General features: G+C 38.1%; 7 protein-coding genes and 5 pseudogenes across 7 annotated transcripts; 5 read left to right on the forward strand and 7 right to left on the reverse strand.

Annotated features, from left to right (window-relative positions):
* The first annotated feature begins 3,464 nt into the window (after nucleotides 1-3,464).
* Nucleotides 3,465-9,037, forward strand: Kap-alpha1 (karyopherin alpha1). Its single transcript, XM_011638998.2, has 8 exons — nucleotides 3,465-3,631; nucleotides 5,347-5,556; nucleotides 5,636-5,833; nucleotides 5,906-6,126; nucleotides 6,257-6,520; nucleotides 6,660-6,864; nucleotides 6,993-7,296; nucleotides 7,400-9,037. Exons 2-8 carry the CDS (start codon nucleotides 5,347-5,349, stop codon nucleotides 7,594-7,596), a joined length of 1,599 nt encoding a protein of 532 aa, XP_011637300.1. The 5' UTR covers nucleotides 3,465-3,631; the 3' UTR covers nucleotides 7,597-9,037.
* Nucleotides 9,038-10,590: 1,553 nt separating this feature from the next.
* Nucleotides 10,591-15,924, reverse strand: TORIP (Torsin interacting protein). The gene is made up of 3 exons (XM_011638994.3): nucleotides 15,476-15,924; nucleotides 11,835-12,626; nucleotides 10,591-11,754 (listed from the first exon to the last, which is right to left on the reverse strand). Exons 1-3 carry the CDS (start codon nucleotides 15,479-15,481, stop codon nucleotides 11,476-11,478), a joined length of 1,077 nt encoding a protein of 358 aa, XP_011637296.2. The 5' UTR covers nucleotides 15,482-15,924; the 3' UTR covers nucleotides 10,591-11,475.
* A 51,212-nt stretch (nucleotides 15,925-67,136) lies between these two features.
* Nucleotides 67,137-79,493, reverse strand: snsl (snustorr snarlik). Its single transcript, XM_089075656.1, has 6 exons — nucleotides 79,483-79,493; nucleotides 79,200-79,280; nucleotides 76,078-76,149; nucleotides 71,718-71,776; nucleotides 71,445-71,603; nucleotides 67,137-68,033 (listed from the first exon to the last, which is right to left on the reverse strand). The coding sequence occupies exons 5-6, from the start codon at nucleotides 71,598-71,600 to the stop codon at nucleotides 67,923-67,925; spliced, it is 267 nt and encodes an 88-aa protein (XP_088931782.1). The 5' UTR covers nucleotides 71,601-71,603; nucleotides 71,718-71,776; nucleotides 76,078-76,149; nucleotides 79,200-79,280; nucleotides 79,483-79,493; the 3' UTR covers nucleotides 67,137-67,922.
* A 6,984-nt stretch (nucleotides 79,494-86,477) lies between these two features.
* On the forward strand, nucleotides 86,478-88,667 carry LOC148936913 (uncharacterized). The gene has a single exon (XM_089075652.1). The coding sequence runs from the start codon at nucleotides 87,264-87,266 to the stop codon at nucleotides 88,650-88,652; it is 1,389 nt and encodes a 462-aa protein (XP_088931778.1). The 5' UTR covers nucleotides 86,478-87,263; the 3' UTR covers nucleotides 88,653-88,667.
* Nucleotides 88,668-93,264: 4,597 nt separating this feature from the next.
* LOC148936914 (uncharacterized) lies at nucleotides 93,265-222,173 on the reverse strand. Its single transcript, XM_089075655.1, has 2 exons — nucleotides 207,437-222,173; nucleotides 93,265-101,627 (listed from the first exon to the last, which is right to left on the reverse strand). The coding sequence occupies exon 1, from the start codon at nucleotides 216,024-216,026 to the stop codon at nucleotides 215,421-215,423; it is 606 nt and encodes a 201-aa protein (XP_088931781.1). The 5' UTR covers nucleotides 216,027-222,173; the 3' UTR covers nucleotides 93,265-101,627; nucleotides 207,437-215,420.
* LOC112552838 (uncharacterized) lies at nucleotides 119,509-122,766 on the reverse strand (annotated as a pseudogene).
* Nucleotides 149,125-154,073, forward strand: LOC148936915 (uncharacterized). Its single transcript, XM_089075665.1, has one exon. It carries the CDS (start codon nucleotides 149,722-149,724, stop codon nucleotides 150,991-150,993), a length of 1,272 nt encoding a protein of 423 aa, XP_088931791.1. The 5' UTR covers nucleotides 149,125-149,721; the 3' UTR covers nucleotides 150,994-154,073.
* On the reverse strand, nucleotides 199,836-205,813 carry LOC148936917 (uncharacterized). Its single transcript, XM_089075654.1, has one exon. It carries the CDS (start codon nucleotides 205,811-205,813, stop codon nucleotides 205,016-205,018), a length of 798 nt encoding a protein of 265 aa, XP_088931780.1. The 3' UTR covers nucleotides 199,836-205,015.
* LOC148936916 (uncharacterized) lies at nucleotides 199,836-207,443 on the reverse strand (annotated as a pseudogene).
* Nucleotides 218,082-218,854, forward strand: LOC148936918 (uncharacterized; annotated as a pseudogene).
* Nucleotides 222,174-222,377: 204 nt separating the features above from the next.
* Nucleotides 222,378-224,893, reverse strand: LOC148936919 (uncharacterized; annotated as a pseudogene).
* A 2,530-nt stretch (nucleotides 224,894-227,423) lies between these two features.
* LOC148936920 (uncharacterized) lies at nucleotides 227,424-230,326 on the forward strand (annotated as a pseudogene).
* The last annotated feature ends 19,021 nt before the right edge of the window (nucleotides 230,327-249,347 follow it).

Raw genomic sequence — 249,347 nt, forward strand, 5'->3', positions numbered from 1 at the left:
CGGCTTGCCTGGTTAGAAGGTTGTGGAAATGATTGTGAAGTTAGGGAAGGCAGCTTCACCGAGTTAATCGGCGGCTTGCCCATTGGGAATGTTGGGGTGGTTTTAAGATAGATAAATTTTTGAGGAATAAGTAAATAAGATGTCGCGAACCAAACTGCCAGTTACCGCGGGAAAAATTGATAAGGTTGGACTTACTTTTTGTTGTAGCGGCCGGGGGCGGTGGTCGAAGAATGTAATTGCCCAGGCTGGATCACTGAATGGTTCGAGAATAAAGTCGCGCACAGATTCTAACTGTTACGGAAGGTGTCGACCTCGAGTGTATCAGGAAGAAGAGAGCGATCCGCTCCGAGTCGCGGTTTTTAAAGGGTTCCGGAGGGGTGGGAATATCTGAGGGCGTGATGGATTTCCGTGTTGGCTTGTCAAATGATAATTTAGGAAAATTATGAATATAAAGGAAGGAGGGAAGCGGTGTCCTATGATTTGTGGTCGTTTTTCCATTTTCAGATTTCCCAGCGAATGATAGAATTAGTTTTTAGATAGATAGAATTTATTAATAAAAATTCTCCCGCTAGTTCGCACTCTTAATCGCTCATTGGTGTGCCAGCCAACGGCCACTAATCAGTTCTTCTTGATGCTTTTTTGTGTTTCCCCACCAATGTGGGGAGTGTCATCCCCGAACGATCCAACGCGTTTCTTATCCGTTAGGAATTTGCTTTTGTTAATAAAAATTTTTTTTTATTGGTAAGTCGTAAACTTGTCAGCGCCGACAAGGCTGTTTACCAAGGATTTTTTGATAGTGAGACATATCTCGGGAGAACGATTGTTTATTTAGAGTTTTTTTTTTTGTTTGATTGGGTTATTTTTCTTTGATCGTTCGAAGTGCCCATTTATGGATTAGCAGCCGTTAAATTTTTCCTTCCCGAAAGAGAAGAATTTGTGAAGTCCCCCGGACGTAACAGAAGAAACGGACATTAGTCTGCACGAACGCGACGGCTCCTCCTCTCTGTTAGCTGTTTATATTCCGAATCTCTTTCTGCTTACAGTCGTCTATTTCTTATATAGTCTTACAGAGTTTAACAGATCTTGATATATTTCCATATCTATATCCGAAAATAATTAGAATGTATTATCATTGAAAAATTGTAATTTCTCAAGATCTTTCACAAGATTATCACTTCTCCTTAACATAAGCAATTTTCATAGGAAAATATAGAATGAACCCAATATATACGTATGTTTGCTCGTTGATTTTATGTTGTAGCCAGACCTAACTAATAATAAAAGTAGTCCGCATGAATTCGGAAAAAGTCTTTCGAAAGACGACACAAATGCGTGATTGCCAAAATTGCGATCAGTCTTTCGAAAGAAACGCATCGCGCGAGAATATTGCGAAAAGTCTATCAGCAAATTCCTCAATTTCGAATCAGGTGTGATATTGATCAATCAATATCACGCGATCAATCGACGCAACCGATCAGAATGCTGATCGGGCATCGACCAGTCTATATAACCAGCTACATAAGGCGAAGTCGGGAAAGTCGAAAATTACGTGCCGTTCGAAATCGAACTTACAATAATCGCACGAGATATTACCGAATCTCGTAGCGAAGTTCACGCGAGCCGTATCAGCATCTCAGGTAATTCGGGCGATACGCACCGAGTCGCTCGATGACGTTTAACCGTGTGTAAAATATAATCGTTAATATATCAAATATTTGTGCATTTGTTAGAATAAATCAATTAAAATAAAGAAAGTGTGTGTTAGTGAATTCAAGAAGATCCCTACATTCTTTTGATCCTGCTCGGAGTTCCAACTCCTTAGGCTTAACGAACCCGACTATCCCTAATATTAACGTCGTAGCCCATCCGGGGTACAACATTTGCTCATTTTTTTTTATATTAAAAACCAAATAGTTATCAATTTTTTAAATTTCAGATGTATAGTTGAACGATAAAAAACGTTTGAATAAATTTGTCGAAATAATGCACAAATATAAATCAATACATCATTTGAATTCATACTTATGTGACTTATACCGAGATTATATGATTAAATATGTTATAGATATGTGTGTACGAAATAAAACACGAATTTTTTTCCCTCCTGTCCAATAGTTTTAAATAGCGTAACCAATAGTTTTAAATAGCGTAACCAATAAATTACGATATTTAGCATTCCGTTGTAGAGCGCTAAGGCCTGTTCTATAATGCGTCGTGTGTCGGTGTCGCAAGATTTGAACATATAAGCATGCAGAAGGAATTGCCTATATTTCCTATAAGCCAAAAGTGTGTGCGAGAGAAAAAGATATGATACTCGTCTTTGCGCATGCGTCAAAATCGTAAGCAATAGCTTATTCACTGAAATTGATGAGAAACAATTATCTGCTGATATATTTGATCATAATTATTTATCAACATTAACAGTACTCAGTCCATGTCGATGACGTACTTAAATATATCAGAGGATTTGTTGAAAGTTATTAGGATATATTTGTCACATTTGTGCAACTTTTGTCATTGCAAAATCGACTGACTCAATTTTGATTATTGTCAAAAACAAAGGTAATTTAATTTTTCCTTCGGATGATATCATAAAAATAACACAATGCTCTGAAGCAGTTATTCGATCAAATTATAATATAATTTGCACTAAAAAAAATATTAAGACAATTGTGACTATGAAAGTGTTTAACGATGTTTGTCATTCAGTGTTTAATGACAGCACAATGACAGAACACATTTTGCAGCAAGATGTGTTTGACAACCATAAAACGCTACTTATTAAAAGCATAATTGTAATTTACGTTAATTTGCGTTTATTCCATGAGGCTAAGTGCGCTACCAATTCAATACAACAAAGATTATATTAGATGTAAGTTTACAAAATTGATTCATTTTAAACATCAATAAAAATTATTTTCTTGTGTTATAATGGTATATGTTAATATTTATTTGACATTTCACTACTATATCCCTATATAATATCATTTATGATAGCTTGTCATCTATTGTTCTTCACATCACACTATATATTACTTGTCTATAGTATTTGTCAATTCGCATGCGCAGAAAGAACGAGTATCACTCGTATATCTTTCTCTCTCGCACATACTTTGGACACACTTTCGGTGCCAATATTCCCTCTCCATGTCTATATCAAAGGTCGCAAGCCACAAGAATTGACCAGTCACAGTCGAATGTGGAGAGAATACTTGATTATGATTGGTCCATTCTTACGGCTCACGACTACGACATCAACACACGATGCATTGTAGAACAGCCTAAGAAAATAGACAAATACGATTGGTACACAGCATGTACACAGGTCACTTTTTTTACATGCCATGGGACAGGAGAGAAATTATTTACACGTAGCGAAAAACGCAGTCTGCTAGTTCTGATTAGTTCCGCGGTTACGTATACACGGCAAATATGGCCTCATAGGACTCCACTATAATTCGATACGTGTCGTGATCGTCGCGATCATGCGACTCGTGTCTGTCCGATCTGGTATCAATCCGTAGTTCACGGCAGAAAGAGAAAGATCTCGCGGCGCCTGAGCTCGCGTTGAACTTGTATAATCTTTTTCGCTTGACTCTCTAATCTGAGATTCGAATTTGCTACTATAACCGTAAGTACAAAGTGTGATTGTTATTATGCTCGTGATCAATTCTCTAAGCTAATTGGGACCACTCACGGACACACCATAGCGCGCGTGCATTAATGTATTATAAGCTCAAGACAATTTCAGACCATGTCAATTTGCGTTGGCCGTGCGTATACCAAAATGTCCAAATGACTGACCGCGCGCCATGGAATCGACGATGGCGGTCACAACTTTTCGTATGCTGTTTCGTTTATGATAGTGCGCGATTGGCGCGTACAAAACGATAGCTTTGCTATTTCTCTAGGCGACATCCCTGCTCCGAGTTATCCTGACGATAACTCCTAACCCCTGCGGAATCTATTGTTAAATCAGAGCGACAACCATTGACATCGATGATGGCATCGCATTTCGCTGTTTGTTTCCTATTTTTTCTCTTTCTCCCTTCCTGAGACGTATTTCCCTCCATGAGATGAATTTTATTTGGAATTTCGTCATTTTCGTCATCCGCCTTTGTATTGTACTTACATATTCACATGATGAGTGGCCAGTGAATCTACGTGTGTACAATGATGTATAGCGCGCATGCTCGTATTTGAAGATATTTTTAAACGAGGAAGGAAGAGTAAAATTGGTCTTTCTTTTTTTTTTACTTTAATAATTTGCAAATGTTGCTTATATATTTGATATAAATAATTATTGAATTGCGAAATTGTGAGGACATAAATGCAAATTTTCTTCGTTAAAATAATCTGCATAAAAGCATTGTTTAATTTTGTTTTATGCTTATTTCTACCAATGTAGATTAATTTTAATTTTGATTTAACTTGCTTTTCTTCTTTTTCTAATTCGAAAAATTAGAAAAAATAAAGAATACACTTAACTTGAAATTAAAGTTAATTTACATTGGTAGAAATGGATGTTAGATTAATAGAAAGTAGTAAAGATTTGATAGCAAAGATTGTAATCATAATTTTAGTTTAATTTTTAAAAAGAATATAATTAATAAATTATTTCTAACATTTATAAACATACATGCTATGCATATATTCTATAAAAAAATATTTAAAATAATACTTTAAAATACTTATATAATATATGTCATTTTTTTTTTTTTACTTCTTTTTATATCTCATATTAATGATAGCGATGAAAATTATAACTGCAAAACTACTTCATGAATCATATAATATTTATCATATTTTTTTTCTTTTCCAAAAATAAAAATTTTATTGTAGAATAAAATGTTGAATAAAGCTTAGCAAAAAAATAAAAAAATTAAAGTTGTTTTTTTAGATATGTGAATGATGAAATATCAGATAATTTAGAAATATAATTCTAATATTTACTATCATAATTCAGTAAAATAATCTGTGCATAATAAATAAATTATCTTTTCAATTGTTCCATACTGAATAAGAAATTTTTAGAATTCTTAATTCTGATATGATTTCTGATAAATAAATAAAAATGTCTTCTGTATATATGTTATAATAAAATTATAATAATTATAATGTAATAATACTATAACGATTATAAATTAAAATGAAGAGCATCAAAAATTAATTGTGATTATATTATTTGTGAATTATATTTAATTTCACCTTATATGTATCTAAGTTTAATTAAGAATAACATTTATAAACTACATTTAAAACTAAACTCATAAACTAAACTTATAAACTACATTTTAAATTAACATTTAAAACTAAAATGTAATAGATATACTTTGTAATTTTTAGATGTCAACTGGACCTACACACAAACATCGTTATAAAAACGTAGGATTAGATTCACAAGAATTGCGGAGACGCAGAGAAGAAGAGGGAGTCCAATTAAGAAAACAGAAACGTGAACAACAATTATCAAAACGCCGCAATGTTCCTAACATTGTTGCGGATGAAGATAATGTTACATCCACAGATGAATATTCACTTCCTACAGCACAATCAGTAATATAATTATTACATCTTATTATTCTTATATACTATTTCATAATTTTTTTTTTTTTCTATATAAATTGTATTTTAGCAATCTCCTGGTATTATAACATCTGACATGGTAGATGCATTATATAGTCCTAACATACAAGATCAATTGGCAGCAACGCAGAAATTTAGAAAATTATTATCAAGAGAGCCAAATCCTCCCATAGATGAGGTGATACACACAGGAATAGTACCACAGTTTGTAGAATTTCTTAAAAATAATACAAATTGTACTCTGCAGGTTAGTATATAGAAATAAAAACATTAAGTATTTGTGTTATGTATCAGAGACATAAATAATATATATTTTTAGTTTGAAGCAGCATGGGCTCTGACGAACATAGCAAGTGGTACATCTCAACAGACACGTATTGTAATAGATGCAGGAGCTGTTCCTACTTTTATATCTTTACTTGGTTCTGAATTTGAAGATGTACAGGAGCAAGCTGTCTGGGCATTAGGCAATATTGCAGGAGATAGCCCTGAATGCAGAGATCATGTATTAGCCAACGGTATCCTTACGCCACTCCTGCAGTATGTTTATAATTCTAGTTTTTATGTAAACTTGTTCATTCATCACTATATATATACTTCAAAAAAATTGAAAGATTATGTGCTATATTAATAGTATTATTTCAGTTAATATATCACATTTTTTTTACAGGCTGTTATCGAAGGCAACACGACTTTCTATGACTCGCAATGCGGTATGGGCATTATCAAACCTCTGTCGAGGAAAAAATCCAGCACCGGCTTTTGCAAAGGTTGCTCCGTGTTTGCCGGTGTTAGCGCATCTTCTCAATCATACTGATTATGATGTACTTGCTGATGCTTGTTGGGCTCTTTCTTATTTAAGTGACGGTCCAAATGATAAGATACAAGCAGTTATTGATGCTGGTGTTTGCAGACGTCTCGTGGAACTTCTTATGTATGTTGGACCTTATATAAGATGTCAAAATTATAAAATTTATACACGTGCGTGCGTGCGTGCGTGCGTGCGTGTGTGCGTGCGCGCGCGCGCGTGTGTGTGTGTGTGTGTAGAGTATAATTAATGAAAATTTTTTCAGGCATGAACAAAATAATGTAATAAGCGCAGCTCTTCGCGCTGTAGGAAATATAGTTACCGGAGATGATGTGCAAACGCAAGTTGTATTAAATTGCTCGGCATTACCATGTCTATTACATCTTTTAAGTTCGCCACGGGAAAGTGTTCGAAAAGAAGCTTGTTGGACAGTCTCTAATATCACTGCCGGTAATCCTCAACAGATACAAGTACGTTCCAATCTTTTGAGAATATGTAGAACGTCCATGCGTGTAACACGTACGCGTATGCGCGCGCACATACACGCAGATCCATATATATGTTAATAGTTTATATGACGTCTTTCTTTCACTTTTAGGCGGTGATTGACGCTAATATTTTTCCGGTTTTAATTGAAATTTTAAGTAAAGCTGAATTTAAAACACGAAAGGAAGCTGCATGGGCAATTACAAATGCTACCAGTGGCGGAACAGCTGATCAAATCCGATACCTTGCAATGCAAGGATGTATTCCACCACTTTGTGACTTGCTTACAGTTATGGATGTCAAGATCGTTCAGGTTGCTTTGAATGGAATAGAAAATATTTTACGTCTAGGAGAACAAGATGCAACTATGCATAATGGTCTCAACCCTTATGCAGTTCTTATTGAGGAATGTTATGGTAAAACGTCAATTTAATATAAATTTTACATAAAAGAGATATATTAATTAATATCAAATATTAGTCAAATATAGTATTAATATTTTTTTTTACAATGTTTTAGGCCTAGACAAAATAGAATTCTTACAATCCCACCAGAATATGGATATCTATCAAAAGGCCTTTGATATTATTGAGCGATACTTTGGATCTGAGGAAGAAGATACTAGACTTGTACCTTCAATTGATTCACAGGGACAAGAATATCAATTTACTGCACCAGATTCTTCCCAGTTGCCAGTACAAGGCTTTGAATTTTAATCAGCTATCTTTCAATTTCTGAAACTTTCGTTAAATGTTAATGTTATTTGTTCTACAGGGATTTATATGTTCTAAAAATCGGTACATCGATCTGTATTAAAATTATTAATAGTGACCAAAAAATATCTATTCATCAAAGTAAAAGCAGTAAAGGGTCTTTATACATTTTCAGTTGATTTCTTTTCTTATTCTTTTAAACAATCCATGATTTACTGTGTATCACGATCTAGAATGATCATTTTCATTTGCTTATGGCAAATTGCGACAATGTCTGCGTTAGTCTTGAAACAATTTGTGTAGGAACACTTATACTTGCATTTTCAGTATGAGATATTCAATAAGATATTCAGTTTTTAAAACATAAACATCTTAATGCTTAAGTAGAAATGGAAACAATGATCAGAATAATTTGTCGAAGCAGACTCATACCTCGTCTGACATGTGACTGACGCAGAATTACGAAAAAAAAGTAACTTGCAATATCCTGCAAGATACTAACTGAATGACTGAAGTACGCGACTACGTAGCCAACACGGACAACATTACGCAACGCGATACTCATTTTACTATACTAAATAGAAACATGACCAATTAAACTTTTTTACTGTAAATATGTATCTCGTAATTTTAAGACTTCTATACAGAGTGTCCTTAAGAAGCGAAATAACAGTTATATTTGATTATTAACGTAATATTGCAACAGTTTGCAAGAATTAATTAAGGTATTTGCAGTTTGTGATATATGTAATTAATACTGATATATATATGCAAGATCTATTTCAATTTTCTTTAATTAAATAATAAATAATGTTAAATATTGGCTTTAATTATATCTACATCTTTGTTAATCCAGTAATCAATTATTAGTTCCTAATTATAAATATATAAATATTCCTCTAATTTACAACCAGAGATGAATTTTATTCTAAAAATGTCATAACTGAAAATGATTTACAGATGTAAAGAAAATTAAAATTTTTTTTATTTATCATTGTAGCCATTTTATATTATAAGAAAAAATTACAAATTGATTTCTATATAGAATAAATGTCTCATACTTTTATAATTAAATTTTTAAATAATATTTAAATTATATTTTAAAGTAATATAATTAGTTTAACTGTTTAATTGCATATGATGAAAATGAAAGATATTGAAATTGTATAACGTATAAATAGATTTTGGACATTCTGTATGAAAAGTCTATGACTGTATATATGGAATGTATTTATTATTTAAAGGTTTGACGATACACTATACTATATCATACAAACCTTATATACTGTGTATTTTTAGTTACCGATTTGAATTATTACGACAAAAAATGACTGTACTGCAATTAGTTGAAACATTGCTAATGTATCACATTAGTAAAGTGTGCAGCTATGAATACTTGTTGCCAATTTATGAAATGCTTACCAAATAATACATTAATGCATTATGTAGTATTTTTACATTAATGTAAAAAAAAGATTTATCATTATATTATATATATTGCATGCTAATTCTTCATAAAATTTTTGCAAGTTGCTTTATGAAACAAAGAATAATAAACTATAATAACTTGAATAGGACATATAAGAATTGATTTAAATCAGAGTTTTTCAATTAATCTTTATCATAATCACTATTAGTTCAATAATTTAGTTCAAAGGAATTTTCAATTAATATTAATAAATAATATAAATGAATTTATTTGACATGCAGAATTAATATATATATTAACACATACATATGTACGTACACGCGCGTGCGTGTATTTGTATATATCTATAAATTTATCATAATTTTTAATTTAAAAATATTTTATCAAAAAAGGTTGAAAGAAACCCTAATTTAAACAATCACAAATATATTTGTCATATTTTTATTAAGAAAGTTAAAAGAATTTATTAAAGCAGGAAATTTTAATAAAATAGGGGATTTTATTAAAGTAAACTAAATTTATATAAATGGACATTGTATATTAAAGTTTTATTTAAGTTTTTCGTGTTTTTTAAAAAAAATATTGAGAAAGATATATATTTTGTGATTGTAATATAGGTGCAACAATATGTAAACAAAAGCAGAAAACTAACGATCTTTAATACAAATTACTTTAATCTATAATAATAAATCTTAATTAAAATTGTGCAAAATTATTAAAAAATCTATTTTACTTATCTATATATATATATATATATATATATATATATATATATATATATATATTTAATATTTATATGATGTATTTATTCATGATGTATTTAATCTGACCAAGATATCTCACTAGTTAATAAGCAGCTCCAATAAATTTTTGTTTGCAATGTATCGTTTATTTATATACAATTCATACAAAATGTTAAAAAGACTAAGTTTCTATTATCTTCGTATATTTATAAATATAGCAATAATTTGTTAACAATGTAATGCAATTTGTTAACAATGTAATGCAAAACAAATATTATATTTTGAATTTTTGAAATTAAAGTTATAAAGTGAAAGATCTTGTAAATTGGCAATAAGCAAAATACGATATTTGACATTATTAATCGTTGTATGGACTGCCGACTGACACATTAATACAAAATCTAATATCACACATATACGAAATAATCCTAATTATTGTATTTTATTTTGAAGCTAAATAAAAATATGTCATTCGGAAATATGCGTAAAACATTACTATTATATAATAATATCGTTATATTTTTCGAAAATAGAAATATGAAATTGTGATTAGAAAAGTTCGCTAAAAAATAAGATTTATTTCGTGTAACATTGGCATAAGAAAATAAAATTAACAGATCTATAGATTTCATATCTTTTTAATAGCAACCAGAAACAAATTTTATTTTCTGTAACTGTCATAATTGTGAGAGTAAATGATAAAGTCTTTGCAAGAAAATTGTGATTTCTAAGTTGATACTGATTATTTTCTATATACAAGAAATACAAGAAAAAAAATTAGAAATTTCTGTATAAATTATTACGAAAATAAATTAGCAAAAAACATAATGCTAAAAATTTGTTTATTAAATATATATAATGCAAAAAAATTTGTAATTTCTCAGTTTTGATAATTTTGACTTATAACTATAATAATCCACAGCCTAAAAATCATAAAAATGTTACATTTTACATTACATTATATATGCTTTATATGTTAAACTAATGGCTGTGTTCCAATATTCATTGCCAGTACTGAAAATATATAGTTTAGGTCACGTATATTATAGATTTTCAACGCAGCCCTCATCTTGTATCAAATTAGCATCAATTACATAATTTATAATAGATTCGCAGAAATTCATTAATAAGAATGCAGCAACTTTTTATTTTTTGTTTACTAATATTATTTTTTAAGTACGAATAAGAAAATACAGTCCATATATAATTACCTTTCAGCATTAATTTACCATTAATACTTATTATTAACATTATTTAAATTTATCAAAAGCGTGAAGGCAAAGTTTTACAGTTAAATCGAATATCAGAGACTAAATTATCTTGGCGATTCGCCATTTTTTCGTTGAAAATTATTCTAACAAATCAATGTGTATGGTAAATTAGTAAGAACTCAATGTATTTGTTTGATCTGTTCACAAGTATAAATAACAAACTGCAAATCGTGCATAAAACGCCTTAATTAAACAATTATTTAGGAAAATATTTAATTTCATTATTTACAGAACTATATTATTAATATTGTATTATATACACTATTACGTACTATTATAACTATAAACTTGTTCTTTATCACTGTACTGAATTATATAAAAACATACTTATGTTTTTTTCTTTTCAAACTTTAAACATATATTTATTTCAAATACAAATATACATTAGTTCAGTTATAAAGAACAGATCTCATGTGTTTAAATGTTTTTCTTTTGCAGATTAGCAGTATTTTAAATTTGGTTCAGATTGTACCAAGACAATTGCTCCATCTGTAATGCGTGTTACAAGAGCTGCTAAAATATCTTGATTGATGCTTCTTGATAATTTATTATAAATCTGCTTCTCTATGAAATCTAGCTTTTTCTGTGGTGAATGATAACTATTAGTTTGCACAGTAAAAATGTAAATAACCTCTGCTATTAACGGATTTATTCTATCGCACAAATTATGTAAGTCCTTTATTGCTTCTACATTAATATTCAATATATCACGAATCATCTACAACATATTAATTTAATTTAGGTAAATGTAAGTCAGGTCATATAAACAAAATTTATATTTAGGATATGCATACTTACCACAACTTTTTTTTCCTCTGGAGAATATTCATTCAATGTATTAATAATCTCGCCAGCATCATTTCCAAAATCTTTTGGATTAAATACCAAATGACTGTCTGCATTTAAAATAGTACGACTCACATGTGCCAGTTCATTGGCTAAACAATCCATTGTGGTTATATCATTTGCAAATAGTAGAATGATTGAAGGTTTCTTAGGATTTTTTGATACTTCTTGTATTGCAGATGAAATGTCATTCCAAGTATCTGATTTTTGATTATGAAATTTTGTTCTAATCCTTTCAATGAATTTATATAACAATGAAGTAGGATTATTTATAGTCTGTGTTTGTATTTTAAAGATATTAAATTGACTTAGGACAATTACTATTGCTATTATTGCTATGAAAATATAGATATAAGAATTGCTTATATTTTGTATAAAATTTAATATTTTATAAAATTTTTGTAAAAATTTGTATAAATTTGTTTCTTGTTTAATAACTGGCTTGGTATCTTTAGACTTTTTTGAATTATTTTCTTTTTTTGGAGAACTAGAACTAGAATGATTCTGCAAACCAGGATACAATTGTACTTCATTATCTAACTCATTATTATTTTTTATTAATTGAATCTGTTCTATGTTCTGATCTTCAAATGATTCTTCACTTTCTTCACTTGACAAACTTGGCTGTTTAAATCTTTTTTCTTCTGGTTGTAAACTTTGAGAATTATGTTGTTTAAGGAATTGTTTTCTATTTTTGATCTTAGAGGCCTTCGACTTGGGGAATACTTTAGAGGAATTAAAATTCTGTAATAATAATACATCGTTTGTTTCACGAATAGTTAAAAGATTATGGTACAAACTCTTAATAATGCTTTGTAATCAAAATTATATTTTATCAATATACAGATCTTAAGTAAAATTTTAACATATTTTAAAGATGAGCATTGCATGTAAATGGTGTTTTGAAAAATAGAATGAAAGCAACAAATAGAGTCAAGTATACAACAAATAGTGTCAAATGCATACAAAAGTTTAAATAAAACTCTGAATTAATATTGATAAATATTCATCATATCATATGTTTTACTTTTAAATCAACATTAGCATATAGATAAAAAACTATGAGAAGACATCTTTTACAATTTTATATATATCTTTTATATATTCTTATATATTTTGATATATATATATTTATATGACAAAAATAGAAGATAAATTGTAATACCTTGAAAAATAATTATTTAATACAACATAATGTCGTGCTATTCAGGATTTATAGTTTTGAGCTTACAATTGATATATAACAATATTCATAATTGTCTTTCCTACTCTTTATATCGCTTTTTCATAACGTGCGGCAATTGACCTCAGGGATGAGATTGATCTTTTACATTCTTACGAGTTTTTAACATAGCATATGCACGCACGCATGCACGCGCGCACGTTTTACATATTCTCGAAAGCTTGGAAACGTACGTGTATCTGTTGAGGATTACTGGCAGTGATATTAAAGACTGTTCAACAAGCTTCTTTTCGAATACTTTTCTGTGGCTAGGGTTGCCATCCGTCCTCTTTTCCCCGGACACTGTCCTCTTTTTTAGAACGTCGGGGACGTCCGAGAGAATTTTCTGAGAACGTCCAGGATAATTATAAGCGTTCGGAGTTTCAAGAAATTTTCTAAATATTTTGTTTTGATTCCTCTTGCATTACTCTACATTACCAAATAGCACATAAGGATTAAAATTTTTTAATACTTAATAAAACTTAAATTAAAAAACTTATAATAAAACTTTTTATTTTAAATCAAAATAGTCTATTTATTTTCCAGTTCAAATTTCTCTTTGCTCTGAATGCTAATGAACAATTAGATATGAAATAATGATTCATTTATTGTTCTAATCAATTTTATTAATTTAAGCGCATTTTTGTATACGTCCGGAGTTGCAATCGAAATGTCCGGGATTTTTGGCTTGTAAGTTTTGAAAATTTTTATCTTGCAACTCTACCCGTGGCAAACTTAAAAGATGTAATAGACACGGTAATGCCACGCAATTAATATCACGCGTATAATTTTAATTATGTCTAAAATCTAACAATTTGAGAAAGGTCTCGTTCCTACGATTATCACATATTGTATATAACTATCGAAAAATTATACGGTCACCATACATCGTTTATTTCAGATAATTGTTTTTTAGATTTTTTCTATTTTCTCAAAATTTTTATCTTTTATTTTATGCAAAATTTTTTTCTAATTAACTTTTTCAATATCTATCATACTTATGAGTAAATTTTTTAAATAATATATATAAAATTTAAATATATATTAAATATATATTAAATATAATAAATTTATATATATATAATTTGTCTTGTATTATATTATAATTTAAATATATATAATTTGTCTTGTATATTATATTGTATATTTGTAATGTATATTTGTATATTGTAATGTATACTTGTATATTTTTAATTTTTTTAATTAAAATTGTTTAAGATGAGTTTTTATTTTTTATTATTTTGAACCTATTTCAAATTTAAGGTATTTTAAGAGTTTGTTCCTACAGTTGAATCAGTTTTAAACTATTTAAAACTGCACATCTCATTTTGGTATATCATATAAGACAATTTCATAATGTACAAATTTCTGACAGTTATAAACTGGTTTGGCTGTCAGAAATCTGCACATTATGAAATTGTCTTACATAGAAAACAACATGTAGAAATAAAGCTCTAAAATTGTCAGCTTTGTCTTTTGTTTTCTTGAAGAAGATATGGTCACCATATTTAAAAGCTACTTTTAGTTTTTATCGATAAAAAAGAATTCAGAATACAGGGACTTATAAACAGATTTATGAATGGAGTAAAAAATAAGATAACATGCATGAATACTGATATATCAATCCCAAGCCCAACATTCTCAATGTTACTATCAAAGATCTGTTTCTTTTTAAAGTTGAACTAGTAGACATTTGTTGTATTTGAAATAGATACAAATGAAACAGATTGAAATTTGATGAGTCAGAAAAAAATTTTACAGTCTAGTGCAGAATAAAAAATAAGCTTCTGGACAATAATATGTATAGGAAAGTACATGGAAGAAATCAGTAAATAAAACGTTAAGAATTTAATTTAGAATTTAACAATACATTCAAACAAAATATTGCAATAAACTAATAACAACTTGTAATAATATTCACATCAAGCTACTAACAACCTACTAGTAGAAACAATATAATATTTTGATATGATTTTGTAATTATAGATAATTATAAAATCAGAGATTAAATTTATATTCTGCTATATTGACTGTTATACTTATTATTATAAAATTTATAAAAAATTGTTTACTGTTTTGAAAATCAATTCTGAAAACTTAAACTATGCAATATATGATATGAAGAAAAAAATTTTTTATGTTATTGCATTTTCGGGTAAAGTGGAATCTAATCTGAGTTAGCGCACTCGCTTTTTTTCGTTCTTCCTTTTTGTAATTCATTCTATATCCATCTCATTTTATGTACAAAAAGTGGTTAGATTCCATTTCATCGGAAACGCTATTAGTCGTAAACTCTCTTTGGGTCCTTTGGTCGAAACAAAATATTGGATAATTTAGCAAGCAATAATAGTATTAGGAGATAGACAGATACCTCCATTTTAGATATTTTGCAGTCAATGTGTTCATTAGTCTTCTTATTTTATCACATAAGAACCTTGTTAGGACGGTCACAACTGATTATAATTATTCCTTTTTTTGTTTCGCAATGGCTACCTAAGCTACGTTTCAAAGGGTGCTTTCCATTTAGAGTCAGTCTCATCAACTCCGGTTAATGCTATCGGCACAATTTAATCAGTTACGACAGTAAACGTCGGCACCATTGATGTTGAGGTTTTCGAAACACGTGACCTGTCGCGATAGGGTGCGTTCCTTTATTCATTCCGAGTACTGTCAGTACTACGAATAGCGTTCCGATATAGAGTAATGCACTTCGAAAGTACTGTCTTGAATTCTATGATGTCATTGATTTTGACGTACTTCCTGTTGCGACTACTGCAACCAGCGAGATAAAACAGAACACAAAGATGGCTGCTTCCATGGAGCTGAAATAACCTTAATTGATGCTAAAGAAAATAAAGCGTATAATATAGCGTATAATGAAATAATATAATATAATGAAATTATTATAATATTATATAATATTATGTAAATTATTTATTATTATTAATTTATATATATATTAATAATTTTATATGTATATTATATTATATTTAATATATATATAATAAAATTATATTTTTTTAATATTAGATATACCAGCCATTATTTCAGTTGGAGCTTCAAAAAACATGCTGCAACTGCGTTCCGTTTTATAATCTTGAAGCAGTTAGAAAGCGTATGAAAATAAAACGGAACAATAGCCGCAGTACACTTCCATTGGTGGGGGTTCCGTTTGACCACGTTGCAATTGACTACCAGCCACTCATAGCGTTTGAATAGAGGAAAACCTCTAGGCACGGGCCGCTGTGAGTGGCTGTGATCAATCGCAACGTGGTCAAACGGAACGCTCTCTTTCCATTACGTCATAGCATGAGCGCTCGAAGTGAATAAAGGAATCCATAGAGTGCGTTCCTTTATTCGCTCCGAGTATTATCAATATTACTATCAATATTAGAGTACTATCAATATTATAATAGCGTTCCGATATAAAGAGCAGTGCATTACGAAAGTATTACCTTGAATTTTATGACGTCATTGATTTTGACGTATTTTCTGTTGCGGCTATTGTAATAGATATAATAGAAGATAGAAAAATTAGAAAAATAAAAAATTTTATTATATTTTTTTGTATTTTTGTATTTTTTGCACTTTTTTGTATTTTTTATATTTTTTAATTTTATTTTTTATTATATTTTTTACACATTTATCTTTGTAACAAATATAATATGTGCACATTAAAACAAGATACAAGTAAGATACAAGTTTTGTGCAGATGCAATGTTCTTTATAGATATTGTATATTATTTATTTAAACTTATTGCTATTATTATTATTATTTACTATTATTATTAGTATTTATTTAACTTAATGCATTTGATGAAACACAAGCAATTATCCTTTTTATTGTTGCATATTAGATGAAGATGGACCAGTATAATATCGTCTGCAGCATGCAAAACTTTTCTTTTGCTTTACCGAAGAAGTAACATATAATTTATCTGCCGACAAAAGATAAATGCTTTTCATCGAGCTTCATGTTTAAAGCAGTTTCGTTTCTTGCTTTTAATGCTGACTTCAATACACAAATGACATTTACAGTAGTCGACGATAATCTGTTTCGTTTTTTTGTTTTAACATCTGTTAAGAGGGGAAATATTCTTTCCGGAGCTGCATTTGAATTTGGAAGTGCTACAGTAAAATTCAAGAAGGCTCTTAAATTAGGATATTTGGTTTCATTATTTAAATATTATAAAATCTTTGTAAAATCTTCTTCCACATATTATCAAAATTTAATTTTAACAAATCTTGTTTCTCTGTTACTGAAAAATCTGAATTTAAGGCAAACCATTCTTTCTTTAAATCGTTTTCGTCAAAATCCTCCATTCTTGCAGCAATAAAAAAAAGATCATGAAATGATATTTCCCTATCAGTACTCAATAAAGCTATATGTGGTAAAAGAATTTTTAATTTTGATAAAAATATATCACTTACTGATAATCTTTTGAAAATTTCTTCGACTGCAGTTATATAAAATCGCAAACAGTTCTCTCGAAAGTTGCAACCATGTTTGCGTATCCATCCTCTATCAATTGATAAAGATATTCTTCGCACTCCGATCCTAAAAAAATATTATTTAAAGATTTATGATTTTCTGTCTTACAAAATGTTACATTTGGCAAATGTTTCAAAATTTCTGATTTTATAAAATTTGTACAAATTTCTTTTAAAAAATCAATTGATTTTGACTGTAACAGATGTATTCTCGTTTCCTCAGTTTGGAAAAATGCATTAAATATATTAAAAAAAATGTAATGTATATTTTAAGAATAGCAAATATGCTTTTGTATCTACATTCTGCACGACACGTAACAAATTTTCTGCAGATGTACCTTTTTCACTCACGATCATTTCACTCAAAAAATGTTGTATCATATTCCAAGATTGAAAAAGTCTGTCGATACACGCGTAGTGAGAAAGCCATCGTGTATTACATAACTTTACAATTTTGTGAGTCCTTTCCTTTCTTCAAAACATTCACTTAATTCGGTGAAAATAGACCATCGCTTGGGACTACAGGTTATATAGCTTGTAATTCTTTTCAAGAATTCCTCACACGCTTGAGGTATTTTAGCACGCGGCATGCGAAGCTAATGAAGCAGAATGGCATGGACATGATAATGCCAATACATTATTGCACATCTTTTCCAATTTTTTCTTGAAAGATAAATATTTTCCGACCATAACGGACGCATTGCTGCATGACAAGGCAACAATATTTGAAAAAGGTATTTGTAGTTTCCACATTTCATATTTAAATGCATTAAACAATTTTTCCGCGCTGCAATCTGTTGCATCGATATCAATTAATTTTACTAGTTGCGAATGAACTTCTAATGTTTCAATATAAACGTATCGAATGTGAAATGTCATCCATTTTTCACTATAAATATCTGTTGATTCATTTATAAAAATAGAAAATTTTGAATATTTTCTATCACACAATCCGTCTTAACTGGATATAAAACGTTCGTAATTATATTCGTACATTTTTGTCAACTCATAATCATGCTTTTTAAAACGTTAGGATCTTTGCCTACGTCTTTAAAAAAATCGAGTATTATTTTTGCATTTTCGTGTGAAATATTTTTTTTAGCGATTAAAGCAGCATATCGAATCTCCGCGAATTTTTTCCGCTCCTCAAAGGACGAAAACAGTTCGCTAATTTCTATGTTACAATCTTCATTCGATTTGCTTGTTATTTCATCAAACTTTTTGCAATTATTCTTATGTATTTTAGATTCGGCATGACGGTAGATTTGCGATAAACTGCCAGCAATAGTTTTTTCACAAATCGTACATGATGCAAATGAATTTACATCACTTGCACTTCGCGTAACCATAGCTTAAATTGCTCGGTCTCTAACCATTGCTGCTTAAATACATTCGGATGCAATGGTTTTTGTTCAAAAGTTACGTTATCATTATCAGATGATGATACATCTTTGTCAATTTTTTTATGTTGCGCAGATTCTACAGATTCTATCTTATAATATTCGATTGGACCACACGAAAAATTTTTAGCGCATACGATACAATGAAAAAGACTATCATCAAAAGGTAATTTTCGTATCCAAAATTTAAATCGCTCATCATTAAGCCAAGCTTTTGAGAAGCTTCATTTTACTTTTTTTTTCAATGCATCGCACGATTCATATTAAAGTGGAAATATAGCAAAACCAAAAATGTAAAACTTACCGATTAAATAGAGGTAGCCAATAAACAGAGGTAGCCAATTGCACTGATTAACTGCACTGACTAACTACACTGAACTATTCTAAAGCTAAACTTATTACAATTATTGCAAACACTATTATTTTTATTGACAATCTATACTCACTACGTAGACGACTCTTTTTATATTCCATCCGCTCTAAGCAACAGTGTAACTTGGAATAATATTATAATACGAATTAAATAATCCGTCATGAGGTGGCTTATGGGAGCGACCACCTGATGGGGGGGAGGGGGGGGAAAGGAGAGTGAATTACTCCATATTAATGAATATAACTGTTGATTGAATGTAAGATTGACTTGTGCAAATATAAGAAATAAAAACAAATATATGTGAAAAGCCTGTTGCGTAAAATATATTTTTTAAATATTACTACCACATATAGCTTTATTGAGAAATGATAGAGAAACATCATTTCATGATCTTTCTTTTATTGCTGCAAGAATAGGTGATTTTGACGAAAACGATTTAAAGAAAGAATGGTTTGCCTTAAATTCAGATTTTTCAGTAACAGAGAAACAAGATTTGTTAAAATTAAATTTTGATAATATGTGGAAGGAGATTTTACAAAGACAATATTTAAATAATGAAACCAAATATCCCAATTTAAGAGCCCTCTTGAATTCTACTAGAGCACTCCCAAATTCAAATGCAGCTCTGGAAAGAATATTTTCCCTTTTAATAGATGTTAAAACAAAAAAACGAAACAGATTATCATCGACTACTGTAAATGCCATTTGTGTATTAAAGTCATGTGCCGGTCAGTTCTAAGGATCGGACAAGATTTGACAATGAAGGCACGTGGATGTTATTGAGAAATACGCGTCAGCGATTATTAACAAAGTTTAATACACAGATATTATCATTATCCATACATGAGCGATCGCGACTAGGACAACGGTTTTTATTTTGATATCAGGCAGCGGAGATGCGTATAGAACGTGACGACCTACGTCCTATAATAGTGGACTTCACACTGTAACATCGAGTCAATTTACAGAAATATATATATATATATATATATATATATATATATATATATATATAAGCGATTGATTCCGACCTTCGCCAATGGAGAGAAAGACAGAGAGAGCAGCAACGAATCCGACCTTCCGCCGTCCGATCCAGGGCCAACTCCTTATCTCGTACATCGGCAAAACGGGAGATGCGTCCGGTTAAGCCTCCGGTCCTCACCAGTCAGATTACCTCCCAGCGCTGACTTCTTCCCCTCAGCGTCCGCAGAAGCCTCCGATATTAGGCCAGAACCGACCTCTCGTCTCTCCTCACATAACGCTTCGCTTTTTTGGTTCTCTCGCTACCAAATCTCAGGGTTCGGACTCGTCTGGTCTCTAACTCAGAAATCTCCTCTCCGTTCGCCGAAATCTTTCCCTCCTTATTATTTTCCTCCTCTCCATCCAATTCTCTCTCTCTCTCTCTCTCTCTCTCTCTCTCTCTCTCTCTCTCTCTCTCCATCTCATCAGTTGTTGTCACACATAAATGTACTTACTATCCTACACCTGAACTTATTCTATTTATTACTTTTAATATCGCTACGACCGCTACAGTCAACATTAAAAGCAAGAAACGAAACAGCTTTAAACATGAAGCTCGATGAAAAGCATTTATCTTTTATGTCGACAGATAAATTATATACTTACTTCTTCAATAAAGCAAAAGAAAAGTTTTCACCTACATGCTGGTCCATCTTCATCTAATATGCAACAATAAAAAGGATAATTGCTTGTGTTTCATCAAATGCATTAAGTTAAATAAATACTAATAATAATAGTAAATAATAATAATAGCAATAAGTTTAAATAATATACAATATTTATAAAGAACATCGCATCTGCACAAGACTTTATCTTGTTTTAATGTGCACATATTATACTTGTTACAAAGATAAATGTGTAAAAAATATAATAAAAAATAAAATTAAAAAATATAAAAAATACAAAAAAGTGCAAAAAATACAAAAAAATTGTAAGAATTAGACGACCATAAGCGATCATGAAAGAGATATGGAATATAAACAGCTAACAGAGAGGAGCCGAGGAGCCGTCGTGGTCGTGCAGACTAAGTGTCGGATTGGTAGACGAGGGATCCCGAGTTCAAATCCAGTCGGTCTCCGTTAATTTTTTCCGAATCTAATAGATATCTTTCAATCTCAGAAGTGGGATTCAGCCCATGTTACCTGACAGATCGACCGTTCAAAAGTGAACGGAAAAAGTCGGAGAATAGTACTCCAATGTCGTGTCGGTCGTTCAAAAAGTGAATGGAAAAAGTCGCGGAGTAGTACTCCAAAGTCGTGTCGATCGTTCAAGAAGTGATCGAAGTCGGGAGCAGAAGCTCCAAGTTTCGGATAAAAGTCCGATAGAGGAAGACTCGGTACATTCGGGACGAATGTAATACCAGAATGGCCGAGCTGTAAGAATTAGACGACCGTAAGCGGTCATGAAAGAGATTCGGAATATAAACAGCTAACAGAGAGGAGCCGAGGAGCCGTCGTGGTCGTGCAGACTAAGTGTCGGATTGGTAGACGAGGGATCCCGAGTTCAAATCCAGTCGGTCTCCGTTAATTTTTTCCGAATCTAATAGATATCTTTCAAAATATAATAAAATTTTTTATTTTTCTAATTTTTCTATCTTCTATTATATCTATTCTTTATTATTTTCTAATTACAGATATAACTCTTTCTAATAACAAATATAATTTCGATTTTTTTTAATATAACAAACATTGTATGTCAATGTTATTAATATAATGCTTACAACTGTAAGCGTTAAAGCGGACGTAGCCTATATCGTAAAGCGCGATCGTTTCGATGGTCAGAAATCAGAATCGCCGAACGAGCAGGCTAGTTGTGAGAATAAAGAGCGAAAGAGTCAGAACTAGGTTTGCTAGCTTCGTCTATTATCCGACGCCGGCCGAACTTCCGAACTCTCACGGACATGCTTTCTCCTTGTGTGCGGCATCCCCACTCCCTGACTTTTTCTTAACTCTCGTCTTGAATCTAGCATCACTGCCGACGCGTAAGAATATCAAGGAAATATGATAATTCGCGAGTGATTCGATAATAACAAACATCAAGTGTAAAATAAAAGGTGTTTATTCAAAAACTGTGGGACTACTTCTCCCCTTCCGTCACTATCCCCTTCGTTGCGCCCGGAGCGGCACAACAGATTGGTGGCAGCGGTGTCGTTCCTTCTTGCGCGTAGTTTTATACGTGTAATACGGTTTTGGCGACGCCGTCAGTGCCGTAGGTAGACTTGCTCGGTGCCCGTACATTAGTTCGAACGGCGTATAACCCGTCGCGGTATGCGGTTATATATGTCGTATTATATATGTAAACATCGCGTATGGAATCCATTCGTCCCAATTAGTTTGGTCTTCATCTATTTCTCATTCTATACGAGGGTAGTCTGAAAAGTTTTGAGCCTTAACATGAAGATGACGTCAAAATTCTAGTACTACAATAGTATGTTTTGCAATATGCTTTGAAAGACTTTTGTGAAAATTTCAGCCATTTTGGATGCTCAGTTGTTGTTTGACAGTCGTTTGTGTCAGTCGATGTCAGTGTTTTTGTAAAAATGGAAAAAATTGAATATTGTGCCGTGATTAAATTCTTACATTTGAAAGGCAATACGCCTGCGCAAATTAAAATCTAGTTGGACGCTGTTTATGGGAACTCTGCCCCATCATTTGTCACCGTAAAAAGATGGACAGCTGAATTTAAACGTGGTCGTACTAGCTTGGCTGATGATGGGCGTTCGGGACGGCCAAAAACTGTGACCACCGCTGATAACATCGAAAATGTTCATCAAATGGTACTGGACGACCGTCAAATCAAGGTTAGAGAGATAGCAGAGGCTATGAGCATATCGAAAGAATACGTTTGTCATATATTGACTGAAGAATTGAATATGCGTAAGCTATCCGCGCGTTGGGTGCCGCGCTTGCTCACTTTGGACCAAAAACGAATTCGAATGAACATTTCCAAGGGATTTCCTGTTGGAGCGGTTCAAGCGAAACGAGTCAGATTTTTTGCGTCGATTCATAACTGTAGATGAAACTTGAATCCACCACTACACTCCAGAGACAAGAAAAGTTAAAATAGTAAAATAGTAAAAAATAGTAAAACAGTTAAAATAGTGGACTGCAAAGGGTGAACCTGCTCCGAAAAAGGTGAAGACGGTTCCATCAGCTGGGAAGATAATGGCGACTGTTTTTTGGGATAGTCACGAAATTGTGTGTATCGACTATCTTGAAAAAGATCAAACAATAACGGGAGCGTATTACGCATCATTACTTGATAAGCTTGAGAAGGCAGAAATTGCAAAAAAACGGCCGCATTTGAAGAAAAAGAAAGTGCTGTTCCATCAAGACAACGCACCTGCTCACACTTTGGCGGTCGCCATGGCCAAAATTCACGAACTGCACTTCGAATTGGTTGACCACTCATCGTATTCATCAGATCAGGTCCCCAGCGACTTTTTCCTGTTTCCTAAGCTTAAAGTTTCGCTTGGAGGACAGAGATTTTCATCGAATGAGGAGGTCATCGCATACGTAAACGCCTATTTTGCGGAGCAAGACGCCAACTATTTGGAGGGGTTAAAGAGGTTAGAGTATCGATGGGAAAAGTGTATCGATTTAAAAGGAGATTATGTTAAAAAATAAAACTATATTTGAAAAAATACTTGTTTCTATGTTAGGCTCAAAATTTTTTAGACTACCCTCGTATATGTGTGTGTATATATGTTCTTATTTATATATAAACAATTAATTTTTTGCTGGAAAAGTAATAAGTGCGACATTAAATTATTATATATAAGTTGCGACATTAAATTATTATTTGTATTTAAAGCTTAATGGAAACAAAATTAATTATTACATAAAATTGACCTAATTTACATCGTCTTTTAGGAGGTAAGTGTCTATCGAGACAAATTTGCATAACTGCATAATTGCATAACCTATACTTATATGAAGAATCATATAAAGAAAAGTATACAATCGTATTTTCATTATAAAAACACATAAAATATTAATTGAACAATTTTTTTTATATAATTATGCAACTATGCAAGTTTGACTGGATGAGCTCTAACAGGTCGAAAAATAGTTATCTTTGACGTATGTTTACAATTAATAATTTACTGTAAATATATTTATCTTGGCATGACTTAAAAATTTACGTTTTATACAATATAAAAAAATCTTAAAATAATTTTTGGCTGAGATATAATACAATAAAAAATACCTTGTTATAAAATCTGATTGACATGATAACTGAATATTATTTCTAAGCATATAAAATAAATGAGTGTAGTGTAATAAATAAATAAATAAATAAATAAATAAATGTGTGTGTGTGTGTGTGTGTGTGTGTGTGTGTGTGTCATATATGTATAAACAGGATTTAAAATCACATTTCGTTTGAAAAACAGGTTTTTTAGAATATAAGAAAATCCTAATAAAAAATAACTATAATAATTTTTAAATTATTTGTGATTAAAAATCATAGAGCTGTAATTTTTCGGCAATATGAAATAGAATTTCTTTAATATGTAACTTCGAATAGTATTAAAATACAATTTCTTCAATATCAACAATGTCAACAATATATATATATATATATATATATATATAATGTACAAAAGCAGAAACAATTTTTTTAATAAAAATATCACTGCATTTAATAATCTCGACATTGTTGAAGAAATTGTATTTTTAATACTATTCGAAGTTACATATTAAAGAAATTCTATTTCATATTGCCGAAAAATTACAGCTCTATGATTTTTAATCACAAATAATTTAAAAATTATTATAGTTATTATTGTACATTATATATATATATATATATATATATATATAATGTACACGTATTAGGTGTACAAAAAAGTTCTGAGCTATTTTTTTGTAAAATTCAATCTTTATTCAAAAACAAACAAAAAAATATTAATCAGCGAAATATTCCCCGTTTGCATCAATGATCTTTTGTCATCTTTCAGGTAGCTTGCGAATTCCTTGACGATAGAACCTCACCGGCTTCGAAGTGATAAAGTCATCAATGCATTTTCGTATCTCTTCAAATCTCACAAAATGTGTATCAGCCAAATGATGCTGCAGCGACCGGAATAGGTAATAATCGGAAGGCGCCATGTCTGGGCTATATGCCGCGTGCGGAGAAGTTCCCAGCCTAACGCAAAGATATGGTCCTGAGTCGCTTTCGCAACATGTGATCGAGCATTGTCATGAAGCAAGATCACTTTACGACGTCCTTGGTCAGTAAATGGCCTCTTTTCTTCTAATGCATCACTCAAATTGGTCAATTATTGTTGGTAGCAGTCTGCCGTGATTGTTCCCGGTTGTAACAACTCGTAATACAACATACCTTTCCAATCCCACCAGATATAGCAAAACCTTCTTGGCGGGGATATTGAGCTTTGGCGTCGATGTCGAAGGTTGACCAGGGTCAACCCATGATTTTCTACGTTTAGAGTTATCATAAAGAATCCACTTTTCATCGCCTGTAATGATTTTGTGCAGAAAATCTTTTTTCCGGAACTTTGAAAGCAAAGTGAGTGTCACGCCGACGATTTTTGTTGTCTTCGGACAATTCATGCGGAACCCATCTGCCTTCCTTCTGAACCTTTCCGATCGTATGTAAACGTACGAAAATGGTGTGCTGCGTAACGCCAAGCTGTTCTGCAAGCTCCTTTTCAGTTTGCGCAGAGTTTATATCCAGCAGTGCTGGCAATTCGTCCGTTTCAATCTTTTGAGGGCGTCCAGCACGCGGTTCATCTTCAAGACTGAAATCTCCTTGGCGAAATTTTTGATATCATCTTTTACATGCAGTATGACTTACAGCATCCTCTCCATATGCAGCAGTGGCTTCAGTAGCATTTTTCTTCAGATGAAACGCGAAGTGGATGGAAAATCGAATATGCTCTTTTGTTATTGCCATCGTGAACACTACTGATTTTTGAAGTTATGTGCATCAAACGCCAAATCGTATGGCATTTTAGAAGGCCAAATGTCAACGCTTTAAAACCGCAAAAGGGCGGGAAGATATATAAAATTTAAATTGTTATTTCAGTTGTATGAAATCTAAAGCTCAGGACTTTTTTGTACACCTAATATATATGTATGTACACACACACACACACACACACACACACACACACACACACACACACACACACACACACACACACACACACACACACACACACACACATATATATAATATATATATATATATGTACATATATGTACGTATATATATATATATATATATATATATATATATATATATACGTATAATTAATCGTCGGCATATAATATTACAAAATATCAATAGAATAACATGAGTCACAGTAAAAAATAAACATGAGTCACAGTATCATGTTTATTTTTTATGTATAGTAAAAAATTTTAGAATACAACAATATTATTTTAATAAAAATATCATTACATTGTAACAAAGCGCATCTCTCCGCTCCATTCCTCCTCCGATTTTCCCTCAACCGACCATCCATCGAGGACCGCCGACCAACAGGCGGAGTGCGGCAGTGGCCGCAAAAGGCGTTTACGCCTCTTTTAATTTTTATCAAACTTTTCACGAAAATTCCGAAGCGTCGGAGAATAGCATGGGAATATATCGCGAATGTTTCGCGATTGTTTTCGTGGTATTCCCCCCATCACGCATCGCGCTAGCAAGCGCTAGCGCGCCCTACACCGTACCACGCGCCGCCTGATATCGCGTCACTCGAGCGAGCGAACATCCCGCACCGCGCCACGACCGCGTCCACAAGCGCGTAATCGATTCCGTACCGCGTCGTTACCTCGCCATCGAACTCCTCTTCCTACTCTTATACATCCCCGCTCCGATTCCTTAGCATCCCAAAAAACCAATTATATCCATTCTTTTTTTCCACTTCTGTGGAGGGAGATACTATCCTCGAGACCAATCCGACTGATTCGACCGAAAAATACCGAAGTCGATCTTGGGTATAAAAAGGCATCACTCTCCACAGAAAATCATCCTGTTCCGCGTCTTCTGAGAGTACGTCTCACGGAAAGCGAGTATCCGAACCGATTTCGGTAGAAAGCCTGAGATCTGTTGGGGCCCTTCCCAACGCGCCAAGTTTGCTTGACCTGGCCGAAAAGCCGTCTCCGAAACCTTTCACGGCAAGCCAAGAGTTACTGGGGTCTCCCTCCCAGCGCATTGAGTCCGCTCGATCCGACTCTGCCGAATTCCGCCGCCGTGTATCGGGGGATGATAAAACCGTACTTCCATCCAACCGATTCCGAGCACCGGGGTATACCTCGGTCGGCCGAACACACTCAATAGAACCACCGAAGAAACCTGCCGCTACAGCTGGGGCTCTCCCCGGCTGGCCGAGTTCACTCGACACCCCCTGTCAAGGCGAGGGGCACACCCTCCGCCAGTTAAGTACACTCGGCAGGGAATGGATACACCCGTTCTCTGACCTGAGTGGTCAGAAATCCTCTCGCGGAAATTCCACCCTTGCGATGAAGACAATGCCCACGCTCATAACATACATACGCGATTTAAATCGCCCGAACTTTAAAGGTCTGCGATAACACGTGCGATACACGTCGCGCACTTCATGCGTCCCGCATTATCGAACTACGCAGTGAAATCAGTATCGCGCCGACCGCCGGAGCGATACCACAAATGTACAAAAACTTGTAAACACACGCTGATCACCGTCTCGCCCGTCGATCAATTCAATCCATATTTCTCGCGAATAATCGTGCATATCCATCCGGTACTATCTGTTATTATTTCATTCGCTGTTGCCTAATAAATTATTGTTATCTAATAAATTCGCTTTCGATCTAATTTTCACACCAAAAATTCTCCTCGCTTCTCCACTGATCGCTATCCACGCGAGAAAGCGAGATCGTTTTAACATATTTATATAATGAACTCGACATTGTTAAAAGATTCATGAAAACACTTGTCATGCTTGAACGTGTAAAACATTATCTCTATGATTAAGGAACTTTAATCGCTAATAATGTAAAAACTATTATAGCGTACACATTTTTCATATTAGAATTTTTGTCTTACAATTAAAATACGTCAAAATCTGCTTTCAAAAAATTTCAGACATCCTGTATATTTGTAATAAAATAATTTGGAAATCGCATTTAATAACAAAAGACCTAAATATAATTACTTTATTTTTTGTATTTTCTTCTTTTTCTCTTTTCGCGCGCTGAGAGCATTGTATTATCATACAATAAGAAAAAAATGCTGTTGAATCAACAGCATTAGTCTACTTAAAAATAATTTTATTAATTCAATGACATTATTATTGAAACAAATATATCATGCTCTTGTTTTAATAATCAAGATCTTTGTTTCAATTGTATACAATATATTGATATCATATATACAGGATGGCATCGATCATATTACCTCTTGACTAATATGACAAGTACGAGATAATTGATTTAATTGAATCTTAGTAATGCAACAATTCCTGAAGACGTCTTCTTTTACAATTGGGTAATAGGTTCGCACTAGTCACTAAAGAAAAAGACAGAATAATCATCAATTTTATGAAGGATATCAAAAGGTATATTTTTCGGATGAAACTGCCAACTACATCAGAAACGAGGCGATTTCGATATTAAAAAGATTTGGTTATTTCACTCAATCAGATAGCGAGTGATGCTTTTGTTCTCGGTTTGTTGAACTCCACGAAACATTTCAACAATTGACATCCGAACATTCTTCTCACAAGAGCTGACAAAGGCAGCGTAACGGTTGCCATAGACAGGGAGGATTACATCAGTAAGCTTGAAATTATGCTATCGGAGACACCTATACGGAAGTTGCTCACAACCCGATCACAAGGTTGACTGCCGGATTTCGTTTTTGTGTTCGTTTCTGACACATTGGGTGAAGAGGGAATACATTGAAGTGGACGTTTACAAAAAACTACTTGTCATCAATGGAGTGTTGCCGAGGGCCTGTGAGTTGCCAAAGATCCATAAACAAGGTTATCCATTACGGATCATAATTTCAGCAATAAATAGTCCATTATACCCATTGGCGGCTTTTTTACACAACATCATCACTAATAGCATTCCGCCTCACTTTAGCCACGTCAGGGATAGTTTCCATCTAATTAACAAATTGAATAGAATATCATTGGATGCGGACCATTGTCTGGTCTCTTTGGATATGATATCGCTTTTCACGAATGTCTCAACAGACCTTTCAAAAGAAAGCATCGAGAAAAGATGGTACCACATCGAAAAGCGCACAAAGATTCCAATGAACGAATACCTGACTGCAGTGTACTAGGTTCTACTTACTTCACGTTTAATAACAGAACGTACAAATAAATCTTTGGCACACCCATGGGCTCTCCATTATCTCCAATAATTACGGACATCGTACTTCAAGACATTGAGAAGGCAGCGATAAATCGGATCCCTGTTCCCCTCCTATTTTATGTTAGATACGTAGACGACATTTTATTAGCTGCACCGATGAGACTACTTAATGATATAAGTCGAATCTTTAACTCTTTTCATGACAGATTGCGTTTCATAATGGAGGAGAGCAGGGATGGACGTATCGGCTTCCTTGATATCACTTTGATCTTAAGCGATGATAGACTGATCTGTACACTTTGATCTGTATAAAAAAACCTACTTTTTCGAGTAGATACCTTAATTTCTATTCCAATCACCCACTAGAAAAAGGAGTATTATCCTTGGGATATTCAGCAAAGTGATCAATCTGTCGGATCCTCATACTAAGAATTTAAATGAAATAATTAACATTTTATTTAATAGCTATCCGTTTAAAATTTATTTTTTCAACGATCAATAACCAAATTCGGCATATCACTTATAAAGATCTGAGAGACGACAGGGGGGATAATTTAGAAGAAAACTCCGACCGAAAAAAATTTTTTTTGGTTCCATACATAAAAACTATCTTGGAACAATTTAAAAAATAACAAAAATGTTTGATCTAAAGATTGCCTACTCAACTGCTGATATTCTCGGAAGACTTATTAAGGTTAGCAAGGATCAGATCAGAGTGTCGACGAAATGCGACGTAATTTATAAAATACAATATCAAGATTGCGACGCCACTTACGTTGACCAGACAAAAAGACGATTATACTTTCTCCAACAAGGAGGAATAAGTCCTTTTAAAAATAAATACGCATTAACAAATCTTAGGCATAAAACACTTAAGATAATTTTCTTTTCTAAAAAAAAAAGAGAGAGAGAGAACGATGCGCACAATTTAATCTGAAGCAGTATTGCGAATAATGCAACGGCATGTAAGCGAAGACAAGGAAGAACGAGGGAATAAGGAAAGAGTTTTGGTGGTCGCTTGTTCCTTCCTTCTTCCTCATATAAAAAAAAAGAGAGATGGAACCGAGAAAAAGGAGGAGAACCGAAAGAGAAGAATCATTATCTTATTGCTGCAAATGTTGTGCACCCCCAACATTTGTCTAAGGCGGGAGGTGTTAGGTCCAGGGGACTTCATGAATTCTTCTCTTTCGGAAAAAGATAATGATTGCTAATCGGAAAACGAAGCGCCTCGAACGATCTAGAAAGACCCTAAATAAATATACAAAAATTCCTCTCGCGATACGTCTCGCTATCAAAAAATAATTCTTTGCGAAAGACAGCTTTGTCGGCGCCGAAAGATTTATAACATACTGATAAAATTCGAAATAACAAAATCAAATCCTTGACGGATGAGAAACGCGTCGGATCGTTCGAGGGCGACACCCTTCAAAACTGGTGGGGAAACGCCAATCAAGAAGAAGCGATTAGCGGCCGTTGGCGCGCACACCAACGAATAATTGAGAGGAATGTGTGGAATGGCGGATGAAATTTTCACTGACAAATTCCGTCATTCGCTAGGAAATCCGGAAACATAAAAACAACTACACAAAACACCGCTCTCCTCCTTCCCCTATACTCATAATTTTTTTAAACTATCATTCGACAAGCCAACGCGGAAATTCATCACGTCCTCAGATATTCCTACCTTTCTAGAACTCATTATAAACTGTGACTTGGAGCGGATCACTCTCTCTTCTCTTCGCTCCACATCTTTGAGAACGCGATCATTCGAAGCTGTTACCGAAAAATTCCCAGTTAGAATCTATGCGTGAACTTCAATTTTCGTGTGATTCACGATCTAGCCAAGGCACCATAGCTCTCGTCCATCACCTGTGCCCCGCCACAGCAAAAGTAAGTCCATCTTTATCATTCTTTTCTGTGGTTGACTGGCTGTTTAGTTCGCGATTTTGACTTAATTGTTTCCTTAAATCACTTCAACATTCCAAATTGACAAGCCGCCGATTGACTCGGTAAAGCTGCCTCTTCCGATTCCTCAACATTCCAAATTGGCCAGCCGCCGATTGACTCGATGAAGCTGCCCTACCACGATTCCTCATTCTTTTATTTCTCTCAACTCACTCTCTCTCACCTAACTCTTATATTTACATAGTGAACCAAACGAAAGCCATCTCGAACAAACAAACGAAGAGGGCATTGCGACACCATCGGGAGAAGCAAAACAAATGGATTCTTGCGAAATCGAACACACTGCAGAACTCGCGGAGCGGTTAATCGAAATAGAACTGAGACTAACATCTCTTTGCAAGAATATGTCACAGCCCTCCCCTCCGCGGCTGAATTCGAACATCAATGCACTCCAGAGAACTTCGACGTGGAGAAATTCTATTATCTCGTCTGCCAATTTCCTTGCTCTCTCACTCATTCACCACCGGGAACCTTTTACATAAAAAAAAATTTAAGCCCGACAACCAGTTTGGGAGCAAATCTCAAAACATCAACTTCACGATACTATCCCGATGTACATTTCCCGCGATCCTCTTCCCTATCTCGTCCCTATGAAAGCTTTTCGCAACACTCACCCTAATCCTCCCTCACACCTTTAACCCGATCCCGTCGACATGCTCGCAATAACCAACTTTTTGCCCCAATTAGAGCAATTGGAAATTTAGAGACCGGATTTTCAATTATATAAAGTTTTGTGTATGAAAGTTTTGTAAACACTGATTTTCCATATTCAAATGTTGATAGCAGATTTTCAATTATATAAAGTTTTGTGTATGAAAGTTTTGTAAACAATAATTTTCTATATTCAAATGTATACTCTAACATTTGTACTACTTCATACGAGCTTAATGTTAAGATGTTGTATTTCCTTTTTTTTTATTATTAAATCGTAGTTAACCCGAATTGCGTTTCTATTTATTTACTTAAAGAAAAATCTTGACCCTGAACCATTCACAGCTCCCTGAAGATCGCACGAGGTTCATCCCTGATTAAAGAGATTCGGTTCTCTGACCTAAAACGGACCACCGACGGCGCTAGCGCAAGTAAGCGATTATAGCGTCACCGACGTTGACCCATTCCCTGTGCTCTTAGGGCGCGTTCGACTCGCGGATCGACCCTACGACGTCGATCCGGGAGAGCAAAGACAGTTCGGTGTGTCCACTCGAGTTCTCCCTTCTGACCAAAAAATATTATTTCTCCTCTCGAACCTCGGACGTAACATCATACAGAATATCAGCAACTTATTGCCACAGTAATTATTTCAATAAAATTACATTTTTCTACATTTTTTTATTTTTAATATCATGACATCTTTATTTATTGTTAATTTTCGTTTTTATTGTTTATATGTTATTTTGTTAGCTTTGTTTTATAATTTGAACTTGACAACGGTTTACTTCTATTACAATAAACTGAATATAATTTGCTATCCTGATAATTGTTTTATTTTATAAGTGACTATAATTATTACTGAATAATCACTTTCAAAGGGGACAAACCTCGGTGTCTCTTAACAATGCCTCACATGGATATATTTTTTTCGCAGCGCCAGACATTGATAATGAGCGATAACTTCGAATTATAACAGCTGGTTTATTGTTGTACTTTTCCGGACAGTTCTATTAAAGAGCGAATATGCATGTCCACACTCTTAACTACAGCCCGAAAGCAACGCAAAATTTATGTTTACAAATATGAAAATATCTTAGATCATATTTAAATGATTCTGTTAAGAAATGTCTTGATATTTCCTTCTTCGCATAATGTATTTTAGTAAGTGCCAATATTTTCTATGCAATATTTGATTGTTTGTATCACACATCATGACCTATATTATTTGTATCATACATCATGATCTATATTATTTTCTGTGCAATATTTGATTGTTTGTATCACACATCATGACCTATATTATAAGTCTACATATCTCACCGTTCCGTCTTATACGTTTTTATCTATAGATCACTAAAGATGATCTAAATCAGATCGAAATGTTTGATCGATATTAATCTTGGATAAATACAATTTTAAGCACTAACATCCAGCTTTTGGCTCTCCTGCTCCTATCAATTATACTTGATTTTGAAGAAGCTTTGACATTACCTCAATAATTTGTAAATAAGAATAAATAAAAATATTAAATAAGAATATAAAATAATTATACAAAATTATTTCTGTAATACAATAATATATATTTCAAAATTAGAAATATAATACAATTAATAATTTTGCGGACAAAATTATGTGATTATACGGTGGCAGTCAACGTGTTAGTACTACAAAAAAGATAATTGATAATTTAAATTGCTAAATACCAAGAAATGTTAAATAAGTAGAAATAGACTCTATTTTCAGACACAGCATTCCGTAGCTTTTATTTACAATAAAAAATTGTGAGATTATCCTTGATCACATTTAAAAATAATGCAAAAAGTTTTGCGGTGGTTTAGAACTTGAATTAAAAATTACTTAAATATAAAATAGAAATGTGCTTCAATAGAAATAAGAAATAATTATGAAAATTATACTCTTTTTATATAAGTACTTTGAGAATTTGAAAGATTTATGTAAAGTTTCATTGCAATGCGAAAATTAGTTTTTTATATAACTTAAATTTTTATTAAGAGTACAAAGTAAAAGAGTGGTGATACAAATTAAATAAAGTTTTTCTTTATAGAACAACTAATTTCTGCATTGCAATAAAAGTTTACATAAAAAATCTTGAATAGTTATATAAAAAGAATTGAGATTTTCGTTATTATTTCTTAATTATATTTCGATTAGAGCAGGGGTCGGCAAAATGCTGAAATTTGACACGGGCGCCCGCGAGCGCCCGCGAGTGCCCGCCTGTTGTGTACATCTCTGTATCTAATATTTTTAGTACCTTGAGATTAAATTCCGCATTTCACACTTACAAAAATAGCGTTGCGTGTATATATGAATGAAATATATACACGTATCATAAAATTTTTTTATAACAGTAAATTTTTTTATAACAGTTTTAGCTAAACCGTTTAAAGATTAAATATGCAAAAATATATTGTAATATATAGGACTTATAATGCATTCTTATGAATTCAACTTATATCTAATTAATTTTTTTATTAGTCAAATAAAGAAATATGTCCTAGCATGTTTTGAAGAAGTAGCTCGTTGGCTCGAATCGCAAGACGCGTACATCCTGCACCGTCGAGACGAAAATTTTTACGATTACGTTACAATGTGATGAATATCAACGATCTGTGGGAGGCCGATTTTATCGAACTCCATAATCTCAAAAATTATAATGATTTTCTTATCTGCTCGTGATTATCGACGTACTTAGTAAATTTGTCTGGATAGAAGCGTTGCGGGATAAAATGAGTAATTGCATGACAAGGGCCTTCCAAAACATACTCTCGAAAAGCGAGTAGCTCGCAATCCGGACATCAAAGCTGCCATCGTTGAATGCTTCAATAGAATGTTAAAGAAGTGAATGTGGCGCTATTTTATGCATAAAAACGCGACGTTATAGCGAAGTGTTGCAAGATATTGTGCGCGCTTACAATCACACTCGTCATTCGTCCATCAGGATGCAACCGGCAGCCGTTACGAAAATGCTCGCATCGCACGCGAAAATATGGAGGCATACGAGGAGAGAGGAAGGGGCGCCAAAAGTAGTAGAACGAAAAGCTAAATTCGATGTTAACGATCTCGTTCGTGTCAGTAAAGCAAAAGCCACTTTCGAGAAAAAATACGAAGCGCGGTGGAGCGAGGAGATACTTCGAGTTTGTCGCGTTCTCCATTGACGAAGACCTAGCGTACGAATTGTATGATTTATCGGGAGAATACATCGATGGGATTTTTTATGAACAAGAATTAACACGAGTCGATAAAAATTTGGCGGAAGAAGAGTTATCGTCAAATGCGTGATAAAGAGCAGAGAACGCGGTACTAATAAACAGCTGCTAGTTAGTTAACGAGGATATCCCAATAAATTCGATAGTTGGTTCTTCCGAGCAATAGCAATAAGAAGTATTTTCCTGGAAATACATGCTCTTCTTTTACCACACAGTTACCTCACAGTGTACATTTATTCGGAGAATGGGAAGTTGCGCTTAACGAGATTCAATTTCCCTCCAGTTTTTTTCATGTACGTTGAAACAATAATAAGATTAGATTTGCCGATTTGAAGAGCATAAAGGATGAGAAGAATGCTGATAAGTTTACGGTGAAATAATTACACTTACGGCCAGGTGTTTATGAAAATAAAGAGGATCTTATCTACGCGATTAATAGAAAATATAGATATGTCGATTCATATTTTATTTTCGAACTACAAAAAGACTCTGGTAGTAATGTCCTTATAAGCATCGAATGTGACGAAAACTGTACTCTTGTTCATTATATAAATCTGTCAGCTAATATTTTTCAAATATTGGGGAAAATCAACACCAATGATGCCAGCCTTTTTTACCATCACAAGTTATCTAATTCCAATGATTTAACTTCGTTTTTCAAACTCGGTTTTCGCCGGTGGTGAAGGACGCGTTATATTTTCCTAGAATATAGAACCCTGTAGCCTATGATATCCCTGATAAAATGTACGTTTATTGTGATATTTGCGAACCTTACACAACTGGCGATACGCGAAGTCCGCTTCTTCGAATCGCTCCAATCGAAATATCCGGCTGTAATTATACAGGACGAAAATCTGGTAAAATATTTCTCCACTCTGTAATATACTCCACTGCGTCAAACGAAATTCCATAAAATTGAAATGGATATAAAAGATCATTGTGGAGAAAAAAAATACCATTCGTATCTGGAACGCTGATAGTGACATTACACTTTAGACGTGTTAATTTGTATTTGCGGTAGAAAGTCTACGGAGCTTTGAGAAAAAACTAATCCCTCATGAGTATTATGAAATGCAAAACGGTGGAAATAGGGGAGAAGGAATTCCTCGAATTTTCGTCGGTTCAGCCTATCAGCGTAGTCGGTAGTCGGCGTATGGGATCGGAAGTTTCCTCGGAGGATTATTTAGAAGAATACTTCCTTATCTAAGCAGGGGAATGCGCGCAGTTGGGAAAAAAGCTTTACACACCGGAATTGACATGATAAAGGATGTTGAAAACAACACTTCATTCAAGGAAGCAGTCAAAACGCGGCTCAAAGAATCGGGCGGAACTTTCAAGAGAAAAGCTAAAGAAAATATAAATAACTTGATGAAGGGATTGAGATATAAAACATCCGCAAAAATACGAGTGGCTCAGTTTCCCTTTGGAGGACATGACGCACGTACCGGTAAATCCGAGAGAAACTCGATTCGTAAACGCAACCAAGTCGGTAAAAAAAAAAAAGAAATCATTGAAAATCGGCGTGAAAAAAATGATTAAAAAAAATCATCGAGGAGGAAAGCGGAAAAAATAAAAAGGCAACGAAACATTGACGAAATAACGGGAAAAAGCGCATCGTATCCGATATATTCGCTTAACCGACATGAGTGTGATTCGTAAATTTGAGAGATATGTCCTTTCTTCATACTCACTCGAGCGAGTGTTTAGAGCAAGCTTTTCAGTTTACCTTTTACTCAAACCAGTATCGAGAGTTCACAATGAATTTATTATTATTATTACAAACTGGTAACCTCGCTCGGCGACGATGCACTTGTAGAATTCATCATACCCGGACACGGAGAAGATTATCTAGATCTCACGTATATCATGCTAAGCCTTCGCGTACGAGTGGAAAGTTTATCCGGTCCTAGAACATCGGCAGGAGGAGGAAACAAAGTAGGTCCTGTAAATCACCTACTACATTCGATGTTCAACTAGATCGATAAGTACTTCAATAAAAAAACTCGTATCACCCTCAAATAACGCCTACGCGTACCGCATGTACATCGAAGCATTGTTAAATTATTCTTCACCGGCAAAAACTTCCTATCTGATTTTTTGTCTATGGGACACGGACGAACCCAATTATATGGACGCGCTATTAGAATCGATAACTCCAATCAAACTCTCGTGAGACATGCCCGATCTCCAAGGAGGACATCAAAGGAGAACTTTCTAGATCTAATAGGCCATTCTTCATCCAATCTTCATTGCGACGTCCAGAATAAATTTTTAAAGTAGGTCCTGTAAATCACCTACTACATTCGATGTTCAACTAGATCGATAAGTACTTCAATAAAAAAACTCGTATCACCCTCAAATAACGCCTACGCGTACCGCATGTACATCGAAGCATTGTTAAATTATTCTTCACCGGCAAAAACTTCCTATCTGATTTTTTGTCTATGGGACACGGACGAACCCAATTATATGGACGCGCTATTAGAATCGATAACTCCAATCAAACTCTCGTGAGACATGCCCGATCTCCAAGGAGGACATCAAAGGAGAACTTTCTAGATCTAATAGGCCATTCTTCATCCAATCTTCATTGCGACGTCCAGAATAAATTTTTAATTAACGAAGTGGAAGTTAGAATGAGACTCGTTCGTTCGAGAGATGCGTCTCATGGAAGGCAACTCAACGTCGAAAATACGTATTCTAAATGCTAGTTTGCTCATAAAAAGAGCAAAAATAAGTCCTGCAGTGTTACTCGAACATGCAAGAATGTTGAGTAAAACAATCGCCAAATATCCTCTGACACAAGTCGAAGTTAAAACATTTACGATTCACGTCGGAGTGATAGGAGAATCGATTGATAACGCGATACTTGGGCAACTTCCGAAGCGCGTAATAATCGGATTCGTCGATAACAAAGCATTTAACGGTGACAGAAAGCTAAATCCATTTAATTTAAAAAATTACGGTATAAATTTCTTCTCGTATATGCCGATAGCGAAACCGAACAGACCACTGCAACCAAATTTTTCAAAAAACCAGCCGCTTTACATCGAGGCTTATTATCCTCTTTTCGGGAACTGGCATCCATTTTCTAAACAAAGGGAATTCTATAAGCAAAGAAGATTATGCCAAAGGTTTTACGCTTCTCGCTTTCGATCTCACTCCCGATCTATCGGCAAATTGTCCGGGATATTGGAATCTTGTCAGACATGGAAGTTTACAATTAGAGGTGCGATTTGAAAAATCTATTACCACAACAATTAATTGTATCATTTACGCAGAGTTAGATAACGTGTTAGAGATTACTCGCGTCAAATTATCGTTGATTTTAGTGGATAAGATATATTCGAATTTCTCCCCCTCCCTCTGTTATCTACTTTTCATTTCTATTTCTCCGAAAGCATAACGAAAAATATCCGCAGTTTTGCAGACGCGAACGTCGTCACTTCACAAAACAGATTGAAAGTGCATTCTACGCATAATGGATATAATTATCGGAACAAGGTTCCCGCGACGCTGAGAGGAAGTTTATACCGAAGGAAATGGTTGTCGCCGTTAATGAAGCATTCATAAGCCTGCATTATGATGCATTATAATGCCTTCATATCCATTTGTTGAATTAGCCGAAAAATACAGACAAGAAAACAACTAGCTCTCTCGAAACTTCCATGGAATCGAGTGGTTTGACGGAACAACCAATTCCAAACATTTCATAGCAGAATTACGTGAAATTGCACGGCAAGCGCCTTACATAGACCAGAGGCCGAGAGAAGATATATTATTTGCAAAACACATTCGCAAGAAACATATATAATCTAGAAGGAATCTTTCCCGCATTCAAAAACTTGTTGGAAGGCGAAGAGCATGAATTGCTGCAGTCATCACGGGTTTCATCGAAATTCTGGCAAATTTCATTGCGCGTTACGCAATGCATGCAAATTGAGATATTGGATGCAATCGCAAGAAGGGAACTACGATATTATAAGCAGCGATAATTCTTTTACTGATGAAAGCTCCGATGACAGCGATACAGAAAGCGGGATAAAACGAAATTTTCCAAATCTCGTTACGTGGAGAAATAAGAGATTAGAAACATAACAAGCGAAGTGCGAACAAATAAAAGTGGAGGAAGAAGATCTGTCGAAACTCACGCATGAAAAAAAGGAAGCTCCTATCGTACAATCCTCGCAAAAGGATAAAAATATAACAACATTGGCAAGCCAGAAAATAATTCAAACATCATTCCTCTCTGCGAAAGATGAATTCGCTTAAAATCTTACGAGCGTTGCATCATCTCAGTATCGGACATGGCGGGTGTGTATCCTGCTAACAGAATCCCGAGGGTGTGAACGAAGTCAACGGCCATCGTCGCGAACACCGATAATCACGATCGTCTTGGACAACACTGGGTTGCTTTCTACATAGATAAGCATGGAGAAGGCACATATTTCGACGTAGTTACGGACTACCTTGGATTCCAGATTCAATCTGACTTTGACGAAACTCTACTCTTCATAATCTACTCTTCATAAATGGAACATCATGCGATTACAAGGCACATTTTCTCCTCCGGACAATATGACTGCGTATTTCTTTATTATTTGTCTTGCGATTATAAGCTTAAAATTTCTCAAAATATTTAGAAGATTATGAAGATAATAATAAACTATCATACAATTATTTCGTAAAATTTTTCTTCATGGAAAAAGGAAATGCGAAAAATCTCATGTAACATGTTGTCATATATAAACTTGTACTTTTAAGAATAATTAAATATTAAAGAAACACTATTATGAATTGGTATAATATGTATAATGATATAACAATAAACTTAATTTTTTTATAACATAAATTCGTCTTTGTCCATCTTACTTTCCTTTCCCGCCTACCGACCTAAAATCAATCTTAATTACATAATTCCAATCTAGAAATATCTAATCATTTTTCAAATATTTTTCATTTGTTTGCTATAGAATTAAGGAAAATAATCTTGGTAATGTATAACTCCAAATGTTAGAAAAATCTAGAGTTTTACATCTAAAAAATCTGTTCGTGTCCTCCATCTCTCAAAATATCATTCGACGTCGCGAAAATTTATTTCAATATATCGACTTTTTGTGAGCAATATATATTTTCTTTTCATTCCCTCTCCTTACTCTAACGTAAAATATAACTTCATAAAATCATCACACTTTCACAAATTAACAATTACAGATACGTTACTTCAAGCTAGGAATGTCCAGAAAATTTTTTCAGCCCACATATCATAGGATAAAAGTATGGTATAATTCCAAGTTCGTCGTCATCAAAAACTTCTAATGCGAACCTGTCCGTTCCTGTTTTTTTTTCCCAAATACCATACGACTCGGTAAATAACTCTAACGGTTATTATAGGTCCGAAAATCTCTCATCTTCAAAACATTTATACATTTCCTCCATACAAAAAAATGTCAAATGACTCGAGAAATTTATTTAAATTCGCTAGCTATGAGGCGTCGAGAACTTTTCGTTCTACGAAAATGTGATTTATCATATCCTATATATACGTAATAAAAATCCGCAAAAAATCAATTTCTTTCTGCTCATCAATTTCCCATCCCTCGTGTCATAAAATTCGCATTCTCAATCCCCCAATCGCATTCTCTCGTCAAGTATATTCCTTTCACACACCCGCCATCTTTCTTTTTCGCAGACGCCATTTTGTTTTCGGACCCCGAGCAGTCCCCTTTAAGTATATAGATATAGAAGGGGAATATTGGCACCGAAAGTGTGTCCAAAGTATGTGCGAGAGAAAAAGATATACAAATGAGATACTCGTTCTTTCTGCGCATGCGTCGAAATTGACAGATATTATAGGCAAGCAATATATAATGTGATATGAAGAACAATAGATAACAAGAACTGTCATAAATGATATTATATAAGGATGTAATAGTGAAATATTAATATATACCATTATAACACAAAAAAATAATTTTTAAAATAAATCAATTTTGTGAGTGTGTACAACTTACATCTAATATAACTTTGCGTATTGAATCGGTAGCGCACTTAGCCTCATGGAATAAACTCAAATTAACGTAAATTACAATTATGCTTTTAATAAGTTGCGTTTTATGGTTGTCAAACACATCTTGCAAAATGTGTTTTGTCATTGCACTGTCATTAAACACTGAAACAATGACAAACATCGTTAAACCCTTTCATAGTAAAAATTGTCTTAATATTTTTTTTAGTGCAAATTATATTATAATTTGATGGAATAATTGCTTCAGAGCATCGTGTTATTTTTATGACATTATCCGAAGGAAAAATTAAATTATTTTTGTTTTTGACAGTAATCAAAATTGAGTTGATTTTGCAGTGATAAAAGTTGCACAAATGTAACAAATATATCTTAATAACTTTCTTACAACAAATCCTGATATATTTAAGTACGTCGTCGATATATGGACTGAGTACTGGTAATGTTGATAAATAATTATGTCAAATATATAAGCAAATAATTGTTTCTCATCCATTTCAGTGACTAAGCTATTGCTTACGATTTTGACGCATACGCAGAGACAACGAGTATCACTCGTATATCTTTCTTTCTTGCACATACTTTGGACACACTTTCGGCTTATAGGAAAGATAGGTAATTCCTTCTCCATGTCTATATACTCAAAGGCGGTCCCAGACACTTTCTCCCCCTTTCTCTACTTTTTCGTCTGGCATTTCAATCACACACATGGGGAACTATGAGCAGAGCCAATCACGCGCCGGACAGCTATAGGAGCAGCCAATCAGAACGCTCCCACTAATTACCTAATTATTACCTGCCACGCCCACCGACCAATCAGAACGCTCCATTTCTACATGACTGACAGTTTTTGACAGCGGGAGGCCACGCCCCTGGCGCCAGTGGGAAAATGATGGGGTTTTTTTTTGACGGGCCATGGCTACCCATTTACTACTCATATGCTTATTAAAAAATAATAAAGAACAGGTATAAAAAAATTTTTATTATATTTTTTATAATATACTTATATTTAAATATTTTTTACTTTTTACTTCTTATTTTCTTATTATTTATAATACTATGTTTTATATATTTTATTATATTTTATAAATAAAAGATCAGGAGCCTAAAAGCGAAAAATAGTATGTGTCAAAACATTATATAATTAGTGAAAATAAATACATAAATTAATAAAAGAATCTAATAAACAACATTAATAATCGAATTTAATAAACAAACGTCGTTTCGATTTTATATTAAGTCATCCTCAATGATAAAAATTGAATTTGGTCAAAAAACAAGATTTAAAATCATAATAATCCTAACGCGTCAAAAAAAAGAAAAGCTTCGCACATTAATTACCTAACTAGGTATATTTCATTGGTGAAAATTGTATAAAATGAAGTTAAGAAACATAGTTATGTGTTAAAATTGTATAAAGACAAAAGTTACGCAGCGTTTGGCAGAGTCATCGATAGTGAAAAGAGTCGGAAAAGCAAATCTTTGCCTCACGGTCCGATAAATTGTCGTTGAAATCGATACTGCGACGGAACATCTATGTGGGTGTATCGTGGCGAATCTCCAAATAAAGATACCATGCTTAAACACCATGCGACGTCACAATTAGAAAATCGAAAGTTGGTCCTAAATAGTAAAATAAAAGAAAACTAATCAAAGTTAATCAACATCAAAAAGTAAAGCAATAACGTATTATATATATAATATATAGGATAGCAATAACGTATTAAAAAAAGAATGTGATAATACAGATTAGAACTATGCAAAATAAAATACCTTGGAGACAGCCAGTGGCGCAAGTTGAATAATCGGAAATTACAATGATATAATATTACAATGATATAATATAACAACAATATATGTTAATTAACTATTGAAAGTCTGTGTAGGAATAAGACCAAGATTCACCTTGTACAAAATAAAAACTGAAGGGAGGGTGTGCGTCACAGCGGGGCCCGACCACGAACCAATCGTGAAAACTCGTAATTATTTTGCGAAAAAATTCAGCTAGGAATCGAACCTGGATCTCCTGCTTATCGGGCAGGCATCCCTTCGACTACCGAGGCATGTGATGATATTTATCGCAAATAACGTGTTTAGAATAACATCAACAATATAATGATACACATATATACGTATATTACAATATTACAATACGTATATATATATATATTCTCTCGAATCTCCACGACCGGTACTTCAGAGAGATGATGGTCCTATTCAGAGTAGCATGATTCAAAGTAGCATGATTAGGAGGGGATGTAATGTTAGGAGGGAGGGAGTTTGTGGGAGGAGGATAATAAATTGAGGATGGGGAAATACAACAATTAAGTAAAAAATCCGTGTCACTTTTGCTTATTTAGGCCATAAGATTGTTTTTTAATATGAATTATTTCCGAAACTATTCTTTTGTTCCAGGATGGTTCTTTGTTCAAAATTTTAATATTATCCCAATTAAACTCGTGATGTGATTCTCTTCTATGAATTGAAATGACCGAAGGAGAACCGTTGCTAATATTTCGGAAATGCTCATTAATTCTTGTTTTAAGTAGTCTTTTTGTTTGCCAACATAAGTCGCATCGCAATCTTTGCAACTAATTTCATATATCACTTCAGGTCATGCCATCGGATCTAGTATGTCTTTACCTATTTTGATAAATGTGCTGAGGGAATTAGTTATAGAATAAGCTAGTTTAAGATTAAATTTATTGGTTATTGTTAAAAATTTCTGAGATACGTTTTTGACGTAAGGAACTGAGAAGAATGATTTGCGAGGAGTGTAATTTTCGGAATTATCAATGATCCACACCGAAATCAACGTTTGAACTCTGCAATTTTCTATGTTATAAATGTTTAATTCGATTATTTATCGTTATGAAAATAAATTGCAGAGGGTAAAAGTTGTTCAGAAGAATATTAATGGAATTTACCAGATTCTTGGTATGGAATTCAGAATGGGAAAGAAAGACTGTTCTATCGACCATTCCGAAAACAACACCTCTTTTGTGAGCTAGCGGGTGGTGAAAGTAAAAACTAAGGTATCTACCTGAATTGATGGGTTTTTTGTACAAGTCGAAAATAATCCTTTCTTTTTTAATTATTAGCAAAATATCAAGAAAACTGATACGATCATCATTCCCGATCTCCATAGTGAATTGTAATCTGTCATGATACGAATTGAAATTGTGTAAAATATTCTCAAGAAGATTAGGAGGCGAAGCTAGTAGAATGTCGTCAACGTATTTGACGTAGAACGGGAGATCAATAGGAATTTTGGCAATCGCAGCCTCCTCAAGATCCTGCATTACAATATCCGCAATCACAGGTGATAAAGGCGAGCCCATGAAACTACCAAAGATCTGTTTGTAAAACATTGTTGAATGTAAAAAAAGTTGAATCTAAAATAAGAGAGACAGCACGAAGAAATTTATTTTGTGGAATATTGGTATGATTAAATATGTAGGTCCCATCTCTTCTTAATGTTTTATAACGCAAGGTCTGTTGGGACGTTCGTAAAAAGCGAAATCACATCCGGTGACACCAGCCTATAGTTAGGACATAACGATCCCATTTAGATTATTTACTAAATGATCACTGTTACTGATATAACCGGGCGATTTAGGAATACTTTTGAAGATGATGGAATGTAAAAAGGAGGCCAAAGGATACTATTTATAGAGGAGACAATTATATGAAAACCTGATTTGTGGATCTTTGGTAGTCCGTAAGCTCTCGGCAGAACACCATTAGAAACCATCAGTCTTTTATATAAATCATTTAAAAGGTTTAAAAGATTTTAAAAATAAAAGTAGTAATATTTTTAATTTAAAAATAATAAAAACCAATTATATGTATATCTTTCTATCCATTTAAGACTTCTTTTTCTAACCTAAGTGGTAGTAATTATTTAAAATATTATTCTATCTCAAAATTCCATTATTTTACGTTTCTATCACAAAGAATTGAAAAGTAACAGTACAAAATAAATGATAAAATTTTATTTAAATAAAAAAAATTTTTATGTAAAAACACTTGCCGCTGCTCAGACCAAAGAAAAATATAAAACTAATGATATATATAATGTTATAAATATAATGTAAAACTTGTAACGGTACGTCCCTGCGCGCTCGGTTATCGCTCGTCGGATGCCGAGTTCGTGAGATGTGTTGCGGCCGCCGGGCTTTTAATTTATTTACAATAAATTCGTGACGCCTCTCGCTTTGCGCGGTCGTTCGTTGTCGTTTTCTTTGCCGGTTGCTTTGCGATGTTCGTAATGCGATTCGATTGCGGATATGCCGGACGCCGGGAGTCGTATCGGTAGCGCGTTGCCAGGCAACCGGGTCCGCGCGTGTGCGTTGCTAGGCAACCGTTGACGCTGACCGTGACACGTGGGGCGGATGTCGCGGGAAAGTTCTGAGAACGCTCGGTATTGTCGGGAGGAGGAAAATCTGAGAACACTCCGATTTTTCGAGAAAGGATAAAACAGGAATACGGAGAACGCTCGGTATTCGTTGAGAGAATCTTCTCTCGCTGTTCTGGTCGGAACGGTTGTTTGTGACGGACAGATCGGAGGAGCGGATAGGACTGATGTTTTTTCTTAAAATTTGTCGGGTATTTATACCCGTATCCGCGCCACGTGTCACCGTTTAGTTGGTTAGCATTTGTTAAGAAACAATATCTGTCACGTCGTCGATGCGTGACAGCTCGCCGGTGCGCGTGTGTCGGTCGGTCGCGGTCGGGAGTGTTCGGGCGGCCTTGGATGGTGCGGGCCGCATTAGCGCGCGCTAGTAACGGAGCATCTTTCGGATGCTCCGTTACAAACTAATGATATATATAATATTATAAATTGCACACTAATATATATATATATATATATATATATATATATATATTAATGTGCAATTTATAATATTATATATATCATTAGTTTTACATTATATTTATAACATTATATATATCATTAGTTTTACATTTTCCTTTGGTCTGAGCAGCGGCAAGTGTTTTTACATAAAAATTTTTTTCATTTAAATAAAATTTTATCATTTATTTTGTACTGTTACTTTTCAATTCTTTGTGATATATATATATATATATATATATATATATATATATATATATATATTAGATGATCTGTGTTGAAACTCGAGTACGGAGGCATCTCGATGATATCAGCCTGCCACAGATCGTCGTATCCCCGAATTATGACACGTCTTCATGGAAAATTTTTTGCCGGAGCGTGCAATTTTTCAACGAGTCGTCGCCTTTCAGAGCATGACATTTATTTTTACGTCCATCGGATTTTGATGATCTCATGTTTCGATGATGTTTAATAGTAATATGTGTAAGTATTATAAGATATACGATTTAAAATTGTTTTTTTCCTCATTGACATCAATCAACTGGCTTCTTTTCTCGATACGCGATTAATTTATAACAATGCCGGCTTCACAAAGTTTCTCGATGATCGACAGTATCTCATTGTCCATAGCATTGTGACCAGCTCGATGCGAAGCGTCGAGTAATTGGAGTCGATCCACCAGCTCGTTGAGATTGTCCCAATGCACGTAATCGATCTTGTTATCATTTAACTTCATGGTGAATGGTATATTGCCAATACCTGTAACTTTTTTACCGCTTTTGTTATATGTAGATACGAGCGAAGATGTTAATGTACGAGGGTAGTCTGAAAAGTTTTGAGCTTAACATAGAAACAAGTATTTTTTCGGTCAAATATAGTTTTATTTTTCAACATAATTTTCTTTTAAGTCGATACACTTTTCCCATCGATACTCTAACCTCTTTAACTCCTCCAAATAGACGCCTAGTTGGCGTCTTGCTCCGCAAAATAGGCGTTTACATATGCGATGACCTCCTCGTTCGATGAAAATCTCTGTCCTCCAAACGAAACTTTAAGCTTAGAAAACAGGAAAACGTCGCTGGGGGCCAGATCTGGTGAATACGGTGGGTGGTCAATCAATTCGAAGTGCAGAAGTGAATTTTGGCCATGGCAACCGCCGAAGTGTGAGCAGGTGCGTTGTCTTGATGGAATAGCACTTTCTTCTTCTTCAAATGCGGTCGTTTTTTTGCAATTTCTGTCTTCAGCTTATCAAGTAATGATGCGTAATACGCTCCCGTTATTGTTTTATCTTTTTCAAGATAGTCGATACACACAATTCCGTGCCTATTCAAAAAACAGTCGCATTATCTTTCCAGCTAATGGAACCATCTTCACCTTTTTTGGAACAAGTTCACCCTTTGCAGTCCACTGTTTTAACTGTTCTTTTGTTTAACTGTTCTTCTGGAGTGTACTGGTGGATCCAAGTTTCATCTACATCTTATGAATCGACGCAAAAAAATCTCATTTCGCTTAAACCGCTCCAACAGGGCCTTGGAAATGTTCATTCGAATTCGTTTTTGGTCCAAAGTGAGCAAGCGCTGCACCCAACGCGCGGATAGCTTGCGCATATCCAAGTTTTTAGTCAATATATGACGCGTTCTTTCGATATGCCCATAGTCTCTGTTATCTCTCTAATCTTGATTCGACAGTCGTCTAGTACCATTTGATGAATATTTTTGATGTTATCAGCGGTGGTCGCAGTTTTTGGCCGTCTTGAACGCTCATCATCAGCGAAGCTCGTACGACCACGTTTAAATTCAGCTGCCCATCTTTTTACGGTGGCAAATGCTGGGGCAGAGTCCCCGTAAACAGCGACCAACTCGATTTTAATTTGCGCAGGTGTATTGCCTTTTAAATATAAGAATTTAATCACGACACGATATTCAATTTTTTACAAAAATACTGACATCGATTGACACAAACGACTGTCAAACAACAACTGAGCGTCCAAAATGGTTGAAATTTTCACAAAAGTCTTTCAAAGCATATACTATTGTAGTACTAGAATGGTTTTGACGAGTAACGTCATCTTCATGTTAAGGCTCAAAACTTTTCAGACTACCCTCGTATTTGTATTCTTTGTTAAGATTATAAGCGCTGTGGCCATGTCTATGGTATTTATGGAGCATTTATGGAATACGTTTGTTTGTCATCTTTGGTGAATATAGCTTCATCGAGAAGTCTTTTGAAGATCAATTCGTATAATTCTGGTGTACCATTGTATCTCACATTGTCTATGTTTATGGAATCATCTTTGTCAACGTCAAACTTTTTATCACCGAGCATCATATCACTTTTGTCGAAATAGACACCATACACATTATCGATTACTTTATCTATGTCGTCACCGAGAAAAAGGCTCACGTACATTTGTCTCAATGATCCTAGCTGACCATGAAGCACTCCTCACGGCTTTCTATTTACGTTTGCAGGGTCTGTTTGATGGCTGTTTTTGGTGACAGTTTTCACTGACGTCTTTTGTTTCAAAAACATCTTCATTTCGCACAAATGACAGTATTTTCGATGGTTTTTTAGATAATTCTTTCGATGGCGGTTCTTTCGATAGTTCTTTTGGTATAGATTCATGAATAAATCTGATGTAGCATTCAATTGTTTTGTGCGTTGTTTTTTAGGCGGCGTTAATTTCAACCATTCCAATACAAATCCTTGTTAGTAATAGTATTATCATCGCTGTCTTTACGTTTCTTTTTCTTAACACCGATATCCTTTGCAACATTCTTTCTTAATCGACTGAGATTTCTCGATGTTTTCAACAATCTGTTTTAGAGATTCGACGATAGGTTTGAAGCGTCTCTCCAACGCTACATCTTCAGTTATTTTACCAATCTTCAAAGTGCGATATTTTTTGCGAACTTGTGAATCGTTTTCGCAATCTGTTTTCGTTATTTTCTCGCGATCTTTGATGTTATCCATGTTGCCTGCTTGACGTATTGGCATTGATTAATCGCGTTATGATACTGCGAACATGTTAAATTCTTTTCTGTATCACTCATTGATAAGCGGATAAGCTGTCCTTATCTATTACTAGGAATCCGTACTCGCGCTGCCAACAATCGCGGCATAACGCACAGAGTTCATTGCACGATATGTCGGTATTCACGTGATCGTTGTAAACATGTTCCAAGTTGGTACCATTCTGTTTGAATAGAATCAGCAGGTTCGCATTATCACGTATCAGATATTTACGTCTGACAGAAATAGAAGCAATCGACGTTCGAGTGGCAGCCCATCGAGAAGTATTCTCTCACCACATTTTACTTATCGCATGCAACGTCATCGAAGACAAAGATCGAATTGGGACGTGCCTCGCTCGGTGGAATGACATCAGTATTGTTGGAGAACGTGCGACAAGCTTCCAGAGCATATAAAGACGGATTTGAAGATTTGAACCTATTGTCGTTGCGTCGAGCATTATAACCAACCGTGGTAACGCACGCACATCGAGGCACGTCCCACATCGAAGATAAAGGATTATAGCATATGTCAGCAGCAGCAACATCAAACGAAGATTGCGTTGGAAGTCTGCTCAATCGAGCAATAAACGCGCTTCCTTTCGAGTTACATATTCCCGGCTATCAATTTTGTGGCCTGGGTATTCGGCTGAAGAAGTGATTAGTCAGAGGTGAAACGGGAATAAATCCACTGGACGCGGCGTGCCATAAACACGACGCGTATTCTTAAAGCGATCTCGCCGACAGACACGCGACGGACAAGGTACTCGCCGATAAAACCCTAGGACGCATCATCGCGAGAGATTCGACTCTGAGCGAGAAAGCTGCAGCTGTAGCAGTTTGGATAGCGATGAAAGCCAAGACTAAGATCGGCATAGGTATGAAAGCGAAGAAAAAAGTCGACAAAAAAAAGAAATGAATATTTCTAATGGCGAGGTGGCGTGTTACCGATTCTGTCAATTTTGGGCACTCTCGGGCCCTTGATTGGCGGAGCGACCAGCGTGGCGAAAGTGGTAAACGACAAAAAAACCGAGCGATGTCAGCTCGAGGAACTGCAACGTCACAAATGCGCGATAGAAACACGCGAACGAGGACTATATCTCTCTCTGTACAAACGCGGACGAAGTGTAACAGCGAAAAAAGGAAAAAAAAGAAAAAAAATGCCAAAGAAACAATAAAAGTATCTACAGGCGTAACCACAATTGAAGCAGCTGGCGAGACGTATGTGCGTACCGTACTTCAGAGATGTTTTCATGTGTAACGTGTTACCGATTAGCGGCGCGTGTCGAAAGGAGAGCGGTATCGTAAATCTGGACGACGCGATGGGTCCCGGTACTCATTGAGTAGTGTATGCAAAGAGAAATGATCGCGTCATGTGCTTTGACAGTTTCAGTAATCTTCGACCGCCCGAGGAATTAGTATAATATTTCGGAGTGTTATGACGATAGAGTACAATCGAACGTCCTATCAAACGTACGATCAGAGCGGACAGCTGAGCCTGTGGTTTCTCCAAACGGTCGACGCTTGAATTTATAAAGACAACATCGCGACGTCTCAATATTCGTTAAACGCTTTTTCCATCATGTCGCTAACGCTTACGTTGAGCAGGAAGAGCAGCGTTCTCGTAGCAAACTACATTCCAACCATAGATTTGAGTGACGATGACTACGAGCTTGATCTAACAATTTTGGAGACTTATCACACGATACCGAATGTAGACTCTTCAAACAATACATTTTATTTTGGCAAAGATGACACAGAAATTACGATTCCCGAGGGGTCGTACGAATTGCAGGCCATAAATGAATTTTTGAGACGTGAGATTTTACGAAAATGACCGCGACGCGACGCGCCCAATGAGGTAACGCTGGTGACACCGCGCACGGCGATAATGAGATTGGAGAATACCCGATAGTGCTCTGCGCAAGTTACAACACAGTTTGAGGAGTGTGAGATTAAATGCGCCTACAAAATAAACTTTAACAAGCCCAATAACATTAGATCGCTGCTGAGTTTCTTGAAGCGTATACTGCAACCGCGAAGGTGGCATAAATCGGACATGTCAATCAACATAACGAATATAAACATTATCCGTGTAGAGTGCAACGTAACCGCGGGCGCATACAGCAACGACAAAAGTATGCACACGATACACGAATTTTCGCTGAGCGTGTCGCCAGGATATAAGATATCGGAAAGACCGCTGCAGATCATTTATCTGCCAGTCATCGTACAGAGCATTACAGAGCTAACGATACGCATTGTTCACCAGAACAGACGATTGCTCAATTTTAGAAGAGAAGAGATCACTATCAGGTTTCACGTACGCCGGCAACAGCGATAATGCGAGCGTGACATTTTAGATACTCGTGTTGAACGAAGCGAAGCACGCGCAGAGAGATAACATCTCTTACATCTTTTACAAAGAAAACATCGATCGACAATACTCACTCATCCGGTTGCATCAAGAAGAGGAAGAAACTCGTTGAACGCTAAATTTTTACAAGCTTTAGGATTTGCGGTGCGCAACTTGAGATGACTGACATCATAAATATCGAAGACAAGCCAATTTTCGACGATCACATCATCAAAATTGAGACTCACGCATACAACCTGTTCGCCAATACAACGTTCGGGCCAATACAGCGATAAGATAAGAATACCCATACAGCAACAGAATCTGTATACATTGCCGTACGAAAGTTTTCTATATGTCGAGGGAAAATTAATGAAGAACAGAGTTGTCGATGGATCTGATGTAGTATTGGGAAATAATTTTGTCGCGTTCATGTTTGATGAGATTCGATACGAGCTTGATGGCGTGGATTGATCGTAACAAAAACATGGGCCTAAATAGCACGTTCAAACACTACGTAACGATGTCCGATAGAAGCGTGATTCTGAGGAATGCCGGCTGGGATGCGCGTACTAAAGCGAATGGATATTTTAACTTTTGTGTATCTCTCTATGCACTGTTGGGATTATGCGAAGATTACAGACGCGTGATAATCAACGCTCATTACGAGTTGATCTTGATATCGCGTAAAGACAATAATTGTCTGATGGAAAATTCGGCGTTGGATCCCATGATCGACTTATTCAAGATACAATGACGAATGCCGCATGTGTTATTGAGCGAGATGAAAAAAATTTCGATGCTGCGCAATTTGGAGAGCGGACAATATTTGAGCATAGCTTTTCGCTCGTGGGATCTATACTAGTTTCCGCTGTTACAGTGCACAACCAAGCATTCGTGGGCCATCAAGATCGCTACTCAGCTCGATACGAAACCACGATACGTCATCTTCGCTCTGCAAACAGAAACGAAAGAACGTCATGGCCGAGGACACGAGCCGATTCGACGACTGCAACTTGACCAACGTGAAATTCTATCTGAACTCAGAATGTTATCCGTACGATGATATGAATCTGGATTTCGACAAAAACAGATGGTCTGTGTTGTACGAAACGTACGCGCGGTTCTGCAAGGGTTACTACGGATACGAATATCTCGAATCGAGTCTCACCATCATGTCTTTTCTACAAAACGGTCCATTCGTAACCATCGATTTCTCTTGACAAAAATCTGTCAAGAGCGCAACCGTGGACGTGAGATTGGAATTTAAGACTAAGGAGAACGTACCGATGAATACCATCGCGTACTGTCTTATTATTATATATACGATCACTGGGTCAGTACAATCCGTTGACCAATGTTGTACGCAAGAGCATCGCTGGTATATGAGAAACAATAAAATCTACGATATACCGAAATCGACCATAATCTCGAAAAATTGCTCGTCATGGTCGTGCCAACATTCGTAGACCTGCAAGGTTTCCTCGTTGAAAGACAGTTTGTCGTAAAGGAGTTTACTGTTCTCAGAGAACGAACCATTCTCTCTCACTATATTTTCGCCCTATATCATGGCATTTCCTCGCAAGTGCTAACAAGTCTCGCGCACGCTGGGTGATACGTCATCATCATAGATTGCGATGGAACAACGGAACCATACAACAAAGCTAAGAGTTTGATTACAAAGACTGTGCACGACCGAAAGATGATGACGACGATACTGTCGTATACGTCAAGGAACACGAAAACGATTGTGGAACTTGCTTCTGAATGATGAGCGAGAGTGCGTGTACATCGAGACTCTGGATGCTGATTATGAAAACTGTAGATTCTCTGAACAATCTGAACGCGATAATACTATACGATGCGGATAACTATACTAATTGCGCTTTACAAAATGTACTTAAATTGTTTAATTGGTAGTCAGATAACCATGAATAAAATAAATAAATATACGAAATGTTCTTTTCATTCCTTTCCATTACGTTGACGATTATTTAACATTCCAACGATTTTTGTTCTGATGTAACGTTCAATCAACTAGTCAAACTCGTCGCTCGCGATTATAACAATAGGGAGAAATGAAGAAGAACAACATCTAAGATGAATTTATATTGATCGCCTGAAATATAAACGAAACGTCTAGCACATCAGATAAACTCAGGTTACATCCTAGAAATTTTCATAGTTAGGCCGACTAGATGATCAGTAGACATTCAGTCTTGCAAGGGTGAAAAATTTAGAGAAAGGATCGCAAAGAAGACTTAGAATTATATCAGTAATATAACGAAATTATAAATTTTCAAGAACAAATAAATCAGGTAAATTTAAAAATTTTAATATAAAAATAGAATAATAAATAGAAATGGAGTATTAAGTTAAGAAATTAAAAATTATTTTTCTAAGAATGAAACTTTCGGTGGAAAAACAACCTCAAATGGATAGAATTATTTTAGAAGAACATCCAGAACCAGAAGAGTCGATAATATGCATAAGAGTAACTCAAGAAGTGATTTATCGGGAAAAAGAACAATTGTATCGACGTCTCTGTGAAAATTGTTACTTGGAACGATACCTAGAAAACGTTTGGAATTCATCATATTTTTGACGAAGTGAAAGAGGCACACATTATATAAAGTTACCAATGACAATAGGGAACTGAAACAACACTGTTTTGAGTGTCATAAATTTTTATTAATACTAAAACCGATGGAACAATGTATGATATGTATAGAAAAGTTCATAAATAACAAAGAAGCATTTTATTGATTGAATGAAATTGACGTACTGAACTATGAAATAATTAGGAGATATTTGTAGAAATGTGTAGGTGTGATATAGTTTAGATTAAACAATTTTATATTAAATATTCTATAAAACATTATATATATATCCTTCTAAATAATATGAATAAAAAAAGTTTCATGCTTAAATCAAAATGTATTCAATTTGTTTAAAAATATAAACATATATAATATGTCTTTATATTTTTAATATGTCTTTTATTCCTTTCCTCCTGCCATAAAAATAATTCCAAATCCAATATCCAAAAAAAAATATTTATTAAGATTTGTAATAAAAGAGAGCCACAATGAGAGAAAGAGAGAGAGAGAGAGAGAGAGAGAGAGAGAGGAGAGAAAGGGAGAGAGAGGGAGAGACAGGGAGAGTAGATATACAATAGAGAGCCGCAATGGAAGGAGAGAGATAGTTGGATAAAGATGATATGAGAACATGGCGGCGGCGAGTTCGGGCCTTCCTCTGACGTCATGTCCATGCATCTTGTTCCGCAATTTGTTTATCTATTCATTTATATCATCTTCGTCACCTATTTATCTTGTTTATCTATTTGTTTTTATAACTACCGGATCCTTCTATCTTATCCCCCCTCTCCTGCGACTCATTTCAAAGGACCGCCGCTCCTGCCTTCCCCCTCCCCTCTATCTCCTATCTCTATCTCTCGTCTTTCTGTCTGTCCATCGTTCCTCCCGCACCCTCCTCGAAGCTCCTGCGATAGAACCGCCCTAATATACCTACTAAAAAATGCGTAAAGAATGTTTCTTATTAATTCTTAGGTTAGATTCGTTGCAAGTCTGAATACCAGACATAAGCATACGACGAACACAAGCAAAAAACGATATCTAATGTAAACATCCTAGCTATTGCAGAATTCTTGATATTAACATCTCTCCTCAACAAGATTCAGACCTTGGTCATCCTATATATTATAAATGAGCCTCTTCTGGACCGCGAGAGCTATTAAAGCAGCGCAGTAGTCAACAGTCACCTATTAATCATCAGGCAATCTTTCATCATCCTTTATCTTACTCATCCATTCTTCCATTCCAGTTTATCTTTTAAAATTGTAATTTAGAATTAGTAAATACTCAAGAAAAAATTCAAGAAAAAAAATCTTTCTTTTTCAATGATTATCAAAATAACCTTGATTCTTCTGATTATCAAAACAATCTTGTTCCCAGTCAACCGTCCTTTGTTACATTTGGTGGACTTCACGATTCTTCTTTCTTTTCGGAGCGAATGGGCGAGCTCCGATACAGCATAAAAAAAAAATCATTCTGAATAAGTAAAATAAAACAATTTTTACGAGCTCAAGCTCCATGGACGCCAATCTGCCGAACACGTGATCCTCAGACTGTTGAGGGTTCGCTTTTCGAACTAATAAATAAATTATAAAACCCAATTGAATTGCAACTAAGCTAAAATAATATTTAACAGCCATATGTCGAACACAAAGAAACCCTTAGTGCACTGGCGACGACGAAAAATCATAATTGTCAAGTAAGTATCTGTTTTCTTTCATGGCAGGCTCTGTACTCATCAAATAGCCGCCTTCGTGGCGTCGGTTATTTAATCCGCCACCCATTCAGCCACAAATATTTAGATAATGCCATATGTTGATAAAGATTCAGACCCACTACCTAACTGTCATCCCTAAAAATTCTCCCCGTATCAATCAAACTCTTTTTCCAAAATTCAGAACTATGATAGGCTAACTCCCCCCACATCCCTAATGACTCGCTATTCCTATTCGTTATAATTCGTTATAATTCCTATTCGTTAAAGATCCGCGAGATATTCTTAATTTCCGAACCGAAGCCCCACTCCGCGACAACTTTTTATTAAGATCCTCGGAGGAGGAAACACACTTCGCACTTACTTTTTGACCGGCAGTCCTCATGCGTTCTGCTCCGTTAGTTTTTTTCAGCAATCTTAAATCTTTTTCAAACATTCGTGTACCTTCGCGTTCCTTCACATTCGCTTTTACTTTCAGTTTAGCTTTATCGATTCTCGCCAAAGTAATCGCAGATTCAATTATTCAAGTCTTAATATCGAGACGAGTGAATTAAAATAAACTTGTAATTTCTTTCAATTGTTATTTATTTCCAAACGGGAGTATTCCTTTTTTTTTGTGAGTCCCTTGTTTCTTCTGCTTCCCTTCGGAACCCCAGAAACATCCCGCAGAGAACGAATCACTGACCGCTGGTCCCGACCCCCGCTTGTCTCTCGTCGATCTGCAACGACATTTCCTATTATCATCACAGTAGTAAGTTGCATTGATTAATATCTACAATCTATCCATCACCACTTAAATATCGATTGATTGCTCTCCTCCTCCTTACTTACCTTTCTGAGTCTACCGTGCTTAAGGTTTAACACTTTTACATAAGGTTTAACACTTACATAATTGTTTGTTTAAATTATTCTATTATTTTTTTTGTTTATTTATTTATATTGTAAAAACTGGGCATGGCCCTAAATATTTTAACGTAGAATCTTACCCCGAACTGCCATGCTCGACGACCTCCGCACTTTTGTAACACCTGCGTGCTACATTTACATGTAATTTTATTTCATTCTCATGCGCCCATTCGAAAAAATATTAATCGTTACCATTATCTATGGTAATCACTATGCGTATCATTTCTCCTTTATGTTAAGTATTTTGTGTTTTAATTTTGTACTTTGTTCGTTTCACATTAATCAATTAAATGTTTACTTTAACAATAAATTAATTTATTCATTACTAATTTAATCCTCTCGTCCCTGCCCGCTCTCAGGGATCGCATATGGGATCCTATCCCAGGCAAAAGAGATTAAATTCTTTTGCCTAAATTAACGGACCGACGGATGTACGTCGCGTAGTCGGAGTCATAGCGTCTTTTTCAAGATGTTGACCCGTACGGCTGACCTGTACGGTGCATTCAATTCACAGGCACGCTCCAGAGCGGCCACCTGCGAAAGAATATTCGGTGCGTCCTTTCTTGCCCCATCCCTTTAACTAATAATTCCGGAATCTGGACGTAACACCTTCATTAGTTATTTAATAATCTCAGTTGTGAATTTTCGGATTTTCACTTCATTTTTTGCTCCATCTTATTTTAACTTATTTTTCTCTCTTCTCTTTTCTTTTCTCTCACTCACTCCCATCGACCGTTGAGAGCCGCTCGAATATTGTGCCAGACCCTGAAAGTTCTTGGTTGCTTGATCTTTCTTCACATTCTCTCTTATTAACTATTAAGAGTCGCTCGCGTCCCCGAATATCGTGGCAGACCTTAAAGGTTCCCGGTTTCTGATTTTCTCTCTCTCTCTCCTCTCTCTCTCTCTCTCTCTCTCTCTTTCTCTCTTTCTCTCTCCCTCCCTTTCCCTCTCCTCCCTCTCTCTCTCTCTTTTTGAGGCAGACGTGTGTTACATCACTCCGTGAAAATCATAGTTTTTACGGTGACCCAAGAGGGCGGAGGGGAAACAAGAATTTCCACAGTGGTGGTACTATCGACTATAAATATGTGTGTGCGTTATCTAGTTGGAATGTGTTGAATAGTCCAAGAAAGATGAGAATTTATATGTGACATTCTGGTGCTTGAAAGACAGGTGTCAATTAAAGTGCCGTGGATTATTCGGCGACTGCGGACACTAAGATAACTAATTAGTGGAACGCGTGGTGATTTATCGATATTGAGGATAACAGTTGGTAATGAGGACATACTTGAATCTGATTATGCAGAGTATCGTTGCTGTGCGTGTAAGAAGGAAATAAAAAGCGGTGTGCTGCAGTGTACGGCTTGTGTGAAATTCTTCTTTCATCGGGGATGCGCTTTCAAGCATAAAGTATATAATAAGCAGGATGAATTAGTAAGATGCAAAGGACCATTTAAAGAAATCATTGGCGACAGTGATAAGACAGAAATGAAGAAAACGCCTGCAGCGAGTGGCAGTAGAGACAGATTGAGATCAACAGGATCGACGGGTTCGACGGGAACAGCAGTGACTACATCAGGTGCGAGAAAACAAACTAGAATGGAGGTGAAAATTGATTGGTTGATTAGAACAGTGAGGGAGATAAAAGATGAAGTAGCATGTAAGAATGAAATTAAGACGATGATCACAAAAATCATTCGGGAAGAGTTGGAAACTTTTAGGCGTGAACTTGAAGAGGAATATGCAGGAGAAAACCACTGAAATATCAGGATATGGATTAGGAAGTTATAGTGCGGCAGTAAAAAATAAGAAGAAAGAAAGCATCTTAACTGTCCAATCATTAAAGGAACAAGAGAGTGAAACTACCAAAAAATTAGTAAAAGAAAAAGTAGATATAAAGAAGATGGAGGTAGGAATAACAAAGCTGAGGAAAGGAAGTAAAGATTCATTCTGAGATGTGAGAGTGAGGGAGAAATGGAAAAACTGAAAGATACAGTACGCGAGAAGCTAGGTGAAGACTTCAAGATCACAGAACCGAAAAAAATAAGACCGAAAATAAAAGTTGTAAATGTTGGAGAAGAAGAAATACAGTTGAAAGATGAAATCTTAATTGATATGATCAAGAAGCAGAATACAACCGACGGCAGAGAAGATGAAGAATTTGGCATAAAAATTGTGAAGAGAATTGTTGAGGGCGATTCTTTAATACTAAAAGTAGATGAAATGACTCATGAGCTAATGCTAAGAAGAGAGAAAATAAATATCTGATGGAGGATGGAGGAAGTGTCGTGTGTTCAATCATTACAGTGTTAAGAGATGTTTTAAAGGCTGAGGTTATTACCATATTGCTAAAAATTGTAAGCGGCAGGAAACATGTTATAAATGTGCTGGGAATCACAGAGCAGGCGAAAAAGATGTGTAAATTGTATGCACAAGAGTAAAACATACAATTTAAAGATAAATGACGAACACGATGCTTTAAGTAGAAAATGTCCGACTTTCATCAGAGCGCTGGAGGAGGAGAAGAAGAGAACTGGCTGGGAATCTACTAAATAGCAATCATGGAAGGAATCAATTGTATATACGAATACGCAAAGTTTTATGGTGTACAAAGATGAAATTCAAGATTACATGAAGGGGATGAATCTGGCAATCATGGCGTTATCGGAGACTAGACTCGTCCCGGAAATCGAAGATAGTGAATTAAATGTGTCGGGATATGATTTAGTTAGATGCGATGGGGAAAACAGAAACACAGGAGGCGGTGTGATTTATATAAGAAAGGATATCAAATATCAGGTAATAGCGAAGAAGAAGATAGAATCTAACTGCTGGTGCGTTGCGGTTGAGATGAGAGATAATATATACAAAGGCGTAATTATAGTTGTGTACCATTCACCGAGTGTTTCAGATGGCGATTTTATAAAATTTCTAGAGGATATAGTGGATATAGGATATAGTATACAGGAGGATATAATCTTCTAGTCGAAAGGTCAATGTATTATGCTAGGTGACTTTAATATAGATGTATTATGCTAGGTGACTTTAATATAGATTTAATGACGGATATGTTTTATGTGAAAAAACTAATAAATGAAATATTATGCTTGAGCATGAAGCAATATATAGATAAGCCGACGAGGATCACAAAAAATAGTCAAACTTTGATAGATTTAGTTTTCGCAAATACCAAGATAAACTGTAAAGTATACGATAAGCCAAAAGTATCAGATCATTTATGGATAAGCGTTGAAATTAATATAAGTAATAATAAAGTAAAATATAGAGAATTTATTAGTAGGGATTTCAGCAAATTTCAAATAAATGAATTTTTATACGAAATAGGAAAAAGTTTGGAACAAAGAGGTAATTTAGAGGTAAATGAAAGAGCAGAGAAGTTTGTTCAGAATATGGTAGCAGCATATCATAGCACCAAAGAAAAAGTTTAAAATTCCAAAGTTATGGGAAGGGAAAAAATGGTATTCGGATGATATAAGATTAGCTACAAATAAAAGAGATGAAGCATATGTGACGGCGATATATACATGCAATGAACAAGATTGGCTGCAGTTCAAAATTGAAAGAAATACGGTAGTTAAATTAATTATAAATAAAAAAAAAGAATACTATGAAAAGTGAAAAGAATACTATGAAAAATGATAGATGATAATAAAAATGATCCTGTTCTAATGTGGAAAACCTTAAAAGAAGTCATAAGAGGAGAGACTATGGGTTCAAGAGAAATTAATATTATAATATAGATTTTGAAATATTAGAGAATGTAGGAGAATGTACTTTAGCGAATAAATGTAATATATTTTATATACAGAGTATTGAGGAAATAATAGAATCTATAAGAAAAAATGACAGTAAAAAGTACAAAAACTTTCTTTGTTATAGAAAGCAGAGGCATAATTGAAAATTTTGAATGCATAAATGTACAGAAATTAGAAAAAATTGTTATGGCATTGCCACAGAAGAAGGGAACAGATGAGGGGATATCTAGCGATATATTAAAAATAAGTTTTCAAGTGATAAAAGATGAACTATTAAGAGAAATAAATGAGTTATTAACAAATGGTATATGATCGGAGGAAAACATCTACGATAATACCGATTCCTAAGATAAAAAAACCAAAGAAAGCCTGTGAATATAGACCAATTAATATATTACCAATTTATGAGAAGGTTTTAAAATTAGTTGTAAAGGAACAAATTAAAAAGTACTTGCATAGTACTTGCATAACGATATTATAACAGAACATCAGTCGGGATTTAGAAAATATCATTCATGCGAAACAGCGATACAAAGTGTCATTGATGATTGGAAGTTGATAATTAGTGAGGGAAAAATGATAGAAGTAATATTCTCGCACTTAAAACGGGCATTTGAAACGAAATAGATAGAAAAAGATTATGGGAAAATTAGATCAATATGGAATGAGAGAGATGGTATTAGAGTGGTTTAAATCATATCTAAGCAATAGAACAACAAGTTAGATTTAATAATCAATGATCAAAGTGTATCAAAACGGAATATGGAGTTTCACAAGGATCGGTACTAGGGCCTTTGCTGTTTATAGTTTATATAAACGATTTAGTAGAATTTTGTCCAGAAGAATGCAATATAAAAATGTTTGCAGATGATACATTAGTATATGTAAGTGGGGAAAGTAGTGTGGAATTAGAGAGGAAAATGAACATGGTACTTAGCATAGTAGAAGAATGGATGAATGTAAATAAATTGAAAATGAATACAAATAAAACAAAATATAAACATGATATAAACATGATAATCAGAAGTGTAAGAAAGGAGCAAAAAGGTAATATTACATTGAGATGCTCGAACGTAATTAAGTTGGAACGCGTCGAAAAAATAAAATATCTTGGCGTAATTATCGATGATAAGCTCCAATTTAAAGATCACTGTGATTATATGCTAAAGAAAATAGGAAAAAAGACTAGTTTCTTAAATAGAATAGGTAATTTCGTATCAGCGTATGCTAGATGTATTATACATAAGTCGATCATAGCACCTCACTTTGAGTACTGTGCTACGCTATTAGTTGGAATGGGAGAAACGCAATTGAGCAAACTTCAAGTAGCCCAAAACCGTGTCATGAGAGTTATTTTGCAATGCAATAGATATATCAAAGTTGAGGACATGCTGCAGGCACTACAGTTTATGTCCATAAGGCAACGATTATATTATAATGTGGGGATATTTATTTCTAAAATTTTAAATAACATGGCACCGATGGCGTTAAGTAATAGATTAGAAATAGTGGGAAGTGAACGTGATAGACAAACGAGACAGGCCGGAAACATTGTATTAATATTTCGTAAAACTAGAAGTGCGCAAAAGAATCTGTTTTACGAAGAAATAAAAATATACAGTTCTTTGTCAACCGAGATAAAGCAGTGCGTAAAAATTGAATCGTTTAAGAGAATGTTGAAAGTATATGTGGTAAATAGTATATAATAATTATGTATACCAGGTGTATGCATAAGTTTTTTCCGGTTTTTTAGTAAAAAAAGACACGTAATTTTCAAGGGAAATTAATTTTTTTTTATTCAAAATATTGGCCATCGGCTTCTACACATTTCGCCCATCTTTCAGGTAATTTATGAATACCATGCCAGAAAAACTGCTTGTTTTTTGCGGCAAATCATTCGTCGAGCCATTTTCCAACTTCCTCGAAATTGCTGAAGTGCTGCTCTGCGAGCGCGTGCCCCATTGATGCGAAGAGGTGATAGTCAGATGGCGCCAAGTCTGGGGAGTACGGCGGGTGCGGAAGGATGTCCCATCCAAGCGATTTCAAGGTGTCTTTCATTGATTTTGCTGTGTGAGACGGCGCATTGTCGTGTAACAAAATCACTTTGGCATGTCTTCTGGTCCATTCCGGTCGTCTTTCGATTAATACGTGGTTTAAATTAATCATTTGTTGGCGATAGCGTTGTGTATTAACGGTTTCGCCGGGCTTCAAGAATTCATAATACACAATACCGCTCTGGTCCCACCAGACACAGAGCATGGTCTTCTTGCCGAAGTGATTTGGCCTTGGTGTTGATGGACCGGCTTCGCCAGGTGAAAGCCATGATTTTTTCCGCTTCGGGCTTTCAAATAAATCCATTTTTCGTCACCCGTCACAATTCGATACAAAAATGATTTCCTTTCGTGGCGTTGAAGCAGCATTTCACAAGTGACTTTGCGATTTTCCATTTGACGTTCATTCAAATCGTGTGGGACCCATTTACCGAGTTTATTGATCTTTCCCATTGCTCGTAAACGTCTGCTGATTGTTTCTTGTGATACATGTAATGCTTCTGCTAATTGCCGTTGAGTTTGAGTTGGGTCATCATCCAATAACTCCTGCAATTGCTCGTCTTCGCATTTTTGTGATCTACCAGAGCGCTCACTGTCTTTCACATTGAAATCACCACTTTTAAATTGTCGAAACCATGTCTCACATGTTCTAATCGATGGAGCGTGTTCACCATATGTTTCTACCAGTAAACGATGACTTTCAACAGCCTTTTTCTTTTGATTAAATAAAAAAAGCAATGCGTGCCGCAAATGTTCTTTTTCAGGCACAAAATTCGACATGATCACTGAACGATAACAACTGAATGAAAACAAAGACGCTAGTTTTTGGTGGACTTAACTTGTGTGTGTTTGTAGTTTTAAATGTCAGACGAACAAAATGATGTATGTGTCAAATTAATACGCTGCGTACTTTTCGCTGGCGACATTTCTTAGTTAAACCGGAAAAAACTTATGCATACACCTTGTATATGAAATAGCTGAGAAAGCTAATAAAGTTCAATCAATCAATCTCCCTCTCCTTCTCCCTCTCCCTCTCTCTCTCCCTCTCTCCCTCCCTCCCTCTTCTCTCTCTCTCTCTCTCTCTCTCTCTCTCTCTCTCTCTCTCTCTCTCTCTCTCTCTCTCTTGCTCTCGCTCGCTCTTGCTCTCGCGCTTTCGCTCTCGCGCTCTCGCTCTCGCGCTCTCGTTCTCGTGATCTCGCTCTCGCTCTCGCTCTCGTGCTCTCGTGCTCTCGCTTTCGCACTCTCGTTCTCGCACTCTCGCTCTCGCACTCTCGCTTTCGCGCTCTCGCGCTCTCGCTCTCGCTCTCGCGCTCTCGCTCTTGCGCTCTCGTTCTCGCGATCTCGCTCTCGCTCTCGCTCTCGCGCTCTCGCGCTCTCCCTCTCCCCTCTCCCTTTCCCTTCTCTCCCTTCCTCCCTCCCTCCTTCTCTCCCTCCCTCCGTCCCTCCCTCCCTTCCTTCCTCTCTCCCTCCTTCCCTACCTCCCTTCCTTCCTCTCTCCCTTCCTCCCTCCTTCCCTCCCTCCTTCCCCTCCTCTCTCTGTCTCTTTCCCTCCTATTAATACATTTTCCACCTCTCTTCATTTATTCATCCTTTTCTCTCGCAGTGAAACAATTAGAAGTACCAGCTTCTAAACATCGACAGTCTAACCGCTTTTTTAAACAAAGTCGCCGGAGCGGCCGAGTTCGACGGGCGCTCGAGAACAGCGTTAACTAGTCAAAATAAATTTCAAGAGACACAGCCGAATCGTCGCAGTCAACCTCGACCATTTCCGCCCCTGAATCTCCCTTTAACTCACCTTCACAATTGTTTCCTGACCTCCCCATCGAACCATCGCAATCAACTTTAATCATCTCAATCACTCTAATCATCTCTGCTCCTGGATCTCCCTTTGATTTATTACCCCAACTCTTCTTTGATCTACCTACTGATCCGCTAAAATGATTGATTTATGCACTTGAGGCTAGTTACTCCCCTATACACCTGTACCGAACCTGAACCTGTTATCGATTTTCGAGCTCTCTCCTCCGGCCCTTTGTGAATTTTTCGTGAACCCCTGTTTCCCGATCTAGAAGAAGAATCTACCGGTTTGTTCGACCTAATAACCCCCCTCCGTAGGAAACCAGGGCTACTCCTTCTTAACTCTCCAGTATCAATATCATTTACACTTGCATATTTGCAGTTAACTTTATCGTTTAAATCATACCATATCGTACCATAACCATATAAATTATCGTTTTTATTAACTTACATTTATTCGACAATTAATATTACCGGGTAGGATTGTCGCTCAGTAAATTAAATATTAACATTCACACTGCCCCAGAAATCTTATAGTATAGAAATCCGATGGTCTCCATATTATTGTAACACTCGCGATAACACACATGCATATTACTCTCCACACGCTATTTCTCTTGCTTCCTTAAACATGTATATCTTTAAGCTTATTAAAAGCTTATTAAAAATTTAATTTAAACTTTATTTTCTTTCTTTATTTCTCTTAAAATCCCTCGTTTCGTTTCCCCCATTCCATTGATCGTACGAGGTCTGTCGCTGGTAAAAGGAATTATATTTCTTGACTTATTAACGATCGACGAACGCACGTCTACAGAGCGGCGTCATAATGTTCTCTTATGGCTGACCCAGTGTCGAGATATATCAATATGGTCGACTCGAGAGATCACGTTTCCACGCCTGACTCTCGAGAGAGCAGTTGTTCCGTCCTTCTGAACCCATTCGTACTTTGTTCATTTTTAATTCTTAATTTTTCAATTTACTTTGGGCTGGACACTATTTATAAGATACTTAATACAAAATGCATGATATCATGATTATTTTTTTATAAAAAAGTAAAAAAGGACGCCAAGTGTAAAACGAATGCCTTATCGCTGGTACGTTAATTGTTTATTATCTTATGTGCGGATACGCTCGTCGGATGCCGAGAGGTGCGAAAGACGGCAAAGATGAATATGATTTGAATATTAACTATTTATTCAGATAGATTTAGATTTAGATTTAGATTTAGATACAACCGATGAAAGCGCGAATATTTATACAGCGACGAATAATAATTGATTTAATGTACAGTTGATTATTTACAAAAATATTTAGAAAAGAAGTATAATGTGGTTTAAAACGCAACGGTTTATTTACACAAGGGTTATAATTCGATTTTAACACGCGGCTTATTATTTATAATTCGATGACGGACAAGACGTGGTCGGTTTCGGGCGCAGAGATAGTTCGATGGATACGGTCAGTCTCGGCGCGGTCGCGGACGCGAACGCGGATCGAGTGCGGATGGCGGGTACGGTTTCGGTGTGGCGAAGGTACGGTTCGGCGGGAGATACAGTTCGATTAGTCACAGGCGCGGTTAATCGTGGACGTGGATGCGGATCGTGGAAGATTCACGGAGGACGGGACGGGGCGGCCGTTCGCGATAGCAAACGTACTATCGTGTTCGGCCATGAGAGCATAGCGGTCAGAAACACCTAGCGGTGGTGATTGCCTTTTCGCTGTGTTATTCAGATAACGAAGAAGATGTTAACCGGCGCTAGTAACTCCTGGCTGAGAGCTCTAGCGAACATGTTAACCTCGAGTATTCCCAATAAGCGGATTTTGGAAGGAGAGCGGCTGTTGATCAATAACTCCTGGCTGGGCCTCGCAACCTCTTCTCAGCCTCTTCTTCGTCAGGATCGGAGTCGGTTTTGCGTATATGAGCGGCGAATGAATCCAAGAATCTCGCTTTAGTTCAGTCAGATCTTTTTATCCCTCGCGGATTGATAATTCGATCGGTTTTGGAGAGTTTCGGATCGATCCGCGGATATTACCCCCTAATTTTACCCCTTATTTATTGGAATAAAACTAACAATAAATAAGTTGTTTATCGCTGTATTACGAATCGAATTTTGCGTTCGGATCCTTCCGGGCGCGTTCGGGCATTTCTGCCACGACGCACTAAGTAACACGAATCCCTACGTATGACCTGTGGGCCGTGATGAACTATGCACAAATTCGAGAGCGTTTATCGGCGATTATATTTTTGTCCGGCGGATGGATGGTGTGCATGAAAAAATTATTATATGAAAGTATTATTTTAATGGAAAGAAGATATTTTATTAAATAATGTTATTTTGATTGTTGGAAAAATTATTTTTTTCTGCAAGCATGATCATAATCAATATTATAATTTTAAAAAAGATTAATGTAATAAGTGTAGTTGGCGCTAGTAATTAAAATATATAAAATATATGTATCTTATTTGCCTATCAAAGTAATAAAATAAATATGTTTCATATATATCATTTATTAGTATCAGATATAATCCCATAAAAATTGCGTTACCTTAATCAATCTATATGAAAATATTGCTTCAATAAAAAGAAAGTATTTTTCAAAATAATGCAAAAAATTACTTTATTTAATATAATGTTTTTTAAAATTTAATTAATTGTAAAAATTGAAAAGAATTGAATTAATTGAAAAATTGAAAAGAATTAAATTAATTGAAAAAAATTGAAAAGAATTGAATTTATTAAATTGATGTTATTGTATGATATAAATTATAGAATATAAATTATATTCACTCATTGTTAATTATTGAAAAATATAATAATTAAATAAAAATTGCCGTGCAAAACTATTATACAGTTATTTAAAAAAAAAATGAAGCCTAATGTACATATATCTTTATACCAATTCATAATTCTTTCTTCCAAATGATAATAACTACTTTAATTAATTCTACTTTAAAATATTGTGATCCGCTTGGTTATCCGCTTGTCGTAGCTCTTGAAAATCGATATTTGAAAGAGAGGATCGTTCCCTACTGACGTGACGTTGTTGTTTTGTGAAGTCGATTACGGAAGAGCAGCTGTCACCTTGCGAATCTGTTGATTCTGTTGTTCTTGTTTTATTAATAAAGTTCATTTTTTGTGATAAAATAGTCTGATTTATTTCATGAGTGTCGCGAGATTTTATGAGTGTCCACCGTGAGCACGACATTATTATCAATTACTGGCATCAGTATATTCAATAGTGACTTTTATTTCAATAGTGACTTTTTCATTTCTTGTTAAATTATTTTACCATCTTCATTTTGAGTTAAATTTAATGATGTATTTTCATTTTTCGACAATTCTGATATCTCCTGTCTCCATTTTGTTAACCAATTATTCGAGATGGTCTAAAAAAATAAAAATATCTAATATTATTATTAGAATTAATTTTTGTACATAGATATATACTCGAATAGCACAAATGATTGTTATGAACTCAAAAAAATTTTTTTTAAGTAATTCGAAAAGGAGATTTTATAGAAGTATACATTTTGACTTCTATGAAGTTAAATCAAAGTTGCTTTGAAAAAAGTTTTTTTTTCTTAATGAGTTCGAAAAAATCATTCATCCATGAGTAATATATGCATAGATTTTATAATACTGGATATGCCTTCTGACTAAAATTGAAGTCGGAGTTGATAGAGCGAGAGAGTAATGTTCTGTCCTTCCGTTTTTATATGATAGAGCGAGAGAGCGATATTTAACATCTTTCTTTATTGTATACTCTAGGAAACTAAAGGATACGACACATCTACTATCTCTTTCCATCTAAAGGAAAAAGCATATTTAGTACTATAAAATCTATGAGTGGCACTTTTGACATGGCACTTTTGATAGATAGATACAGTTGAGTTCCACTTCTCGTAATTAAAAACTAGATAGAATAAAAGATACTACAAGATAGAACAAAAGATACTACATTTATGAGATCCTTAAATTATGTTCTAATAAAATAATAATGAAGTGATGCGCTGAGACTTTATTCTGGTATTTCTGGTAATGCATTGAATAAATCCATAAAATTGGTCTTTGGGATAAAATAAAGTATTTCAATAGTACAATTTCTTTTTAGTTCTGTGTAACAATTAATTTAGAGATCTAAAAGATATATTTCTCTAAAAGATATGTTTATTGCGTATTCGTTAGATATATTATCTAAAAACTATTTCAATTTCAGTGTGAATTCTTATAGATTATACAGATTAAACAGATTTCCTTTTGTATCTGAAAAAGTGCTCAAAATTGTGATATAAAAGTGAAATCTTGTGGAATTCTTATGAATATTTTTAGATTAGAATGGACCTAGCAGCAGTGATATCGCTGGCAAATCTAAAAATTCTCCTGGAACACATTAGAAGAGATTGCGCAAGGCATGGCTCGAGCCTTTAAAGTAAGAAGAGAGAGTGTGTGTCAGAACGGGAGCCAGGTCTCGAATCAATCGTACGAACATAAAGAGAGGAATACATTTTATAATTCGAGGATTCAAAACAAATTATTTTTTGGATTCTCTGTGCTATCTGAGTATACACACATACACGCGCGCGCGCGCGCGCGCGAGTGTGTATGTGTGAAGCAGTTATTTCAATTTTGAATAACTTAATAAATTATTTATTGATTACAAAATTATTTTTGTTAAATTATTTACATTATATAAAATTATTTAACACATTTAATTGAACACATTTTATATATATATATATATATATATATATATATATATATATAGGACGGTCGTTCGATAAGTCAGGTAAATTTTTGCGAGCGCCACAATGAACTATGTAGTATATATGGCCAGAAAGTAATACCACTATTTAAATTATCTCATACCAAGTTTCAGCAAAAGCGACGTTTAGTTTACATGTGGTAGACATTGGAAGTGAGCATGGCAGCAGTTGTCATAAAAATGGAGAATTCCGTCAGTTTGCAGTGATTAAACATTTTTATTTAAAGAACGGCTGTGCAGATTAAAGCCGAATTGGACGGAAGTTCACCGGGACTCTGCACCAGCGTTGAAAACTGTTTATTTTTGGATTAATGAATTCAAAAGAGACTGGATATCAACCAAAGATGAAGCACGCCTCGGACATTGAAGTCATTATGCCAGAAATGATTTAAAAAAATCCATCGTATCGTCATGGAAGATCGCCGAATGAAAGTGCGTGACATAGCTGAGATTGTAGGCGTCTCAGTAGATAGGGTGCAATATCCTGCACAAAGAATTAGAAATGAAAAAGCTTTGTGCACGATGAGTGCCGCGATTGCTGACCATCGATCAAAAACGCATGCGAAAAGACATTTCGCAGCAGTGTCGATGCTTAAGCGCAATCCACAAAACTTTTGGCGTCGATTCGTGACCGTAGATGAGACTTGGATCCATCATTATACACCCGAGTCAAAACAGCAGTCGAAGCAGTGGACAGCGCCTGGTGAATGTGCGTCGAAGAAGGCGAAGACTGTTTTGTCGGTCGGAAAGATAATGACCACTGTTTTTTGGGATTCCCAAGGAATCATCTTCATTGATTACTTACAGAAGGATCAAACAATCATAGGAGCATATTATTCTACACTTCTGAATCGTTTGTACGAAGAGCTGCAAATGAAACGGCCGAGATTGGCGCGCAAAAAGGTCATCTTTCACATACTCCGGCTCACACCACACAGTCGCAATGGCAAAATTGCATGAATTAAGATTCGAATTGCTGCTCCATCCACCCTATTTTCTTGATTTGGCCTCTTGTGACTTCTTTCTATTTCCAAACCTCAAGATCTGGCTCGGGAGAAAGAAATTTTCGTCCGATGAGGAAGTTATCGCTGCTGTGGATGCGTATTTTGAAGGCCTCGAGAGCTTTCGAAGGCCTTCCTACTTTTCCGAAGGAACCAAAAAATTGGAACATCGCTGGACTAAGTGTGTAGAACTCTAAGGAGATTACGTTGAAAAGTGAAAAAAAATTTTCCGGAAAATGATAGATGATTTTATTGCTTTTTTACTTGACTTATCGAATAACGCTCATATATATAGGATGTCCTAGAACAATGGGGACTATTTTCGTGTGTAGATAGAGCGGGCTAAACTGAGTCGAAAAGTCCTCTATCATTTTGCAATTTTTGCAATAATTAACGAGTCATTCTTAAAAATCACTGTATTAAAGGTCCACCGGTAAATGCAAGCGCGGTAAAGTATTCCTGCTCGGTGATCATCGTTGCTAGGCGCGCGAGGAATTTCTTTTTCTTCAAGCGTCAATAATTATAGTTAATATATTGAGGATTAATACGGTAATTTTTTAAGAATTAATAACTAGTTAACTATTGCGAAAATTGTAAAATGATCAGGACTTTTCGACTCAATTTAACTCCTTCTATTTACACACAAATAATCTCCATTGCTCTGGGACACCCTGTATATATATATATATATATATATATATATATATATATATATATATATAATTTTATGATTTAAATAATTCTTTATGATTAAAACTGAAAAAATAAATTTGTTTATATAAATATATATAAAGACAAACTTATATTTTTCGATTTTCCATAAAAAATTATTTATAATTATAAAATTTATAATCATATTTATAATCATAAAATTATATATATTAAATTAAAATGTGTTAAATAATTTTATATAATGTAATTAAAAAAACAATTTTGTAATCAATAAATAATTTATATATTAAGTTATTTAAAATTGGAATAAAGTACTAATATATATTTAAAATTGAAAATATATATTAGTAGTTCTTACTTACATCTTGATTTTCTATGTTCTCCGTTTGAATCTTTTTAAGTTTCTCCTCTATTGCTTTGAGTTTATTCATTTCCTTCTGAATTCTACGTTCTATTTGATATTTGGCCGTCGCTTGTGCCAATGGTCCTAGCTCTCCTTTTATTGCGGCATTGAACATTACCTGTTTAAAAAATTTCTTTTTATATAAATGTAATATAAATAATAAATAATAATAATAATAAATAATTGTGATATAAATAATAAATAATGGTATAAATGCAATGCAAATTCTTACATCTCTTCGCTTTTTAGCATCGTTGGATGTACCTATTGAATCAGTCTCGATTTGTGGACCTAATTCATGTATATGTAAAGTTAGCTTCGCATTTTTTGAACTTTATATTTTCAATAATTGTGCTTATATAAGGTGTTTGATTCGAAATTATATAACATTTGTATACAGATAAAGCGGGTTAAACTCAATAGAAAGGTATTTTATCATTTTACAATTTTCACAATTAGGAATAAGTTATTAATTATTAAAATTGCTACGAATAAACGTGTATCCGTTCGACTCATTGGTAAATATCAAGTGCAAAGCAAGATGCAATCTAATGTAATCATAATTGCTAGGAACGCAATGAAATATTTGGAGGTATGCAATATAAATAGATATTCTATCATTTTTAAATCACATATTTAAATATCTCACGCTTTTAGCAACCGCAAATGCGTGTATTGTTGAGCACTTCATTGTACGCTTGCATTTGCCAGTGCCGCATAAATACGCGATTGTTTGATGATTTTTAATAATTAATAATTCATTACTAATTGTTAAAAATAACAGAGGACTTTTCTACTTAGTTTGACCCATTCTATCTGCACACAGGCATTATACTATTTCAGACTTTATATATAATTGTGCTATGTTCCTGATGCAAATTATTTTTATATTTTTATTAATTTGCTATTAAAAAGAGTGTGTAAAATTGCTACTTGAATATAATAGAAATTGAATATTATCGTTTTTTTTTGCGATGTTGATTGGTTTTTTTGATGCATTTACTTGAATGGCTGAAATCGGATCTTTCTCAGTGCAATATTTATTTCACACTTCTTATTGATTTGCTTACTTGAGTTCGTTAAGTAATCATAATGGCAACTATTTGACTGCATTGTTTCTTTAGTTTTCTTATTCTTATTCCGCTATGGATACATCCATTGCGGCAGGTGAATTGCATGCGTTTTTATTTGTAGCATTTTGAAAATCATTTCGCTCCTTTCCGCTACTGGCAGGCGTTCTCTGCATAATGCATCGGTTCTTGCTATGATTTTATTGTGTAATTGCTTTTGTTAATTTATTTTTTACTAATTTTGCTTATTTTTTCAATAAAGTTCAAATTAAATGTAATATTTTTTTTTGTCCAATACTTGTCATGTATTATTTTGTTATCTTTTTTATCTCTAACTAGATCTCTTATGTTATACTTTATTTTTATTTTGTATATGTGATTATGAATCAGCCTATATGTTTGCAAATATAAACGCTTTCTCCCGCGCATGTGCATTTGTCTTTTTTGTAAAAGCGGCACATTTTTTTTTTATCTTCTGCGGACGAATCTGGAGTTTATTTTTGCTGACCATATTATCAATACATTCTTTATCTAGATTGGTATTTTTGCGCCTGTGACTTCGTCGTCGACCACGTTCGGATGGATGACGGCTCAGATCACTTGATTCCGCAGAATACTTCTGACTTGTATCTGCTCTCTCTGGTTTCCGATTCATTCTGTCTCCCTGCCTCCCTGTCATCGGCGATGACATCTCTCGGCAGGCATTATTGATATTATCTTGTTGATATATAATTGTATCATTATCAAATTACTTTTTAAAAAAAAGTAAAAAAAGTATAGTGGACGCTTGAAAAAAAAGAAACTGTTGTATCAAGTTAAAAAATAGAACCTTATCTTTTATTTTAAAGAAATGGAATCTAAGTGGTACGTATCTCTGTATCTTCATTGAAGAATCTTTTTACTCTAACCTATGTGATAGTAGTTTTAATTCTTTAAAAAAAATTATATTACGAAATTGCTATATCTAACTCAATTCTAGTTGTCAAACTAAAAAATAAAACCTAAGTGCTAATATCTTTGTGATCTTTGTATTCATTGAAGGATCTTCTAACCCGAATGGTACTAACTTTAATTAAAAAACAAAAAAATTTGTTTCTATATTGCCAACTCGACTCAAATGATATCATTTGTATAAAAGATTTGGTATCAATAATAGGCGCCAAGTTATAATCCTACTATAAAAGATATTGTCAGTTAGATTTTATTTTTTAATACATATCACTTGAGTTTAGTAAAATAACGCAATTTTTATAGTATAGGATTATAACTTGGTACCAGTTATTGATATCAAATCTTTTATACTCTTTTATAAATGATATCATTTGAGTCGAGTTGGCAATGTAGAAACAAATTTTTTTGTTTTTTAATTAAAGCTAGTACCATTCGGGTTAGAAGACCCTTCAATGAATACAAAGATCACAAAGATACTAGCACTTAGGTTTTATTTTTTAGTTTGATCACAATTAGAATTGAGTTAAATATAACAATTTCGTAACATAATTTTTTTTAAAGAATTACAACTACTACTACATAAGTTAGAGTAAAAAGATTCTTCAATGAAGATACATACCTCTTAGATTCCATTTCTTTAAAATAAAAGATATTGTCACTTAGGTTTCTACTTTTTAACTTGGTATAATAGTTTCTTTTTTTTTTCAAGCGTCCACTATACTTGACATCCTTTTTTTTAAAAAGATAATTTGATAGTGATATCAGACATTTTGTAGTATTAATCATCTTTCTGTGTTCGAAAAGCATGTATATAATTGATACCTTTTATACTTGACATTTTTTTTATAATACGTAAGAGTAAATAGGATAGAGAACTAACGAAAGAGCGAGATAGCATATTTGCTCCTTTTCCACGAGACCGATTGGCGATCGACGATGTCATTAAGTTTCGCGGCGAGTTTGATAATTGATCATAGTTCGTTTCGGAATGTGAGTGACCATCTTTCTATATTCGAAAAACGCGTCTTGACACTTTTATACTTGACATTTTTTTAAATGTATATACTAAATGTAGCGTATTTTTATTATATTTTTTTTATTTTTTAAAAAAGATAATTTTGTTCAGATACTATTTCTTTCCTTAATAACATTATAAATATTATTAATAATACAATATATTTCTTATCACATGACTTGACATCCGTATCTCCTGATTTCTTGTACTTTTATTAATACATTACATTAAAAAGATCATTTTGTTTCGTTAATAATTATTAAACATATCTTTTTGATAAATTAATTAAATTATCATAACTGTATTAAAAACTCAAAAGCAATATTATTAAAAAAATTTTAACAAATACATAATAAATATATATACATGTATACATATACATATACATGTAATAAATAAAATAATGTACATAAATATGTATCTAAATAAAAATATTATATATTATATCAATTTTTACTAGTTTAAAATGACACTATTTATATTGTTTCTTATTTTAGAACTTGCAAAATAACACAAACATGAGTCACTTACACTGCAAAACAAATTATCACCAACTGTCAATAAAACCGTCAAACTCGCGAAACTCAACGACATCGTTGACCGCCAATCAGATGCGCGGAAAAAGAGCAATAAGCATCCTATCTCGCTCATTCTTTCTACTTTCTCTCATTATGTGTATATTTATTAATAATCAGTTAATCAGAATCGTGACATAAGAAGCAGAGACCGTAATTAGAGATTACGAAATATATGTTTATATAGATATAAAAATCGATACGAATGAACAATATAATGATGAAGATATAATATGTGTGCATTTGTATAATGTATACATTTCTTTTTAAATTAGAGAAAGAGAAAAGAAAGATGGAACAAATAAAAAGAATTAATGTATTTATTAGATATATTGCTGTCCGTAATGTGTCCGTTTCGATGCACACGTATTTATTACATTATTAAACTTATCGACCCTACGGAAGTCAGAGTCACTGCAGGTCCCAGCGAACATTAATTCGTTAGATCCTACAGTGACTCTGACTTATCAATCTGATAATCCGCTGGGTCGATAAGATTAATAATGATGACAGACGTTACAGCCGTACAAAGGCGACGACGATAATAATAATGACGACGTTTCTTAAAGTAAAAATTTCCAAATCGGACTTTGCGTAGCAATATCTCTGCTTGTAGGGCACGTAGCTGAAAAATAAAAATACTTTTGTTATGCAAGTCGAACTCAAGCTATTTATTTAAAACTTGATCGATTTAGCCGTTATTGAGATCCGGATTATTTCGGATGCTCGCATCTCGCCAATTCGCGTAAAGTCACACAGTAGTATTCTCGGTTGATTTGACACCCGAGACATTATCGTGTCTCCTGATTGATATTATTTTGTTAATGTATAATTAATTAAAACTCTAAGAACATTAGTAAATACATATACAATATAAATATAATACAAAACTATAGTTCATAATATTGTTCGATAGAAGCATAGCACAATTAAGGATTGTTAATGAAAATTCAAAAAATATTATGTTATTTTCACACATACCTAATTCAAAGATAATCTGAAAATCTGCATGTTCTCCAAGACGAAAACCTAGGCCAACTCTGGAATCAGTTCCTGTAAAATATAATTTTATAAAAATTTAAATTAGTTATTTATATAAAATTATTTTATGATAAAAGTGATAAAATTTTTAACAATATGATTTTATATATAGTATCCCAAAACTGATGCATTTCCTTTTAAGAATAGATTCTTTAAAACATTCAAAAATTCTAATATGAAAATGTCGAGGCTATAATAGTTTTTAAATTATTGGTGATTAAAGTTCACTAATCACAGAGCTGATATTTCGCGCACTCAGACATGGTGATATGACAAATGGTAAAGGGTCCTCTTACATCGAGAATATACAAAAATATCACAAAAATATATAATGACATTCTTATTAAGAAATTATTTCTGTTTCGGAACTTATTTGTATATTACACAATTAATATAGCAACATAACATCATAAAATATCTGTTCAATAACGACATATTGTACCATGTGATAGCTGTCAAAAAATTCATTACTATCAAGAGACACGGGTGGTGTCTCGAGTTTGCCAAGTTCACGCGAAGTTCGCGTAGAACGGCGGCGAGACACCCGTGGCTCTATTTACGCGAGACCCCGGGATGAACTCGGTTTACATTCTCAGCAATGACTGCATTGATTAAATTTTAATTATGCTTAATCGTTAATTGAGTATCAAATTATATAAGAAAAGTGTTTTTATTATTTTTCTCCGTGTTCTACAAACTAAGATATCGCGACGCAATCGTGACGCAAAGTTCTAATTGGTAAATTTAAGAAACATCGTCGTGATTTTCCTTTTTCTGTCGCAAGAAGCGCTAATAAACGTCTCTGTATAACAGCTCTTGCAGCACTCATTTTTTTTGATATGTCTTTGACAGATGTCCTTCGTGTGAAGTTGTACGTATTGATTAATAAAAAAGAAGATATAACGTGTCACATATAATAATAAGTAATATTGTAATAATATATAATACATTGAAGAAATAGAATAAGAAATAGAAATAGAAATAGAAATAGAATTAGATTTTTACAACAAATTACATTAGATTTTTACAATAAATTAAATTATTAAATTTTTATTATATTATTAGATTATTGACAACAAATTATTAACATTTATTAACAATTATTAACAAATTATTATATTAAACATAAATTAATTAAACATAAATAACATAAAAAAACATATAACATAAAATATAAATTTATAACATATAACATAAAATAACATAAATAACATATAACATAACATATCAAAAGCGAAATTGATTATTATTTCGAAACAAAAATATACTAAAATAAAAGATACTTTATGGACATTACTAAAAGTTATTTCTTCTGTTCAAGAATCACATGAAACAGTTCAAAAAAATACTGTTTGGGTAATACATGGGTTCTAAAATAAGGATAAAATTTCATCTTACGCAAATGCAGTTTCGCAATGTCTTTTGCATTTAAATGTTATTAAAAAACAAATTTTTGAGTGTGATAAATTAAATGTTTTAGGTATATTAATGAATCGATATGAAAACGGAATATCTGATTTGAATACATTCACAGTACGACAAGATTTAGGAGATAATTTTTCTAGCTGTATAAAACAAGATGCATCTAAATTTCTCATAGCTATTTGTGAAAAATATGATTATATAAAAAAATCTAGTTAAGCATCAAATACGTTCCACTATACGGTGCAAAACTTGTGATAATACAATTATTATTACTAATAATATTCTTATTTCAATTTCCATTATTAATTTAGAGAAAGACAGTTACGATCTTAATGATTTATTAAATATTACCTTTTTGAAGTAGTATCACTCTCATGACCTATATAAAAATTGTACAGGGAAAGATACAATATTTAAAAAAGAATTAACATTAACACTTATCATTTATTTACAATTATTTTCAGAACAAAATGGTAAATTAATAAAAATAGATCAATTTAATTTGCGTACAATACCAACAACTACAATATCAGTAAGGGGACAATTTTATAAGGTAATGAATGCCATTTTTCATCATGGATCATCTATTGAAGATGGTCATTATACAAGTATATGTAGAGATGAAACGTCTAATGGATGGATAGACATTGATGCGCAAATTAACAAGAAAAAATGGCCTAGAGGAGCAAAAAATATGTATATATTTTTTTTAAAAAAGATTATTAAAAAATAATGATTGAATACTGATTGTTTTTTCTAGTATATATAAAGTAAAAAAAATTTCAAATATGCTAAATAATAAATACTATTTGTTACTAAAAAAAATGAGTGATATTCTAATAAAATTACCTTTTAAAAAAGGTAAAAAATAACGCCAAGTTCACACGCCCGTTTTTTCTTATTTATGTAAAAGAAAGAATTTTATACAAAAATTTCCATCTACAAAAGTCTTTTTAATAATAAATTTCATATTAGTACAAAAGATGTGATATGAAGAACTGGCGCCAATTTCTAATTTAATAAAATAAAAAGAGCTTTACATTGAAATACATTTTATTTTGTAGTTCATTTTTATTTGAAAAATCGTTTCATTATTTCTACAAAAAACATGATATAAAAAATTGGCACAAATTTTTAATTATATGAAGTAGAAAAGAAACTTTGCAAAGGTGAAAAAAGATGTTATCAATCCAAAATTAATGTCAATTTGTAGTTGCCAAAAAAATTTTATTGAATTATTGTACTTGTGTTTATATAAAAATAAAATATAAAAGAAAATCTGATATGTAAGAAAAAAAACGACGTACAAAAACTTGACGCGCCCGGGTTGAACTTGGCGCTATTTTTTACCTTTTTTAAAAGGTAATTTTATTTATTTACCTCATATGATAATGTCAAAATGATATAACCAATTCAGATGATAAACTTTTTGTGGTAATATTATTAATATGTCAAATATTTGACTTTAATGTATTTATATCAAATTATCGACCTATATTTTATATATAGTTATAACACACACACACCCACCCACCCACCCACCCACCCACCCACACACACACACACACACACACACACATAATGTGTATATAATATATGTTTTATATATATAGTTATACATATATTAAGCTACTTACCTTTCTTAATTGGTGGTATGTTTGAATAAATAAGGGATAAAATCGTTGGAAGTTCCTCAGGTATAATCAAACTTGTTACATCTGTGGATTTTGTTTTGTATCAATTATTAAATAAATCAAAAGATCATATAAATAAAAAGATGTATGAAATCAATTAAGTTTCTTGTTGTCAAATAAACATAACAACATATTGAACAAATGTTTTCTAACTAAGATATTTTATTTTATAATTCTGAGTACTGCTTTTCAATAAAAAGAAATATTTCATATAAATAATACTTACGATCATAGAAAACTAGCGAAATATTTCATATAAATAATACTTACGATCATAGAAAACTAGCAAAGGAAGCAGACGCATAATTGTGAGTGCCATTTTGAAAGAGAAATCTCTGAGTGCATAACTATTTATACATTTAACGATTTCATGATTTAACATTGATGGATATTCTATAATCAATTCCAACGAACAAAAATTAATTCGATGAGAGAATAAAAATTAATTAGGATAAAATATATATAAATATATATAAATATATACAAATACATTGTATATATAAATATATACAAATAAATATAATCTTTTTATTGTTATATTGCTTTAAGTTATATTGCTTTATTGAGTAACATTAATTTAATTTTTAATTTTTCTAATTATTGCTCACAAAAATCTTAGTTTTTCTAAAAGAATTATAGTGAATGACAATAAATTTAAATTAATTATTTAAATAATTTAAATAATTCATTGTCATTCATTATATTTTCTATATTATTAAACAATAATTTTTTTAAATAATAACTTTTTTTATAAAGTAAATTTTTATTACATTTAAAAATTAAAAAATTGTATATCTTTTTGAATAATAATACTAAAATCGTGTTCTCATAACTACATAGAATTTATTGAATAGAATTTATTAAACCAAAATTCGAACTATTTTAAAATATTCTTAGAAAAATTTAGCATTTATATATTATTAGCATTTATATGAATTTCATGAATATTAATGATATTCTACAAATCTTGCGAAGAATAATAAATAAAATTGATTTTTGTTTAGAAAATGTAACTGAAAATGTAAATTATATATATTATCACATTATATTTTAATTTTTTTTAAGTTGTTGAATATCACAAAGTTATAATAACGATAATTGCCTAAAAAGAATAATAATAAAAATTTAAAAGAGTCTTAAAAGAGTCAAAATAAGACCATTTTTATAATAATATGATTAATGATGATGTTGTTTTAATAATTTCAGGTCCATTTATAGATATTATATATTTATTTTCATAACATTTTTCTTGAAAATTAAGAGAATACTTTTATATATGTATATATATATATATATATAAAAGTATATTACCGCTCACAAATTTGAGACATTCTATAATCTTTAGATAAAACTATGTTTTTATTAAAAATATAATTATTTTATTGAAGGTATTAATTTAATGTTTATGTAATATTTCTTTTATATGGCATTAATTATTTATTTAAAATGATTTGGAAAAATATTTATTTAAATTTTATGCAACATTAATTTAATATTTATTGTACATTAATTATTCATTCGAAATAATAATTTAGAAAATATTTTTATATTTAATGTTTATTTTATATTTATATTTATATATATATTAACATTAATGATATTTTTGCAATAATGATTTGAAAGAAACGTTTTACTTAACATTTACTTAATTTTAATATTTATGTTATATTGTTATTATAACTCATACTACGCGATATCGTCGACAGATGAATGAAATTCTATTTCTCGTAACATTAAACATTAAAATAAATGTTTTCCAAATATTAAAAAAATGTTTCTTCAAACAATAAAAATTTTTTGAATGAAAAAAGGATCATTTATCACATTATTTTTAATATTTTTCAAAATGTTTTAGAAAATATACAATAATGATTAAAATATATATATATATATTTTAATCATTATTATTATTATTATATATATATATATATTTTAATCATTATTTGTTGATTGCAATCATGTTTGCTGATATAAGTAAAACATTTAATATTTTGAATGATATGAATATATTTCTTTTACCGATTTTCTGTCGTAATTTCTTATACAAATAATACGCATAAATAATTTCATCATTAAGTTGATAATATAGATTGCAAATAATTTCAATGTATTTTAATACTATTCTAATAAAATTAATAATACTAAAACAATCAAACAGATCATTATAAAATAGCAATTTGTATACTTTAAAAATAAATTTAGTCAAAATTTTTCTTTTAGAAAGTTTACTTTTCGTAAAACTTTTAAAGTAAAATGAAAGTCTGTTATTGATTGTTTTAATTTTTAACTGTTTTATTTATCTTTATACAAACTATACAAATGCATATTTGATTAGATCTAAGATTACTTAAATAAAAAAAAGTTAAAATTACAAAAATTTTTTCTTAGTGGATTATTAATTTTGTTATTTACTTTAGATTGTTTAAAAATTTAATTTTAAATTTAGTTTTCTGTAAAAATGTTATAAAAAATAATACATATAATAAAATATATAATATATATAATTGAAATAATATTATCACTAATTGTATTATTATTAAAATAGATTTATATTTTTTGAGTTAAATTTTAACTATTTTTTATGACTTTAGATGAATGAAATTATTATTACACTTTATATTTAAAAAATGTATATGTGTGTGTGTGTGTGTGTGTGTGTGTGTGTGTGTGTGTGTGTGTGTGTGTGTGTGTGTGTGTGTGTGTGTGTGGTGTGGTGTGTGTGTGTGTGTGTGTGTGTGTGTGTGTGTGTGTGTATCCATAATTTTTGTTTTTTATTAAATTCAAACTATAATTGTAACTAAACTGTAACTATTTAATATATTTATTCATTTTATGCTTTTTACACTAATAATACTTTAACGTCATTAAATGCAGTTAGAATTGCATGAAAGTGAAATCTAAAAGTATTTGTTGGATGGAATTGCGTGTAGCATCCAATATTTTTTAAAGAAAACACAAATGTATATTTCTACATTGAATTATAGTCTACTGATTTTTTATATTATGCACTATTTCCATATTCCTGTACTATTTTTGCACTATTCTTAGTTGTGCAAATAATAATTAATTAGACGTGCATTTATCTTTAAACTTATATTTGAAAGTGAAATCTAGAAGAACCAGCGACGAGCAACAACTCACCAATCGGCGTGCTAGGAGTAAACTGAAGTATCTTTATGAAATGTGCGTATTAGTATTAAGTCTGTGTGAGAAAGAGTGCTTGCTGAAATGCTTTTAAAGTGAAAGGAGAGACGGTAGATATATATCTGGAATTGAGGTCAGCAAACCAAGTGTCGATTGATTCTTGGTTGAACTCTCTTTTTCATGTTTTTATTTTACATTATCTTTGTCCTGTCTATTATATAGGTTTTAAATATCATCGTCACTTGAATAGGATTGATCGTTGCAAATAGCTGCCGAGTGACCTTGTGCTACTGATCTATGATCAACAGTTGGCACACTAAAGATGTTGTTTTATGATGTATCGTGCAAATTGGATTCTTAAATTTTTTTATTAAAAAATGGAATAAAAAAAAGAATTATAAATTTAAAAAAAGATTAATTTTAAGATCTAATTATTCTGAAATATTTAAATTATTATCTTATCTATTTCGAAGAGTCAATTAAGAAAAAATTAGATTCAAAAATAAAAACGTTATTAACTATAAACAAAGTTTAAAAAATCAATATTTATCTTGCAGTAAATCAAATTATATATTCATTCAAGTCGGCATCATGTACTAAGAAGAAAAATTTCTATTTTGGTGATTAGATAAGGAGATAGATTATAATATTCGCAATAAAAATGCAATACAATTTATTAGCTTTTCCATTTGATTTTCATCCATAAAAAATTGAATGAATTGTTACAATAATATTGAATAAATAATTAAAAATTTTATTACATATAATAAATTAAATATCATATATAATATATAGTATTTTTTATATTTTGTTATTATGTTAAACATAATATTTTATTAAAAGTTATATTCTGAATTAATAAAAGTTTATTTCAGAAAGTCATTTGTTCTTTTAATATCTTTTTAAAAATTTTTTGCAATTATTTTTATGAATTATAAATAAAATTTGAAAAACTGTAAACTGTGGCAAAACCAATATATACTTCCTTGTTTAATCATATGATTGTATTAAGTCCGATTGCTTAGGTGAATACACGAAAAGTCTTATAATTCAAAACAATCGGATTAATAATTTGAAGATATCCGACATTCTTTCATTCCATCAGGAATGAAAGAATGTCAGAATTTTTCCTATTTCGGAGAATTTCACATTTGTGCCAAAATATTATATACATATATCAATTATAATTATTTAACATGCATAATTTAATTAAATTCATTAAACTATTATATATTTATACAATAGATATATATTTGTTTTAATATTGGCATAACTTTTTATATTTCTTATTAACAAAAGTAATCCTTGGTGTTAAAACAATGGAAAACTATAAGGCAAATAAGAATCGGCTCTGTTAATAGTACGCAATTAACATTTTTTATTCAAAATTTCAATCTTTATTACAAACTTCAAACGTTTCGATTCGAAGTTTGAGTCATCTTCAATGGGTATAAAAAAGGCACTATCGCTGGACTCATCGATAGAGCGTTCTTATTATCTCACCCGAAATACCATGAAAAAAATTTGACTTTAGTGATTATTATTCTGTTAATAAATGATTACTCTCTTAATATTATTTTTGATAATATTCATTCAAGATTAAAAATTCTTTTTAAATGAGATGATAGATTAAGCATGCCAAATACAACATCGAAATCACAAGAAACGAAATGCTTCAATTTACTTTTTGTTTCGGGAATTGCGACTAAAAAAGTCGTTGATGATTTGGATGCTATATTTTGAAACCCGCGTTTCTTAGGAAGAATAAGTTGAGAGGCATGATTAGAGTTCATAAGGACGCTCTACCAACATATTTCAAAAGGAATATACAAGATCTGCTGTTGCGATGCGTGTGCTATGTCGTACAAACCATGAGATAATTAAAAACGAGACTGCATAAACATCATATACGCAAAATCATATACGCTGAAACACGAAAGCACCTTCAGATACCGAGCACAGATTAAATTATAGATTATAAATTTGATTGGAATGATGTGAAAATATTAGACTGTGAGCAAAATTTACAAAAACGACTGATTTCAGAGATACTTTTTATTAAAAGACAGAGTAACAGTCTAAATTCACAGTCTGATACTAAATTTTTCACGCATGCTAAATGCATTACGCATATATTTCCGTCTTGAGCAAGTTGTAATCTTGGTTTTGTTTTGATTGCAAATTATTGAATTTAGAACCATTGCGCTCAGTTGCTACTTGAAGCTCAGACGTGCTGTACGAGATACTACTCAGCGCAAATTGTATCATACTCCTGCGCATATTTTCTCCAGTTTTAATGTGAACTGTATTTATCTGATAAGCAACAGTCCTTTAGTGACCATTTTTTCGTTTTTTTTAAAGATGATATAGATATGCACGGTCATAATAATTATTAATCAACATTTTCATCTAGTTTGGGCTCATCTAATAGGCATCGGATCATATTTTTATTTTTTTTATACTCACTGAAGATAACTCAAACTTGAGTCGAAATGTTTAGAGTTTGTAATAAAGATTGAAGTTTTATTATAAAAAATAAATTATGCACTGTTAACAGCGCCAATTCTTATTTGCCTTATTTTTCTATTGTTTTCATATTTCATTATATCCTTTATTAAAAATTAAACATTTACATTGTATAACAGTTCTTCTTATTTATCAATTCATATCATTTCATATCAATTTAAACAATATGTTAATCTTATTTTTTATAATATTTTTTAGGCAACAAATGCACACTTAATGCCACTTCTTTATCTCTTTGGAAAAATGAACTTTTGAGATTATTGATAATTTATATAATATTAATGATTTATTTTAAAAAATTACGTCCAATGGACTTCACGATTCTTTTCTTTCCCCAAAAGCGTTATTAATAATATTTTTTCTTATACAAGAATATTGGTTTTGACTTTTTATTAATGATAAGTAGACATGAAGCAAGAGAAAAGGAACTGCAATCGCTTCAACTATTCAAATACATTACAAGAGCTTTTTATTTAACATGAAAAGAATATTATAAATTCTCAGGTTGGATCTGTTGCAAGTCTGTATATTAAGCATAAGCATACAACAGACACGAGCGAGACACGATATCTAATGTAAACATCTTATCTAGCTTGGACCCTATCTTATCCCGCCCAGATTCCTAGAACCAACATTCCTCTTCTACAAAAATCGGACTCTGGTCAGTCAATTGGGAATTCCGAGAAAGCCTGTAGCCAAGCTTGTAATTCCTTAATCTTACGAATTTGTTCTCAGTTTGTTGCGTCCATCTGTCGTCGCACTATCAGGGCATCGATTATGTATTTTTCAGTGACATTAGCTGCGTTCAGCAGAGAAAGCAGATCAGTGAGCGCTCAGTGATTTTTCAATTGATTGGTCTTTGTCTTTAGATCTTTGTTGAATCTAAATGCAGAAATCAATCATAATAAAGAATCACTGAACGCCCACTGATCAGCTTTCTCTGCTGAACACAGCCATGGTCCAGCGAACGCAACAGTTGTGCAACTGTTGGCGGAATGTTCGCTGAACGTGCCTGATCAGTGAGTGTATTCTTAACATGTTCAGTGAGCGAACGCCATTTTTCTGAGCGATTTTCAAGTACGCTCAGTGAGTACAACATGTTGTAAGCTTGGCGGAACTTACACTTTATTATGAAAATGGAGAATTTTTATCACTTTTATCATATAAGATTTACCTCTACAGCTATTCTCAACATGCCAAAATGTTCTTTAATAACAAACAAATGTTCTTTTACAATATTATTATATAATGGAATTATTCGTTCATAATAATTTTCATTTTTCCAATGTATATGATATTAAAATTATTTAGTAATTCATTTTGTATCTTCTTCGACAAAATGTCTTATTATATTTGTCTCTATAATATTATCATCTAGCAAAGCCAGAAGTATGAAATTATTAGCAGCCATTATTAAATTATTGTAAAAGAGAACTGTGATTTCTGTGAATATGAATAGCACGACACAATAATGCTGTATATACCATTTTTAAATAAAGGTTATGTTTTTGTGTATATACATATTGCTCATGTCAATAAATGTTTAGATCATTCAGGAAACTGTTCACTGATCACTTTATGCTCAAAGAGCGCTCAGTGATCAGTTGTCCAACTATTGTGTTCGCTGAACGCAGCCATAGTTCCATAGACATATGAAATATATAGCCTTAGTATGAGGGATAACTGATATTTGCGGTAAGGAGGACACTCGTCTGACTTCGATTATTTTCGTAAGTTCTCGAATATATTCGGCTTCTCACGTGACTGTCATATTGTAATTAATGATTCTTAACTGTGACACATAAAAATATTTTAAACTAATTAATAATGAAACATGCTGCTTTTGTTATTTTATATAAAATATTTTCTGTTATTTCTGAAGAAATAGTTTTGTAACTTATATATATATATATTTTTTATATTATATATATTTTTTTACATATATATATATATATATATATATATAATATAATATATATATATTATGAATATATATGTTGCGGCCGTGCGGTATTCCATTCGGCGCTGCTAAAAGATAATCAATATCAATCGATAAGAGTTTGAATAGAGGATCGGCCCTTGGCAACGCGTCGTTCTCCGACTGTTTTTCAGATTTGACGGCCAGATTCCGCGGTGGCCGGACGCGTTTCTGTACCGTTGGTTTAATAAAGAGCGAGTCTTTCCTAAAACAGTGTTCTTCCTTTCCGAGAGCGCTCCGCCGAGTATCGCGATCACGGGAAGTAACGCCGCGAACGCGACAATTTTAGGGGCTCGTCCGTGATCAAATTTTTCGATTCGTGTGTGTGTGTGTGTGTGTGTGTGTGTGTGTGAGAGATAATGGCGGAGCGACAAACAGAAGAGACGGGGACTGGACAGGAAGAGGCGAAAAGTCGGAGAGTAATCTCTGCGAGAAAAAGGGCCTGTACTCGAGCGGAAGGGCCGGAGGCGTCTCCGAACTTGGAGGAGATTCTTCGCTTAACGTTGGAGGAGCTTCGCTCTCTGAGGGAGGAGCGCGCTCGTCGAGAGACGGAAACATTTTCAATGCCCGGTCCGCAGGAAGAGATTTCGCAACGTCCGATATCAGGCCAGTTATTTCCTTTTTCAAATTTTAATTCCGACTTGAAACTTAAGCCCGATATTTACGACGGTAGTGTTCCGTTGCGCGAATATCTTACGCAGTTTAATTTAATTGCGCGGGCGAATAATTTGGGAAACGCGGAAAAGGCTGTTGTATTAGCGTCATGTCTCCGAGGAAAAGCGCGTGCGATTTTGGAAGGGGGCACGGATTTTGAGAACTCTCAATTTGAAAATTTGGTCGCGCGTTTAGAGCTACGTTTTGGAGAAAATTTATCCTCGCAAAATTATTATTATCAATTTACGAATCGAAAACAGAAATTCGGAGAAGATTTAGCTGCATTAGGCTCGGATATTGAGCGTTTATCTCGATTAGCTTATCCTGAATGTTCTCCCGGAGTTCGTGACAAAATTGCTTGTTCTCAATTTGTAGTTGCATCGTCTGATGTGAATGTTAAACAGACATTGCAGCTAAAAGGGTTAACATCTTTGAGGGCCGCGGTAGAAAGAGCTTTGGCTATTAAAATTATTAGGGAGAATTGTTTAAAAGAGCGGAGAAATTTTAATTTTAAGGAGGTTAAAGATTGCTCGAATTATAAGAGTAATCCTGATTTAAACGGGTTCAAAGTAGAATCTCGTGGAACGAGGGGATTAAATTTTAAGAAAAAGAAGAATTTTAAAATTCAAGAGAAAAAGGAATGTTGGCAATGCGGAAAACAAGGGCACTTCCGTTCCGAGTGTCCATCACTTTCTGTCACAGCAGGGAAAATAGGTTTTATCGAACTTACAGGGGCGGGCTCGACAAATGGAAGAAATGCCCCAGGTGTTTGTAGGCGTTTTAAGAGAGGGTGTGAAAAATCAGGAAATTTTGTTTTTCAAGGCTCTCTTAATGGGAAAGATTGTTTTTTTAAATTGGATACGGGCTCCGATGTGACCTTGGTGAGTAGTAAATTTATAGGGAGAAAAAGGAAGCGTTTTTCAGCTAAGGAAGAAAATTTGAGATATCCTACGGGGGAAAGAGTCCCGATCAGTTTTAAAATATTTGCTAAGATAAAGTTAGGGAGATTTGATTTAGAGTTACCGATTTTTGTTGCCGAGAGGATTGTATTGGAGAGGATTGTATTTTGGGCGCGAATTTCTTTTCACGAATAGGGATGCAAACTGTTATAGAATCTTTTCTCCGTGGAGGTCATAGGGAAGATTTTTGTCGTCGGATTAAGCAAGAGGACGAAGCTGTGCCTGCGGAGTTGGAAGAATTCTTTAATAATAATTCCCGAGAGTTGGAGGAAGATCAGAGAATAGTTTTCGCTACATTGTTGCGAGAATTTCGTGATGTGTTTTCGAAGCAAGCTGTTGCAGGAAAGTGTGAAGTTCTTCAACATAAAATTGAATTAATGGATTCTTGTCCTATCAAACAGACTCCTAGGAGAATTCCAATTCATATGCGTTCAGAAGTTGAAAAAATTATGGAGGACATGAAAGAACAAGGGGTAATTGAAGAATCTTCAAGCCCTTGGGTTTCTCCAGCAGTTTTGGTAAAGAAGAAAGATGGATCTTTTAGATTTTGCATTGATTTTCGGAAATTGAATGCGGTTACGAAAAAAGATTCTTATCCGCTACCAAGGGTTGACGATCTTCTTGATCAGTTATCGGGAAATGCCTGGTTTTCTACTCTGGATTTGAAGAGTGGTTATTGGCAACTGAAAATTCGTCCCGAAGATAGGGAAAAGACTGCTTTTTCTGTGGGGAATGGACTTCGGCAATTTGTTGCGATGCCTTTTGGTCTGTGTAATGCCCCGGCTACCTTTGAACGTCTTATGGAACGGGTGCTACGGGGTTTACTTTCGAAAATTTGCCTGGTTTATTTAGATGATGTGATAGTATTTGGCAAAACCTTTGAGAAAATGAAAGAGAATTTAAGAGAGGTTCTTCTGAGATTTCGTGCTGCGAAACTTAGTGTTAACCCAAAGAAATGTGATTTATTTAGGAGACAAGTAAAATATTTGGGTCATGTTGTTTCTTCTGCCGGGATCGCTACGGATCCTGAGAAGACTGAAGCGGTCACTGAGTGGCCAGTTCCTCAGAATAAGAAACAGGTCCGAAGTTTTCTTGGATTTTGCTCTTATTATCGGAAATTTGTTAAGGGATTTTCTTCAATTGCGAAGCCTCTGTTTAAGTTAACTGAGAATTTGACTAAATTTGAATGGACTGAGCAATGTCAAGAAGCATTTTTGAGGTTAAAACAGGCATTAACGTCTGCACCTCTTCTTTCCTTTCCGAAGGGGGAAGGAAAGATGATTTTGGATACGGATGCTTCAGGTTTTGGAATAGGGGCGGTACTTTCACAAGTTCAGGACGGCTATGAGAGGGTCATTGCTTATTATAGTCGTTTTGAACAAACCTGAGCGGAATTATTGCACAAGAAGAGAGTTATTAGCTTTGGTAGATTCGATGAAACATTTTCATCATTATTTGTACGGAAAGAGTTTCTCTATTCGAACTGATCATGCTTCTTTGAGATGGTTGATGTCCTTCAAAGACTTGGAGGGACAATTGGCTCGCTGGATGGAAAGGTTACAACAATACGATTTTGATGTTGCTTATCGAAAGGGAATTATACACGGTAATGCCGATGGTCTTTCGAGACGCCCTTGTGTAGAAGAAAAATGTAGATTCTGTTCTAAAGTGGAAGTTCAGAGAGAGCTTTTTGAGAATAAAGTAGTTGCTCGTATTGTTTTGCGTGAGGATTCTTCTGAGGATTGGCGAAGGGCTCAAATAGAGGAGCTCAAGAACTGGCAATGTTTTTACTTGCCAAAGAAAATGATTTGCGACCTTCTTGGGAGGAAGTTTCTTCGAAAGGATTGTCAGCCAAGATCTATTGGCATCAATGGCATGCCTTGGAAGTCCAAAATGGGATTTTGCATAAGAGATGGGAGACTCCTAATTTGAAAAACAGTTTTCTTCAGTTGATGGTCCCGCAAAGCAAAGTGAAGCAGATTTTAGAAGAAGCTCATGATACTCCTTCTGGAAGGCATTTCGGGATCAATAAAACGCTGGAAAAGATCCGGAAACGTTTCTATTGGGCAACCTGTAAGAAGGATGTTGAGGAATGGTGCAGAACCTGTAAGATTTGTATTGCGAAGAGGGGAGCTGCAGATAAGAGGAAATCTCCTTTGCAAATCTTTAATTCGGGAGCTCCTTTTGAGAGGATTCAGATGGATATTTTAGGCCCGTTACCTGTTTCTTCTTCAGGCAACAAGTATCTCCTAGTTGTTGTTGATTGTTTTACTAAATAGGTAGAGGCTTTTCCTTTGAAAAATATGAGAGCTACTACGGTAGCAGAAATTTTTGTTAATCAGGTTGTTTCTAGATATGGGGTCCCGTTGGAACTTCATACTGATCAGGGAAGGAATTTTGAATCACAGCTCTTTCAAAAATTGATGAGAATTTTGGGAATTAGGAAAACGAGGACGACCGCTCTTCATCCTCAGTCTGATGGTCAAGTTGAAAGACAACATTAGACGATTTTACTAGTATTTGTCAAAGTTTATTGAAGAGAATCAAAAGGATTGGGATCGTTGGATTCCCATGTTTCTTCTTGCCTATAGGACCTCTAAACATGAGGCTACAGGCGTAACTCCTTCAGAATTATTTTGCGGAAGAGATCTTACCTTGCCGATGGATTTGCTAAGAGGTACTCCTCCCAGTTATGGTTTTTCCGAGTCAGCGGAGGAATACGTTCGAAATTTGCGGCAGAAGCTGGATGAAATTCATCAGAGAGTAAGAGAGAGATTAGAATCAAGGTTTTTGAAGATCAAGTGCCGCTATGATCGAAAGGCTAGGCATCCCGTTTTTGAGGAAGGACAGAAGGTTTGGTTATTTAATCCTCATCGTAAGAAGGGTAGGTCTCCCAAACTACAGAATGATTGGGAGGGGCCTTTTGAGATAATTAAGAAAATTAGTGATGTAGTTTTCTGTATTTCTCGTTCAGGTGGTCGGAAAAGCAAGGTTGTGCATGTCGACAGGTTAGCTCCGTATAGAGAAAGGGAAGAATTTTAAGTAGAGATTTTCGGGGCCCGGTTTTCCAATTTCGACATTACTTTTATTTCTTGTTAATTGTTTTGAGTTACTGTGTTCTGTTTTATTTTTCTTTAAGCTTCCTTCCGTCGTGAGAAGCGTCGTGGGGAGATCCTCGAGCCTGAGCACCAAGCAAGATCTTCAAGCTCGTGCTTCAAACTGAAAAGAAGTCTGCCTCGCCCCCGGTTTTCCGAGTCGTGGTTTTTCCGGGGGACGATGGGCGAATGCCGAGGCAGGGGCTTAGTGTGTCTTTTAGAAAGACGTAAGGGTCCACGACGATTACCCCCACTTTGCCCGAAAAATAGAAGAGAGAAGTGCGCAAAACTCAAGACGAAGAGTCAAGAGTGAAACGCGCGAGAATTTCAAGAACAAGATTCTTCTGAAGAGTAGAGAAGACTGGGATTGGAAATAGCGGCGCCCGGTAACCTGAGGCAGCAGCCCAGGATAGGGCAGGAAGTCGCCAGGAGCCCAGAAGTTTTTTCCAAGAGGAAGTTCTTGAAAGAGGAAGAATTGTCGGGACGACAATTTTATGAAGAGAGGGGCAGTGTTGCGGCCGTGCGGTATTCCGTTCGGCGCTGCTAAAAGATAATCAATATCAATCGATAAGAGTTTGAATAGAGGATCGGCCCTTGGCAACGCGTCGTTCTCCGACTGTTTTTCAGATTTGACGGCCAGATTCCGCGGTGGCCGGACGCGTTTCTGTACCGTTGGTTTAATAAAGAGCGAGTCTTTCCTAAAACAGTGTTCTTCCTTTCCGAGAGCGCTCCGCCGAGTATCGCGATCACGGGAAGTAACGCCGCGAACGCGACATTTTATATATAATATATATATATATATATATATATATATATATATATTATAAATATATATATATATTATATATATTTTTTTACATATATATATATATATATATAATATATATATATATAATACATTTATAATATATTATATACATAATAATTTCACACACACACACGCACACGCACACGCACACACGTACATCAAGTAATAAATTAATTTAAATATTACAAATTTTTAATCTATATAACATATATTTACAATACTTATAAATGAAACGAGATTTTTTTTATTTGTAATATTTTTCATTTCTAGCTATTCCATATTTTTTTATTATGTCGATTTTTACAATTATATACAACGCAAAAGCTCATTACTATTTTAATATATTTTTACTTCAAACGACTAATTTTTTCAAACTTTCACTTACTACTATTCAAATAGAGCACAAAACAAATAAACCGAATGTTACCGAGTCTATCCGAAATGAATCGATGTCAGATGAGTGCCCTGGAGTGCCCTTCGCTCCGTATATCAGAATCCCCTCTTGTCTAAAGTAGCAGCTTATGCTCGGTCTATATATTTCATATGTCTATGCATAGTTCACTTTTAGATTTTTACCGGTGGCCATCTCACGGTTTCACCGTTTGTCATTTTCATTACGATCACGCAGCGAAAGAAATTATTAGCGACATAACTAGAAGTAATGAAGACCTATTCACATCAAAATATTCCAAAAACTACACTGAAGGCAACTTCACGACTGTAAATATAATCTTAATATTTAATGAAATAAAGAAGTACGAACTTAGGAATAGATATTCCTATCCGTGCAAAGAAGATAAATACATCAACGGCAATAAGGAAGACAATTACTAATAATTATATAATAAGTTGCAACACTTTATTAATTTATTTGAAATATATAAACTTTCGTTTTAAAAAATTCTCTATTTCAGTATCTGTATTTCAAACAAACAGAAGCATAAGAAGTAAGACATCTTTGAGAGCTCGCTTGAAGACGTCCAAAATGATGAGCTGCAATTCATCGAAGAGTACGAATCGTTAAATGAGTCTGCATTTAATGAAGGAGTCTATACATCAAATTTTGCAGGAAAAGAACATTTTTTAATCATAGAAGCTACAAATCACAATTCAAGTAATGAAGCTGATAAAGAGAATATGACAAAAATGGTAACTATTTTAAATATGAAATTAAATAAATTTTCTGAAAATGTTATAATTGACTAAATGACTAAATATTTATGGCAAGTTTAATAAATAATAAAAAATATAATTTAAATAAACAATATTTTATTTCCTTTCTAATTCACTCTATTTTTTAAGTATTACATCTTCTCAGTTTATATCTCTATTTTTTAAGTATTATATCTCTTTATCTTGACAATAATGTGTTATATATACTAGTAATTTATCTTCGTAAAAAATTTGAATATTTATCTACAATGGAATACATAGTCATTAAAAATTAAAATTAAAATTTTCTATTGCCAGATTTAATTTAATTGGCAGATACCCAAAGAACTGCGGCTATTTTACCAATTAATATGCCGTGTAAATTAAGAAACACTAGATTTTCACCGTTTAACTATGTCAGCTGATGGTGAAAAGTTTTACGCTAAATATCTCACGCTTTCACCGGAATTAAAATTACGTGATCACAAAATTATGAAATCCATTTGAGACTCGTTACTTCTCATTGATTCGTTCTAGGGGAAAACGTGATCGATGCCCAAATCTACTTTGATATTCGACGTTAGGATTGTGATTTTAATTTCTGATAAAGAATATAATATTAATAACAAATTAAAGTTTTGTGCACTTTCATTCCAAATTATCTGTATTTTATTTTCTTTTTCTTTGAATACATTGCGCTCCGATTTCGTCCAGTACTTTGGATGCTTTATAATGCTTCGAATATTTCTTTGGTGCTCAGTCAGATTAGCTGTAAATAATGTTGAATTGTAAAAACAGTAAAAATATTTTTGAAAAAAGTGTTTGCAGTTGAAAAAGCATTTACAACGTATTTAAACATTCTACAATTCTCGTTTATTTAGGCTTTCTCGGAGTTCTCGATTGTATCTCTCTGTAATATTATTTGTTCTATATAATGTAATTGTTTAAAAATACAGAACGAATTGGGCTTAAATCCATTGAATCATATCTCATCATAATACTTGAAAAATGATTGCAAGTCCTTGCAATCGTCGAAAATAATCGTAGAAATTAATCTTAAAAGCTTTTTCGATTAATTCGGACAAAAAAGCTAGGATATTAATAACTTGGTTGCACCCCAACTCAATTCTTCTTTATCACCTTTAAATATTAGGTGTATAAAAAAGTTCTGAGCTTTTTTGGTAAAATTCAATCTTAATTCAAAAACAAACAAAAAAATATTAATCAACAAAATATTCCCCGTTTGCATCAACGACCTTTTGCCATCTTTCGGGTAGCTTGCGAATTTCTTGATGATAGAAGCTCACCAGCTTCGAAGCGATAAAGTCATCAATGCATTTTCGTATCTCTTCAAATCTCATGAAATGTGTATCAGCCAAATGCTGCAGCGACCGGAATAGGTAATAATCGGAAGGCGTCATGTCTGGGCTATACGCCGCGTGCGGGAGAAGTTCCCAGCCTAACGCAAGGAACAAACGAAACCACGAGTTGCTTCGGCACGAAGCTTTCATCTGGTATTTCCCCTCCGTCCTACTCCCCGATCAGATCATCTGAGGCTGGATCACTTCCAGATTTCAGCGCTCTCTTTCTGGAATGCCACGATCCAGATTTCCAATGCCCCAATTTCCTCATTAAAGAATTCCTGGACGAGTTCTGCGAATTCCAAACTTCTTCTTCTCCTTCCTCTAGACTTCGCCACCAGGAATCCGACTCCCTCTCCGAAACACGCAGGTACGCACGTAAACACGTACACACAGATAAAAGTATAAATTTCAATGTATAGAATAATCAAATGTAGGATAAAAATAATTATAGTATCTAGATTATAGTATCAAATATATAAATATAATTGAATTCGTACACAGAAACTGAATAATGCATCCGTATTTTTATAATACTCAATTTTTATAACACTCAATAATATGTACATTATATAAATCCGTTTCTTTAATAATCTCAAATCAAAGACATTTGTAACACTGTTTTTTTTTTTATTAAATGTAAACATCAAATAACTTGAACGTTTTCTTTATTCGAATTACCTCCCCTTCGTTACATCGATCTCTAGGAATTGCACCGGATCCCATCCTTAAAGAGATTAAATTCTCTGACCCGAAAACGGATCGACAGGCGCACGTCTTGGAATCAAAGTCATAGCGTGGACAGCACGTTGACCTGCACTCCTGGACCACATAATTGTGTGCTCAGCTCGTGATCTTCCACTCACGAGCGTAAATTACAAGAATGTCTGACGCGTCCTTCCGTCCCCAACAATCCATAAGGATTTATCCGAAGTGGACGTAACAATAGTCAAGTATTCTTATTATATATTCAATCTATAATTGGCCAATTCTTACCTTCTAACTTAATTTATTACTTATAGTTTATTACAGAATATCCCTTAGAGTAATAATAAAAGTAATAATAAAAGAATACTCCTTAGAATAATAATTTGTTAGTCTAATTAGTCAATTAAACGTTTTGAAGCAATTATAGTGAGCGCTATTCTACAATAAGTCCCAAGTAATAAAATAAAATAAAATAAATAAATCATAAATTAGAAACTAATAGCATTTTCGAGTAAAGTATAATTCAAATTCAAGTTAGATGTATTTTCTTCATCTAAAAGAAGATATAGACATATATCTCATTTTATATCTATCTCTTTTTAGATGCATTCAATCCGAGTTGGGTTCCGCTTCGCTCGAAAACGCTATAAAAATTCAATCTGATTGGTTAATTTTTAGCTTCTGATTTATGATCTATTATTTAGCTTATTATGAAATAACATTGAAACTTTAATCGCATCCAAAATAATGCAATTAACTACAAACAACAATGACAATAAAAGCTTGCTTTAGAGCTTCGCTGAATCTAATAGGCTTTCTACAATAAGCTATTAATAATAAATCATGAATCAGAAACTAAGAATTGACCATTAGAGAATATTTAGAGAATTTTTATTAAAGAATAGCATGTAAATAAATGTCTTAATATATGTTAATAATAAATAGTAATGTTGTTAATCTCTATTTCTAATAGATATAAAATATTGTTACATATTTTCACTTCATCACTTCTCAATATCAATCAACTTAAAATGTCTTGATAAATATATTTGATTTGCAAAAACGTTTTTTGATGAATAAGGAGTTTGGCATGCAAGATTGCGTTTTTTGATGAATAAGGAGTTTTGACATGCAAGTTCAGCATCTACAATAACGAATTATTTACCCAAATTTATTTCCGAGAATCAAAAAGAATGGGATCGTTGGATTTCTTTGTATTTGATGGCATATAGATCTTCAAAACATGAAACTATGGGTGTGACTCCTGCAGAAATATGTTTTGCCCGAGATCTTAGGTTACCAGTGGACTTATTAAGAGGGAATTTCCCAGAAGTGCAGGAAAGTAGTTTGGTAAAAAGTTATATTAGGAAGCTGAGAGAAAAACTTGAGCATATTCATGCTTTAACTAGAGAAAGGATGGAGATTCTCGAGCCAAGATTTATGATCGGAGGGCTCGTTTAGTTCATTTTGAAGAAGGACAAAAGATGTGGTTCTTTAATCCTCAAAGAAGGAAAGGAAGAGCTTCCAAGTTGCAGAGCAGCTGGGAAGGATCCTATGTAATAATTAAGAAACTCAGTGATGTTGTCTTCTGTATACAAAAGTTAGCTAGGCATAGAAAAAAGATAGTTCATACGGATAGGTTAGTTCATTTTTCTGAGGGGCAGCTAGGAGAGGTTTAGTTTATTTTGTAAGAAAAACGGAGCCTGTATGAATTTTGATGTACTGTGTGATCTTAATATTATTTTTATAAGTTTTTTATCGCTGCGTGAGTTTATTTATTTAAGGAAAGAAGCGGATTCAGCGAAAGTCATCCTGGAAGAGGTCATCCGGAAAGAAAGAATCTCTAGGAACATCTGTCTGAACATCTGGATATTTTGCACTGGATCCTGCTTAAAGAAGAGAAGACTGCTTCACTCTTAATTTTCTGAATCAAGATTTTTTCGAGAGGTTCAGGGCAAATGCCAAGACAAGGATTTGGGAAGTACTGAGGCACGCAAGATCCCTGAAAGTCATTACTCCCCCCCCCCCCCGAAGATAAAGAGGAACGCTCCGGAGAGAAGAGGCAAACATCGTCCTCGGGAGAGAGAAAAAGTCATCTTTTTCCCTTCAGAAGAAAGAAGCTCGCAAGTCTCCAGAAGAAGAGAGAAGTTTACAAAATTTTTCTCCAAGAGGAGAGGGAAGAGAGACCGGAAATTAAGTAAAGGAAGTAAAGCCCTGAAATCGATGGCAGGAAGATTGGCTTCCTAGAGATCGTTGATTGGGAAACTTCTTGTGTTTTGGAACCAGGAGGACGATATCCAGTAACCTGTAGCAGCTCAGGATAGGGTGGAAGAACGTCCTGGAACCTGGTGTCCTGGGAACTGCAGATAAGAAAGAGAGTCCTAAATTACAGTCAAGAGAGGAAACGCTAAAAGAGGATTGTCGGCACGATAATTCAGAAGAGGGAAGGCAGTGTTATGCCCGCGAGTCTCCTACGGCCGAATGAAGTCGAGCCGTATGGAGAAAAAGCGAAGCGCTCTCAGAGACAACGGAATGTTTGTTTATATTGTTGTTTTGCGTTCGTGGCATATGGACGTGTGTCGAATTACTGTAGTTGTTCTATATTCTAATTTGAATAAAGCCTTCGTGTTTGTAAAGGAGTGTTGTTTATTTCAAGCGCGGCTTCCTTCGTATTATTGCGCGTGTGCACGAAGACGCAAAAGAGTACGTGAAAAGTGACCGTTGCGGATATAACAATATGATGAATTGGAGGTCTACTTGTCCTTTTTTCAGTAGCGGAATAATTTGCAATGCTTGAACCATATATCTAATATTATTTCACATATCATAATTCCTAACGTCCAATCTTTATTTAATTTTTTTATTTCATTTCTAAGTATGTTTTTTTTCTTAGTAATATAAAATTCTGAATTAGATGATATTTCTTCTTAAAAATGTAAAAATTAATAAGTTTCTTTATTTAAGTAAAAGCTAAAAAGAAGTAAACTAATATTTTTCTTTAATGTTTTCTAATTTTCTCTTTATTTTTATTATTTTTTTTATTATATTGTTATGACCGAGCAATGTTCCGCTCGACGCTACCCTCATACATTTCCAACTTGAAGATCATTCCTTGCCGAAGCGGTCGTTAAGCGGTTGTCAAGTGATTGTTTTGGCGAGAGAGTCATCGGCGCGGCACGCGAGTTTGAGCCGTGTCGCGACGAATTATCATTAAAACTGTGAAAAGCTCTTGTTATCGCTCCTTGCTTAGTGTTTAATAAAGTTTCCTTTTTAACCGTCTCTTCCTTTCCTTGCGCGAGAGTGACGCGAGCGAACCCGCCGTGAGTACGACAATATTTATTTAAATATACATTAATATGCATATGTAATATTTATTTTTTATTTTTTTATTATTATTATTATTTATTTTTAATAATATTATAATATTTATTGATAGATTCGTGTTTGGAATGATACGAGCTGACTTTATGTAACCTTTATTATAAGTATTGGTCGATCTCATTACACACACAGGGAAAGACGAACAACAAGAGTATATGTATATCTATATAAAAAACAAGAGAGTATAGTAGCGCAGCGACACACAGAATAGGAGAACCAATCATGTAGCCGCGCGCATGCTATGCTCCTAGTGAGCGCGAGTTATGAATGAGTATCCTTAACATTCCCATCCTCATCATAAACTCGCAATTCTGAGACCGCAGTTTGAATCGATCTCTTGGAAGAGCTTTCGTGAGTATGTCTGCATGTTGTAATGTGCTTGGTACATAATTAATATCTATGACTGAGTCCTGATATTTCTCTCGAATGAAGTGATATCATGTATTGACATGCTCAGTTCTCCGATGAAATTTTTACCAATTTGATTGAACTCTAACTATCGATGTTAATAGTTGTTAGACTCTGTTATCGATGTCCGATGTCATGTAACTATGATCTCAGCCAAACGGCTTCCTTTGTAGCAATATCACTGGCAATATATTCTGCTACAGTGGTACTTAGTGCTACTGTCTTTTGTCGCTGGGAGCATCACGTTATCAGACTGTTGGTTAATTCAAAGAGTTGGTTTTATTAATTCATAGGTTTATAACCTGTTGTTAATCTTCTAGGTCATTCGCAAAATCTGCATCCGAATACCTTACTAAGCTTGAGTTATTCTCTTTTCTATATAGTATACCGAGACTAGATGTTCTCTTTAAGTAACGCATGATGCGTTTTACAGCTTGACAGTTATCATTAAATTTATCTAAGTATCGAGCGCAAATATTGACAGAGCGATATCTGGTCTGCTGTCAATAGCAAGAAATATCAACAAGTCGATTGCCTCTCTATAGGGAAATATTATATTGGCAAATTTCTCCGAATTTGTTGGTTCTAGGTTCAAATGAAGCTCTGCCGGTGTGCCGACTGTTCTTGCCTCAGAAGTAGGATAACAAAGGGGGTCCGAGGTCCCCCAGGGGCATGGAGGGGCGAGGAGAGAGAGGGGGATCGTAGAGAATCCCCAGGGGATCTCGAACCCCCTTTGTCGGTAAGATGACTTTCTTCAGAGGGTTCGTATCCGAGGAGAGAAGGTGGATCCCTCTAGCGGTCGTCGAGACAGGTTTGTCGGTAAGGCGGTCGCGGGGTTTCCCCGGGTCGGTTCCCTCCGTTCTCGACGCCGCCCTAGCGTTTTTTCTAGCGTTTTTTCTAGCGTTTGTTTCTAGCGTTTTTTCTAGCGTTTTTTCGGGCGCGTTCTCGACGCCGCCCTAGCATTTTTTTTTTTCGGGCGCGTCCTAGCGTTTCCCGCTAGGTAACCCCGGACGCGTCATCGACGCCGCCTTAGCGTTTTTTTTCGGGCTCGCGTAGTCTTGGGCGCGTTACGCCGCCCTAGCGTTTTCCGCGCGGTCTAGCGCTTTTCGCGTAGCCTTGGGCGCGTTCTCGACGCCGCCCTAGCGTTTCCCGCGCGGTCTAGCGCTTTTCGCGTAGCCTTGGGCGCGAACGTCGCGATTAGTCACGCCGTCGAGGCGACTCGCGTTGTTGACAGGATGTTGCGGTTTGTCTGTTTTCCATAACGTCCCGATTAGGCGCGTCGTCGAGGCGACTCGCGTTGTTTACAGGACGTTGCGGTTTGTCGCGTCGCCCTAGTCGTGTCTGTTTTCCATAACGTCGCGATTAGGCGCGTTTCGCGTGGCCTAGCGTGTCCTGTTGCGCGGGATGTCGCGGTTTGTTACATTGCCTTAGGCGTGTTTTTATGTCTAGGTGACTATGAGGATATATAACGCATGCCCGCTTGTCCTGTTTTATAGAACGTTGTGGTTTGACGCGTCGTCGAGGCGATTTTTTGAGCGATACTTGTCGCCGTGTGTTTACGATGGCGAGAACCGTTAAAGTGGCGAATCGGTGCCAGATATGTAAGATACGAATGATCGACGACGATGAAATATGTTGGTGCCATTCGCTGGATGATCTAACATCCTCTCCATTGCGAAATGTCACGGCGTATCCATCGGTCAATGTGACGGAATACGTCGTGAGAGGACAATACGCACCGATTTCCAATCAATTAAAGAGGCGCGGTTGTCGAGTTCCGCCTCAACGTGAGATTTCGCCTAAAAAGATAGAGGCGTGCATATGTCATCATTATCGAGGGATGGCATATAATCTGTTATTGGAGGTACTCTACGAAAAGAAGAAGCCGATCGAGATTAGCAGGCGACAGGAGTACATGGTGAATTTTCACGAAAGCGGTTATTACGATGTGTTTAATGATAACGATGACGACGAGATGTTTTTTTGCGCTCATCGTAAGTATGGGAGGAAAAGCAGTGTCGTTTCATCAGCCGCGTACGAGGAGGAGAGAAAAAGAAGAGAGCGCGTTGGCAACAATTGGCGCAACTAAGTGTGCGCGCATGTAAGTATGTATTATAATCGTAATATAACTATGGATTGTATATATGAATATATATGAGAGAATAAGATTAATCGCGAGAGAGAAACGGAGTTTTTCCTCGTTCGTTTGCGGCGTATCGCGGAGACGAGAGGCGGATTGATGATGCGTCGGGAATCTTCAATTAGTGATACCGAGGATGACGTTATATTATTGGGAACGTATGAGTAACGAGAGGTGGAGACCGCGCGAGGGGGAAATCGTCGCACGAATATTAATAATGAGAGATTTAATGTGCAATATCAAGGACAACGGTATTGGGAATGTATGAGAGATGGAGGTCGTGCGAGGAGGGGGAATTGTCGTAGGAGTATTAATGATGAGAGAATATTTTATTACTCTATTGTTATTCTATTACTCTATTGTTATTATTTTATTACTCTATTGTTATTATTTTATTACTCTATTGTTATTATTTTATTACTCTATTGTTATTATTTTATTACTCTATTGTTGTATTATTGTATCAGGCATATAAAAACAGGAAAGAGCTAGGATGTTGCGGTTAGGCGCGTTCTGTGTCTAGACGGTTTTTGCGGGGATCTAGCGCATCCTGTTTTCGTTGCAACGGGAAGACGCGCGTTTTGATTATGTAAGATGTCACGTGTTTTGTCATTTCGGAATGTCGCGGTTGTCGCGTTTTCGACGCTGTCTCGGGGGTATATATCTAGTCGTGAGAGGCATTTTCTCTCATTGTTAGGAACGTATATGGAAACAGTCGCGTCTAACGGTGATTCGTCTTCGAGCGAGAGCGACGAATCGTTTTTACGCGCGTTCGATCGTAACGTGACGTATCGCGATTCCGATGACGATCGTTGCGAGTTGCTTATTGAGAGTGACGATAGTTTAGAGTGTCACGAGACTATTGCGCCCGGTAACGACAAGGAGTGGATCGTGACGAGAGAAAATGTTCGCTGGAATGTGGCCACGTATCACTTGCGATGGGGGATCGGTACGAAGAGTCCGCGAGAGAAACTGTGGATCGAAACGCTCGCTCTGAGCGATAGAGCGGTAATCTACGAGAGAACAGCGAGAGAGAAAAAAGTTCGAGACGTTAAATTCGTCGTTCCTACGGACAATTGGGATAACACAGTGTGGGAAATTGCGACATGGAGAAGAGTCGCGATCTTCTCGAACGCGCGGCGGGAGTTGAAGGGATGTGCGCCTATCGTATTTGGGAACAGGAGTGTATCGAGTGTCTCGAGGTCTTGAGAGAAAGATGTGAGAATAGAGTCGATCCTACGGTTACCGGAACGATAAATTCTTTAATCTCTCGAATAGTGCAGTTGGAGGGTGCGAGATTCGCTTTGAGTCGACGTTTTAGTCACTTGGATGCAGGATACGACGGTTCGAAGGGATTCGAATGGGTGGATATCGAGACGGCTTTCGCGAATCGCGTACGAACGGGTGCTGTGGTAAATATCGAGTACATCGAACTTCGACGGTTTCTTGAGGACGCGAGGGCTACGGTGCTCGAGCGAGTGCGAGTCGATCTTGATATGTACGCGTGTTTAAAGGTCAACACCGTGTTTCACGGGGAGTTCGTCGCGAATGATAAAAGCGCCGTTAAGAGCATTCGCACGAAGAATTGTCAGCTATTCGGTATGTCCGATCTACGAGAATGGTACGACGGGAACGTTATGAATGTTGTTCTGACGTCGCTGGAGGAATTTCAGGAACGCGATAGCGGTTGGGCGTTTCGAATATTAAATTTAATGATTAATGTAAATAACTGTAATCTTATGCACGCTGGATGTTGGATGTTACTTCCTCCGAAGATAAAATATAAGAGAGCCGTGATTAATGTACGTTTACACGACAATGCGTGTTTCGCGTGGGCGGTGGCCGCTCTATATCCCATTGATATACACTCGGATAGATCGTCGTCGTATCTTCACTATTCGTTGGTGCTGAATTTCGATGGTATTGATTTTCCTATGACACTACGAAACATCGCTAGATTCGAACGTCTCAATGATTTGTCTATTAACGTATTTGCTATTCGAGAGAAAACGGGGATATCATGATCGTTCCTTTGTCGCTTACGGGAAACAAAAAGTCTACGCACGTAAATTTACTCTATCTGTCGAACGAACGGCGCGGCGATAATATCGGTCATTTTGTATGGATAAAGCACTTGTCTCGACTGTTAACGTCGCAAATAAATAAGCATAAGGAAAAAAAATACATATGCGATCGGTAAGCGTAAAAGAGATTATTCTCGTTGCGAGATAAATTTTATATTAATTATATATTGTATTTTTCAGATGTCTACATTATTTTTATTCAAATGAGAAATTGATCGCGCATAGCATCGAGTGCGGAAGAGCGAACGACTGCGCTGTTATTCTTCCGAGCGAGGACCACAAGTTGCTCTCTTTTCACAATCACGACAGAAAGGAGAAACTACGATTCGTCGTGTATGCAGATCTGGAGTGTGTCTTAGAAAAGGGAAATCAACGATTCAGTGGGAGTCTCGACAATAGATTCGCCTATCAACACCACAAGGCGTTTAGCGTAGGATATTATTTGCATAGCACGTACGACGGAATCGTTTCCGCATATAGATTTCGCCGAGGCGATGACTGCGTCTCGTGGTTCGTCGAGGAGCTGCGCGCTCTCGCGTGTCGCGTGAAGAAGATTCTGTGCGCGAGCGTACCGATGTCGGAGCTCACGCCGAACGAGTGGAACGCTTTTCAAAAGGCGACAAATTGTCACGTGTGCGGAAAGAGCTTTGAGTCGTACGATATTCGTGTGCGTGATCACTGTCATCTTACCGGACGATATAGAGGACTCGCGCACGCGAGTTGCAATTTGAACTATCAGAACGCGTTCGTTATTCCTGTTTTTTTTTCACAATCTATCCGGTTATGATGCACATTTCATTATTAAGGATATAGCGAACGCTTTCGAGGGTAGAGTCGATTTGTTACCGTTGACTAAGGAAAATTACATCGCGTTTTCGAAAATCGTCAACGATTCGACGTACGGAAAATGGAAAACTTGTGTTAAGCTACGTTTCGTGGATTCGTTTAAGTTTCTTAATACTAGTTTAGAAAAAGTAGTTTCGAATCTAGATCGAGAAAAATTGAGAATCTCGCGATTCGAATTTTCTGATCTCATCGCGGAGGATTTCGAGTTGCTCACGCGCAAGGGCGTATTTCCTTATGAGTATATTGATAGCGTTGATAAACTGTTAGTAATCGAATTACCGCCGATCGAAGCTTTTTACAGTTCTTTAAAAGAGTGGTGAAACTGTGAGTGTTAGTGATTACGAACACGCGCGAAGGATATGGGAACGTTTTCACGTGAAAACTCTCGGAGAATACAGCGATCTATATTTGAAAACGGATGTGCTTCTCTTGGCGGATGTCTTTGAAATTTTCGAGATACTTGTATGGAAAGTTACAATTTGGATCCAGCGCATTATTTCACATTACCGGGATATACATGGGACGCTATGTTGAAATATACGAATGTTCGATTCGATCTGTTCACCGATATCGATATGGTGATGTTCGTAGAGCGCGGTATACGCGGCGGTTTAAGCCAATGCTCGAATAGATACGCGCGAGTTAATAATCAATATGAATCATCATATAACTCGTCTCAGCCGTCGTCATATCTTATGTATTACGATGTGAACAATCTCTACGGCTGGGCCATGTGCGAACCTTTACCGTATGCGGAATTTCGGTGGGTCGAGAATGTCGAGGGTCTCGATATTATGTCCGTGCCATTTGACTCCGATATTGGTTATATTCTAGAAGTCGATCTCGAATATCCGCGACATCTTCACGACGACCACGCGGATCTTCCGTTTTGCCCGACGCGCGAGAGACCGCCGGGAAATCGAAACGAAAAGCTACTCGCCACGCTCTACGACAAGTCGCGTTACGTGACGTATTATCGCAATCTTCAGCAGTGCGTGCGACACGGTTTACGCGTGACAAAGATCTATCGCGCGTTGCGATTCGCGCAGTCTCCTTGGTTGCGCGCGTACATTGAGCTCAATACGGAACGGAGAACTCGCGCGAGCAACGAGTTCGAGAGAAATCTGTATAAGCTGATGAACAACGCGGTTTTCGGTAAAACAATGGAGAACGTGCGCAATTACATAGATGTGAGACTCGTGACGCGTTGGGATGGAAGATATGGCGCAGAGGCGCTGATCGCGAAACCGAATTTTCACAGTAGGAGTTTTCGACGAGAATCTTATGGCTATCGAGTTACACAAACTCGAGGTTCAATTTAACAAACCAATCTACGTCAGTATGTGCATTCTAGAAATATCTAAGATGCGATTGTATGATTTTCATTACGATTATATGATACCGCTTTATCGCTCTAAATGCAAAATTATGTACACGGATACCGATAGCTTGATATATTTTCTGGAATGTCAAAATGTTTACGAGAATATGAAGCGAGATATCGCGAGATTTGACACTAGCGATTATTCCGACGACAACGCGTACGATATACCGCGCGCGAATAAGAAAGAAGGTTCTTGATTTGATGAAAGATGAGAATAACGGAGCGATAATGACGGAGTTCATAAGACTTAGGGCGAAGATGTATGCTCTGAGAGTTTTGGGAAAGAGCGATACGAAGAGAATAAAGGGCGTTAGGAGGAATACCGTCGCGAAAACGATAACGTTCGAGGATTTCGCGTGTTGCTTGAACGAATCGTTGCAGCAATCGAGACGTCAGGCGTGCATACGCTGCACGAGGTTTACACCGTGTCCGAATTAAAGCTAGTTTTGAGTCCTTACGACGACAAGCGATACTTAATACCTGGCTCCACTAATACATTACCGTGGGGCCATTATAAGATACCATTATAAGATACCATTATTACATACTAATGTAGTATAAAAAATTGTACCAATATAGAATAAGTAAAATTTGTACTAATATATAATAAGTGATACTGTACATTCTTTATTCATTATAATACAGCTGTTTTGTGAATTCAAGAGTTATGTGTATTGTCCATTCCTAGCCATTTGACAAAAACTTTATTGTCCTTTCTACGTAATACTTTCTCAACGAGATAGATATCAGGATTGGAAACTCGCAGTAACTCGTGTTCGTAAAACCCTCCGGCTATTCTTTACAATAGTCTTTTAGCAGATACGTCACGGGATTCGTGTGTTGCATCTTAGCGATTCGAAAAATCTCAGTCGTCCAGTTAGGCGTATATCCCTTTTCGAAAATCGTTTTGAACTTGCTGACGCGTACCGGATCGTTCACCTTAAATCTTGCGGAGGCTGCGATCTTCAAGTGACTGTATACCGTGGAGAGGAGTCTCTTGGCAATGGCTGGAGTTACGTCCGCCGGTCGCATTCCGATCGTTCGATGCGTGCAATTGTTATACTCCGAGATTAAACGCGGTAGAGCATCGAGCCATCTGTACGATCCGTTTAGCGTGAAGAGTTTCCACATGTTGTTCTTGAGTGTGCGATTAAATCGCTCCACAACCGCCGCCTTCATCACCGAATACGTCGAGTAGTGGCGTATATCGTACCTGTCAGTAATCGCTTTTACGAAGGCGTTGTAGAACTCCTTGCCCTTGTCCGTTTGTAGATTTCGCGGATGTTGAGCGTCGTCGCGAAATATCTTGGATAACGCCGCGGCTACCTTGCTTCCGCTCTTGCTCTTCAGCGGCACAGCCCACGCGTATTTGCTCAACACATCGATAACCGTCATCACGTAATTGTAGCCTTTGTTTTGTCGCGCGTACGGACGCATCTCAACGACATCGGCCTGCCACAGGTCGTTGTAATCGCGCACTACGACTCGACGACGCGGAAAATTTCTTCACGCGGGCTTGTGAAGCTCCTCGACGAGTCTCCTCTTCTCGACGCTCATCGTCGATTTTACGAGGAGGCGCGATTCGCGTTGGTTTTATTCATGCGTGTTCGCTCCTGTTCCTCGTTCCAAACGTTAATCGTATGTTTCATGATATTTGGAATATCCGTTTTTAGTGCGATTAGTAATTCGTTTATTGTTTCTCTAGTCACTATTTTATCCACGTTCAACGAGGTCAGCATCTTGTCTATCTCTCTCGTTATCGCTTTATTCGTTAGCTCTCTCGTGATTCTCGTCAGATCTGTCACGCTACGCGCGAGATTCTCCACGTTCGTCGATATTTTCTCGCGGCTCGTCGACGATGCGTCGAGCTCGTTTCGCACGGATTTCTCTAGATTATGCAGTAATTCCTCTAGGATCTGTGTTCGTTTCTCCTGAGCGTTGCTGATCGTCTCGACGGTCTATCGAATCTCGCTCGAGTCTCTAGTTCGCACTTTGTCTTGTTTTTCCTCCATTCGTCCTAACTCACATTGAAACATGAGCAGATCTTTAAGTCGTTGATTGTTCCGTTTATCGAGTGCTTGTTTCGTTTCTCTTATTCGTTTATCGAGATCGACGAACAAGGCTTCCCTCCTTTCCTCGATCTGTCGCAGCGATTCCTCTAGATGTCGCGTTCGTTTCTCCTGAGTGTCACCGAGCGTCTCGATGACTCCTCGGATCTCGCTTAGATCTCTCTCTCGCGATTCGTCCCGTTTTTCGAGCTCTTGTTCCACCGTGTCTCTCATCTCCTCTATTCGTTTGTCGTGATCGACGAGCGAGGCTTCGCTCTTCTTCTCGAGATGCCGCAGAATGTCCACCTCGGTTTTTACGTAATACTGCAGGAGAATATTTCGAATTCGTTTGTTCATATCTTCTAGCTGTTTTCGTAGCTTGTTCGTTAGAACTTTCGATTCCTCGCTCCTCACGCGAAGCGCTTCGTCGACATAACCTTTGGTTGTCGCGTCGGTATCATCGATCGGTGTATCCAAATGGCGTATCTTACGTCTGTTGACGTCGTAGTCGTCCGGATTAAGGCAGAGCGCGCTGCGACGTACGTACGCCCGCAGGGATGCGATCGTCGAACGATCGTCAATGTCGCGTTGCTTCTTCAGAGATTTCCCGAATTTATTCACGGACATCATGCCCTCGCGGGTATCGAATCTACCGCGCGCGATAATCTGCTCGTAATCTCGGCGATCTGCATATCGTATTTGAGAAACAATCTGGCTACGCGCGTCATAGATTCCTCCAATTCGCCGATCGATCTAACCGTGCTCTCGTTCATCTTCGACAATAAAGTTCGAGTTGTACAATAAACTTGTCGAGAATTCGCTCGTTTCGGAGATTTTCGCTTCCGCGTCTCGAAACGCGCTGTCCACGTAACTTTTACTCGCGGCGTCGGTATCGGTTCTAGGTGTGGCTAAACGCCGTATAATTTTATCTCTAGCGTCGTAATAATCGTCACTTAGACAGAGAGCGTTATTACGCATATAGCGACGTAAGGAATCGATCGACGATCGCGAGCGTACCCTGTCGCCTCCGCCGAACGACTCCAGCGGTCTTCCGAACTTGTTCACCAACATAACGGGAATACCGGTCACCACCAGCGCGCGCCACGTTTTACTCGATCGCGTCGATCTCGCGAAGTTCCTCGAGTATCGATAGAATCTCGTTGTCGTGAGCGTCGTTGCCAGCTCGTCTAGAGGCATCGAGCAATCGAAGACGATCGACTAGTTCATTGGGATCGTCCCGATGGACGTACTCGATTCCTTTGTTTCTCACTCGCATAGCGGATGAAATAGAGTCGATCCCTTTTTTTCTCGCTTTACTAATACCAGCGCCACTTTTATCCTTATCGAGCAGTAGCGGCGCGATGATATGTTTGTACTTGAAACCTTTGTTTCCTAGAATAGGCATAAGCGCATTGTGGCCACGTCGATGGGCGTTTGTAATTAACAGTATACTCTTGTATGTTTGCTTGTCGTTCTCCGTGTACACAGCGTCGTCAGGAAGTCTCTTGAAGATCAACTCGTACAAGCCCGGGGTACCCGGATATCGCGTGTCGCCCACGATCACGCTGTCGTCGGCGGTCACGTCGAATCGCCTATCGCCAAGCATCGAGCCGTCTAAATCGAAGTACACTCCGTAAACGTGATCGATCTCGCTCTGTTTGTCCCCGCTTAGAAGCGCGCCCATATATTTGCGACGTAACGGTCATCATTGCGCGTTCGAGATTGATTCTTCCGATTCGTTTCTAGTCGCGGGACTCACCGTCGTGATCAAGGGCGATCTCGTCGAGAGGCGTCTTCTCGTCGATCTAGACGATGGCTCATCGTCGTTATCGGTTTCGCGTTTTCTCTTAACACCGACGAACGCGATCGGGTCGATTCCCTCGTCTCGCGTAGTATTCTCGGCAATTCGTTTCAACGGCTGAACGATCGGCTTGAGTCGTCTCTCCAGCACGATCTCCTCTTCTATCTCACCGGTCTTTAACTCTCTGTACTTTTTACGTATAGAGTTCTGAGTCTTCGCGATCTCTTGCGCCGTTTTTTTCAACCGAGCGACATTCGTACCAGCCGCAGCGTCAACGTCCATTCTCGTAGCACAATTGATCGTTTTACACCACGGCGAAATCGTTAAATCCTGTATCTACCATTTCTTAACGCGCTGTCTTTATCGATGACTACGAAACCATATTTGCGTTTCCAACACGCGCGACATAAGGCGTAAAAATTCTCATACGACATATCCGTGTTCACGTGCTCGTTGTAAACGTGTTTTAGGTTAGTGCCATCTTGTTTAAACAGAATCAAGAGATTCGCGTTGTCGCGTATTAGGTGTTTTGGAATTTTAGCGTATGTCTGACAAAGATAGAAACAATCGATGTTCGAGTGTCGACCCATGGCAAAATATTCCCTGATCGCGTTCTGCTTGTCACAGGCCACGTCGTCGAACACGAATATCGAATCGGGAAGCGCCTCGCTCGGTGGCACGACTCGGTCGCTATTGTTTGAGAACGCGCGATAGCCGATCTCGTCCATCGATTCGAGCAGTTCCGCCAGATATCGATATTTTGGTTGTTGCAGAGATTTCGAGTAGACGTACACATTCTCAAAGCGTGCGCCATGCGGACTTTCGAACATGCTTATCAATACGTTCGTTTTACCGCAATTGGAGGGGCCGCAAATGATGCAACGTATCGTGTTCGGTAGTAGAGGACCGTGTCTGCGCGCTCTCCCGATCGCGTCGCTCGAGATTCGTCGAGCCTTACGATCGAGATTGAGCACTCCTATAGCTGGCGACCGTCGAACGAATCGCATTTACTCGCGCTCGTTTCGAGAAGACGCGACCGATAATTGCTCCACTTATATTCGACGGCGATTCGATCGCGCACAGTGATCGGTATGTTTCCCCTATTAACGGACAAACGCGATATTCTCAATCTATCTGCTCAACAGTTGCAACTTATTCCGAAGTTCGTTCTCGTGCGTGATTTCGACCGATACGTGGAGCTACTGTGGGACAGATTACCCGATCATTTGAGAGCGGATCCCGAGGTACAATGTTGTCGCGTGTGTCTGGAACATTATAATCGTCCGTGGCAACAATCGCATATAGACGGTCCTGCGCCTCTTATCAAAAATTGTAACGAATGTTTAGCGGCGTGGGACTACTCAATGTGGCGATAAACGCACTTCCCTTCGAACTACATATTCCCGGGTATCAATTTTGTGGGCCCGGCACCCATCTCGCGAAACGATTGGCGCGCGGCGATCGAGGCGTAAATCCGTTGGATGCGGCGTGCCGCGAGCACGACATCGCCTATTCGCGAAATAAGAAACTCGCCAATTGCCACGACGCCGACCGAGCTCTCGCCGAGAAAGCGCGCGAACGTATAACAGCCGGAGATTCCACCTTCGGCGAGAGAGCTGCCGCGACCGCCGTATGGGCTGCTATGAAAACAAAGACAAAGCTAGGCATGGGTTTGAGAAAGAAAAGGAGGAAGACGACAACGAGGAGGAGGATACTTCCAACAGTGAAACGTGGAGGCTTGTTACCCATTTTTTCGATATTAGGCGCGCTCGGTTCTTTAATCGGTGGCGCGGCGAGTGTCGCGAAGGCGGTAAACGCCAGTAAAACTGCACGGCGTCAACTGGAGGAGTTGCAACGTCACAATCGAGCGATGGAGGATCATGGATTGCATCTAGCGCCTTACAAACGTGGCAGCGGTGTGACGAGAAGAATGAAAAAAAAAAAATCATGGAAAGAAACGTTAGGATCGCTCAGGTTACCGCTCTCCGGCATCACAACGAACGAACAATTGAACCGTTCGGCGCGTCGTCTACGAGTACCCTTCTTCAGAGGAGTGTTTATGCATGACGCATTACCATTAAAGGCGCGATGTAACGAGAGTGGCATCGTGAATCTCGACGACTCGATGGGTTCGGGTACTGGGTCGCCTACGCGAAGAGGGGAAACGACGCGATTTACTTCGACAGTTTCGGCAATTTTCGACCGCCGAGGGAACTCGAGAGATATCTCGGCGGCGTAAATATAACATACAATCGCGGATCGTATCAGACGTACGATCAGAACATTTGCGGTCAGTTGTGCCTGCGATTTCTCTCGAAAATCGGTCGCGATGTCGCTGAGTCTTTCGTTCATCGGTAGGAGTAGCGTTCTCACGGCGTGCTATTTTCCCGCTTTAGATCTGAGCGACGACGATTACGAGTTAGGTCTCACGAATTTCGAGACATACAACACTATACCGAATGTCGATTCCACGAATAGTAAGTTCTATTACGACGACAAAACGATCGTGATTCCCGAAGGTTCGTACGAATTAAGTGCGATAGACAGATATCTAAACGCCGCTATCTCTAAAAAGCGAAAGATCGACGAAAGCAAGAGGACGAGCGATGATGACGAGAGCGACGACATCGTCTATGACGAGAGTGACGAGGGCGAGAGAGGCGCGCGGTCTCTAATCATTCGAGCCAATGAAAATACTATGAGAAGTGAAATTAAATGCGAGCATCAAATCGATTTCGCGAAACCGAACAATATCGGTTCGCTCCTGGGATTCTCATCGTCGCGCGTGCTACGACCGAATAAATGGCATACGTCCGACGGACCCGTGAATATTATGGGCGTAAATATCATTAGGGTGGAGTGCAATATCACCGCAGGTGCGTACAGCAATAACGAGTTCACACGATACACGAGTTTTCGCCGAATGTTTCTCCGGGATATAAACTGTCGAACTCTCCAACATCGATCATTTACTTTCCGATCATTGCGCGAAACGTTACCGATATCACGCTTCGAATCATGGATCAAGACGGGCGACCGATCGATTTTCGTGGAGAAGAGATAACGGCGCGACTTCACGTGCGACGACGAAGGCATTAGAGAGAAATGCGCGAAAGCATAAGATGCTCGTTCTAAATGAGTGGTACTCGAGAGGAAGAGAAGACGCAAACGCTACATCCGCGATCCCAAAACTACGCGACGAGGAAGGCACACGAAGGAAGAGCGAACGAGCTGAACGCCGCGAACGTTGCATTCTTAAGATCTTTCGTCGTGAAGAATCGACATGGCGAGCGACATTTTAAGTATCGGAGGTGCCCCAATTTTTGACGATCGTATCGTGAAAATAGAAACTTATACTTACAATCCATATGCTAACACTACGTTCGGATACAGCGACGAGATACGAATACCTATTCAGCAACAGGATCTGTATACGTTGTCGTGTGAAAGTTTTCTATACATCGAGAGAAAATTCGCGACGAGAGAGAACGCGAAGGAAGGCACGGCGAAGGAAGGCACGGCGAAAGAAGTTACGAGAACAAAGCTAGTCAATAATTGCGTCGCGTTTATGTTCGACGAGATTCGATACGAGCTTAATGGCGTGGAGATCGGTAAGAGCAGAAACGTCGGTATAACGACCTTGATGAAAAACTATGCATCGTTGAGCTACGAGAGAGATAGAGTTTTACAGAACACCGGATGGGAAATATGGCTTATAGCGTTGGACGATTTCAACTTTTGTGTGCCTCTCAACGTACTCCTTGGTTTCTGCGAGGATTACAAACGTATAGTGATAAACGCGCGACACGAACTCATTCTGATACGCTCTCGCAACGATAACAATTGCGTCGTAGCGTATTCAGATCAGAGACCGAAGGTCACCTTGTTAAGAATACAGTGGCGAATGTCACACGTGATACCTAATGACGTTAACAAACTATCGCTTCTGCGAACATTGGACAGTGGACGATATCTGAGCATGGGCTTTCGTTCGTGGGATCTATACGAATTTCCGTTGTTGCAAAGTATAACCAAGCATTCCTGGGCGGTAAAAGCGGCAACGCAATTGGAGAAACCGCGATACGTGATCTTTGCGCTATAGACCGGAAAAAAAAACGTACCGTCAGAAGACATTTCTAAATTCGACAATTATAAGCTGACTAATGTAAAACTCTATTTGAATTCCGAATTCTATCCCTACGACGATATGAATCTAGATTTCGAGCGAAACAAGTTCGCAGTACTATACGATATGTATCTAAAATTTCGAAAGATGTATTACGGATGTGAGACTTGCGAACCATTTATGTCTGTCAAGTAGATTTCTGCAATACGGTCCGCTAGTGGTCATCGATTGCTCCCACCAGAACGAATCGATCAAGAGCGCCACCGTCGACGTTCGTGTAGAATTCGAATGCAAAGAGAACGTTCCGGCTAACACAACGGCTTATTGTCTCATCATTCACGATAGAGTTGTAGAGTATAACACTGACGAACGTCGTACGTAAACTCACGTAATCGCGGTTTTCTTACGAGAGCGATGCCAAACATACCGATCTTCGTCGATCTGCAAGGTTTTACCATTCGAGAAAAATTTACGGTTAAAGAGGTGGCAATATTAAAAAATGAAAAAGAGCTGACCCATCGAATATTTCGAGAAGCGATACCTTGGAATCTTCTTACAAAAATGGAAAAATCTAAAGCGTGTTGGATAATCTCCAATCATCAAGGCTTGCAGTGGAGCGACGGCGACGTCGCGTGCAGACTCTCGAAGAACGTGATTCGAAACAGCGATCAATCACGAAACGCGCCTAAACGATTGTACGTCAAAGGCTTGGAGAAAAAGAAATGGTTAGAGGAAATTCTCGGCTGCGACGTCATCGCGGATCACGTGATCGTCGAGACTATTGACGCGGATTTCGAGGATATAGGGCGCCTAAGCACTCTGGACAACGTTCGAGCATTTCACTGCGAGCGTCACACAAAGCATTGCGCAATGGAGAACGTGTGCAAATTGTACGACTGGTGGTCAAAACGACGGGAATGTATCACCGAATTGTAATATCACATTAACGACTTATATCATATGTCAAATTAGTTTTTAATCATTATATTAGATTCAGTGCTTATATTATAATTAGATTCATTGCTTATATATTATAATTAGATTCATTGCTTATATTATAATCAAATTGAAATTAGTTTTTAATCATTATATTAGATTCAGTGCTTATATATTATAATTAGATTCACTTTACTTATACTATAATCGAATTGTTTTATCGCTCGCTATACTTATATACATGCTTGAGGAAATACACAAAACATTGTTATGATATATCTCACTTTTATTTCATCTCAATCTTACATCCCAAAGTACAGAGCAACGAGTTCGCAATCGATAATGTCGTTACGATCGTAGGCATCGCTATCGCGCATAACTTTCGAGATATTTTCCTTATCCTTAGCGGTTAACGCAATATCCTTGAAACGTGCCAATTTCGCATTAATTTTTCCTAATATCTTGGTCAACGAGATAACGAGTCGACTGATGCAATGCTCGAGCTCGAACATATTTTTCACTGTTTCCTTCGACATGGCCAGGCGAGCCACGGATGTTTCCAGGCGTAATATCGTCAAGTTGTTGATTTTTGACCAAAACGCACGGTCATATTTCCAATATCCAACGGGGGGCTGGAAAGGACGGTTCTCCGTTGATAGTCTGCAGATACTTCAAGAGAACGTCTCATTGCTCGATAAGCTGCCTCCACGTATCGGGGCGACATCAAGACCTCCTTGCCATGACTATCTCCCAGAATAATATTCACACGCGAGGAGCGCTCAAGAGTAACACATACATTAAGAAATTTGTATCCCGTCTTAGTTAAGGAATATTTTCGTTCTAGAATTCTAACTAGAATTATTCGTATAACCGGCGTTACTATGACTCGACGCGATCGATCTGTCATCGTCGAGCGTCCTCTTTCTCCTTTTCGCGTCATCGCTCTCGTCGACTCGGCACGTCTCGGAATCCTGCGAGCGCTCGATATCGTACATCTTTACGATCGAAGAGATCGCGCAATACTGTTCGTAAACGTTTCGTATCCTTAGTTTTATACACTATGCGAAAACTTCCGTGCCTCTTCCTCCTCCCTCTCCTCTTCTAAATCGTCCTCGCTAGAAAATACGTTCCTCATCTGAGCGAGTCTTTTCAAAAGAGCGCGCAATTGCTCTAACAATCCGTCCTTTGGACACACGATACCAAAAATCTCCGAATCAAATTTACCGGCCATAGTTACACTTCTAGTAAATTCGTTATATTTAAAGAACTGTCGTTTAACAAAAAAGTACAGATTATGTCGATGTATCGAACGGCGGACGTTACAGCAGGTGGAATCCCAGGAAATATCGCGTGCAACGAATTATGCCTGACGGCTATCATCGAGCAATCGTTGATCTCGACCACGATCTCGTCGTTGTAGATCGCGAACGTTCGTCCCGCGTTAGTATTAATCACAGCATTAATTTTCGCATTAGGAGGAAGATTCATATCTTTCAATTTCCTCGGCCAACCCGGTACTAGCTCAAAACTCGGATATTCTATCATATAAACCGTATTGTCAACAAACAATACGAGTTGGCCCGAAGGTCGTCGATACGCATCCGCCAAACGCGTAAAATTATCGGGAAGAAAACGCAGATAGTCCGTCAATAACAACGACCTACCGTAAGATTTTCCGTTTAGATCGACCATAAGTAATGTCGATACGCCACATACATTCTATTTTCTAATACCAATACCGCATCGACGCGTCGCAACGCGCACAGATCCACGGAATTCCCCGTATCGCGCGTCGCAATCGTGGTCGTCGCTACGGTCGTCGTAACTGGTCCCGCAATTTCGCTCTTATTTCTTAAACCAGTATAAATTCTGAATGGCGAGAAAATCCGCTTCGCTCAATCGCACGGGAAAGGTCTTAGAGGGAACAAAGGCGTACATTATCGCATCTTTTAAAGGACTGTGATGTAATCCTAATGCGTGACCGATCTCGTGCGTCAACGTATGCAACAGATGAATCGTATCGTCAGGATTAACAGTTAACTCGATGTGCCACTTCTCCGCGCTATCCACGTGCACCTCTGACACTTTTGACGATGGTAAAAAAGCGTGAGCTAACACGTTTCCTGGTCCGTCCAGCAACGACGGACATATTCGGCTACCTTGATGCCGAGGATCTACAAACGTGTGAAAACCTTTCCGAAACGATATCACGATATCGGGATTCGTCGAATTGCGCTCGAACGTCAGCGACGAATTCGCAACCCACATCTCGAACGCGACTTCGGTGACTCGTAGAACGCTCTTGCTCGTCAGATGAAAGTTCCAAGTGAGATGCGTCTTCGCCCATTTCCTCGGAGAATCGTCCGTCATTTAATATATCTTTGACGCCGCATCGCGGTTTACGCATTTGTTCCAATGTAGCTTTGTTAAGAACACCATCACCAGGTATACGATAATACTCCTGAAAAAGCGCAATCGCGTGTCTCAGAGCCAACGTCGCGTTATCTGATATCGTTTGCACGTTATCGCCATCCAGATATCCGTAGGTTTGCAAAAACCGAATCGTCTCCTCGTCGCTGTCGGCGACGGAGTCGCGAATCGCCGCGATCACGGCGATTCCACGAGCGGGCATCATCGCGCGAGACAGAAGTCAAATCGACACTGCGCGCCGACCGAAATACGCGCGAACCGTTCGATTGATGTTGCCATCGGTCGCGAGAGGGCGAGGACGCGATGAATCGATCCGAGTCGCGAATCAGAAATTAAAAATCGCTTTAATTTCTATTCTGTATCGCGTGAGATTATTCTCGTCGAACGAATCCAAATATAAGTAACGCGATTACACACTAACGAATGACGATCTCGCTAAAGATCCCATACGCAATATCATTAACAATACAAAATAGAGAACAAAAGTACACAATAGAGAACAAAAATAAAAGCATGACAACGATAAAATAGCAATAGAATAAAGAACGAAGAAATAAACAATAGACTAATTTTCTATCGCCGTTGCGGTCAGATTTCCCGTAGTCACGCGTACCGAGCGCGAAAAATGACGCATCGCACAACATTCACATTCCCAATGAAATATTATCTTCTTATTAATACTCCTACGATAATTTTTTCTTCTCGCGCAACTCCCACTCTCGTCTCTCTCTCATACGTTCTCGGAACGAGAAAAAAACTTCGACATCATATTTGCGCACACTTTTACATATATATTCGTGTATATTCTTATATATTCGTGTATATTTTTATACATATATTCAATTAATAATTAATATACATTTATTCGTGTATATTCTTATACATATATTCAATTAGTATATATATTAATATATTCTTTTACATAGAAATATTAGTACATTTTTTTCTTTTACATATACTCGCGCTCTTCGCCACAATCAATACCCCCTGACGATAATTTGCGCGAACGTCATAGCGATACATTCTACTCGCTGTCGCACTCGACGCTTCTCGCTTCCCCGCGCACTCCGGGTACTTTCCTCAAATCATCGGCGACTCGATCTATCAACTGTCGCATCAACTGCTTCTTCCGATCCGACACGGAGTTCAAAAATTGAACTCTCAATTTCGCATACTTCCACCAGTTATGTCTCTTCTTCTTAACTATATCCTTGACATTGTACACGTACATTCGAACCAATTCGCAATCGATCCCTTTCTCGCCCGGAGATCTCGCCTCGAGCTGTCATCCACCCTGCAACTTCGTCACATACTGAACGAATCGATCAGCCTCCTCCTTATCTCCAGATAGAGACGCGAACAATGCGTCTAAACCACTGCCACAACTCTCATCAACTTTCCCTCTCGTAGTATTCAAACGCGCAAGATATTTCTCGTACTCATCGTCGAGATCCCCTTTCGTCGTTTTCAAACGTGCTAGATATTCCCAGTAATCTCGTATCCAATTCGAAGAAGCCTCCTTCGTTCTCGATCTCCATAAGCGACGCACGCTCGTCCGGCGTCGCGGAACTCTCGACCAAGCAAACCATACTGTCCCCAGAGCAATACGAGTTCCACGGACCCTTTCGACTCCAGACATCAGTAACGATACGTATAGCGTTCCTCATACGCTCAGCCTCGCGTATACGCGCGACCGACTTCCTCGATGAATCGCCAGATGTTTAAACAAAAACGCCATCATTAGCCGCAAATTACACGACGTCGAATGCATAGACGTCCACATCACGCGCATCAACTCGAGCGAGTCGACCGCATCGCTCTCGACTTCCGCCGATGTCTCGTTCTCCTCTTCCCGCTCGATCGTTTCTCACGCCCCATCATCATCGCGTGTTTCTCCCGTTCCACTATCTCGCGTTCCATCTCTCTCGAGAACTCAAGCGAATCTTCTAAGAGCGATATTATCTCCGGATCCTTCAATTGACTCTCCAAAACATTAAAGTGACTCTCCGAAACATTAGACTGACTCTCCATCTCGCAAACTACTAACAATATATCGTCGACACTCCTAGTTAAATACTCTCTAAAGTGACGTAAAAAACACGTCAAACCACAAACAGGACGCGCTAAGCCCCGCGGAAAACGCTCGAACGCGAGACGCGCCTAATCGCGACGTGCGAGACGCGCCTAATCGCGACGTTATGGAAAACAGATACGACTAGGGCGACGCGACAAACCGCAACATCCTGTAAACAACGCGAGTCGCCTCGACGGCGCGACTAATCGCGACGTTCGCGCCCAAGGCTACGCGAAAAGCGCTAGACTGCGCGGAAAACGCTAGGGCGGCGTAACGCGCCCAAGACTACGCGAGCCCGAAAAAAAACGCTAAGGCGGCGTCGATGACGCGCCCGGGGTTATCTAGCGGGAAACACTAGGACGCGCCCGAAAAAAAAACGCTAGGGCGGCGTCGAGAACGAGCCCGAAAAAACGCTAGAAAAAAACGCTAGAAAAAACGCTAGAAAAAACACTAGAAACAAACGCTAGAAAAAACGCTAGAAAAAAACGCTAGAAAAACAAACGCTAAGGCGGCGTCGAGAACGGGGGGAACCGACTCGGGGAAACCCCGCGACCGCCTTACCGACAAACCTGTCTCGACGACCGCCAGAGGGATCTACCTTCTCTCCCCGGATACGAACCCTCTGAAGAAAGAAAATCATCTTACCGACAAAGGGAGTTTGAGGTCCCCTAGGGATTCTCTACGATGCCCCTCTCTCTCCTCGCCCCCCTCCATGCCACTGGGGGACCTCGGACCCCCTTTGTTATCCTACTCTCAGACATACCGAATTTTGCCAGTAGTCTTTCGATGTAGGTCTGTTGATGAATAAATATCGACCTATTGGTCTTATTTCTTGTAATCTGCATTCCCACAAAAAAATTCAAGGAATCGCAGATTATCTCGAATTATCTTCAGTTATCTTCAATTTGTTGATTACTGAGTCGAGAGCTTCTTCAATTTCTGCGAATAATAATCCATCATTCACGTATAGAGCTAAATAAACCGTGGAATTACAAAACGTGCCACTATAAATACATTTATCAGCCTGTGACTCTCTGAAATCAAAACGCTCTAAAAATCCATCGAAAGTTGTATTCCAATAGCGTGATGCCTGTTTTAAACTATAAATAGCTTTATTTAACTTACAGACTTTATTGATATTTGTCACCTCTAGACTCTCTGGTAGAGTCATATACGAGAATAGCCTGAAAAGTTTTGAGCCTTAACATGAAGATGATGTTGCTCGTCAAAACCATTCTAGTACTATAATAGTATATGCTTTGAAAGACTTTTGTGAAAATTTCAGCCATTTTGGACGCTCAGTTGTCGTTTGATAGTCGTTTGTATCAGTCGATGTCAGTGTTTTTGTAAAAATGGAAAAAATTGAATATCGTGCCGTGATTAAATTCTTACATTTGAAAGGCAATACGCCTGCGCAAATTAAAATTGAGTTGGACGCTGTTTACGGGGACTCTGCCCCATCATTTGCCACCATAAAAAGATGGGCAGCTGAATTTAAACGTGGTCGTACCAGCTTGGCTGATGATGAGCGTTCGGGACGGCCAAAAACTGCGACCACCGCTGATAACATCGAAAATGTTCATCAAATGGTACTGGACGACCAAGGTTAGAGAGATAGCAGAGACTATGAGCATATTGAAAGAACGCGTTTGTCATATATTGATTGAAGAATTGGATATGCGCAAGCTATCCGCGCGTTGGGTGCCGTGCTTGCTCACTTTGGACCAAAAACGAATTCGAACATTTCCAAAGCTTTGTTGGAACGGTTCAAGCGAAACGAGTCAGATTTTTTGCGTCGATTCATAATTGTTTATTTTATTTATTATTTATTTATTATTTATAATCCGTGCCTTTCGACTTTGGATGGCTTCCAGCTTTACAACTACATTTTCTTTTTACATTTTACTATACATATGTTTAATATCCTAATCTAATACAATTTCCACTCCCTTTTCTATTGCTTATCTATTGCACTGTTTATCTTTATTGTTCATCTCTCTCTCTGTTCCTCTCTCGCTCCGCCTCCCGTTCCTCTTCTCACTCCCTCCTGCGTCCCTCTCTCCATCCTCCCTCTCCTTCTCCCTCTTCACTGCTCCCTTCTCTGTTACTATGCTCAGTCTCCCTTCCTTCATCCTTTCTTTCTCCTCCCTCTCCGCCTCTTATTCTGTCTATTCTTTTTAATATATCTTTTCCTTTTCCATCTTGTTCCAATATTTCTTCTATTGGCATTTCCACCTTGGTAACTTCACATTCTTTCAAGACGTGCCATATGCTCTCCGTTTCTTTTTCGCATACTCTACATTTCCTTTCTTTTTCTGCTCTCCAGTATTGGCTTCCTCTCGCTGTGTTTCCGCATCTGTATCCAGCTATTAAGTTCTTGTCCTCTTTTTTCATTTTTCCTCGCAGATACACTGGCATGTCCTCTGTCACTATGTGCCTGTAGTACTCGTTAAATTTTGACTCTTCGATTTTTCTCCTTCTCTCCTCTCTCTCTCTCTCTTCTCTCTATTCGCTCCATTATTAATTGCGTTATTCTTTTAGGCTCCTCGCTCTCTCTTCTCTCCCTCAGTTCTCTGCTTACTTCCGACTTCTCCATCATTATCCTTCTCTTCTTTTCCCACTTGTTTTCTTCGCTTTCTCTTTTTCCTTTTTCTATCTCCCTTATGCATTCTGTTACTAACTTCTTGTTCGTTTTCCTGTTAGTCTCTTCGTACTTGCTTACTCTTCTTATAGCCTCTATCCTTATTTCCCTCATCTTCGTCTCCTCCAGCAATATGTGGTTTGGTGTCCTTCTATCTAGTCCCAAGATCCATTTTGTATATTTCTATCCCAAGATCCATTTTGTATATTTCTTTTTGATCCTGTCTAGCCTTTCCTCATTTTTCCATCCCCATACTTCTGCTCCGTATAATGCAATACTTTCCACTAGCGCATTGAACATCTTCATTCTTCTCTCGAAGTCATCCTTAAACAGTTTCTCTCCAATGCTCCATGTTTGCTTCATCGCGATCATCGCTCTTCTCATTCTTTCCTCTAGGTGCCTTTCTGCTCCATTGTTTTTTTGTATGATGTATCCCAGATATTTCATCTCTTCACCTCCTCGATGTCCTCCTCTCCCCATCTCCACTCTGTCTTTCCTCTTCGTCCTCTTCCTCTTTCGAAAACTAGTACTTTAGATTTTCCTGGACTTAGTAGTAAGTCTTTTTTTTTGGATGTATTTTCTAAATCTCTTCATCATACCTTTTAATTCCTGTTCGCTTGTTGCCAGTAGCACGATATCGTCTGCAGTTATTGACCAGAATTTTTCCTTTCCTACTACTATTCCTCCTGTTTGTTCCTTTTTCAGTTCCGCCTCCAGGTCCGCCAAGTATATATTAAACAGCGTAGGGCTCAATGGGCATCCCTGTCTTAATCCTCTCTTTGTCCAGAATATCTTTGATTTTTTCCTACCCTCACTATATTCTTCGTCTCTCTATACGTTTCCATTATTCTTTTTCTTAATCTCTCTCCAACACCTTGTTTTTCCACCATTTCTCCTAGCTTCTTTCTATCCACCTTATCAAAGGCTGCCTTTAGATCCGCAAAGAATGCATACAGCTTTCCTTTTTTCCTCGCTAACTTCCTGTTCGCCACATAGTTTAGTGTGTACACCGCATCAATGTGTAACGGCAGGGCCGTTACGAATGTACATATATATATATATATATATATATATACATACACATACGTAAATATACACATACATATATACATACAGAGAAACGCTTGGCTTACTATCCTGCACTATCCATCCCGCTTGCACGTACACCACTCGCGCTATCGCATTCGCTTGCCTGCAGGGCGCACGCGCCGTCTCGCTCACGCTATCTCGCTCGCGATGTCCCCACGCGATACCGACTCCCCGCCACCGGACCGACGGCGCGTAGTGGGGTATATAAGCCCGGCCGGCCGAGACATCGAGACCAGATCCCATCCTGCGATCCGACTCCTGATACCTAACCAGTACCTACTACCTCTCGGGGCCAAGGTTTCTCTTGGCTCTGCCGGGTTTCACCGGCTTTCTCTACCTACGGGCTGAGGTTTCACTCAGCTCTGTCGGGTTTCACCGACTCCTGTCACCGCTCCACGGGCTGAAGTTTCACTCAGCTCTGTCGGGTTTCACTGACTCCTGTCACCGCTCCACGGGCTGAGGTTTCTCTCAGCTCTGTCGGGTTTCACCGACTCCTGTCACCGCTCCATGGGCTGAGGTTTCACTCAGCTCTGTCGGGTTTCTCCGACTCCTGCCACCGCTCCTCGGGCTGAGGTTTCACTCAGCTCCACCGGGTGTCACCGGTTTCCGTTGCGAAGGCAGGGCTCGACGTGGCACTCGACCCTGCCCGCAATACCTAACCGTCCCACCTGACATTAGCTCGTAAGTGCATGCGATAGAGATTAAGGCCGCTAGTTATAAGTCCGTAATCCTAAGATCCCTAGTGATAACCACGCCGTGTAAATCGACCGTTGCCGACCGCACACCGCACCTGTCCTGCGCATCTCATCGCCTTGCGCCAACCAATTGCGTCCCCGCTTCGCTACCAGCGACACTGCGACATCTCCTGGCCCTGCACGCTGTATCTCTCTTTCGCTAAAATAAACTATCTTTTTCACGCCGCCACTTGTGTTCGCGTACGCTTGAGTCTCCCCTCCTCTCGAACCCGGACACCGACGAGCCGATCCGAGCGTCGAGCGAGGTGACCGCGTTACAAATGGTTCCTCTTCCTTCTCTGAACCCAAATTGTCCTTCTTCAAGATTCTTCTCTACTTCCTTTTTCAGTCTTTCATTTAGCACCTTTGCATATATTTTGTATGCTGTGTCCATCAGCGTCACTCCTCTATAATTAGTTACCTATTCTTCTCTCCTCTCTTATAAATTGGGCTTATTAGGCCGTTGTTCCATTTCTGCTGTATGCCTCCTCCTTTCCATATCTTGTTTAGCAGCATCACAAAGGTTTCTCCTATTTCTTTTGGCATCAGCCTCCATGCTTCGTTTTCGATTTCATTCTCTCCCGGGGCTTTTCCCTTCTTCAGTTCTATTAGTTGTTTTATTATTTCTTCCCTTGTTAATTCGTTCTCTTCCTCTTCTCTCTCCTGTTCCGCCTTTTCCGTCTCCTTCTCTTCCTCTTCTTCTTTCGTTATTATTTTATCTTTTGATCCATCCAACAGATCCAAGAAGTGCATGGTCCACCTTTCTATCTCTATACTTTCGCTTATCCCTTCTTTCTTCTTTCTGTATTTGTTTATGTATCTCTACGCCTCTTCTTCTGTCCTTATTGCTTTTATCCTTTCCTCTTCTTCTCTTTCATGTTTGTGCTTTTTTTCTTGCACCATTCTCTGTATTCTTTCCTCTTTTGTACGAATTCTTCTCTGCTTATTTTCCCTCTTTTTAGCCTTCCAAGTTCTTTCCTCAATTCCCTTTTTTTCTTATTCTATTCTTTACCATGCCACGTCCTCCTTCCTATCTTCCATAGTGCGATCTTCTTCTTGACTTTTGTGATTGATTTCTTTACTTTTTCTTCTAGTTCCTTCCAGATTCTCCCACTTTCCGTCTGCTCACATTTCCATCCTACACACTTCTCATGATATTGCTGTATCCCTTCTTCTGTCCATACACTTGTTACCTTTTCAATAGTGTTGCTTCTTCTCTCCTTCTTTCTGTCAGCTCCACCTCCAGCGGAACGTGGTCTGATTCTATTCTGTCACCTTCTTTTATGTTTTTTATCTCTTCCATTGCTTTTACGTTCGTTATGACGTAATCTATTACTGACGCTCCGCTTTCTCCTATGTAGGTCCAACCTCCTATCTCCTCGCCGCTTCCATTTAATATCGTCCATCCTCTCTCTCTCAGTCCGTTTAGCATTATAATTCCCTCTCTGTTTATCACCTTATCCTTTGATTTTCTTACCTCTTCCCCCTTCCTCTCTCCCGCTTCTATTGGTCCTCCCCTGTTTCCTATCCTTGCGTTGAAATCACCTCCTATTATTAAGTGGCTTTCCTTTTGCTCTTGGATTTCTTCCAGTAGGACTTCCATGATTTCCTCGATGCAATGACTGTATACTGTGACTATCCTCCATCTGCTACCGCCATGCACGACTTCCATTTCCGCCATTCCTTTGCTTATTTTCCTCGTGTTGATTAATTTTATATCCTTTCTTGTTGCCATCATGATTCCTCCCTCTTCCTTTTTTATTTTCCCTTATTGCTGGAATGCTGTACCACTGTAATTCATTAGGTAATTTCTTTATGATTTTCTTCCATGCTTGTTCTTCTATCCATGTCTCTGTTAGTGCTATCACGTCGAATTTTTCAAGATATTCCCATGTGTCCTCTCCTTTGTTCATTATTCCAGCTATGTTCCAGAAACAAATTTTTAGTCTCCGAGCTCTGTCCTTCTCTTCTTCCTCCTCCTGTCTCTTCTGTCCTCAATCTCTTCTTCCTCCTCTCTCTTCTTCTAATTTTTCCTCCCTCTCGTTCCATCTATATTCCTTATCTCTCATTATTATTTTCTTGTATCCTACTCTTGCTCTTTCGCCTTTCTCTCTTTCCTCTCTCGCTATCTCCCTGAGTTTCCATTGCATCTTTCTTTCTTTCTTTGTTAAGTTGTTCTCTATGATTACACCTCTCTCCAGTTCCTTCTTTTTCTTCATGACCTCTTTCTTCTGTTCCCAGCTGTCTATCTTCGCTATCACCATGTTTCTATTTTCGCTCCCTTTTATCTTGTACGCCCTCCTTATTTTTATCTCTGCCTTTATGCTATCTTTTAGGAAGTTCTCTACCTCCTTCTCCAACTTCTCCTCTTTTCAGTTGACTCCCTTGATCACGATATTGTTCTTTCTGTCCTCTTTCTCTCTTCTCTCGTTGCTCGCCTCTAACTCTGCTATTCTCTTCTCCACCAGCTCTCTTTCCTGCGTCCATTCTTTTTTTTCTTTTCTTCTTTTCTCTTCTCTTATTTTTCTTTCTTCCATTATTTGTTCTCTTATCTGCTTTTTAAATCTTTCCATTCCTTCTCTGATCTCCTTTATCTCCGTCTTTACCTCCTCCATCATTACGATCATTCTCTCTTCGAAACCTTTTCTTCGCGCCACTTCATTTCCCGTAGGCATAATAAACTTGCCAATTGTCCCTTTTTCCTTCTTACTCCTGGTTCCTGCTACCGATGCCATCTGCCGCCTCTTCTCTCACCGTTTTCGTTTCTTATTGTAATTCCCTAGTGTTAGAGTCTTTCTCGCTCGCGCAGCGTTGGCTGCTTTCGCGCTTGCGCGCTCCAGTCCAGCGCTCGCGGCACGAGGCTTTTTTATTCAGCGTTGAGCAACTCTAACTTCCTTTGTCCACTTGCTGTTTCTCCTTTTGTTTTCTTTTGCTCTTATTTTTTTACTTCTTCCCTATTCTTTCCGTTTTTCCTCTCGTCTCTCCTCACTCACTGATCCCCTCCTCTCCTCTGTTTGCTCTCTGTTCTCTATGTCCTTACTTATACTTATATTCTTTCACGGGCAAGGCTTCACATCTTCATACTTCGCCTGATCCGCCGGAAGACCACGATTCATAATTGTAGATTGTAGATATAAGAAATAATAATAATTGTAAGATAGAAGAAACTTGGATCCACCACTTCTACACTCCAGAGACAAAAGAACAGTCAAAACAGTGGACTGCAAAGGGTGAACCTGCTCCGAAAAAGGTGAAGACGGTTCCATCAGCTGGGAAGGTAACGGCGACTGTTTTTTGGGAAAGTCACGGAATTGTGTATCGACTATCTTGAAAAAAATAAAACAATAACGGGAGCGTATTACGCATCATTATTTGATAAGCTGAAGGCAGAAATTGCAAAAAAACGACCGCATTTGAAGAAGAAGAAAGTTGTTCCATCAAGACAACGCATCTGCTCACACTTCGGCGGTCGCCATGACAAAATTCACGAATTGCACTTCGAATTGGGTTGGAATTGGAACCATTCACCAGTATTCTAGTCTCCAGCGTCTTTTTCCTGTTTCCTAAGCTTAAAGTTTCGCTTGGAGGATAGAGATTTTCATCGAACGAGGTCATCGCATACGTAAACGCCTATTTTGCGGAGCAAGACGCCAACTACTATTTGGAGGGGTTAAAGAGGTTAGAGTATCGGAAAAGTATATTGACTTAAAAGGAGATTATGTTGAAAAATAAAACTATATTTGACCGAAAAAATACTTGTTTCTATGTTAGGCTCAAAACTTTTCAGACTTTGTATATCTCTTCGTTGAGCTTACCGTTAAGAAATGCAGTTTTCACATCGAATTGTTTCATGCGAAGATTATTTTGGGCAGCAACTGCTAATAGCGTTCTTAATAAGTACTTGATCACAGATGAGAATATTTCCGTGTAGTCGATCCCTTGCTTTTGTGCAAAATCTTGGGCACAAGTCTGGCTTTGAAGCGATTTATTTCGCCTGATGCTGTGTACTTGGTTTTGAATGTTCATTTGCATCCTGTGGGTTTCCGGTCAGAGGGCAAATCGACTATTTCCCACGTGTTATTGGCTTTGTGTGCATTCAGTTCTTCATGTATGAAATAAGAAGGGAGGGTGTGCGTCACGACGGGGCCCGACCACGACCAGTCGTGAAAACTCGTAATTATTTTGCGAAAAAATACCACCTCAGCCAGGAATCGAACCTGGATCTCTTGCTTACCGGGCAGGCATCTTATCCTTTCTACCGAGACATGTGATGGTATTTATCGCAAATAACGTGTTTAGAATAACACAATGATACATATATATATACATATATTACAATATACACACACACATATATATATATATATATATATATATATATATGTGTGTGTATTCCATGCTTCTTTCCATTTATCACTGTTCGGACCTGTGATTGCTTCCTGGTAGTTCACTATAAGTGATTCACTATATATCACGAAATTTGTCTCAAATTTTTCTGGAAGTCGAAGTGTGAACCTCCCGTAGACAGTGGGGTTGTGTATTGCTTCCTTCTGAATTTTGTTTTCTCTGCGTGACATCCTCGGTTTCAACATGTGCCTCGCACATCTTCATAAGGAGGCGTCTGATCATCCATTGCATCGTCAATGTTTGTGATCCAGAGCGGTATGGTTACCTTAACGTTTTGAGAATAATTGTGATCGCCTGAAGTTGACGTCTCTTTATCAAATATTACGTCCCAACTTACGTTAATCTGTCGAGTCTTCGGGTCATAGAGACGGTAATTAGTGGAATCCATGGAAGAAGGCAAAAACCATACAGTCGAACAGCAACGCGCGATCTTAGAAAATATAAAAAAGCAGGCACTTTACAATTATCAGAACGGATTACACGAAGAGATTAAATTGATTGTACGATCGCAGCGATAGCAAACAATACAAGAAGCGATCGCAAAAGCAACCGTGGAAGAAAAAACGCGAAGATCTAGCACTCGAACGCAATCCTATCCTATCGAAACCGGCCAATATTTAAAGCGCATCCATCAAGTCCGCGTTGCGAAAAATGCGGAAAAATCGGTCATTACGGGCGCGATTGTCGGACTAGCCGTTTCACAAATAAATACGCCCTGCCTAAACCGGACAACCACGAATAAATACAATCGGAAAACAGTGTAGCTATTGCAAAAAGATAGGACATTTGCGCCACGAATGTTGGACACTGAACGGAAAGCCAGAAAACAGCAAAAATTCCGAAAAAATTTTTTCGAATTCGCGAAGAGAAAATCCCGCGAAAAAACTTTAAAAATAAAAAGAACGAAACTGGCGAAAGTAAACCGACCATCCCGCGTCCCGCGTCAGAGTATCGCGTGGAACACGTCAAGGGGACATCGCTTGTCAACACTCGTCGGACTAAACGCGATCACATCACCAATTGCAGAAACCAAAGATAGAAAAATAAATTTCTTGTTTGATACGGCGCATCAGCAACAATAATAAAATTAAAACATTTACTAGACCACGTCCTAATCTACGAAGAAAAAATTAAGCTAACAGGCATAACAGGACATGAAACATTGGGCAAAGCACATATTACGGTGCAACTGTCGCGAAAAAAGATATGATACCCCGTATACATAGTACGAGATAATGCGCCAATGGAATACGATGCGATCCTAGGAGCAGATTTTTGGCAATATATAACCGCATTCAATCCAAAAACAAATTTTGTACAATTTAAAAATACGAATTTCAAACTTTACCCATACAGGCGCGTAACATTAGGACCGCGCAGCGAAACAATCGTGCAAATCATGACTAATCACACAATTAGATTGACGAAACCAGAGGAAATGATACCTGGAATTTTTGTCTAATCGAATCGCGAAATTACACATGTCCAATCAGCATAATAAATATTACTGAAGAAGAAAAAATCGTTCAGGTACCGCAAGTAATTAGAAGAGATAAACATACAAGAAAAAATAACACAGGAATCTATGAACGCAATGCAGACAAAAAATAAAAATATAAAATTAATCTCTCGAGAAGAGCAAATAAACAATTCCTTACGCACAGAACATTTAAATACAGAAGAACGAAAATCGGTACTAGAATTATGTCACGAATATAATGACGTCTTTCATTTAGAAGGAGATACATTAACGTGCACAACAAAAATTAAGCACGAAGTAATGATACGAACAGATTCGTCACCAGTAAATGTATGACCTTACCGTTTATCTGAAAAACATAAAGATGAGATAAACAAACAAATTCAAGAAATGCTAATGCAGGAAATTATAAAACCGAGCATCAGTCAATGGAACGCACTATTAGTCATGCCGAAAAAGACAGACGCTTCAGGAAAAACAAAATTACGAATTTTAGTAGATTTCAAAAAATTAAATGATCTCACAATCGGAGATTCATTCCCGTTGCCCAACATAACGGATATATTTGACCAGCTGGGCAACGCGAAATATTTCACGACAGTGGATCTTGCATCAGGTTATCATCAGATACCAATGGCAGAGCAAGATAAAAATAAAACTGCATTCTCTACGGTCATTACGAATTTAACAGAATGCCATTTGGTTTAAAAAACGCATCTGCAACCTTCCAACGACTAATGAATTCAATTTTAACGGATTTGCAAGGAATTAAATGTCTAATATATCTCGATGACATTGTAATATACGGTCCTAGCCTTACAGAACATAACAAAAGATTAAAATTAGTTCTTCAAAGATTAAGAGAGAACAATTTAAAGCTCCAACCGGATAAGTGCGAATTTTTACGAAAAGAAGTAGTCTATTTAGGACATATAATTACTGAAAATGGAATTTCGCCAGATCAATCAAAATTGCACACCGTAAAAAACTTTCCTACGCCCAAAAAGATAAAAGACGTGCAATCATTCATTGGATTAGCCGGATACTACAGAAAATTTATCGAAGATTTCTCACGAATCGCAAAACCATTAACAAAACTCACAAAAAAGGGAGAGAAATTCGAATAGACCGAAACACAGCAAAATGCGTTTGAGACTGAGCTAAAGAATAAATTAACGACGGCACCGATATTGAAATATCGACTTTACGAGAGAATTTCTTCTAACTGCGGATGCATCGAAGCAATAAGAGCCATCTTCGCAAGGCGAGGTAGGTCAAGACCGACCTGTCGCGTATGCCAGTCGTGTACTATCACGAGCGGAACAGAATTATAATACGACTGAAAAAGAATTACTCGCAATAGTATGGGCAGTAAAACATTTCAGACTTTATTTATACGGGACAAAATTTAAAATAACCGACCATTAATATGGTTATTCAACGTAACATCCCGGATCACGTTTAATCAGATGGAGATTAAAGTTGGAAGAATATGATTACGAAATAATACACAAAGCTGGGAAAGCCAACGCTAACGCTGACGCATTAAGTCGTAACGTGGCGGCAATAACTGAAGAACAACAAACTGACGACGTCACGTCAGAAAAACAATACGAAGAAAAATATAAGAAACAAATATTATATGAATACTATGACGCACCTGTGGGAGGACACTAGGGCGTTGAATGGACAAACAGAATACGATTACATCACAACTGGCCAGGATTAAAACGAGATGTTGAACAATACATCTCCAAATGTGAACATTGCCAGAAGAATAAATTGCGACGCGAAAGCACCGTTAATGCTAACAAATACGCCAACAAAATCATTTGAAAAATGCGCATTAAATATCGTAGGACCATTGCTTATAACAACGATGTGAAACAAATATATACTGACATTTCAGGACAGCCTAACAAAATTTAACAAAGGAATACCGGGACAAAACCAAGAAGCGACAACAATAGCAAAAGAATTCGTGACAAAAATCATATTAGAATATGGAATTCCAGATAAAATCCTGACCAAGGAACGAACTTCACTAGCGAATTATTTAAAAATACATGCAAATTATTAAACTATTAAAAATACAAAAATTGCAAAAACAACGGCCTATCATCCGGAAACAAACGGAGCACTTGAAAGATCACACCGGACATTAACCGAATGTTTACGACATTATATTAATGACGAACAGACAGATTGGGATGAATAGATACCGTATGCGATGTTTGCGTATAACACGACGCTGCACACCGCTACGGATTTCACGCCGTTCGAACTGGGCACCAAGCACCGCTATCTATGGCCCTAACCAGCGCACCTAAACCATCATACACATACGATGATTATGCACAAGAACTCCGCGAAAGGATACGAGCCGCGAACCAAATAGCGAAAGAAAGCGTCAAAGAGGAAAAACAAAAAGCAAAGGAAAACTACGACCGAAAAACAAAACGCACATTCGAAGTAGGAGACAAAGTACTATTACACGACGAAACAGTTCGACGAGGGCGATCGAAAAAATTAGACGCGTTATGGACCCTATGTAATTTTAGAAAAAACAGGCGATGTAAAATAAAAAATGGGACGCCGAACAATAAACGTGCACGCGAACCGAATCAAAGCGTTCATCGAAAATTAAAAAGAGATAAGATAAAAGCGAAAAATAATAATAATAGAAAATAAAAAACAGTGGGACTTACCGACAAAAAAACTTCAGTAGATCCAGATAATAGCGCTCAATAATAAATCCATATATTAGAAGTAAATTAACAGCTAGTACGCTATACTACAACACTACACTAAAAAACTAAAAATAACAAAAGTGGAGTCTTAAGAGCTATCCGGCAGGGGAGGGAAGCTCGTCCTCGTCGGAAGATCGTTGGCTGGCAAACCCTCCAACGGATCAGCCACCGGGTCATCTTCCGTATCAACCTCCACATCAGCCAAAACTGCCTCAGACATACTGATGAAGCTCGTAGAGCTCCACAGACCAGGGCAACTCTACAACTCTGCCGGGATCACCAGCAGTAACAAAATAAATATAGTTGTCGCCGACGTGAAATACACCATCGACAGAAAAACGGTTGACGATTGACAGCCACTCGCGCACGCGACGAAAATGCACCTGAGCGGCAGGGTTGTCCATGAACTCGTGGACATCACTATCGTCTATTTAGACGACAAAACTCGTCATCAGACGACGCTTCCGCCGCGGCCCGATTAAAATTTTCTCGAGAGCTCATGGTGTTACGAGAAGGATGTTTCAACAACTGACGAGATGCAGGCAATAGACTCATCGCGAAAAATAGATGAAATATTAGAAGGGTCACACGGAATATCTAACACCGATATAAAAAGCATACCAAGAGAAATGATAAACGTTATAAAAAGTAAGCTCAACAGATTCACAGGAGAATCTTTTTAACTAAGATAGCGAAATAAGAATAAAGTAATATTACGCCAGAGAATATGATAAAAAAGAAACGCCGATTTCAAATACCGCAAACTCTCTATAAAAAATAAGAAATTTTATTTTAACATCCAGAATAAAGATATAGGTAACCAATGGAGAAGAAGAAGAAAAATTACCATGTGAAGTAGAGAACTTCAAACACCACCCCGGAATATACTTCGAGGAAATAGGAAAGCTGAACGTAATCAACTCATTCTGGAAAATAGTTATAAGAATAGATATCTCACCAATCGAGAAACGAGCAGAGCAAATAGAAGAATACATTCTTAATAAACACAAAAAAACACAAAACGTATGCACTATGCTACAAATTACAAACAAAGGGTCATGTCAAAACTATAACAATATAATTGAAAATAACTACCAGCGATTAAAACATTTAATAAAAAGAATAAACTTTCTGTATAAAACACAAAATACGAAAACGAAACGAGGATTGATAGATGGAATAAGAACTGTTCCCAAGACATTATTTGGAACAATAGATAATGATGACAGAAAACTAATCAACGAACAATTAAATATTTTACATAACAAACAGCAAACGACAGAGCACATAATAAAAAATCAAATCAAAATTATAAACGCGACAATAGCGCATATAAATAATTACGAAAAGATAATTCAAGATAACGAAAACGTTCTAGCAGATGCAATCAAAAAATTAGAAACGATAATAACAGCAGAAATAAGTAGCGAAAACATAAGAGAACATTTTATAATTACCAACGCAATATTTGATGAAATTGACACAACACGCAGAAGACACACTAGAATACCTAACTGCGATAAAAAATAGAATACTATACCCGCGACTAATACCACTAGAGGAGATAATGGAAAACCTTAAGGAAGCAACCACACAAATACGTCAAGGATTATATTTCCCATTTAAAATAAGGGAAGAGGATTGGATTACGATAGAAAAAGTAACGACGATAAGCGCACACTGCGACAAAACAGACGTTTATACAAATATCCTACAATTCCCGCTAACTTCCGACATACGAAATACTAAACATAATACTGCTACCAGTACCACACAAGCAAAACATATCTGCAGTAATAGAAATAAATCCACTGATAGCCCTAGACACTAACAGACACACGTACGCAAGACTGACTTACGAAAAATTAAGATAATGTAAGAAAATAAATACCCACTATTAGCCTAAAATAAAATTATTTGTGCGAACAAATCTTCCCCATTAGCAATGTTAAGACCGACCCACTATGCAAAATAGATATGTAGAAACCGATAATCGTTATAAAAATTGTAAAATTAAATATATATCAATAAAAAATAATATATGGAGCCTTAAGTAACTCACACTCCTGGTTATACACCAGCGAAACAAACTATTACAATCTTATGTAAAAGTAATAAAGAAATGCGTAAAACTATTATAAATACAGGAAAAATAACATGATCAAATACCTGTAAAATAATTACAGCGGACGCGATAATAAAATAAAAAATTACCAACCATGGAAAAGAAATAAAAACTTATCTATCAGATTATAATATTACCGTACTGAGCGAAACTCTCAAAGCGAACAAAACAGAAAAAATTAAATTAAAAGTAGCACAAGACCCGACAGATTTGACAGAATTAACGAAAAAATTAAATAAAATGAATAACGAAATAAATAGTAATGATATATCACCCTTTTTACAAAAACACTTTGTATATCTTATATATCTTGTATATCTTTGTATATCTCAATATCTTGTATATCTTTGTATATCTCGATAAGCAGCATTAATAATAACCATCGCTATCATAACAATAATAATTGTAATAAAAAATAAAAAACAACAGAACACTACTAAACAAATACTAGTAGAGTTAAGTAGGAATAGTGAACTACGTGCTATAGATCGCACCGTTAGAAGAAGCGAGAGTACGCGATTCTAAACAAACGATTGTAACAAAAAATGTATCGGGATGAAATTTTGTAAAAGCGAAAACTTCGTACCTCCGTTTTCTTTTACTAACGGAGGGGGGATGTTGTAGCCAGACCTACAACTAATAATAAAAGAAGTCCGCATGGCAACAAAAGTAGTCCGCATGAATCTCGGAAAAAGTCTTTCGAAAGACGACACAAATATGTGACCGCCGAAATTGTGACCAGTTTTTCGAAAGATCGCAAAAATGCATCGCGCGAGAATATTGCGAAAAGCCTATCAGCAAATTCTTAAATTTGATGATCGAACCGAGCGTGATATTGATCAATCAATATCACGAAATCGATCGACGCAATCGATCGGAATGCTGATCGAGTCTCAATCAGTCTATATAATCGGTTATACAAAGCGAAATGAGAGAGAGTCAAAATTATAAAGTCATGCGGAATCATTATTATAAAGGTCGCTCAAGATACTACGGAATCTCGTCGCGAAGTTCACGCGAGCCGTATTATCAGCAGCTCAGATGTCACACTCGGTCGTCGGCCGCCCGAGTAACGCGAGACGCGCCGAGCCGCCCGACGACGCGTAAACATGTGTAAAATATAATCGTTATAATATTAAGTATTTGTGCACTTGTTAAAATAAATCAATGAAATTAAAGAAAGTGTGTCAGTGATTTCACGAGGATCCCTACATTTCTTTGATCCTGCTCGGAGTTCCAATTCCTTAGGCTTGACGAACCCGACTATCCCGAATATTAACGTTGTAGCCCATCCGGGGTACAACAAATTGATGTCGAGGCTCTTATTTGTGCATTCTCCGACAGATATGAGATTCTTCTTGAAGTCAGGGACATATTGCACATTTTCGAGATTAATATTATACCATTTTTCATCTTTTAGTCTCTTTGCAGAAATTGTACCTGATCTTTTGACTTCATAGGTCGCGTTATCACTCATTGAGACTAATTCATCTTGAGAAGGATGAACCACTCTCGTCTGAAGGAAATATGCCTGGAGGCTCCGCTGTCTAGAAATCAAACGTTCTTTGTGTCCTCTTGGAGAATCAGTTGAACATCTTTATTAGAAATGTTTGCATGACTGTTGTGAGTGGATGAGTTTGTATTTGAAGTAATGAGAGTTGCTACGTCATTTTTCTTTTCCTTTTCTTTTCGTTGTTTGTCGCTAGCCTTTCTTTTGCGACAGTCACGAATCAAATGGCCTTTTCTATGACAGTAGAAGTACTCAACATTGATTTGCCTCGGATTTTTTGTGTTCGATTGATTTTTGACTGCCTTATGCGGCCCTCACGAATTTACCTTTAACGCTGACAGAGGCCAGAGCGTTCGCGTTGTTATCATTTGAGATGACCCTGGATTCCTCTGTTAACAATATTTCTCGAAGATAATTGAGGTTCTGACGCGTTAGATCGATACTTTTCCATGCTGTGATAAATGGATAATATTTTGGAGGTAGACTCCCAAAGATCTTAACCATTATGGCAATGTCTGAAATATTTTCACCATCTAGTAATTGACGTGCCATATTCTCGATGCGAGCGATATGTTGTGATTTCGAATCCATCTGGTATTCATGAAATTTTTGCATGAGTTGTAGTTTATTAATTGTGGACGCTTGTTCATAAATAGTGGTTAACTTTGTCTACATTTCGGCGGCAGTCTTGCATATAAGAAGGCATTCTGTCCTTTTTCTAGTACTCACGTTCTGCTTAATCTCGTGGTTCTACTTTAACTCCGTTGACGACGTCTTGGATATCGTTAGCAACTAATATGGCGTTCATCTGAAACTTCCATAGCTGAAAATTCGTTCCATCGAATTTCGTTACTGACCTCATGTATATATTTTCCGCCATGTTGATGGTTATTGAGTCTTTTTGCAATCGCAGGACTTCACTCCCTCTTTGATGCGTTTTCCCCGCGCTACGACTTCTCACGCGGATAGACGGACTCAATGACAATGCAATTCGACTTGTGCACGTAATGTCCAATCTCGATGACAGACGCGTAACCTCATATGTACATTCGACGAGCTCGTTCGCAATTCTCATCTCTTTCTCGTTGGTTAAAGCGTCGAGTCAGAGAGAAGTCTGCGAGTGGTCATAAACTGTTTTTAGCTGTATCCTTATTCACGTAGGTAATGTGCACGTTTTTGTGGTTTTTTTCCGTGCTAGACTTAAGAGTGATAAAGAGGGGCGATATGGACAGTTATGTATCCATCTTTATTACTCTAGCATCTAGCACGGAAGAGAATAAGTGGGAGGCCCGTTTGACCACGTTGCAATTGACCACAAGCCACTCATAACGTTTGAACAGAGAAAAACCTCTAGGCACCGGCCGCTATGAGTGGCTGTGGTCAATCGCAACGTGGTCAAATGGAATGCTCCTAAGAGAACCACAAAAACGTACATATTACCTACGCGAATAAGAGTACAGCTAAAATGTGTCCATGATCACTCTTAGGTTTCTTTCTGGTCGAGTCTGGGTTCATAACCTATTGATGAATTCGTGTTAGGAATGAGAGGATACGAGCTGACTTTATATAACCCTTATTATAAGTATTGGTCGATCTCATTATGCACACAGGGAGAGACGAACAACAAGAGTATATGTATATCTATATAAAAAAAAGAAAGTATAGTAGCGCAGCGACACATAGGATAAGAGAACCAATGTAGCCTCGCGCGCGCCATGGCCCTAGTGAGCGCGAGTTATGAACGAGTATCCTTAACAATATTTTTACTTTATCTTCAGCTACTTTAAAATAATGATTTGGTAACTGTAAAATAAAATTGTTATTTTTTTTAATTATTTTTATTATTACTTAATTATTGTTATTAATTATTTATTTCTTATGTTTTTATTATTGTTATGTTTATTTTATATTTATTATATTTGTTTCATATTTATAATCATATCTTAGATCTTCTATTTTAAAACAAAATATTTTTAGGAATCTGAACATTACTTTAAACGTTTCCTCTGACACAATGTCTATTTTTTAACTATTTTCATATGCCTTTCTCATCATAATTAATAATTGTTCTTGAAAATAGATATCTCTTTTAGTAACTGTAAATAATAAATAAAAATTTTTATTCAATGCAAAGAATTCAAATTGAACATATAAACAAATATTATAACGAGTATTAATAAAGTTACTCGTTAATCTATTTGGAAGTCTTGCAAATATACCACTTTCAATGTTTTCATTTTCTTCATTTGAAAATTTCTGAATTTGTTAAATCCGATAAAAAATCAAGATTCCCATTTATGTTCTCATTTTTGTGGTTTTTTTGTCGATGTTATTATTTGTCGATTTTTTTCTGAATGATTTTTTTCTTTTTTGTCTGATATTTTTTTCCAGAGTTTACTGTTTCCAGAGCGTTATGTTATTATATTTTTGAAAATTTTTCTCTCTGTGAGCTAATTTTACTGTAGGATTGTGTGATGATGGGTCAAGTCTCACTACAAATGCTTTGAAGCGTTTGAAGTGCGGTCAATCAAACGCTTCAAAATATTCTAGTAGAAGATATGACATCATAAATACGTCATCATTTTTGCTTCCAGCTTGCTTCCATTGCTACTGCCAAAAAGGTAGTTTATCTGAAGCGTTTACCATTCAAATTAAGAAGGGGAAAATTTTCAAGTATACACTAATTTATTATCTTTATAATTATATTTGACGATCTTAGTTTTATAAAAAGAGGATAAGAAAGGAAGGCGTGTGCCATGGGACCCCACCACAAACCAGTCGTAAAAATCCGAAATTATTTTGCGAAAAATATCACAGCCAAGAATCGAACCTGGATCTCCTGTTTACCGGACAGGCATCTTATCCTTTCAACTACAGAGGCATATGATGATATTTATCGCAAATAACATGTTTAGAATAACACAATAATCAACATTTGATTTATACAAAGTTATCCATGTCTGTAGGAAATTTATACTATCACCCGGTATATAATTCCGGCCGACAGTCACTATGCGAATTATTGGCAGCGGCCTCATGACCACCACGTAACAATTGCGCATGCTAATTACTCCGAAATACCGGAGTAACGAGTCGGAGCATGTTCGTTCAAAATATCGGAGTACGAGTTGAAAAGAAGCAGTCGTTTTAATAAGTCGTTTCTCTTTCCGAACTCCGATACCGATCTATTGTTAATCCGTGCGCGAACTTCTTCTTAGTTAAAACTGTGCGTTTCTCCTCTCGTTTATCATTCGCCTATTAATTATTGTAATATTGAACAGACATTGACTATATAATTACTTCGCCGGTACCATGTGCATCTCCGTAAGCGGAACGAAATACCGCCATTTTGTAAACACTCATGCTCTTGTGTCGTTTGAAAAATATACATACGTTTCTGTCATAGTGAGTTTTTGATTCAAATAGAAGACTTTCCTATCACCATCCTTGACATCAAAATTTATTAACGAACAATCGGAAATAAGTAGAATCTTACATGTCATAATTACTGATATTATCGATATCGTGTAAACGCTATTTTACAATGAATTATTACAACAATGTAATCGGCATTTAACGTCAGTAACATCGATGTTACAACTTCGGCATAAATCAGATAAGTGATTAAGTAAATTGAGCCGTACAATTGCATGTATATTGGTTGTATATGGAAAGATGCCTCTAATTACTCTATATAACTCTGAAAATAAAAAAACTTATATTACAGAGATTACTGAGGCGAATGCAAAAAAAGCTAATGAAGAATAGTTAGAAAAATATTTTGTACAGAATAGTTGCGTAGAGAACAAAATTTTCTAATCTATAATTCTATGTTCAGTTTTATACGTATGATAATATGCTAAAAAGTCCAACTCTGAACTAAAAATATGCATTAATTTAGAGAAAATTAATATTAATTTTAATCTACTGTTGTTTGTCATACGCGACTTTGTCAGATTCTGCTATATTGTGTACATTTACCAATCAACGATTTCGAAACGTTTGTAACACCACTTTGACCGTATCTGAGATTAGCGTTTGTAATTTTGATAGTGTTCATTAACCGGTCCAAAGCATTGTTCTGAAAGCTTTGAAATAAAAGCGATTGTAGCATTCAATAGAGCCCACTTGATCGCACCCGATAATGAAGAGCATTGAGAAATTGTTGATGATATATTTTCATTGTATATTATTTGTATATTATTTGAAGGAAGTAAAGAAGGAATGGAATTGTTTCTATGTAGTAGGTATACAAAAAAATTCTGAGCTTTTTTTGTAAAATTCAATCTTTATTCAAAAACAAACAAAAAAATATTAATCAGCGAAATATTCCCCGTTTGCATCAACGACTTTTTGCTATCTTTCGGGTAGCTTGCGAATTCCTTGACGATAGAAGCTCACTGGCTTCGAAGCGATAAAGTTATTAATGCATTTTTGTATCTCTTCAAATCTCACGAAATGTGTATCAGCCAAATGATGTTGCGACCGGAATAGATAGTAATCGAAAGGCGCCATGTCTGGGCTATACGCCGCGTGCGGGAGAAGTTCCCAGCCTAACGCAAAGATATGGTCCTGAGTCGCTTTCGCAACATGTGGTCGAGCATTGTCATGAAGCAAGATCACTTTACGACGTCCTTGGCCAGTAAATGGCCTCTTTTCTTCTAATGCATCGCTCAAATTGGTCAATTGTTGTTGGTAGCGGTCTGCCGTGATTGTTTCACCCGGTTGTAACAACTCGTAATACAACACACCTTTCCAATCCCACCAGATACAGAGCAAAACCTTCTTGGTGTGGATATTGGGCTTTGGCGTCAATGTCGAAGGTTGACCAGGGTCAACCCATGATTTTCTACGTTTAGATTATCATAAAGAATCCACTTTTCATCGCCTGTAATGATTTTGCAGAAAATCTTTTTTCCGGAACTTTGAAAGCAAAGTGAATGCAGTGTCACGCCGACGATTTTTGTTGTCTTCGGACAATTCATGCGGAATCCATCTGCCTTCCTTCTAAACCTTTCCCATCGTATGTAAACGTACGGAAATGGTTTGCTGCGTAACGCCAAGCTGTTCTGCAAGCTCCTTTTCAGTTTGCGCAGAGTTTATATCCAGCAGTGCTTGCAATTCGTCCGTTTCAATTTTTTGAGGGCGTCCAGCACGCGATTCATCTTCAAGACTGAAATCTCCTTGGCGAAGCGCGCGCGCGCGCGCGCGCGTGTGTGTGTATGTGTGTGTGTGTGTGTGTGTGTGTGTGTGTGTGTGTGTGTGTGTGTGTGTGTGTGTGTGTGCATAGATGTATGTATGTATATATGTTATATACAGGATAATCCTAAAAAAAGGGCAAGCAGTTATATGCAAATGGAATGGACGAAACTGAATCGAAAAGAATTATTGATTACTAGTTACGCTTTCATCTACATACGTTACATGCGTCTAGCGTGCTCCACGCGTACCTAGCGACGGCGAACGCGTGTCTCACTGAGTGGTCCTATCTCACCGCGTGCTTGCAATTTGATTATCTTCATAAATTAATAATTCGTTAACTATTGCAAAAGTTGCAAAATAATACAGGACTTTTCGACTCAATAAGACAAAAAGTCTAAGACAATCGATGTCTTATGTTTATTGAAAAATATTCATTAACATGTTGGCGCCGGCGTCGGTCCCTAGGAACTAACATTGATCTTTCCGTTTGGCCGCCATCGATTCTAGGGCCTGACATCGCATTTTTCGTCTAGGTGTCCGTGACCGTGGCCGTGGACCGATATTATCAAACTTATCAAATAAGATTGATGATTCATAAAATATAAAACGACATGTTTATGCCTTTCCATTGTATTTTATTAAAGCAGTCTAAATATAAATTTGGTTTTTTATCACGTATCGCAAAATATAACGACGTAAATTTACGTTACGACATTGTAGTTTATTTATTTTTGTGTTTATACTTCCTATATTAATAAGAAATAATAGATGTAGATAGTTTATATTTCCTATATTATTGGTCGAATTTTAGAAAAAGATTGAAACAGAATAGTTGCGTCGAGCATGTCATCTTTTGTTTATGCTTGATAAACAAAAGATTAAGGTTTATGACCCAATTCAACTCTCAACTCTGCGCCGGCCGAACGGAAAGCACACTGAAATTGGTTCCGTAGCCAACGTGCTGAACTGACGAGCGAACGAAAACGTTTATATATGCACATCTACACATACATAGATACATTTATGTATACATACATACACTGACACATACATTTCTGTACACACATGATACACATATAAACAAATTTTTGTGATACTCTCCTGATCATAATAAGCATCTAAGCTTAATTCTAAGAACTTGACATTGCTTCTTTATGTGATCTTCTAATCTAGCAATATCAGGTTTGTAGGTACAGGCTGCAAAAGTTTCATGTAAAGCAAATATTTACGCGATTTGACAACTTTGAACGTCATTTTCAGGTGCCAAATGATAAAAAAGATAAATTTAAAAATTTGTTTTCGTTTTTGATACGAAATTCATATGCTAAACATGCATAAATTTTAATTGTGGAAAAGGATATCCAGATATATAAAGTTAGTAAAAAATGAGAGCAATACAAAAATTACTGCGTTTTGTCGGTATAACGGAGCGTTTTTGATGTTCCTAAATACGCGCGCTATGCGGCCCACACCGTCCGAGATCGCCTGAACATCCCCGATCACGACCGAGCGACATACGCGCGCCGCTGATCTGTCACGCGCCGACGGCTTGACAGATCAGCTGTTTGGTAAAATATTTTAACAAATCGTGTGTTGACACGTAAGCGCAAAATTAATATATAAACCCAGCATATTTTGCAAAGAACCAGTCCTGTCCGACCATCCGACCCGTCCGCTCCGAAACTTCGATCCAATCCGACCAACACGAGGATAATATCGAGCGTTTTCAGTATTCTTCTCTTCCTTTTTTCCAGAAAGTCGGAGCGTTCTTGGACTTTTCTTCTGCGGAATACCGGGCGCTCGTGATATTCTCGTTTTCTCCTATCCAGAAAGTTAGAGCGTTCTTGAGCTTGTAACGGAGCATATGTGAAAGCTCCGTTACTAACGCGCGCTATATGGCCCATGTCATCCGGGTCATTTCGCCCGAACATCCCCGACTGCGACCGAACGATACACGTGCACCACGGAGCGGTCACGCGCCGACGGCGTGACAGATTAGTTGATCTGTAAAACAATTTTAACAAATCGCATATTGACGCGTAAGCGCAAAAATGGGTATATAAACCAGCGAATTTTACAAAGAACAACCAGACCTGTCCGATCATCCGATCCGTCCGTTTTCGAATTATCGATCCGATCCGAACGACGCAAGAATTCTTCTCGTCCGAATACCAAGCATTCTCAGTATTCATGTTCTATCCTTACACGAAAAATCGGAGAGTTCTCGGGTTTTTCTTTCGGAATACCGAATGTTCTCAGTATTCTCGTTTCTTTCCGTCCGGAAAATCGGAGAGTTCTCGAATTTTTCTTCTGCAGGATATCGGGCGTTCACGGTATTCTTGTCTTCTCCTGTCCGAAAAAGTCGGAGTGTTTTCGAATTTCTCTCCTGCGAGATACCGGGCGTTCACGGTATTTTCGTTTCCTCTTATCTGAAAAGTCGGAGCGTTCTCGGACTTTTCAGATAAGAGGAAATGAAAAGTCCGAGAACGGTCTGGTTTTCCATGTGTGAGGCACCGAGGATATCGAGAGGGTTCGATATTCCGACCGGAAGAGACATCTCGACAAGCGCAATCTGCTAGATTCATAGAGCCAGGAACGTGATGCCAGATGACATTTGTCGACAATTATTAGATTTGGGCTACTCTGTTCCTGATGTAATCTTTCCAACGAAATGTATGAGATTTGATCTATATGAGAGTGACTTGAGAATCCGTCCATAAATGAGTTGAATCTACCTTGAGTTTGGCTGGAATATGAGACATGAGTAGCAGCGCTGCAGTGAGTTCTAATTTGGGAATGGTTAGTTTCTTGAGCGGAGCAACTTTAATTTTTGAGCATATAAGCGATGTCGCAGAGCCAGTGAACGGTGAGCGGACAGTCATATAAATGACTGCTGCCACAACAAGTTGAGATGCATATGAAAAACCATGAAATTCCAGATGGATTCCTTTGAGTCACTCCATGTATTAAACCATCGTGAAACTGAAACGCTAGCCAGCGATCTGAGCTCGGCCCCTATTGCTGATCATTTAGAGCTGAGGAGAGCTGGTAATGGATCGTCCTATTGTGTAACCAGAATTTCTGAGCAAGGCATCTTTACCTTGATAACGACCAGAGACAGAAAACCGGATCGAATATCTGTGCCAATTCAGATAAAATAAGGTGTTTCGTGAGTTTACCTGGCTGATCACTAAACTTGAATGAGAAAATAAATTTGTCTTCTTGAGGAAACCAACTTAAGGGGAACCTAAAGCAAAGGACGAACTCCGACAACCTTCCACTAATGCCACCTAATCAAATTAAAGAAATGTCGGTAACGATCGACAATTTAAAAAGTCGATATTATCGACAATTTAAAAGTCTATGTTATCGACATGACTAATTCCACTTATTGTCATATTAATTTTTATCATTTTACTAAATAAATGAAAACACATGTATATATTGTATATATTGTACACATTGTTGTAGCCAGACCTACAACTAATAATAAAAGTAGTCCGCATGACAACAAAAGTAGTCCGCATGAATTTCAGAAAAAGTCTTTCGAAAGACGACACAAATGCATGATCGCCAAAATTACGATCAGTCTTTCGAAAGACCGCAGAAACGCATCGCGCGAGAATATTGCGAAAAGTCTATCAGCAAATTCCTCAATTTATCGAATCAGGCGTGATATTGATCAATATCACACGATCAATCGACGCAACCGATCAGAATGCTGATCGGATATCGACCAGTCTATATAACCGGCTACACAAGGCGGAGTTGAGAGAGTCGAAAATTACGTGTCGTCCGGAATCGAACTTATAATAATCGCACGAGATATTACCGAATCTCGTAGCGAAGTTCACGCGAGTCGTACTATCAGCATCTCAGGTGACATACTCGGTTGTCGGCCGCCAGAGTAATGCGATACGCAACGAGTCGCCCGACGATGTTTAATCGTGTGTAAAATATAATCGTTAATATATCAAGAATTTGTGCACTTATTAGAATAAATCAATTAAAATAAAGAAAGTGTGTGTTAGTGAATTCAAAAAGATCTCTACATTCTTTTGATCCTGCTCGGAGTTCCAACTCCTTAGGCTTAACGAACCCGACTATCCCTAATATTAATGTCGTAGCCCATCCGTACAACAACATGTATATATTGTATACATGTATTGTCAATGCAGTAGTCGTTCTTCACGACGTTCAATATTCTTATACGTCAGAATATGAATGACACTACATGTATTTTTCTCAAAAAGAACATATATATATATCGCACATATGTAATAAAATGTAAGGATATTTACCATTATATACATCTATAGAATCCGAAAACATTTCACATTTTTTGATCAAACGATCAATTGCAACTTTACATTCTATTACTTTTATTGCTTTAAAGTCGTTGATTTGCAGCAACTGTATATGAATTTTACTGGAATTTACTTGTTATGGAGGAATGTCATATTTCTTGACGTTTACCAATGATAAGATAGATTTGTCGATGCAGAATCACAGTCGTATCCTATGATTCCATAAGTTTTAGAGATCCACATCATTGTTAATACTATAATGTTAATACTATATTGCTGTTTTCTTGATCCGGGAATCTGAAAGGTCGACATTTTGGATTTTGTTACCTGGTAGTTTTCTTATTTTTGCGTATAGATTATAACCTTGTAACAGAGCATCCGAAAGATGCTCCATTACTAGCGCGCGCTAATGCGGCCCGCGCCATCCGAGGCCGCCCGAACACTCCCGACCGCGACCGACCGACATACGCGCGCCGGCGAGCTGTCACGCATCGACGACGTGACAGCTATTGTTTCTTAACAAAACGATAACCAACTAAACGGTGACATGTGGCGCGGATACGGGTATAAATACCCAACAAATTTTAAGAAGACACACCAGTCCTATCCGCTCCTCCGACCTGTCCGTCACAGACAACCGTTCCGACCAGAACAGCGAGAGAAGATTCTCTCAACGAATACCGAGCGTTCTCTGTATTCCTGTTCTATCCTTTCTCGAGAATTCGGAGTGTTCTCAGCTTTCTCGCTCTCGCAACGAATACCGAGCGTTCTCGATATTCTTGTATCTCCCTTCTGGAGAAAAATCGGAGTGTTCTCAGATTTTCCTCCTCCTGACAATACCGAGAGTTCTCAGTATTGTCACTCCATCTCATCTCGAAAGTCGGAGCGTTCTCGGACTTTCCCGCGACATCCGCCCCACGTGTCACGGCTAGCGTCAACGGTTGCCTAGCAACGCACACGCGCGGACCCGGTTGCCTGGCAACGCGCATACCGATATGACTCCCGGCGTCCGGCATATCCGTAATCGAATCGCGTTACATCGCAAAGCGACCGGCAAAGGAAACGGCAAAGAACGACTGCGCAAAGCGAGAGGCGTCACAAATTTATTGTAATTAAATTAAAAGCCCGGCGGCCGCAACACATCTCACGAACTCGGCATCCGACGAGCGATAACCGAGCGCACGTCCCCGCGTCCATGCCCAGGGATAAGATCCGAGCGCGCAGGGATCGTTACAACCTAACATGATCAATATAATTATTTGTCATCTATATAGTGGGTTTTATTCTTCTTTTCTTTCTATGTTGTTTGATTGAGAATCGTTAGTTACTTAGTAGGAGGCGGCATATATTGCTTTATATATTTAATCAATTTGATTATATTATCTTTGCTATAGCTGTCTTGAAGGTAGGGATTTCGTCATCTAATTCCTTTCATTATTGAATTCTCAGTGTCTTTAGGGATATCATAATGGAACGTCATAATTTCAGTGATAGTGATAATGGCATAGGTGATTGTAGTTCTAGTTCGAGTTCGGAAGGTTCTTCATCTCCTCCTCCTAGGTCTCCAGGCTACATCAGATATTTGTTGTTGATGAGGCATGCTGCGGCGGCGAAACCGCGGGACCCGATTCCTGGCCCGTCTGTAAGTCATGATATCGATTGGTGGCAGTGTATGCCTGGTGGTGGTTTAGTGGTGAGGTGCGGAGATTTATTGCCCCCAAGTCGCGCAGATTTGGGGGTTGCGACTCGATTAGTTTCTCGTTTGAGAACAGACGGATTTTCGGACCTTTGAGTGTATTTCTATCGCTGGTTGGCAGAGGGCGATATCAACGAGGATTTTCTCACCCTGAGGAGATTTCTTCGGAGTGATCGTCAGCGACCTTCTGTGTGACATGGGGCGAGATGGCGGGAGGCCACCAGAATTACCGCTATCACGGATCCGGGTCCATAGTCGGTGAGTTTGATATATATATATATATATATATATATATATATATATACATATATACATATATACATACAATCGAATATGCTTTTTTGTTATTGTCATCGTGAATACTACTGATTTTTGAGATTTTATATGCATCAAACGTCAAACCGTATGGCATTTTAGAAAGCCAAATGTCAACGCTTTAAAACCGCAAAAGGGCGGGAAGATATATAAAATTTAAATTGTTATTTCGGTTGTATGAAATCTAAAGCTCAGAACTTTTTTGTACACCTAATATATATATATATATATATATATATATATATATATATTATATATAATTCGAATTAGTTGAAATAATAATAATAATAATAACGATAATAACAATAATAATAATAAGCGACGCCTTACATACAAACAAGAAAAAACGTATAATAATAATAATAATAATAATAATAATAATAATAAATAATGATGATGCAATGTCTAAAAGATAAATAAGAAGGAAGAGGAAAAAACATAAGAAGAATAATAATAAATATATATATTTATTATTATTATTATTATTATTATTATTATTATTATTATTATTATTATTATACATTTTTTCTTGTTTGTATGTAAGGCGTCGCTTATTATTATTATTGTTATTATCGTTATTATTATTATTATTATTTCAACTAATTCGAATTCGTATATATTTTTATTTCAATTCAGGTGGGAGTTCTTTATTATTACTAAATTTTATTAGTCGGTAGATGCTGTAATATGCGAAATTCGCAGTCGATTAGGATGCACCACTCGACTATTCTTTTTGATACGTATTCTCACGTTATTTCAGTATTTCTAGTACTTCGTGAGGTACCGTGAGGTCCCGTGTAATGATCTCCGAATTTTCCTGATTTAGATCCTTTCAGTAAGAACATGTAATCTCCGGGTTTAAAATTTGTCGGATGAATTTTCTTGTCATAGTAAATAGATGTAGATTTATTGTTCCCCTCAGGTTAAAAAGGAAAAAATACATACAAATCCGCTACCTTACAACTAACTTAATCTAACTTACATCTAACTTAATCTAACTTATGACTAACGCCGTTCGCTACACACACACACACACACACACACACACACACACACACACATGCGCGCGCGCGCCCGCATAGACCCTCCGCTTCCGTCGCAGGCTTCATTCCAAAAAGCAAAATGAAAACAACAGCGACCACGACCGGCAGACTCTCTCTCTCTCTCTCCCTCTCTCCCTCTCCCCCCCCCTCTCTCTCTCTCTCTCTCTCGCAGAGAAGACGTGTGAAACATCGCTCCGTAGAAATGTCAATTTTTTAGTGTGGTTCATTAGTGAGAGAGAACAATAGAAAGTTGTTTCAGTTATAGCGCCATAGACCGGGAGTAACTATGAGTGTTATCTAGCCAGGATATGTCGAATGAATGCGAGAAGTGCATTTCTTATTTGAAACATCGAAGTCTTGCAAGGCAGGAAGACATTAAACGTGGACACAAAAGTGCTGACATATGAAAGTGGATCACAGGTGACGTTGATATTAACAATGTCGTTAATTATCGATATGGACGATGAATATACAGAATACCGATGCTCGGCATGTAAGAAAGCAAAGAGTAAAATTGTCAAATGCAAGTCTTGAGTCAAACTTTTTTACCATCCAGGATGTGTATGTAAGCATAAAATTTATGACAGAAACCGAGAATATGTGCCGTGTGTTGGTCCATTTGAAGAGTTTTTGATTGAAAATGATCAAAAAGAAAATATGAAGAAGGCGCTGACAGCGAAGGGGAGCAGTAGAGATAGGGTGGGTTACATAGAATCTACACAATCTACAGGATCGCTCACGACAACGGGCAATGGAAATAAAATATCAGGAACGAGTGGATCATCTAGTATTGAAGTAAAGATAGATTGGCTTATAAGAACTGTGAAAGAAATGAAACAAAGATGAAACAGCCTGTAAGAGAGAAATTAAAACGATGATTAAAGAAGTAATTCGAGAAAAATGTTAAACAATGTTATAATGGGAACAATGTAATAATGGTAAATGTTAAACAAGAGCTGGAAGATTTGAAGAGAATGATTCAAGAAGTAATAGGTGGATCAACGGGGAATGAAAGAAACTACTAGTGAAGCGACTAGAGAAGAAGAAAGAAAACATTATAATTGTTAAGCCGAAGATTAAGCAACAAGAGAGTGAAGCTACAAAAAGATCGATAAAAGATAAAATGGATATTAAAAGTATGGCAATGGGAATAACGAAATTAAAAAAAGGAAGCAAAGAAATAGTAATTATGGGTTGTGAAACCGGTGAAGAAGTGGAAAAATTGAAAGAAACGATGCAAGTCAAACTAGGCGATGATTACAAAATAATGGAATCACATCAGATACCGAAAATAAAAATTGTTAATATAGATGAAGATGAGATGAAGTTAAATGATGATGAGCTTATAGCTATAATAATAAAACAGAATAAAATGGATGCGATAAAAATGCGAATAGTGAAGAGAATAGTTAAAGAGAAGAAAAATAATAATAATAAAGTGAGAGGAAGAGGAAACAAAGGATCAGTAATAATGGAAACGGATGAAAAAACGCATGAGCTGATGTTGAAAAAAACGAAGTTAAATATAAGATGGAAGAAATGTCCTGTGTTTAATCACGTTAGTGTTAAAAGATGTTTCAAATGTTGGGGATACTATCATATTGCAAAAAATTGTACAAGAGACGAAACATGTCATAAATGTGCAGGAAATCATAATTCGATGCACTGTACGGCGACAAAGAAGAAATATGTAAATTGTATGTTTCATATTTGGACATACAATCTGAAGATAAATGACGAACATGATGCCCTTAGTACGGAATGTCCGACTTTTAAGAGAGGATACAGGAGGAGAAGAGGCGAGCTGGCTGAGAGGACACTAAATAGCAAACTACGGAAAGAAGCGGAGCTAATACTATATACGAATGCGCAAAGTTTAATGACGCATAGAGATGAGATACAGCACCAGATTTTGAAGAAATTAAATCCTGTGTTCTTGGCACTATCCGAAACCAGATTCAGTGAAGAAATCGAAGACAGTGAAGTGAATGTGCCGGGTTATAATATAATTAGATGTAATGCTGAAAATAGAAATACAGGAGGGATAGTTCTATATACAAGAGACGATATGAAATATGAAATAATATTAGCGAGAAAATTAGAATCGAACTATTGGAGTGTTGCGGTAGAAGTTAAAGAAAAAATGTATAAAGGAATAATAATAGTAATATATCACTCACCGAGCGCATCGCATGGAGAATTTTTGAGATTTTTAGAGGACACAGTAGAGGAGATAATAATAAAAAGAGAATGCATGGTAATAGAAGACTTTAATATAGATCTTATGATAGATTCGTTCTATGCGAAGAAGACAATGCAAACGACAATGTTAAATTTAGGTATGAAACAATACGTTAACAAACCGACAAGAATTGTGAAAGATAGACAGTTATAGATTTAATTTCTGCTAATAATAATGAAATAGCAGTACAGGTAATGAACCTAAAATTACGGACCACGCGTGGCTAAAAGTTGAGTTGAGTGCGAGTAAAGTTGAAAATAAATATAGAGAATTTAATGGAATTATAAAGAGCTTGATATAAATAAATTTATCAGATTAATGGAAGGTAAGGTACAAAAAAATCAAGATATGGATGTTAGTGAGAGAACGAAAAAAACTTGTCGATAGTATAGTAAATACGTTAGATGTAACGGCGCCGAAGAAAAAATTTAGAATTCCGAAAGTATGGGATGGGAAAACGTGGTATTCTGATGAAATAAGAGAAGCGGATAGAAGGGATAAGGCATATAGGAAAGTATTGTATTGATGATACGAAACAAAATTAGTCGCAGTTTAAAATTGAAAGAAATGCAATAGTAAAATTAATTAGGGAAAAGAAGAAAGAGTATTATGAAAATATGATAGATCTTAATAAAGAAAATTCTACGACTATGTGGAAAACCTTAAAAGAATTGAAAGATATCTATTAGATTCGGAAAAAATTAACGGAGACCGACTGGATTTGAACTCGGGATCCCTCGTCTACCAATCCGACACTTAGTCTGCACGACCACGACGGCTCCTCTCTGTTAGCTGTTTATATTCCGAATCTCTTTCATGACCGCTTACGGTCGTCTAATTCTTACAGTTCGGCCATTCTGGTATTACATTCGTCCCGAATGTACCGAGTCTTCCTCTATCGAACTTTTATCCGAAACTTGGAGCTTCTGCTCCCGACCTCGATCACTTCTTGAACGACCGACACGACTCCTTTGGAGTACTACTCCGCGACTTTTTTCCGTTCATTTCTCTTGAACGACCGACACGACTTTGGAGTACTACCCCCGACTTTTTCCGTTCACTTTTGAACGATCGACTTGTCAGGTAACATAGGCTGAATCTTCTCTGAGGTAACATAGGCTGAATCCCACTTCTGAGATTGAAAGATATCTATTAGATTCGGAAAAAATTAACGGAGACCGACTGGATTTGAACTCGGGATCCCTCGTCTACCAATCCGACACTTAGTCTGCACGACCACGACGGCTCCTCTCTGTTAGCTGTTTATATTCCGAATCTCTTTCATGACCGCTTACGGTCGTCTAATTCTTACAGAATAATTAGAGGCGAGTCAATAGGCGTGAAGGAAGTAAAAAATATAGACTTTGAGATTTTAGATAACACTGAGGAGTGTGAGTTAGCGGATAAATTTAATTTATATTATATACAAAGTATCAATAATATAATAGAATCTATAAATATAAATAGGCCCGGCGACACAAGTAAGAAAATTATTTATGTTATCGAAGCTAAAGGAATTATGGAAAATTTTGAGACAATCAAGTTAGAGCAGTTACAGAAAGTTGTTATGAAATTGCCAAAAAAGAAAGGTACGGAAGAGGGGATAACTAGCGATATATTGAAAGCAGCCTTTTACGTAATAAAAGAAGAATTTGTAATATAATTAACAATTATTTGAGAATAGGATGCTTCTCGGAAGGTTCTTCTACGATAATATCGATACCAAAGATAGAAAAAGTCAAAAAAGCAAGCGAGTGTAGACCTATCAATATGTTACCAATATTTGAGAAAGTGTTAGAATTAGTAGTAAAAGATCAACTTGAAAATGTATTTGGAAAATAATGGCATTATAACAGAACATCAATCGGGATTTAGAAAACATTATTCATGCGAAACTGTGATTCAAACTGTCATCGATGATTGACATTAATAGTGAACGAAAAGAAAATGATGGGAGTAATTTTCATGGAACTTAAAAGAGCGTTTGAGATAATAGACAAAAAAAGATTATTAGAAAAAAGTTTCAATATTCTTGAAATTAGAGGAAAGGTATTTGAATGGTTTAAATCATACTTAAATAATAGAAAACAACGGATACGATTTAATCATAAATGGTCTAAACTTCTGACAACAGAATATGGAGTGCCACAAGGATCCGTGCTAGGACCTCTATTATTTATTATATACATAAATGATATAATCAAAGTTTGTCCAGAGGAGTGCAATATAAAAATGTTTGCAGATGACACTTATATATATAAGTGCAGAAAGTAGCGCGGATTTAGAAATAAAGATGAACACAGCTATTCAATGTAGCTGAAACATGGATGAATATAAATAAACTAAAAATGAATGCAGGAAAAACGAAATATATAGTATGATAGTTAAAGTGTAAGAAAGGAAATGAAAGGTATATTGTATTGAATTGCTTGGATGGAACTATAATAGAGCGTGTGGAAGTAATAAAATTTGGGTATAATTATAGATGATAGGCAAATTTGATAATCATTGTAACTATATATTAAAAAAGATAGGGCAGAAAATAAGCTTCTTGAATAAAATAGGTAACTCGATGTATGTAGATGTATGATATATAAGACAATTATAACGCCGCACTTTGAGTATTGTGCTATATTATTGATAGCAATGGGAGAAACTCATTTATGTAATTTACAAAAAGCACAGAATCGGGCTATGAGAGTTATTTTACAATGTAATAGGTATACTAAAGTAAGGGATATGTTGCAGACATTACAATTTATGTCAATAAAACAGAAATTACACTATAATGTATGCATATTTGTTTTTAAAATTTTAAATAACTTATTACCGGAACAGTTAAGAGATAAATGTAGGGTAGTAGAAAGAATGTCAACACGACAAGCAGACAATATTGAAATTCAATTTAGAAGAATAGCTAATGCACAAAAGAGCATGTTCTATGAGGGATTAAGATTGTATAATGCATTATCAGCAGATGTAAAGCAATGTACAGGATTGATAAATTTTAAAGCTAAAGAATTATGTGGTAAATGGAATAAAATAATTACTTGTTTTCGTTGTTTTGTTTTGTTTGGCGTTAATTTTAATTTCAATTTTAATTATATTTTATTATTATATATTATATTATATATTGTATTAGTTATTAGCATTAGTATTAGTATTACTTTTTGTTTTATTTGTTAAGTAGCCGAGAAGGCTAATAAAGATTAATCAATCAATCAAAATCTCTCTCCCCCCTCCCTCTCCCTCTCTCTCTCCTCCCTCTCACTCTCCCCCTCCCCCCTTCCTCCCCTTCCTACACCTCCCTCCCTTTTTTCGTCCTCCAACCTTCTAAAATCCTTCAACTTCCTTAGGCATTCCTCTCCATCCCCTCCCTCCCCCAAAACTATCTCTACCATCTTCTGCCAACTTACTTCCCCCCCATCTTCTACACTCTTCCCACACATGCTCCCTATCCCTCTCACACATCACGACTCTCTATCCCTCTCACACATCCTGCACATTCTGTCCTCCTCCCTTCCCCAATATATGCCCTCCCTCACTCTCTCCCCCAGCCTGAACCTTGCCACTCTCATCCATCTGCTTACCCTCCATCCCTTTTTTAAATATCCCGGTATACCATCTCCCTTTACCCTCTCGTATCACTTATAATATTTCGATTCCCTAATCCTCCGCCACCTCTCCTCCCTTTGCAGACTCCTGTCCCTTTCTACCAAAGTGCTAAAGTCCATGGAATCTTCCTCCCTTTCCTCTTCCAACCTCCTCATTTCCTTCCCTCTTTCCCTAAAGAATTCTCTCCTCTCTTCTTCCCAGTCTGATAGCCTCCCCCCGCTTTTATTCTTCCCCTTATTTCCTCCCAATATTTCCTTACCACTCCACTTCCCCTGCCACTTGCTAATCTCTCCTCAAATCCCCACGCTCTCCTTGCCGTCCTAACTCTTAATTTATCCCTCTGCAATTCCTCTCTCAGCAGATATCCTAGAGTTTTCCACCCCAACAACCACATTAAATACCTTTCCTGCAATCTTTCAATTCCTTCCCTCTCCCTCCATCCCCAGACTTCCATCTCATACGAAATCATCGCCCACACCAATGCGTCGAATAACCACATCCTTTTCCCCCAGTCTCCCCCGAACCTCCTCTTTCCAATCTCCCACACTTGCCCCAACATCGCCGTCCCCCTCTTTACCTTGTCCCTAATCTGTCCTTCATTTTTTTTGGAATACGTATCCCAGGTACTTATAAGTCTTGACTTCTTGACCTCTTCCACCGCTCGTCCCTCCCAATACCAGTTTATCTTCTTTCTTCTTCTTCCTCCCTTCCGAAATCTCAAAATCTTCGATTTTCACATTCACGGTCAAATCTTTCCCCTTCATATACCCCTCCAGCCTTGCCATCATTGATCTCATCCCCTCCTTTTCCTCTGACAACAACACCAGATCATCTGCGTACATCAGAGAGTACATCTTCTCATCCTTCAGCCTCACCTCTCCCCAGCTCCTCTTCCTCATATAATCCTCCATATCCGCTATCAGCAGGTTAAACAATCCCGGACTCAACGGGCCCTGTTTCACTCCCCTGTCCGTTCAGAACGCCTCATTTATTTCGTCCCCTATCCTCATCCTATTCCTTGTTTCCCTAAATACATCCTCGCATCTTTTCACCAGTCCTTCCCTCACCCCTCTCCTTCTCATCTCCCTCCTCAGAATCTCTCTATCCACAAAATCAAACGCGACCTTCAGCTCAACAAAAAACGCCACCAATTTCCCTTTTCCCCTTAACTACCTGTTCACCAGGTAGTTGAGCGCATACACATTGTCCATTGCACCCATTCCCCTCCTGAAGTCCGTGTTTGATTCTGCGGAATCAGATTTTTCTCCTCCATCTCCCTCTTCAATTTTTCCCCTAATACCATGACGTAGATCTTATATAGTGCTGGCGCCAGGGTCATCCCTCTGTAATTCTCCACCCCCTCCCCCCTTTTTTTACTGGAACTATTTATCATTCCAATCCTCTAGTCACTCCGCCTCCTTCCTCACCCTCTTGCATAATCCCCATACCCAATTCATCAACTTTTCCCCTCTGTTGTAGCCAAGCCTACAACCAATAATAAAAGTAGTCCGCATGGCAACAAAATTAGGTTGCACGAACCTCGAAAAGTCTTTCGAAAGATTACACAAATGTGTGATCGCCGAAATCGCGACCAGTCTTTCGAAAGACCGAAGAAATGCATCGCGAGAACATTGCGAAAAAGCTGATCAACAAATTCCTAAATTTGATGATCAAATCGAGCGTGATATTGATTGATCAATATCACGCAACCGATCGACGCAATCGATCAGAATGCTGACCGGGCATCGATCAGACTATATAACCGGCTATACAAGGCGGAATAGTCAGAGTCGGGAATCAATCAAACATTACGTGTCGTTCGGAATCGTTATTATAATTATCGCGCAAGATATTACACGAGCACAGCGAAGTTCACGCGAGCCGTACTATCAACGTCTCAGGTGACATACTCGGTCGACGGCCGCCAGAGTAACGCGATACGCGCCCGCCGACGTTTAACCGTGTGTAAAAGAAATAATATAAGCAATCCAAGAAATTGTGCAGTTGTTAAATAAATCAAGTATCCTAAAGAAAGTGTGTTAGTGATTTCAAGATTTCCTTCCATTCGTTCGATCCTGCTCGGAGTCCCAACTCCTTAGGCTTAACGGACCCGACTATCTCTAAAAATTAACGTTGTAGCCCATCCGGGGTACAACATTTTGGTGGCAGCGGTGGGATAGTCAAAACCATCCCCAAGAACAACTTGAGAGGATCATTGTTAATCAAGCCAGCAGAATCAAACTCGCAATAAGCAGAAAGAAATAAGACCTGCAGTAATAGACAGGCAGAAGAAACCAAATTCTCAATAAGCAGAAAAAATAAGACCTGCAGTAATAGACAGGCAGAAGAATCAAATTCTCAATAAGCAGAAAATACAAGACCTGTAGAAAACAGGCGGACGGAAAAGACCCCGTCAAAAAATAAGCCGCCTACGAAATTGTGTCAAGTGTACAGTGCAATATTAGTAGAGTGCCGACCTACGACAACGAGTGTCCAGTGGAGCAACGACCAGAGAGTCCACGAGCACCGAGAGCCAGCCAGCGCTGACCGTGTACAACGATACCAGGCAGCAAGGACGCTTCACCGACACGCACTACTACACGCAGCCAATTGACGCACCAGCACAAGCAGCGAACATGCGAGCGTATGCGATTTATCTACTAATGTAAGTCAAAGAAATTATATTTTGAAAAAGGCGAATGTCCGCAGCGAAGGACAACGTAGCAAATGCGACTTGGCCAAAATCTCGGTCAATAAATAATTCTGTAAACTTCCCGCATACTATCTCCGCGTTAAATACCGCGAGAAACGCATTAAAAGAAATACGCGATAACGTGCGCCGCGTACTACAATACGATAGTGACGAAGACGTCCACGTAATAACAGAACGCGAATTTCCATACGACGAAAAAGATTACAGCTTGCTCGAACCGAACGACACCGACTCTCACACTAACACACACATACAAGCGCGAAAAAACATACATACAAACCTACGAGACGGAAGCTTATTCAATTCTTTTAATATATATCAATCGCTAATAAACGAAATGGCTCACTCACCTGTCGAACAACAGAATGAAATCGACAACGAAATTTTACAATTACGACACTCGGTCGAGAGACATGGACCGCAAGAAAGTCGAACGAACCGCCGCGTCACAATCGACGCACCGCCCGATAACAGTCTCATTCGAGAATTAATGGACGAAATACGTGATCTCCGTGTGCAAGTCAACGGATTAAGACAACAAACACAATTGCCTATGGGCGAACGAACGAGAATATCCCAGGATTTTCTACCACACCCGTTAGATCTAACTTACGGACGTTCGTATCAAGATATACGAAACCAGCCGGGAAACGCACTGGCATTCCTCACACTGAAAGACGCGCGTAACATGATCCCAGAGATCGACGGCACGTCACGAGGACGCGTATACGAATTTCTAAACGCAAGTACGTACGCGATAAAAAATATACATCCCGCGGATGAACATTCTCTATTAGAAGCAATTCTTTGCACTAAATTCAAAGGCAAGGCCATGATGGATTTCCGTACGCGAGATATAATAAACTTTGAACAATTGAAACGAGAATTAGAAAAAGAATATTTGAGCAAACGAAGCACCGCACATTTGCAACTCGAATTCAACTCGCTCAAACAAAAAGCAAACGAGAATGCACAAGAATTCGGCAGACGAACCGAAAATATAGCCATGGAATTATACGAATCCATGGAAGAAGGAAAAAATCATACGGTCGAACAGCAACGCGCGATCTTAGAAAATATAAAAGAGCAGGCGCTCCACAATTACCAGAATGGTTTACACGAAGAAATTAAATTACTTGTACGATCGCAGCGATATCAAACAATACAGGAAGCAATCGCAGGAGCAACCGCGGAAGAAAAAACGCGAGGACCTAGCATGCGAACGCTAACCTATCGAAACCGGCCAGTATTTAAAACGCATACACCTAGTCCGCGTTGTGAAAAATGCGGAAAAATCGGTCATTACGGATACGATTGTAGGACTAGCCGTTTTTCAAATAGATATACTCTGCCTAAGCCAGAAAGGCAACCACGAATAAATACAGTAGAGAAACAGTGTAGCTATTGCAAAAAGATAGGACATTTACGGCACGAATGTTGGACATTAAATGGAAAACCGGAAAACAGCAAAATTTCCGGAAAAATTTTTTCGAATTCGCGAAGAGAAAATTCCGCGAAGAATTTTAAAAATAAAAAGAGCGAAACCGGCGAAGATAAATCGACCGTCCCGCGTCCCGCGTCAGAGTATCGCGTGGCACACGTCAAGGGGACACCGCTCGTTAACACTGGATTAAATGCAATCACATTACCGATTGCAGAAGCCAAAGGTAGAAAAATAAATTTCTTGTTTGATACAGGAGCATCAGCAACAATAATAAAACTGAAACATGTTTTAGACCACGTCCTAATCTATGAAGAAAAAACTAAGCTAACAGGCATAACAGGACATGAAATAATAACATTGGGCAAAACACATATTACGGTGCAACTGTCGCGAGAAAAGATACGACACCCCGTATACATAGTGCGAGATAATGCGCCAATGGAATATGATGCAATCCTAGGAGCAGATTTTATTTGGAAATACATGACTGCGTTCAATCCAAGAATAAATTTAGTACAATTTCAAAATACGAAATTCAGACTGTACCCATACAGGCGCGTAACCTTAGGGCCGCGCAGCGAAACAATCGTGCAAGTCACGACTAACCAAAATATAATGGGATTGACAAAACCAGAGGAAATGATACCTGGAATTTTTATTGGATGTTGCCTAGTCGAACCACGAAATTATACGTGCCCAATAAGCATAATAAATATTACAGAAGAAGAAAAAATTGTGCAAGTACCACAAGTAATAATAGAAGAAATAAATACACAAGAAAAAATAATACAAGAATCTGTAAACGCAATACAGACAAAAAATAAAGAGACAAAATCAATAGCTCGAGAAGAGCAAATAAACAATTCCTTGCGCACAGAACATTTAAATGAAGAAGAACGAAAATCTATATTAAAATTATGTCACGAATACAATGACGTGTTCCACCTAGAAGGGGATACATTATCATGCACAACAAAGATTAAGCATGAAATATCTGTACGAACAGATTCATCACCAGTAAACGTACGACCTTACCGTTTACCGGAAAAACACAAAGACGAGGTAAATAAACAGATTCAAGAAATGTTGAAACAAGAAATTATCAGACCGAGCGTCAGCCAATGGAACGCACCACTATTAGTCGTGCCCAAAAAAACAGATGCGTCAGGAAAAACAAAATTACGAATTGTAATAGATTTCAGAAAATTAAACGATCTCACAATCGGAGATTCATTTCCGTTGCCCAATATAACGGATATACTTGATCAGCTGGGCAACGCAAAGTACTTCACGACACTGGATCTCGCATCAGGTTACCACCAGATATCAATGACGGAGCGAGATAAAAATAAAACAGCATTCTCTACACCACACGGTCATTATGAATTTAATAGAATGCCATTTGGTCTGAAAAACGCACCTGCAACCTTCCAACGATTAATGAATTCAATTTTAACAGGGTTGCAAGGAATTAAATGTCTAGTGTATCTGGACGATATTGTAATATACGGTCCTAGCTTAATAGAGCATAACAAAAGATTAAAATTAGTTCTCCAAAGACTAAGAGAGAACAATCTAAAGCTCCAACCGGACAAGTGCGAATTTTTAAGAAAAGAAGTGATTTATTTAGGACACATAATTACGGAAAATGGAATTTCGCCAGATCCACCAAAACTGCACGCCGTAAAAAATTTTCCTATGCCCAAAAAAGTAAAAGATGTGCAATCATTTATCGGATTAGCCGGATATTACCGAAAATTTATCGAAGATTTCTCACGAATAGCAAAACCTCTAACAAAACTCACAAAAAAGGGAGAGAAATTCGAATGGACCGAAAAACAGCAAAACGCATTTGATACATTAAAAAATAAATTAACGACGGCACCGATATTAAAATATCCAGACTTTACGAGAGAATTTCTCCTAACAACGGATGCATCGGACTATGCAATAGGAGCCGTCTTATCGCAAGGCGAGGTAGGTCAAGACCAACCCGTCGCGTACGCCAGCCGTGTACTATCGCGAGCAGAACAGAATTATAATACGACTGAAAAGGAATTACTCGCAATAGTATGGGCAGTAAAACATTTTAGACCTTATTTATACGGGACAAAATTTAAAATAATTACCGATCATAAACCGTTAATATGGTTATTTAACGTAACAGATCCCGGATCACGTTTAGTCAGATGGAGATTAAAATTGGAAGAATTCGATTACGAAATAATACATAAAGCTGGAAAAGCAAATGCTAACGCCGACGCATTGAGCCGTAACGTAGCAACAATAACAGAAGGGCAGCAAACTGACGACGTCGCGTCAGAAAAACAATATAAAGAAGAAGAAAAGAAACAAATATTATATGAATATCACAACGCACCTATAGGAGGGCACCAGGGCGTTGAACGAACAATAAATAGAATACGATTACACCACAACTGGCCAGGATTAAAAAGAGACGTTGAGCAATACATCTCAAAATGCGAATATTGCCAGAAAAATAAATTGCAACGACGCGCTAAAGCACCATTAATGATAACAGATACGCCAACAAAACCATTTGAGAAATGCGCGTTAGATATTGTAGGACCTTTGCCTATAACAACGATGGAAAACAAATATGTATTGACATTCCAGGACAGTTTAACAAAATTTAGCAAAGGAATACCAATACAAAATCAAGAGGCGACAACAGTAGCGAAAGAATTTGTCACAAAAATTATATTAGAATATGGAATTCCAGATAAAATATTGACCGACCAAGGAACAAATTTTACAAGCGAATTATTTAAGAATACGTGCAAATTACTAAAAATACACAAATTACAAACGACGGCCTATCATCCAGAAACAAACGGAGCACTCGAAAGATCACATCGGACATTAACCGAATATTTAAGACATTATATTAATAATGATCAGACAGACTGGGACGAATGGATACCGTATGCGATGTTCGCATATAATACGACACCGCACACCGCTACGGGATTCACGCCGTTCGAACTGGTATACGGGCACCAGGCACCACTACCTACGGCCCTAACTAGCTCACCGAAATCATCGTATACATACGATGATTATGCGCAAGAACTCCGTGAAAGAATACGAGCCGCGAATCAAATAGCAAAGGAAAATATAAAAGAAGAAAAACAAAAAGCCAAGGAAACATACGACAGGAAAACAAAAATACGCACGTTCGAAATAGGAGATAAAGTCCTACTACACGACGAAACAGTTCGGCGAGGGAGATCAAAAAAGCTAGACGCGTTATGGATCGGACCCTACACAATTCTAGAAAAACTAAGCGAATTAAACTATAAAGTAAAAATGGGCCGCCGAACGATAAACGTACACGCGAACCGAATCAAACCGTTCGTGGAAAATTAAAAAGGAAATAAAAAGAAAAAGCACACAATAAAATATAAAATAATATAAGAGAAACAAGAAAATAAAAATAAAAACATTGAGACTTACTGAAGAAGAATCTCAGCAGGAAAATAAGCCAACATCCACAGGTCCGAAAAATAATAATCCAAGAGTACGAAAACACTACACTACAGTACTACACTACACTAAATAACTACACTACAAACTAAAGTATGATAGTACGAGGCGTGCACCACATCAGGCCCCAGGACAGCGGTCCCTCGCCTGCACGGGATCGTCCGGGTCCTCCACCTCCTCGCCCTCCACCTCCTCGTCCTGAGCAGCTATTTCGACAGGATCGTCCGGGTCCTCCACCTCCTCGCCCTCCACCACCACATCGGCAAGTACGGCGTCGGGCATCGAAATAAGAAGCTCATATAGCTCCACGGACCAGGGCAGTTCGAAAATCCTGCCGGGAGCCTCATTGGTGACGAACCATATACATTCGTCACAAACATGCAACACACCATTACAATAAAAGCGGTTGACGATCATCAGCCACTCACGCACACGTCGGAAATGGGCCTGAGCGTCAGGCTGGCCCATAAATTCGTCAACGTCATCATCGTCAATCTCAACATCGAAGCCCTCGTCATCAGACGAGGCTTCCACCGCGGCATCGTCATCGAAAACTGGCGGAGCACGATTAAAATTCGCGTTGTGACCCATGATGTCACAAGGAAAGCACTTCGACAACTGACGAAATGCAGCCAGAGAGCTCATCGCAAAAATGAAATATTAGAAGGATCACACCGATATAATAAATAAGACACCAAGAGAAACGATATACGTCGTAAAAAAGCAAGCTAAACAGATTCACAGGAGAATCGTTTAACTAAGATAACAAATTCAGAATAAAGTAATATTACACCTGGGAACAGGATAAAAAAGAAAAAACGCCGAATTCGAGCATCAAAAAATTTTTCATGAGAAATAAGAATTTTTTTTAACATTGCAGAATAAGGATATGGATAATCAATGGAGAAGAAGAGAAAAAACTACCATTTGAGGTAGAAAACTTCAAGCATCACCCCGGAATATACTTCGAGGAAATAGGAAAACTAAACATAATCGAGTCGTTCTGGAAGATAATTATAAAAACAGATATTTCGCCAATTGAAAAGCGAACAGAACAAATAGAAGAATACATTCAAAAAACGCAAAATATATGCACAATGTTACACCTCACAAACAAGGGGTCATGTCAAAACTATAATGTCATAATTGAAAATAATTATCAACGTTTAAAACACTTAATAAAAAGAATAAACGTTCTGTATAAAACACGAGAGACAAAAACGAAACGAGGACTAATAGATGGAATAGGAACTATTGCCAAAACATTATTTGGAACAATGGACAATGAAGATAGAAAACTAATCAACGAGCAATTAAGTATCCTAGACAACAAACAAAAAACGACAGAGCACATAATAAGGAATCAAATCAAGATTATAAACGCGACAATAGCGCACATAAATAACCACGAGGAAATAATTCAGAATAACGAAAACATTTTAGCCAATGCAATCAAAAAATTAGAAATGACGTTAACAACAGAAATAAGTAACGAAAACATAAAAGAACACTTTATAATCACCAACGCAATACTTGCAGCAGTGACACAAAACGCGGAAGACACGCTAGAATACCTAACGGCGATAAAAAATGGAATATTACACCCACGACTAATACCGTTAGAAGAAATAATAAAAAGTCTTAAAGAAGCAATCACGCAAATACCACAAGGATCATATTTCCCATTTAAAATAAGGGAAGAGGATTGGCAGACAATAGAAAAAGTAACGACAATGAGCGCGCACTGCGACAAAACAAACGTATACACAATCCTACATTTCCCATTAATTACACTTCCGCTATATGAAATATTAAATGTAATACCACTACCGGTACCATACAAACAAAATATATCCGCATTAATTGAGACGAACAACCCATTAATCGCTTTGGATACTAACAGATACACGTACGCAAAACTAACTCACAAAAAATTAAAACAATGTAAGCAAATAAATACAAATTACTTGTGCGAACAAATCTTTCCAATAAGAAATGTAAAAACCGACCCACTATGCGAAATAGATATATATACAGAAAATGACAACTGTTATAATAATTGTAAAACTAAGTATGTAACAATAAAAAATAGCATATGGATAGCCTTAAGCAATTCATATTCTTGGCTATATTCCACACCAGCGAAACAAACTATTACAATTTCATGCAAAAATAGTAAAGAAACGCGTACAACCATTACAAATACAGGAAAAATAACGTTGTCAGACAATTGCAAAATAGTCACAGCAGACGCGACAATAAAATCTACAAGCACCAATAAAGGAAAAGAAATAAAAACATATCTACCGAAATATAATATTACGCTACTAAGCGAAACGTTCAAGACAAATAAGACAGAGAAACTAAAATTAAAAGTTATACAAGACGCAACAGACCTGACAGAATTAACAAAGAAATTAAATGACATGAAAAACGAAATAAACAATAACGAGACACCCTTTTTTCAACAAAAACACTTTGTATATCCTGTATCAATTAGCAGCTCATTAATAATAGTCATTGTTATCGCAACAATAATAATTGTATTAAGGAAGAAAAAACAAAACGAAACAATAACGCACGCAATGTAAATCGCGCCGTTAGAATAAGCAAAAGTATTCGATTCTAAGCAAACGATTATACCAAAAAATGTACCGGGAAAAAACAAAAATTATGTAAGAAGCGAAAACCTCGTACCTCCGTTTTCTTTTAATAACAGGGGGGGGATGTTGTAGCCAAGCCTACAACCAATAATAAAAGTAGTCCGCATGGCAACAAAATTAGGTTGCACGAACCTCGAAAAGTCTTTCGAAAGATTACACAAATGTGTGATCGCCGAAATCGCGACCAGTCTTTCGAAAGACCGAAGAAATGCATCGCGAGAACATTGCGAAAAAGCTGATCAACAAATTCCTAAATTTGATGATCAAATCGAGCGTGATATTGATTGATCAATATCACGCAACCGATCGACGCAATCGATCAGAATGCTGACCGGGCATCGATCAGACTATATAACCGGCTATACAAGGCGGAATAGTCAGAGTCGGGAATCAATCAAACATTACGTGTCGTTCGGAATCGTTATTATAATTATCGCGCAAGATATTACACGAGCACAGCGAAGTTCACGCGAGCCGTACTATCAACGTCTCAGGTGACATACTCGGTCGACGGCCGCCAGAGTAACGCGATACGCGCCCGCCGACGTTTAACCGTGTGTAAAAGAAATAATATAAGCAATCCAAGAAATTGTGCAGTTGTTAAATAAATCAAGTATCCTAAAGAAAGTGTGTTAGTGATTTCAAGATTTCCTTCCATTCGTTCGATCCTGCTCGGAGTCCCAACTCCTTAGGCTTAACGGACCCGACTATCTCTAAAAATTAACGTTGTAGCCCATCCGGGGTACAACACCTCCATACTTCCACACTTCCCCCGAGATCCCATCCAATCCCACCATCTTGCCCTCCTTCAACTTTGCCATCGCCTACCTACTACCTCTTACTACCTCTTCCGTTAATATTTCCGGCTCGTCATCCCCCTCTTCTCTATCCCCCCTAATCCCTCTCATCACTCTGCCTCCACTCCTTCCAACAATCCCTTAAAGTACCCAACCCAGTCCTCCATCATAATTTCCTCATTTATTCCCCTCCTCCTCTCCTTGTTAACCACCTCCCGTACCTGCCCTTCCGACTTTATCTCCAGCTTCGCCACCTCCAGCCATTTCTCGCTCTCTTTCCTCTTCTTCTTTTCGCATAATTTATTATACCTTCTCCTCCATTCTTTATATTTCTCGCTCTCTCCTTTATCCTTCTTCTATCTTCTAAGTTTCTCCTTAACCCTTTTTTTACACTCCCTGCATTCCTCATCCCACTATCCCCCTTTTTCCTTCCCGTTCCTGTCTATCCCTTGTCCCTCTCTCAGCACTCCCTTCTTTAAGCCTTTCCCAACTTATTTCCCCTTCCTTTTCCTCCACCTTCCAAAAGTACTCGACCTTCTCTTTAAAGAACCCCTTATCCTCCTCCGTCCATTTCCACCTAATTCTCTCCCCACCCCTTCTTTTCCTTGTCCCACCACCATCTTTTATCTAAACCGCCACCGGGAAATGATCTGAATCCACCCTCTTCCCTACCTCCCCACTCCCTATCCCCCTTCACATTAGATCTCGCATCAGATTACCAGATACTAATGACGGAGCGAGATAAAAATAAAACTGCATTCTCTACGTCATACGATCATTATGAATTTAATAAAATGCCGTTTGATTTGAAAAATGTACCTGCAACTTTTCAACGCCTAATGAATTCAATTTTAACGGACTTACAAGGAACTAAATGTCTAGTTTACCTTGATGACATTGTAATATACGGTTCTAGCCTTGAAAAATATAACAAAAGATTAAAATTAGTTTTTCAAAAATTAAGAGAAAAGAATTTAAAGCTCTAATTAAACAAGCGAGTTCTTACAAAAAGAAGTAGTCTATTTAGAACATATAATTACCGAAAATGGAATTTTGCCAGATCCATAAAAATTACACGCCGTAAAAAATTCTCCTACGCCCAAAAAAATAAAGAACACGTAAGCATTCATTGGATTAGCTGGATACTACAGAAAATTTATAGAAGCTTTCTCACGAATTGCAAAGTCATTAGCAAAACTTACAAAACAGGGAGAGAAATTACTCAAATTTGTGGGCCACTCAGGCCCACAACACAGCAAAATGCATTTGATACGCTAAAAAATAAATTAACACTGATGTTAAAATATTCCGACTTTACGAAAGAATTTCTTTTAACCATGGATGCATCGGACTATGCAATAGGAGCCGTGTTATCACAAGGCGAGATAGGTAAAGATCAACCCGTCGCGTGTGGCAGCCGCATATTATCACGAGCGGAACAAAATTATAATACAATCGGAAAAGACTTACTCATAGTATGGTCAGTAAAACATTTCAGACCTACTTATATGGAACAAAATTCAAAATAATTACCGATCATAAATCTTTAATATGGTTATTCATGTAACAGATTCCGGTTCGCGTTTAATCAGAGATTAAAGTTAGTAGAAGAATACGATTATGAGATACTACACAAAGCTGGAAAAATCAACGCTAATGCCGACGCATTAAGCCGTAATGTGGCTGCAATAACGAAAGAACAACAGAGTGATGATGCCGTGTCAGAAAAACAATAAAGAAGAATATAAAAAAATATTATATGAGTACCATATGACGCACCTGTAGGACACCAGGGCGTTGAACGAACAATAAATACAATTCAACTACATCACAACTGGCCAGGATTAAAACGAGATGTTGAACAATACATCTCAAAATGCGAATATTGCTAAATAAATAAATGAAATATTGCTAAATAAATAAATGAAAAATAAATTGCAACGATGCGCTAAAGCACCTTTAATATTAACAGACACCGACAAAACCATTTGAAAAATGCGCGTTAGACATCGTAGGACCTTTGCCTGTAACAACAACGGGAAACAAATATATAGTAACATTTCAGGATAATTTAACCAAATTTAGTAAAGGTATTCTAATAGAAAATCAAGAGGCAGCAACAATAGTCAAGGAATTTATAACAAAAATAGTACTAGAATATGGTGAGTGGCACCCGTTTGACCACATTAATATTGACCACAGTCCCATTTGACCACGTTGCAATTGGTCACATTGCAATTGACCACCGTCCCGATTGACCACCGTCCCGTTTGGCCACAATCCTGTTTGACCACCGTTCCGATGACCACCGTCCCGATTGACCACCGTCACGATTGACCACCATCCCGATTGATCACCGTCCCAATTGATTACAGTCCCTATTGACCACCGTCTCGATTGATCACCGTCCCGATTGATCATAGTCCCGATTGACCACTGTCCCGATTGACCACCGTCCCAATTGACCACAGTCCCGATTGACCACAGTCCCGATTGACCACCGTCCCGATTGACCACCGTTCCGATTGACCGTTTTGAAATTGATAATATTCAATGTACTGTTCTTATCACTGCGTTTAAAAGCATTTTTTATTTTATATTAAGTAATATGTGTAGTCTACTGTAGTACGCGGGATATTCGTGTTCTCCTAACTCTTCCGAATTTTATATATTGCGATCATACTTAATAATTAACCTTATCTTGATAATAATCTTGATAATATATAAAGAAAGATTAGCAATGTGGTCAATATCAACGTGGTCAATCGCAACGTGGCCAATCGCAACGTGATCAATTGGGACTATGGTCAATATTAACGTGGTCAAACGGGACGCTCCCTACGTCCGGGTAATATATCGAGGATCACGTATCGCTTATCGTCATACGAAGGCTAATTTTAGTTTGAACACGATATAGACCTCATGCAGCATCGAGGCGTATGCACGCCTGACGTCTCGATTGCTGCGACGATTCGTTCAAGCATCGCGTGAAATCTTCAAACGTTATTATTTTCGCGATACTTCTCTTGAAATCCCTTATCCTCCGCCTTTATCCTCTTCATATTGCTCTTCCCCATAACTTTCAGAGGGTACATCTTCGCCCTCAGTCCTGTGAATTCCGTCATGATCGCTCCGTTGTTCTTGTCCTTCATCAAATCGAGAACCTTCTTGTTCACGCACGGCGCTTTGTCGTCGGGTAGTCGCTAGCGTCGAATCTCGCGATATCCCGCTTTATATTTTCGTAAGCATTCTCCGCATTCCAGAAGATATAACTGTCAGTGTTCGTGTACATGATTTTGCATTTAAAGCGGGACCATATAATCATAATGAAATTCATACAAACGCGGATATCTCTAGAATACACATACCGACGTAGATCGGTTTGTTGAATTTAACTTCGAGTTTGCGCAACTCGACGGTCATGAGGCTCCTACTTGTGAAAGTTCGGTTTCGCGATCTCCGCATCGTATCTCCGTCCCAACACATCATGAATCTCACGTCTACTTGATTGCGCATGTTCTCCATAGTCTTATCGAAAACCGTGTTGTTCATCAGCTTGTACAAATTCCTCTCGAACTCGTTGAACACGCGAATTCTCCGTTCCATATTAAGCTCGATGTATGAGCGCGACCAAGGAGACTGCGCGAATTGCAACGCGCGATGAACACTCGTCACGCTTAAACGCAATGCTGTCGCACGTTCTGCTGAAGATTGCGATAGTGCGTCACGTAACACAACTTATCGTAGAGCGTAGTAGCTTTTTGTTCTGTTTTCCCAGGAGTTTCTCGCGCGTCGGACAAAACGGAAGGTCCGCGTGGCTGAAGATATCTCGGATACTCAAGCTGGACCTCTAGAATGTAATCGATATCGAAGCCAGGCGGCACGGACATAACGTCGAGACTCTCGACGTCCTCGACCCACCTAAATTCCGCGTACGGTAGGGCTCACACATCGCCCAGCCGTAGAAATTGTTCACATCGTAATACATGAGATATGCACGACGGTCGAAACGAGTCATATGATTCGTATTGATTGTTAGCTCGCGCATATCTGTTCGAACATTGACTCAAACCGCCGCGTATACTACATTCTACAAACAACATCATATCAATATCGGTAAGCAGATCGAATCGAACGTCCTTGTATTTCAACATAGCGTTTCATATATATCCCGGTAACGTGAAATAATGCGCGGGATCAAACCATAACTTTCCATACAGGTGTCGCGATAATTTTTGAAACCGCCCGCCAAGAGGAGCATATCCGTTTTCAAGTATAATTTCAAGTATATCGCTGTACTCGCCGAGAATTCTCACGCGAAAACACTCTCATACCTTTCGCGCGTGCTTGTACTAGTTAACGCTCATGGTTTTGCCAAGGAACTGTGAAATACTTCGATCGGTGATACAAATTTTTAAAGCCATTACTATATCTCACGCGAAACACACGTTGTCGTACAAACATATGTTAATCACAGCTCTCTTATTCCTTATCTTCAGCGGAAGTTACATCCAACACTCAGCGTGCATGGGATTACATTTGTTCACATTGATTATCAAATTTCATATCCGAAATAACACTCAATCGCTGTCGCGTTTCTGAAATTCCTTCACTGCCGTCAGAATAGCGTCCATAACATCTCCGTCGTATCATTCTCGTAGATTGGACATACGGAAGAGCTGACGATTCTTCGTGCAAATATTCTTAACATCGCTCTTGTCATTCGCAACGAACTCCCCGTAAAATACGATGTTGACTTTCAAACACATGTGTATCTCGAGATTGATGCGCACTCGCTCGAGCACCGTGTCCTCGAGATTCGACGTACTCGATGTTTATCATCACATCCGTTACGTTTCGCGAAGATTGTCTCAATATCCATCCATTTGAATCCCTTCGAACCGTTGTACCCTGCTCCCTCGCAACGTCGATCCAAAGCAATTCTTGCACCCTCCAACTGCGCTATAAAAGACCAGAGAATTTACCATACCAGTAACCATAGGGTCGACTCTATTCTCGCACCTGATTCGCGAAGTCTGGAGACTCGATGCACTTCCGTTCCCAAACGCGATAGGCACACCCCGTCGACCCCCGCCGCGCGCTCGAGAAAACCACGATTCTTCTCCGTCGTCACCCCGAGTGTTCACCGGAATAATGCGATCTCCACATGATGTTACCGACCATTCGTAGGAACGACGAATATGACATCTCGAGTCTCTATCTTTCTCTATCTCTATTTTTCTCTTTCTCGCTATTCTCTCGTAGCTCACCGCTCTGTCGCTCAGAGCGAGCAACGTTCCGATCCACAGTTTTTCTCGCGGGATCTCTGTACCGATCTTTCGTCGCAGATGATGCGTGGCCATGTTCCAGCAAACTCTCCTCTCTCATCTCGCGATCCATTCTTTGTCTCTTATCAGTCTCGCAACACTCTAAACTATCGCCTCTACCGATAACCGATTCGCAATGATCGTTACCACTGATGTCGCTGTCGAAATCGCGATATGTTACGATACTGGTATCGTGATCGAACACGCATAGAAGTGAATCGTCGCTCTCGCTCTCGAGAACGAACCGTCGCGACCGTCATTACGCGCGAATTCCTTCATATATCATGTTCTTAACAATGAAAAAAATGCTTCTCACAATAATAAATATATATCCCGAGGCAGCATCGAAAACGCGCCAAACCGCGGCATCCTTCTAACGAAAAAAAAAAAAACAGGACGCGCGGCATTCTCTCGTCACGGGACGCGCTAAGCTTCGTAGAAGACGTCGAAAAACAGGACGCGTGCCTAACCGCAACATCCTCCCGACGAAAAAACAGGATGCATGCCATCCTCTCGCCACGGGACGCGCCAGACTCCGTAGGCGATGCCGAGCGCGCCAGCAGGTTAATGCGCCAGCGAGTAACGCGCTAGCGAGTAACGCGTCAGTGAGTAACACGTCAGCGAGTAACGCTCTAACGAATAACGCGCTAACGAAAAAACCACTCCAAAAAATAACGCCCTCGACCACCAGGCCCCCCGACCGCCAAGAGGAAATTACCCCCCCCTCCCCCGATTACTAAGAGGAGATCATCCCTACCGACCGAGAAAAAAATTACTCCGACGATCGCCAAGGGGATTCACTTCCGCGCGCCGCGCACCTCCCGGCAATTCTAAAAACTCCTCCACCTCCTTTCTCCACTCCTGGGATTTGGGGCCCCTTGTTTGCCTAATATATATATATACTGTTAAGGTAAATATATCATAAACAAGTAAAATAAAGATTTACAATGTTATAAAAAATAAAAAATATATAAAATATAAATATTATAGTGAATGTTTTCATAAAAATTAATTCCTAACATTTAATACTCTATTCAATGTTTATTACAAATTATATGAATTTTATAGACAATGCCTGCCTGCGTGCCTAATTGTTTTAACTCTACAAATTAAAAAATAAGGTTTCTAGTAAAATGGCTAGGCATGCTATTATTGATTAACATTTACTTTTTGAGGTTGCGTTTCGAAATTCACTGCCAGTACTGAAAATCTATAATATACGATCTGAACTTTATATTTTTAGTATCGGCAGTGAATATCGAAATACAGCCTAAATAGACTTACATTCTTTATATTTTTATATATAAAATAAAGTGAAAACAAGTTTATTTTTTATATTATTTTATTCCTACTATTTGAATAATATCGCACGCAAAATATAAATTAAAGATTAAAAATTTTAATTTTGATTTCGCCATATTTTGTCAACACCAATAGGATAGAAAACAATTCTGTCCAGACTCTTACTATGGAGATTCTAGTACGAAACTATACTGAGCGCAGGAACATTTAAGTATTAAAAATGATACAATAATGAAGAAAGCCAATGTGACAAAAAAGTTCACAATTGCTCACTCCGGTCATATTCTCTGAAACTATTCTAGAGACCTAATTGTTTCAACAAGGACCTTACACAGTGGAATACAATGTAATATCATCATGTCTTAGCTGGAAAACAGCTTTAAAATGTTGGAGTAACAACAAATAATATATACTAATTTTCACCCACTTACTCAGTTTCTCACACACACACACACACACACACACACACACACGCGCGCGCGCGCGCGCGCGCATTCATGGACACAATCATATTTTAAAACAAATTGTTGATTTTATCAGATTTTTGACTTCTTTCATCTCATCTCATATAAGGCACTTGATTTACGTAAATCCTCTATATATATATATATATATATATATCTCTATATCTATAGCGTGCGTTCGTATGTATGCGTGTGTGGATGTGCGTGTGCGTGCGTGCGTGCGTGCGTGCGTGCGTGCGTGCGTGCGTGCGTGCGTGCGTGCGTGCGTGCGTGCGTGCGTGCGTGCGTGCGTGCGTGCGTGCGTGCGTGCGTGCGTGCGTGCGTGCGTGCGTGTGTGTGTATGAGAAAGCTGAGTAAGTGGATAAAAATTAGTATTATCAATATGTACTAAAATAAATATATATTATTTGTTGTTACCCCAACATTTTAAAACATGTCAGTTACGGCCTAGAGCTTAAGGCGTGCGGACGCGCTGTGCGGTGTGCTCAGTGGGAAACATGCTACATTCTTGCACGTGCTTTCTCCGGTTTAATGTGAACTGTGTTCATCTGATAATTGAATTCCTTAAAGACTTGTCTCATTCCTTTAAGGATGACATATGTATGGTCATAATAATTTTAATTAACAATTTTAACATCGGTGAGCGTATCAAATGAATGCAGGATCTTATCTTTATTTTTGTATTCATTGAAGATGATTCAAACTAGAATATTATATATTTAAATCTGTATTATATATTTAAGTTGTAATAAAGGTGTAATAATGTTAATTGCGCACTGTGAACAGCGCTGATTCTCATTTGCCTTATTTACCACATTATATTTAATACCGAGAATCACTTTAATATTTAAAACATGTGCTTTTAGAGCTAAATAGTAGCATCCCTCTCCCACACTCCCACAAATACATACATATGCACAGACAAACACACATACAAATATATACATAAACATTTCTCAAATGTATAGGTAAATCACATATTATTATTTAAAATCTCTCGATTTATTATAAAAATCCGATTTAAAACATTAAAAATAATGATAAACTACAACATTTCAAACGGCCGTAGCAAAAAATTAGCCATTTTTGAGCTTTGTGTCTAAGGAAACTTTTAATCAATAAGCAAAGAACTATAACATATCAAAATTTCAATCAATTTCACAGAGGGCCAAAAACCCGTAGTTTTGTGCGAAGTCCTCATGAATATCTAAATATATAACACTAAAAAACTGCATATATTTAAAATATTGTTTTAAATAAAAATTTTATACAATTTAAAAAAATGTATAACGCGGACATAATACATATTTTATAACATATATTATTTTTTAAATCCACATCATAATATATTTTAAGATCAAGCTATGCTATTCTTCTTATATAATTTAATTCTTTATTTGATTCTCTTTTAATCTTTTCTAATTTTTTTTCTATATATAAAATATTTTTTTGTAAAGAATGACAAAATTATGAAAACTCATAAAATTCATTCATGTTAAATATATCAATAGTCCTGAAATTTTATTCTGATATATCTTGATATAAAATACAATAATTTACAAAATGTTTTGTAAAATATCTAAATAAAGAATAAATTAAAAACAGAATGACTAAATAAGAAAACAGAAGAAAATGAAATTATATAAAATATGTTTTAAAAATATCTTTGATATATCATAAAATTATCATAGAAAATTTGTCATATTATAGTACTTTCTTAAAGTTGTAACGGAGCATCTGTGAAAGTTCCGTTACGCGCTATGCGACTCACGTCATCCGGGGCCGCCCGAATATCCCCGACTGCGACCGAACAATATACGCGCGCCGCTGATTGGCCACGCGCCGACTACGTGACAAATCAGCTGATCATTAAACATTTTTAACAAATAGCGTGTTGACGCGTCAACACAAAATAGGTATATAAACCCTGCGATTTTTGCGGAAAATCATTCAGACTTATCCGATTATCCGACCCGTCCGCTTCCGAAATCACTGATTCGTTCCGAATAACGCGAGAATCTTCTTGCGTATTGAATATAGAGCGTTCTCAGTATTCACATTCTATCCTGTCCGGAAAATCCTTACACGGAAAAATCGAAGTGTTCTTGGGTTTTTTCTTTCACGGAATACTGAGTGTTCTCAGTATTCCTTCCCGTCCGGAAAGTCGGAGAGTTCTCGGGCTTTTCTTCTACTGGGCGCTCGCGGTATTCTCGCCCTCTCCTGTCTAAAAGTCGGAGCGTTCTTGGACTTTTCTCCTGCAGGATGCCGAGCGCTCGCGGTATCCTCGCTTTCTCTCACGTAAGTCGGAGCGTTCTCGGACTTTTCATCTTCCTCCTGCGGAACATCGAGTGTTCTCAGTATTTTCCGTTTCTCACGCACGAAAAGTCGGAACGTTCTCGGACTTTTCCTTCGATGTACATGGAAACACGCGTCGCGAAAGCATCGGTGGTTGCCTAGCAACCCGTACGTCCGAACGCCTGGCAACACGCGGGCCTGGTTGCCTAACAACGCGCTGCGTATTCGATCTGCGCACAATTCGACGACTATCACCATCGCATTCGCTATTCAACCGCGCTATGAATATCACAAATATATCGCGAACGCGACACGCTGAGCCAAGATCATCATCTATATAAATTAGCTTCACATGTTAGTCTAAAATAAAGCTAATTATCTTATTGTGATTACACCCGAGCGTTTGCGAATTCTTTACCGAACCCGGCTTCCGACGAGCATATCCGTCCGACCGAACCCCGTCCTCGCTTCCGCATCGTTCATTTCCCAACCGCACAGGAACGTACCGTTACAAAGTTGATATAAAATCTTTTAAGATACATTCAATAATATATTCGTTTTCGAATATCGATATACAAATATATCTTACGTGAAATGATTACTTACACTACTACATTGATAAAAGTACTTATACATTGGTAATGATATCTTATAATGATCCCACAGTAATGTATCGGTAAAGTCGGGGATCACATATCGCTTATCGTCGTACGTACTCAACACTAGTTTCAATTCGAACACGGTGTAAACCTCGTATCGATCGTACGCATTCCTGACGTCTCGATTGCTGCGACGATTCGTTAAAGCATCGCGCGAAGTCCTCGAACGTTATCGTTTTCGCGATGACGCTCCTCTTGATGCCCTTTATTCTCTTCGTATCATCTTTCTTTAACTCTCAAAGCATACATCTTCGCCCTGAGTCTTATGAACTCCGTCGTGATCACTCCGTAATTCTCGTCCTTCATCAAGCCGAGAAACCTTCTTGTTCGCGCGCGGCATGTACGCATTGTCGTCGGGATAGTTGCTGGTGTCGAATCTCGAGATATCTCGCTTCATATTTTCGTAAACGTTCTCGCATTCCAAAAGATATATCAAGCTATCGATATCCGTGTACATAATTTTGCATTTAGAGCGATAAAATGGGACCATATAATCGTAATGAAATTCGTACATGACGTATAATTCGTAATGAAACGCGTTTTGGATATCTCTAGAATGCACATACCGACATAGATCGATTTGTTGAATTTAACTTCGAGTTTGCGCAACTTGACAGTCATGAGATGCTGTTACTGTGAAAGTTCGGTTCCGTGATCAGCGCACCGTATCTCTCATCCCAACACGTCACAAGTCTCACGTCTACGTGATTGCGCACGTTCTCCATAGTCTTGCCGAAAAACGCGTTAGTCATCAGCTTGTACAGATTCCTCTCGAACTCGTTGCTCGCGCGAGTTCTCCGTTCCGTATTAAGCTCGAAGTACGCGCGCAGCCAAGGAGACTGCGCGAACTGCAACACACGATAGACTCTCGTTACATGTAAATCGTGTCTCACGCACTGCTGAAGATTGCGATAGTATGTCACGTAACGCGACTTGTCGTAGAGTATGACAAGTAGCTTTTTGTTCTATTTTCCCAGGGGTTTCTCGCGCATCGGACAGAACGGAAGGTCCACGTGGCTGTCATGAAGATATCTCGGATACTCGAGCTCGATCTCTAGGATGTAACCGATATCGAAGCCAGGCAGCACGGATATAACGTCGAGACTCTCGACGTCCTCGACTCACCGAAATTCCGTGTACAGTAAGGGCTCGCACATGGCTCAGCCGTAGAGATTATTCACGTCGTAGTACATAAGATACGACGATCGAGTCGTACGACGATTTGTATTGATTGTTAGCTCGCGCGTATCTATTCGAGCATTAACTCAAACCGCCGCGTATACCGTATTCTATGAACAACGGTATTATATGAACAACACTATATCGATATCGGTTAGCAGATCGAATCGAACGTTCGTATATTTCAACATAGCGTCCCATGTGTATCCCGATAACGTGAAATAATGTGTGAGATCCAAACCATAACTTTCCATACAGATGTCGCGAAAATTTTCGAAAACGTCCGCCAAGAGAAGCACATCCATTTTCAAGTATAAATCGTTATACTTGCCGAGAGTCCTCACGCGAAAAAACGCTTCCATACTCTTCGCGCGTGCTCGTAATTACTAGCGCTTACGATTTCGCCAGTTAAAAAATTATAAAATGCTTCGATCAGCGGTAAATTCGTCTCTAATAATTTATCAACGCTGTCAACATACTCGTACGGAAATACGCCCTTGCGCGTGAGCAACTCGAAATCTTCCGCGATGAGACCGGAGAATTCGAATCGCGCAATCCTCAATTTTTCCCGATCTAGATACGAAGCTAATTTCTCAAAACTGGCATTGAGAAATTTAAACGAATTTGCGAAACATAGCTTAACGCAATTTTTCCATTTGCCGTACGCCGAATTGTTAACGGTTTTCGAAAACGCGATATAATTCTCCTTAGTCAGTGGTAACAAGTCAACTTTACCCTCGAAAACGTTCGCTACATCCCTGATAATAAAATGCACATCGTAACCTGATAGATTATGAAAGAATACGAGAATAATGGGAACAAACGCGTTCTAATAGTTCAAATTGCATGCGCGAGACCTCTGTAACGTCCAGTAAAATGACAATGATCGCGCACGCGAACTTCGTACGGCCCAAAGGCGTGTCCTTTCGCACACGTGGCAACGGATCGCCCTTTGAAAAGCTCATCCGAGTGAGCTTCGATATCGGTACGTTCGCTGAGAGGATCCTCCTCACGCGATATGCGAGAGCGCGCAGCTCATTGACAAACCACGAAACGTAGTCGCCGCCGCGACGAGATCTGTACGCGGATATGATTCCGTCGTACGAGTTACACAGATAATATCCCACGCTGAAGACCTTGTGATGTTGATACGAATCTATTGTCGAAATTCCCGGCGCATCGTCGATCTCCCTCTTCTAAAACGCATTCCAAATCGGTATACACGACGAATCGAGGTCTCTCCCTCCTATCGTCATTGCGGAAGGACAGCCACTTTTCGTGTTCCCTCGGAAGAATAACGGCGCACTCGTTCGCTCTTTCACACTCGACTATCGCTCTTTCACACTCGACACTCGCTATGCGTGACCAATTTCTCGTTCGAGTAAAAGCAGAAATCTGAAAAAAAAACGATCCGTTCGATTAATAATAAAGTTTACCTCGTGACGAGCATAATTTCTCTTACACTTACCGATCGCATATATTCTTTCTCTCCTTATGCCTGTTCATTTGGGATCCCAACAATCGAAATAGGTGCTTTATCCACACGAAGTGACCGATATTATCGCCGCGCCGCTCGTTCGACAGATAGAGCAAGTTCACGTGCGTAGATCTCTTGTTCTCCGTAAGCAACAAAGGAACGATCATGATACCGTTCCTCTCCTTTTTCTCTCGAATGGCAAACACGTTGACAAATCGTTAAGACGCTCGAATCTAGCGATTTGTCATAGCATCATAGGAAACTCGATATTATCGAGATTCAACACCATCGAATAGTCAGGATACGACGAAGGTAGATCGACGGAATACAGAGCGGCTATCACCGCCCACGCGAAACACGCGTTGTCGTTTGAACGTACGGCTCTCTTATTCCTTATCTCTAACGGAAGTGACATCCAACATAGCGTGCATAGAATTACACTTGTTCACATTAATCATCAAATTTAAAATCCGAAACAATGCCTAACCGCTTTCGCGTTCCTGAAATTTCTCCAGTGCCATCAAAATAACATTCATAACGTCTCTGTCGTATCATTCTCGTAGATCGGACATACCGAAGAGCTGACGATTTTTCGTACAAATGCTCTTAACAGCGCTCTTGTCATTCGCAGTGAACTTTCCGTGAAACACGATGTTAACACTTTCAAATACATGTGAATATCGAGATTGACGCGCATTCTCTCGAACAGTCGAGAAATCGGGGTTCGACGTACTCGATGTTTATTACCGCACCTGTTAGTACGCGTTTCGCGAAGGCCGTGTCGATATCCACTCACTTGAATCTCTTTGAACCGTCCTGCATCCACGTAACTGAAACGTTGATTCAAAGCGATTCTCGCACCCTCCAACTGCGCTATTTGAGAGACAAGAAAATTTACCGTTTCAGTAATTGTAAGATTGACTCTATCCTCACACCTGTCTCGCAAAATCTCGGGATATTCGACGTACTCCCAAATGCGATAGGCGCACACATCGTCGATCCCCGCCACGCGCTCGAGAAGACCGTGACTCTTCTCCATATCTTCACCCCAAACCGGTATAACGCGACTCCCACACGGTGTTACCCCGACAGTCCGTAGGAACGACAAATTTGACGAGTTTCTATCTTTCTCTGTTTCGCTATTCTCTCGTAGATCACCGCTCTATCGCTCAGAACGAGCAACATTCCGATTCACAGTTTCTCTCTCGGAGTCTTTATACTGATCTCTCGTCGCAGGTGATGCGTAGCTACGTTCCAGCGAATGTCCTCTCTCACCGATCCACTCCTCGTTACTAGGCGCGACAGTTTTGCGACACTCTAAACTATCGTCATTACTGGTAATCGATTTGCAACGATCATCACTGATATCGCTGTCGAAATCGCGATACGTTACGATGTGAAACGCGCATAGAAGCGAATCGTCACTCTCGCTCGAGGATGAATTGTCGTGATCGCTATTACGCGTGAATTCTTCCATATATCACGTTCTTAACAATGAAAAAAAATGTCTCTCGCGATAAAAGATATATACATACCGAGGCAGCGACGAAAATACGCGCCAAACCGCGATATCCTAAAAAAAAACAGAACGCGCGACATCCTCTCGTCTAAACCCCGTAGAAGACGCTAGCCAAACAGGACACGCGCCTTCCTCTCGCCAAACCCTCGTAAACGATACCGAAAAACGAAACGCACGACATCCTCTTGCCAGATCCCAAGCAACACCTCGACCGCGAAGAGAAATCACCCCGACCGTCAGACTCTCCATTAGGGGGAAACCACCTTATACCGATCGAGGAACGAAAATTACTTCGACGACCACCAGGGGGATCCACCTTTGCTCGGACATGAACCCCCTGGGGATTCTAAGACCTCACTCTCACTCCCCTCTCCGCTCCTGGGGCGTAGGGTCCCCTTTGTTCTCCTACTGCTTGCACTTGCTAACTTGCACTTCCGCAATCTTTCGAAAGATCTTGAATTTACTGTTGCCATGCGGATTGCTAATATATCTAGTTGTAGATATGGCTATAACATTCCTCCCCCTCCGTTAGCAAAAGAAAACGGTACGAGGTTTTCACTATGTTTACAAAATAAAGACTTTTTCCGATACAATTTTGATATAATCGTTATTTAAAATCGTGTACTTTCGCTTCTCCTAATGGCGCGATCTATATTACGTAATTCGCTATTTCTACTTAGTTCTACTAAAATTTGTTTAGTGGCTTTTTTCTGTTTTTTCTTTATTTTTATCGCCACTAATACAATTACTGCAATTACTATTATTACTATTGTGGTGCCGCTTGTCGCCATTGGCTAAACAAAGTGTTCATATAAGAGACGTTTTTCGTTTGTGTCTATTTCACTATTTACTTGTTGTAATTGATTTGATAATTCCTTAAAGTCGATTGGGTTTTGTATAATTTTTAATTTTATTTCTTGTATTTTATCTATAATAACGTTAAAACTATTATTTAGTGTCGTAATATTATAATTTGGCAAGTACGTTTTTATTTCTTTTCCGCGTGTTATTGTCTGAAATTTTTATTATTGTATTGGTTGTAAGTAAATAATTGTAAATAGCTTACAATTATTTAGTAGTGTAACTTTGCCAGTTTGTAGTTATAGTTTCTTGTATTTCCGCATATCCTTTACATTATATCGCAATCGCTTGTTCCTTTGATGTGGAATATAGCCATGAGATCGTTTAATGCTAATCATATGCTATTTTTTATTATTAAATTTTTCTCATGTGAATTTTATGTATGTGTGTCTGTTGGTGTCTAATGCTATTAGCAGATTATTAATGTCTATCATCGCGAATGTATTCTGGTTGCTTGGTATGGATAGTGATATAATGTTTAGTATTTCATATGTTGGAAATGAGATTAACAGGAAGTGTAGGATCGTATAGGTGCTCGTATTATCGCAATATGCACTCATTGTTATTAATTTTTTATTAATAACGCCCAATTTTCTTCTCTAATTTCAAATGGAAAATATAATCCTTACGGTAATTGTGTTGCAATTTCCAAATTTCTTATTATTTCTTCTAATGGTATCAACCGTGGATGTAGAATTCCATTTTTAATTCCATTAAGATTGTTGTACCCCGGATGGGCTACAACGATAATATTAGAGATAGTCGGGTTCGTTAAGCCTAAGGAGTTGGGACTCCGAGCAGGATCAAAAGAATGGAAGGAAATCTTCTTGAAATCACTAACACACTTTCTTTATGTTACTTGGTTTATTTAACAATTGCACAATTTCTTGGATTTAGTATTGCTTATTTTATTTCTTTCACATACGGTTAAACGTCGGCGGGCGCGTATCGCGTTACTCTGGCGGCCGTCGACCGAATATGTCACCTGAGACGCTGATAGTACGGCTCGCGTGAACTTCGCTGTGCTCGTGTAATATCTTGCGCGATAATTATAATAACGATTCCGAACGACACGTTATGCTTGATTGACTCCCGACTCTGCTGATTCCGCCTTATGTAACCGGTTATATAGTCTGATCGATGCCCGATCAGCATTCTGATCGATTGCGTCGATCGGTTGCGTGATATTGATTAATCAATATTACGCTCGATTTGATCATCAAATTTAGGCATTTGCTGATCAGCTTTTTCGCAATGTTCTCGCGATGCATTTCTGCGGTCTTTCGAAAGACTGGTCGCAATTTCGGCGGTCACACATTTGTGTCATCTTTCGAAAGACTTTTCGAGATTCATGCGACCTAATTTTGTTGCCATGCGGACTACTTTTATTATTGGTTATTATTTTATTATTGGTTGTAGATCTGGCTACAAGATATTTTAATATGTCTTCTAACACGTCTTTCGTTAGATTAATTAACATTTCACTTATAATTATAAAGTGTTCGTCTATGTTTTCGCGGCGCATTTCTGTCGCTAGTGTTAGTTTTAATCGTTTTCTAATTGTATTGATTAGGATGTTTTCGTTGTGTTATCTTATTTTGTCTTAGTGGATTAGTGCACTATAGTTGCGTTTATTATTTTGATTTGATTTTTTATTAAAAAATGTGTTGTGCGTTGTTCATTATATTAAAAAAATTTATGTTCGTTTTATTAAAAAATGTATTGTGTGTTGTTCATCATTTAAGATGGCGAGTTGTTCATCGATTCGTTTTCTGTCATTTTCGTTCATAGTTCCAAACAGAGATTTGACAATTGAACCAATTCCATTAATTAGTCCTCGTTTTTTATTCGCATATTAAACATAGAATTTAATTTTGTTATTAGTCTGAATTCCATCCCGGTTTGCTCGTATCGTTAGCAAGGAAGCGTTGAGACAGAATGTTCTGTCTCGGAGAAGCGAAAGCCAGTATGCTTGACGGGGACTGAGAATGCTCTGTCTCGATTTTCTCACTTTGACAGATGGATGATATCTGGTGTCGAGTATGCTCGGCGGAGATCAGGAATGCCTGGATTTTCGGTATCGGTCGGAGATGAGAACAGGTCAGAGGATCGGATCGATCTGGTTCTTTTATCGTGAATCGACCGGGTTTATATACCTATGGTTTGTTATTTTATAAAATAGCGCAAGTCGTCGGCGGTATTTGACACGCACATGATGAGTGCGTATTCGATTGTGCGCGCAAAGAACAGTGCGTTCGGTTTTACGAACACGCGCGTGTTCGATAGCGGGCGTTGAGCCCGATTACACTCACAATTAAAACGGTGCGCGGGAGGCGTATCGTTACATCTCCTTCCCTCTTTATGGTGGAACAACGGGAAGAAATGATCGGGCAAATGTGTATTTAACAAGATATATTTAAAACTCGCGGACATATTTACATTGTCCGTGTCGATCGGCTGACTGCAGCGTAAATTGCTTATTGCCGATCCTGGTTGTATATATATGTGACACGTGCACGGTGAAGTAGGATATCTTTATAGTTTTCTCTTGGCCTACGTCGACGTTGGTGGGCGGTGGTGATGCGTCAGATATACAGATGAGCCTGATGGTGACGAGCTTCGGGGCGACTTGTGAGGGTTGGGTCTCTATGAGCCGGTGAGACGGTGATAACAAAAAAATCGGACGTTATCCGGGAATTGGATTGACTGGGCCGCGTCCGGTGTCCGATGATGCCGTGAATCTGGTTGGTGGTGGCCAGGTTTGCCGGAGCAGCGGGGTTGACAGGCGTTCGCATCGCCACAGTAGGCGGTCGGTCGGTCGACGTGCGAGCGCTGGGTCATCCTTGTCGGCTCCATGGCTTGCCACGACGGCCTTGATGGCTCCTGAGGCGGCAGATTTTTATTCACCCCTGGTTGCTGACTGGTGCAGGTCAGCAGAGAGCGGCTGACCGTTGGCACGGCTGTGATGATAGTTGGTTTGAATAGCTCGAACGATCTGTCGGTTTTCTCAGACGGACGGTGCCAGGTTATTCCGGATGGATTGTAGACCGGATCATTCGGATGAGTCGTATGCCAGGTTACTTGGACAGACTGCATGTTAGGTTACTAGATTACTCGAACGGATCGTAGACTATGGCCAGTTCACTCAGACGGACTGTACAGACTTAGACGCAGCGACAGCTCCTCGTATTTCCAAAGACGGTCCCCGTCGAGACCGGAGACGGAGACTGTCGGTCTGCGGATTCAGAACGGTTACGGATTGATCCAGTCCAGGACCAGAGTCGGTGCTGGTGTCTTCTCGTCCTTTGAGTACCTTTGATTCATTGCAGTCGACATGGCGTCTGCACTGGTTCTCGGGCGTCACTGACGGCTTTTAGGACAGTCTCGGATAGTAAGTGAATCGGCTGATCAGTGTATCAGTTCTTTCTCGGTTGTCTTGGTTCTGATCGGTCGATGCATCGATCCCACGACGCATCGATTTTCGGTTTAATACGGATTCGGTCCGCGCATCGATCTAAAGGTCTCGTTCAGATGATGCATTGATCCAGTTGGATTGTGTCGGGTCGGTCTCGGTCTGGTTAATGTATTGGTACGATTCAAAAGTTCGATCCGGCTGTGCAATTGATCTACAATTTAAATGTACTCCATGAATCTGACATCGGTTGGTGATCAAAATTGGTTTCGGTCAATCGGTGCTTAGTTTACAGATTTCATTTCGATCGGTTTCAGTTGGTCGGTGCATTCGGCTTCGGTCGGTGATCGATTTACAAATTTTATTTTGTGTGTTCCGGACGGTCGGTTCGATGTTTAGCAAGCGCGTTATGCGCATTGCCTCCGCTTTTGAAAGTGTTTGTATCCACTTAGTCATTTAACTTTTTATTAATTTTTAAAACAGTCCTTGTCCAGGCGCCATATAACGATCCGTCCTCGCCGGGCAGTGTCGTGTGAATTCGGATGCGCGGACGTGTTCGTCGGTTGTCGGATTCGGAAATTAATAAGATTATTTGACTCAAATACTGGTAAAAATATATTTGATTTGATCAAATAAATATATTTTTACCAATATCTGTGGATACATAGCAGTGTTGATTCGCCTAGCTTGTTAGCAGGTGTTACGTCCTGTTTAACGTGTGACTTTCGGTGCGCGTGAAGTATGCGAGAAGTACTCAGAGTATGCGGCGCGTGCGTCGGAGCAAGAGATTAGTTCGTGACGGGGCCTACTGGTCGCGTAGGCGCGTGATTGGTTGAACGGCGATTCGTCAGTAGCGCTCGCAGTGCGTGCCGCGTTATTCAGTATTGCCACGTGCGTGATCGATGCGCATTCGAATGCCAGAAGAATGCTCGCTGCTGTTCGTGAATTTTACACGAAAAACAAGTATACTTGTCGGAGACCGAGAATACTCCGTCCCATGTGCTCGTGTGTGGTAAGAATGAGACCGAGAATGTTCCGTCTCGAAGTGGAAAGATAGAAGGAACAAGTATGCTTGTCGGGGACTAAGAATGCTCCGTCCTCGTTTGCTCGTATTGTTAACAAGGAAGCGTTGAGATTGAGAATGCTCTGTCTCGGAGAAGCGAGAACCAAATATTGCTTGACGGGGACTGAGAATGCTCTGTCCCCGATTTTCGATAATACCGAATAACGCGGCACGCACTGCAAGAGCTACTGACAAACCGCCGTTCAACCAATCACGCGTTTACACGACCAGTAGGCCCTGTCACGGACCAATCTCTCGCTCCAACGCACGCGCCGCACACTCTGAATACTCCTCGCATACTTCACGAGCACCGAAAATCACACGTCGAACAGGACGTAACACCTGCCAACAAGTTAGGCGAATCAACACCACTGTGTATCCACATCGATCAAATCGAATAAATATATTTTTACCAATATCCGAATCAAATAATCTTATTAATTTCCGAATCCGACAACCAACGAGCACGTCCGCGCACCTGAACTTGCACGACACCGCCCGGCGAGGACGGACCGTTATAGTTTATTTAATCATTGATATCCATTTTCCATTATGGTGTCAAAATTTTGGTATGACCCTTTCTTCATAAATATTACTATGTTACAGATGTTCTGTGTTTTTTGTATAAACTTTGTTAATTCTGTTCTTCACATTTCTAGATTGAAGAGATGTCTATTTTTACTATTAATTTCCACACCGATTCTATGGTGTGTAATCTCCCTAATTCTTCAAAATATATTCTAGAATGATATTCGAATTGTTTTATTTCGTACTTTGGCTTTTCCAGTTTTCCTATGGTCCCATGGATGGTCCCTAGATTTATTCTGTAACGTTAAAATAAAATTTCTTATTTATGAGGAGTTTTGCGATGTCTAATCGAGTTTTCTGGCATAATGTTACCTTATTCTTATTTTGCTTTCTTAATTAAAAAGAGAATCTCCTTTGGACCTATTGAATTCGCTTTTTTTATAATGTTATCATTTCTCCTAGTGTCTTTTTATAACGATAACTTTTGCTGGTCTATCTTTTTTATTATATCAATGTTAGGTATTCCGTGTGAACTTCTAATATTTCATCTTTTGCGATGAGCTCTGTAACTGCATATCAGCAGTTGTTGAAACATCTTTCTCATGGTAAGATGGGCTCGTATGACAATTCTTCCGATCGCGAAATGTCGCCCGAGGTGGAATTCGTCATCTCTAAGGGTGACGATTCAGAGTTAAATGAGTTTCTTTGCGATTCGAGAATGTTTTGATAGCCTGCGGGAGTGGATGCGTCTTATACTAACTTTTTACAATGACGGTGTTTTTCAAATAGATGAAAATCATATTTTATATATTTCTAACGACCTGGGTGCCGAGACCGTGTAGTTACCGTGGCCTGTAGAATTATACGAGTTACTTGACAGTTTTCTCTCTGTTGATCCAGAGGATGACTTGGCGGACGATCCGTTGGAGGATGTACCGGCTAACGATCTAGATGAGGAGCTTCTCGTCCCCGCTGGGTAGTTCTCGAAAACTCGGCATTCGCTATTTTTAGTTTTTAGTATAGTGTTTTAGTGTAGTTTCTTAGTGTAGTAGCTGTTATGTTTATTTTTAGTGATAATTTGTGGTTTTATTATTGGAAATTGTTGTCTGCATCATATAGATCTGCTGGAATTTTTCTGTTGATGAGTCTCACTTTTTATTTTTTATTATTTTTTATTTTATGCTTTTATTCTATCCTTTTTTAATTCTCAACGAACGCTTTGATTCAATTTGCGAGTACATTTATTGTTCGGCCCATTTTTATTTTATAGTTTACCTCTCCTATTTTTTTTAATACGTAGGGTCCAATTCATATTGCATCTAATTTTTTCGATCGTCCTCGTCGAACTGTTTCGTTGTGCAGTAGGGCTTTGTCTCCCACTTCTAATGCGCGTATTTTTGTTTTTCTATCATAATTTTCTTTTGCTATTTATTTTTCTTCTTTAATGCTTTCTTTCGCTATTTAATTCGCGGTTTGTATTCTTTCGCGGAGTTCTTGTGCGTAGTCGTCGTATGTATACGAGGATTTGGGTGAGCTGTAGGTAGCGGTGCTTGGTGCCCGTAAACAAAACCCGTGAAAGCCGTGGCGGGATTATATTATAGGCAAACATCGCGTACGGGATCCATTCATCCCAATCTGTCTGATCTTCGTTGATATAATGTCGCAAATATTCTGTCAGCGTCCGATGCGATCTTTCTAAGGCTCCATTTGTTTCTGGGTGATAAGCCGTCTGTAATTTCTGTATTTTCAAGAATTTGCACACATTTTTAAATAATTCGCTTACAAAGTTTGTTCCTTGATCTATTAGTATCTTGTCGGGAGTTCCATATTCGGGAGCGTTTGATCATGTTAATACGACAGTCCCAACTGATCACGTTGAGATTGATCACGTTGATATTGACTACGTTGCAATTGATCATCGTCCGATTGACCACAGTCCCGATTGACCACAGTCCCGATTGACCACCGTCCTGATTGATTACCGTCCCGATTGATCACCATCCCGATTGACCACCGTCCCGATTGACCATTTGAAATTGATAATATTCAATGTATTATTCTTATCACTGCGTTTAATAGCATTTTTTTATTTTCAAGTAATATGTGTAGTCTACTGCAGGGATATTCGTGTTCTCCTAAATCCTCTTCCGAATTTTATATATTGCAATCATAATAATTAACCTTAAATCTTGCTAATATGTAAAGAAAGATTAGCTTTCCAGTGGTTATGAAATATTTCAGATGCATTATATAATTGTTATTATGTCTGTATTATTAAAACAATTAATAAATTAACCAAAATTTTGTATGAATATATATATATGAAATTTTATTCATATTTATATAATACATCTGACATATTTCATAACCTCTGGAAAACTAACTTTTCTTTACGGAGCGACGCATTGCTCAGTGTTTAACGTGATCGACTCATAGATAGATAGCAGATTTCAAACTCTCAGGTTTTCCATATATATATATATATATTACTATCCTTCACTATATATATTATATCCTTCACTATTTTTGATAGTTTCTTGTGGAAACTTATATCCAAATTAAGAGAAGGTTCTTAATTGCACAAGAAATTAAAAGTGAAAGAAGGGATTAAAAAATAGGGGACTTGTGTTGTATAACCCGTGGGAAGTTGAAGATACGCAGCTGGGGAAATCAATTAAAAAAAAATTTCTTTACCAAGATTTGAGGTTTATTTATTTTTTACAATATGTAAGATTCGGAAGAGTTAGGAGAATACGAATATCCCGCGTGCTGCAGTAGATTACACATATTACTTGATATAAAATAAAAAATGCTATTAAACGCAGTGATAAGAACAATACATTGAATATTATCAATTTCAAAACGGTCAATCGGGATGGTGACCAATCGGAACGGTGATCAATCGGGACGGTGGTCAATCGGGACGGTGGTCAATTGCAACGTGATCAATATCAACGTGGTCAATTGCAACGTGGCCAATCGCAACGTGGTCAAACGGTCAATATTAACGTGGTCAAACGGGTGCCACTCTACTTTTACCAATGTAGTATAAGTAATTGTTTCACGTAAGATATCTTTGTATTCTTTTATTCGTTATATTACAATACGGCTGTTCTATGTATCCTTGTACTTTTTATATATATTACAATACAACAGTTTTATGTATCCAAGAGTTATGTGTATTGTCCATTCCTAATCACTTGACGAAAACTCTATCGTCCTCTCTACGTAGCACCTTCTCTACGAGATAGATATCAGGATTGGAAACTTGCAGTAACTCGTGTTCGTAGAACCCTCCGGCCACTAGCTCTCCGCGATAGTCTTTCAGTAGATACATTACGGAATTCGTGCGTTGCACCTTAGAGATTCGAAATCTCGGTCGTCCAGTTAGGCGTATATCCTTTCTTGAATATCGTTTTGAACGTACTTGCTGATGCGTATGCCGGATTATTCACCTTGAACCTCGCGGGGGCTGCGATCTTCAAGTGACTGTATACCGTGAAGAGGAGTCTCTTTGCAACGGCGGGAGTTACGTCCGCCGATCGTTCGAAGCGCTGTTATTATACTCTGAGATTAAACGCGGTAGAGCGTCGAGCCATCTGTACGATCTGTTGAGCGTAAAGAACCTGCATATGTCATTCTTGAGCGTGCGATTGAACTACTCCACTGTTGCTGCCTTCATCACCGAGTACATCGAGTAATGAGGTATATTGTATCTGTTCGTAACCGTTTTTACAGCAGCGTTGTAAAACTCCTTGCCCTTGTCCGTTTGCAGATTTCGCGGATGTCGAGCGTCATCGCGAAATATCTTGAACAACGCCGCGACTACCTCGCTTTCGCTCTTGCTGTTCAATGGTACTGTCCACGCGTACTTGCTCAACACGTCGATAACCGTCATCACGTAGTTGTAATCTTGTTTTGTCGCGTGTTGTCGGACACATTTCGATTACGTCGGCTTGCCACAGGTCGTCATAACCGCGCACTACGACGCGACGACGCGGAAAGTTTCTTCGCGCGAGCGTGTGAAGCTCCTCGACAAGTCTCCTCTTCTTGACGCTCATTGTCGATTTATGCGCGATTTGCACTAGTTTTATTCGTGCTCATCGTATCGCACATTCGCTCTTATTCCTCGTTCCAAACGTTAATCGCGTGTTTCATGGAATTCGGAGTATTCGTTTTTTTAGCGCGACTAGTAACTCGCCTATCGCTTTCCTAGTTATCATTGTAGGCAAACAAGAGAGGCCCTTAATTCCAGGGGGAGAGGGGGGTGGGGGTGAGGGGAGTCCTAGAATCCCCAGGGAGGTGCACATCCGCACGGGCAGAGGTGGATCCCCCTGGCGGTCGTCGGAGTAATTTTTTTTCCTCGGTTGGTAGGGATAGTTTCCCTCAAGTAGCACCCGTTTGATCACGTTAATATTGATCACAGTCCCAATTGATCACGTTGCGATTGGCCATGTTGATATTGGCCACGTTACAACCATCCCGATTGACCACTGTCCCAATTGACCACCGTCCCGATTAACCACTGTCCCGATTGACCACAGTCCTGTTTGGCCACAATCTCGTTTGATCACCATCCCGATTGACCACCGACCCGATTAATCACAGTCCCGTTTGGCCACAATCCCGTTTGACCACCGTCCCGATTGATCACCGTCCCGATTGACTAACATCCTGATTGACCGCAACGTGGTCAATTGGGACTGTAATCAATATTAACGGAGTGGCACCCAATTCACCACGTTGCGATTGACTACGTTGATATTGATCACGTTGCAATTGATCACCGTCCCGATTGATTACCGTCCCGATTGACCACAGTCTCGTTTGATCACCGTCTCGATTGACCATCGTCCCGATTAACCACCGATTGACCATCTTCCAGATTGATTATTTTGAAATTTATCATATTTAATATACTGTTGTTATAACTGCGATTAATAGTATTTTTTACTTTATATCAAGTAATATGTGTAATTTACTCTAATACGTGGGATATTCGTTTTCTTCTCCTAACTCTACCAAATCTTACATGTTACAGTAATAATTAATCTCAAATCTTGGTAATATGTAAAGAAGATTATTTTCCAGAGGTTATGAAATATATCAGATGTATTATATAATTGTCATTATATTTATATTCATCATATTCATCATGTAACGGTAATAGTATATGTGTTTTATTTAAAAATAGTTATTCAAAAATCTATGTGGAATAGTATTGAGGCGATCACGCGACCGCACCACGATACACCGTCGCACGCAGTCCCGCGCAGCACAGTGGTTTACGCACCCGCCACTAGATAGCGAGTCGGGGAATCACTTGCTCGTGTTCGAAACGCTCCATCGGGGCTATATAAGAGCGGTACTTAGCACCGCTCTTCGTCTCAGTTGCCTTCAGCCTGTTAAAGGCTAAGATTTGTACTGCGACACCCTCCGAGCTCTGGAGGCCAGCTCTGGTCTCAAGCTCCACTAGACGACAGTTTTTCTGCTGGGAAAGACCGACCGATCTTCGGCCGTATTCCCCGCGGCAGTAAACGCCGCGGCCATCCGTCCGTGTCCAGACGCATCTCTCTGGCAGCCGTGAAAGCCGCCACGCCAATCCGTCCTTTTCTCCAGACGCACCTCTCTGACGGCCGTGAAAGCCGCCACTCCAATCCGTCCGTTTCTGGGCGCACCTCTCTGACGGCCGTGAAAGCCGTCCAATCCGTCTTTTCTCCGGGCAATCCTTTCTCCGCGGCGGTTAATTCCGCAACCTTCCTACGCCGCCGTGAACGCCGCAGACACCACGTTCGGGAAGAATTCACACGGCCATTGACGCCACAAAATCCGCCCGTGTCCGGGCGACCTGATCAGAGCCGCGGCCTCCGTCGCGCCGACTCAGCCTCCTCAAGAAGATGCCGTGCAGCATGCGGACTTCCGCAGACGTGCGTCCTCTCTAGAGACCAGCCGCGACGATCCTCCTACTCCGCCAGGACGACCGACGCTGCCTGCCACCAGGCAGTCGCCCGCACCGTGACTTTCGTCGCCGATTACCTCGCGGCCACCTACGCCGCCGCTTGAATATGTGCCTTCTCCGGCACCCGCGGATGCAGAGGGACGACCTCTCGGACAGCGCACCAGGCGCTCTTCTCGCCGGTTCAAACAACGGCTCTTGGACCTTTTCGGATCAACTTCCGCCCCGGAGGATAGCCCGCCGAGACCACCGACTCCATAGAAGGAGCCGACAACGCCCGAGCGACCACCCACTCCTAGTCGCTCTCTGGAGCTCGGCCTCATACAGGAAAGGTCGTGGCGCCTTTGCGGTCACGTCCATAACCGACCACTGCGCCGCGACTCTCGCCGCTTCTACGCGCCGTTATACAAACCGAGGGCCTCAGGTCCACGCTAGACCGCATATCCGCACCGCCCGGCCACGTCGAGGAGGAGCCAGGGCTCGAGAGAGGCGTCGAGAACGGCTCCAGGAGTTCGTACGCCTGCGCGCAGAAGTAGACGCACTCGATACACCCACACGGTTTACGCGTGGGACACAAACCCTGTCCCACCATAACGCATCTTTCTGTATCTATTTTTGAATATATCATGACTTTCGATTAACTCTGCAGTTCCTTGATTATTGAGCGTGCATGCAACCTTCCTATCCCGCACGTATTGCTTCCGCTTGCGCTACCGCCACAGTAAAACTTGCGAAACACAGCGACGATTGACTGCTTATCTTTCCGCCTTGCTTGGCACCGACACCTGCACCGTTGGCCTGCCACATAGCTAATCGAGGACTGGACCACCCTCGAGAAAAATCACCAGCTATCATCAGCCTGTTCAGCCAATCGCGGGCGACGCAGTACAACAGGCCACATACACACACACACACACGCGCGCGCGCTCGCTTGCTTCTCGCATTCGCCTTTTACACATTCAGTCCCCGTCTTCTCCCGAGACGCGCGTGGTGGTACAACTCACAAACAATAACCACACAAATCTCCGCAACCATCACCACCACAATATAATCGTGGATCTTGTTTGGCCCCTAAGCATCGGGGAGGGGGGGAGATGGACCTCGCAAATCTATGTGGAAATGCCATCTTTTTCCCGATAGCACACATAGTTATTGGCTATTCAGGATATGCGCTATCAGGAAGAAACGCGTTTTTTTCCCAATAGCGTACTATCTGATAAGTTAACAATAGTACATTGAATGTGAAAAATAGCCAATCTGGATGGTGATCGGGACGGTGGTCAATCGGGACGATTGTCAAATGGGATTGTGGCCAAATGGGACTGTGGTCAATCGGGATTGTGATCAATCGGGTGATCAATTGCAACATGGTCAATATCAACGTGGTCAATCGCAATGTGGCCAATCGCAACGTGGTCAATTGGGACTGTGGTCAATATTAACGTGGTTAAACGGGACGCTCCCGTTTTCCTCTGGTGGTCGGAGGCTTGGTGGTCGGGGGTGGTTTTTTTTCGCTGGCGCGTTGTTCGCTAGCGTGTTATTTCGCTGGCTCGACGTCGCCTACGGGATCTGGCGAGAGAATGCCGCGCGTCCTTTTTTTCGTCGGGAGGATGCCGCAAGGAGGGCTCGCGTCCTCTCTCGGCGTTGTCTACGAGGCCTGGCACGTCCCGTAGCGAGAGGAAGGCGTGCGTCCTGTTTTCTTTTTTCGTCGGGAGGATGCCGCGGTTAGGGCGCGCGTCTTGTCTTTCGGCGTCGTCTACGGGGCTTAGGGCGTCTCATGGCGAGAGGAAAGCGCGCGTCCTGTCTCTTGGCGCCTTCTACGGAGCTTAGCGAGTCCTGTGATGAAAGGATGTCCTATTTTTTTCCGTCGGGAGGATACTGCAACCTTCGATTACTTTAGGATATATATATATTTGACGAAAGATGTCGTACGTTAGTTTTGATGGAGAGTCTAAAGTTCCGGAGAATTAATTAAAGGCTCCAGAGATAATAACGCTCTTAAAAGCGTTACCTTAGAAGCGAACCGTTCGAGTTCTCGAGAGAGATGGAACGCGAGGTGGTGGAACAGGAGAAACGCACAATGACGAGAAACGATCGACGATCGAACGGGAAGATGAGGAGAAGGACGAAGGATCGGTGGAAGCTGATAGCGATGCGATCAATTCGCTCGAGCTCATACGATGTGAATACGCTTACGCATTCGGCAATATGCAACTTGCGATTGATGATGGCGTTTCTGACGAGACACCTGGCAATTCGTCGAGGAACGGAGCCGATCGCGCGTGTACGCGAGGCCGAGAGTACGAAGGAACGCTATTCATATCTTCACTGACGTGTGGAAACGGAAAGGCCCGTTGAATCCGTTTTATTCGAGGGAGAGCATGCTTCGTCGAAAGTTCCGCGACGCCGGACGAGCGCGCGCCGCTTATGGAGATCGAGATAACGAAGGAGGCTTCCTTGAAGAGGATATGAGAGTACAGGGAGTATCTGACGCATCTGAGGATACGGTGAGGAGAAATTTCGACGACGAGATCTGTGGCAGTGATCTCGATGTGTTGTTCGCGTCGTTGTCGGAAGACAAGGAGGAGACTAACCGATTCGTTCAGTACGAAGTTAAAGGGTGGGCGACAACTCGAGGCGAGATCTCCAGGCAAGAAGGGGATCGATTGCAAGTTGGTTCGATTGTACGTGTACAACATCAAAGATATAGTCAAGAAAAAGAAACGCAACTGATGGAAATACATAAAATTAAGAGTTCAATTTTTTAACTCCACATCTGATCGGAAGAAGGAATTGATGCAACAGTTGATAGATCGGAGAAGACGCCAACGATTTGAGAAGAGTGCCCGGAGTGCGCGGGGAAACGAGAAGCGTCGAGTGCGATAGCGAGTAAGGATTCCACGTGAGAAATCTATGTATGCGCAATATATGAATTGTTATGACACAATAAAAAAGTTCGTGCGAATTATCGTAAGAGGTCGTATAAGATTGTAAAAGAGGATGCGAGTTTGCACAAGTATATGTATAAGTATATGTATAAGTATATGTATAAAAATATGTATATGTATAAGAATACGTACAAGTATATGTATATGTATAAGAATACGTACAAGTATATGTATATGTATAAGAATACGTACAAATATATGTATAAGTATATATTGCGTAATAAAAATGAATATATGTATAAGTATATATTGTGTAATAGAAATAAATATATGTACGAGATATGCTAAAATAAAAAAAAAATGTGAATCGCCATTAACACACATCGTTGTTACAGCGAATCTAACCACGAGAGGCGGAGTTCCCTTTCCCTTTCCCTTGTTCGTTTATATATCTCGGAAACGAAAGATTCGCCGGAAGTCTTCAATTAGCGATACCGAGAATGATGTTATCGAGAATGTATAAGTGGCGAGAAGTAGAGTCGCGCGCGAGGAAAAAACGTTCTAGGAGTGATGATAAATGAGAAGGGATTTTATTGGGAATGGAAAAAAATTGACGCTTCTCACGAAAAAAAAGAATGTTTAGATGATTTTTATTTCGCGACGCGTCTCTTCCGCGTTCGCTACGCGCGGCTACCGAAAGTTCGACCGCAACGATATCGGACTTGTCTATTGTTCGTTTCATTGTTTTTTTTTCTATTCCATCGTTTTTTTTTATTTTTTCCGTTTTTTGCGTTCTATTTATTATCTTTGTTTTTTATTATCTTTGTTTGTAGCGGTATTACGTCGTCGACTCGGAGAACGAAATTATCATTCGTTGGGAATCGCATGTCTTTCTAATCGCGCGACGAGAGATCTCATCTTTTTGCATCTCGTATTTCGTCGATTTCCGCGATTTCATCGATTCGGAAAGTTTTCCTTGTTCCGTTCATCATCGCCCTCGATGAGGTGTCTTAGAAACGAGAGGTAGGTCAGTGGTTCGCCGGAAGTTTTTAATTAGTGATCGAGAATGACGTGGAGAAGGACATTATTGAGGATAAGGTGCGAGTATGCTGCTCGTTAAAAAACGTGATTCGCCGGAAGTTCAACCGCAACTACAATAGTTTATTATCGTTTACGCGTTTCTTGTAACATGTTTAGAAAAATAGTTGTTAATATTTCTTTAACGTGTTTAGGAAATAATTGTAAACGCGATAAGTAACAGGAAGATCAAACTTTCTCTACAATACCCCGTTGAACGGGATAATTATCGAATTATTTTTTTTATTTCAATGATTAGATTTAAAAAACACGTTTCGAACAATTTGATTTTTTAGTGGATAATTGTAGTAAATTATATGATACTTGTACAAAATATTGACACTTTGTTCTATTTGACATTAAGAGGGAACGAAGTTTAAGTAAGTACATTTTTTATATAAATATTGTTATATAAATATAGTTATATAAATATTGTTACATAATTATTTATATATAACTGTTTGTATATATAATAACGAAATCGAATTTTTTACAGTGGATTGCTAAAAACGAGTTGCCGTTGACCTCATGCGATACGAATTTTGAATGTGTATCTGGGAACCATTGCGTAGTATATATTTTTTAGTATATATTTTATTTACGTTATATTTTAATATATATTTTTTAGTATATATTTTATTTTAGTATATATTTTTTAATGATATTACTAATAATATTAATAATTTATTATTATTTTTTATTACTATTATTGTTGTTTCAGTGTGAATTACCATCAGTCTTACACGGCATGGAATATGAATTTGTATCTCAGGATACTTCCGTAGGTATGTTATATATTATTTATATAATATGATTATTATGTGTTGCTATTATGTGTTATTATTATTCATATTATCGTTTCAGTGTGTATTAAAGTAAGATATATTTATTAATATTGTTGTTTCAGTGTGTATTGAAGAAAGATAGCGAGATAAAAGGATATATCAATATAAGAAATATAAAATAGTTGAAACAGTTGAAACGAATATATCATCGCCAGAACTTGTACAACATATGGTTAGAGAATAAGAATGAAAACAATATCTGTGAAAATAAGTTTCTTATAAGGGATATATTTTATTTGAGACCTCTGTTTGGAATGGAACTCCTTGAATCGTCAGAGAATTAGAAACAATTATTGTACACTTTTATATATTCCATAATATTTTTATATTCTACATTCTACATTTTTATATTCGATATTTTTATATACTTTTATATTCCATACTTTGATATTCCATATTCTATATTTTATATTTCATATATTTTATATTCCATATTTTTTATTTCTATATCTTATATTCTATATCTTATATCGTATCTTTAAAAAAATATATTTTTTTAAATATATTGTGAAAAAAATATTATATTTTTTATAATTAAATTGTAATTATATATTTTTTTCAAGAATATAATGTAAAACAATTTATCAACAGTGAAATCTTTCCCTAATTCGCTTTAAGAAAAAAATAGAAAAAATAAAAATTAATTTATTATAATCGCGATTAAACTTCCGGTTCGCATTTGCATCGAGTTTTGTCGTGGCGACGAACGCGTCTCTTCCTTTTTTTTTCGATAATGCGAATAACGCGAGAGGGAAAAGATCGAATATGCGTTGTTTTTCGTTATTAAAATCAAAAATAGAAGTCAATCTCATTGTAGTCGCGGTTAAAAAATTTCTAGTTCACATGTGCGTAGTTTCGTCGCGACAACGGACGCGTCTCTTCCTTTTTTTTCGATAACGCAAAAGCGCGATCAAATAAAAGCTAAAAAAAAAAATAAAATGTCTGAAGATAAGATTTTTCTTTCGCTCGATAATAGTACGCACGGGCGTCTCTCTCTCTCTCTCTCTCTCTCTCTCTCTCATATCGCGGCGGACTCCACCTCTCGCGACGCATACCAATAGCGACATCGATCGAGCGGCTCGCACGCGGGATCTCCGTAGTCGCGTGCGTGATAGCCATTATTACGGCGATTCGCGATTCCGTCGCCGATACTAACGAGGAAGCGATTCGATTTTTGCAAACGGATTTTTGCGTACGGATACTTGGATGTGCAAACGATATCGTCCGATAACGCAATGTTGGCTCTGAGACACACGATCGCGCTTTTTCAGGAGTATTATCGTATATGGGTAATGGGGTTCTTAACGACGCTACGTTGAAACAGATGCGTAAACCGCGATGTGGCGTCAGAGATACATCGAATTCAGCCTTGGACAAGTTCCCAAGGAAATGGGCGAAGATGCATCTTACTTGGAACTTTCACTTAACAAGCGAGAGTTTGTCCTACGAGTTACCGAGATCACATTCAAAATGTGAACAGCGTATTCGTCGTTGACATTCGAGCGCGATTCCATGAATCCCGATATCGTGCTATCGTTTCAGCAGGACTTTCACACATTTGTAGATTCTCGACATCGCGGTAGCTGAATATGTCCGTCATTGCTGGACTGATAATGTGCTAGCTTACGCTTTCCTCCCGTCGAGATTATTCGAGATATCGGAGATGCACGTAGATAACTCCGAGAAATGGCACATCGAGCTGGCTGACCATTAATCTTACCGACACGCTTCATCTACTGTATACGCAAGAGATTGATCACGCTTTAGGATTATACCACAGTTCTCAGAAAAATTTCCCTCTAAGATCTTTCCCGTGCGTTTGAGCGAGGCGGATTTTCTCGCTATTCAGAATTTATACAGTTTAGAGAACAAAGTCTCGAAATCGATACCAGCGACGATGACCGTAGCGACGACCACGATCGCGACACGCGATAGAGAGAGCTCGATGAACGTGGATCTGTGCGCGTTGCCACCCGATGTTGGTGTTAGAAGGCAGTATATACGTGACGTATCGACGCCACTTATGGTCGGTCAGCGTAAAATCTTACAGCAGCGTTTCCTTCCCGACAATTTTACGCATTTGGCGAGCGCGATCAACAACCCTCAGGCCAACTCGTATTGCTCGTAGACGATACAGTTTACATGATATCCGAGTTTCGCTGGTACCAGATTGGCCGAAGAAACTGAAGGATATGAATCTTCTTTCTAACGCGAGAATCAACGCTGTAGTTAATACCAATGCGAGACGAACGTTCGCAATTTACAACAACGAGATCATGATCGACATCGACGACTGTTCAATAATAGCTGTCAGACATAACTCGTTGCATACGATATTTCTGGGGATTCCACCCGCCGTTCGATACATCGATGGTAATCTGTACTTTATCGTTGAATGACAGTTCTTTAAGTACAACGAATTTACCAGAAGTGTAACTATGGCCGAAAAATTCAACGGGGAGATGTTGATATCATGTGTCCAAGGAACGGACTGTTAGAACAGTTGCGCGCTCTTCTGAAAAGACTCACTCAGATGAGGAACGTATTTTCGAGCGAGGACGATTTAGAGGAGGAGAGGGAGGAACGGGAATTTTCATAAATACATTGTATAGAGCGAAGGATATGGAACGGTTACAAGCGAAACGAACAATCAGTATCGCGCGATCTTTTCGGTCATAAAGATGTACGGTATCGAAACTCGCAAAGTTCCGAGACACATCGAGACACATCGACGAGAGCAATGACTACGCGAGGAAGAGGAAGAGAACGCTCGATGATAACAGAATGATCATGTCGACTTACATAACAACCTTGGTGGTACAATTAGTCCAGTCAAAATTCTAAAACGAAAATATCCCTTGATTAAAACGGGATACAAGTTCCTCAATGTATGCGTCATTCTTGAACTCGCGCGTAAACATTATTCTGGGAAATAGCAAGGAGATCTCGATGTCGCCCGATACATGGAAGGAACTTCTCGAGCAACGACACGTTCTCTCGAAATATTTGCAAAGTACCAATGAAGAACCATCCTTCCCGATCTCGTCGCACATCGGAAATATAACTGTGTGTTTCGAAAGAATCAACAACCTGATGATATTACGCCTGGAAATGCCCGCGAGTCGCTTAGTCATGTCGAAGGAAACTGTGAATAACATGTGAATAACATAACATTCAAGTTCGAATATTGCGTCAACCGACTCGTTATCTCATTGGTTAGAGATACTAGCAAAGATATTAGCAAAGATCGACGCAAAATTGACGCGATATCATGTCCATCGCTAAAGACACCGAGAACGTCTCATACGCGATAGCGAAGCTTTTGATCGCAATGACATTATCGATTGCGAATTCGTTGCTTTGTTCTTTGGAATGTAAGATTGAGATGAAATAAAGGAGAGATATTGCGCAAAAAAATGTTTTTTTTTATTTCTATTTTCCCCACGCATTTATGTAAGTGATACAAGCAATAGAATATTCTATATGTATAGATTATATGTATAGATATTTTCAATATTAACTCGATACTATTTTAATACTTTAATACGAATAATACAATCAATAATTTGTTTTAATCAAGTTAAGTGTTTTAATCTAAAAATTTGATATAATATGATATATAATGTAATAATGTAATATAATGTAATATATAATATAATACATAATACATAAATCGTTGACGCGACATTACAGTTCCGTGATACATTCCCGTCGTTTCGACCACTAGACGTACAGCTTGTACATGTTTTCCATAGCGCAATTCTTCGCGTGACGCTCGCAGTGGAAGACGCAAACATCGTCCAGGGTGTTCAGGTGCCCTATATCCTTAAAATCTGCGTCGATAGTATCGACGATTATGTCGTGGTCCGCAATGATATCACCGCGATGAGAATCTAACTTCTTTTTTCCGAGAACCACTTCTTTTTCTCTGAACCTTTGACGTACATTCGCCTAGGCGCGTTTCGCGATCGGTCGCACACGCCGCTTCGAATCACGGGTTTCGAGAATCTGTAGGCGACGTCGCCGTCGCTCCATTGCAGGCCGTGATGATTGGCGATTACCCAGCACGCCCTAGATTTCTCCGCCTTTGTGAAAAGATTCCAGGGTATCGCTTCTCGAAACATTCGATGGGTCAGCTCTTTTCCATTCCTCAATATCGCCATCTCTTTAACCATGAACTTCGAACAGTAAAATCTTGCAGATCGACGAAGACCGGTACGTTCAACATTGTCGCGAAACGGGGAAATTCGATACTTCGCACTCCGTTCTTCTTCTTTATACGTTCGTTCATTTCGTTACCATTGAAGAAGAAATCGATACCGCATTCCAAAGAAAAACCGCGGTTTTCTGTTTTATGTGAGTTTACGCACGACGTTCGTTAGCAGGTTATACTTTATCACTCTATCGTAAATGATAAGACAATAAGCCATCGTCTTAACCGGAACGTTTTCCTTGCATTCGAATTCTACGCGAACGTCGACGGTGGCACTTGATCAATTCGTTCTGGTAGGAGCAATCGATGACCACGAGCGGAACGTATTGCAGAAATCTGGTGATAGTCATGAACGATTTGCAGGTCTCGCACCCGTAATACGTCTTTTAAAATTTCAGATACATATCGTACAACACGGCAAACTTGTTATGCTAGAAATCTAAGTTCATATCGTCGTAGGGATAGAACTCGGAATTTAAATAGAGTTTTGCCTTAATCAGCTTGCAATCGTCGAATTTGGAAACGTCTTCCGACGGTACGTTTTTCCTTCCGGTAGCGCGAAGATCACGTATCGGTTTCTCCAATTGCATCGCCGCTTTTACCGCCCACGAATGCTTGGTTGTACTTTGCAGTAGGGGAAATTCGTACAAATCCCATAAATGAAAGCCCATGCTCAGATATCGTTCACTCTCCAACGTTTGCAGAAATGACAGTTTGTTGACATCGTTCAGTATTACGTGCAGCATTCGCCACTGAGATCTTTGATCTCTGATCCGGATGCGTCACGACGAAATTGTTATCGTTGCGAGGGCGTATTAGAATGAGTTCGTGTTGCGCGTTTATTACTATGCGCTTGTAATCCTCGCAAAAACCGAAGAATATGTTAAGAGGCACGCAAACGTTAAAATCGTTTAACGCTAGGGATCTCCCATCCGGAGTTCTGTAAAGCTCTATCTGTCTCGTAGCTCAATGATATGTAGTTTTTCATTAAGGTCGTTATTCTGACATTTATGCTCTTATCGATCTCCACGTCATTGAACTCATATTGAATCTCGTCGAACATAAACGATGCAGTTGTTGATTAGCTTCGCGGCGGTTTTCGTAACTTCCTTCTCCATACTTTCCTTCGCCTTCCTTCGCACCCTCTCTTGCCGCGAACTTTCCTTCGATGTACAGAAAACTTTCGCACGAGTACAGGAAACGTGTACAGATCTTGCTGCTGTATAGATATTCGTCGCTGTATCCGAACGTGCTGTGAGCGTACGGATTGTAAGTGTGGGTCTCTATCCTCATGACGCAATCATCAAAGATCGGGGCATCTCCGATACTTAAAATGTTGCTTGCTATGTCACTATTCTTCACGATGACCTAAAGATCTTAAGAACGCGACGTTCGTGGCGTTCAACTCGTTCGCCTTTCCCTCGCGCACCTTGCTCGTCGCATCGTTCCGCGGTAGAATCGCACGTAGTGTTTGCGTTTTCTCTCGCATACGACTAGTTCATCTTTCGCTCTCGCGCATTTCTCCCTACTGCCTTCGTCGTTGCACGTGTAGTCGTACCGTTATCTTCTCTCCGCGAAAATCGAGCAGTCCTGCACCACGATTCGAAGCAGGATATCGGTGACGTTTCGCGCAAAGTAAATGATCGATGTCGGAGCGTTCGACAGTTTATATCTCGAAGGAACATTCGCAGAAAATTCGTGTATCGTGTGAACCGGTTCGTCGTTGCTGTACGCACCCGCGGTGATATTACACTCCAATCGAATGATGTTCACGCTCATGATGTTTACGGGTCCATAGGACATGTGCCATTTGTTCGGTCGTAACACGCACGATGACGAGAATCCCAGGATTAAACCGATGTTGTTCAGCTTCGAAGTTGACATGATACGCGCACCTGATCTCATGGTGTTCTCGTTGATGCGAATGATTAGGGGTCGCGTATCTCTCTCACCCTCGTCGTCCTCGTCGTAAGCGACGTCGTCGCTCTCGTTATCGTCGCTCGTCAGTCTTTGTCAATCCTTCGCCTCTGAGAGATAGCGGCATTCAAACATCTGTCTATCGCGCTCACGTACGAACCTTCGGGAATCGCGATTGTTTTGTCATCGTCGTCGTCGTAAAACTTATTATTCGTAGAATCGACGTTCGGTATCGTGTTGTACGCCACGAAATTCGTGAGACCTAACTCGTAATCGTCGTCGTTCAGATCTAAGGCGGGAAAGTAGCACGCCGTGAAAACGCTACTCTTTCCGGTGAACGAAAGGTTCAGCAACAACGCGATCGATCCCTTACAGAAATCGAAAGCACAACTGACCGCAGATGCTCTGATTGATTAGACTTTATTTAGCTTTCTCAGCTATTTTGCAAATACATGATACACACTTAAATTATACTTAATATATGCTCTTTTAACATTCGCTTAAACATTTCTAGTTTATCACATCTTTTCATTGTGGCTGGCAACGCGTTGTACATTTTTACTCCTTCGTAGAACATACTTTTTTGTGCACTCCTTGTTCTACGAAATCTTATTATAATATCTCCGGTTTGTCGCGTTTGTCTATCATTTTTACTCCCCACTAGCTCTAATTGATCTTTTAATTGTTCTGGTAGCATGTTATTCACAACCTTAAAGATAAACGTACACACATTATAATATAGCTTCTGTCTTATGGACATAAACTGCAGCGTTTGCAGCATATGTTCCACCTTGGTATATTTATTACACTGCAGTATGACTCTCATAGCTCGGTTTGCGCTTTTTGCAGTTTGCTTAACTGCGTTTCACCCATGTCAATCAACAACGTCGCACAATACTCAAAATGAGGAGCTATAATTGTCTTGTATACCGTGCATCTGGTGTAAGCCGATATAGAACTACCTATTCTATTGAGAAAACTCGTTTTTTTCCCTATTTTCTTTAGTATATAATCACAGTGGTCGTTGAATCGAAGTCTATCGTCAATAATTATACCTAGATACTTCATCGTTTCCACACGCTCTATCTCAGTTCCATCCAAGCATTTCAACGTAATATTACCTCTTAGCTCTTTTCTTATACTTCTAACTATCATGTATTTCGTTTTCCCTGCATTCATTTTTAATTTATTTATATTCATCCACTTTTCTACTATAACAAACACCGTATTCATTTTTCTTTCTAATTCTGCGCTACTTTCTCCCTCCACATATATTAAAGTATCATCCGCAAACATTTTTATCTTACATTCTTCTGGACAGACTTTGATTATATCGTTTATATAAAGTATAAATAACAAAGGTCCCAATACAGATCCCTGTGGAACTCCATATTCCGTTGCCATTAATTTTGACCATTTATTATTAAATCGCACCTGCTGTGTTCTATTCTTTAGATATGAGTTTAACCATTCAAGGACTTTTCCTCTGATTCCATATTGATATAATTTCCCTAATAATCTTTCCCTATCTATCGTTTCAAACGCTCGCTTCAGATCCATGAAAATTACCCCTACCATTCTCCTTTCACTGACTATCAGTTTCCATTCGTCAACAATAGTCTGAATCGCTGTTTCACATGAATAGTGTTTTCTAAAGCCCGATTGATGTTCAGTTATAATTCTATTATTTTCCAAATACCTTTCAATTTGCTCTTTTACTACCAATTCTAACACTTTCTCAAATATAGGTAACACATTAATAGGCCTAAAATCACTCGCCTTCTTGGCTTTATCTACTTTTGGAATCGGTATTATTGTGGACGTTTTCCAACTTTCTGGACAGCAACCATCTCTCAGGGAGTTATTTATTATATCAACAAATTCCTCTTTTATTACGCAAAACGTTGCTTTTAATATATTACTAGTTATTCCCTCTTCCGTGCCTTTCTTATTTGGCAGTCCTTTAATAATTTTCTCTAAATGCTCTACCGTGATTCCCTCAAAATTTTCCATAGTTACCATATTTTCTATAGCATAGATAATTCTTTTACCTGCGCCTGTAGACTGATCCTCTATTATAGATTTTATTATACTATTAATACTCTGTATATAATATAAGTTAAATTTATCCGCTATATTGCACCCTATTGTACTATAATCTATGTTATCTAATATTTCAAAATCTATATCTTTTATTTCTTTAGCACATACTGGCTCGCCTCTAATAATTTCTTTTAAAGTTTTCCACATAGTCGAAGGATTATCCTTATTAAAATCTATCATATTTTCATAATATTCTTTCTTTTTCGACCTGATTAGTTTTACTACTGCATTCCTATTAACTTTAAATTGCAACCAGTTTTGTTCTGTATCGGTGTACACTGCTTGCCTAAATGCCTCATCCCTTTTATCCGCAGCCTCTCTTATTACATCTGAGAACCATTTTTTCCCTTCTCATACTTTCGGAATTCTAATTTTCCTCTTCGGTGCCATTACATCTAACGCATTTACTATACTATTAACAAATTTTTCTGCTCTCTCACTCACACCCATACATACACACTGCCATCCCTGGCTTTCCTGTAATTTATTTTTTACTAACATAACAAATTCACCTTCATCAAACTCTTTGTAATTCCTAGCGCTAAACTCTCTAAATTTACTTTCAATTTTATTCACACTCACCTCAACTTCCAGCCACGCGTGGTTCGTAATTTTGGGTTCATGAATTACTTGCACTTTTTTATTACTATTAGCAAAGATTAGATCTATAATTGTTTGACTATCTTTCGTGATTCTCGTCGGTTCGTTAACATACTGTTTCATACCCAAGCTTAACATTGCCGTTTGCAATTTCTTCGCATAAAACGAGTCCATCATAAGATCTATATTAAAATCTCCTATTACCATGCATTCACCTTTTATTACTAATTCCTCTACTATATCCTCGAAAAATCTCATGAAATCCCCGTGCGATGCGCTTGGTGAGTGATATATTACCATTATCACTCCTTTATATAATTTATCTTTCACTTCTACCGCGACACACCAACAATTCGATTCTAATTTTTGTACTAACACCGTTTCGTAAATAATATCATTCCTTACATATAGAACAACGCCTCCTGTATTTCTATTCTCAGCATTACATCTAGTCATATTATAACCAGAAACGTTCACTTCACTGTCTTCAATATCCTCGGTCAATCTGGTCTCCGATAATGCTAAGAACGCAGGATTTATTTTCTTCATAATCTGGTGTTGAATCTCATCCTTATGCGCTATCAAACTCTGCGCATTTGTATACAGTATAATTTCTTCTTTCTTCTGTAGTTGCTACTTCTCCTCCCAGCCTGCTCTCCTCTTCTCTTCCTGTAACGCCCTCTTAAAAGTCGGATATTCTCGGCTGATAGCTTCATGATCATCATTTATCTTCAAATTGTATGTTCGATTTTTGAACATACAGTTCACACATTTCTTCTCTGTCGCTGTACAGACACGCGAGCTATGATTCCCCGCGCATTTGCAGCATGTTTCTTCTCTCTTACAATTTTCGGCAATATGAAAATATCCCCAGCACTTAAAACACCTTTTGACACTGATGTGATTAAATGCAGGACACTTCTTCCATCCTACATTTAGTTTTGTTTTCTGCAATATCATCTCGTGTGTCTCTTCATCTACTTCCATTATTATTGATCCTTCTTCATTTCCTCTTCTTTGATCGTTATTCTTTACTTTGACCATTCTCTTCACAATTCGCATATTTACTGTATCTATTTTATTCTGCTTCTTTATCGTATTTATAAGCTCATTATCATCTAAGTTCATCTCTTCTAAATTTATATTAATAATTTTTATTTTTGGTTTCGATTTAGACTCCGTCACTTTGTAATTCTCTCCCAGTTTAGCTTGAACTGTCTCAACTTTTTTACCTCCTCTCCAGTTTCACATCCCATGATTACTACTCCTTTGCTTCCTTTTTTTAATTTTGTTACTCCCATTGCCATATTCTTTATATCTACCTTCTCTTTTATCACTTTTTTCGTGTCTTCACTTTCCTGTTGCAATTTCGGTTTAACAATTATAAGACTCTCTTTCTTCTTTTCTTTAACCGCTTCACTGTAGCTTCTTTGCGTTCCTCCCTTCGATCCATACTCTATTCCCTGTATCATTTTCTTCAAGTTTTCCATCTCTTGTTTAACACTTCCTAATTCTTCTTGAACTACTTCTTTAATCATTATTTTAATTTCATTTTTACGCATCGCTTCATCTTTTATTTCTTTCACAGTTCTTATAATCCAGTCTATTTTTATATCAATGCTTGACCCTTTATTTCCACTGCTCGATGTTGTGAACACTCCTGTAGATCCTGTAGATCCTGTAGATGATGTCCTATCTCTCCCTGCCGGTGCCGGAGCTTTCTCACTATCAGTTAAAAATTCCTCAAATGGGCCTTTACACGGCACGTACTCTTGATTTCTGTCGATAATTTTATGCTTATTTACACATCCTGGATGGTAAAAAAGCTTTGGGCAATTTTTACATTTAACGACTCTGCTCTTAATTGCCTTCCTACATGCCGAGCATCGATACTCTGCATATTCGTCGTCCATGCTGATAATTACCGGCCAAAACCACTAGTATCAGCATAAGCGATCAGTCACCTGTGACCCACTTTCACACGTCAGCACTATTGTGTCCACGTATAATGTCAACTGTCTTGTGAGACTTCAATGTCTCAAATAATAAATTCACTGCTCACATCCACAGATCGCCGTATCCCGGCTAGATAACTTTCATATCCATCCTCGATCTACGGCGACATAACTCGAAATACTTATTTTACGTCTTCTACGAACATCATGATCGTACGTCTGATACGAATCGCGATTGTACATTATATTTACGTCACCGCTGAGATACCTCTCGAGCTCCCTCGGCGATCGAAGATTGCCGTCGAAGTAAGCCGCGTCGTTGTCCCTCTTCGCATGAGCGACCCAGTGAGTACCCGAATCCGTCGAGTCGTCGAGATTCATGATGTCGCTCTCGTTACGTTGCACTTTCAATGGTAACGCATTACGCATAAACACTCCTCTGAAGAAGGATATTCGCAGACGATGCGCCGAGCGGCTCAGCTGTTCGTTCGTCGTGATGCCGGAGAACGGTAACTCGAACGATCTTAACGTTTCCTTCCATGATTTTTTTTCGTTCTTCTCATCACACTCCTATCACGTTCCTAAAGCGTTAGGTGCTAGTGCAATCCGTGACTCTCGATGTTGCAATTCCTCCAGTCGACGCCGAGCGGATTTACCGGTGTTCACCGCCTTCGCGACGCCCACTACGCCACGGATCAAAGAAACGAGCATGCCTAGTATCGGAAAAATGGGCAACAAGCCTCGCCCGTGTTTCGTGTGCCGTAGGAAGTATCCACCTCATCATCTTCCTCTTTTTCTTTCTCAAACTCATGACCAGCTTTGTTTTTGCTTTCATAGCCGCCCATATGGCAGTCGCGGCGGCCCTCTCGCCGAAGGTGGAATCCCCGGCCGTTATACGTCCGCGCGCCTTCTCGGCGAGAACTCGATCGGCGGCATGACGATTAGCGAGTTTCTTGTTTCGCGAGTAGGCGATGTTCGTAGCACGGCGCGTCCAACGGTTTGACGCCTCGATCACCGCGCGCCAATCACTTCGCGAGACGCAAAATTGATACCCGGGAATATGAAGTTCGAAGAGAAGTCGTTTATCGCCACATCGAGTAATCCCGCGCCGCTGAGCATTTGTTACAGTTCTTAATGAGAGGCGCTGGACCGTCTATATACGTTCGTTGCGGATTATGCACGGACGATTGTAATGCTCAAGACACACGCGACAACGTTGCACCTCGGTATCCGCTCTCAGATGATCGGATAGTGTATTCCACAATAGCTCCACGTATCTGTCGAAATCGCATACGAGAACGATCTTTGGGATAAGTCGCAACTGTTCGTATGGATTAAGAACATCGCGTTTGTGCATCAATAGGAGAAACATATCGATCACTGTGCGCGATCGAATCGTTGTCGAATATAAACAAAGGAGTTAACTGTCGCGCCTCCTCGAAGCGAGCGCCCGCGCGTGAATGCGATTCGTTCAACATTCACCGACTATAGGAGTGTCCAATCTCGAACGTAAGGCTCGGTGATTCTCGGGCGATGCGGTCGGGATAACGCGCACGGCCTTCTACCACCGAACACGATACGTTGCATCATTTGCGGTCCCTCCAATTGCGGTAAAACGAATGTGTTGATAAGCATGCTTAAAAGCCCGCACGGTGTGCGCTTCGAGAACGTGTACGTTTACTCGAAATCCCTACAATAACTGAAGTATTGATACCTGGCGGAGTTGCTCGAGTCAATAGATAAGATCGGCTATCATGTGTTCTCGAACAATAGCGAAAAATGTCGTGCTACCGGCACGGCGTTTGCCGATTCGATATTCATGACGTGGCCTGCGACAAGCAGGACGCAATCAGGGAATATTTTGCCATGGGTCAACACTCGATTATCGATTGTTCTATCTCTATCAGACGTACGCTAAAATTCCGAAATACCTGATACGCGACAACGCAAATCTCTTGGCTCTGTTTAGGCAGGATAGCATTAATCTAAAGCAACGAGCACATGAACACGGATATGTCATACGAGGATTTTTGCACCTTGTGTCGTGCATGTTGGAAACACAAGTACGGTTTCGTAGTTACCGATAAAGACAGCGCGTTAAGAAAGGGTAGATAGACGAGGACAATGATTTCGCTGTGGTGTAGAGGATTAGTTGTGCAACGAGAATGGACGTCGACACTATGGCCAGAGAATGGACGTGGCTCGAGGAGAAAAACGGCGCGAGATATCGCGAAGACTCAGAACTCTATACATGAAAAGCACAGAGCATTAAAGACTGATGAAATAGAGGAGGAAATCGCGCTGGAGAAGCGACTCAAACCGATCGTTCAGCCGTTGAAACGAATCGCCGAGAACATCGCGCGATGAATCGACCAAGGGAATTGATCCGATCGCATCCGTCGACGCTAAAAGGAAACGCGAGACCGACGACGAGCCACCATCGAGACTAACAAAAAGGCGCTTTTCGTCGAGATCGCCCTCGATCACAACGACTAGTCCCGGCTAGAAGCAAATCGGAGGAATCAATCTCGAACGCACAATGGGGGCCGTTAGGTCGCAAATATATTAGGGCGCACTTCTAAGCAGGGACAGACAGCGGCACGATACTCGGCGACAAGCGATTCGACGTGACCGCTGACGACAGCGTGATCGTGGGTGACGCGCGATATCCGGGTACTTCGGGCTTATGGGAGTTGATCTTCAAGAGACTCCCCGACGTCGTTTATACGGAGAACGATAAGCAAACGTACAAGAATACTGTTGACTACAAACGCCCATCGACGTGGCCACAACGCGCTTATGTCTGTTCTAGGGAACAAAGGCTTCAAGTACAAGCACATCATCATGCTGCTCTTGCTCGATAGAGACAAAATTGGCGCTGGTATTGATACTGGTAAGGCGACGACAAAAAGGATCGATGTTATCCCGTCCGCTATGTGGGTGAGAGAAATGGAATCGAATACGTTCACTGGGACGATCCCAACGAGCTAGTCGACAGCCTTCGATTGCTCGACGTCTCTCGTCGAGCGGGCAACGATAATCACAACAACGAAATTCTATCTATAATCGAGGAGCTTCACGAGATCGACGCGATCGAGTAAAAACGTGGTATGTGCTCACGGCGGCCGATATTGCCGTTATGTTGGTGAACAAATTCGGAAGACCATTGGAGTCGTTCGGCGGAAGCGACAACGTACACTCGCGACTATCGATCGAGTCCCTGCGTCATTACGTGTGTAACAACGCGCTCTCTCTGAGTGACGATTACTACGGCGCAAGAGAGAACTCTACGGCGTATAACTGCATCAAAAACCAACACTGACGCCGCGAGGAAGAGTTACATAGATAACATTTCGAGATGCGGAGACGAGGATCTCAGAGACGAAAAACTACGCGGACGAACTTTCAGCGAGCACCCGTGCGTTGTTGTCGGAGACGAATGAGAGGATGGCCAAGTTGATCGACAAATTGGAGAAATCTATGGCGCGCCAGATTATTTCTAAAGTACAATATGCCGATCGCCGAGATTACGAACAGATTATTGCGCGTGGTAGATTCGTCACCGCGGAAGCTTAATGTCCGTGAACAAGTTCGGGAAGTCTCTGGAGGGGCAGCGCGGCATCGACGATCCGACGATTATATCAAGATACGGCATCTGGATACGCCGATCGATGACACCGATACGACGATCGAGGGTTACGGCGACGACGCGCTCCGCGTAAGAAGCGAGGAGACGAAAACTCTAACGAACGAGCTACGAAACAGCTGGAAAATATGAACAAACGGATTCGGAATATTTTCCTACAGTATTATGACGTAAGAACCAAATTGGACATTCTGCGACACTTCGAAAGGAAGAGGGAGACTTCGCTCGTCGATTACGACAAATGAATAGGGGAGACGAAAGGCGTGATAAAGCGAGCGCTCGAGAAAAGGGACGAACTGCGAGCGAAAGACTTGAGCGAGATCCAAAGGGTTGTCGAGATGCCTCAGGAGAAATGCGGAACCTAAAATCCTTGCGAAACGAATTCAATGCGTCGTCGACAAGCCGCGAGAGGATCTCGAGGGATGTGGAAAATCTCGCGCGTAGCATGATCGATCTGACGAGAATCGCAAGAGAACTGACGGACAAAACGAGAGAGACGTGGATAAAATGGTGACTAAAGAAACGATAAATGAGTTACTAGTCGCGCTAAAAAACGGATATCCCGAATATCATAAAACATGCGATTAACGTTTGGAACGAGAAACAAGAGCGAATGCGCGAAATGAGCACGAATAAAACTAGCGCAAATTGCGCCTCCGCGTAAATCAACGATGAGCGTCGAAAAGAGGAAACTCGTCGAGGAGCTTCACGCACTCGTGCGAAAAAACTTCCCGCGTCATCGCGTCATGGTGCGCAGTTAGGACAACCTGTGGCAGGCCGATGTGGTCGAGATGCGTCCGACAACGCGCGACAAAACAAGGTTACAACTACATGATGACGGTTATCGATGTGTTGAACAAGTACGCGTGGACAGTGCCGCTGAAAAGCAAGAGCGGAAGCGAGATAACTGCGGAGTTGTTCAAAATATTTCGCGATGACGCTCGACATCCGCGAAATCTACGGACAAGGGCAAGAAGTTCTACAACGCCGCCGTAAAAGCGGTTACGAATAGATATACATCACTACTTGTTTTCGGTGATGAAGACGGTGGTGGTGCGGTTTAATCGCACGCTCAAGAACGACATGTAGAGGCTCTTCACGTTCAACAGATGGCTTGAAGCTCTACCGCGTTTAATCTCGGAATATAACAACCATGTGCATTAAACTACCGGAATGCGACCGACGGACGTAACTCCTGTTGCCAAAAACTCCTCTCCACGGTATACAATCACTTGAAGATCGCAGTCCCCGCTAGGTTCAAGATGAACGATCCGGTACGCGTCAGCAAGTTCAAAACGATATTTGAGAAAAAATACGCCTAATTAGACAATTGATGTTTTCCGAATCGCCAAGGCGCACGAATTCCGTAACGTATCTGCTAAAAGACTATCGCGAAGAATCAGTGGCCGGAGGATTCTACGAACATGACTTACTGCGAGTTTCCAATCCCAATATCTATCTCGTAGAGAAGGTGCTACGTAGAAAAAACGATAGAGTTTTCGTCAAATGGTTTGAAATGGACGATATACATAATTCTTGGATACATGAAATGACTGTTATAATATAATGAATAATAGAATACAAAAATATCTTACATGAAATGATTATTTATACTACATTGGCAAAAAAATCTAAAATATAAATATCTAATAGCGGTATCTTATAATGACCCCACAGTAATGTATCGGTAGAGTCAGGGATCACGTATTGCTTATCGTCGTACGGACTCAAGGTTAATTTCAGTTCGGACATGGTGTACAACATCATGCAGTATCGAGCGTGCGCACGCCTGACGTCTCGATTGCTGCGACGATTCGTTCAAGCACCGTACGAAATCCTCGAACGTTATCATTTTCATGACGTCCTCCTCTTGACACCCTTTATTCTCTTCGTACCACTCTTTCTCATAACTGCAAAGCATACATCTTCGCCCTGAGTCCTATAAACTCCGTTATGATCGCTCCGTTATTAAGTAATCATTGGTGTCGAATCTCACGATATCTCGTTTATTTTCGTAAACATTCTCACATTCCAGAAGATATATCAAGTTATCAGTGTCCGTGTACATGATTTTGCATTTAGAGCGATTTTGCATTTAGAGCGATAAAGCGGGACCATATAATCGTAATGAAATTTGTACAAACACGTCTTGGATATCTCTAGAATGTACATACCGACATAACTTGTTTGTTGAACTTAACTTCGAGTTTGCGTAACTCGACGGCCATGAGGTTCTCATCGAAGATGCTCCTGCTGTGAAAGTTCAGTTTCGCAATCAGCGTCTCTGTGTCGTATCTCTTGTCCCTATGTGTCACGAGTCTCACGTCTGCGTGATCGCGCACGTTCTCCATAGTCTTGCTGAAAACTGCGTTGTTCATGTGCTTGTACAGATTTCTTTCAAACTTGTTCTTTACGCGAGTTCTCCGTTTCGTATTAAGCTCGATGTACGTGCGCAGCCAAGGAGACAGCACGAACTGCGACGCGCGACGGATTCTCGTCACACGTAAACCGTGTCGCACGCACTGCTGAAGATTGCTGAAGATGGTGCGTCACGTAATGCGACTTGTCGTAGAGCGTGGTGAGTAACTTTTCGTTCCACTTTTCCGGGTATTTCTCGCGCATCGGAAGATCTGCGTGGCCATCATGAAGATATCGCGGATACTCGAAATCGATCTCTAGAATATAATCGGAGCCAGGCGGCACGGACATAACGTCGAGACCCTCGACGTCCTCGACGTACCGAAATTCCATGTACAGTAAGGGCTCGCACATGATCCAACCGAGATTTAGAGATTGTTCACATCATAGTATGTGAGATATGACGACGGTCGAGACGAGTCGTATTGATTGTTAGCGCGTCTATCTATTCAGACATTGATTCAAACCGTCGCGTATACTGGCGCTCTACGAACAACACCATATCGATATCGATAAGCAAATCGAATCGAACGTGTATTTCAACATTTCATGTTCGTGTATTTCAACATAGCGATTCCTCGCGCGAAAACGCTCTCATACCTTTCGCGCATGCTCATAATCGCTAGCGCTCACGGTTTCGTCAGTTAAAGAACTGTGAAAGGCTTTGTTCGGCGGTAACTCGGTCTTTAATAATTTATCAACGCTGTCGAACTCGTACGGAAATACGTCCTTGCGCGTAAGCAATTCGAAATCCTCCGCGACGAGACCGGAGAATTCGAATTGCGGGATCCTTAATTTTTCCCGATCTAAATACGAAACTAATTTCTCGAGACTGGTATTGAGAAACTTAAACGAATCTATGAAACGTAGCTTAACGCAATTTTTCCATTTGCCATACGCCGAATTGTTGACAGTTTTTGAAAACGCGATGTAATTCTCTTTAGTCAACGATAACAAGTCGACTCTATCCTCGAAAGCGTTCGTTACATCTTTAATAATAAAATGCGCATTGTAATCCAATAAATTGTGAAAAAACACGAATAACGAACGCGTTCTGATAGTTCAAATTGCAACTCGCATGCGCGGAACCTCTGTAACGTCCAATGAGGTGACAATGATCGCGCACGCGAACGTCGTGCTGTTCGAACATCTTCCCGCACACGTGGCAACGGATCGCCCTTGGAAAAGCGCTTCGCTCGTCCGGCGTGAGCTCCGACATCAGTATGAAGAGAACTCTCCTCACGCAAGAGCGCGCAGTTCATTGCCGAAACACGAGACGCAGTCATCGCCGTGATGAGATCTGTACGCGGATGCGATTCCATCATACGAGTTACACAGATAATATCCCACGCTGAACGCCTTGTGATGTTAATAGGCGAATCTATTGTCGAGATTACCCGCGCACCGTCGATCTCCCTTTTTTAAAAGGCACTTCAGATTGGCGTATATGACGATCGGAGTCTTTCCTTTCTGTGGTGATTGCAGAAAGACAGTCACTTTTCGTTCTCGTTCGGAAGAATCACGGCGTAGTCATTCGCTCTTTCGCACTCGACGCTATGTGCGACCAATTTCTCGTTCGAGTAAAAGTAATGCAGACATGTGAAAAAAAGACGATCCGTGATTAATAATAAAATTTACTTCGTGACGAACATAGTTTCTCTTACACTTACCGATCGCATATATATTTTCTCTCCTTATGCGTGTTTATTTGGGATCCTAACAATTGAGACAGGTGCTTTATCCACACGAAGTGACCGACGTTGAGCCGCGCCGCTTCGACAGATAGAGCAAGTTCACGTGGGTAGACCTCATATTCTCCATAAGCAACAAGGGAACGACCATGATACTGTTCCTCTCCTTTTTCTCTCAAATGGTAAATGCGTTGACAAACAAATCGTTAAGACGCTTGAATCTCGCGATTTGTCGTAGCGTCATAGCAAACTCGATACCGTCGAGATTCAACACTGTCGAATAGTCAAGATACGACGAAGGTCTCTCCGGATATTGATCAACGGAGTACAGAGCGGTCATCACCGCTCACGCGAAACACGCGTTGTCGTACGAACGTTCACTGATCACGGCTCTCCTATTCCTTATCTCCAGTGGAAATAACATCTGACACTCAGCGTGTGTAGGATTACACTTGTTTACATTCATTATCAAATTTAATAATCCGAAATAACGCCCAACCGCTATCGCGTTCCTGAAATTCCTTCAGTACCATCAGAATAACGTCTCTACCGTACCATTCTCGTAGATCGGACATACCGAAGAGCTGACGATTTTTCGTGCAAATGCTCTTAACAGCGCTCTTGTTATTCGCAACGAACTCCTCGTGAAACACGATGTTGACTTTCAAACATGTATATATCTTGAGAGTGGCGCGCATTTGTTCGAACATCGTGTCTCTCACGTCCTCGCCGGGATTTGACGTACTTGAACTCTTTATCACCACATTCGTTAGTACATGGTTCGCAAAGGCTGTCTCGATATTCACCCACTCGAATCTTTTCGAACCGTCGTATCCTACACCCACGTAACCGAAACGTCGACTCAAAGTGATTCTCGCATTCTCTAACTGTGCTATTCGAGAGACCAGAGAATTTACCGTTCTGGTAACGGTAAGATTGACTCTATTCTCGCACCTGTCTCGAGACACTCGACGCACTCCCATTCCCAAACGCGATAGGCGCATATCCCGTCGACCCTTGCCGCACTCGAGAAGACCGCGACTCTTCTTCATATCATCACCCCGAGCGTTCGCCGAAATAACACGACCTTCACACGGTATTACCGACCGTCCGTAGGAACGACGAATCTGACGTCTTGAATCTCTATTTTTCTCTTTCTCGCTATTCTCTCATAGAGAATCACGGCTCTATCGCTCAGAGCGAGCAACGTTTCGATCCACAGTTTTTCTCGCGGGATTTCTATACCGATCTCTCGTCGCAGATGATGCGTGGCTGGTTTCAGTGAACGTCCTCTCTCACCGCGATCCACTCTTTGTCGTTACTAGGCGCGATAGTCTCACGACACTCTAAACTACCGTTAATCGATTCGCAACAATCGTCAACATCGATATCATCCTCGAAACCGCGATACAATATCGGTATCATAATCAAACATAGAAGCGAATCATCGCTTTCGCTCGAAAACGAACTATCGCGACCGCTGTTACATGCGAATTCTTTCATATATCACGTTCTTAACAATAAAAAAAATAGCTCTCGCGACAATAGATATATACCCCGAGGCAATGACAAAAATACGCGCCAAACTGCAGCATCCTCCCGACGAAAAAAAACAGGACTCGCGACATCCTCTCGCTACGGAACGCGCCAGGCCTTGTAGACGACGCCAAGAGATAGAACGCGCGTCCTAACCGCGGCATCCTCCCAATGAGAAAAACAGGACGCGCGACATTCTCCCGCCAGACCCCGTGCGCGCCAGCGGAGTAACGCGTCAGCGAGTAACGCGTCAGCGAAAAAAAAATTCCCGATCACCAGACCCCCGATGACTAGAGGGAAACCGTGCCTACCGACCGAGGAAATAAAAATTATTCCGACGATCGCCAAGGGGATCCACTTCCGTCCGCGCGGGCGCGCACGCCCCGCGGATTCTAGGAGCCCTCACCCGCATCCTCCTCTCCCCCGTGAGGTTTAGGGGCCCCTTATTTGCCTACTCACCATTTTATCCACGTTCAACGTTCACGAGACCTGCGTTTTATCCAACGTTTCTCTCATTACTTTGCCCGTTCTCTTGCGTTTCAGTTCTCTTGCGATTTTCGTCACATCGATCATGCTACGAAGAGATTCTCCACGTCCCTCTTGATCCCCTCATGGCTCGTCGACGACGCATTGAACTTGTTTCACAAGGATTCCTCTAGGTTCCGCGTTCATTTCTCTTGAATGTCACTGAATGTTTCGACCCTTATGATCTCGGTCAGGTTTTTCGCTCGCAGTTCGTCCCATTTCTCGAGCGCTCGTCCCATCGCGTCTTTCATCTCTCCTATTCGCTTGTCATGATTGACGAGCGAGGCCTCTCTCTTCCTTTCGATGTGTCACAAAACATCGACCTCGGTTTTTATGACGTAATATTGTAGGTGTCACAGCTATCTAAATCTTAAATAAAGGAATGCGTGCTTTATGATAAAAATATTGATTTATTGCTTTATTGAATTCCTGTTGGTACCAGGCTACGGCTGTTGCTAAGATTCAGATGACACCTCTGAGAAAGAACTTTCCCTCTCTTAATTATGCGTTCGAAAGAAGGAAGTGGTGAAAAGCTCGCGCAGGGGTTCTGACCATTTCCACCTATAAATATAGTGTAGAAAAAGCAGTAACGGCAGCAGCAGTAGTCAGGTCAGTAGTAGTCAGTTCGTTTTATTTAGCAAGCAGTTTTGTCAGAGTGTATTTTCAGTAACGGTCATAAATCGTGCGTGTTTATTGTCATTTTCATCAACTTAGGATTGAATTCTTAAATTTATAGCAAATTGCTGTTTATAATTTCTCTTAGGAGAATTTAAATTTATTTAAGTTTAAAAGCCTCCTCAACTAAAAAAAGATCCGCGATATAGAATTTATAAAATTCATTTTTTTATTCGGGGCTGATTAAATCACAAACCAGTCCAATCCAACCAGTCCAAAGGGTAAAATATTTAAATGTATTGACCAAAAACGGACAATTAGAACGTAACATTTGGAAGATTTTTGGTGACAGCGGTGGGATGCTAAAACGGTTTGTGGAAAAAAACGATAATGAACAATGAAAAGTGAACAAGAAAAATAAATTAAAGAACATGAAAGGATCTGGTCAATCAACATCAAGAAATACCATGGAAAACTCAGGGGAGACAGACATGAATGAATTGCGAAGGCTAATTGGGGAGCGACAACGAATAATGCAACAGCTTCAGCAACAGCAACGAAATCAAGCTAATTTATCATCGGAGGGAATGATAAGTAACTTTTTACAATTTTCAATCAGAGACACGTTAGAAGCGTTGCCTAATTTCGATGGAGAAAATCTTCCATTTGTTTACTTCGTCGAGGGTTGCGAAGAAGCACTACTTAGTGTATGGGCGCACCCACTATAAATAATTCTAGTTAGGACAATATGTAATAAATTAAAAGGGGATGTTCATAGATCAATATTGAGAAAAACTTTGAAAACATGCAAGAATTAATTGAATTTTTAAGAGCAAAATACGGACCGCGAGAAACAGTGTATGAAGCGCAAGGACGATTAACTTATCTATACTAAAAGAGGGACGAGAAGGTTACAGCATTTGCAAATCGGGTTAGAGAATTACGAAAACGAATTCTTGATGCACAAAAAAAACCGGAATATTAAGTTTAAAATTTCGAAATTCGAATTGAAAAACATTTAAAAACAAGCTTCTTACGTGGATTAAATAGAGAAATAATAATATCGAAAGAAGGAACATTTGAAGAAGTAGAGGCACGGGCGATTGACACGGAGAAAGAATTAGAACCTGTAAACATGATAAGACATGTAGTACTCGCAGAGAACGCACCGGCTAAAAAAACGAGCTTCGACCCATCGCATTGAAGCTGAAAAAATAACATGCCAATTTTATCGTAAAAAAGGTCATGCGGCTGATCGTTCTTGGTCAATTAATAAAGATCAAAATCAAAATAGATCGGGATTTTCTCAAAATATGCGAAATAACAATAACTATTATAATAACAGTAATTATAATAAAAATAATAATCGAGTACAACCCGCACTTCCGTGATTCCAATCAAGTGAATTAGAATTCAAATAATCAAAATTCAATAACTTGCAGATATTGCAAAAAATTAGGGCACACTATTGAGGAATGTCGGAAAAGAATTTTCAATAATAATAACAATGTTATATCCTGATTGTCCGTTTTTAGGTCAATACATTTTAGCCTGGGATTGGACCGGTTTGTGAATTAATCAATCCCGAATAGGAAACGAATTTTATAAATTTTGTATCGGGGATCCTTCTTATTAATTTGATTATAATTTGGACAATTTACCTCGAAATCAATCTTTCTTAATTTATATTTAGGAATTTGCTTAATTATTTTAGTTTTAGTTTGTCTTTCCAAATATTTAAGTTTTAGGAATAATGAGAAGGGATCTTTATTTAAAATTATCGTTTGATTTAACTGAAATCTTAATCTTTTAATTTGAACTTTGCGCCCTCCTCTTTTGGGCATGAATACGTTTGAAAATAATTATTTATTATTAAGATTCTAAATTCAAATTATTTAGTCGCAATACCATTGACTGCGACTAAATGGTACGCTACGCTATTGTTAGCAACCGGTTTTGGATTTAGAATTATGATCTTGATTTTAATTAAGAAGAATTTAAGATTTCAGTTTCCCAATTATTTTAGTTTAAAATTACCTTTATTTAATCGAGAAGGTTTTTAAATTCTCCTAAGAGAAATATTACAGAAATTGATTATAAATTTAAGAATTTAACCCTAAGATTGATCACGCGCCATTGACCTAATGTCACCGCCTAGTTAGTATCGAAAAAAGGCACGGCCGCTTTTTCCACACGCATATTTATAGGTGGAAATGGTCAGAATCTCCGCGCGAGCTTCTCACCACTTCCTTCTTTCAAATCCATAATTAAGAGGAGGAAGGTTCTTTCTCAGAGGTGTCATCTGAATCTTCGTTGACAACAATCGAAGCCTGGTACCAACAAGAATTCAATCAATAAATCAATAAATCAATATTTTATCATATTACGCGCATTCCTTCATTTAAAATTATAAGATGTAGATAGCCGTGACACCTCCCCCCTTAAGTCATACGTAGTACCTTATGTTACTACGTATGAATAATACTAATTAATCTGATACAAAATTAGCTTACTTCTATAGAGATTACTATTATTCTTATTATCATTGTATTTATATATTTGTTATTATTTTGTTTTTTTTTATCTTATTGTTTATGATTATTTATTTATTATTTGTTGTTATTTATTTATTTGAAAGTAATATAGTTTAAATACAAAATATGTTCCACCTTTCCCTTTTTTTTGTTTATTTGTTTATTTGTTTGTTTGTTTGTTTATTTGTTTGTTTGTTTGTTTTTATATTATTTATTTGTTTTATTTTATTGGATAATTACTGTATTTATTGAGTATTTATTTCATATGTTACATATTAAATAAGTATATTTCCTCTGTAATTGATTTTTTTTCTAATATATAGCTTCGAATACATTTTACACAATCTAATAGTTTTTTTAATTCTAAAAATATCTTATGACATTTTACACATTTTATTTTTTTATCTATATTATTTATTCGTTTACGTGATTATGCCAATATGGAAGAGGTAGTTTTTTGAAATTTTCTGCGTCTTTTTTTGTTAGGTGAAAGCAATCTCTGCATATTTTCCTTCTAGGAAGTATAGTTTCATAAAATATGTAATAGTATTTGGTTCGTAGTTTGTTAAATTTGTCCGGCCCTGTGATACATTTTAGATCCGAATCTCCATTTTTGTGTAGTTTACTTTTTGATTTTGTTGTTTCTTTTCTTAAAAGAAAATAAATTTATTATTATATTTATTATATTTATTTATTAATTAATTTTTTCAGTTACTTACAGCACAATCAAATTCTAGATCTTTTATTTGTTTTTTAAAGTTTTCTATTTCTTTTTCGTCCTTTTGCATTTTATCCATTGGTTTGATGTATAGAATGAGTCCGTCTCATACGAGGAACAGAATGATTCTGAATGATTTTTTTCGGCAAGGCTCTTGGCCCTTAGCTTATGCTCTATGCCACTCTTATCTTATAACATTTTTTGTTTAGGTGAGAAAGGTATTGGATTTCATTACCTTTGTTTAATGTGAACTTATCTATTGCTTCCTGTTTCATTTTTCATGTATGTAATGTGTTGATATATATGCTTAGTAATGTATGCATGAATTTGCTTTATGTATATTCTCTTTATTATTAGTATTATATTTTTTATTTAAGAATTTGTTACATATTATTATATATATATATATATATATATATATATATATATATTTGATTTTATATTTTTATCATTTATTATTAATTACAAAGGTATATAGTTATTATTAATTTATTTATATTATTATTTTTATACTATATTACAGTATTATTTCTATATTATACTATATTACTAAGTACTATATTATTTCTATTTATATGTATGTAATATATAATTAATTTTCAATATTTTCATAATTTCATACATCTATTTCGTCTTTCCAGTAAAATTCTTCCTCATTATTAATAAATTCTTCTACGCATTTTATACATTCTTTAGCTGGTCTTAAATTTAATATAATTTTTCCGCAACAATAGCATGTATGTTTAGTTCCCTGAATTTGTTCTCCAACCTTACAAAGCGTGTGCCAATTTCTTACTTCCACGATAAAATTGTGAATATCAAGAACAATGTCCCAGAAACATTCGTCGCAGACTCATCTAGGGTATGTTTTTTTCCCTGTAGATTGTCTCTTCTTCATTTATTGCCGTAATGCACATTGTTGTTTCTTTCAGTAAAGCTTCGTAGACGTCTAGATGATTTTGGGGTAGTATGCCGTCTAATTGTGGTTTTTCTTCTTGTTGTGTCGGCGGTCTCATTTTCTCTTTTGTATATAAAAAGAATTAGTAAAATTTAATTTTGATGAGTCAAAATGTGATTTAAAATTTACCTGATTTGTTTTGTAAGGTTGTTTATTATTAATTTATTATTATAATTTTGTTCTTTCTTCTTACACGGCTGAACTTCAACTGTTAATTAACTCTACCGTAAGAATTTGCACCTGTTATCTTTATTTGTCGCTTGATACATGTTTTGTTCGATCGATATAGGACTCGTCTTTCATGCTATCTTTTCGTTATCTCTTTAATCGCGGATATAGAGTTTGAATTTCGTTGCGGATAAAAGTTTGACTTGAATTTCCAATTTCATTTTCTATTTCAACTTGTGTTTGTTGTTGTGTAGATATTTGTGTTATTTCTTGTTGTTCATTTGATTGTTGATTTCCTTCCTCTAGTCTTTTTTCTTCTGATTTTCTTTCTTCTTGGGGTTTTTGTTTGGCTAGATGTAATAATAGATTTGTGACTGAGTCCCAAAGCGCTCCGAAGAGATATATTGACCAATCATAAATTGTGTGAAATGCATAGCCATGAATTAGTGTGTCTATTATTAATTTGATTGTTCTTATGCAGAAATATATAATTCAATTAGTCCTGCACTTGCGTTTCCGATAGATAGGAATGTTTCCCAAATTTTCTTCCATGCAGATTTCAATTTTATATAAAGAGTTTTCGTCAAGAAGATGAGAGAGTGATATTCCTTGAGGTAAGGTCTTCTATTACACCACGAGCTATTGTGTTTAAAATTCCGTTCTTCTCTGTTGGAAATATAATATGGTCTCGTAAATTTTCGAGTTCGCTGTTTGTATATATGCCGCTTGCTGCCAATGATCCAGGATCGTTGCCAAGTCGGTTTCGTCATTGGTGTTAGTTTTAATGGAGATTTGTTGTATTCCAGAATTGGTGTAATTTTATACCATCCGTCGGTTAAATAATACATTGTTGAAATTATTCTGCTGCAAGTGATTTGCGTTCCGATTTTGAAAAGAATATGAGTTCGTGGTGCTAAAAAGTATGTTTCATTTCCTTTTAATACTGATAATTGTTGATAACATTCCTTCGTATGATAAATTTTAACTTCGACTGGAGTATATTTGATTATATGGACGACTTCTCCTGATATTGCTGCCATATATTCAGGTCCTTTCATAATTTGATATGCGAAATTGTCTGGAGAATGTGTGGCTATGCTAAGTGCATTTTTCATAATTTGTTGCTCCAAATTGCACCGTTGTTTAAGTACATCTGTGTATAAATGATTCATTTGTGTTCGTATATGTCTTTTTACATAAACAAATTTTGAATTTACATAAGCAAAAATATCTAAATTTTCAACTGATAATTTTCGTTTTTGAATAAAAGTTTCTTCATTTTTAATTTCAAGAATTAATAATTTTGGATGTTGTGTTTTTATTAAAGTATATCCGCAAAGAAACTCTTCTCCAGTTTGACTAAGCGCAAAAGTTATATCTTGAGTTGACAAAGAATAAATTATTTGTAATTTTTCATTTATATTACTAATCATTTTGTTCGCTTTTCCTTTATATAATACGTCATAATAATTAAATTTACAAAAATTCGTTGGTATGGTTTCCTAAAAAGTATATTTATCTTCAATATCTCTGCAATTTCCATCTAAATATTGACAAATTGTTCCTGTTTTTAAATTAATTTGATTTGTTTCAATATTTATTATTGCTTGATATGAAAATAAACTTATAATTATTATTCCTTGTACAACTACATCTTGCCAAGTTCCATATGGATCTGAATATGTGTTACAAAGCATTTTTCATCGGTTGTTACAGATCCGGCAAAAATAATTGATGTGAAGTTGTATAATTTACTTTTAATCCCTTAATTATGTTATTTATGTTTACAGTTAGTGTTCCGGTTTTATTATATTTTTGGTCGAATGTTGTGTCGATTATATATTCTGCTTGCGCATTTTGTACAGTTGATATATGTGAATACATGCCGCAATAATAAATTTAAAACGTCTCTATTTCTGTGTCGCTCGGTTTTGCAGGATAGCGTCGATCGGTTTTGTCAGGATTCGGTACGAGAAATAAATTATCGAGTCTTTTGATATTTCTATGTTTATATTTACAACGCTGACTGGCTGGGTTTATATTTACAATATTTACAGATTATCTCGCCGTTGATACGGCGAAAAGACGTGCGGTTTCCACGTATTGTATACGCTTGTTTTTGCTCGCGGTCGGTTCTCCGGATTTCGTCGCGTTCTTCGGTAGGCGCGGCGCGGGCGCGACGGTGCGCGGGGATCTCGGCCGGCGTGTTTTGACGGATCAGCTGTGAGTGTTGATATGACGGATCAGCTGTGTGCAAGGTTTATGACGGCTTGAATGCAGGAAGCTCCCTGCCTTTCGGTCGTCAAAGGAAGATGCGCACAAGGGCTTTCTCTGTGGAGCCCAGGTTGAGAAGCTCCTCAACCTGTGAGTTACTTGTGCGCTGGTGGATAGTTTTCGAGGAGCGATCGGCCAGAAGCTCCTGGCACGATAGGTAGCACCCTAGATCGCTTTCTTGGAGAGGATTCGGAATATCGAGAGCAGTGTCGGACTGGTCACTGTCTCGCTGGGAATCGGTCTCGTTTATCTCCCGGACTCGCTTAATATACCCGAGCCGGCCATCGGTCGGGTTTCGTCGGGAACGGGTCGGCCGGACTCGGGTCGGGGTAGTTTCCGGGGGATGTCTCGTCGGAATATCCGCGATAATTCGCCGAACGCGCTCGGGAATTCCGCGAGGATGTTCGGTGGTGCGGTCGGTAGCGGGGCCGGCGGTGGTGGCCTCTCCGTGTGTTTATGATTTCACGCGGTGCGCACGTGAAGCCGCGTGATCATCGCTTTTGCCGCGTCCGCTGTTCGACGGGCTTTTCTCGACGGTGGGATCGCGGACGGATCGCCGTGTCGGCGCCCCGACGGTTGATCGGTCGGGGACTCTCACTGTTATTAATTACTCGTAATTGAGGGGGGTGCGTCGGGTGTCGTTACAAATTGTTCGCAAAATTGAGATTTTACATTGTATAATATTGATAGATTCGAATTTTGACAATTGTAATAATTGAATTTTAGTTTCTTGTATTTGTGGTTCGGTTATGGTATGATAGTGGTATATTACATTCTTCTGTTTCCAATGACAATGTTGTGACATTCAGGTTGGATGTTCCGCAGTTAAAGCCGATAATTCCATAGTTTTCTTCTATCAAGACGTTCTGGATGAGAATTAAGAGGAAGATTTTTGCTTTCATCTGTTTTGAAAGAAATATTATTATTATGAATGAAATTGAAATTGTTGCGCGATACAAGTTCAATTTCTTAGGTAATTGTCATTTTTTGGTTTTTCGAATTTTATTAGGATGAACAATCTTTGGTTTTTCTTTGAAAAGAATTTTGATACTTCCATTTGATAATATATCTGTTATTATATATGATCCAGAATATTGATTACCTAGTTTTCCTTTTCTTGGTTCACATAAAAGGAAAACTTGATCGTTAACTTGAAACTCTTGTGGATTAATTTTTCGATCATAATAATGTTTGGATTTAATTTTTGAAGCTATTAAACATTCTCGAGCCAATTCTTGTAAGTTGTGAATATTTGTCATTAATTTACATAAATAATCGTCATATGTTTTTCCGTTTTCTGTATCATTAATTATTTCACTGGACAGTTGTCCGGCTATTTTGCCAAACACCAACTCATATGGAGTATATCCAGTTGATTCATGTGTATTCGTATTATAAAAAAAAGTTGCATATTCTAATAATTCATCCTATTCAGTAAATTTATTAACATATTATTTCAAATATTCAATTAATACTAAATGAGATCTTTCCAAAGCTCCATTGGCTTGTGGATAAAAAGATGTTGTTTTAAATTGTTTAATTCGAAATTGTTTTGTAAATCTTTTCATTAAGTTATTCATAAAATTCGTTCCTTGATCTGTTAATATAATCTTAGGGACTCCAAAAATATAAATAAAATATTTTAATAATGCGTCAGCGACTTTTACGACAGTTATTGATTTTAAAGGTATTGCTAGAGAAAATTTGGTTAAGTGATCTTGGATTGTTAGGATGTAGGAATTTTCTTTCGATGTTTCTGGTAAAGGTCCGACTATGTCCATTGATATTTTTTTAAATGAAGAAAAGGATGTGTCAGTTATTAACATAGGTTGTTTGGTTTTGACTCGGACTAACTTTTTTATTTGACATTGTAAACATTGATTTATATAATTTCGAATTTCAGTCTTTAAATTATCCCAATAAAAATTTTGCCTAATTCGATTATATGTTTTAGTTACTTCTTTATGGCCTCCAATTTTTGATGAATGAGCTTCTTCTATTATATTTTTTCGATTTTCAACTTCTGGAATTCTGACTAGATCGTGACAAATTATTAATTTAACTGGAATTCCTATAATGGATTCTCGAATTCGATTTAAGATTTCTTCCTATTTTATATTATCAATCATTTCTTGTGTTTTTGCAATATTTAAAATTTTAATTGAATTTTCCTTAATTGCTTTTCGTAATTTAGTAGTTAAACAATGCAATGTTTCCTTAGTTATCTTTTTATTAATATTATTTTTGCAAATAAAAATTAGATGAAATTTATTTCCTTTCTTTACTATTTCAATATTTCCTATTTTTCCTTCTTTAATTTTAGGAATTAAATTTCTACTTTGTAATGCTTTTGATCCATCATCACAACTAGTAAATTACGAGAAGCAATTAGAAAAAATTCAATTAAAATTTTAAATATTGCAAAAATAGAAATTGACAAAAACAAAAAATTGATAATATAAAATGAGAAGAAATCTTAAATCGAGAATCTATTATCGGAATCCCAGTTAAATTAATAATTTGTCACGGTCTACTCAGAATTCCGGAAGTTGAAAATCGAAAAGATATAATAGAAAAAGCTCATTCATCAAAAAGTGGAGGACATAAAGGAGTAAAAGTAAAGTAACTAACACATATAATCAAATTAGATAAAATTTTTATTGGGATAATTTAAAGACTGAATTTCGAAATTATATAAATCAATGTTTACAATGTCAAATAAAAAAGTTAATTCGAGTTAAAACCAAACAATCTATGTTAATAACTGACACACCCTTTTCTTCATTTGAAAAAATATCAATGGACATAGTTGGATCTTTACCAGAAACATCTAAAGGAAATTCCTACATCCTAACAATCCAAGATCACTTAATCAAATTTTCAAGGCATTCTTAGCAATGCCTTTAAAATCAATAACTGTCGTAAAAGTCGCTGACGCATTATTAAAATATTTTATTTATATTTTTGGAGCCCCTAAGGCTATATTAACAGATCAAAGAACGAATTTTATGAATAACTTAATGAAAAGATTTACAAAACAATTTCGAATTAAACAATTTAAAACAATATTCTTTTATCCACAAACTAGTGGAGCTTTGGAACGATCTCATTTAGTACTAATTGAATATTTGAAACAATATGATAATAAATTTACTAAATGAGATGAATTATTAGAATATTTTCTTATGATTTTTCTTATAATACAAGTACACATGAATCAACTAGATATACTCCATATGAATTAGTATTTGGCAAAAATAACCGGTGGCCAGACAACTGTCCAGTGAAATAATTAATGATACAGAAAAAGGAAAAACATATGATGATTATTTATGTGAATTAATGACAAATATACATAATTTATAAGAATTGGCTCGAGAATATTTAATAGCTTCAAATATTAAATCCAAACATTATTATGATCAAAAAATTAATCTACAAGAATTTCAAATTAATGATCAAGTTTTCCTTTTATGCAAACCAAGAAAAGGAAAACTAGGTGATCAATATTCCGGACCACATTTAATAACGGATATTTTACCAAATAGAAATATCAAAATTCTTTATAAAAGAAAACCAAAGATTGTTCATTCTAATAAAATTCGAAAAACTAAAAAATGACAATTACCTAAAAAATTGAATTCATACCGCGCAACAACTTCAATTTCATTCATAATAATAATATTTCTTTTAAAACAGATAGAAGCGAAAATTTTCCTCTTAATTCTCATCCAGATCTTGATAAAAGAAAGTTATGGAATTATCGGCTTTAACTGCGGAATGTTCAATCCGAACGTCACAACATTGTCGTTATTGGAAATAGAAGAATGTAATATACCACTAATCGAACCACAAATACAAGAAACTAAAATTCAGTTATTACAATTGTCGAAATTCGAATCTATCAATATCATACAATATAAAGTCTCAATTTTGCGAACAATTTATTATTGCGGCATGTATTCACATATATCAACTGTACAAAATACGCAAGCAGAATATATAATCGATGTAACATTCGACCAATGTAAATATGTAAAAATATGCACAAAACCGGAACATTAACTGTAAACATAAATAACATAATTAATGGATTAAAAGTAAATTATACAACTTCGAGATCAATTATTTTTGCTGGATCTGTAACAACCGATGGAAAATGCTTAAAAACACAATATTCAGATTCATATGGAATTTGGAAGATGTAGTTACAAGGAATAATAACAATAAATTTATTTCATATCAAGCTGTAATAAATATTGAAACAAATCAAATTAATTTAAAAACAGGAACAACTTGTCAATATTCAGATGAAAATTGCATAGATATCGAGGGCAGATATACTTTTTGAGAAACAATACCAATAAATTTTTGTAAATTTAATTACTATGATGTATTATATGAAGGAAAAGCAAACAAAATGAATAATAACATAAATGAAAAATTACAAATAATTTATTCCTTATCAACTCAAGATATAACTTTTGCACTTACTCAAACTGGAGAAGAGTTTCTTTGCGGATATACTTTAATAAAAACAAAACATCCAAAATTATTAATTCTCAAAATTAAAAGTAAAGGAACTTTTATTCATAAACAAAAATTATCAGTTGAAAATTTAGATATTTTTGCTTATGTAAATTCAAAATTTGTTTATGTAGAAAGACACATACGAACACAAATGAATCATTTATACACAAATGTACTTAACAACGGTGCAATTTGGAGCAACAAATTATGAAAAATGCGCTTAGCATAGTAACACATTCTCCAGATGATTTTGCATATCAAATTATGAAAGGACCTGGATATATGGCAGTAATATCAGGAGAAGTTCATATAATCAAATGTATTCCAGTCGAAGTTAAAATTCATCATACGAAAGAAATGTTATCAACAATTACCAGTATTAAAAGGAAATGAAACATGCTTTTTAGCACCACGAATTCATATTCTTTTCAAAATCGGAACGCAAATCACTTGCAGCAGAATAATTTCAACAATGTATTATTTAACCGACGGATGGTATAAAATTACACCAATTCTGGAATACAACAAATCTCCATTAAAACTAACACCAATGACGAAACCGACTTGGCAATACAACGATCCTGGATCATTGGCAGCAAGCGGCATATATACAAACAGCGAACTCGAAAATTTACGAGACCATATTATATTTCCAACAGAGAAGAACGGAATTTTAAACACAATAGCTCGTGGTGTAATAGAAGACCTTACCTCAAGGAATATCACTCTCTCATCTTCTTGACGAAAACTCTTTATATAAAATTACCGAATCTGCATGGAAGAAAATTTGGGAAACATTCCTATCTATCGGAAACGCAAGTGCAGGACTAATTGGACTATATTTCTGCATAAGAACAATCAAGTTAATAATAGACACACTAATTCATGGCTATGCACTTCACACAATTTATGATTGGTCAATATATCTCTTCGGAGCGCTTTGGGACTCAGTCACAAATCTATTATTACATCTAGCCAAACAAAAACCCCAAGAAGAAAGAAAATCAGAAGAAAAAAGACTAGAGGAAGGAAATCAACAAACGAATGAACAAGAAGAAATAACACAAATACCTACAACAACAAACACAAGTCGAAATAGAAAATGAAATTGAAAATTCAAGTCAAACTTTTACCGCTTTTTTTACCAACTTTTTCCGCAATGAAACTCAAATCCTATACCCACGATTATAATAAAAAGAGATAGCGAAAGACAGCACGAAAGGCGAGCTCTATATCGATATCAGACAAAACTATATGTATCAAGTGATAAATAAAGATAACAGATGCAAATTCTTACGGTAAAGTGAATTAATAGTCGAAGTTCAGCCGTGCAAGGAGAAAGAGCGAAGAATTATAATAGTATATTAATAATAAAGAACTTTACAAAAGCAAATCAGATAAATTTTAAAATACATTTTAATTCATCCAAAAGAAATTACCTTTTCAAAAATTAAATTTTATTAATTCTTTTTTTTAATATATATATAAAAGAAAATGAGACCGCCGAGCACAAAAAGAGGAAGAACTAATTAGACGGCGTACTGCCACCAGAATCCAGACGCCTATGAACTTTTAACTGCGAAGAACAACAATGTGCATAATAGCAATTAATGAAGGAGACAATCTACAGGGAAAGCGACATACCCTATAGATGAGTCTGTGACAAATGTTTTTGAGACATTGCTCTTGACATTGATCCACAATTTTATCGAAGAAGTAAGAAACTGACATACGCTTTGTAAGATCAAGGGACAAATTGAAGGAATTATTACGAACATGTTATTGTTAAAAATTGTATTAAAGATTAGCTCAAAAATGCGTTAAATGCGTAGAAGAATTTATTAATAATGTTACGTCCGGGGGACTTCACGAATTCTTCTCTTTCGGGAAGGAAAAATTTAACGGCTGCTAATCCATAAACGGAGCACTTCGAACGATCAAACAAAAAATAACCCGATCAATCAAAAAAAAAACTCTAAATAAACAATCTTTCTCCCGAGATATGTCTCATTATCAAAAAAAAACACTTGGTAAACCGGCTCGTCGGCGCCAACAGGTTTATGACTCACCAATAAAAATTAATATTTACGAAAGCAAATCCCTAACGGATAGGAAACGCGTTGGATCGTTCGGGGATGACACTCCCCACATTGGTGGGGAAACACAAAAAGCACCAGTCAAGAAGAACTGATTAGTGGCCGTTGGCTGGCACACCAATGAGCGATTAAGAGTGTGAACTAGCGGGAGAATTTTTATTAATAATTCTATCTATCTAAAAACTAATTCTATCATTCGCTGGGAAATCTGGAAAAGGAAACACGAGCACAATTCACAGAACACCGCTCCCCTCCTTCCTCTATATTCACAATTTTCCTAAACTATCATTTGACAAGCCAACACGGAAATCCATCACGCCCTCAGATATTCCCACCCTTCCGGAACCCTTTAAAAACCGCGACTCGGAGCGGATCGCTCTCTTCTTCCTGCTACATTCGTGGTCGACACCGAAATTATTACAGTTAGAATCTGTGCGCAACTTTATTATTTTCGAACAATTCAATGATCCAGCCTGGGCAATTGCATTCCTCGACCATCGCCACCGGCCGCTACAACAAAAGTAAGTCCAAGCTTATCATTTTTTCCCCGCGGTAACTGGCAGTTTGGTTCGCGACCTCTTATTTACTTATTTCTCTCTACTTATTTATCTTAAAAACACCCCAACATTCCAAATTGGCAAGCCGCCGATTAACTCGGTGAAGCTGCCTTCCCTGATTTCACAATATTCATTTCCACAACCTTCTAACCGGGCAAGCCGCCGATTAACTCGGTGAAGCTGCCTCCCCCTATTCCACAACATTCCAAACCGGGCAAGCCGCCGATTGATTCGGTGAAGCTGCCTTATTTCGATTCCTCAATTTCTCTCTTATCTGACTCTCATTTATATAGTGAACCAAACAAATGCCATTCGGAACGGACGAACGAAACGGGCATTGCGACACCGTCGCGAGAAAGCAAATAAGCGGATTCGTCGCGAAACCTGCCACGCCGAAGAACTCGCGGAGCGCTTAATAGAAGTAGAACCGGGACTAGCCAACATCGCGCTGCATCAATACGCCTCCGCCCTCCGCTCCGCGGCCGAATTCGAGAACCAGTGTACTCCGGAAAATTTCGACGTGGAGAAGTTTTTTCACCTCGTCCGTCAATTTCCTCGCTCTCCCGCCCATCCACCTCCTGGCACCTTCTTCATCCCAAGAAAATTTAAACCCGACAAACAATTTTGGGACCAAATCTCCAGACACGAAATAACCGATACCGTCCCTATGTATATTTCCCGTGATCCTCTTCCCTACCTCGTCCCAATCAAGGCATTCCGCACCGCGCACCCTAATCCTCCTCCACACCTGCAACCCGATCCAATAGACATGTTCGCGATCACCAACTTTTTGCCCCAATTAGAACAATTGGGAATATAAGTCCAGATTTTCCTTGCTCGCGATTATTTTTTTTTTATATTTTTTATGTATAAGACATCTCTTTGTTACCAATACCTCAACCTTTATTTTATGTGCTCGAACAGAAAATTGTAACTCATTTTTATTATTTATTATTAAATTAATTGATCAAAATTCGGTAGTAAACAATTTTTTTCTCTCCTAAACTTGACCCCGCGCTGTTCCCGGCTCCCTGAGGATCGCACTAGGTCCATCCCTGGTCAAAGAGATTCGGTTCTCTGACCTAAAACGGACCGCCGATAGCGCGGGCGCAGGCAAGGGTAATAACGTCGCCGACGCTGACCCGATCCCTGCCCCCCTTAACGCGCGTTCGACTCGCGGATCGGCATCACGACATCGTTCCGCGAGAAAAGGAGAGGTTCCGTGCGTCCACCCGAGTTCTCCTCCTCCTGACGAGAGATATTATCTTTCGTCCAGAACACGGACGTAACAATAACGAAGAAAAATTTTATTGGAAAGATGAAATAGACGTGCAAAATTATGAAAATGTTGAAAATTAATTACTACAATTATATATTACATTAACTGCGGAAAAAATTAAAATAGATAAATACAAATATAGATACATAAGACACACATATATAGAAATAATATAGTATTAATAAATTAATAATTTTATATATTTTCAAATTAATACAAAATATAAAAAAAAAAATAAATGTTAAAAATATCAAATATATTCTTATAATATGTAACTAAAATAAATAGTATAATAATAATAATAATAATAATAATAATAATAATAATAATAATAATAATAAAAGAATACACATATATAAAGCAAATTCACGCATACATTACGTATATATGCATACACTACCAAGAAGACATACATACACTACAATACATGAAAACTGAAATAGGAAGCAATAGATAAGTCCACATTAAACACTTGTCCGTAACGCATTCCAATACCTTTATCTCCCAAAAACAAAAGAGCGTTATAAAATAAGAGTAGTATAGCTAAGGGCAAAGAGTCTTGCCGAATAAAAAAAACACTCAGAACCAGGAACTTCTATTCCTCATCTGAAACAGACTGTAATGAACACACACTATCGAAAATTTTAAACCAGTTAAATACAAAATGCAAAAAGAAATAGAGAATTTTAAAATACAAAATCAAATATCAAATGTTCAATATTGTTGTAGCCAGACTTACAACTAATAATAAAAATAATCCGCATAGCAACAAAAGTAGTCCGCATGAATCTCGGAAAAAGTTTTTCGAAAGACGATACAAATGTGTGATCGCCGAAATTGCGATCAATTTTTCGAAAGACCGCAGAAACGCATCGCGCGAGAATATTGCGAAAAGCCTATCAGCAAATTCCTAAATTTGATGATTGAACCGAGCGTGATATTGAATATCACGCAATCAATCGACGCAACCGATCAGAATGCTGATTGGGCATCGATCAGTAGTAGGAATATAGCACCGATTCTAACTCAGAAGCGTTGAGGGGGGGGGCGGGTGTGCGGGGGGGAACGGAAGGCGCGGGGAAGAGGGGAGGGGGAAGTCCGAGGCGGCAATCCTTTGAACTAAGCCGCGGGGGGGGGAGATAAGATAGTAAGATTCGGTGAAGGGGATATAAACAAATAGATAAACAAATAGATAAACAAGAAGATAAATATATAGATAAATAAATAGAAAATTGCGACTCGAAGGATGTCACGGGAGGGGGTGGGGGGGATAGTGAAGAAAGACGAAACGAGGTGAGATAAACAAATAGGATAAGATAGCAAGGCGATATAAACAAAATGGGCGCCGAAGATGATATAAAAAATTGGACGCGTGGACATGACGTCAGAAGGGGAAGGGGGGGCCGCCGCCGCCGCCACCGCCACCGCCACCGCCGCCGCCGCCACCGCCGCCGCCGCCGAGTAAAAAAATAAATATCTCTCTCGTATTATTTTTTTTTTATTTATTTTATTAAGTGATTATTGTATTATTGAATATTTATTTTATTTTATATATTATATGTTAAAACAAGTACATTTCTTCCATTATTGATTTTTTTTCTAGTATATAATTTCTAATACATTTTTCGCAATCTAATAGTTTTCTTAATTTTAGAAGTTTTTTATGGCATTTTACACATTGTATTTTCTCATCTATATTATTATCGTTAATAATCGCGTGGCTATGCCAATTTGGAAGGGGTAATCTTTTAAAATTTTCTGCCCCTATTTCGGTTGGATTAAAGCAGTCTCCACATATTTTTCTTTTAGGTGGTATGATTTCATAAAATATATAATTATAGTATTGTGTTCGTAGTTTATTGAATTTGTCTGGGCCTGTGATGCATCTTAGTTCCGGATCTCCCAGCATTTTGGTATAGTTTATTTTTTGGTTTTGTTGTTTCTGTGTCTTAAAAGAAAATAAATTTATTATTATATTTATTATATTTATTTATTAATTAATTTTTTTAGTTACTTACAGCACAATCAAATTCTGGATCTTTTATTTGTTTTTTATAATTTTCTACTTCTTTTTCTTCCTTTTGCATTTTTATTTATTGGTTTGATACGGTAGATTGGATTGGTTTGATATGGTAGAATGAGTCCATCTCGTACGAGGAACAGAATGATTCTGAATGATTTTTTCGACAAGGCTCTTGGCCCTTAGCTTACGCTCTATGTTACTCTTATCTTATAACGCCTTTTGTTTAGGTGGGAAAGGTATTGGATTTCATTGTCTTTGTTTAATGTGGACTTATCTTTTGCTTCCTGTTTCATTTTTCATGTATGTAATGTGTTGGTATATATGCCTTAGTGTATATTAGTTGGTATATATGCCTTAGTATATATACTTAATGTATGCATGAATTTGCTTTATATATATTCTCTTTTATTGGAGCCGCCACCGCCGCCGCCGAGTAAAAAAATAAATATTTCTCGTATTATCTCTTCCGCTGCGGTTCTCTCCCTTCCTCCAGACTCTTTTCGTATCCGTAATGATTTTTTACTTTTTTGAATTACATGTGTTTATATGTGTTGTAAAAAGAAGATTTTTTTTTGACAGAAGAGTATAAAAATATGTTTTAGCAATTTGTGTTTTGGATGGCGGGGAAAAAGAATAAAAAAACATAATTCGTATATCATATTTATTTTATTCATGGTTATCTGACCACCAATTAAATAATTTGAATACATTTTGTAATGCGCAATTAGTATAGTGATATCCGCATCGCATAGTATTATCAGCATCCAGATTGTTTAGAGAATCTACGTTTTCGTAATCAGCATCCAGAGTCTCGATGTACACGCGCTCATCGTCCAGAAGCAAATTCCACAGCCATTGTCGTTTTTCGTGTCCCTTGACATATACGACAGCATCGCTGTCATCGTCGTCGTCGTCGGCGTCGTCGTCTTCTTCCGTTCCATGCACAGCTTTTGTAATCAAACTCTTAGCTTTGCTGTATGGAATCGTTCCGTCGTCCCATCGTAGTCTATGGTGATGACGTATCACCCAACGTGCGCGAGACTTGTCGGCACTTGCGAGGAAATGCCATGGTATAGGGCTTGCGAAAATATAGTGAGAGAGAACGGTCCGTTTTCTGAGAGCGGCAAACTCCTTTACAACAAACTGTCCTCCAACGAGAAAACCTTGCAGGTCTACGAACGTTGGCACGACCATGACGAGCACTGTTTCGAGACTGCGGTCGATTTCGATGTATCGTAGATTTTATTGTCTCTCTCTCTCTCATGTGCCAGCGATGCTCTTAGGTGATCTTGCGTACAACATTGGTCAACGGATTGTAGTGAACCACGCGATCGTGTATAATGAGACAGTACGCGGTGGTATTCATCGGTACGTTCTCCTTAGTCTCAAATTCCAATCTCACGTCCACGGTTGCGCTCTTGACCGATTCGTTTTGTCGAGAACAATCGATGATTACGAATGGACCGTTATGTAGAAAAGACGTGACGGTGAGACTCGGCTCGAGATACTCGTATCCGTAATAACCCTTGCAGAAACGCGCGTACGTTTCATACAACACGGACCATCTGTTTTTGTCGAAATCAAGATGCATATCGTCGTACGGATAACATTCCGAGTTCAGATAGAGTTTCACGTTGGTTAAATTGCAGTCGTCGAATCGGCTCGTGTCCTCAGCCATGACATTTTTGCGACCTGTTTGCAGAGCAAAGATGACGTATCGCGGTTTCTCGAGCTGAGTAGCGGTCTTGATGGCCCACGAATGCTTGGTTGTACGCTGTAACAGCGGAAACTCGTACAGATCCCACGAGCGAAAAGCCATGCTCAAGTATCGTCCGCTCTCCAAAGTGCGCAGCATCGATAGTTTTTTTATCTCGCTCAATAACACGTGCGGCATTCGCCATTGTATCTTGAATAAGTCGATCACGGGATCCAACGCCGAATTTCCCATCAGGCAATTGTTGTCGTTACGAGATCGTATCAAGATCAATTCGTGACGAGCGTTGATTATCACGCGTCTGTAATCCTCGCAAAATCCCAACAGTGCGAGAGAGGTACGCAAAAGTTAAAATATCCATCCGCGCTAGTATGCGCATCCCAACCGGCATTCCTCAGAATCACGCTTCTGTCGGATGATGTCGTTACGTAATGTTTGAGCGTGCTGGTTACGCCCACGTTTCTGTTACGATCAATCTCCACACCATCAAGCTCGTATCGAATCTCATCGAACAGGAACGCGACAAAATTATTTCCCAGCACCACATCAGATCCCTCGACAACTCTGTTCTTCGTTAGTTTTCCCTCGATATATAGAAAGCTTTCGTACGGCAATGTGTACAGATCCTGTTGCTGTATAGGTATTCTTATCTCATCGCTGTACCCGAACGTCGTATTGGCGAACGGGTTGTACGCATGAGTCTCAATCTTGACGATGCGATCGTCGAAGATTGGCTCGTCTTCGATGTTTAGGATATCAGTCATTTCACAAGTTGCGCACCGCGAATCCTAAAGCTTGTAAAAATTTAACGTTCGACGCGTTAAGTTTCTTCCTCTTCTTGACGCAGCCGAATGAGCGAATATTGTCGATCGATGTTTTCTTTGTAAAACAAGATGCGTTATCTCTCTGCGTATGCTTCGCTTCGTTCAACACGAGCATCTCAAATGTCACGCTCGCGTTATCGCTGTCGCCGTCGTACGTGCAATCTGACGGTGATCTCTTCTCCTCTGAAATCGAGCAATCGTCCGTTCTGGTCAACAATGCGTATCGTTAGCTCCGTAATGCTCCGTACGATGACTGGCAGGTAAATGATCTGCATCGGCCTTTCCGATATCTTATATCCTGGCGGCACGCTCGGTGAAAATTCGTGTATCGTGTGCACACTTTTGTCGTTGCTGTATGCGCCCACGGTCACGTTGCACTCTACACGGATAATGTTTACGTTCATTATGTTGATCGACACGTCCGATTCGTGCCACCTTCGCGGTTGCAGTATACGCCTCGAGAAACCCAGCAGCGATCCAATGTTACGAGGCTTGTTAAAGTTTATTCTGTAGGCGCATTTAATCTCACATCTCATCGTGTTGTAATTTGCGCGGAGCACTATCGGGTATTCTCCAATCTCGTCATCGCCGCGCGCGGTGTCACCAGCGTTACCCTCGGGCGCGTCGCGTCGCGGACGTTTCCGTAAAATCTCACGTTTCAAAAATTCATTTATGGCATGCAGTTCATACGACCCCTCGGGAATCGTAATTTCTGCATCGTCTTTGCCAAAATAAAATGTATTGTTCGAAGCGTTTACATTCGGTATCGTGTGATAAGTCTCCAAAATTGTTAGACCAAGCTCGTAGTCATCGTCGCTCAAATCTATGGCTGGAGAGTAATTTGTCGCGAGAACGCTGCTCTTCCCGCTCAGCGTAAGCGTCAGCGACATGATGGAAAAAGCGTTCGACGAATACTGAGACGTCGCGACATTTTGTCGGACTTTATAAATTCACGCGCGTCGGCCGTTTTGGAGAAGAAGAAACCACAAGCACAGCTGTCCGCAGACGCTCTGATCGTACGTCTGATAGGACGTTCGATTGTACTCTATCGTAGCATCGTCTCCGAAATATCGTATCAGTTCCTTGGGCGGTCGAAGATTACCGAAACTGTCAAAGTACACAACGCGATTGTTTCTCTTTGCGTACGCTACCCAATGAGTACCGGGGCCCGTCGTGTCGTCCAGATTTACGATACCATTTTCATTTCGACGCGCGCCGCTAATCGGTAATGCGTCACGCATGAAAACGCCTCTAAAGTACGGTACGCGCATACGCTTCGCCAGCTGGTCCAATTGTATATTGGTGGTTACACCCGTAGGTATTTTTATCGTCTCTTTGGCGTTTTTTTTTCTTTTTTCGCTGTTACGCCTCGTCCGCCTTTGTACGGGGCGAGATACAGTCCTTGTCCGTACTTGTACGGAGCGAGATACAGTCCCTGTCCGTGCGTTTCCATCGCGCGACGTTGCAGTTCCTCGAGTTGACGTTGCGCGACTTTCCTGTCGTTTATCGCTTTCGCCACGCTGGCCGCTCCGCCGATTAAGGACCCGAGAGCGCCCAAAATTGGCAAAATCGGTAACACCCCACCTCGTTTCGCCGTTGGAAGTATTCGTTTCTTTTTTTTGCCGGATTTTTTCTTCGCCTTCATACCCATGCCGATCTTGGTCTTGGCTTTCATCGCTGTCCAAACGGCTGCAGCTGCAGCTTTCTCGCTCAGAGCCGAATCTCTCGCGATGACGCGTCCTAAGGCTTTATCGGCGAGTACCTTGTCCGCCGCGTGTCTGTCGGTGAGATCGTTGCTCTGAGAATACGCAATGTATCGCGTGTTCACGGCACGCCGCGTCCAGTGGATTTATGCCCGTTTCACCTCTGGCTAATCGCTTTTTCAGCCGAGTACCCGGACCGCAAAACTGATAGCCGGGGATATGTAGTTCGAAAGGAAGCGCGTTTATCGCTCGATTGAGCAGACCTCCAATGTAGCCTTCGTTTGACGCTGTTGCTGGTATAGGCCACAATCCTTTATCTTCGGTGCAGGACCGTCTATATGATCTCGATCCCACGATTGATTATAATGCTCGACGCAGCGACGATAGGTTTGAACCTCCAAATCCGCCTTTATATACTCCGGAAGCTTGTCCCACACGTGATCGATATAATTATCGCACACGCGTAACAGTACGACCTTCGGTATATATTGCAACTGCTCAGCGTTCAAATCCCGAATATCGGAGGGATGCGACAGCGCGAGATACATTTTTGCTACTGAGCGATTCGTGGTTTCGCGCGCCTATAAATAGGCGTTCGATCGAAGCCTAGATAACGCAGTGCGAACATGAAATTTGTACGGCAGCCGCTGACGATACGCGTCGCGAACTGTGACGAGAGAGCGCGAATGATGGGAGACATCGCGACGGAGCGCAAGCACGGTGAAATGTTACCGAGTACTATACGCGCCATCATTTGCGGGCCGTCGAATTGTGGTAAAACCAACGTTCTCATAAGCTTGCTCGAGAGTCCGCACGGTGTACGTTTCGAGAACGTGTACGTATACTCGAAATCGCTGCAACAACCGAAATATCGATACTTGGAAAATTTACTAACATCGATAGAAGAAATCGGCTACTTTACGTTCTCCAACAACAGTGACGTCATTCCACCGAGCGAGGCACGTCCCAATTCGATCTTCGTCTTCGACGACGTTGCGTGCGATAAGCAAGATGCTGTGAGAGAATACTTTTCAATGGGCCGCCACTCGAACGTCGATTGCTTCTATCTCTGTCAGACGTACGCGAGGATACCTAAACATTTGATACGCGACAATGCGAACCTGCTGATTCTGTTCAAACAGGATGGTACCAACTTGAAACATGTTTACAACGATCACGTGAATACCGACATGTCATACGATGAATTCTGTGCGTTATGTCGCGATTGTTGGCAGCGCGAGTATGGATTTCTAGTGATAGATAAGGACAGTCCGCTTATCAATGGGCGATACAGAAAGGAATTTAATACGTTCGCGGTACCGTAACGTGGTTAATCGATGTCGATACGTGGAGCAGGCAACATGGATAACACCAAAGATCGCGAGAAAATAGCGAAACAGATTGCGAAAACGAGCGATTCGATTCGCAAAAAATATCGCGCTTTAAAAATTGGTAAAATAGCTGAAGATACAGCGTTGGAGAAACGCTTCAAGCCCATCGTCGAACCTCTAAAACAGATTGTTGAAAAAACCGAGGAATCTCAATCGATTGAAAGAGAAGCAAAGGATCTCGGTATTAAGAAAAAACAAAAACGTGAAGACAGCGATGACGACAACGATAACGATATTACTACTACTACTGATAAGGATTCATATTGGACGGATGTTGGATGGTTGAAATTAACGCCGCAGTCTAAAAAACGACGTACAACGAAAGAATTGAAAGCCGCGTCAGATTCACTCGTGTTCGATACGATTACACCGATACAACCATCGAAAGACCCACCGAAAGAACCACCGCTGTTCCTGCAAAAGGAAGATGTTTTCGAAACAAAAGACGCCAGTGAACCGTCATTCGAAACAACCATCAAACAGAGTCTGCAAACGCAACAAGGTCGAGAAGCGTTGCATAATCAGCTGGGACCATTAGGGCAAAAGTACGTAATCCCTCTTCTCGATGATAATGGAAAAAACGATACATTTGATCGCATATACGATGTTTATTTCGATAAAGACAGTGGTGCGATGCTTGGTGACAAGAAATTTGACGTTGACAAAAATGACTCCATAATCATAGACAATGTGAGATACAATGGTACACCAGGATTGTACGAATTGATCTTCAAGAGACTTCCCGATGACGCGGTTTTTACCGAGGATGACAAACAAACGTATAAAAGTATATTGTTAACAACAAATGCTCACAGACGTGGTCACAGCGCCCATAATCCCATCAAGGGCAATAGGGGATCGAAGTATATTAACATCATCGCTCCGCTCGTATCTACGTATGGAAGTAGCGGGCGTAAAAAGGGTGCAGGCAATATACCAGCCGCCATGAAGTTAAACGACAACAAGATCGATTACGTGCATTGGGACGATCCCAACGAACTGGTGGATCGACTCCGATTGCTCGACGCTTCGCACCGAGCTGATAACAACGCTCACGACAACGAGATGCTGTCGATCATCGAGGAACTTCGCGAAGCCGGCATTATTATAAATTAATCGCGTATCGATGAAACGAGCCAGTCGATTAACGTCAGTGAGGAAAAAAACAATTTTAAATTGTATATCTTATCTTTACTATTAAACATCGTTGAAACATGCGATCCGATGGACGTGAAAAAAATATTAGCTCCGAGAGGCGACGACTCGTTGAGGAATTGCACGCTCCGGCGAGGAGAAATTTTCCACGAAGACGTGTCATAATGCGGGGATACGACGATCTGTGGCAGGCTGACATCGTCGAGATGCGTCCGTACTCGAGTTTCAACAGAGGTCATCACTACATACTCACCGTCATCGATGCGTTGAGCAAGTACGCCTGGGCCGTACCGCTCAAGAGCAAGGTCGGAAGCGAAACGGCTAACGCTATCGCCGAGATAATTCGAGAGAGCGGAAGATGCCCGAGAAACTTGCAAACGGATATGGGAAAGGAATTTTACAATGCCGATGTGCAAAAACTCTTGAAAAAACACAACGTTAATCATTATTCCACGTATACGGTGTTGAAGGCATCGATCGTCGAGCGATTCAATCGCACGCTTAAGAACGACATGTGGAAGATGTTTACGCTCAACGGCACTTACAAGTGGGTCGACGCGCTACCGCGTCTCGTGTCAGATTACAACGCGCGCAAGCATCGCACTATCGGCATACGACCCGTTGACGTAACTTCCGCGATCGCCAAAAGACTCTTGGATACGGTATACAGCGCGATAAAGATCGCAGGTCCAGCAAAATTCAAAGTAGGCGAATCGGTACGCGTGAGCAAGTACAAGACACTTTTCGAAAAAGGTTACACGCCAAATTGGACCACCGAGGTGTTTAAGATCGTTAAAGTGCAACGTACTAATCCCGTAACTTATCTGCTCGAGGATTATCGCGGAAAATCGGTCGCGGGCGCGTTCTACGAGCACGAATTGCATCGCGCGACTCATCCGGACGTGTATCTCGTGGAGAAAGTACTACGCAGGAAGGGAGACAAGGTTTACGTCAAGTGGCTGGGATTCGATAGATCGCATAACTCATGGATAAACAAAAGCAGTGTGATTTAATTCATTTTTATAATGTATTAAAAAAAATAAATATACACTGTATACATGTATACAAAGAGTTTTTATTATTTTTTTTCTTCCATTACATTTTTTTTTTAAACTATACATGTATGTAACTTACGAGAACATATGTAAAACTATATGTATTAAGCCAAGTATACATTAAATAAATCGAAGAGAGAATTAAAGCTAATTCCTCAGCAAGCAGGATCTCGGTTGCTATTATAAAGTATATATAAAATAAATTTGAACAACTAAATTTTATTATAAAAACTACATATAAAAACTACAAAAAATACATATATCTATACTACATATAAAACAGTATCGTATAAAACAGTATCGTATAAAATTACAAGAATACATACGTTCATACATACATACATAGATATGATACATAGGTATGTACATACATACATACATACGTGCATATATGCATACATATAAACTATATAAAAAATATAAAAATATATGTACATTGTATAAACATGTATATATATTACAATGGAATCCGCCAATGTCCCCACGGTAACGTCTCCGTCGAATCCGGTACGATGTATCGTTTGTCGTCGTACGGACTCAGAGCGATTTTCGACTCGGACACCGTGTATACTTGGTGTAGCTTGGATCTTATACACGACTGGCGACGAGTCATTTCGATCTCTTCGTTCAAGCACCGCGTATAATCGTCGAACGTTATTGTTCGCGTTACGACGTTATTCTTTACACCTTTCGCCTTTTTAATGTCTTTTCTGCCGCCCACCCTCACCGCGTACATCTTCGCTCTGAGTCCGACGAATTCCGTCATTATCGCACCGTTATTCTCATCCTTCATTAGACCGGGTACTTTTTTATTCGCGAGAGGCATCCCGTACGCGTTGTCCGTCGGATAATCGTTCGTATCGAATCTAGCGATATCGCGTTTCATCGCCTCGTATACATCATCGCACTCGATGTGGTATACGAGACTGTCCGTGTCGGTGTACATGATCTTACATTTCTCGCGATACAGCGGTGATATGTATTCGTGGTGAAATTCGTACAAGCAGATTTTCGATATGTCGAGTATACACATACCCACGTAAATCGGCTTGTTGAATTTTACCTCGAGTTTACGCATTTCGACGGCGATTAAGTTTTCCGCAAAGACGCTGCGGCTGTGGAAATGTGGTTTCGCGATCATTGCCTCCGCGCCATACCGTCCGTCCCATTTGGTCAAAAGTTTAACGTCGACGTGATTGCGCACATTTTCCATTGTTTTACCGAATACCGCGTTGTTCATTAATTTGTACAAATTTTTCTCAAAATCGTTTTTCGCGTACGTTCTAAAGTGTGTATTAAGTTCGATGTAATCGCGGAGCCAGGCGGATTGAGCAAATTGTAGTACGCGATGTATCTTTGCGATACGAAGACCATGGCGCGTACATTGCTGCAGGTTGCGATAATGGATGACGTACCGCTTCTTATCGTATAACGTCGCGAGAAGTTTATCCTGCCGCGTGCCGGGTGGTTTATCGCGCGCCGGACAGAAAGGTAGGTCAGTGTGTCGATCGTGTAAATGATGCGGATACTCGAGATCGACCTCGAGAATATACCCCGTAGACGAATCCGGAGCGATCGCGCTCGCGTCAAAGTTCTCAACGTCTTCCATCCATCGAAATTCGGCATAGGGCAGCGGTTGACACATCGCCCATCCGTACAGATTATTTACGTCAAAGTACATAAGGTATGATGACGGTTTCGACGGGTCGTACGAATGCATGTACTTGTTATTGGCCTGCGCGTATCTGCCGGAACATTGACTGAGACCGCCGCGTATACCGCGTTCGATAAACATAACCATATCGATGTCGGTGAGCAACTCAAATTTTACGCGCGTATGTTTCAACATGGCGTCCCACGTGAAACCTGGCAATGTGTAGTAATGCGCGGGATCGAGTCCATAACTCGCGACGCAACTTTCGCGGAAATTTTCGAAAACGTCGGCCAATAACAAGACATCGGTCTTGAGATATAGATCGCTGTATTCGCCGAGCGTTCGGATGGAGAATCGCTGCCAGACGTTCGCGGCGTGCGCGTAATCGTTCTCCGACACCGTGTCACCGGTCAACGAGCTGTAGAACGATTCGCGCGATGGTAGGTGCGTGTCCTGCAGCTTGTCCGCGCGATCCACGTATTCGTACGGAAAGACACCTTTGCGCGTCAACAAATCAAAATCTTCGTTTGCGACCGTGGAAAATTCGGAACGTAAAATTTTTAATTTTTCTTTCGTTAGAAAAGATGCTAATTTATCAAGGCTGGTATTTAAAAACTTGTACGAATCTATGAACCGCAAGCGTACGCAATTTCGCGAATCTGATCTCTCGGTGGTATCTTGAACGTGTTTTGTAAACGAAATATATTTTTCTTTTGTTATCGGCAGCACGTCGATCCTGCCTTCGAACGCCGTAGCTATTTCCGTGATGATAAAGTGCGCGTCATAACCGGATAAGTTGTGAAATACTATGGGAATGCAATACGAATCTTTATAATTTAGATTACAATTTGAGTGCGCGGGACCACGGTAACGACCGGTAAGATGGCAATGATCGCGTACCCGCGTGTCGTCCGACGCAAATGATTTCTCGCAAATGTGACAACGCGTCGCGCTACGATATGCCTCCCACTGCTCTCTCGACAACGTTTCCATGGGTACATTCGCGGATAATAGAATTTTTACTTGATGCGCCAAATCTTCGAGTTGCCGAACGAACCACGCAACGCAATCTTCGCCGCGACGAAATCGATATACCGACAACGCGTCGTCGTACGAGCATCGCACGTAGTATCCTACGCTAAATACCTCGTGCTGCTGGTAGATGTACGATGCGTCTTCCCTCTCTGCCGGTTCCGTTCGCCGTAGTACGCACTCCAAGTCCGCGTAAACGATGAATGGAAGTCGTTCCTTATTCGTGTGGTTCTTAAATTCGAGCCACTTGTCGTCCTCGCTCGGCAGTCGGATGGCGCAATCGTTCATCTTTTCGCAGTCCGTTGTATGTGACTGCAATCTTTCAGACGAACTGAAGTAATGTAGACATCTGCAAACGGAAAATATGATTTTTTAATAAACAATTTTATTAAGAGAAATAATAAAATTTGTTAAAATACATACCGGTCGCAAAAGTATTTTTTGTGTTCTTTTTTGCTCAGTTGCGAGCTCACAAGACGGGACAGATCTTTGATGTACGCAAAGTGCCCCGCGTTGTCGTCGCGCGGATCCTGCACGTACAATAGATTTGCGTGCTTCTCCATCTTCCTTGATGTCAGTCGTATCGGGAGAATCTCCTTTTCCTTGATACCGTAGACGTTGATTGAGATGTCGTTGAGATGTTCGAACTTCTTAATTTGGTTCAACGTCATCGGAAACGTAATGTCTTGCAAATTTAACACTGTCGTATAATGCGGGTACGACAATTCCCGATTTGTATTCCTTTCGACCGGATGCAGAGCCGCGACCACCGACCACGCGAAACACGCATTGTCATTGGATCGTACATTGATCACCGCTCGCTTTAACATAATTTCCCGCGGTAATTCGATGTAACATCCCGCGTGCATTGGATTATATTTGTTCACGTTTATAGTCAAATTTAGAATTCGCGACAACGCCCATCCACTGTCGCGTTCTTGGAATTCTTCGAGCGACGCCAACGTGGGTTCGATGACGTGCTGCTCGTACCACTCGTCCAAATTTGACACTCGAAAGAGTTCACTATTTTTAGTGTTTATACTTTTGTTCGCGCGTTTATCGCCCGTCACAAACTCGCCGTTAAATGCAGTGTTCACTTTCACACTATCGTGTCTTTCTATAATGTCTCGCACTCGCTCGAGCACTACACCACCAGCGTCTTCTAAAAATTGTCGCGGCTCGATATAGTCCACATTGATCACCGCACCAGTCAATATACGGCTTTCAAATGCCGTATCGATTTCTCGCCAAACGAGAGATCCATTGTCTCTACTGGTGCTCGCGTACTCACCACCAACGTGCACGAAACGTCTTTCTAGTTGTACCTTTGCACCCGCGAGTCGCGCGATCCTCGCCACCGCAGATTGTCTATTTGCAACAGTGAGTCGAGGACGCTTAACACGGCTAAGTTCTTCGAGTTGTTCGATGCACTCCTCACATCGTTGCAACCACGCGAAACACTCCACCAAGGTAGCGACTTGGCTGCACTGCTCCAGCAGCTCGCGTTCCACTCGCTCTAGGTGTTCCATATTGCAAAATCGTGATTCTTTTAAATTGTTGTACTGTCTCATCAAAAAACAATTTTACATTTTTTTACTTTCTTTTTTTCTTTTTTCTATAGCTGCTTTAACTCGAAGCCAGTATACAAAGCGTTGTATTTCCGCCATGTCCGGAGATTGATGGGAATAGAACAACCATATATGATTATCCTCGCTTCTTGGAATTATCTCTGCTACTTTTTGCCGCGAGAGAGGTAGTAATATATTGTATGCGTGTCCTCTATAATGATAATATGTGCACGCTTCCAGAATTATTTCCGCTCTCTCAGAAGGAGCGGAGAAGCAGAGAGTCGAATTGTAGCGTCCCTTAACTCTTGGACGAGAAATCGGGAAATGGGGAGTTGAGGTATAGTGTCTCTTTATAAAATACACCGCCACGTTCACTGATAGATGAGAGATTGAATCCCATAACGAAGAACTTGTTAATTCTTCCAATGACCTTTCCATATTGTTTTTATATCACATCACACTCTTCCACTTGCATATGCCTCGTTCACAATGTTGTCTTTTTTCAATTTGTGCAAATTGGGCACATGTTGCATGGCATTATCACACAGACGGACTGTTGGCAATTGGAGCAAAATCGGCTGTTTAGCGCATTGAGAGTATCTATCTCGTGCTTCCTAACGGCATACAATACTCCAATGTCAGTGTCCGCCAGACGAACCATGCATTCGGCACACAGAGTTAGTGCACCACCCGTTGAATAATAAAATTGTATTGAACAATACTTTTTATTATTATTCAACGCAAGGAGTTCCGAACGGGTAACAATTTTTTCTGCATAATCCGTAAGGTCATCACTTTGATCACTTACGTAATTGCTATCGTCAGACAATGCGTGCTCTTCGTCTTCAATATCAATGTCAATATTGTCAATATTGTCAATCTCTATTTCTTCTTCATTTTCAAACACTTCGTCCACTATATCCACAAAGTCTTCCTCATCCATATTAAACACATTTTCTATATTTAACACATTATCCATTTTCACCGTCAACTATTTTTTTTTTTCACATTAGACTTCCATCTACTGTGATCCTGCACACCGCATGACCCATTATATATCATCGACAATTTCTTTGTCCCTTGTCGGAGCATCATCATAGGTCTCTCTCTAATTTGTTTATAGCAGCCGGACTATCGGCGCTTCTCTTGACACGCCGCGACACGTATGCCGACTTCGGCGAAAAAAAACCATCATAAGTTTCCCCGATTTGTTTATAGTAACCGGAGTATCGGCGCTTCTCTCTTGACACGCCGCGACACGTACGTCGATTTCTACGAAGAGCTATCTTTTCACGGGCTCTTCCTAGAAAACAAAATTTGAACGCCATCGCGCTCCTTTGCGAACATGTCGCTACATGTTTGATTGCAACAATGAAATTCTTAGAAAAAAAGGGGGGGGGGATTAACGGTTTGCCATGTCAAAAAAATTTACGCGATCAGTCCTCCTCCATCGAACGATCTGACAAAAACGGTACTCCGCTCCTCCATCGTTCGAACAAGACGCAATGTATTCCGCCAAAGGAAGCAGCGCACCGTACAATGGCGAAAAACAAAAGAAAGAATGTAACGCGTAAGTTTCACCTGCATTTTTTTTATTTTTTTCTCTTTTTTCCAATATTGTGCAGTATTATATATTTAATTTCCACAGTATTTCGTTGGAGCATCGCGCGGTGCGCTTACTGAGCAGACGTTACACTCTGACGGCCACGGGTTATAAATTTTTGGAAATTGGAATCAACGTTGGTCCACCGAGCTACGTGGAGATCGCTCTGGGAGATCATCGGGGACAGGAATTGATACTGTCTCTCGAAACGTGGAAGGGACTCTACGAGCAGCGATGGAATATCTATAAATTGCTGCGAAACGATTACAAAGACAATTTTATAAGCGTCGGACCGTTAACCGTCAGAATTTGTCTGATGAACGATGTTACACTCGTACGTCTTGAATCTTTGAACGTACGCGTAACGATGATCGAATCGACCTGCGCCGTATGTTTGATCTGGACGAATGTATCGATATAACATTCGATGTAACATTCGATCGACTCGTCAGATTCGTCGATACGATCGATACCAAGTATACGCGATTCTCCCACATCGCGTCTGTTGTAACAGATCCCGAGGAAGTGCCGAACGTGATACGCGATTGCGATACATTCGATAGACGTCAACTCGTCGATTGCGAGCTGTTAGTTTTAGTTTTTAGTGTATAAGAAAAAAACATGTGAATAAAAAAATTTCACACTTAAAAATGTATTCAATTTATTTAAAAATATAAACATATATAATATGTAATAATATAAAAAAACATATATTTCTTTCATTTCTTTCTTTCCCATCATAAAATAATTAGAAAAAAATAACATTCACCATAAGAGAGAGAGAGAGCCGCAACGGAAGAGATAATACGAGAGAGATATTTATTTTTTTACTCGGCGGTGGCGGTGGCGGCGGCGGCGGCG

The sequence above is a fragment of the Pogonomyrmex barbatus genome, unplaced genomic scaffold (genome assembly GCF_055798465.1).
Source record: "Pogonomyrmex barbatus isolate J1 unplaced genomic scaffold, ASM5579846v1 scaffold19, whole genome shotgun sequence".
In the NCBI taxonomy this organism is placed as follows: Eukaryota; Metazoa; Arthropoda; class Insecta; order Hymenoptera; family Formicidae; genus Pogonomyrmex; species Pogonomyrmex barbatus.

What these genes read in the sequence shown, in the direction of transcription:
- Kap-alpha1 (XM_011638998.2), top strand. Translation starts at nt 5,347, where the DNA reads ATGTCAACTGGACCTACACACAAACATCGTTATAAAAACGTAGGATTA. An exon ending in ATACAAATTGTACTCTGCAG is followed by an intron (nt 5,834 to 5,905) that starts GTTAGTATATAG and finishes ATATATTTTTAG; the next exon opens with TTTGAAGCAGCATGGGCTCT. An exon ending in CGTCTCGTGGAACTTCTTAT is followed by an intron (nt 6,521 to 6,659) that starts GTATGTTGGACC and finishes AAATTTTTTCAG; the next exon opens with GCATGAACAAAATAATGTAA.
- TORIP (XM_011638994.3), bottom strand. An exon ending in CAGAGGAAAAAAAAGTTGTG is followed by an intron (nt 11,755 to 11,834) that starts GTAAGTATGCAT and finishes AATATGTTGTAG; the next exon opens with ATGATTCGTGATATATTGAA.
- snsl (XM_089075656.1), bottom strand. Translation starts at nt 71,600, where the DNA reads ATGTTCAATGCCGCAATAAAAGGAGAGCTAGGACCATTGGCACAAGCG. An exon ending in AGAACATAGAAAATCAAGAT is followed by an intron (nt 68,034 to 71,444) that starts GTAAGTAAGAAC and finishes TTATTTTTTTAG; the next exon opens with ACCATCTCGAATAATTGGTT.
- LOC148936913 (XM_089075652.1), top strand. Translation starts at nt 87,264, where the DNA reads ATGGCGGAGCGACAAACAGAAGAGACGGGGACTGGACAGGAAGAGGCG.
- LOC148936915 (XM_089075665.1), top strand. Translation starts at nt 149,722, where the DNA reads ATGGATATTAAAAGTATGGCAATGGGAATAACGAAATTAAAAAAAGGA.
- LOC148936917 (XM_089075654.1), bottom strand. Translation starts at nt 205,813, where the DNA reads ATGAAGAAAATAAATCCTGCGTTCTTAGCATTATCGGAGACCAGATTG.
- LOC148936914 (XM_089075655.1), bottom strand. Translation starts at nt 216,026, where the DNA reads ATGAAGAAGAGTCGCGGTCTTCTCGAGTGCGGCAAGGGTCGACGGGAT.